This window comes from Pungitius pungitius, chromosome 16 (genome assembly GCF_949316345.1).
Source record: "Pungitius pungitius chromosome 16, fPunPun2.1, whole genome shotgun sequence".
NCBI classification, from domain to species: Eukaryota; Metazoa; Chordata; class Actinopteri; order Perciformes; family Gasterosteidae; genus Pungitius; species Pungitius pungitius.
In genome coordinates, this window is record NC_084915.1 from 5204578 (window position 1) to 5448370 (window position 243793).

General features: G+C 43.8%; 9 protein-coding genes and 1 long non-coding RNA gene across 14 annotated transcripts; 7 read left to right on the plus strand and 3 right to left on the minus strand.

The window, feature by feature from the left end:
• Nucleotides 1-25443: 25443 nt before the first annotated feature.
• Nucleotides 25444-58077, plus strand: atp2a3 (ATPase sarcoplasmic/endoplasmic reticulum Ca2+ transporting 3). Its single transcript, XM_037466980.2, has 21 exons — nucleotides 25444-25861; nucleotides 33791-33808; nucleotides 34117-34199; nucleotides 37722-37826; nucleotides 38266-38404; nucleotides 42262-42342; nucleotides 42608-42693; nucleotides 42951-43415; nucleotides 47497-47585; nucleotides 48355-48457; nucleotides 49312-49443; nucleotides 50312-50428; nucleotides 50558-50776; nucleotides 51126-51461; nucleotides 52322-52542; nucleotides 52640-52842; nucleotides 53158-53243; nucleotides 53586-53719; nucleotides 54346-54463; nucleotides 54987-55104; nucleotides 55196-58077. The coding sequence occupies exons 1-21, from the start codon at nucleotides 25744-25746 to the stop codon at nucleotides 55240-55242; spliced, it is 3018 nt and encodes a 1005-aa protein (XP_037322877.1). The 5' UTR covers nucleotides 25444-25743; the 3' UTR covers nucleotides 55243-58077.
• A 4725-nt stretch (nucleotides 58078-62802) lies between these two features.
• On the plus strand, nucleotides 62803-101066 carry camkk1a (calcium/calmodulin-dependent protein kinase kinase 1, alpha a). 2 transcript variants are annotated; one of them, XM_037467142.2, is made up of 18 exons: nucleotides 62803-62980; nucleotides 63137-63258; nucleotides 78578-79029; nucleotides 81790-81837; nucleotides 84231-84284; nucleotides 86669-86720; nucleotides 86937-87070; nucleotides 89028-89064; nucleotides 89421-89442; nucleotides 91618-91706; nucleotides 93010-93209; nucleotides 94044-94097; nucleotides 94231-94304; nucleotides 95507-95594; nucleotides 96907-97035; nucleotides 97680-97783; nucleotides 98867-98914; nucleotides 99229-101066. In XM_037467142.2, exons 3-18 carry the CDS (start codon nucleotides 78697-78699, stop codon nucleotides 99299-99301), a joined length of 1539 nt encoding a protein of 512 aa, XP_037323039.2. In that variant the 5' UTR covers nucleotides 62803-62980; nucleotides 63137-63258; nucleotides 78578-78696; the 3' UTR covers nucleotides 99302-101066. The 2 variants fall into 2 exon arrangements, with proteins under 2 accessions (XP_037323039.2, XP_037323040.2); XM_037467143.2 differs by lacking the exon at nucleotides 98867-98914 and having other exon boundaries at nucleotides 62804-63258.
• Nucleotides 101067-101088: 22 nt separating this feature from the next.
• On the minus strand, nucleotides 101089-110272 carry p2rx1 (purinergic receptor P2X, ligand-gated ion channel, 1). 3 transcript variants are annotated; one of them, XM_037467145.2, is made up of 13 exons: nucleotides 109947-110272; nucleotides 106684-106828; nucleotides 105637-105708; nucleotides 105331-105388; nucleotides 104278-104365; nucleotides 104014-104094; nucleotides 103759-103900; nucleotides 103471-103616; nucleotides 102650-102740; nucleotides 102486-102551; nucleotides 102303-102398; nucleotides 101870-101905; nucleotides 101089-101778 (listed from the first exon to the last, which is right to left on the minus strand). In XM_037467145.2, exons 1-13 carry the CDS (start codon nucleotides 110081-110083, stop codon nucleotides 101773-101775), a joined length of 1164 nt encoding a protein of 387 aa, XP_037323042.2. In that variant the 5' UTR covers nucleotides 110084-110272; the 3' UTR covers nucleotides 101089-101772. The 3 variants fall into 3 exon arrangements, with proteins under 3 accessions (XP_037323042.2, XP_037323041.2, XP_037323043.2); XM_037467144.2 differs by having other exon boundaries at nucleotides 105319-105388; XM_037467146.2 differs by lacking the exon at nucleotides 109947-110272 and adding an exon at nucleotides 109688-109898 and having other exon boundaries at nucleotides 101261-101778; nucleotides 105319-105388.
• Nucleotides 110273-112743: 2471 nt separating this feature from the next.
• dhx33 (DEAH (Asp-Glu-Ala-His) box polypeptide 33) lies at nucleotides 112744-119924 on the plus strand. The gene is made up of 12 exons (XM_037467012.2): nucleotides 112744-113137; nucleotides 113477-113637; nucleotides 113764-113991; nucleotides 114113-114283; nucleotides 115817-116002; nucleotides 116202-116313; nucleotides 116613-116772; nucleotides 116890-116978; nucleotides 117059-117186; nucleotides 117292-117495; nucleotides 117585-117671; nucleotides 117961-119924. Exons 1-12 carry the CDS (start codon nucleotides 112927-112929, stop codon nucleotides 118267-118269), a joined length of 2046 nt encoding a protein of 681 aa, XP_037322909.2. The 5' UTR covers nucleotides 112744-112926; the 3' UTR covers nucleotides 118270-119924.
• Nucleotides 119925-120033: 109 nt separating this feature from the next.
• c1qbp (complement component 1, q subcomponent binding protein) lies at nucleotides 120034-122321 on the plus strand. The gene is made up of 6 exons (XM_037467013.2): nucleotides 120034-120403; nucleotides 121043-121193; nucleotides 121275-121365; nucleotides 121500-121595; nucleotides 121704-121829; nucleotides 121942-122321. Exons 1-6 carry the CDS (start codon nucleotides 120151-120153, stop codon nucleotides 122089-122091), a joined length of 867 nt encoding a protein of 288 aa, XP_037322910.2. The 5' UTR covers nucleotides 120034-120150; the 3' UTR covers nucleotides 122092-122321.
• On the minus strand, nucleotides 122202-123700 carry LOC119215136 (uncharacterized). Its single transcript, XR_009942505.1, has 2 exons — nucleotides 123132-123700; nucleotides 122202-123018 (listed from the first exon to the last, which is right to left on the minus strand). It is a non-coding gene; the product is annotated as an uncharacterized LOC119215136 (long non-coding RNA).
• Nucleotides 123701-123795: 95 nt separating this feature from the next.
• On the plus strand, nucleotides 123796-138402 carry LOC119215133 (carbohydrate-responsive element-binding protein). Its single transcript, XM_062558014.1, is given in 17 exon segments — nucleotides 123796-124273; nucleotides 126165-126271; nucleotides 126402-126484; nucleotides 126588-126677; nucleotides 127222-127263; nucleotides 129899-130073; nucleotides 130817-130897; nucleotides 132812-132963; nucleotides 133082-133679; nucleotides 133758-133831; nucleotides 134291-134588; nucleotides 134910-135004; nucleotides 135177-135299; nucleotides 135417-135544; nucleotides 135906-136029; nucleotides 137294-137423; nucleotides 137540-138402. Coding segments are annotated over 17 exon segments (2811 nt in total). The 5' UTR covers nucleotides 123796-123926; the 3' UTR covers nucleotides 137704-138402.
• A 248-nt stretch (nucleotides 138403-138650) lies between these two features.
• Nucleotides 138651-199614, plus strand: srrm3 (serine/arginine repetitive matrix 3). Of its 2 annotated transcripts, none has more exons than XM_037467155.2 (14): nucleotides 138651-138851; nucleotides 166651-166961; nucleotides 173525-173626; nucleotides 181078-181179; nucleotides 181567-181647; nucleotides 181946-182014; nucleotides 185061-185096; nucleotides 185337-185387; nucleotides 185853-185960; nucleotides 187607-187769; nucleotides 195112-195392; nucleotides 195484-195732; nucleotides 195833-195958; nucleotides 197555-199614. In XM_037467155.2, the coding sequence occupies exons 2-14, from the start codon at nucleotides 166663-166665 to the stop codon at nucleotides 197808-197810; spliced, it is 1923 nt and encodes a 640-aa protein (XP_037323052.2). In that variant the 5' UTR covers nucleotides 138651-138851; nucleotides 166651-166662; the 3' UTR covers nucleotides 197811-199614. The 2 variants fall into 2 exon arrangements, with proteins under 2 accessions (XP_037323052.2, XP_062414011.1); XM_062558027.1 differs by lacking the exon at nucleotides 197555-199614 and adding an exon at nucleotides 196724-197548 and having other exon boundaries at nucleotides 138652-138851.
• A 22460-nt stretch (nucleotides 199615-222074) lies between these two features.
• hspb1 (heat shock protein, alpha-crystallin-related, 1) lies at nucleotides 222075-226259 on the plus strand. Its single transcript, XM_037468098.2, has 3 exons — nucleotides 222075-222640; nucleotides 224839-224902; nucleotides 225578-226259. Exons 1-3 carry the CDS (start codon nucleotides 222250-222252, stop codon nucleotides 225732-225734), a joined length of 612 nt encoding a protein of 203 aa, XP_037323995.1. The 5' UTR covers nucleotides 222075-222249; the 3' UTR covers nucleotides 225735-226259.
• A 6222-nt stretch (nucleotides 226260-232481) lies between these two features.
• ywhag1 (3-monooxygenase/tryptophan 5-monooxygenase activation protein, gamma polypeptide 1) lies at nucleotides 232482-242496 on the minus strand. Its single transcript, XM_037467737.2, has 2 exons — nucleotides 242198-242496; nucleotides 232482-234602 (listed from the first exon to the last, which is right to left on the minus strand). The coding sequence occupies exons 1-2, from the start codon at nucleotides 242282-242284 to the stop codon at nucleotides 233946-233948; spliced, it is 744 nt and encodes a 247-aa protein (XP_037323634.1). The 5' UTR covers nucleotides 242285-242496; the 3' UTR covers nucleotides 232482-233945.
• Nucleotides 242497-243793: the final 1297 nt, after the last annotated feature.

Genomic DNA, 243793 nt, shown 5'->3' on the forward strand with positions numbered 1-243793 from the left:
ATATTGCTCCTGATTACTGTGCCATCCGTATGTGGATGTGAACATTAGTTCAGATACTGATGGGCAGGTGGAACCTTTACCGAGGCCGAATATTCACATGCAGTGTAAAGGACTTTAAAGTAGTATTGTGACTTACTGGGCCCCATACAAATGCAAGTCCATCTGTTTTTAACCACAAAGTACCAGGTATCTCGGCTGAGCTCCCACTGGGACCTTTTGTCACAAGGGAGGGCCAGTTTGTTTGAAGATTCATTGTGAAAGAGTGCTGTATGCTTCATATGTCCTCTAAACCCAGCAAATAGTGACTGCTAACATGGAAAGACTATTTACAGTTTTTCAAACATACTTTACTGTTGATCAGCACATTGCGCTTTTCAGCGCTGTGCACTGAGGCAACGCACAGGCGCAGCCCCCTGGACAGAGCCCCAGGAGGCTGCCCAGGAGCAGAGATCAGCACCAAGGTCAGGGCCACCGACTAACAAGAGGTCAGGTGATCCAAAAGGGGAAATGCCCCGCCCCCCCCTGGAGACAACGAGCGGCCCAGGTGCGGCTCATGAGGCTGATGAGGGTTGGCCACACGCTAAAGGATGAACCATTCCAACAGCACGGGGAACCAGGCGTGAGCAGCAGCTGGCGTCATGCACGGGCATTTTGGGGCACGTGTGTTAATACCTGTGGTTTTTCTGTGTTTTCCGCAGTAAGGAGAGCGAAGGCCGGAAAGCCTGGTTGGAACTATTAAACCGATCCCTCAAAAGAACCGGTTTTGTCCTTGCACCTTTTTTTGTGCGTAGAAATAAACCGTACCCTTTTTTGTGCAGCCAGTTGTGCATCCGAGTGCGATCATTTCACCGAGTGCGATCATTTCACCCAAACCCCGTAGGTTGTCACAGCACCTTGCATTTTTGCAAACAGTTCAGCTCAGAGTGGCAAGGCATTCATTGTCATGCCTGCAAATTTGTGATTCATGACATTGTGTGAAACAATGAATAATTAAGTGAAAAATAAAAAGTTTAGGTTCAGGTATGTTGTTTTCAATAATTGAAACTGTAGTATTATGTTGTGGACATTTCATGGTCCGTGTTAAGATATTGTTGGCACTCATTTGGTAGTTGCATAGCAACCCAAAGTTAGCCGGATTGTGTAACAAAAAGGCAGTGCAGTTTGACTTGTTCTCCACCTGTGAAGCGGGCTCTGGCCAATCAGGGTCAAACGATGAAGCAGTGACATGTGGACCAGGAGGCCTGCTCTATTTAATGGGATGTCCCAGGTGAACATGACAAGACCTTTAAAGAGTTACATAAATGTCCTTGAGTCCTGCTGGCATTTGGTCTCTGGAGGAGGGATTTGGGTGCTTCAGGAGAGCAGCTAGTGTGACTGTACAAATTGAAAGCAACCACCCACTAGAACAGTTATCTCTTCTATGTTTAATCAAAAATCTCATTTGTAAAAATGTGAAATTACTTTTATGGCTGTTCCGACGCTAAGCCAGAAGCTGGTCTGCGCACTACCTACACATAGAAGCTCCCATCGTAGTTGATCCTCCAAAACTTTATTTGGATGAAACAAAGAGGAAATAACGTGTGGATTAGTGAGCTGCTGGTAGATGGATTTTGTAACCTTCGCTCAGAGCTATGCTAGCTGTTCCCCGGTTTCCAGTCTTAACGCCGTAACTAGCTAATAAAACATGATTCTCAATTACTATTCCTTTTGAGCTTGTGAGAATTCAGAAGGTTATATTTGGTTGTAATATTCAAATTGAACAGGGGAAAGGTTTTAACGGCTGTCGAATAGAGAATATGTCTCCTTAAATAAAGCGACTTTCCAAGTCTTTTTAATACTTTGTTTCTCTCGTTGTTAGATTCAGATGGTTTCCGTCCGAGTGTACAGAAACCTACTCATTGTAACAATCACAATTTTGAATCGACTTGGTTCTGGTGTACGGTATTGGGATAGGACATTAAACAGTCTTTCCCAGAACCCTCTCTTGTCGGACCATTGAGTTCCTATTACTGGAAGCTGCTCTTCTTGGCGAGGGTTTCCATAGTAGGTGCTTATCTTATACGTTTAAAGCGGTGATTCCTTCTGCTTTCAGTTCAGTATTGTGTCTCCAGATAGTCGAGGACTCCTGTGAAAACTTCAGATCAATCCTCTTGTCAATGCTGCTACAGGCCCCTTTGTGCAATTGCTCCTCTGGAAAGAAGAATGGTCACTAGAAGGAAGTTTGCTCCTTGGTATAACCCTCAAACCTGCAACTTGGAGTCAACTGTGCAGAAGCTTGAACGGTTATGGCGTTCTACCAAATTAGAGGAATCTAGGCTAGTTTGGGGAGAGGCAGCCTTAAAGTATGCAACAATGCTCTCAATGATGCAAGAGCAGCTTATTACTCATCATTAGTAGAGAAAACAAAAAACCCGGTTTCTCTGTAGCACTGTAGCCAGACTGACCAAGAGTCACAGCTGTGTCGAGCCATACATTCCTTTCCTCAGTTTGGACCGCAGTAGTAAAGTCTTCATGAACTTCTTTAATGTTAAGATTTTGACTTTTAAAGATAAAATTGATGGACTCCTGGCTTCGACTTGGACCCTGTGGGGCCTGATACATACTTGGCTTGATACATCCAAGTATGTATAAAGCCATATAACGAAAATCAAGAACTGTCTTAAAGTGATGCAGAATTTTTTTTTTATTCTATACTATATTACTGCAGACCTTTGTTATCCGGCTGCTCTTATACAGCGGGCGAAATAAGCATTGAACACGTCACCATTTTTCTCAGTAAACATATTTCCAAAGGTGCTAGTGACATGAAATTTTCACCAGATGTTGGGAACAACCCAAGTAAAACATACAAACAAACCAAAACAGTCAATGAATGTCAAGTCAATGAAGTCTTGTGTGGTGAGCGTGCATACAGGTCATGGTGGTGGAGTCATTACTGATTTCTTTGAGACAACAGTACCTGCTAATTGCAGGTCTTTTTGAAGCTCTCCACGAGTGGTCCTTGGCTCTTGGACAACTCTTCTGATTATTCTTTTCACTCCTTTGTCAGAAATCTTGCGAGGAGCACCTGGTTGAAACAAATTGATGGTGAAATGATTGTCTTTCCACCTTCGTATTATGGCCCCAACAGTGCTGGAACATTCAGAAGCTTAGAAATGCGCCTCTAACTGTCACGGTTTGGGTCTGCTTCTTGTCTTATTTTGTAGTTTTCATGTCTCTTGTGTCCCTGGGTAACTTGACTTCCTGCCCTGTCCTGTGATTGCCTGATTGTTTCCACCTGTGTCCAATCACCTGCACCTCCCTAGTGTATTTAAGCCCTGTGTGCCCGTTGTCCCCTGTCGCGTCATTGTCTATGTCTACCCACGGTGGTGCACGTCGTCCTGTTTGGGTGAAGAATAAAGAGCACTTGGTTGGAAGACCCTGCGTTTGAGTCCTGCCTCCTTCCGCCTGCACCAGCACCGATCCCTGACACTAACCAAGGCCATCATTGATGTTTCGCAACAATTAGGTTGCGAAGGTCTTGAGACAGCTCTTTGCTTTTATCCATCATGGGATGTATGTTGTGTGACACCTTTGCAATGAGACCTTTTTGTAGGCCATCAGTTAGGACTGAACAAGCTGAAATGAATTTGCACTGACAAGGGTCTGGATTGCTTTTTAATTACTGATAGTTTTCAGTGGTGTCTTGGCTTTCCAGACCTTTTTGCACCTTCTTCGTGTGTTCAATACTTTTTCCCTGTATCATTTCACATTATTACACATAACTTTATTTCTTTCTTTCTTTTTTTTTGTATGTATGTATGTATTACTTTGTAATTAATTTGTTGTTACCAACATCTGGTGAAAATGTCATTTAAATGTCAAACATATTTAGTGAGAAAAATGGTGATGTGTTCCATACTTATTTCACCCGCTGTGAAAGTATTCAGCCTCTCCAATTGATTCAGAATGCTGCAGGTGCAGCTGCACGTGTATTAACAATAACTATAAGTGTTATCAAAGTTTTATCTTAAATTAGTTGACCATGTCTGCTCCCCCCAGACTGAAGGTGGAATACGTTTTAAGACTCTAGGTACAAGTAACCCAGCATTAATGGGCTAATACAGGAGTAATAGGATCCCTTTTCTTAGTTAGGGCTGGCTCAGATAGGCTGGACCAGCCCTTAGATCAGCTGCTAAAGGCCTAGACTGCACACTGAGCTCCTCTCTCTCTCTCTCTCTCTCTCTCTCTTTGTCTCTCTCTCTAATAATTCACCTGTCATTAATGCACATCAATAATTCAACTTCTTCCTCAGTTTTTGTGCTCTCTCTCCCCTCAGGTTTCCATGGATCATGGTTCTGCCTCCTGGCCCTGCTGACACCTAACGCTTCTAACATCATTATTATTCCCATTACTATTACTGTCAACTTTAATGCACATCTAACTTTGTTTCTTCAACCGAGTATTTGTGCTTTCTCGCTTCACAGGTTTCCATACATCGTGGTTCTGTCTGGACGCTGTTCCTGCTTCCTGCCATGGCCCTGCTGACTGCTGCTGCTTTCATCATTATTATAAATATCAATCACATTTACTATTACTGTCATCATAAACCAACATTACCCGCTTTGCTTCTTTCCTGAAGTTTCTGTGGATGGTGGTTATGTCCCAGTGGTCTTGCTGCACACCCGGCTTACTCCGCTCAATATTTGAATCAATTCTGGCATAGAAATCTAATGTATTTTTTTACGATGTTCATTCTGTACACATGACATCCATTGCAGTCTGTCCATGGAGGGATCCCTCTTCTGCCGTTCTCTCTAAGGTTTCTTCCCTTTTTTTACCCATCAAAGGATTTTTTTCAATTTTGGAGGGAGTTTTTCCCTGTGCCGATGGGAAAGTTTTAGAACAGAGGATGTTACATGTGTACAGACTGTAAAGGCCTCTGAAAAAACCCTACATCCCAACACTCTGCATCTGCCAAGCTGCTTGTTCCTCCCTCTCTGAGAGAAAAGCACTCGGCGAGATCGCGACTCTTTGCTGTCCTGGCTCCTAAATGGTGGAACGAGCTCTCTGATGACATCAGGACCGCAGAGATCCTTTACATCCTCCACCATAAACTAAAGACACGCCTCTTCAGACTCTACCTTGACTAAAAACACAACAAGTTTGTATCCTTTTGGTTGAAATGCCCTTACTGTAAGTCCCTTTGGATAAAAGCATCAGCTAAATGTGATGTAATGTGATGTAATCTAGTCGACCGCACTCCTTCGGTGTGTTGATGCTTTCTCCAGCTACAGCATAAACACGGCCCCCAGAGGAACTCTGAAACTTCAAGCGGGGCCGTCACCGGGTTTGCGTTTTTGTATTCCAAACAAACGTCAGTCAGACTCGAGTTTGTGTATTATGCTTCCTCCTCGGCGATGGAAAACACCTCAAGGCTTGTGACATGCATAGCGAGCGATGAAGTGAGGAGTATCCTCGGGACACACGTGCCATCGGCTGTGCTGTCCCTCCCTGAGAGACAACCATAGACCTTCCTTTGGTCCGTGTTGTGTGTCTCCCACCTGCAGAGCGGGCTGCCCACGCCCGGCCGACCTGTACGCCTTGAGGACATCAAGCCGCCCTCTCTCTCCTGTCCTTTTTCCAGGCGTTATCTGTGCCTGCATTGATCCTGCACTGCTTGGTTTCTTTCAAGCCTCCACTTGGGTCTTATTAGGATTTTATTAGGTGAAATATATAATTGACTATTAAAAGAAGGGGGGAAACCCCTTGTAGGGATGCAAAGTAACCAACCACATACACTATTCAGGAACTCGTATTTTACTGAGATATTTATTTTTAATGCTATTGTAGATCAACAATGGAAATATTTGAGTTTTTCCTGCACTGCATTCATCTTAAAATTGATTTGGGAGATGAATTATGAGCTGTTTGACTTTCTGACCCCAGCTCTAAACAGATAACAATACATCGTTCAAATGCGATGGGCCTGTGCTGATTTGATCCGCGAGTTAAGCCAAGTGTATCACACTTAGCAAATCATTTTTCATTCCAAACACATTTATTGTTCTTTCTTTTTTTTTTTTTATTGATCCTCACATTTTGTGCCACAAATTAGATGTTTCAGGATCATTTCAATCTGTTTTGGTGCAAATCAACTGGTTTCAAGATAAATCCACTGTACTTTTTCATTATAGTTGCAGGTTTTTAGGACTCCACTACAGAGAAAAATGTCTTCATGATAAAAGTTTAACCTCACAACTACTTATTATATATACTACATATTAATGCATCAGAGTACTGATTTGGAATACAGAACTTTTAGTAAAGGACTTTTTCTGCATTATATCTGAATACTTTGCCTGCCACTCCACAAAAAGCAACTTTTGCAGCATATTTACAATGACGCTGCAATGAAGCTTCCAAGTAAAAAGATCCGCCTCCTGCAGGGATATAGCTTGTTCCTCTCTTGGCAGCATACTCCTTACCTCCCCCAAACCTACACACTGCGGACTATTAACATGATAGATAGAACTGAGGGACGGGGAGAGGTGGGTCTATTAAGGAACAGAGAGGAGTTTAATGCAGCAGAGAAGCCAGGCCTCTGCTCTGCAAGGTCATAGCTGCTATACTGCAGGGATACCACACATCCATGTTGACATGGAACTGTAGTAATAGTGCAAGCCGTGGATCGGCCAATATTACTCAAGTTAATAACCTGAGCACCATATTGTTGACCTATCCAAAGAAAATATCCACTGTGTGCTCAAGATCGGAGCCCATGCCAGTAAGTGTGTCACTCGCTGCCTGCGTTGACTCTTTTTTTTAATCTCAGGTGCTTTCGGTTTAAATGTGTACAGGTGTATGCACGTGAGATATGGGAATATGTACATGCACATATATCTATACAGTTTGATATGGAATTCAAATCTGTGAACTCTTTCATTAACTGCGTAGGCCTGCTGCCCGACGTGATCTTTTTAAGTGTTCGCTCTACCAGAACTCCTTTGGGCTGAATGTGGACGGTTCAGTGGACTCACGTCCGGGAAAGACGATATTTTAAATCCCTCTTTGTTATAGTGTCCGCCTTGGCTTGGTGGTCCTCCAAACGACCTTGACAGACAAAGAGGCCTCATCATGAAATGAATAGTGGCTGGTTAATAGTTAATTATTATTACCTGATCTCGGAGCAGCAGAGCCTGTGTGCATGCGTGTCTTTGTGCCAGGCTGTGTGTGGGTGTGTGAGTTTGTGTGTTCGGCCAAAAATAACACAATTTAGGTTTCGCTGGAAAGTAGTCCTCTTTGTTGACAGATGACCTAAGGAAAAGTTCTTAAATTATAGTTCCTTTAATAGTGGAAAATTGCTGGAAATTTCAATGTCAGCTGGAATGACTCTGGAAAACAAATCATTAAAAAATGGGGGAAGAAAGCTATTACTTGGATGATGGTTTCTTCGGGATTTCCTTTTTCTTAATTCTCACCTTTTTCTTTGCGGCTGAGTGTGCAGTCGAGAGACAGAGAGAGAGAGAGAGAGAGAGAGACTGCAGCAAACAGCTTTGTGGCTCTCTGTCAGGAGCAGCTGGTTCGTCGCTGCATTTAAGAGGCGGTTGTCTCAGCCACCTGCGTGAGAGGCCGCACATAAACCGGAAAAATGTTTCCATTACACATTGATAATGGAGTCCAGGGATAAGTCATGCAGATGGTAACTTCCTTTCAACGCATCCTTTTTTTAAGGGCTTCCTTTTGACATGATGTCTTGATCTATTCTCGCTTGACTTTATCATTCAGCACTACCACATCAAATGGGCTCCACGCCTGTTTTCAGCAAGAGCTAATATTTATTAATTTATGCCTGATTGCATAGGTGGCCAAGGATAAGATCGTTGTACCATATCTGAGGACAAATCCTGTAATTAAGCTCTTCACTTTGTCATTCCAATTAGTTTTATTAAGATATTTATTTATTCTCAATGAAAATTGCTACCATTTTTAGAAGCTTGTTAGGTAACAGCCAGAATGCCCCCCATGCTAAAACAGTGTGTGACACAGAAAACCTCTCAGTCTATTATGTATATCAAGCTTAATTTGGATGCAGTGTCCATTCTGGCTTGCCATCATTTGTTAGGCAAATATAGTTTCATGCTTCGGGTTGAGCAACCTTCAACTTCGATGTGAAAGCAAAGTGTTGGTGTCATAGTTTCAGAAATACCAAACTTCTGGCCTTCTCTTAGATTGTAATGGTTGTTCCCCCCCCCCAAACACCAAACTGAACATTCACATTATGCAACTGAATCGTTTTTGGATAATAACCACCCTCCCTGCTAATGCAGAGAACGCCAGCTATTGACTTTTAGCCATAGGAGCTTGAACTTTGCAAGTTCAACTGTGGAAACCAAAGTCCAGAGGACAGAGCACGCTCAGTTTGCCACTGGGAGCACAGCTTTAAACCCTCAGCCGCATTTATTGGGAGATGCAGTTATAATCCTTCTAATGAATATTGATATTTATTATTTTATACAAACCAATAGCATTTGATCATCTATGTATAATATACTGTATATATGCATGTATTCCAAGGTAATCCATACAAAATAGCTTTATTTTGAACCAAAGACCAGCCGATTTGGCAGATACCGATGTTAGATTTTAAGTCAAAAACCTGAATAATTCTTGACCAAGTAGTTAAGTCATATGTTAAAATCAAATTAGAAATGACACTTTTCTCTGCGGGCTGACAATGGATGTTGGAGGGTCAAGGTGAACGCAGGTCTATTGCTCTTTTAGAACTGCATTAAATTTGATCTGATTAATGCTCAATGCGCACATGCATGACTTAAGTGGAGTGCACTTTGATGGATTGAATCGGAATAGTACTTGGCCCTTATATCAATGCAGTTTTGCCTTTTTACCTGAAACAATAATGTGGTTTATAGCCTTCTTTCAATGTTTTTTGATCCAAATGGTAGTGACATTTGAAATGGGTGCAATCATTTCACTGCATTTTTATATGTTTGCAGCGTAGGTGGTGTCTTTGACTGAAGTTTTGGACGTGCCCATACCGCCTTGTGTCGCACTGTGCTGTGCTTTTACTGCACTGATCTGGGCTTTGCATCTAGGCCATGCAGGCAAGCTGCCTTCTGCCGCATGGGTCTGAAACCGAGCTCTGGGCCTGGAAGAGAGCTGTATAATCAGGGCAGCGTTTTATTTAAAGACTGTAACGTGGGCAGCAGTGATTCTCTCGGGCCTCACAGCACAGCTCTCATAGAGGTGATCAGACCTCTTGCTAACTTTTACCACCTCAGCCTTTTTAACCCCAAACTTTGGATCTGGTGCAATCTGGAGCCGGACAGAACTCGCTGCCCATAAAGCATTGTGCGCAATAAAGTGAAACTGACGATAATAAACTTGTGAGTGTATTTCACGGAGAGTTTCTGCGTGTGTGTTTGATGATTCAATGTGCCTATGAAAACGCACAAGGACGGTTCATTAATCGTACTGTGGAGTAGCTAGCTTTTTATGGAGCAAGGGGCTTGGTCAGCCTCTACTGACAGAGCAACAACAGCTATGACATTGGGGCTAGCCACACAGAGGGCACCCCACCATTGTTAATAAACTACACTGTCTGCTTGGTCCTGCAAATGAAAATAATTTAGTTAATTTACTGAGAGTAAGAAGTGAATTGAAAGGCAGGATTTATGTGTCGAGCCCCTTTTATTACAGATAAACTTTGCATTTAAAAGGAAAAAAAAGTGTGTAGTGTGAAGCTCCAAGACACTTGGATGACATGAAACAAGTTATTAAATATTAAATAGCTCCCTTTGCTTTGGGTGAGATTTGTACAGGCGTTGGAAGTGCTGAGCTTCTAGTTCGCTCAGGTATAAAACAGACGGGCAGGAAGAGGGAAATATGAGGATGTGCCAGCGAGTAAGGGAAAGTCTGCTTTCACGGATGTGCTTTCAGGGTTGAACTTGAGAGGTTAGAATCTGAAGACAAAACAAAGGAAATATGGCAACACAACATTTTACTGGGAGGGTTTTAATGTCTCATTGTCCTGGTGTTACATAAGTTGTCTAATAGGCCCTAGGCCAGTGGAAGCACTGTAAAGAAGCAACAGCACTGCAAAGCTTAACTATAGCAAACACATTAACTCAGTGGATCTGAAAATGTGAGGTTGAAGGGCTTTTTCATGCCCCAGAGGTTCATCCCTTCAACAATTTCCGAGGCAAGGGGAGGATGAACCTGCCGCAGACACCAGATGACTGTCAGGTCAGCTGAGGAGTAATTGATCCCCTAATGAGCCACACTGCTGCCAATCGAGCTTCTTCCCATCTGGAGCTATAAACCCGCTGCCGTTTTTCTTGTTAAGATAGTCATCAGCTAGGCGCTGGACCCTCGTTTGCCAGGAAGCTCTGCACGGATTTATAGAGAGCTGATTTAATTGAAGTGCTATGTTCCCGTGATCAAGGATTATTCTGGGCATCACAACGTTGTGTTCTGATCTACGTTGATCTTATGTCACTTGAGGAATTGGTGCTAGCAAACTCTGCCGACTGTGACCCAAAAGCTGAAGGTGACATTGCAAATTTCCTTTTGGAGGTGTAGTTTTGTCCTTTTCAACCACCACATACTAAATATTACCTGATTCACAGTTTTTCTGTACCTGTCGATGATGATAATAATCAAAATAACCATCACTACAATTGACACACAGCTTTCTTTTATTCATGATGTTCATCCTCTCTTCTAAATGGCTGATGATGATAGTAAAAGCCTTGAGTTCACTGGTGGTCTGTCAATGCATCAGTACGATACAAACAAAAGAAGAAAAATGGACACTTCTCATTTGAATTGCCTTGTGCCTCGGACACGGTTGTTTTTTTAAAGATAATCATCAGTCATTTAAAAAAATAATAAAGAGCTTAAGGAGTTTGGGTGTTTGGGCATCCACATTTCACTGATCCTTCCTTTCTACTGCAGTGAAAAACAGTTCATCTTACTCCGCTTGAAACTTTAATTTACACCCAAATGTTGAATGTGGTAAATTAGATATTAAAAATATATATGTAAGCATTCATTTTTTAATGTAAATATATAGTCGAGTCTACTTACCTTCCTCTGCGTGTGACTTCATCCAAACTCCTCTTTGCTTTGCTGACATACCTTCACGTGCATGTCAGTGCATGTGAGTGTACTTCCTGTGTAGCTCACAGCAGACACTTTGTGCTGCTATGATAGCAGGTGTCATACAGAGTTTACAGCCAACAAGATAAATACTGTTAGCACTGTGTTGTCTGATTTGAACTTTTAAGTAGTTTCCTTATTGTCTTCACTGTCCCTCCAGTCCAGGGGTACCTAGATCTCACAGGAGCCTTTTTCTTTGAGTCATTTAAACAATGTCTTAAGTGGATCTTTGCAGATGTTTGGAAAATAGCTTGCAAACAGAGAATCAGACAGATAAGTCCATCTGAATGAAACGTATAGAGGCTTTTTGGTTTAACCTTCGTCTTCTAGACACAGAACAGAATCCTAACAACAACGGTACTCCTTTCTCAAAGAAACTCATGTCCCAATTAGTCACTTGACATGACCGAATTCTCTAACTCAGTAAATTAGCAGTAACTGTCACACATCCCCCTTGGCAACAAAACGCGGGACTCCCAATCCTGGAAAGTGTAGCTAGCTAAAATTTTAGTGGAGGATGTAGTGGGATTTGATGGGAACGAGACAGATGGGAGGCATGCGGTAGGCTTTAAAACCAAAATGTGGCCCCCCTTCCCAGAGCCCAAAAGCTCAGCTCACAGCTTCTGGAGCTGGACTGTTGGCTCATCGTGTCCCACCCACAGACGAGATACAGCCTCTCACTGTTCTCCTAGCTTGTGTGGTGCTACGCCTCCATACGTGTGTGTGTGTGTGTGTGTGTGCTCCTTCTTCTCACATACCATTTGTGAATTTCTTCATATAACTAGTGGCTGAATAAATCTCAAGCAATGCGTCACGATAGTCATTTATGTCTGGTAACAGTAAAATAAACATAGAGTCTCCAGAGCGGCCTCCTGCAGACAGCCAAACAGCAAGCTAGGGCCTGTACGTCTGCGGTGTTTATTTGAGCAATCTTCCTGGCCATCCCGATAGGTGGGGACCTCGGTGCTTTAAATATAAATACAAGCATGATTTTGGCTTTCTATTTAGGGGGGGATGGATAGATAGATAAAGGAAATGAAGCAAAATAATGAGGTGTCAGGTGGGCCAACCACTGGGACTATAAAAAGAATGAGACTTCCCAGAGGACCAGCGCTCCCCAAAGAATCAACATCCGCTGGCCTAATCACTGACCTCCATCAGGATCACTCCTCCTCCCTCCCTCGTCTCCTCCATCTTCTTGTACCTTAAGCCAGAAAATGCACAGATATGTCAGCCAGAGGGTCTTCAGTGAAGCACGCAGGAGAACCCCCAGATAATATTATGGCACGACAGATAATCGAGGTAAATGATCTGCCGTGGTTCGGTGTGACAGCTCATTCTAGAGCTTCATAATTCAGCTCCGTTCTCCCCCTTATCTGTTGAAAAGGCCCTCTGTGTTGCAAGGCCTTCTGACGAGGGGAAACATCCCAGAGATAAGCTGAGCGTGACAGGACAGGCACAATCCAGAGCCGAAGCGGGTACAAGCCCACATTCATGACTGAGCATGCACCGGTGTTTCTACAGAAAAGACAGGGCAGGAGAAACTGGAGGAGGTTGTTTGGGGGGTTTCACCTTTGAGCAGCTCCATAAAAACACAAAATGGCCATTACAGCACGTGGAATGATTACACGTGTAAAAAAGATGCACTTTGTGGTCTGGAATGGACAGCAGCACCATAAGATCACCTTTTGCTGACATGTTTATGAAGATTATGTACTTTTTTTCCCCATTAGTGTGCTCTGAGAAAAATGTGTGATATACGGCATGAGCAGAGAAAGAAAGGGGTGAGAACTCTCTTACTACAGAACTTTGATTGAAGCCAAGTGGTAGACGAGATGATGAACTATAGTTTAACAGGATAAATGGGGAAAGAAGTACACAGGGAAGAAAGTAACCTGTGTTTGCAGTTTTCATTTACATTGACAAAAGTACAAATACTGAATGAAGGGAAAACGCTGCTGTTGAAACAAGACAAACATTAATTTTCTTGGACAATGCTAAAGTTTATATTTACATGAATCCGCAGAATCTCAGCTAAATCAGCTAAAATATGAAACATAAAGAACGCGTGCATCAGTACATGTTCATCGTGAAACTCCTGCCAATATCCTCCAAAGCAAAAGGGAGCAACATGTCACATCTACCGCTTAAAACAAACAAAAGTTCTACATTCACAATCATCAGCTATATCCAAAAGAAGCCAACTACTAACCAAAACCAGAATATGCAAAAATCAACCCAATTCTGATATGTTATATATGTATATTTAGAAATTTAAAAATGTTATAATCTTCTTGTGTGGCGTCAACTTAAATTAGTCATCATCTTATTTACTGTCAAACTTACCTGGAGTTGAACAGTAGGTGTACGTGAATCGTCTGATATTTTTCATTTGTTCTCCCTGCCCAGTATTTCTGAAGACAGACCAACAACTCCTGGCTCTAATCTCTAATAACTGGAACGGCAGCAGGAGGAAGTTTGCTGGTCCGGTGGGGAGTAGAGGCTGTCCGGGATCTGATTTCCCCCCCCCCCCCCTCCAAATGTTTGTGCTAACTGAATTTACAGTTGCACAGGGGAAAGATGCACAGTTAGTGAGGGAGGCTAGGACAAAGGGTGATGAGGCGGAGCAGGACAGGCAGAGGGGGGAGAACCGATGATCCAGAGCTGTGGGTACAGGGAAAAAAGACTGGTAAATAGTTGGGACAAAGTCAAAATATACTAAGAATAGAATTCTAGAATAAGTTTGTGGATGAGGAGTGGATGAAAGCCCCGGGTAGCTATGCTGATCTGATGGAAAGCAGCTGGGTAGACTGGGCAGATGTTGCTGATGAAGTGGAGTTTGAAGTCCCGCCCATGCTGTGAACACACACACAGAAAACACAGGAGGCACGGCCAGGCTGTGACACTTCGGGTGTGATTGTTTATTGTGATCCAATAAACAAACGACCAAACTTTACATAACCTTGTACCTTCCAGTGCCATGGAGCACTTCTATATATACATAGATATATTTCTATCAGCCTCAAGGTTGCATCGTCTTGGTTCCGTCACATTACATTTCATTTAAATGGTTCCCTGGTAAACACATTTTGATTAAACTTTTATTTCCATCACAGAATCACAGAGTTTGTTAGAAATCAATTTTAATTTCTGTATTAATGTTTTGTGTGAAAACTGAGCACTTCATATCATTTGTTTTTCTGCCTGTCGCCTCATTGATTTGCATGTGTGTCTTGGATCAATGGCGAAAGGTGATGCTGTTATTTATTTGGTTGTTCTGCATGCATTAAAGGCTTACTACATTTCCATCTGGAACCATCTTGCCACCTGCTATCACAGCTTTAGAGCTAGATGAGTCGCATTACCATCAACCCCCCAAATATTGATTTGTTTGCAGATGACTGTACAATTTTCCTTTTGAAGTTAATGTTGCATTTAAAACGGGGAGTTTTCCACAGTCAAGAGCATTTTGTATTGTGCGAGTTACAATCCTTGGCCATCTTTTCTATGTGACAGTGTCCATCTTAGTCTCTACAAGTCGGGCCATTCACTTTCCCGCCAGTCTTTCTCTGCTTTGCGCTAATGCGCTGCATGATGATGATGATGAAGGCATGATGAGCGAAAGAGCCGCTGACGGAGAGGAGCCATCTGTCCCTCATTAAAAAGTTATCAGAGGCAGGGAGAAGCCAGTCCACTACTCCCCTGGGAATTCCCGATCAAGAATGATTCCCTATCTGCAACGGGAACTGTGAGTGCAGAAAGACTAAGTTGCTTCCTTGTTAGGAACAAAGCTAGTGGATGAATGCTGGGACACGGTCTTGAGCCACGAAGTAATAATGTTTTCAATTAGAAACCATTGTTTGTGGTGTTTTATTAGAAATAATGATATCTTCAATATCTTCAGGATCGTAATTATCATGCATAAAGGTTCATGGGTTTTTATGACGCCCTCCCTGTGGAGGCCTCGTGAAACCAAGCAATCATTCTTGTGATCTGGAAAATTTGCAAGGAGAACATAAATGTGCACAAATGAGAGCAGCCGTCCATCCTCTACCACCCCAGGTAATGTTAATGATGCCATATGGAGTTTGATGATAACAATAGTCTATTAAAAGAAAGCTTAGCATCACTTAACTCGGCATATGCTACACAGGAATCAATTACATTACATGTTATTCATCTTACGCTTTAATCCAAAGTGACTTACAATAAGTGCATTTCAACCGTAGAGATACAAACTCAGAAGAAAAAGTAACAAGAAACAAATCAAATAAGCAGTTTCAAAACATGTTATAGATAAGTGCCATTATAAGTACAATTTAAGTGCTACAGTTTGTTAGTGCTACAGTTCGTTAGTGTTTTAGTCAAGGTAGAGTCTAAAGAGGTGTGTCTTGAGTTTGCGGTGGAAGATGTAGAGGCTCTCTGTGGTCCTGATATCATCAGAGAGTTCATTCCTCCATTTATGAGCTAGGACAGCAAAGAGTCGCGATCTTTCAGAGTGCTTTTCTCTCAGAGATGGAGGAACAAGCAGCGTGGCAGATGCAGAGCGGAGTGTGCGGGTTAGGATGGAGGGTTTGACCATGTCCTGGATGTAGAGTGGACCCGATCCATTCACACCATGGAATGTGAGAACCAATGTTTAGAACTGGATGCGGGCAGCCACTGGTAACCAATGAAGAGAACGGAGAAGTGTGTGGTGTGGGAGAATGTCGGAAGGTTGAAGACCAGTCAAGCTGCTGCATTCTGGATGAGCTGCAGTGGTCGAATGGCGGCAGCAGGGAGACCTGCCAGCAGAGAGTTACAGTAGTCAAGGCTCGAGATGACAAGAGCTTGAATCAGTACCTGCGCTGCCTTCCGAGGGAGAAGAGGTTCTGATGTTGTAGAGTGTGTACCTACAGGATCGTGTTGTCACACCAAGGTTTCTAGCAGTTAGAGTGGGTGTTAACACGGAGTTGGCAAAATCAACTGTCAGGTCCTGGGTAGAGATCTGTGCTGCCACCTGAGTGTCCGAGTGAGGGAAGGAGAGAATTAGTTGGGTGTCATCGGCATAGCTGGTAGGATAAACCATGTGAGCGAATGAGGGAGCCGAGAGAGTTGGTGTAGATAGAGAAGAGGAGGGGACCCAGGACGGAGCCCTGAGGAACTCTAGTAGCAAGAGGACAAGTTCCGACACAGATCCTCTAAAGGTTACCCGGTAGGTGCGGCCGTCAAGGTAGGATGAGAGAAGGGATAGAGCAGAGCCTGTTCCAATTCCTGAAGGGAGGAGATAAGGATCTGGTGGTTTACTGTGTAAAATGCTGCAGAAAGGTCCAGAAGGATGAGGACGGAGGAGAGAGAGGCGGCTCTAGCAGCGTGGAGTTGCTCTGAGACAGCGAGGAGAGCAGTCTTTGTGGAATGGCCCGCCTTGAAGCCTGACTGGTGGGGGTCAAGGAGGTTGTTACGGTGGAGATAGGAGAAGAGTTGGTTAAAGATGGCTCGTTCAATAGCTTTGGACAGAAAGGGAAGAAGAGATACCGATCAATTATTTTGATGCAGGGAAGTGAAGGGAATGTCTGTCTACCATTAGCACATAACATTAGGTAATTCGGTACACCCCTTAATCTCAGGTGTGGTTACCTTCTCAGGGGGGGGGGATTTTGCACTCTCCTGCTGGCCGAACCTCAGGGTAGAAATCCTAATCCAGGGGTATCAAACTCATTTCAGGTTTGGGCCAGATACTGCCGACTTCGACTGAACGCGGGCCACTGATTATCAGTGCGAGTGGCTGACGGGGGGCCCTGGCGGTCTGACTGACGGTTCGCTGACGGCGGGACGTACGCGGACGTACGGGCCGGGAGTTTGACATATGTAACCTAGACAAATAACATGGACAGTTCAATATAATTAAATCTGGTTTGAATACACGTATTCTGCCACATACTGTTGGAGATGCAAACACGTTTACTCTGCGATCTCCTTAAACTGTCTCTGCTCTGCTCACTGAAGCAAAACAATACGTGGACAATAAATATCACAGCCAAGAGCAGCGAGTGTAGTCAACTACTGCTGCTAACACATCCCGTCAGACCAGGATTATTTTTTAATATCCGTTAATGAACTTTTCTCCTCATGTTACCCTGGTAACCGCTGTCATTGCAGACGGTTGCGTCGATTCTTACTGTGAAAATCAACGTACTTCCGGATTAGCGGCTAGGCTTCGTATTTTCATTTCATGGGAAAAACCACAAAAATAATTAATGTAGTAAAAAGTTGTTTGCTTTCGCGGACCCGCGAATGCACGACGACACACGAAGAGTGCATTGTGGGATTTGTGGTATTATGGTGATGCGTGCAATATACCGGCGGGCCAGCTCCAATAGTAAGTAGATTTCATCATGCGGGCCAAAGATAATTCCGGCCGGATGTGGCCCGCGGGCCTTGAGTTTTACACCAGTCCGAACCGAACCAATAACATTATCAGACTACAAGTACAGATTAAATCCTAACGATGCTCACACGCTGCACCACAACAGGCAGGAAAATGGAAATGTCAATTTTCAAAAGACTAATTGCCTTTAACGATAGGTAATTGTGGAAAAAAGCACAACATTTTTTGTAAGATATCATATAAACCATTGTATGAGGAGACGTTGACCCCATTGATATAAGTGCGCAGCTGTTCTGAAGAAAGCTTAAAAAAACGAATAGTTGTTTGGTGAGTGAAGTATTCCATTATCCAGGCCTACGGATCTGACGTAAAAGTATTGTCAGCAGCTCCCAGCGCTCTTATTTTATTGGATTTGACACCCTCCAGACCTCCTAGTGAACAAATCATCACAGCTACGTATGTCTGGATATCCACACCAGCAGCTGTAGTGTCGAGTCAAAGCCCAAAGTTGTGATCCCTCTGCACTCTGTTGTCAGTGTTTCTCGCTACAGGTAATTGGTGTAGATGACCTGTCAAACCTGTCGCCCGCAAACGCCAAGCAGGTAAACGGAGCCTTCAGAGGTTGATCATCACTTCTATTAATAGCTGAGATGAGCAAGGAAGGAAACCCTTGATGCAAAATTCAACCTATCCCCTTGACAGAGGAATAGCCCCGACATTTATTATTCAGCATGCCTCTCCCAAGGACATTTATATCTTTTTGATCCTGCTTCTCAGTCTATTCTTATGCACAATGATTTTATATTCAAGCAGATTGAAAAGGGAAATAGCAAAAGCAAAAGCTGCTCAGCCAACGTCATGTACTCAGTGAAGGTTTCGACGAGGATGACTAAGATTTTAATCAGCAACATCTGGACACAGCAATCGTTCTTACATCAGGTTTGATCTAAGCAATGCTTTCTTAGCCCTTTAAAACAAAATATAACAAAGAAATACATTAATGTAAATGTGTATTGGCGTTGTTATATATAGGGAAGATGTTGCTTTGTTGTTATATATATAACAACAGTAACAGTTGTACCCAAGCAAAGTGGTAAAAACTGCAGACTGATTCATGTCAAACTTAAAGCGTTTCTTTATTAGGCATGTCTTTGTAAAGAGCGACAGATTATTCATTTGATTGTGTGTGACGATGTGGGGGTGCCGCCTATCAAACACACATCATCAGCTTCAATCATTTTCAAACGTTTTCGTTTCAATCAATCCGTTCGTTTCATTACAGACGGACTGATTGAGAGGGTGACCCCCGTCATCAAACTGACTGGTCCTTCCCGGAAATGATTGAGTAGCAAACTGTGGGACTGTATGTGCTATGATGGCACTGATGGCAATGTGTGTGTGTGTGTGTGTGTGTGTTGCAGTCTGGCTAACCCTCAGAATCGAAGGTGAATTGAAAATGAATAGTGGCAGGCGTAGAGAGTGGGCTGTCAAAGGCTGTGTTGCTAAATCACATCACGCATTAATATCATTAATCAAAAGAATTTCTCAGATTAACTCAAACGATTTACTTGAGCAGTCGTGCCAACTGGAAGCACACAACGACACAAACACAGAGGCAAACTTCACAAAACAGCTGTTACAAAGATAGTATCCTTGCAGTTGCAGTTCATGTGGACTTTTGAATGAAGAAGGAACACATAGTCTTAAACATAAAGGGTTTATAGGCATATAAAACCCACCCTTGTTCTATTCAGGATACTCCAGACTGCTGCAGCCTTACTTGGTCTGGTATGACCATCGGCTCGTGACGGATAACTTCAGCTAATGTACAAATATTGAGAGAGACTGTGTAATTCAAATGACGAAGTCAGTTAATGAGTCGCCTTGGCTTGTAACCGTTTATTTTATCGTTTACAATGTTATTGTTATTGCCACATTTATAATATTTATAATGTTAGTGATCCAGCTACATTTAGGGGGCGACCGTGGCGCACGGGTTGGAGAGGGTGCTCCGGGAACCGCAGGTTTGATGGTTTGAACTCCGGCTGCTCCATGTCCCGTGTCCCTGAGGAAGAACTTCTAACTGCTCCCCGGGTGCCTTTACTGATGGATGGGTTCTATGCAGGGAATCATTTCCCCATGGGAATCAATAAAGGGTACTTTCTTCTTATTCTCCTTGTAGCCACAGTGTTTAGAAATCAAATTAGTACTATTTAAAGTATAATAATAATGACACGTTTAAATATATTGCATTTCTTTTGAAATCAAATGTTAAGTGCTTCACAAGGCAATAAAAGCAAGATAAATGAAGCAAAAGTACCATAAGATATCTATTTAAACAGAGCAGTGGATAAGAGATCAAAGATGCAACTCGGAACAACTTGTAAGAACCAGCACCCTATATTTGGATTTATTAGCATCCTTTTATGAGGTTTGATTTGCCTGTTTGAATAAGCACATCACATGCTGTACCATCAGACCTTCTCCGACACATCTTCACAATGAAAAGTGTCGTGAGCCCATTGTCTGTCACGTTATGATCAGCAGTTGGATATTGGACAGAGCAACATTCTTAAAGTTCATTTTCCAGTGTTGGGCAAAAGTGTTGAAGTGTTGAAATCACACTGCAAACTCTTACAGAGTCAATTGTACCAAAGAGCTGGAGTCATCATCCAGTGTCAAGATCAGATTCATTTGCAACACTGTAGAGTTAAACTAACTCTATGATAGGTTTGAAATGTACCTGTACAGTGTCATGCTTCCTGGTGTAGGGCTTAACTCCATGTACTGGGATGCACGGATTGGTGAGGGTGCACCAGGAACCACGAGGTTGGTGGTTTGAACCCTGGCTTACCCATGTTCCATGTCCAAGTGCCCCTGAGCAATACAACTAACCCTGAATTGCTCCCTGGGCTAAAATCTAATGCAATGTAAGTTACTTTAGCCAAATGACGTTGTATTTAACAATGAGCAGATTCATTTTTGACACTTATTCCGAGTTAAATTGTTCACACTTGGTTGAGCGTTGATTTAACACTGACAAGATTGGGACAATATAAACACCAGCTTAGAGTTCAAATTGAATCTTGAAGAGTCAAATTTGCTGTGTACGTTAGCTGGGACAAACTTTTGATTTGAGTTTTGTTTTAAAAAACGTTTTTAACTGAACTTAACTAAAATAGATGTCTCTATAAAGAAAATGTTACAGTAATAAAACATTTTAATTTAAATAGCATTCTTCCACATGAACGTGTCACAGTGCTGCTAAAAATATTTAGGGGATTAAGCCTCTCACTCAAAGGATCAAACCCCACGTGGCAGATATCACAGATTTCCCATTTGCACTCCATATATTCTTCCTTCTCTCAACTAGGCAGCAACCTCCAATTTAAAAAAGTGTAGTAAGTAAGAGTCTTGAACTTACAATCTTTCTAAAGGTCAGAAGGCAACTCCCATGGTTACGAAAAGAAGTCACTTGAAAATGTCACTTGATTTATTCTCTCAGTAAAAATGTTAAACATTTTCTGGTCTCCATCTCCAGTTTCAGGTCTTCTTTAATACAGATGTTGTTCATCAATAATGAGACAGAGTATCCTTAGCTACTTCCCAGTAATATTTAACATCATATATAAGTCAAAGAGGGCTTGATAAGCACTTCAACAGCGACTCGCAGGCAAACAACGCTTCACTGTTTAGTTGCTCTTGTCACTTGAAGTGTAAACTCCACACTGCTGGATTTTCCTAGTCGTTGCATCTTTGAAGGCACTTTATCACATTCCCTGCTGCTCCCACCTCATGTAAACTCGTCAAAGTTCCCCTTGAAACAAAGTTCCGGGCAGAAACAAAAATAATTGCCTAACCACTAACCAATGAGCTGTGTGCAAATGAGGAGAACCCCCCAGATAAAAGACCCTGAAATGACGCTTTAAGCTTTCTGACTGGCCCCTGAAACGATGGAAGGCCGACACCCACAAAAAGAAAACGGAAAGGTTAGAAGGCCTGTTTGTCTGTATTTTCAGCGGCAGATAGAACTGTGGATGAAGGTTCACCTTCTTTCTATCAATGCATCTCTCAAAAGAGGGAAATTACATAGATGTACAGTACAAATTCTCTCTGATGTACGGTGGCCGAGAAGGTTCAGACAAATACAAAAGCAACAACACAAACGCAAACGCCACAACACAACACGAACGCCAAAACACAAAATACAAAAGCCACATCACAACCGCAAATGCCGCAACGCAACACGAAAGCGAAAACGGAAGTAGCTGCCCACGGGAGCGAGCGTATTTTGGAGGAACGGAGCTGGAGGATGCCAGATCGTTTAAGAAGTAAGTGAAACATGATTCCTTGCGGCTACAGTTAAAGTAAGGAATCATGTTTCACTTACTTCTTAAACGATCTGGCATCCTCCAGCTCCGTTGTTACGTGCCGACTGGTTTTTGAACCTACTGGTTTGGTTACGCGTTTAGATGTTATTAAGAGAGTAATCCTACTTGGGCAATGTGCTAGAAAACCTGACAGAACTATGTATTTCACGCTACGCCACCAAAAACCAGTTGTCTTGGCTCACCCTGAACCAAAAGATGTTCTTGCCACTGACGATTTTCAATTTCATGATAAGTAGTGAAATCAGTAGCGGCATTTTACAGCTCGGTTGGCCGACGGCGTAGCGCCGCCGTCTTATAAAGTTTTGCTATTTTGCTCGACTGCGGGTTCGAATCCAGGTTGTGGCGATCTTTTAATAAACGTATGTTCTTTTATTTATTTCTTTATACGTGGCAGTGATGTAGTGCTCACTTATACAATCATAATCGCTGCATTGGATATGGGATGCATTTTGAACATTTTCAGCAATATGTTTGCGAATGTGTGACGGATCAGGTGACCGAGGCAGACAACATCTGCCGCTGTCGGGGCAAAACAAACACGCACGCGTAGCCAAACCAGTAGGTTCAAAAACCAGTCGGCACGTAACAACGGAGCTGGAGGATGCCAGATCGTTTAAGAAGTAAGTGAAACATGATTCCTTACTTTAACTGTAGCCGCAAGGAATCATGTTTCACTTACTTCTTAAACGATCTGGCATCCTCCAGCTCCGTTCCTCCAAAATACGCTCGCTCCCGTGGGCAGCTACTTCCGTTTTCGCTTTCGTGTTGTGTTGCGCCGTTCGTGTTGCGTTGCGGCATTTGCGGTTGTGATGTGGCTTTTGTATTTTGTGTTTTGGCGTTCGTGTTGTGTTGTGGCGTTTGCGTTTGTGTTGTTGCTTTTGTATTTGTCTGAACCTTCTCGGCCACCGTACTGATGCCTCTTTAATAGGCTACATAATAGCAAACATGTTTTCCTGCTATTTCTGTTTTCTATTTTCTTTTTGCTGTGAGAACTGCATTATAATATTGAGGTGCTATTAAGACAACAGACAGTTGTCCCCTTCCCCGGGGCAGGAGGGCTGCGTTGCATCCTGCCGCGCCAGACAGTGAAATAATGTGCACAGTCCCCCAAATGAGGGACGAGGGGAAGGAGAAAGGGGGGGAAAGAGGTTTATCTCTGGCCAGACGGCTGGGAGGAGTCAACTTGCCACTTGGGCTGCTTGTCATGTACAGCCGCTTCAGACTGTTGATGTTGTTGTTGTTTTTTTGACTCACGTCTCCTTGATTCAAAGTCAATGGCAGCAGCTGTTTGACCCAAACACTCCAGCCTCCTACAGGCAGCTCAGAGATGTGAAATGCTCCGGGCTGTGAGGGAAGATCGTCTTTTCATAACAAATGTATAATAAAACAAAATACGTTGTGCAAATGACGATGTTACGTCTCGCCTTAGATGGAGGCGCAGCACGTTTCTGTGACGCATCACGTGCGAGCGGGAGGGAAATGTCTCTTTTTTTCTTTTTCATGCTTGGAAGCCCGTGGCTCATTTCCCTGATGCAAATGAGAGCTGCGAGCGAAAACCAGAGGAAGCAAATGCTATTGGAAGGCTGACAGCTCCGTGTGGAAAATGTTGTGCGACTGGCGCTGAGCGAGCACAGGCTCCCAGTGTCTCCCAGTGTGCGCCGCCGGGTGGAAAGAGGGGGATGAGCTGGGGAGCGGGAGGCGGTTGGGGTGGGGTGGGGTGGGGATTTCCCTTTTTTTTTTTCATGCGAGCTTGGGCATTGAAGGGGTTCTCTCTAAAACGCATGTCACCGCGAGCCTGGGTCTTGCACGAGGGCTTTCCGAACTGGTGATGACAATGTCACTTACTTGCGCTCGCAGGGGGACAATTGGTGCGACCGCAGGTTGTAGCCAGTGAGTGTGAGAGTCTGACCTGAAGGTGCTATTCTAAGACATACAGAGATCTTTTGGATCTGAATGTTGACTCAAGACGGAACCTCCGAAGCGAGGGACTTGTGGGCACTTAGCATCCAAGAACTGCGTGTAGCCGACTCCCATCCTCCAGCAGTTCTTGTAGTTACGTAAGCTCCAGATATATAAATATACTTTCTTTTTTTTTCACTGTGAGAGAAGAGGCAAGCTGTGAGCGAGGACAGAATGGGAGCACCTTGTTCCTTTTATATTTTGTGCACCGACGAGGTCCCCCGTCCTGTGATCTCCAACAGTAGACCCACTTCAACACGTGCGCACTGTGGGAAGATTGTGCCGCAGTAACCTCACACTCAGGATAAGATTAGGGAGGGGAAATGTGGAACACCGGTTTCTCTACTTGCTTTCAGTTCGTCCCTGGAACTGCTGGTTTGGCCCCTGAGGGCCGAGTGCACATGGGGCTCCGCACTCACAGAGCATTTTAAAGAGTGGGGTTTATTGAACAATGGACAATACAGGTTAGACAAGCAGTCACACAAGCAGCCAAGGCACAACGTAAAGTAGCATTCAAAGGTTTAACCAAATACAGGGCGGGTTCACACATGTGTGACAGCTTTATGGTGGGAAGTGTAGGCGCACCTATCGTTCATGCCGCATGAGGTCACCTTTAGTGACAGTTCTGCAGGACCTTGAAGGAATAAAAATGTTGAATAAGCATGTGATGCGACGGAGCACTCTGAAGGATACAACGTTTTTATACTCAAGTACTACACTGAAGTACAATTTTGAGTTATTGAGTATTTCCTTTTCATGCCTCTGTATTCTTCCGCTTCTCTGCCTTTCACAGCAAAATATAGAGTGATATATTTTTTTGAAATTCATTTTAAAAAGGTTCTCTCTGCTGGATGAAAGTGGATGACTGGCTCATTATCATCATATACTCCACTGCATGTATATCTGCTGTAGTTTTTAGGGATATCCAAATTAAGAAGTTACAGTAAAAATGTTATGTATATGAAATACCATTTTCAAATCCCCTTAAAAATACAGGTTCTACTGTCAGAACAATGATAATGTTCTCATCTTTTCTCAATTTGTTACACACATGACCGTGGCCATGTGCACTTACCCGTTAATCCTATAGTCTCATTCAACTCATCGGTCTTGATCTAATCTAATTGCCATCTAAACTTTGAATGAGTCAGTCTTATTCCGGCCGACCATCCTGAGAGGACAACTGAAAATAGCCTAATTGATTTAAGCTAATCCGCGTGCAGCTGGCCCACGGTCTGCCGCCCAAACTCCTGCACGAACTAGTCCCCCTCACATTAACAGCAGTAGCCTGACAACCATCGTGCCATCGCTGTCCTTGAGCAAGGCACCTTGAGCATGCCCGCCCTCCGACCACAATCACTTCCGATGAGTTCACACCCCACAGGAGCGGCACATGGGCGTCACGTGACAGCATCACCTACAACAGGTTAAAAAACACGACCGAGCCGCGTGCGTCCTCGGTCTAAAAAGCCAGATGTTTGGAGCCGTCGCACGAGGCACAGGTAACGTCGCAGCCAATGGGCGCGCGGGAGGGGTGTGGGGGAGGGCTCAACTGCGAAGAGGCGGTCCGACCCGGCGCAGGCACACCGCACACCTTCAGATGGAGATGAAGTAGCAGCAGCACGCCGACAGAGCGACAACAGCGTGTCCGCGGCGCACATCCGGAGGGGGTTTCGTGTCTTCAGGTGGGGGAACAGGTGACGGAGCGCACCGACCGACCTTCTCTGCCGCCTCGACGTGCATCGGTGGGAATCACTGCTGTTCCACCTACACCACCCCCTCTACTACCTCTCCACCACCCTCCCCTGTAGATATACCTCAACTGCATGCATTTGGAGCCGATCATTTCAAGCCCAGTCCGCCAACATGGAAAATGCGCACACTAAATCGGCGGCCGAAGTTTTAGACAACTTCGGCGTGAACGAAAACACCGGGCTGACTCTGGAGCAAGTCAAAGCCAACGTGGAGAGATACGGACCGAATGGTGAGTAGAAGTCCTCGTTTGTCTCTTTCATCCTGATTTCAGGTCAAAGCTGACCCGCGCGTGTCACACGGCGCGTATCGATTACTGTTGTCAGGAAATCCCGCTGCTGCGTTGCAGCCTTCTGCGAACCATGCGGGTACAAAAATGAAATAAACGCAGCCCGTTCCCTCTTACGCAGTCGGAAATGTTAGTGGTAACTTCATTGATGCATCATTTTTTAATATATCAGTTAAAGTTAGAGGCACAGGTAGGCTCATCAGGATCAATTGATTTTAATCCCATTATAATAGTAGTTCAACTTATTTTTGTTGCTCGGCTCATGTCTCGGCTCATGTCCCCTCCGTGTTAAACTATGCAATTGGCATCGTGAAGTACCCCCCCCCCCCCTCTCCTCCTCCTCCACACCCCCAGATCTAAGGTGTTGACACCGTAATGAGGCATCCCTGCCTGTCATGCATGGGATCAGGAAGTGGAAGAGGATGTGCCTGTGAGAATGAAACGGGCCTGAACAACCTGTTTTCACTTTCAACAGTTCCATACACATGGTGTATAGTTCCAGGTTCAAATTACAGGACGGTGAGGAGAATAGGATGTGAACGTTGAGTCATTTAAACATTTTTCGAGTGCTAAAGATCACAAAAAGGTCAGTGCAAGTAAAGTTGCAGTAAAGCAGGTGGCTTTCAGGTGAGAATGAAGCCTCTTTTGAGCATTCTGGGGCAGCAGCTCTCACACACAGCCCTCCCTCTCCTTTTATATCATAGCGGGTGATCAATAAGTGTTCTTGTGTTTGTGGGGGGGGGGGGCACCTGACATCACCACACCTATCCCTCCCGGGCCTGTCATTTGCATGTGTGGCCAAGCTGCGGTCAAACAGTAGCCCTATTGTTGCTGCCAGCCACCCTCTCCGGGGCCTGTGATGACTTCATGGAAACAGAGAAGCGTCTTGCCTCAGATAACATCTCTTTCGCTTATAGCTGTGAACTTCCTGTCTGCCTTGTGCACATTGCAGATGCATGCTGGAGGGAGGGAATGCCCCCCACCCCCACCCCTCTTTATTTTCATTTATCTTTGCCTTCTGAGGGTTACTCACTATCGCTGCATGAAATTGGGTTTGTGGATCATTTTAGTGCACGTTGTCGTTGTCTTTCCCCTCTGCTCGCCAACCGCAGACCTTGAGTCTTCTCCTACGGAGCGTCCGCTTCAGAGCTGTTTGCGGGTGGTATGCTTACCTCTCCCCCAATGGCGCACAGTGCTTCACTCGCGTAAGGCGTAGCTCGGTTTCATTTACTAGCAGGGTCATTAGCTGTCCGCAACGGCCGAGCGGTTCCTACAAACGTCACAGACCTTTCTGATGGCTGTTGTCAGCTCATTCAACCCCCACCATCAACATACTCATCTCCCCTAATTGCTTCTGTAGACAACTTGGGAGTAGAAAAGCGGTCTGGTGTATCGGCTTTGGTTCACGGCGTTTGTGTACATGGGAAACTCTGTTTGAACTCAAACCTAGCTGCTCTTTTTAAAGTCAGAATGGCTGGAGTTTTTCCATTTACTTGCCTCATTGGAGGGTATTCATTTCACACTCTTAAAGCTATAGACCCTTGGGTTTTATAGTTCTTCTAGTTTACTAGGAAGAGCATCAAATGTTGCCTGTTGCTATGAATAAAGTCCGGTTCTGGCTTGTCAGTACTTTAACGTGCATCTGACAGTAAATGTCTGCTGAGCGGCGTCAGGGTTTCTGATCCCTCTCTGAGATGTAAATTAGCTTAGCCTTGCCACATATGCACCACCGTTAACTACAAAGCCCTCTGTGCTGACAGGACATAGCTAACTCTTTTTATTCACACCTTTTATTTGTTATTGTGTCAATGGGAATGGCAGATTTACTTTTCGGAACTACAAGCAACACCATTTTTTTACAAGGCCGTTTATCAACCTGAATTTGAAAAAGATGGTTCTGTTGTAGTGGAAGAAGTGTGTGTCTGTGTGTGTGTGTGTGTGTGTGTGTGCGGGTGCATTAAGAATCTCCGGGGTGATGCGGCTTGTGGTGTTTGACTATTGTGTCCTGTGCTCTTGCAACCCAAATTCATAAAGCCACTCAGGGAGGACATTTTGTCCTCACAAGCAATCCACCTGTTTGACCTCACCAGCGATTTTCATAGTTGCTGGCGTTGTTGATCCCTCCTTTTTAAAAAAAAAAGATTTTACTTTCCTGCTCCGTCAGACCAATAAATATTATTGATGGATGATTGATAAATGGAGAGCAATCGAGGTTGAGGAATGGTCTCTTTGAAAATGAGTTTAATTGCTGTTGATTGATGGCTTTCAGCAGCATCAAAGACAATCTGCACCCCAATCCACAGCTTCATCCGCACTGTGCACATGAGCTCCACCAAAGTCCTGTCCGTCCCATAGTCGTTAGGCAATTTGTTTCATTCTGTTGTTAGATGGCGTGTGGGCTTGTTTTCCAGAATAAATGTGTTTTTGCCTCTCCGTCGCGGAGGGTGTGTGACGTTAATAACTGCCCTTTCCTCACACTGGTTTCTGCCACGAATAATGATTACTACAACCTCCTCTTGCGGGACCTCAGGCAGTCGTTTCTCTTCCTGCTCGGCAACTCGGCGCTCGCTGCCGCGTTTGAAATGCGAGTCATTCTGCTGCCCCCCCCCCTCCCTTCCTCCTCCTCCTCCTCCTCCACACGACACACTGGTTGCACATTACATCTCAAGCCGTGGTTTGTTGGCCTCCGCTGTCACTCGTTCTGTTCTGGTTCCCTTGAGAGTCAAACTGTGGCAGCCGCAGCGTCGGCGTTTTTGTGCGGGGGGCGAAAAATATAAATAAAAAGGAGAGTTAAGTTGTAGAAAAGTAATTCGAAGTCCTCTGGGTGTTGAGTCATTTCGCTGTTCTAGTGGAGCTGTGTGTGTGTGTGTGTGTGTGTGCGCCTGCCCAGCCGCCTTCAAAGGAGCTGTGATCCTGTTCCAGCTTGTCACTTGTCTTGCCTGCTTCCCTCCCACCGCTGCATCTGTCAGTCACCATCATCCGTGCCCTTATGGCACGATGACGTGGTCACCGGGCTCTAACGCTCTGCCCCCTGCTGAGCGCTCCATCAGAGCCCGGCCCGGGTGCAGCCCAAAGAGGGGCTCTGGGTTTCAGGAGGGGGAAAATGCCGCCGACGACGACGACAACACACAATCATTTTTAAATGTGTTTATTTCAGTGTGACTAGAGTTTTCTTCCCCCTTTTTTAAGTCAACCAAACAGTTTCCAACTTCCACACATTGTCTGTGATCCTTGGTGCCCCTGCTTATCTGCACCTACTGAAGACGTAATGCTCTCAAAGCGGGTCAAAACAGCCGGACACATTGGAGCGAACGTTACTCAAACAGCGTGAAGCTCACTGATGTGTTTTTATCTATGGCACAGAGAGACAGGATGCATCAGACTTTAGGTACACTACACACGTTTGTAGGACCAATACCTTGTAGTTCTTTTCATTGGATGCTCAAAGAGTAGGTCATGAAGGTCACACCATCCTTTATAGTGTTTATTGTCTATTGTTAGTGGGTGGGTGTTTTTTTTTGGTGTGTCATTTGAAGAATAGTTCTGCATTTTTCAGATCAACCATAGTTTGAATGTCCTCCATTGCTGCAAGGCTCAGATTGGCAGCGTCGTACTATACCGGGGATTTGATTGGACACCAGTGTCGCTCTGGTTTTAAAACCTAGAATAAAACCCTAAAAATAGCATAATGTTAAGACCGATATTTCAGCCTGCCGTTTGGAGGGGGGGGGGGGGGGTGTGGGGTGGTGTCACAGACTATACCGCTTCTCTTATTGGCTAGAAGGCCGCCGCGATGCAATCCTCCCTGCTAGCAAGTTGGGATGTTAAAGAAAATGGTTCTTTGCACAGCTGTGACCTTAAAGAGTAAGCTCTAACAAGATATGAGCTCTGTGCTAACTCGCCAGCACAACTCCTCATACTGTTGCCTGCTAAATTGTAGATCAATGCTCATCTTTTTGTGTGCTTCAGAGTATTTATTTAAACCTGGTTATGATGTACTTCAAGCAGTATACTGTGGGTGTGCAGTCAGAACCCAGTTGTGTGCAGTGAAAATGCGGCAAATTAAATTTCTTATCAGTAATCTATTGATTTTGAGATAAATGAGTAGTTTCAGTGAGATCCGGATTGTGAAAATATGCAACGTATACAGCACCAGACAAAAGCTTAGGCACTCAAACTCCACGTTCAATTCAGTGGAAAATGATGTCCAAACATTTGTCTGGTACTGCGCATAGCCTCCAATACTCAATCATGACGAATATGAGAGTGACGCTGCCCTTAAACATAAAGCTTTTTAGAGATAAGCCTCTCAAAAGAACTTCCTTCCATGCTGCTCTGACAGTTGATGTAATTTCCTCTCTCTATCCTCCCAGCATGGAGAGAAGTGCAGGGTGATCACCTGTAGCTGCTGAAATAATCTCATTGAGCATTACCATTCTCTCCTCTTGTGACCTTCATGCCATGCATGCTTGCATAATGATTTGACTCTGTGAAATGAAGCTATCATTTCCTTTTGTTTGTCAAGAGAATGCAACACAATGTCCCCATGGGAGTCCGGTCGGCAGGTTTGAAATATTTGCCCACGGTTAGTTGAGAAAACCTAGCTGCAGCTCGAGGCTCGTCCTGTTGCAGCTAACTGAGCAAAATACATTGTGATTTCAAATGCTTTTTAACTCGTGCATAATGAAAAATAACCTTAACCTTGGTCTATAGGGCTCCATTCATCCCAAAAGTATTTTTATCCTCTCTAAAGTCTGTGTAAGTAAATCAAATTGTATGCTTTTCATTACGTTATAATCATCAATAGTGTTTCAATTAAATGACTTGGGAAATAAACAAAAGTTGTCACTAGTGGTTTTAGGAGCCTAGTACAAGCTTAAGTTGCTGTCCTCTTCAAACAACTTGATTCAAGTTTCTCACAAACACAACATTTTATGAGATTCTAATAACCTCCAAGTATGTCGTGGCGACAATTGCGGTTCAGTGTGTATGAAAAGCTACAGGGATGTTTCTTCACACTGAAGTGTGAGTGTTGAGTACGCACATGTGCATTGTGTGCCTTTTCTTGTATTTTTAGTGCAGCAACTTAAATCCAGTATGAGGGGTTTCCGGGCCTCTAATGACTGGACTGTAGCCGCGTGCCGTTATGCTGCAGAAGAATGATTAGCAACCAGTTGGTACCACTTCCCCCTTTGCTCCGGATCCTCTGGGTCAGTATTCAGAAGTCAGCGGGGATCCAGAAGATAGTCGCTGACACTCACCCACTTAACATGCCTGAATAGGGCTTCCTCAGTGCAGGGAAGCCTTCCGGGCATCAAACACCGACTCTGCCAGCAGACTGCAGACGTCTCCTCTCTGCAACTTAGCAGCGATGCAAGATAATAAGGTTGGGGAGGTACCCATTTGATATGCTTAATGCATTCAGACCTTCCTCTGAGAGACCACATTAGGGCTGAGTGGACATAGGGAGCTATAGTAGACGTCATTAGGGATTTCCATCATGCTATTTATAGGCCTGTTTCACTGTTTACTAAAGTCTTTACATCGATTCACCTATGACTCCCTGCTCAAACTTAGCCAGTCGGCTCCTTGCCTCCTTGCTACCAGTCATCTGTATTGGCAGCCTGCATGGACTCAGGAAATCTATTGACATTTTTTTGTTGTTAATTCTGCATTAATTCCTTGTTGATTGACAACACAATTGACAGATAATTCCTTGCAAAGAGCTGGCTTTCGAGGGGTCTTTGTGAGCCAAACTGCCTTGGTAACTGCTGAAAACAGTCTCATATTTGTCGTTCGTGAGTAGAGGGGTAAGCGTGAGATTAAGGCTAAAGCTCCTTTTTTATTTATTTACTTAAGTTTTTATCAGCTGATAGTTTGCAGAGAGCTAAATGGACCTGTTTGCCATTTTTCGTCATAACCCCCTGGACACAGAAACCGGGGCCATGTTCCTCATACCCGGTTCAACTAAGACACTCAAACGTCCTATTAGCCAGCTTAAATGAACCCAATGACTTCAGTCAAGCTCTCCTGGTTTCTCAGAGGCTGACCTGCACTCAAACAATCTCGTTAACTTGAAACCAGCCTTCAGGAATGAGGATTATTGCGCTTACCTGTCTAAACTCTCTGCTGACGAGCAAGAGATGATCGTGAATGCATATGAAGAATTAAAGACCATAATCATGGCAAAATCTAACGCCACCTCCACTGCAAGGGCTCGACAAGAAGCAGGACAAAAAAAGTTAAAAGTGTAAGTTTTGGTAAAACGTACAGGCTGATTTGAAGTCCCCAATCGGATTATAGTTCTTTAAATGTTATCCGGCTAACTCGGTTATCCGGCTACAAGGAATCGGGCCCTGGAAGTGTCTCCCCTCAGCGAATAAACAAGTGCTTTCATTGTGTGGGCCGGAGGGACGGAGGTGAAGTCAGCATTCAGGCATGTGCCTGGGCAAGCCGCTGGTTGGCACAGCCCAGATGAGTGTGAGGGAATCCTTGGCAGAGGGAAGCCGGGGAAACCCACTCAACACCTTCCCCACCCCTCCTCTTTCCCCTCCTGTCCGTCTTGTCCTCTCAGTCAGTCAGTCCGTCCGTCCGTCTGTGTGTCCAGCATTCCAGTCACAGCCTGCCTGTTTGCCATATAAAGCATTATTCAACGAGGGTGGCTCGTAATGGAGGGTGGGGGGGAGGGTGGGGGGGGGGCTCATGGTCAGTCTGGTGGAGCATGGAAAACGGCAGAACTCACTTCTCCACATTTGTGCTGCTGCCGCCGCTGGCAGAGTTCAGCCAGGATTTCCCTGCCAGTTCAACCGTGTCCAACTCTGACAAGTCTCCAGACAGCAAGTTTGAAAAGCTCTCCACAATTACCCCTCGGCTAAGATTCCGCAGGCGTGGAACGGTTGTTCATGGACTCTCTTCTTCACAACGCTCCGTCTCCCCAGGAAAGGAAAGGAAGAGAAGGACTTACGAACCAAATTAGGAGAAGTTATTTCACCTGAAACACTTTTCCATCTCCTTCAGGCGTAACCCCCCCCCCCCCCCCCCCAGATGGCCCTCGCCGTCTTTTTGAACACTTAGAAGCCGTGGAAGGACTCCAGAAGTCATTAGGCGATCCGGGCAGCCGTTCTGTCCGCAGTGTCACGATTGATGCTGGCGTAGTCTGGACGGAGGCGACTCTTCCACAAAGACATCATTGGTACTTTGGCTGTACCAACGCGTGGCGCCTTTTTATTATTATTTGAGGCTTGCTGGTGAACTATATGAGGACCTGACAAACGGCGTGACTAAGCACGCCGTGTCCCACTCAATCAGCAGCACCTTTTTAATTTCTTTTTTAGAACATGACTGATGTGTTTTCTACTCACACTAGTGACTCATATGAGTGGAGGGTGTTGGGTTCTTGTAATCTAACTAAAAAGGATGCTCAGCTTGCCTGGTTATGCAAACATGGCCCTGCGTAGTACAGAATTGAAATTGTTCTAATGACCAGATAATTCATTGTAAATAACTTGTGTTACAAAGAAATATGTTCAGACTTAATAAGACTGAACTACAGTCTTCTGTGGGCCCGAAGCCACACTAAAACTACTACAAGCAGAATTTGAAGCATCCTGAGAATCCATGAAGCAGAATTAGTCTCAAAAGCATATTCTGGTAGTTATTAATGTTGGTAAAAAAGCAACAACAAAGCGTCATCCGATAGTGTTGCTGCTCTGAGCATTTTCTCATCATAACCGAGCAGAACCTTTTCAAAATGTTCCTTTTGTGTTCATGCATCTTGAAGTTGGATCGAGCTCATCAAATGTATTAACTGCTCTTTCTCCTCCACCCTCTCCATTTGAATCCTTCACAACCGACATGGTGCGACACCCTCAGAGCTCCCAGCTGAAGAAGGTAAATATTGATTTTTCCAGTGCACTTAAGATCCGCCTCCATTTTATAAGACCTGCTCAAGTGTCTTGAGCCCGGATCCTTTCTTCTCTGTAGACCAAGCGCTAGACTTCAGCAGTCTACACCAGGCCAGATTTCCAACAGTGGACACTCGCCACTATAAATACAGGGTTGTCTTTACAACTCAATATACTGTTAATACATCTCGTAGACCCACGTTGTGTCCTGACAAATAAAAGCCTTTAAACCTTTAATTGTGTCCGTGAGATGCATGAAGTTATTTTTGTTGTTTTTGTCCATGCGTATTTCAGGCAAGTCCCTATGGGAGCTGGTGGCGGAGCAGTTTGAAGACCTCATGGTCAGGATCCTGCTGCTGGCTGCCTGTGTCTCCTTTGTAAGTATGACCACACTAATTAAAAATGCCTTTGGCGTTTCTCTTTATTTGTTTGTGATCTTGATTCTCTAATGATCAACCCTGTGGAGTGTGAGAGCCAAAATTGGAAACAGTCCAGGAAATTGCCACCTAAAAGGCTCGCTCCGCTACCTCCGTTTTTTGGTCCCTTTTCATGTGTAAAGCTGCACATTGCATGCTCCACTACCCGATGTGTTGGTACCACTTCAGTGGGGAGAAACGGGGCGGCGCACTTAAACCGAGCTGGAAACAAAACTATTAATCAAGGCGCCGCACTGCAGCGGACCCCGGGTTGCGGCCCGAGGGTGCTGGAGGTCTTGAGTTGTGGAGGCTCCATCCATTACAGCATGTCCAGGGATGGAATTGCCGTTTCCGTTTCTGAAAGTAGGAAAAGTAGAAACTGTACATGACACGACGGCTCTCCTCCCAACTGCTGTCGTGCTAGCAGGTACGGGCGGTGAGTGCACGCCTTTTGGAGCGCCGCCTTGACTTTTCTTCGTGCAAGTCAGCCTTAAAAAGGTTGTTTATAGTGGAACAAGGTCCTGTTCCACTGGCGCTCTGACCCCCCTCATGGTGTAACCACGACATCGCTGCCTGGAGTGGTTTCAGCTCGGTGACTACACTACACCAAGCTTCCTTGTTACCTGACCCCAAATCACAACTCTTTTTCTTTTCATGACCCGCATGCTCGGGCTTTTACTGGTGATACTAGGACAGTATTCCTTTAACACTTTAACTTTGCTATTTGATCCCGTTTTGTTCGTCGTCGGGGAGTGGCACAAGTAGAGAAAACTGGAGTGAACCTGGACCAGGGACTCATTTGGCTGTTGTTTTGAATATATTCAAAGTTTGCTGCTCCGACTCATTGGCCTCCTTTGCATGACACAATGGTGGAGTTTATCAGACAAGGTTAGGCTACTTTATGACGTATAACATCATTAAAGGTAATTGGGGATTCACTCAAATTGGTGAGCTGCACATCATCAATGGTGCATCAATTTATCAAACTAAATAATAAATGTATCTATGGTCATGTTGCTGAAGCCCGAAGCAGCCCTCTCTTGGAGGTGTGCTTGGAGGTTAGAGCCACACCACCGGAAACAATCGGTGTACTTCCTCCTTTTGAGTTGAATGGACAAGGAGGGCCTATCTTGTATTTGGTTTTCCACGTCCCTACGTGTAGTCTAGTTCAAGAGAACAGGAAGGGACTGGAAAAGACTCTTTAGCCTCCTTTGTGTACGATTACATTTTTCAATAGGTGACTAAGAGTGATTGGTTTTTTTTGCCCTGTCCCTATACATTTGACCATTTTGTTGAGTGCAATGTGCAGACATTCACTAACAATTTGCCATCTGTCTGTTTGTTTCTCCGCATTGTGTGTGTGAAGAGTGCAATCTTTCAAAGCTGCAGGGATAGATTTGTTTTTGCGATGAAGCTTTTGATTTGGAATAACGATAAATCAGCTTGAATGTGCCTCTGATGGCCAAACAAAAAGGGAGTTAAATTTCCACCAGATTCCTTTTTAGATGAGTCCTGAAGTCCAAACGATTTCCTGCGAGTCTCTCCATTTGAATTGCTATTCAGCGTGAAAGTAGCAGTTAGGTATTCAGACCCCTCTCTTGACTGGGCACTGATTGTGTGAAGTGTCTTTTTGAGCGGTCCTCACTGAGAGGACTGCCATTGTTGCCCTCCAATCTCAGCTCAGTAACTCGGGAGATTTACCGTCTCAAATGATGGGCAATGATGAGCTATCGACCAGGCTGTGGCCGAGCTTAGACGCACACCCCGCTGCTCAATGCACCTGGAAGACCATTTTCTTTGTATCAATTGATGAGCCCCATAGGATTGTATATCCACCTACTGATCTCCCCATATTTCTCTCTGCAGCTTTAGATAGTTTTTTTAGGTTGAGCTACCAAATAACATGCGAGCTTCAAAGTCATTTTGGTGAAGCAGTTCATTGCTAACAAAGTGGCTGACACCTTTGACACCCCCAAACATTAGTATTGAGCTGCTGTAATATTTAATCGGTGAAGAAATAGCTAAAGTATAGAATAATTGTATGGTATATTTGTTTTTGAGCCAGGTAACTAATCTATAGGAGATTGAGAGCAATGGTTTTTCCTCTCAGCACGGCAAAAGCAGAAGCAGTGACTTAGCGGCTGGCTAACAGTGTTTAGCTGAAGGGGAACCAAAGGGCGGGGGCCCTGTCTCCATGACGATGCCCCGTAAAATAGTTGTTTGTCTCTATTTTAATGCTCTTGATATTGCTAATTTTATATAGAGTTGACACTGCCTTTTTAAGGCCATATCGTTAGTTAAAGCCGCTTTAAACAACAAATTAATATATCACTTTTTATAACTGAAAGGGCTCACTGGGTAGCACCTCACTCAGCAGTTCTCTTGTTTTTGGAACGCCAGCTCTAATGATCCACAAATCAAGACAACAACGGAGCTCCCTTTGGGGGCCACAAACAGACCTATAAAAAACTGTATGTTAATGTTTGTCTCTGTCTGCTTAATGTGTAAATATCTTAGTATTGTTTTTGCAGGTTATTTCTATATTATATCTATATATGAATATAGATGGATAGATACAGATGATCTATCTATAGATCTCTTTATCCCTATAGATGTCCATTAACGGTTTAAGTCAATTTTGATGACATTAGTCATAATGGTATGACATCCTCAGTTCTTGACATCACTACTGGGTTGAAATTCTTCACAACAAAATTCCAAAAGGGGGAGTTAATTTGTTTTGTGTCTTCAAACTGCTGAATAAGCATTAATAACCAAACCGTGTAATTTGTAAGTATTTTGTAGGATGAAAGAATAATATGTAACCAAGTCAGGTCCAGGTCCAAAATGAGCTGATTCTAGATCTCGTGGTACAAACCCCATGTATATCATTCTCAGATCACAGGAATGTAAAACCTTTTTCCAAGTTTAGAGCAGGCATATTTGACTAGAAAATGATTCAATATTTGTTAATCTGTTCAAAAAGTCACTATTTCATCTGTTGACTGTTTTTAATTAAACTATTCATGCTTTACATCCTGGAACACATTCATCTGAATAGACGCTGCACCACAGAGAGAGGAGTAGATCCCAAACGATCCTTAGGAAAATCGCACACAAATTCAGATTTACATAACGTCCATGAGTTTTGGTGGGTGGTTGCACAATAGGCTCATTAAGAGTAATCCCCCTGATTTGTATGTCCCCCACTAATTTTGTTTCGGCAGGACTTCATTTCTTCTTGCCCCGGTTAGTTAAGGCAACCTTTTTTTCTATTGTATTATCTCTCTGTCTCATCATAATTTTATACTATAATGACTTTTCCAGCATCAGTAAAAAACTGAGCAAAATAGATAAAATGCATATCAGAATATAGAATTTGGAACGGCAAGTTTTTCAGATCCAGCCGTTTAATTATAAAATATAGATAATTGTCATTGAGTATGAACGTTAATGCTAATGTTCTACTGTGTGTTCTTCTAGGTGTTGGCTCTGTTTGAGGAGGGCGAGGAGACAGCCACCGCCTTTGTTGAGCCATTTGTCATTCTTCTTATCCTCCTCGCCAACGCGGTTATCGGGGTCTGGCAGGTGAGATGCACTCTTCGTCCCACGTCTCTGTGCAAAGTGCTGACGCACACGAGGGACGCTTATTTCTTTCCACAAGGCGTACACACGGTCCAAACTTTTTCTCCTGGCCACCAGCGGTTGTGGGATTCACCTTTTGGGGTCTCGCTCCCCGTGTGCGCTGTGTAAAACTGCCCCCACGCGCTGACATTCATACATCCAAACGACAGGCTGTCGTGTCCTTGAGTCAAAACGTAAACGAACCATGGCGCTCAGGGGGGAAAACCTCTCCCACGTCATCCGTGGATAACTAAGTGTCTATTGTTGAAGTGTTTGCCTTGCTTGACTTTTCATAATTGCTCCGAATCTGCTTAGACAATCGCACATTGCAATTGTCAATTTACCAAGAGAGTTCCGAATTGTCCTCGGCCTGACTCTCACTTGGTCACATCTCCCCGCGCAGGAGCGTAATGCCGAGAATGCCATTGAGGCTCTGAAAGAATACGAACCCGAGATGGGGAAGGTGTTCCGCATAAACCGCAAGGCTGTCCAGAGGATCAAAGCCAAAGACATCGTCCCAGGAGACATCGTAGAAGTGGCAGGTAAGCTCATTTACGCTTTGTTTACCGCTGTTGCAATCTCAATGTGGTCACAGAGCGCACACACACACGCACGGGGCCTTTGCACGCGCTCATTCGTCTGGAGATTTGGAATAACTGGAACTGCATTGCATGGGGTCTTTCTCTGGATGTCCAGGTGCCAGCACTGGAATCCAGTTGTGTTTGTTTGTGTGTCTGTGAGGTTCTATGTAAGTGGCTGTGGTCACCACTTGTATTAATGGCCCAGTTGAATTTTCCACTGCCTCCCCCGTTCACACACACCATGTGTGGGCAGCCTTGTCTAAAAATAATCTTGTTTTCACTCTGGTGTGTGTGTGTGTGCGTGCGTGCGCGCCGCATTTGACATGCCAGCTTGTGCTCACGCAGCACCGAAGGAGAACACTTGGGCATCAACATGGCCACTTTTATTTTTATTTTCTGAGGAGCGAGAGAGAGAGAGCGAGAGCCTAATCCTCGGCCTTGAATGGTTGCAGACGGCTCGGGGGACATTTGAGAGAGATGCCAGTGCTCATTCATAATCACGCCACAGAGAGGCAAGGGAACAGATTATAGATGCTGCTGTGTTGCAGCCACTGAGGGCTCCTCACACAGGCCCTCTTTACGTTTTCCAAATGTTTTCCCTGACTTTTCGGGGTCAAGCTGACAACAATTTAGAGAAAACTACACTTTGTGCATGCATGTAACAGGTTGCACTTCCCTGTAATTTTCCTCCATCAATCAGCCCGACGCTAGACAAGCCCGCACAAGACCCAGGACATTCCCCATCCAGACCCGCATAACCACTACCACGTCACCTACAACGCCAACAGTGTCACCATGGCAACGTGGGGCTCATCTGTGCTGCGCTCAAGTTCACCACGGGTCGAGGTCTGCGCCTGTGATGGCGGCGTGAAGCAGAGAACAGACGGGACTCCAAATGTACCATCTGCCCTGATGGTTTTGTTCCACTTGTTCAGTTGTCCCATTGGCAGCTGGTGAATTGGTCAAATCAATATAGAAATGCTATTGTTAACTCTTTATTCAATGTACACATCTGTGTGACTCCGTAAGGGGGGGCGGGGGGGATATTTCCTGTTCTGTAGTCGAGACTCATTTCAGCTCATTCCATGCGCAGAAAGCCTTTTATAGTCAAAGTTTACTTTAAGAGGAGATATGATATAAAGGTGCAACCCGCAGCATTTTTGTAAATGACTCATGGGTAAAATATTAAGCTTTTTGTCCGTTCTGTCTGACGGAATGTTGTTGCTTGGCAGTTTTAAACATCAGTAGAAGGCTTCTAAAAACCTTGTCAGACCGTCAAGCACACCCTCCTGGCCTGAAACATTCACGCATACGCGGCTCATAGAACAGATTCACATTTTCCTCACAAGCCAGGTGTTCCAGTGCCTCAGATTATCCAGAGGTTTTTCTATGGGAACTAGGGGGGTAACGTAAACCTTGCATACAGCTGTTGGAAAAGGATTCTGTTAAACATAAGGGCCTTTTGAGGGGAGAAAACAGCACACACATATATAAATATGTATATTTATATATATATCCTGCCTTTTTGGACTATACCCGCCACGCTTACAACACAGTTGTGATTCGCACCTCTCCTAAGACTTTCCTGGGTCGGGTTAGGGAGTGACTACAGCGGTCAGGAACTCTTGCACGGTTTGCACAGGACCTAAAGACATGGAAACGTGCACCGAGCCGTTCCCACTAACGACTCACTGTTGGCCCGCATGTGAACAAAGACCTCTGCCTGCCAGGGCGTTATGCAAGAGATTTAGTTTGCTGTCCCCGTTTTACCAAATGAAAGGAGAACTCCTTCAAGGCAAACCGGCTGAACTCTTTGTTTTGTTTTGATTACATTTGCATGTGCTAGGTTCCTAGTTTACTCGTACTGAGGCAGATTCTATTTACTAAAATGTTTGCTTTCTGATACTGAAAAATATAAAAGTCTGACAAATTACAGATTTTTCTGCTATTAAAACGCCTTATTAACCGAAGACCACATGGAGAGTGGGAGGCCCGTGGCAGGAAGTGGGTCGGATTGCAGGGGGGCTGTGGGGAGGCGCCTCACCTCACCTTGCCATTGGGCCAGTACTGCCACAGTCGCCAAAGAAGAGCCCGTAGCCGCTGGCCATCCCTCACACAAAGCCACCCACACCCCGGGTCTCGGAACATGGAACATCTGTCAAGAGGACATGCCGGAAGTCTGAGAGAAGTGGACAGAGATCAGGGAACAAACAACAATAACAACAACAGAAACTCACCCGTGTGAGATCACTTTGCAAGTTGTCCCTGTGAAGTGGGCTGCTACGGGATAATTATGTGAGAGCGAGGAGGGAATTCTACACAATGTGATGCCACATTCATGCTGTAAAGCCACAGTAGATTTGTCTGTGGTGCTGGAAAGAAACAAGTGAAGAAAATCACACCTGCTTAGCGTGTTCGGAGCAATTTCCCACTCGTCTGCTCTGAAGTCATTGTCCATGACTACATCAAACCATCATCTCTTCACAAGCTCGCTCTTTCCTGCCTAATGATATCGTTTCCATGAAATGTTCATTGTCGGGCTGCCACAAATGGGAAGCCGCATTTTTGTATTGGGGCAATGGAAACCTCTAATGACCTGGCTGTGAAATACCAGTGGAATGTGCAGGTTCAATGAGTGAACAAGATGAAATGTGTTTTTGTTGATTTAATGCAGGCTTCAAAAGTAGATTTATGTCTGATAAATGGAACACGGTGGATTATCACAACAAAGAGAGGACCGAGTGGAGGGGAAAGGGTTCACACTGCTAAGTAACTCCATCAAGGATGTGCTGAGCCGTTGTTTACCTGCAGCTTGAGCTCAAAGCAGCTACTGTTTCTTTGCTCAAGGATTTCTTGTTTGAACACAGACATTCACGATGGTGTAAACAGGGCCTCGCCTGCTGCTACACTGACAAACACAGGTGGACCTTTTTGGCAAACCTTAGCAGAAGTACATCTTCTCCTTCTACTACAGGGGCTAGGATAGTCTTCTGATCAGTGTAGCTCAAGGCTCCATGGATGAGGTTGGCACGTCCACCACTTTTGGTCCCAACATGACATTTTTAATTTACGTTGATGATCCCCTGACCTTTCCTGTAATCCCACAAACAGATTGACATTTGATGTTCACAGTGAAATATCTTGACAACTATTGGTTGGTTGCTGCAGGATTTGTTACAGATATTCAGTCACTATTTGAATTAATAGATCATTTTATTTTAGTCTCACTTATAGTGACTCAGTTATTACTCAGTGCAAATATCTTGGCTGCTGGAATCGATGGATTCGTAAAACCTTTTAGCATTTAGCTCAATGCAGGGCTGCCTCCAGAAGCTTAATGCTTGTTCATTTTTTAACTTAAAGGGTCAGTGTGTAGTATTTAGGAACGTCTAGCAGTGAGGTTGCAGATTGCAACCAACTCGAGCGCCTCTGTGCTAGGCGTATACAACAAAATGTTCTGAATCTGTGTAGAGAAAAAATAAGTCATTCTCCTTCTCATTTGCAGGTAATTATAGAAGAAAACCCATCTTTCAATTTGATAATCCATCTCTTAAAAGATCCGTCATTGTCTCATTGACTTGAAACGCATAACACCAGCCAAGCTCACTGTGATCTATAAAGAAATATCTTTTTGAAAAATAATGACTGAGTAACTTAATACGTTCTGTGATGAACTTACCTTGCCTTTGTCCGAAACCCACCCCCTGCTGCTCAAAGCTAAGATTTTGGCAATTGAGGGACTTGAACACAGACTGGCCGCTTGTGGCTCTATCCAATGTGATGTGTGTTGTGATCACTGGCTCTTTTTCTCTTACCAGTTGGGGACAAGGTGCCTGCCGACATCAGAGTGACCTCCATCAAGTCCACCACCCTGCGAGTGGACCAGTCAATCCTGACAGGTATTTTCCATCCCTCTCGTCAGACGTTAAACAAACCAGCATCCAAACGTTTACATAATGCAGAAAGACTGATCTTCCGTCGCACCTTTTTTTTATTGCGTGACCTTGGAAGATTAAAGGTTATAAACATTGTTTAACTTGGCCCTTTAGGCCGTGAGCGTAACGGTGTCATTTTTTGAAACCAGCTGATTGTCATCCTCTCCCTGGTTGTATGTGTGGACCTCTGGCACTTACAGGTCTAATCCTGTGCAATCTTTCCTTTTAGGGGAGTCTGTGTCCGTGATCAAACACACCGACCCGGTTCCTGACCCCAGGGCTGTAAACCAAGACAAAAAGAACATGCTGTTTTCTGTAAGCACATACCTCTGCAGCTTGGCGAGTCATGTTTATCTTCATCCTTTTAAATCAGAGTTTGATTGTTGTTATTATTGAAACCACTAAATAACCTTAACATTTGGTCACATGGCGTTTTACTAATATTTCTCAGAAGGGTCACATCCCTTCTCTCTTGATCTAAAAGCAACTTAATGTACGTGTGTTGTTTCATTATCATATAAATTGAATTTCTGCTCGCATTTTGCAGTACTCGTTTCGCCCTTTTTCTTCAGGGCACAAACATTGCAGCGGGCCGCGCCATTGGTGTGGTCGTCGCTACCGGCGTTTCCACAGAGATCGGTAAGATCCGTAATCAGATGGCAGCCACGGAGCAAGAGAAGACGCCTCTGCAGCAGAAGCTGGACGAGTTTGGGCAGCAGCTGTCAAAGGTCATCTCCCTGATCTGCGTGGCCGTGTGGGTCATCAACATCGGCCACTTTGGGGACCCCGTGCACGGCGGCTCCTGGGTCCGAGGCGCCATCTATTACTTCAAGATTGCCGTGGCCCTGGCTGTGGCCGCCATCCCAGAGGGCCTGCCCGCGGTCATCACCACCTGCCTGGCGCTCGGCACGCGCCGCATGGCCAAGAAGAACGCCATCATCCGCAGCCTGCCCTCGGTGGAGACGCTGGGCTGCACCTCGGTCATCTGCTCCGACAAGACGGGCACCCTCACCACCAACCAGATGTCCGTCTGCAGAGTAAGCGGCAACGTTTTTTTTTTAGTGTTAAACTCACACAGGGATTCATATCCTGAACTGTCCTGCAGGCTTTCGGTGTAGCAATAGTGAAAACGTAATTATATCAGACTTACAAGCGCTGAAAGATCGTGTCCACAACTTCTCATGGGTCCGTAGCACGTAGCCGCACCCTTTCCTTTGTCTGTTGTGTGTTTACCTGCAAGCCGTCTCTGCTCCAAGCGTGGACCAAATGCCAGCGCTGCTGTTTGCTTTGGCTCCTGTTCAGGGCTTTAGCCACACACACACACACACACACACACACACACACACACCCGTAATCCCTGTTAACACCTCTTGTTCTTACATTCTCAATTTCACCTCAAGTAATGACCTCAGAGGTTCTGATTTCCAAAATGCGTAGTGGCCCATAAAACCAGTGTCGCCGGACTGTGTGGTCCTTTAATGATTTCCACTAGAAATCCATGTTGTTTAATTTATTTATTAAATGCAGTCTCAAATATTTTGATGCAGCAGAGCTTTTAAAAAACACAAAAATTATTTTGCTGTAATACACACTAACCTGAGGCCCTAACGACTCAAGTTTAATTCGAATTCTGTCCAGCAGTGTGATGTCAGATCCGGTCTGTAGGTCCAATGAAGGCACATGTGAAAAATACTACTAGAAAATGGTTATTGCTCAAGCGTGTTCTTTAAAGCCATTTAGTGCTAATTCAAAGTCTCTAGTGTATGCAGTGGCAGACTGTATTCAGCGCTTTTGCTGTTATCTGGACTTGACTTCCTCTCAAAACAAGGAGGAACAATATTTGACTTTATTTGACTGTCTGTCTGTGCGTATCCATTTTATTTTCTGACTGTCTCAAAATGGAGTTGCCATCAGAGGACCGTGCACTTCCTGTACGGCTGACACTCTTGCGACATAAACGCCCCTCCCCTCCCTTCGCTCCCCGAGATGACGTGGACTGCCTGCACAATTAATGCGTAGCGGCAGGGAGTTCCCTCCAGCGGCAGGGACGCGGAGCAGTGATCTCATCACAAACCCAAACTCTCCCAGACAGAAAAAGAGCGAGGCAGGCTGGGGCTGGTTAATATTGACACACTGCTTCCACCTGTACTTCCTGCTCTCTGGTAGAAGATAAGGGGCATACACACATATTCTACTCCCATTAAGACAGATCAAATATTCACTTTGCAGTTGTTTTTGGTTCCTCAGTCATAATTGTAGTTGCATAACTCCCCCCCCCCCCCACCCTGTGTGTGCCTTCATTTTTTATGGGGTTTCTGTCGAGGTTGAAAATGCCCACATGCATGTTTACCCAGGCTCATCCATCTGTGCTTATTGGTGGCCTGGTCTGCAGCCAAAGGCCCTGATGGCAGCATGTGTCTCCCGTGCCTCATGGGTATCCCCATATCTGCAGGATTCCCAGGGATTCCCCCTTTGTATTCTGGCTGCCCTCTCACACACACAAACACACATACACTCGACACAAGCTCAAAGGAAGTGGCTAGTAGAAGAATGAAACTTGACTGAGTCACATGACTCACACTGTGCCGTGTTTCCTTGGGGACCACCGTGGAGGAGGAGGAGGAGGAGGAGGAGGAGGAGGAGGAGGAGGAGGAGGAGGAGGAGGAGGAGGAGGAGGAGGAGGAGGAGGAGGAGGAGGAGGAGGAGGAGGAGGAGGAGGAGGAGGAGGAGGAGGAGGAGGAGGAGGAGGAGGAGGAGGAGGAGGAGGAGGAGGAGGAGGAGGAGGAGGAGGAGGAGGAGGAGGAGGAGGAGGAGGAGGAGGAGGAGGAGGAGGAGGAGGAGGAGGAGGAGGAGGAGGAGGAGGAGGAGGAGGAGGAGGAGGAGGAGGAGGAGGAGGAGGAGGAGGAGGAGGAGGAGGAGGAGGAGGAGGAGGAGGAGGAGGAGGAGGAGGAGGAGGAGGAGGAGGAGGAGGAGGAGGAGGAGGAGGAGGAGGAGGAGGAGGAGGAGGAGGAGGAGGAGGAGGAGGAGGAGGAGGAGGAGGAGGAGGAGGAGGAGGAGGAGGAGGAGGAGGAGGAGGAGGAGGAGGAGGGTGTGTTATTGTTCTGGCACTAAAATAAGTAAAGAATGGCATCCGGTCTGTACGATATGTCACTCACTGCAGTCCTGGGTTTGTTTGTAACCAGGGAGAACTTAAGGAACAGCTCTGTTCCACCTGGCCACAGATACCCCAGCAATAAAATATACCCAATACAAATGACTGTGTATTCTCCCTGGCTCCTTTTGTTCCACCATATCCGAAACCTCTGTCCTCACCCTGGTTTCAAAGGCTGCATTATAGTAAAGTGATGTCATTTTTCTAAACTTAACAGACTCCTGCAGCTATTTGTGTTTACCCACAGAAATTCCAGTGTTTCCCCCACCATTAAATAGTCTCCTCGGTCCACCTTACCTTGTGCATACTTGGACAATTGGAATCATGTGGCTGAATGGCAGACGTCACCTCTTACAATGACTACTGCAGTGTATATACAACAGACTTTACTGGCAATCCTTTTGTTTTTAATAAGCTTCAACTTCAAATGTCCCTCTCAAGAGGGACATTGTTTACTGCAGTAAAAGATGAAAAGGGTTCACACTGATGTCAAAATTTAAAAATGTCAAATTGCATGTTTTCACAAGTTCTAATGTCACAGAGGCTTTAATAAGGATTCAGTATGACAGCTATGTATAATTGACTTTCATCTGATTTAGACTAGACTAAATCAGTGGACCAAATGCAGTAATCTTGTTGCTACAGAGTGTTATGGAATAATTGCGCCAAAAATGGCTTTAACTTTTAGAACTTTTAACCCTTTTAGGCTGACGTGTTAGAGGGACGACAGCTAGCTCTCATCTAAAGTCTGCCATCGATTTTGTGTTCCTTTTTAAATTGGTGGAGGCCGGAAAGTCAGCCACGCCATGTGCTCATGCTTGGATGGGTTTTTTTTGTGGTTTTTTTGTCTCTCATTCTTACAAACCCCAACCTCAAAATTCCCTCCTTTTTATGGATATATGTACATATCTCCAGTGCATCATCCTTACACAGGGAAGTTACGGGAAAAATAGCCAACAAAGCAAAACCTAAAATGAAAAGTTTTTAATAAAGGAAAGGGTGTTGTGCTAAAGAGGATCCACTGGTTTGTGCAATCCACAGGCCACAGGGTAGTTGGACTACCACATAGTGACTGTCTCTTGCTTCCCCAAACGAATCTAGAACAATGGCTGTGAAAGGCCTATGTCCACGCCCCTCGACATGTGACTCCTCCTGGTGCGTTCAAGTTGACTAGTTCTTTAATATATGGTATGGTGCAAGGAGATGTCACACTGGATAGTGCGTTCTTTGTAACTTTGATTTAGCTCTTCATTGGTATTGTTCTATTGATTACTATTTCCAAATGACAGCGGTATTACACTATTCTCATTTCTTTGATTACATAGTTTCAGAATCATAGTATACTGGTGTACACTGCATGCATTTTATTAATAGGGCTTATTTATGAACCAGGTCGTCAATTTGTCGATCATTTTCCACAAAGGTAATCAATTTGATTGCTCAAGCTTTACCAAACTGTGCACTGCAATTCCTCGGTGACGTACTGTAAGAGCTAATGTGTTATATTAACTTTTTGAGCAAGCAACGACATTCCCACACCTCAGACCCGCAGGTGCAAATCATTTGATGATTCAACCCTCGACCTTTAACTTTTAAAAGAACAAATATCACCTATTTATTCCACGAATTAAAATTCATAAGCAATAATGCGCCTACTTGTTTTTTCTCAGTGTCACTGGTCCTGTGCAGCTTATTTTCCCTAGCATTAGGTAGCATCTTAATTCTGCATAGTGGAAGAGATTTTAGTGAAGAGTCCGTTGTTTTTCTCAGCTAGTGAGCGACGAGCTTTAATAGTTATTCCACTGGCAAGTTTTAATCAGATTGTAGACCATAAAGGAATAGTTTCCGTTGCAATAACATTTTACTGTCATCATTTTGAATAGGTCTCTGACTATAAGAGTCCCTGCACGGCACGTTGGACTAATACACTAACTATACTGACTCTATTTGCATTTCCTCCTCTTCAGATGTTTGTTGCTGACAAGGTGGAAGATTCAAGTTGCAGTCTCCACGAGTTCTCCATAACTGGTTCAACATATGCCCCCGAGGGACAAATGTAGGTGTCAACGTTTAGTGCTTGCATTATTTTCTGTCCATCGCACGCCTTCGTCTTGTGAAAAATGTCCCTCTCAAACTTCACCAGAACCGTTTACCGATAAACTGTAAGAGCCCCCCACACCCCCTTTCCTCCAATCCTGCCTCTGATAAAAGGAGACTGTATATGAATGTGGCCTAAATGGATCCCTGTTTCAGGATTCTTCACGCAAAATATTTCTACCCGTGCTTTGTGTTGCTATGGCGACATCTGCAAATACCCAGGGATTATTGTTGTTTTGTGGAATATGTATGTGTTATTTACACGTTGTGGTGATTTGAATCTCTGCCATATCAGCATGCATTGTTCTACTTTCCTAAATGTGTGTCAAAGGAAGGATCATAGGTAGGTAGGCAGTCATTAGGCATGACTGATTCTGCTCTTCACTTTGTTTGCATGTTGTTTATTTAGCTGTTCGGTGGGTACAGTGTTCTGACTCCGCATGAACCTGTTGATTTCATAACAGCAGAGTGTGGGTAATTGTGTGGGAGCTTCGCTAGCAACGGTTGCAGTCTCTGCCGAACAGAGATCCACGGTCGTCATGTAACATGCACTGCTTGTCAGAAACACACAAGCTACAAAAACTGTTTAAGTCAACTATCGAATGCAAAAAAAGGTTTCCCTCCCTTATAAATATTGATTAGGTTATTGTGGCCGAGGTTTAGCAAGATGTGAATTTCTTTTTGCCTTTGGGTTTTACTCTGACTGACGTGTTTGCGTGTCCTTCTAGACTGAAAGGAGACAAGCCCGTCCAGTGCGGAGACTTTGATGGACTCTTGGAGTTGGCGACTGTGTGTGCGATGTGCAATGACTCTTCACTGGACTACAATGAGGTCATTAAGACACACACACACACACACACACACACACACACACACACACACACACACACACACACACACACACACACACACACACTAAAGACTAACTCTGAAAACCAAGTTTTACCACTAAACAGGCCTTTGTAGGAGTGAGGAGTTACAAAAATGTTCCCTCTTTCAAAAAATGTCCTGACTATGTAGCAAAAGAATGGACATACATGATTGTTTAGGCACAATGAGTTTCTTCCACTGTTCAAACCCTTCTATGATACAACGTTGTGTTTCATTCCAAATACCATCATCCGTTTACAGTATCAGTGAACACACATTTCCAAGACCAATGGAATATATTCGCATTACAAAAGGCATTCTTCTCTTCATTCCTTCAGCTGAGCTAATTTTACTCAGAAGTAGGGTCTGTTTCTGTGGTTCGGATTGCTTTTCTCAGCTATTTGTCGTCGCCATGGTACCATGGTGCTGAGAAGCAGGGCCAGCGGTGAGGCACTTTTCGACTCTCATTTTTACGTTTTTGAAATGAAGAACCCGCAGAGTAGCACTTCAAAGTGTGTTGAACCAAGAGAGAGAACGGGGAGCTAGGTGTTTTATTTCCAAGTCACACCGACAAAGGATGTGCTGTATGCCATTACTGGTCCACTTTGCATATTGGAAGTTTGAAGAGGAGAAGCTGCGGTGACCTGAATATTTGCTCTCAGCACATTTGTGGTTGTGTTTCTTCAGGAAGGTTCTTCATATTCAACAATGGAGGCTGTTTGTCCTCGAGATCTAACATTTGTCCTCATAAAGGCGTCTGACACCTCTGAAAATACTTCAATAGCATGTGTTGATGCATTTCTGTTCTCTCGTAGACCAAAGGCGTTTATGAAAAGGTGGGTGAAGCCACAGAGACGGCTCTCACCACCTTGGTGGAGAAGATGAACGTCTTCAAGACCGACCTGTCCAGGATCAGCAAGGTGGAACGTGCCGGTGCCTGTAACTCGGTAAGTTTTGTGTGGAGACATTTGTGTGACGTGATGTTGGTCAGTGGTTAAAAAGGACCTCCAGGGGAAACCCCACTGGGAGACCACGCACCCTGTACTGAGGCCAAGTCCTCAGCACAGGCCCGGGTTAGAAACCGACCCACTGCTATCCAATAAACTCCATACAGCAAGCTGCCTGGTTGTGGGAATGAAGACATGAAGAATGGCTATATAAATTGGTTCCAGATTAGTTAAGATTAGTTTTGTCAAGTGACTTTCAATGAGTTGACTATCTTAGGATTTTAGGGTCTTGACTCAAGGGGTGATTCATCAAGCCCGAGGTTGTTGATGGACAGAGGGTGAAACCTGTGTGTTAACTTAAGAGTCAAAAGACAGCATGCCTTCCTGTGCATTACTTTGAGTGTAGGCACATTTTGAGTTGTGATGTCAACCTTTTCAGCCCAGACTGTGAACTAGAGGGACACCTACTGGTGGACCACTACACTGAATGTAGATGATGCTGAATGGGATGATAGGGATGTTTATAGGCTGAGTTCCCTCTGGCTAGCATTTTGCCATTGTTTTCTACACGCTTGCTGTTGCTAGCCACCCTGAACATTATCAGCATGTTCTGTCGTGGGACAGAGACCTCTGAGGCAGGCGGCCAGACACCCAGACAAGGTGGTTGAGTGCTCGGTCTAAAGTGTGATCCTTCAGCTGTCAGTAGCTGAGCCCAAACCTCTCCATCAGCCACTGGCTGCCCGCCTGACAGCTGCCCGCGAATACAGCCGCTTGGCTCAAGCATCGCCTCTTACATTTTCTTCTTCCCCTCCTCGGTACTACTCCATTTTCAAAATCATGTTTTTTTTTTTTTCTTTTCATCTTTCAGGTGATCAAGCAGTTGATGAAGAAGGAGTTCACCCTGGAGTTCTCTCGGGACCGCAAATCCATGTCCGTCTACTGCACCCCCGTCACGCCGGGCTCCCAGAGCAAGATGTTCATCAAGGCAAGAATGAGTGACGCAATCGAGCGCGCAGACACACACCTACGGGGACGTCCTTGTAACCGCTCCCATTGGCCCGGCGTCGCCGCTTGACTCGTTCTTCTCCTTTGTCAATGTGGTTCCTCGTCACAGGGCGCTCCGGAGAGTGTGATTGAGCGCTGTCAGTACCTGCGGGTGGGAACGGAGAAGGTGACGCTGACCCCGGCCCTGCGCGACCAGCTGCTGTCCAAAATCCGGGACTGGGGCACGGGCAGAGACACCCTGCGTTGCCTGGCGCTGGCCACTCACGACGTCCCGCCTCGCAGGGAGCAAATGGACTTGGAGAATTCCAACAAGTTTGTTGAGTATGAGGTAAAGCAGATGTTTTGTCTCGGGCATCATATTTGTTTCAATAAATAATGATTCGCATTGTTGGCAGAGATTTTGTATGAGGTTTCCTTGTGCAACAGAACTGATAGGTTTCAGTGTTAATTGGCAAGCTTTGGATTTTCTTTAAACCCTTAGACATTGTCTATGGTAAATGTCATGCTGCTCCTTTAAAGTCCTCTCTGCTCACGTCTTTACACACGGTTCTTTTTCTCTGAAATTTTCTGCAGAAACACAATTTGAATAAATTAATTCCATTCCCTTTAGAGAATTCTGTTTTCCCAAATGTGCAACCTAATTCCCTTCTCTCATTATTCTTTCGATTTTCCATCAGTTGGGTCTCACGTTTGTTGGCTGCGTGGGAATGCTGGACCCGCCCAGGAAGGAAGTGATCGGCTCGATAAAACTATGCAAAGAGGCGGGCATACGTGTCATCATGATCACGGGGGACAACAAGGGCACGGCCGTGGCCATCTGCAGACGAATTGGCATCTTCGGCGAGGACGAGGAGGTGACGGGGAAGGCCTACACGGGCCGCGAGTTCGACGACCTCCCGCTGGAGGCCCAAAGAGAAGCCGTCAAGAGGGCGCGATGCTTCGCCCGCGTCGAACCGGCCCACAAGTCCAAGATCGTCGGATTCCTGCAGGCGTTCGATGAGATTACGGCAATGGTGAGGAGCGGGGACGTTGCACAACTCTCTACACTGGCGCACACCCCCTTCGACCTTTTCTCTGCTTCCTGCAAATCCAAACATTGTACATTTTCCTTGTCAAGTGTTTCTGAATGCCTGCGCCAAAGGGAAGCGGGGGGGGGGATGTAATTGTAATTTCTTTAACTGTGTGTTATGTGAGTGACTTGTAAAAGTGCATGAGAGGAAGCCGTCGCTGCGTGACATATTTTTAGATCTCTGCTAAGCTGCTCTCGCAGACACTGCCATCAAAGCTGCCATCGCTCCGCTGCTTCCTGTCTGACGCCTGTCTCTGACGAGGTGTTGAGGGAGGGAGGGAGACTGCGATATCACCGTTTGCCCATCAGAGTATCCGGAGCGGCTTCAGGCCCCCACATCAGAGATTAATCCACTCCGATGTTGCTTTCCATCTGTCTGGATCTGAAACTATAATAGCACTTTGCATAGTGAGAGCGTGGTTTGTTTTCAATAATTGTCGGTATGTTCCTACAATCTCTGTTTAAAGAATGAATTCCCCATAATCTGTGATGTGGGCTCAATATCAAGCTAAAGCAATTGAATTGTCTTGAACCTTAAAGCTTTTTGCTCGCTGAAAATATTCTCTATTTGACATTAGTTCTTTATGCTGCAGTAGTATTCATAAAATTGGCCTCTGTTTACTCTGAGGTGGTCGTGGAGTGAGAAAAAATGCTCTTCAAATGATTGGGCCTAATGTTTGAGTCTTGTATGCGTATAGATTTCACGTTCGGCAGCTGTTGAAGTAACCAGGAATTTCGATACAATCCACTGAATCGAGTGTCCCGATGCGTCGACTACAGAGGAAGTCTTTTTTGAACTTGCAGACGGGAGACGGTGTGAATGACGCTCCAGCCCTGAAGAAAGCGGAGATCGGCATCGCCATGGGCTCCGGCACAGCAGTGGCCAAGTCGGCGTCCGAGATGGTGCTGTCAGACGATAACTTCTCCACCATAGTGGCAGCTGTGGAGGAGGGCAGAGCCATCTACAACAACATGAAGCAGTTCATCAGATACCTCATCTCCTCTAACGTGGGCGAAGTAGTCTGGTGAGGAACATACAACACACACACACACACACTCTGGGACGATAGTAGTCGCCTTCAGTGAGCTGATGGTTGTGTTTCTTCCGCTGTGTGTCTCCAGCATCTTTCTGACCGCCATCCTCGGTCTGCCCGAGGCTTTGATTCCAGTCCAGCTGCTGTGGGTGAACCTGGTGACCGATGGCCTGCCTGCCACCGCCCTGGGCTTTAATCCCCCGGATCTGGACATCATGGACAAACCCCCCCGCAACCCCAAGGAGCCTCTCATCTCTGGCTGGCTCTTCTTCAGATATCTGGCCATTGGAGGTAGGGTTGGCCCAGTGTTTGATCAAGTCACAGTAAAGAACGGATTTGCAGTTTACAATTATTGACGGGTTAACAAAATGCTGGAAATGTGTGATGCACGGAAATGTTCATATTTAGAATAAAATAGGTGACTTATTTTAAATCTGCACCTGGCACTCTTTCTCATATCTCATATCGCTGATGCACTGTCCGTGTGTCCGGAGAAACACTTGGAAATGCTTCAGTGTAATAATGTTTAGTAAAGAGTTCTGTTTCCCATTTCTAAGCTAAAGACAAGTTTCCAGGTGCTAATTCTAGTTTTTGTTTGTCTTGTAGGATATGTGGGTCTTGGAACTGTGGGTGCTGCCACCTGGTGGTATCTGTGTGATGAAGAAGGTCCTCAAGTGTCTTTCTATCAGCTGGTGAGTTACAAACCATTTCTCTCTCTCTGTGTGTGTCTTTCTTAGTTTGCTGCAGCACACACCCCAAAATGTTGTTTTGCTTTTGTGTTATATTTTGGTATGCACCCCCCCCCCACCCTCCTTTAAGCTTTGTGAGATGTCTGGATATGTCTGTGGTGTACTGAAATGGAAAGGGAAGTAAGACCCATGTGGCCTGATTGCCCTCTGTGGGGGGGCCGAGGCTGTGCAGCTGTTCCCACATCAGATCTGAGCTCCCTCAAACCAGGTCGCGTGGGACCCCGTTGACTTCCTGCTGGGATTTCCTGTGCACGGACCTTCAATCTTCTTCATCTCTCTCCACAGAGACACTTCATGCAGTGTACCGAGGACAACCCCATGTTCCAGGGTGTTGACTGCGAGGTGTTTGAGTCCCGCTACCCCACAACCATGGCCTTGTCTGTGCTGGTCACGATTGAGATGTTCAACTCTCTCAACAGGTCAGTCGTCCTCTGCCGCGAGCCCCTCAATGTCAGATATTTATTAAAAATAACAGTTCAACAGACGGCACTCTCTATTGGATGGGACCAGCTGGCCGGTGGAGGGATAACAGCATGGTTTCCATCCTTCACAAACTCTTTTAACTGCTGAATCACTTAGTGTCGCCGTTTTTTTAATGCATGTGTATCGGCCATACGTTGTGAGAAGTGGAACAACGCCTATTTAGGGAGGCAGAAAATAGAATAGAAGTGGTATGAAGGGAAACCTCTGAGTGTTTCTGCCAGGAGTGTGTCACTGGCTCCCTATAGAAACAAACGTCTCATTTAGGAAAGAATCTGAGAGGGGGAAAGGTCAGAATGAAGAGCTGTTCGACTGGTAAAAATGTAACCAACGCAGTCCGTGTACACATGCTAACCTGGTTACCGTCCACATTTTAGAAGGCAAACGTGTTATTACGATGCATTTAGTGACAAAAGGAAGGTCACTAATCATAGTGTGATTGAAACCTTGTGAACTCGCCAGAGTCCTTCTTAATAGATCTTTGCAACATGATGAGACAACTTTCAGGATACGAAAAGCCAATTACTCAACTTTTTTTTAAAATGTACATCTTCTTCTCCGCCAGTTTGTCTGAGAACCAGTCTCTGGTCAGGATGCCTCCTTGGGTCAACATTTGGTTGCTGGGAGCCATCATTCTCTCCCTCTCCCTCCACTTCTTAATCCTCTACGTCGAGCCTCTGCCGGTAAGTGTTCATCCACGTGACCCCCGGTAGACTCTTCTTCTTGACAATTTTGTGTTTCTTTATGGTAAATATAAAATGAGCAGAGAGTAGTGTTTCCCTGACGACTAAACGCACTGCAACTCGAGAGCGAGAGAGAGACATACATTCAGATAAACTGAAAACACTACTAAATGCAGAATCACTGCAGGTTGGGCAACAGAATTTTCCAAGGGACAGCAATTGGGGCTGACTGGGCCGCCCCCTTTTTTAGTGTCCCGTGGAAACTTCTTTCGGTTTTACAGCAATTTTCCTTCTAAATGCAGCACTTGTATGTTTTTGTAACGAAACACTCGACTAAATGAATGACCCTGTGTATATCAATTATTCCCCGCCTGTTGCCTTGAACAATACTGTTTTCTAGAATCCAAAACACTCTCCCCCATGAAATGAAATGATACAACAGGGCCACTAGACAAAAGGCTTTATAGCATTTCATTGTTCTGCATCAGATGAGAGAGTTTCTGACTTTTCCTCCGTGCTTCAGTTGATCTTCCAGGTGACCCCGCTGTGCTGGTCCCAGTGGATTGTGGTCCTCAAAATTTCCATCCCAGTCATCCTCCTGGATGAGGCACTGAAATATATCTCCAGGAACCATCTAGAAGGTATGGGAAGCTTTGTTGGTCCACCCACAGTGTGTGTGGAGTCTGAGATGTAAAGTCAGTGAATGTGATTTTGTTTTTCAATTCCCGACAGGTGATGAGGAGAAGAAATATCGGAGGAGGTGGCAGCAGCAGGACTAAGACCTCTCCCTCAAACACACTTGCATACTTAGACCCACGCCTCCCCTCTTCCCTGTAGGAGTTAGAAACTTTCCTCTCCCTCTCCTCTCCCTTCTCAATCGCAACTCATGCATGACCAAAAAAAAAACACCACTAGCAATGAGCAGGGTTTTCCAGCGAGCATGGCTTTGTACGAGTGTGTGAGTAAATGAGCTGTGTGTGTGTGTGTGTGTGTGTGTGAACAGGTAGATGCAGGCTTTTGGTTGTACTTGCGAGAAACAACGGCAGAAAAGAAGGAAGAAAAAAATAAGAAAAAAAATGCAGAATGCAGAATGCTCTTGCTTTTATCTTTTATTTTTTGGGGGGCTGTACAGGGAGGACGGCGGAACAGGGGTTGACAATACTGGGCGTTAGGGGAGAGGAGGGAAGCTACAAATTGGCAACGAGACCAAAAGATCGATTTTAGAGGGCGCGACTTGGAGAAGAGGCCGGCGTCCACACCTACAGAGGAAGAGCCCGTGGCGGGAATGTGGACGTCCACACACACCGGTTTACGTGAAGGCTTCAGCCTCGCTCCACCTTGTCGGCACACCGAAACGGTAACAAGGGCCAGTGGGTCCCTCGGCTTCACTCTCCCCCCCCCGTTTCTTTTCCAGCTGTATCTGAAAGAGGCATCTGTAGGTGAAAATAAAAAAATAGAACTAATAAATAAATCAAGATCTCAAACCGCAACCAAACCAGCATTTCAGTAGAGAAGACGTCTGCCAGTCCACCCAGCTGGTCCTGCTAAGCCTCACTCTTTCTGCTGTGTAGAGTCCTAGCTGTCGAACATCTAAAATAAAGGCACACCGGAGCTTCACATTTTGTACATAACCGTATCGAAGCGTAGTGTTGTCGAGCAGCCCTTTCAAGTGAATCAGTTATTCCGTGGCGTGCACCAGCGCTGCCCTGTGTGTTAGGGTGTGTGTGCGCGTGCATATATATATATATATATATATATATATATATAGCCTTAGTTTAAATTAATCTGACAGTTGACCAATGGCACAGATGATGTTGCTAAAGTTGTGGCGTGTCAACTGCTCGACTGTGTGATTCCAACTTCATCACTGACACGTTGAGCACATTGAACATCCATGCCTGACGAGATGACGCCCTCTGCACCTCCACGTTAAACGTGCGGTCGACATGAATGTGTCCAACTCTCACGCCTATGTGAGACCCTGAGTTCTCTGAATGTGCCCCGTGCTCTGATGCCCGGTTAATAGGAATCTCCTCCTTTTTTTTCTCGTTGTGTTTGGTGCGCCGCTTCCACTGCTGCTCCTGCTCTCTCATTGCTTCAGCAACTCACTTTGATATTGTTTCATAACGACTAAGTAGTAATGTATTTGACTGAATGAATGCTCGCGGTTTGGATTGTGTCTAGAAGTCTTAAATATGGGTTCATGTGTTGGGCCCTGGGGCTCTGCGGACTGGATTTAGTGGCGTCTTTGTCGGACAGACAAACGCTGTATACACATTTGGGTATAGGGATAGGGACACTATCTAGATCAGAAGACGTGTGTTTCAACGAGCGATTGAAAATTGATCTCCTCTTACCATGTTGCATGCAGGCTAGTTCCAATGAGTGTGCAGCTATGTTCAGTCGGACGGTGTGTGGGATAAAAAGCGTTTTAAAATGAAAGTAAGAAACAAGTTCTAGTAGAAGATTAAGATACAAATATAAACTTGGAATTAAACATGATCTTACTCCTTTTAATTAGAAGTTAAACAAGCCAGCTGTTAGAAGTGTCCTTTAGTGAAGATTAAAAGGTGGAATGTTCCTTGTTTTATTCCACAGGTCGGATTTTGTTGTGTAATTAACAGCTTAATTCGGACTCCAATTGGCATAAAACAGCCGTTGCATTACATTTTTGTTCCACCGCCATGTGAATGTGGCCCGTCTGTCCAGACCAGCAGACCACTTGTTCTTTTCCCGGGTCTCCATGGCTCCCTAACATGTTGACACTCTGGCCACCAGGCACTATAGGTCTGTATAGCCTTGTTATTTACTACTGAATCCTCAACTCTGTACAGAAGATGAGAATATGATCGCATGGCACCTTGTTACTGTAATAATAACCTATACAGTATATAATATTTAACTTTTTGATAACTTTCATCAATGACACCTACTTAGCAACAAAACACAGACCTGCGAGAATTTTTTTTGTTTTTCTTTGAGCACATGGCATCTTAGGATTTTCTTTTTTTTGTGAATGTTTTATAGACTAGAGAGTGTTTTCTTAAATTGTTTTCCCCCCATTTGGTTTTGACAGCTGCTTGGGTTATGTGTCTTTAATTGTAGGGGTGAGGGGGGGGGGGGGAAGAATATGACGTTATCGCGTTTAAGGTAGACAAGAGTCACGCTTGTTTTATTATTGACGATGACGCTGATCTTTTCAGTGATGGTTATCGGGTGCGACGAGATCCGAGAATTTGTGAATAAACTGTCTGGTTTACACTGAGCGATTAAGCCGTGATTATGAAGTTTTATGACTGTACATTGAAGAGCCCGGTGTGTGTGTGCATGCTCTGGAGACCCCTACAATCTGTTTGTGTCAGAGAGCTCCTCTAGAATGGCATTCAAAGTCCTCTTCCATCTGTTGCAGAATAACCACCTGTACTCACAGTGAAGGAGTGATCAGTCTCGTAAGAATTACATCTTTTTCCGTCTGTGGACAAGTAAACGATCTCGAAAGCCTGATTTCACCTCTGAGAAATATTAAATGATTCTGTTTTTCCTTGTTAATATTGATGGACACATAATTTTATAAATGACAAAGACGTGGAAATAAAGATTTATCTTGTTATTTATTCAGAGGTTGATTTTTTTTTTTTTTTCATTTACTGTGTTAAATCTGAGAATATGAAACCGTTGTCTTTGCAACATCTTGGTACCAAAGAAACAATCCCCAAAATAGTTTTTTGAACTTGAGCCCAAGGGTTTTGAGAAAATCTAGTATGGAAATCCAAGCAGGTTGCTTTTGCAGAAGGGAAGCACATGCTTGCAATTTCAAAATATGTTGCGTTCTCTTCACAACTATCCATCACCAGAGTGTAGATCCAAACGATCTGTTCGGCTGCTGGATCAGAAAGCCGACTGATGACTTAAGGTCAATCCCAGACAGTTTACCGGGATCGTCTTCAGGCGTTCTTCAGTCCTCACAAAGAAGATCAAGTCAAAAATAATGTATTACTTGGATAGTAGTTTGAATGACTAAAGAGCAAACTAGCATTGAAATTGTAAACTGGTCATGCAATATTCCAAAAAAAGGTTTGTACTGTCCCAATTAAGATACCACACAGCTCGATCAAATCGTGACCTCAGACCTGCAAACATGAAGTAGTGATTAACAACCGGAGATTAAAAAAATATTTTAGGATTTCTGCTCCATATGACATTGACATCAAACCACAACAGCGATAATATTCAGACTCTAATACGTGCAGATGTTTTACTTGTCTTCATTTATTATTACAGTTAGGAATCCCACGTGGTGAATTTGTAGTGACAACGTGTGAAAGTCCCATCGTACAACAGAAATGACACATGACAATGCACAAAGCTCCATGGGTAGGAGGGAAGAGCTCACAATCCATATATACCTTCAAATCGAAGGATTGTTTATTTTCACCATGTGCAGGATTTTTTAAATATTTTTTAACTTGTGCCAGTGCTCTAACAAGCAAACGGGGCAAAAGCCTTAAGGATTGTATTTGTTTTTAACAGATGTAAAGCAGAGCACCGCTCATTGGATCGCCTTACTTACTCATCAGAAAAATAACAAACATGGGTGCTTTTGAACCAGTAGGGGGTAATGTACCGCCACTTGTCCGTGTGTGTGTGTGTGTGAATACATCTATTCGGTTATATGGAAGCCATCATATCAAGTACACACACACACACACTTCACAGGTTGCTGAAGAGAGGTGGGAATCCCAAGAGTTTCAGGGGAAGAGGATCTCATTAGTTTGAGGCTGTTCATTTCCTCCCTGAGCCTCAAGGGAGCAGGATGGAGGGATGTCACCAGGGGCAGAGTCCTAGTGAAACGCACGCACACACACACACCCAGAACCCACGCGTGCGGCTGCTGAGAAAACACAATGATGAAGTAGGTGTTTGTTTGTTTTTTGCCTGCAATAAAGTGCGGAGAATGATTGCCGTGAGAGCTGTTCTAAAGTGAACACAATAACTCATAGTGGTTCTCCCAAAGGCACAAATTATGGAAAGTGTGTCTAATGAGGGTTATTAGTGAGTGAGTTTTTATTTCTATTTTCATACTTGCGTGGAAGACAAATTAATCGACGAAGATATGAAAACACCCCAATGGTCTTGGGTGCGTTTCAAGTAGGAGGTTCAACAAACTGAGTCAAACCCTAAACTTGATTTACTGAGTTTGGGGTTTCAGAACAGCTGTTTAGAGTTGGTTCAATCGGCTCTGGGTAGGTTGACTCAGAGTTGAGCTCGTGCACGGAAGGCAGCATGAATGGAGCCATGATACAACGATTTACCATGGCAACGACCGTAAACGGGCATAAGCAGGTCGGCATACGTCACCCCTATTGAGCTGAAAATATGAATGCAAGCGTACGGCCAGTCTGAACCGCATTAGAAACAAGCAACACGCTACTGCAGCAAAAGACCGAGACACGTGGGCGAAAACTGCTGCTCGGATCAACGCGAACGTTCCAATATAGTGTTGTCAGTTAATATTTAATGTACACGCTGATCATAGTCCATCCGTTTGACTAATTCCCAGTGGGAAAATTACATTTTTTACACTATTAGAATGCACTACACACAGGCTTGAAATACACACCATGCTCATTAATCACAAGAATAATATCACTGGTTAAAACTGGTACAATGGTATTGAACCTATAATGTATTTTATTCAGGTGCATCCTGTGGAACTCCTCTTTAATGGCTCGTACTGGTTTGTATCCAGGGAACAAACGTGATTAAAAGAAGTTTCACACTTTTCTCATGGCTCTGCATACGGTTGCTTTACTAATATTCTCCACACCACGATGTTGTAAAGGAAACGCAATACTAAGTTTCTATCACAGGTTAGGTTCACAAGCTCAGTTACCATAGTGACTGAGGTTTAGTCACCTCCCTTTCTGAAACAGACAACCCAGAGTTTCTCTCATCTCAGGGTTAACAAACTCTTCTTGAAACGGACCCCTGGTGTTTGTTTGTAACGCCTTAGTTTGTTTAAAACAAGCTACAATTTCTATTGATGAGGTGCACGGACAATTATGAATTGTTTGCCTTTTGTACGAGACACAAAATAAAACCCAAATAAAGCTGTAACACAAAGCAGGAGAACCACATCTTTGCAGCAGGCCTGCAGCAGATGGGCCGTGTCAGCTGGACTACACCACACCTCGCTGCAGTGGCTCTGTGAGGATACACTCAAGTGCCTTAAGACGGAAAAGTTTGTAAGAATACTTTATGTTTTGGGGGTGGCTGTGCTGCGGGGGGAGGACACCCTGTACCTGTATCCCGCGGTGCCGGCCATCTTTGTGCCGAGAGGCTGAAGCTGTTCCCAAGACACCAAATAAAGGTGAAAATGATTTCCTGTATACGGCGGCTTCAGGGAAGAGGAAGTTGGCTCCTCTCAAAGACTGCAGCCCCATCAGTCTGATGTACTAACAAGTGTTAGTTAGATTATTCAAAATGGTACCGTTATAGTGAGAAGTATTAATGGTTTTGTTGCAAACTCACTGAACACACACAGAGTATTCACAAGGGGGGCGGTGAGTAAATCTACCATTGACAATCAGTGCATGCATCAATCCTGTTTTCATTTTCATGTCTCAATCATTAGTTGCTGAAGAGAATGTTTAATTAGACTTCATGTGGCGACACAAGCCATGCGTAATTTTGGCAAAAAAACGTAAAAGATTTTTGAACGAGTTTTATCTTGAGAAATAATTGTTCAACCATGGACTGCACTCCATATTAGCTGGTCTATAACAGTTGCTTGTGCAGACCATGGTTGAATGTAAATAGTGGGGAAACACTATGCAACTGGAGACTGTAAATATTTACATTTGAATCCCCACAAGGCCAACAGGTTTCAACAGTGTGAACGGCTATATCACGGATAAGGGATTAGCGGGTTATTGTAAAAAATAGCACAATGGTATGATGTATGTTTTGAAAATATAAAACTGCACAGTAAGATTTTTTTATAGTCAGCTACAGTTACTAGTTATGGCAGCACACATGATCAAATAGAGATTTTACTTTACATGTATGTACAATATAAGATATTCATTTATTGCATATTTTGGAAGATACATTTTGCAAATAGACAACATTTGAAACGTGAATTTTATAACCGGTAATATTTGTAAATTAAGATATCTGCGCGAAATATATGCTTTTCTCAGCTGGGCTCGGGCCGGGTCCCAAAGTGGCGGGTCTAAGGAGCAGTTAGCCAATCACTGATGAAGTTAATGAGTGACATTATAATAATAATAATAATAATAATCAGCGTCCTAAAATAAATGGAGTTTTGGGCATAGCCCTTCGCCGCCCTACGCTGCTCTCTCACCAGGGTGAGTCCCCCAACACGCCGGTTAACAACATAACAAGAGCGACCACCGGCAGTGTCCTGACCCGAACTCTGTACGAGAGAAGAACTTAAAACAGCTGGACCCAGATCAGCCTGACCTCACAATCAGACAACGGACCAGCGTGAAAGAGAAGCCGCACATATGGCGCTTACAACTCGGGCGTAGCTAGTTAGCTACGTGCTAACGTCATTCGCTCACCACGTGCATGACGTCGCCGTGTTACAGTTAACGGCGCACACGGGACTGCGGTGAAGACACACAACCAAGACGTTGATGAAAACATTTTATCCCAAATAATTCATGGCGTGTGGGGCTTTTGAGTTGGTCTTTCCTCAACACACTGATCCGGTGTTTCCCCAACAAACTAGGTTCATATGCTGACCCCCATGATCTAATAGATTTTATATGAATATATTTAAATAGTAATATATTTATACTTTAATATATTATATGATATTTATATTTGATATTTATAATATTTACAATATGGTAGTTATATTAATAATATTAATATAATAAAAAGTCATTACTATGTTAAACTGTTGGAATAAATGTTAACTATTTTACTGCAAAGTAATAATGTGTGTTTGATACCCTTTTTTGCATTGAATCATAATGGGATGTTTACTGAAACTGATTGGCTGGCCCTGCCAAAAAAATATCCACCAGCCGCCACTGATCGTCTCAATTGAAAAATGACAGAAACACGGCCAGAAGGGGCGCTGTCTGCGTTTTTTGCTTTCAATAAATCCACTGCATGTCCAATTGTCTAATAAAGTAGCAGTACAGATATTTCCACGTGTGGTGCCCGTAGCAATAAAGCAATAATATTATCTCATTTCCACCACCCGTGGTGCTATGTATCTTCTCCTGTCAATCAGATATGGGGATAGTGCAGTGGGAATAATGGCACGGTGTGCCGCGCGAACAGGGCGGGTCTTAGGACCCACGGATTCATTTCTTGTCGAATAATAAAAGTTGGGCTTAACGATGTGTTCCCGACGTGCTTCCAAGTGAGCGTGAGCGTGTGAGTGTGAGTGTGACCAGCCCCCTTCTTCTCCTGCCGGGTGCACATTGCAGTGGTCCAACTACAGCCAGCTGTTCGGGGCGGTGTGCAAACATTCAGCCGGTGGGTGTCCTCGCGCTGCGGCTTCTCCGCACACACCACAGGCGGGTAGTGTCTGCCGGTCCGTCCGTGTTTTTTTCCCCCCCCGGAAGAGTGGGGTGTGACACATGGGACACATCTCGGGCCAGCAGCTGATACCTTTTCGCACCTCTCGCGCAGAGGCTTTCCCGTTCAGATAATCGTGGGTGGAGGATCGAAGGGGCGCCGCGCGTCCGAACCGGGACGTCCCCTGTGGACCCCCACCCGACTAGAACCGCCGCTTTTGAGGGACTCCAACACGGGTGAGTGAAACTTTAAGGATGCATCGCTGTTCGTGGGTCGCCGCCGTGTAAATGTATAAAGGGGAAGTACAGCTCCGCTCGTGCAATGCGTGTTTCAAGGCCGTGTGTTCATTGTTCTTCAGTGAACTGTTCATCGGAGCACGTGAGGATATATTGACTCCTCTGCAGTTGCACTGGATTTAAATAAAACACATGTTTTTATCACTTCACACACACACACGATAATGTGCCACCCGTGTGTGTCGTGCACCTGCTGCATCCTCACACCCCGCCGTGCTTCACAAACTGGGGACCTCTCACTTCGCCTCAAGAGGTCCCCCCTTTATAATGTCTTCTAGTGTCCACGAGTCCAGTGGCGGTCAGGGATGTGGGCTTTGAACGATATAAGCTATACAAATCATTAAAATGATTGACAATTACCATCATTGTTCTACATGGAGTGATGCCAACATTAATAAACCTTAAAGAAATATTCATGCATGCATACAGATATGCCTACTTCAAAATTTTAGAATTTACTAGTTATCCAACTTAACTTTCACAATCGAGTACACGTACTGTTTTGGAGCTCTGGTTTAAAGCAATGAGCATTATTCAATATCTTTAACATTTTGGTGAAACAACACAAACTAATTAAAGATAACAGTATAAGTCTTTAATACAAATAGGGGTTTATTGCAGCATGTTTGGGAGCCCTGGTGCTAAAGGTTTCCTGTCCGTATGATTGTGCTAATAACAGTTTTTTTTTTTTTATTATTCTATTTTGTAACATTCTGTGGTAGCAAAAACGGGAAGATGCTTTCAAGCGCTCTGAAACGACTGTCTAATTCAAACAAGCCATGGATTCACCATGTCGGACTCAAGTGGTGCTCATTTTAACCTGCTCACAAATTGTTTAATCCCTCATTCATGAGGCGCAGGGCTGAATGGGTCTTCCCTGAATTTAATTGTAGGACGACTTCAAAAGAAAGCCGCTCCCCAGTGCTGCGTCTTTGTTGATTTTTAAGGAAAAAAGGCGAAGTACATGAACAAAATCCAACTATCAACTCCCCTCTTTGTTCCCAATCTCAAGCATGGAGTCTGCGTGGTGGCTGCTCAGCAAGGACAATAAATCCATTCAACGAGATAATTTAAGATGGATTCAATTCTTCTGCAATCCTTGCGACCCAGGACCAGGTTGCTGCTTGGCATTCGGTTCCTGTTGTAACTGTGCAGTTCCTGAAATCTGCAAAATTGTGGGTCACCCGGTTATGTGTGTAAGGATCAGACAACAAAGTGTTACGTAAAATGTGCCAAGCTATTTTTTTTTTGTTTTTTTTCGTCTCCAGGAAGAAGGTGCAATCCGACTGAACAGAAGGGTCCCGTCTCCAGTCATTTTGACTCATGTTTGCTTCTTAACTGGTTTGCGTGGCGTAAATGAGCCGCTCTGGCATCACTTCTGCTTCTATGCCCACTTCTTGTTGCCGAGTGTGCTGACAGCTGTAACTCTTCCTCACGTGGCCTTCCGTAAACGCACCGGGGGCCGCGATCCAGCTCCCGGAAGGAGAACGTGGGCTCGCAGCTCCCTCAGCCCCTCTGGGAATGAATGTGTATAGGTTTATGTATACTGTATATTGTTCTTGACCACCGTCTTTTAATAAATGTCAAACCATTTAACACTAAGGCCTGGATGCCATGCACCCATATTATGTCAGGCAGCTAGAAAACAAACAGACGGCGTCTCTGCTCGCCGACTGGTCTCAGCTGGTTGGGTCTCCAAACCGTCTCTGTTTCCGCTCCTCATAGCAATTGTTTGTGATTACTACTTCGCTGTAGAGCCAAATTCAATTAGAAGGAAGTGCTTTTTCTTTAACCTAGCCAATTGACGACGTCCTTATATTTGTTGAGTGTGGAACTTCTGGATGTATCCCCCCGAATGATTGTCATCCGTTGTGAGGGTGTGTGAAACTGCACAATTGCACTCGTGACGGATAGAGATTGAAATGGGAGCATGGCCTTACACAATGGGGTGAGGCAATAGAAGGGTTTGATGCTGCGACGTTCATCATGTAATATTCAGAGCATTACATTCAGCTGCAAATACCTTTTTTTTTTTCTGTGATTTTATAGTTTAGTAATATCTACCCGTGCAGAAAATGAGCCACTCCCCCTCTGAGTTTGTTTTTTGTTGACATGGGGGGGTCGGCCGTGCGTGGTTTTCAGTGCATGCGGGCAGTATGCGGAAGCAAATCAGTTCCAATGTCTGGAAAACGGCTTTCTCTATAAGGACAAAGACATGATGTCATGATGAAGGAAACCCTTTAACCGAGGAGTTCCCCTCAGTTGTCGGTCCACACGCAATATGGGACTGAATAGTCTTTATTTTTATTATTACTGGTGTTAAGACGCTCAGTCTCATGGAATCCACAGCGATGAGCTCTTCATTTGATGTTTTTTAGATCATGTTGCTTCCTGATGCTTTAACACAAAGTTACAGTAATCCAGCCAAGCTTTTCGTCTGTGGTGCCGGTTCAGAATAATTTGTAATAATGGTCATTATTTGTGGAGTAATGTTTATCCTCCAAATATTTCTGTGTATTAGATCAATGCACCAACTGAGTGAGCTTAAGCACCTCATGCTCCAGTGTTTCCCCTACCATTATAACACTGCCCCCCCCCACCCCCACACCAAAGAATGGGAATGTTAGCCCAGTGTTTTGGGGCCTTCACCTGCACTATAGATTCAAACAAGTCCATAGATTTTGGATTCTTCTGTCACTCTGCAAGTCCACCACTGGTTGAGACTAAAATAATTATTGGACTTGTTGACATGAAATGTTGTTCAGACATGGTTTTGTCAGTCATGCCCGCCCAGGTTTCATTTTTGCAACTGTTCTTTACTTGTGGGAAACCGTCTAACAGGAAATGACTTATTTTAGTCCGAGCAGAGCGTGTTCTCTGATGACATCAGGACCGCACAGAGCCTTTACAGCTTCAGAGTTTGTATTCTTATGGTTGCAATGCACTTATTGTATGTCGCTTTGGATAAAAGCATCAGCTAAATGACCTGAAATGTAATGTTAATGAATTCAGCAAACACAAAGAGTTTCTACTGGGAACAGAAACCGCTCACTACCTTTTTTATTATTATGATTTACGCCAGCAGTAGTCTCATTCATTTCCTGACTTGGCAAACACATTTTTATATCTACAACCTGAAAGAATATTCAATAAGTTGATAGTACATGCTCTGCCTTTCAAAATATAAATTGGGTACAGTCAGACTTTAAAAATATGAACCGCTTTGAGTTTGAGTGGCATGTATTTTTTCTTTTTTTTAATAGCCAGCATGTGACTTTAGCAAAGTGTTAGTGTTTGGTGGTTTACATAACACTGATGTCAACTATTAAAACCAACCCGTGGGTATACTGCACACAGCCCAAACACAAACCCACGATGAAAACATTACACTCAATATTTAGAGGCCTATTGCGCCATTGTTGATCAATAATGATGATTGCAGCACACGAGCTTTTCTGGAGTGGAAAACCAATTCTGAATCCCGTCATCATCACTGGGGAGACATCGACTAAATTGCTGTCTAAATCACCTACTTCCTCATTTCGGGCCCAAACTATTTCAAATGTTAATAATACATTTTGTTGCCTAAATTGCACAGATTTATTTTACTGTTAAAAGTGCCATTATTGAAGGAAAGAAAAAACAAATAACTGATTCCGGACATTTTAACGGCATTGTTGCTCACGTAATATCAGAATATATTGTCAAACCAGCTTGCTAAGCACCAGCCTGTCAGCATTGCTATGGGTCTGGGCTGTGATGAATTAAGCGTTCAGCAAAGCGCCTCTCTGTTGCTTCAGGCTCCTTGTTGTGTTAAGATACTTGTTACGAACAGAAGGTCACTGTCGGACGGGAACCCCGATGTAATGGAATGGTACCTCTCATGCCACCGTTCTCATTCAAATGTCAGCCGCGCTAATAGGAACATGATTAGGAGTCCAATATTTCCTGGTCTTTGTATAGGCCTGATACATGAAAACATTCACAGGTACCTTTTATTTCTTTGGACCTGTACCAGGCCCAACAACCCCATCTTCGTAGTAGCCCTCGTTATTCACAGCACGGCCAGCAAGGAATGTGTGGGGAGCTCAGATCTGGGACTTTGCCTCCTCCAAGCACTTGCTCCCTGTTCTCGATAGCCGGTTTGTGTGTTGGTGACATCAGCGTGAATGAAACGCCCGCTGGGAACCTACACCAGTTGATGTCTTCAGATCACCCCAAGAGGTGGAATGTCAAACCAGGCTCTTCAGTAGTAAAGGAGACCAATAAATCTATTCCGCAACAGTCATCTTTAACATCTTCAACAGTCAACAGTAAACCTTTTTATAAAGTCATTATCTCACTAGAAACAAAAAAAGTCAACAAAATAAAAAAAAATTAAAAAGTTGCTAAGGAATGGAGGAGACAGAAGTCTCTGTATCTGTCGTTCATGTCTGAGGTTTTTCTGAATGCTTTGTCTCAGCCAGCAGACAATTGTTTCAACGTAACGGAAAAAGACTGCAGACAGCTTCTTTCTGCCTGTTTGTAAGGGAAAAAAGAAGCTTCATGCGATGGAGATTACAGATACAGAGGCTGATTTGAATTGGGTTTTGTTTAAAGTTGTTGAACAAATGTGTTGGATAGTAACGAGCGTAGTTGCTGTTACCTCAAGTGTCACTTGACCTGATTAGCTGAACGTTCTGGTGTGTGTGTGTGTGTGTGTGTGTGTGTGGAGCAGTAGCTTATCTCCAAAAAAGCAAGTCTGGACTTATGAATACTCTTTAGCAATAGGGCCCATTTGATGTTGACTTTGGGTATGCATCCCTATACATTCAGGACGCGTGCAAGGCTCTCCCTAGAGCCGTGTGTTGACTTGACCCTCTCTGGGCTGCTGTAGAAACATAACGCACTCCGTGTAAGAGGATCCGCTTCCCATGTAGATACAAATGGCTTTTTTAAAGCCAATGCTATGATCCTTTCGGGTCAGTTGATCGTACACTGCCTTACACAGTTAGGAATACTACTCTGGACCTCCGCCAATAAATCCCCCTGAATGTCACGTGCCATGTGAAATGTCTGATGGAGGAGTCTGTGTCGGTCCTCCAGAGAGGCTTTTGCTGTCCTCAATGTGTCCACTCACTTCTTCTTCCTGCTTTCCAGGTGACCATCTGCATTCAATCATTCAATTCCCCAAAGGGTTAGGATGACAATGTAATGTAAAGAGTTTATCTTGAATAATACATGGTTTTATGTACTGGCAAATACTTTGAGAGAAAGCCCACACTCATGGAGGCTTGTGGTAGTTGTCAACACACATGTGGCAGCTGAGATAATGCACGAACGAATGATATTTGCTGTGTTTCAAATTCACGCATGGACTTAATTGTGCAAAAAAAATGTGTGTTGCAAACACTGGGTGCAAATCGAGCTTCTCTCTCCTGCTTGGTATCAGCAAGGAAAAATCTGCACATCTGCCCCTGGACTGTAAAATCCTAAATAGTGCAAAATCCTGGATTAAATCTTGAGATGCTTTGGCAGATGTAGTGAATAGCTCTTTAGTTGAACTGCAGCACTCATCCCTGGAGAATGTGGCGTTTAGTTCTTGTCCGTGTTTATACAGTGAGCTGGGAACGATCAGTTTAGGCTCGGTGACGTGTGAAAGGACGCTTGTCCCTGCTACCTCCTCCAAGACCCCCAGCTCCTTCTGTGTTGTCAGCCATCAATGGAAGTGTTTAACGTTTTGGCCTGCAAGTAGCAGGCAACGATTTAAACGTTCATCTATTATCTATTATCTATTTTGGTGGTACTCTCTGAGCACACTATGTGCTATATTTAAATAAAAAAAAAGATTTTTCTTCCTCTACCACTATAAAGCAAGTATGCAGTGTTGGTGGAGGAAAGGACTCTTGATGTTCCAAATGCAGGTCTGTGATTACAGTTAGTTCTGCCAGCTAAAGAGAGAGCTTAAACCTCCGCTAACATCCCTGCTGTCAGTGCCCCCCCCCCTTCCTCCTCTTCAGCGCCCCTGCTCTGCAAATTTTACTCTATCCGCTGAGGTCTTCTTGGAATAGGCCGGTAGAAACAGCCCTCTCGGTGTCAATGGTGGAATTGCACAAAGGCGCAGAGGCTGGTGTTCTTTGTGCTAAAACCCTGGAGGCGTGATCAGCAGAATATGACCCCGGGCCAGCTGACACCAGCACTCTCTTTTGAAAGAGCTACCTATTTTAGTGAGCAAACCATTCCTCATATCCCTTTCAGTGGAGAATCGACCCAGCTTTCCCCTCTGCTGGCTCGGGCATCTATATTTCACTTTGGAGCTTACACCAGAGTGGAGGGCGAGAGGCTCTTCAATGCTGCTGCTGCTGCTGCTGCTGCTGCTGCCAGCCTGGATGTCTGAAATGGTTGTATTTCTCAGGAAGAAACTAACTCCGAAAAACCTCAACACAAATAAAATCAGGTTATCTCTTTGGTCCGGTGTTAAATCTTAATCTCGGGGTCTTTGAGTCAATGTCTTTAAATGACTTGACAAAAATCTTAAAAGGAAATCTAATTAAAAGGAAAATGCAGAATGTATTTCTTTTTGGTGTCAAATCTCGTCATAAGAAGTGCTGATGAGGATGTTTAACCAAATGATCGTTATGTAACAGCAATAACTAAATCGGTTTTGAGGGTGAGTCACCAACAGGCTGCTGGGACAAACATCTGGTCCACGTGTTCCCTCCGCACCCTGTTTACGCTGATGCCTCTGACCTTTACCCAAATAGAGAACACAACCTCTGGCCTGGTTTTTGTTTCTTTCGCCCTGGAGCGCATTGAAGAACCTGCTCCATAGAGATAAGCGCTACAAAGTTTGTGTTTGCTTTAAATAACACCGCAAGTGAAATGATGTCGGCAACTGTTCAGTGGATCATTGTCCACAGTCGATGGACCATGAACAGCAGGCATGCCGCTGTTTTAGATACCTGCACGACTTGACACAGTCGGGGATCACCGCTTAGACACACAGACACGCTGAGGGTCAAACACCTGCAGCCGTGTTAGGGTGGGTGTGTGAAACGGTGTGAAACAACTTGATGCATTTTAACTGGATAAAATTGCGTTACGTTAACATTAACAAAGCACAAGAGCAGCCTGCACCCCAGCTGGAGGTTGTGTCTTTTTTTAGCTCAGGATTGCCTCGGTGGATCCAGGCATGGCAAAGCCCGTGGGCCACTCCACAACTTTGGTCCTTGATGGCTGCATTTCAAATTCTGTGTAGACACTGACAAGTTTCCCAAGGGGTGCACCTCTATGACTTTGGTAATCACTTTTAAATTTCCTCTAGCACCACCAGCAGGATCATAAATGGTTTTCAGTGTAATATCTCAACGACTAATGTTCACCACGACATTTCCACAGCCATTTATGTTCCCCATTGCATGATCCCCTCACTCTTCCTTTAGTGGCGCCACAAGGTTATTTTTTGATCTCAAACAAATTTTGCACAGGTGTGTGTATATGTGTAAAATACCTCCAAAACTAATGGCAGTTTTCTTGGTAGAAGCTGGATTGAGATGCTCATTACATACAGCTCCAGTATTTTCTGTTTTTGTGAGCGTGATTACATTATCTGCCATTTTTGGGGATGTGGAGAATATGCATGCATTGGATAGGCTACCAGTGATGTCACCACTCTAAAGGAGATGATACATAGCAACAGTAGAGGGCAACAATTATTAGTACTGTCAATTCTAGAAAACCCATCACTATGTTGTGGCATGTAAGAAGAAAACAGTTCAAATTCAGTTGTCTTATGCTGAGAATTTCAGCATTGTGACTATGCCAGTGACATTGCCATCAGCCCTTAATAATAAATCCTAGTTAAAAATGTCAGATGGCGAGTATGGTAAACATTATACTTGCTCCACTTGAGCAAAACCCACCAGCCAGACGCGTCTGACCTGGACAAATTTGGCTCGTTTTTTAAACTGGTAATAATAACAGTGTCGAAAAATGTAGATTCAGTACTATTTCATAAAAAAATATATTGAGTCTGTAATGAAGAGTAAAAGTTGCACCTGTTATCGGACTACAGCTCACCAAAGTGAATTAGATTAAGCCGCAGGTTTTTTTAACAGCAGAGAAAAGAAGGGATCGAGATCACCTCAGGGATATTCTGCCTCTGAGGGATTTAGAGGGCACGGAGTATCACTCCCAATGGAAAAGAGAGGAGTTCTCATTTTCCACAGCAACAGATTAATCCTCTGCAGGTTCACATCATCACACAGGTATCTAGAATCCAGGGATCGAAAGCTCTGAATAGGGATTTAAAGGGTTGTGTTCTTCTAATATTAACCCTTTAGTTCTCTCTTGCTATCCCTTCTGGACTCTAAGGCACTAACTCCTTCTAAAAATAGAAGATCAGCCAGTAGCAGGTAGAGCTAGTGGCTCACTAGAGGGGCGGAGCCAGCACCAAAGGCCCGCCCAGCCTGAAAAAGTATGGAGAAGTGCACACTTCTGCAGACTGGAACTTGTGTGACTTTTGGAGCAAGTGCCAGTCTCTCCTTGGTTAGAGGGACTCTTGTCAGGCCACATTTCTAGGAATCTTGGAAGGTCAGCCATGCTGGAAGCTGCAGACTCCTTGTCGGTGTGTGAGTGGAGGAGGAATAATTGGCTCATCCAATTTGCCAGTTAGCACTCTTATATCCTGCGTAATCCTAGGCTTATTATTGCCTGAGGCAGCCAACCCCAGAGAGGGTGGCCTTGGATTTGGTTGGGATTGTCCCGGAGGGTATTTCAGTCCAGCCGGATTGATCGCCGCTGTTTGAGCCTGTGCCCAGAGTCTAGTCTGGGGGAGCCTGTTTACCCCATCACACACACACACACACACACACACATTGATTAGCTACACAAGAACATCTTTAACAGGTTTAAGGATACAGAGCGTTGCAGCTCAAACAATTGATTGTTAATCCAGTGAATTGAATTAAAGAGTGCCAGCGATTAATCCGTTACAGGTAAACACACAGGAAAGGGTTTTGTCCTTGGAAAGGCCTGCAACTATTGTTTTTCCCTTTTTAGATTTCTTGGAGGTGGTTGTGTAGATAGACATGAATTTCCTGTTCTGTCGGTTTTCACATTGTTTAACAATGCACCATTAACGATGGAGTGAGCCTGGACATGGGCTGTTTTTGCTTTGGGTATATAGCACCTAACAGCGCGTGGTTGTCTATGTACACAATAGCACATGTGAAAATCCTGACTTCTTTCAACGTTATGCACACAAAAGCATGACCAAGCTTTCGAGTCCCATGGACAAATTGTTATATTTATTTGCATAAAAACAGACTTGAATGCATGTGATTGTTGCATCACAAGGTCTCAACGCTAAATGGAGTACAGAGTGGTGAGATTTGGTGGAAGTGGGATTCCAGCGTGTTTTTAGCCTAAATAGGCCATCAATTCCTCCAAATGAAACCACAAAATACATTTGACGGTGTTGCTGTTTCCCTCGGCACAGGATGCAGCGTCAATCTACAAACTGAGTCACAATGGTGTTAAAAGAAAACTGTCTGTAGGACATAGGAAGTCGTCTCATGTGTCAAAGTCCCACGCCCCATAATAACATGATACTACAAGTTAACAAGTAACCAAATGTCTTTATCAGTAAGGAGATCCCCACTGTGCTCTCGTCTGTGGTCTCCTCACAGGTTTTTTTGTGGAGATTAAACATTTATTGATTGAACAACTGATAGACAGACGTGACTGACGAGATTGATTTGTAACCGACATGAAATATATTTCCCAGCATTTGTAGTGGTGAGCGTTTCCCTTGATCACAGTTGATATCTGATTACCAAGTTCTCTCCCCATCTCCAGAGGCCTCTAGATGCTGCACACACTTCTCCATATGAATGAAGCTAACTCAGAGATGATGAGGCATAAATACTGCGTGCTGGCTCACCAGGAGGAACTCGGGGAAATGCTAATTCTGGTGTGTGTGTTTGTGTGTGCGCATGCAGATGTATAGTGTGTGTGGCGGTCGAGCAGACAGTTGTGCATAAAAGGCATTCACATCGGAGCAGCTGTGCTGCTTGCGTTGATCATCAGCCAGTCCCCTCTTTTCATGTCTTTCCATTTTCCTCTGCTGCTAGTGTGCCCCATCCTTTGTTTAGGTCAGATTGAATGTGAATGGTGGAGGAGAGGGCCTGATCAACCTGCAGAGCAGCAGGACAGAATAACCTTTTCAGGGCTATTAAAACTATTGACATTAAAAAGGCATAGCTGATTTTGTCCTGTAATTAAAAAAGGATAAGCGCCAGTGAGAATGCTGCCTGTAGTGCATAAAGCCTGCAGTTAAAAGCCTGTTATCATTATTGGAAACAAACTGAATGCGCACTGCCTAAAATGATTATTGTGGTTGCTTGATTTCCTTTTACAGACTTTGAAATACAGCACAGGGAGCACTGAATTCAGCCTTTAATAATCCTGCATTAACAAAAAGATATTGGGATTTTTGAGACATTTTTATTATAACATCCCCCCCCCCCCTTTTTTTTAATTCATACTGGTCAGACTACGATTTATATTTAGCAGATCTTGTGAAAACTATTAATTTTGAAATGTACTCTTTAATTAAATCTGTGTTTTTTTTAAAGCGCTGGAAAAGATAACGCTTTGGGTTGCCAGTATGTGATTGGTTGATAAGTTGACATTTAAGAGTGTGGTAACTGTATACTACCTTGCAGGGTGTTTCCGAGGTCCGTTTTTAATAACCATAAACTAGCTGACGAGAGACAAAAGACCAGACAGAGAAATGTATCCACTGGAGTTGTATGGAAATAAACCATGCAGCAACATTATTTTCATGCCTTTCAACATGTGTGATCACAGTGAGAATACGCTGACATGTAACGTTAACAGAGGTTGCCGTGAGTTCTATTGTAATGCATTCGAGCTCCAATCTAAATCTAAAGTCTCCTTGAGGACGGCAGTCTGCGAGTCTTAACAAAGCATTTTGAGCCCAATCGAGATGAGACCTGAGGGTAACTGCACTTAAAAGGTCTCTAGCGACATAAAACATACAAATAATCATAATTAAGAGGCTTGACTCAACAAAATGGACCTAAATGGTTAATTGATGATCAAAATAGTTTAACTAATCTCTTAAGTGAGCGATTGTAAACAAATGTGTCCTTTTGTATTTTCTGCTAGACGTGCACCACATCTTAGGATCTCACTGGTTTAAAACCCTCATACAAATTTCAAAAAATATAATTGCAGTGCTGATTGCAACAATGTGATTGAGAGACAATCAGCGGCCAATCAGAGTTGATTGCTTTCCATCCCGCTGAGCGAGGAGGAGCGCCAGAGTTCAAATATTCAGCTTTACACCTTATGATGAAAGAGAATAATGCAAGGAAGACGAAGAGCACTGAGAAGCATTCCCTCTGCCCCCAACACCTCTCCCTCCTGCAGCAACACCGTTTTCCTGAACACACATCACTGCCGGTCCGGAAGGTCAGACGCTTGTGTTGGCTAAACCAGGAGGCTTCCTGTTCTCCCCTGAGTAAACATTGGCACTTTACTTTCGTCAAGGAGGCCAAAAGAGAAAAGGAAAGACATTAGTATCAAAATAAATTGACGAAAAGTTGGTGAAACTTTTTTTTTCTTTTCATTTTCGCCCCAGCTACCAAGGATTTCATTTTGGTTCTGAGCCAAGGACGTCTGTTTGCTGTGTGCGCACAACAGCACGATGACGGGGACAAATAAAAGCCCGGTTAAGAGTAAAAGTGATTCACTAATGGAGCCAAATGGAATCATTTGTTCGCCCTCTACAGCCCACTCGCTCCTCTCACTGTAATTGTCTCTGCTGCAGCTTCTGCCTCCAAACTAGTTGAGAGCCGGCAGCTGTTGAAACTAATTCATATTCAGATGAGGCTTTCATGCTTTTCTCTATTGATTCCTTTCCCTCTGTGTATATTGTTAATATTTGTGCAATATCCTTAATTAGGTAAATAATTGCACATGTGTGTACTATAAAGATAGAAGTAGTTGGCTTTGGAAAAGCTGGTATGTCTGTGCTCCTTTTTTAAAGGGAGTTTGATCGTGCAGGTAAAACTATCAATCTGTTAGATTTTATTCAATAACCCTGAACTAAGTTATTAAAACGGCTCTGCCGATGGCAAAGTTTAAGATGCAAATATGCCTTGTGATCCTGAATGGATGAGTATTGGAACCTCGGTGGTAGATAAAACGGATAACAATATAATTCATCTGTTGTGCAATTTTTCTTTGGTTGTGGATATCAAGGTTTCAATGAAATCCCCATCACTCCCCTTCCTCAGCTCCAGAAATATGTACAGTTATGGAAAAAAGCATCACTTGCTGATCGACCATCTCTGCCAAGTTCAGTTCCTTGTGTCTTTTATCTATTGACCTTTTGTGTGTTTGCCCATTACAAACACTGACAACTTGGAAGTGATCACCAGCTTCAAATCAGTGGACCCGCCCCTTTTGGGGGATGACGAGCTCACCTGGCCCGGTGTGAAAACGGGAAGCACTTCCTGGTTTTCGGGGGTCAGTGGAGTGTGATTGAGGAGAGGAGGGGTGCAGAGTCGGCGGAGCTACATTCAGTTGCGTGTTAGTTGCAAGTTAAGGGGTCACCAAGGAATTGGGACATTTCGCTGAAGGATAGATTCAAGTCAGTGAATCGGTGATATTGTTAGCATTCATCCTTTGGGAGAGCTAAGTGTCTATCTTGGAAAGGGGAGGAGCTGTAAGCACAGCATAGGTTCCACCAAATCCTTCTCACTGCCCCATAAGATATTTCCGTCTGGATTGTCCTTGAGACATTAGGCTCATACTAGATAAGCCGGGCCTGAATTGATCCCCGGGCGTTTGCCCCACACAATGCATGCTGGGTAGACGAGTGATCGTCCTGATCCCCACCTGGAGGCGGCCACATTTTGTGAGCCAGGAGCCATGGTTGTTCTCCACCAACAGCAAGACCCAGTGCATGATGGGAAACTCATGGCTACTGCCTGATACGAGCACCATGGTTTGCACCCATATTCTGTGTAATTGTAGTACAATTCTAGATCTCCATCATGGTGGATTGCTCTAATGACCCTAATGTTCCCCCTAGAGCGATGCAACCAGGGCACAGCATGTGATGCACCCCACATACACTCACCGGCCACTTTATTAGGTACACCTGTCCAACTGCTCGTTAACACTTAATTTCTAAGCAGCCAATCACATGGCGGCAACTCAGTGCATTTATGCATGTAGACATTGTCAAGACAATCTCCTGCAGTTCAAACCGAGCATCAGTATGGGGAAGAAAGGTGATTTGAGTGACTTTGAACGTGGCATGATTGTTGGTGCCAGAAGGGCTGGTCTGAGTATTTCAGAAACTGCTAATCTTACTGGGATTTTCACGCACAACCATCTCTAGGGTTTACAGAGAATGGTCCGAAAAAGAAAAAACATCCAGTGAGCGGCAGTTCTGTGGGCGGAAATGCCTTGTTGATGCCAGAGGTCAGAGGAGAATGGCCAGACTGGTTCGAGCTGATAGAAGGGCAACAGTGACTCAAATAACCACCAGTTACAACCAAGGTGGGCATAAGAGCATCTCTGAACGCACAGTACGTCCAACTTTGAGGCAGATGGGCTACAGCAGCAGAAGACCACACCGGGTGCCACTCCTTTCAGCTAAGAACAGGAAACTGAGGCTACAATTTGCACAAGCTCATCGAAATTGGACAATAGAAGATTGGAAAAACGTTGCCTGGTCTGATGAGTCTCGATTTCTGCTGCGACATTCGGATGGTAGGGTCAGAATTTGGCGTCTACAACATGAAAGCATGGATCCATCCTGCCTTGTATCAACGGTTCAGGCTGGTGGTGGTGGTGTCATGGTGTGGGGAATATTTTCTTGGCACTCTTTGGGCCCCTTGGTACCAATTGAGCATCGTTGCAACGCCACAGCCTACCTGAGTATTGTTGCTGACCATGTCCATCCCTTTATGACCACAATGTACCCAACTTCTGATGGCTACTTTCAGCAGGATAATGCGCCATGTCATAAAGCTGGAATCATCTCAGACTGGTTTCTTGAACATGACAATGAGTTCGCTGTACTCAAATGGCCTCCACAATCACCAGATCTCAATCCAATAGAGCATCTTTGGGATGTGGTGGAACGGGAGATTCGCATCATGGATGTGCAGCCGACAAATCTGCGGCAACTGTGTGATGCCATCATGTCAATATGGACCAAACTCCCTGAGGAATGCTTCCAGCACCTTGTTGAATCTATGCCACGAAGAATTGAGGCAGTTCTGAAGGCAAAAGGGGGTCCAACCCGTTACTAGCATGGGGTACCTAATAAAGTGGCCGGTGAGTGTATGTGGCTGTGTGAATGAATGCATTTTTGAACCTCTACTATCCTAAACATACTTCAGGAACAGCATAAGATGGTTTACTCTTGTCAAATACACTCAGAACAGACTTTGTACTTTTGGGGGGGGGGGTGTTAAGAACTTGCATACTTATTATTCTTGATTCTGACTGACATGAATGGAGGCAGTTTGAGTGTCCATCTCCAGAACAAAACCTGAACCAGATGTGCGAAAGTGCTTTCACAGCCTCGATGAAAGAGAAACTATAAAAATCCATCTTAAATGTCTGGTCATATGTACACGTGTAGACAGTCTACACATAGCATCTCTTGTGCCAAGTGAGCTCTGCAGCGTTTGGGTTGGGGTATTTATTTTAATTTATGTCCACTGTAAGTAACAGAACCCACCAGACCACCCAAAGAGGAAGGGCTGTCATTTCCTCGTCTATCTGACAGTTGATTAAAATGCTCTGCAAATGGCCAGCACAACGTCTGTGATAGAATTCAAAAGATTTATACTTGTCTTGCATTTTGACATTTTATCATACCTGGTAATTGGGATATATCCGGTACCAGATCCAACCAGTTCATGTATTTGTTTGGGTCTATGAAGGAATACTAAACATTCCCATCAGCTTTGTTATCAGTGCTAATTAGTCAATGTTTAGCAGGCTAAAGGTTCTAAAAATGTTAATCATTATACTCTCCTGTGAACACAGTCGATATGATCATTCCAGCCTACTGATGTTCGCATTTAGAGCAAGTATATTGTCACAGTGCCACTATCGTTGCTGTTTTCTGGGGAAAAAAAGATGTGTGAATCCAGTTCGCAGTTTGGCAAGCGATAAAAATCTCCTCCTGCAGCTGACTGAGCTCTCTGCCTTCTTGTCTTTCCAGCCCTGGTGGGACGTTGAGCGTGGCGACCGGCGGCTGACTCGGGTCACGTTGGTGCTGGGGGGGGCCTCCCCGGTACTGCCCCTGGCACCTGGTCCCTTTTCCACCCCCCTACGCCTGCCATGGCGATGAGCAGCGACCCTGGCCGCGGGAGGGCGGACCCCGATTCTGACAAACAAACCGGAAGCCTCACGGACATCATGGCTGCCATGACGACGGATGACGCGGATGTTTCAGCCGCCAACGGCGTGAGGAATGGCGGCGCTCAGCAGGACGCGGCTCAGGCCAAGAGGACCCGTGCAAAGCGGCCTCCCCTGACTGGCAGGAAGCTGTCGTTGCAGGAACGGAGCACTTACCTGTCGTCGGGGCCCGGAGGAGGATACACGCACGTTTCCCCTCGTGTGGCTCGCAGGCCCACCGTGGAGTCCAAACGTGTGTCCATATCAGACGCTCAGGTGAGGAAGTGGCCTTCAGATGTTTAAGAACAGTACTGGTCACACTGGTTCAAGAGGGAAGGAAAGTGTAGCAACATAGCACATACCCTCTACAAATGACGTAATCTGGAATTCACAAAACCGAGAGAAGGCCGACGCTTATAAGAACAGTTGGACAATAATTGAAAGCACCATGTAGCTCAAGATCTGTGCATTGCCTCCAAAGAAAGTGGAGCAACATGAAAAGCAGAGCAAGGTGTCAGTCAGTTTGCACAGCGGCCGCCCATTAGCACCCATCATGGGAACGTGCCTCTGCGCATTAGCTAGCTTCCATTGATGCGTCATTATCCCAGCTCCTGTCAGGAGTGTGCGGCCTCTATATTATTCCACAATCTGCACCGTGAGAGCATTTCGTCCTGACGTTGGCTTAGCCCAAATCACCTATGACCGTTTTATGAAATGCCTTCTGGCCGGCGCCATTAAAGAAGTGAGGTGGGGAAGGGAGCAGCTAGTGATTGGTCAGGCAATTCATTTTGGGGACTTATTTTTAATGTAATTTAGACACTTGATTTAGTTGTTTCAGGCTTTTAAAATGTTCACCTTTCTCTCGCTAGTTATGTTTTTTGAGAAAACAATATATAAAACCTATTTGAGGATTGAATCAACTTTTGTGCTAAGCTAATCTGCTGCTGGAGGTAGATTCAGAGAGGTATTGATCCTCAAAAAAGAAGGTGAAGCCGCACGTTTGTCTATAAATTACTTAAACTGTAAAAAATGTAATTGCATATCAATAACAATTATCATTATTTAGATAGCATGTAAATCATGTAGTCATAAACTTTCATCTCCTTTTATTTCCTCATGAAATCTGAGACGCTCTGTTGCTGTGGGTGACAGCCAAATATCCATTTTCCTCTGACTTTTTTTCAATTCAGTTTGGGCATTTAATCTTCATGACATCCGCATTGCTCGAGTTTCCCCAGCTCTCCTTGGACCTACAGTACGATACTGGAGAGGGAGAGCGATTATTTTTGCCTGTACAAATATCCGTTGTGGCGGACATTTTGAGTGTATCCACTGATGCTTAACGGTGGTTACCTCAAAGGGGAAATTGCACACGTGTGTGTGTGTGTGTGTACACTAAAGCTTGCACCCCTTGTTTTCTCTATTATTTTTATTTCGCTCCTGTTTGTAAGCGGGGTGCATTTTTAGAAAACTTTTGATGCTCTCTGATTCGTGGCTTGAAGTTTAAAAAATAAAAAGCACCCCCAAAAGTCTAGTTTCATTTTGGGCATTCCTATTTGGGAGCATATTGAAATGGAGCCATTTATCACTGGGGTCTACAGTGCTCTCCTCTGCTTGTATTTGTGTTCCTGGCCACTATCTCACCAAAACTGGAGAGAAATGACCATAATGACATCGGTATGATGTCATCATGGTCATCCATGATGACTTTGTATCCGTTATGTCCGACTAATTATTTATTGAAATAAACAGTGGCGGCAGCGATTTGAGGATTGTGAACTTCGGCGGGCAGAGATGAGTGTTGCTCTCTGTTCGTCTTCACTGTATCACAGAAAACGATGTGCTTATAGAACTGAATGTGTGTGCTCATTTAATATTTAATCCTCCCAATGAAAATCGAAATTCATGTCAATACGACTTGAGGATATCCGCTTGACACTTACAAACTTTAAATACTGTCAAAGTCCCGTTTTTATTACGGACTTCCTGAGCATCATTTCTTACCATCAGGACTACATTCATGGCCATTGATTTTGGACACCACCGTTGGCAGTGATTCATTTGTTTTGCACCGATATCGATCGAAGCTGAGTAATGGAAGGAGAGCCGTGGGTGGAAGGTCTGGTGCGGTTCAGACACAATGGAGGACAGAGTGTTCTGCGGAGGGAATGGGGGAGACACTGCACTGGTACCAGTCCATTGCAACAGTGCGATAGAGCCTCTCTAAAGATTTGTAGTGGCCCAGTGAAGAGTCTGAGTTCTAATTGAAGTCTTTTCTGCATGGTCCTCCTTCTTTATTGGTCCTGACCGAGTAATCAACTGCAATGCAGCTCCTGCTGAGCAAGTGCTGGCAGAATGTGCACCCAACGAAAAGCCAGCCAGACAATCCCTCCCACTGCTACTCTCTTGGTATTCTCCCCATTTGCCTTTTCCTTGATCCTATGCTGCCCTATTTTCTTTATTCTCCATCCTTTTCGACCAATCAACAGAATCCCTTTATAAAAGTTCCCCTGCTTTAGCTACCAAATCCCAGTCCCCTGTGCTATCTCTTTTCTTTGTGGTCAATCCCTGCCACCAGTTGACTGGCGTCGCCTGCAGTTTGCACAATTCTTATATCACTATATGAAACTCTCATAACCACGCCAGTTTTCTTTGAAATCTGTGCTCTCAGACTTCCACTCTTGCTTCCAAAAAGTCCCAGTAACAGTAATTTAGATTCCACCTCCCCTCCTCCCCTCTGTCCTGCTGTGGTGTGCTTGCCTCCATCGTGCCCCTGGCTGACTCTGAGCTGTAGCAGTGGTTGCTATGGAACTGCAAATCACCCTTTTAAGCAGTAGCCCTCTAATGGATTTTTCAGACAGTAAACAGGAACTAGAGTGTGTTGTTACCTACATCTCACAAATGAATGTCTCTCTCCACACATGTGTGAAAGGCGACCTTGTCTCTTTGATATGTGATGAAAGCTTTTTGTCATGTTCTTTTTTCCTTTTAATTATGAATGACTTCCTCACGCCTTTTCTTCCACTTCCCTTACAGGACTGCATCCAGTTGAACCAGTATAAGCTGAAGAGTGAGATTGGGAAGGTAAGTTTGTCGGTTTTCTACCATTCTTATGTAGAGCTTTTGAGAATGTCAGCAGCTTTGCTGTAAGGTGATCACGTTTTCAGCTTGTCCACACAAAAAGTTGTCCTCATTATATTGCTTGCATATTCTTAAATTTCAAAGTTCAATACAATTAACATAATGATATAGCTTTTTTTGGAACTATTCAAGTGAAGACCACAAACCCACATGCGAATTGTAAGAATCTGGAGATGCATGATCTCAACAATTCAGTTTGGTTTTATATTATATATATATATGCGTATCCAAGTAGTTCAAAACAGTCCAAAGGTGGTGTTTTACATCTTATCCCCCAATGTCTGCATGGAGTCCACAGCCACAGTGCTTTCAGTTAGATGCAAACATAAGCATGCTAATAAGCTCGCAGCCACAACAACAATGTGTTGACGATAAAAGTTCTATAAACAGGATTCAGAGTATTAAGCAGCAAGTTCTATTAGCTAAGTCAGCATGGTTCATGCCATTGGCTACGGCATCTGATAGCAGCCAGCTCCATGATGAGTGTTTATTATTCAATTATGTATTCATTTGTTTTGCAGGAACACTTCACACCAATCAACAGTTGTAGTGTAATTGAGCCAGAATTAACCAAAGAGGCTCATTTCCATCTGCTGTCCTTGGCCAGATGTTTTTAAGGCAGCATAAAATTTAAGAAATAAACTATGTAATTAAAATGTATAAACAAATGGACAGCAACGTATAGACAAAACCTTTATACAGCAAGTGTACAACAATAGACCAGAGCAGACACAACAGGCTGCAACATGCCGCAGGCCCAACAAACCCAGCTACAGTACAAGCACATATACCGTATACAAAATATACACATAAAATACATTTAAATACTGAACAAGTCAAATGCACATATAGGTGAAACAAGCAAGCAGGAAAGAGCACGTCAATGCTTGCACACCTGATTGCCGATGCTTGAATAAAGTTGAGTGTGCAGAGCATTCCACGAGTGAGCTGCCTTTACACAGAAAGCAGATTTGCCAAACGAGCTCGACCTATGAGACATGACACAATCACCTCCTTAAAGCAGATCTCGTGAGTCTTTTGTTAATGAAATCACTAAGCGAAGGCAGGACCATATCATGTAAAATGGTTTATTCTGTATGCAACAGGTTTAAACCAGTATAATGTCCCCTTAGGTATGTTAGCATTGTAACATTTTCTCCTCAGTGTGCCAAATACAAGCTGAAGTTGAGGGGAATCTTAACCTCATGGTATAGATCTGGACTTGCGCACTATGAATGTCTATACACAATTGCTTTGCATCTAATAGAGATATACCAGTCTATACTGCCATACTGGGAGACATAGTACCAAAGACGAAATGTCTCAGATTGACAAAATAACCTAGATATAGACTAGGATATTGTAAGGTGGAAATAATAAGAAATGCAAAATCAAAGTGTTGACCATGTCAAACTTCACAGGAGACCGGGAGCTGCAGCATTACTGAATCTGTTAGTACCCCAGATCTACTTGAGTTTTGCATTTTTTAAAAGTGGCAACGCATGGAGGATAGACTTCTTTTTTTTTGTGGTTAACAAATGCAGCCAATGAGATAAAAACTTCCAAATTGAAAAGAGCAAAGCTACTTCGGTAGCAGATTGAACTGCATTCAAAGGGCCTAGTCACAGCAGACCTATCAATGTATGAAGCAGCAGATTTTAGAAAGGGGAAGAAGTGAGTGTCAGGTAGAGATGCATACATTAAAATGTTAAATAAAGTTCTCAGAAATGAAGCCGTAATATTAAACATCCCTATTAAAATGTCAGCATTTTACCCATTGGATAACTATTTGCATGTGAAATGGCCGCTTTCAATTTTGGGACATTTTTAAAGCCTTGTCACATGAGATTGCGTGCGCTGAATAAAGCTCACATTATTTTTGTCATTCCACAAGAGCACTTACTTCTAATCCATAGACACTTACCATCAGCCATCTGGAAAATTATGCCCTGCAAGATACCAAAGGTGATATAACTCAGTTAATTTAATTTCTGTGAGGGATGTTTTGGGTTATTTGTTAGCACTAGCCAAGAGAGGAGACCATGGATGAAAAAAATAAGGATTATGATGGCAAGCACAAACCTCCTTGGGCTGTGTGTGTGTGTGGGAGGAGCCATTCCGTGCTGCCAAGGTATAAAAAAATGTTCTATTTGAAATAGAAACCATGCTGCCTTCAAAACATTATGTCAGTGTGATGCTGCCGTCTGTTTCTCAAAGTGATGCCGAAGGTATCGATTCTCTTCAATCCGAAGCTGAACAACAGAACAACAGAACAGGTGTTGCTGTGAGCAAATGTGTCCACATGAAAATGAACCTCTTATGTCGTTGCATTGCAGGGGTCCTACGGTGTGGTCAAACTCGCCTACAATGAGGATGATGACAAACACTACGTAAGTCAATGCAAGCCTTTTAGTTTCCGAGACTTGCCTGCAATCAGGAGCTGAAATCCGCTCTCCTCAGTCTCCAACCAGCCTCGATTGTCTCCACAGAAAAGCCTAACCCCAGTGCTATGGATTTCTTTTTTTATTTGCAAAATGGTTGCATCTTCTGAAATTGCATCAGCTGCACAAAACCTTTGAACCACACTTCTCATCTGATGCTAAATAACGTGCTTCCGGGACTCCACCTTCAAAGCGTTGCTGCTGGTGCTTAGTGTGCCGGGTACAGCTGCTTTGAGGTCAGTTCACACGGGACAGTCTGAATACGAGTCTGCTCACTGACGGGAGGTCATTTTAGGCGTCTCCATGGAGGGGATTTTGCCCTGCACACTCGGGCCTCTGCAAATGTAAGCCCTTTTAGGTTTGAACGCAACTAAGCCGCCATGTAAAATACCAATAAAAGTGTTGAGTCATGTCGACTGAAGCTGCCAACCTTGGTTGGGTTTACGATATACCTTTGAACGCCAGTAAGAGCTCTGAGATAAGTGCAAGGCAGCCTTTAAAAAGGCCTGAACGGCAAACAGGAGTTTATGTAAGGACGCACACTCCAGCATGAGCAGAATGTATTAACGGGGGATTTTTTATAAACACTCTACCCTCTGACATGCAGCTTTTAAATATCGGCAACTTGTTCAAGAAATGGCATTTAAAGAATTGCCTGCAGTGAAAACACTTTGTAGAAACGAGATGACGCCCAGGTTGAAGCCACTGCGTCTGGAAAAACCTCAATCCTGAACCAATCCGCCAAATGCTAACTTGTGACATGTATTTTCCTATCTATGTTCCTATCTATGGTTATCTTTCCCGCTCGGCTCTCCATTAAAGTGAGGGATGTGATAATCAAAAGCCAGTTTAGGGCCAATAAAAATCTTTCCTTTTCTGTCCAACAAGAATTATGACGTCCCCCAGACGTCCCCAAACGGGTTTCCAGTTTTTGAACACGTTCGTTCGATGCATTCGTTCGTTCTTTCTTTCAGACGGTCTTGGTTTGATTTTGGAAAGGTCGACCTAACTTTTTTACTTCAGAATACCTCAGAATCCTTAATATGTCAAATGAATGTTGAGTGCAAAATAAGGTTTTCTCCTCATCCATTTGTCCCTCCGCGGGTCTGTATGTGCAGACGGGTATGAAGCCCTCATGCTGGCTGTGCGCTTTCATTGGCTCGTCATGCGTCAACGGTTCAAAGCATTTGATGCTGGCCGTCTGCCGCGGACCGGCTCAAATGACAAACGCATCTCCGCTAAAGACAGGAATGAGGAGAGGAGCACACAAGTTTTATGTCCTGGTAATCGGAGTCGGTCTTGCACAAAACCGATTGGATAGTTGCATGTGGAGCATCTGCACAACTTCGGCCAACTAGCAGCTCGAAGGAGAACGATCGCTAGTAGTTCAGCTGTATTTAACTAACCCTCGTGTGATTTCTTTCTTTAAAAGATGTATTGAGGATAACTACTTAAGTAGAAAAATCCTATTTTTACATTAAGTTGTAGCACTTAATGTTGACCCTAGGTTCTCGGCTTTGACATGTGTGCGCGTGTGTGCATTTTAAGATGAATAAAAATGGCATTGGCTTTAAATATTTCCAGACATCATCTTACTAATTTTTACTCATTAACTTAGTAAAGTCCGTATTAGAAACCATGTTTTGTTGTCCAATGTTGCTTGTGTATGGTGGCGAGTCCTGTGTTGTGTACTTTTGAGCCATGAGTTTAAAGGGCTAATCATTGCAGGGACGAACTTGTTGTTGGTAAAAGGTCACTGACCTCACATGTTCTGGGTCATAACTCAACGTGTCAACATGTCAACACCAAGAGGTTGTTCGTCAAACACTTTTTACTGAATAATGTGAGTCTGTATAGCGACATGAACTTAATTCTGAATATGGCACTCTAGAATGTCTAACTGTTTGACAGTGGCTGAGTCATTAATCCCACACACGCATACCGTGGAATTGAAGAGGCGAGAATTCTGGCTTAACCTGGTTTCCTTCCTTAAAAGAAACTGCTTCCCCTTTTGCCTAACCAATTCCTTGTAAGAACACACACCGTTGTCTGTATTTGCTTGAGACTGAAATTTTCCTGAACTTTTTAATTAAATAAAAGCTTTACCTTCAAATTAACTTTGAAACATTCATGTTACTGGCTTTGATGAATGCACATGTTAGAACCCTGTAAGTTCTGTTTCATTTACATGTTTTATTCTTTGGTACGCCTGCTTTCAGCTCTAGTTTTTTTTAAATTATTATTAATGGTTGGTTGATACGTGGCTTATCTTCCCTGTGAATACACTCTGCACGTGAACACGCTTTGATCAAACTTGTGTCGGTCTCTCCTAGGCTATGAAGTTGGTGTCCAAGAAGAGGTTGATGAAGCAGTGTGGTTTCCCACGTAAGTCCTACTTTCCCCGTGCTGTACACGGTCTGTATGTGTGTTTACATGGGACATTCACTAGGAAGTAAACTCACACACACACACACACGTGTGTGTGAGAGATGTTGGGCTGAATGTCATTCAATGACTACGTAACAGGATGCAGCATGAGACGACGTACGGGGCTCTTAAGTTGACTTCTCCATCACGCCACGTGTGTGTGGCGTTCTGCAGGTCGACCGCCCCCAAGGGGACCCAAAGCGGCCCAAGGAGAGCAGCCAAAAGTGTTAGGACCCCTGGAGAGAGTCTACCAGGAGATTGCCATTCTTAAAAAACTTGACCACGTCAACATTGTAAAGCTGGTGGAGGTGAGAGCATCTCTATCCTATGGTTTTTGTGTTAATAATTACTGGATACGTGGCACTTCAGAACTTCACTCAGATTGCTGACTATTCCAAATCAACCTTTGCATGTCTTTGAACTTAGTCCACCAGTCAAAATTTGTTGAAAAGATTCCAAAACTTTTTTTTTCACGAAAAGTTCGGCTACGATCTAATTTGTCATATCATTTAAGCCTTTTTAACTGCAGATAACCGTTTGCTTTGTAAATCACCTTTTCAAGTAGCATTGTGCCGCTAGCTACACACACACCTCCTAAATGAACCCTGCTTCTACACTCGGCTTTCCATTTTGTTGAAATTAGGAGGAAATAAAATTGCATCTTGGTTAGGAGACATGCCCTTTCGTAATCCTCTATCTGATTTATATAATGTGGACTTCCACAACCAGCTTATTTCCATTGTGTCCAGGATTATCTGTTAACAGTTTCTTCAGATAACCTTTTTTGTTGTGTCCTCTTCCGCTTTGTGTTCGTCGTGTCCGTTCCTATCAGACCAGAAAAGGTGGATAAACTCTGTGCTGCCAGGAAATGAGATTTTCTTCTCCAGCACATTCATCACACCTCTGGACCTTTTTAAAGGGGGAAAAAAAAGAATCTTTCCTCCCGTAAATGGATTCGTAGATTGACAACAATGTCAAATTTGGGCTGACGTGAGGAGTTTTGAAGATGTAGAGACTTTCTACAGAACCCGCCCTTTCTTAAGGCTGATTTTCAGGATGTGACTCGAGATTCCCAGAGCTTCCCCGCGATTGTTTTTTATCAATCTTGGGAAGATGGTGTGGGGAGGGGGAGGCGGGGGGAGACACCATGGTTGTCGGGAGTATACTTCAGGGAGCCAGTCGGTAGAACTGTCTGCTTGCTCTTGCATGACGAGATGGACAGATTACAAGTAAAAGCCACCGCACCCCCCCCCCCCCCCCCCCCCCCCCCCTCCCGGGTTCTCGCTTCAGCAGTGAGGACACACACACACACACACACACTCTCTTACTCCCTCCTTTGTCCGCCCCCACTGTCATAATGGGTATGCGTAAGTGGGCAATGCGAGAAGCTGCTTCATCTCTCTGTTCTCCATTTAAATGTGCTGGGCTCCCACTCGGTGTGGCTTTCCCTCTGGCTTCTGGGAGGCTGCATTCCAGTCCGTCTAATTGGGAATGAATCCCTAACACCGCTCACGCCAGCACATCGATGCTGGGGACAGTGATTGGGAAAGAGACCGACCCCCACACTCGCCAAGGCATGCAGTTGTCATGGGAGTAGACGCTTTACAGTCAAGAAATGTCATTTTACATGAATCAAGAGGCTCTTTTAATGCAACTGGGGAACTGCATTAGTCAACTGCAATAATAATTATGGGGCTACTAATGGTTTGCACTTTGCACTCAGCCGATGATTCACTGTGGCCTCGCAGAAGCACGGGCTGTGTGCACAACACCCCTTTTCATTAACTTGGTCCAGGCTGGATTATCTATTGATTTATGAACTAGCTAGTGTTATTTCAGTTTGATATTTCTCAAATGTTGTCACCAAAGCACAACATTAACTGACAGGCTGTACTCCACAGATGTAGCATTGCACTGCTGTAACGTAGTCAGACTCATGATGGGCAAAATCGATGCAGCAGAATGAATCAACTTCAGTCCTGAGGTTCAGTGATTGCATTTCGGCAAATGCATTTCCACCGTTCTGCTTACAGACCACTGTTCACCTGCCTGCAGCTCGATGCGAGCCCTTTTGTCTTCAGGAGGGGATTAAGTCTGGATCTAGATTTATAGCCAGTGTCCTTTTTTAATAAATAAATTTAAAAAAACCTTGAATTTCTGAATGTTTCCTGTGTGCTTCTTAACTGACACAGAGGAGAGTTGTGGAGTGTTATCATATATTTCTGTGGAAAGGCTTCTCTCATCATGCTAATGTTTATGTTTCAGGTGCTGGATGACCCAGCGGAGGACAACCTTCACATGGGTACGCAGAACCTATTTTATCTGTCTAGATCTTCAACCCCCCCCTTTGCAGCCTTTGGCATTCGGCACATATGCCACCAGCAAGTGTTCATATGACATACATTCATAATTCAGATCCTCCCTTGCTTCCTTCCCAACTACCTCAGGGTTCAGTGAAAAAAAAAGTATGAATAAATCAAACTTCCATCAGCAGTGCCAGGTCCCAGTGCCAGGTCACAGCCTATGTTATTGGGAAACTTCAAACTCCTCATGTGGCACGTTCCTGATAATAATGTGACCCTGCGGGGCCTCGGGTCATGAAATAACCAACGCATTGTGTGGGCTGACATGTTCCTTCTCATTTCCTTTTTCTCACAGTGTTTGAGCTGATGCCTAAGGGGTGAGTATAGAGTGGGCTCTTTCAACAAACCAATGATGATAATTTAAGGCTCGTCCTCCTACCTCGTGCACTTCTTCTTCACTCCGCCCCTGCTGGCTCAGTGTGGCTGTTGGTTCCTTCCCAGCCATTTCTAATCTTTTACTAGTGCAGGAGCTGGTCCTTCCTACACCAAAATACGTTTTGTTGTTCTAAGCAATTAGAGGTGGCTAGAGGTAGGTGGTAACATACCACACATTATTATTATGTACGTTTTTGTACTATTCAATTAATAATACGTTTTGGACCATTGGTTGTATAAAACCAGCAATTTTAAAGGTGTTTCCTCACCATCTGGGAAAGTCTTATAGGCAAGTGTTTTCATTTCTCAAGCAGTTGAAACTAAACTCATAAATCAACTGAGTGATTCTGAAGTATAATTATATATTATTTTTGAAATTGCAATTATATAAATACACTCCCCTAAAGGATTATTAGGAACACCTGTTCAATTTCTCAGTAATGCAATTATCTAATCAACCAAACACATGGCAGTTGCTTCAATGCATTTAGGGGTGTGGTCCTGGTCAAGACAATCTCCTGAACTCCAAACTGAATGTCACAATGGGAAAGAAAGGTGATTTAAGCCATTTTAAGCGTGGCATGGTTGTTGGTGCCAGACGGGCCGGTCTGAGTATTTCACAATCTGCTCAGTTACTGGGATTTTCACGTACAACCGTTTCTAGGGTTTACAAAGAATGGTGTGAAATGGGAGAAACATCCAGTATGCGGCAGGCCTGTGGGCGAAAATGCCTTGTTGATGCTAGAGGTCCGAGGAGAATGGGCCGACTGATCCTAGCTGATAGAAGAGCAACTTTGACTGAAATAACCACTCGTTACAACCGAGGTGTGCAGCAAAGCATTTGTGAAGCCACAACAAGCAAAACCTTGAGGCGGATGGGCTACAACAGCAGAAGACCCCACCGGGTACCACTCATCTCCACTACAAATAGGAAAAAGAGGCTACAATTTGCAAGAGCTCACCAAAATTGGACAGTTGAAGACTGGAAAAATGTTGCCTGGTCTGATGAGTCTGGATTTCTGTTGACATTCAGATGCTAGAGTCAGAATTTGGTGTAAACAGAATGAGATCATGGATCCATCATGCCTTGATACCACTGTGCAGGCTGCTGGTGTAATGGTGTGGGTGATGTTTTCTTGGCACACTTTAGGCCCCTTTAGTGACAATCGTTTAAATGCCACGGTCTACCTGAGCCGTGATTCTGACCATGTCCATCCCTTTATGGCCACCATGTACCATCCTTTGATGGCTACTTCCAGCAGGATAATGCACCATGTCACAAAGCTCCAATCATTTCAAATTGGTTCCTTGAACATGACGATGAGTTCACTGTACTAAACTGGCCCCACAGTCACCAGATCTCAACCCAATAGAGCATCTTTGGGATGTGGTGGAACGGGAGCTTGGTGCCCTGGAGGTGCGTCCCACAAATCTCCATCAACTGCAAGATGCTGTCCTATCAATATGGGCCAACATTTCTGAAGAATGCTTTCAGCACCTTGTTGAATCAATGCCACGTAGAATTAAGGCAGTTCTGAAGGCGAAAGGGGGTCAAACACAGTATTAGTATGGTGTTCCTAATAATCGTGTGTGTGTGTGTGATGTAGGATTACACAAACTGTTAGAATGCAAAGATCAGCTCCTCTTGGTACCACAATGTATTGCTGGATATTTCACCTCTTTAAAACTGCAAACGGCAGTGGAACAGACCCAGGCCTTTCACTATATGCTGTTTTAACAGCATTAACTCCGCTTGGTTGATCCCTTTGTTGATCACTATATCTAGGGATTGGTCAAACGTAATTCCTTTTTAATAACAATTAAACCAGGGAACTGCTGTGCAACATCACAGAATATTAATTCCGATGGTGGTTAAGGAAGCTTTAACTGTAAAACAGTGTCTTGTCAGTTCAACGTATAATACATTATCTTTGTGTTTGAGGTCCATATATGGAGACAACAGCATCAGTGATGTTTTATCAGCATGTATCAGATGCATATCTGTATTTTAATGTCTTTAAATTTGGAATTTAAATTCCGATGCAAATGAAGGGAGCCATAACTGATTTGTTTGCATGGCTGTCTGTGGTTGTTCTTCCCGCTGTGTGGATGTGTAGCCCAGTGATGGAAGTACCCTCAGACAGTCCTTTCACAGAAGAGCAGGCGAGGTTATACTTCAGAGACATCATCCTTGGCATGGAGTACTGTAAGTATCTCATGCAGTCTTTGGTGCTTTTAACCACATCTGTGAAGCATTTAGCGGACCTCCACATTTAGCAGCACCTTTAGCTATTAAACCCCTCTTGTTCTTGCATTTTTTGGGGGGGGGTCTTCGTAGTGCTCAGTAAATCATTTGAGTATCATAATGAAAATATCGTTAGAAATGGAATAGCCAAAGTATAAAAGCAGCAACATTTAGGACACTGTTTCTCCAAAAGAATGACCCCCTCACTACTTTAAAATAGAGAAATGGCATAGTCACATTCTGATGTGATAGAACAAAAATGCTTTTGACCCTGTTTTCATGGCCCGGGGGACGGCTGCAGATATCTGCCGCCCACCTCATCAGTATTGAGCCTCTGCTCAGTGAGAGCCGTGCCCCCATTTCACCTGACCATGGGCCTGATGACGAAGGATCAATGCGGCAACCCTCAAAGCCGCGAGGTCCTTCTTGAAAACAAGGCCACAGATAATTGGAATCAGGCTATTTTTTAACTTGGAGGCGACTTTTGAAACCAGCTGTTTTTCAGTGCTTATAATTCATGAGTCTTGGCTCTAAATCAAGGCTCAGGCTAAACTATTTAACCTCTTTTTTTGGCCCACCCTCTTGAAAAACACAATTTGAGGTTTGGAGTCTATCGAAGTAACGTTATACAGTACGAATGGACCTGCAACCCATAAATAAATAAAAATAATTCTTTAAAAGAAATCATTTAAACTCAAATTTTATATGAATTGTCTCATGTATGCTATTTTTTTACTCTATTAATTAATATAAAACATTTAAATGCTTTATAATATATCCCTAAAGTAGGCAATGTCTCTAATGAGTGCATCAAGCCTTCTAAAAGTGAAACTAGCTTAAACCCTTTATAATTTGGCAGACTGTATGTCATTGGCGTTGTTTTTAATTGGTGCCGCTAACGCCTCTCCATTATCTGCTTTTAACAAGTCAAGTGGTTTGTTTTAATAAGAACTCCTTAGACAAGTAGGCCGGTACTTATCCAGTCAGTGAAGTGCGCAGGGCTTGGCTCCAGATAGCTGTTAAGTGCATCTCGAAGCCTTAACATTTTAGATGAGCTCGGTTCACGATATTCACGTCATTCCTTTGTTCAATGCAACAGATTATAATGATTATGGTTCTTGTAGGTCAGAAACGTCATGCTTAAGTGACTGCAATCCAGCTTCCTCATCATTCTCTCGTCACTATGAAATGGGAGTCACTTACATGGCTGTACATTTTTTTCTAAATGCCATTTTCATGACTGTTTACTTCCTCCCACCTCCAGTGCACTACCAGAAGATTGTCCACCGGGACATCAAGCCTTCCAACCTGCTACTGGGGGACGATGGCCATGTGAAGATAGCCGACTTTGGGGTTAGCAACCAGTTTGAGGGCAACGACGCTATGCTGTCGAGCACTGCTGGGACCCCTGCATTTATGGCACCGGAGACCCTGTCAGACGCGCGCAAGAGCTTCAGCGGGAAAGTGAGTGAGACTGGTTCGGTGAGACTGGGTCTGAAAACGTGGGATTGCAGCGGCGGCTGGTGGTGTCGCCCTGATTGGAAAAAGAGAAGCATTAAAACCCAACTGAGCTTTCAGACATTTTGTGTCCGGCTAATCCATGGAGCAAGTTGTCAGTGTGGCAGCGCTTACTAATAACAAGGAAACCAGTGAAACCACTGAGCACCAAGCAATTACTAGAGTCGAGTTTCCACTGTTAAAGTGAAGCGATGATCAGGTCTGTTAAGTAAACCTGCCACTCCTCCACAGCGCTGGCATTGATTTCCAATGTAAGTGCCTTTACAAATCTGTGCAGCGCTCTCTTCTTACGAGTCTCATTTCTCCTGATTTTGAGTTTTACATGTCACGCTCCAGAGAGCTTTTTGTCCATTAGCAAGATTTTTGCTTGAAATCCGCAGTGAAATATTGAATATCTGGACACCAATGTGTCACTTGAACAGAGTTAGTCAGTCCCAGCAGTCCATCAGGTCATGACAACATACCAGTCCCACAGCAGCTGGCCTGATAACAAATGTCTGTGGCTGTGTGATAGATAACAGGCGCTCGGAGAGCTAGCTTTATAGTTTCATATCTTTCAAGGAACAGAAATGGATTCCTAGGAGAGCTATTTGTCTTTCTGTCTCTTGCTCTGTCTCCCGCTCACGAGCTTAATATTTCCTATAAATCACTTTAAGCAATTGGCATTGATTTAGGTTGACTTGTTTGTTTGCAATACGACCTTTTGATTGCTATAGGTGTGTTTTTCGTTCCGTTTGTCATAATGTTGCACTCAATGCCACTGTGGGCCGTTTCTTAAAGGCGCTGGACGTGTGGGCCATGGGGGTCACTCTCTACTGTTTCGTCTTTGGGAAGGCAAGTCTTTTATTCATTAATTAATAAAGTAATTCTGGCTGCTGATTAGTGCTGTTATTTGTCTTGGTTGTCTTTTGGGATCTATATTTTCTCTCCCACTTTTTCACTCATCCTTCCTCTTCTCCCCCTGCAGTGCCCATTTATTGACGAGTACATATTGGCTTTGCACAACAAGATAAGGACCGGGCTTGTGGATTTCCCAGAAATGTAAGTCCATCCCCTGCGTCCTTGTCGCTCCTTCACTTTATTAAAAGAGACAGCGGGGGTAGTCTCAGCCACCTCATGTCCACAGCAGTAATCTTGGCCTTCTCTTGTTTGTTGTCTTCTCAACTGGATCTCCGTTCCAAAACCATTTTTCTGTTTTCCCTCCGTTCCAAATGTGCAAAAACGTGGCGTAGCAGACATTATGGGACACGGTAAACGTCCCCTTTTTAATGATCGAACAAGGCATTGCAAAGGCAAATGTGGGTTCCCACCAGTATCTTCTCTTAGCCTAAAACACATGTGTCAAACGCATGGCCCGCGGGCCACATCCGGCCCGTGAATGAATTATCTTTGGCCCGCACGATCAAATCTATTTACTATTAGAGCCGGCCCGAACCTGAAATGAGTTTGACACCCCTGGCCTAAAAGGTCAACGGGGAGGCAATTTTTTGGGTGCGCTTCTTGGGGGGGGGCGCTTAATGAACAAACCCATCCCAACGAGGATCGCATCACCTCATATTCATAGAGTCCCGACGGAACTTCACACGATCCCACGTCTGACACCAAATTGTTGTGGAAGGTTTTTCACAGACAATCAATAAATAAGAATAAAGGCTCTGAATCAAATATGCCTTTCTCAGTTTATTTTCAAGGGAAAAAAGGTCACAACAGCTTATGTCGTTATGTGTGAATCAACTTGTATCTCTACAGTCAGGACTTATCTCTTATCAGTGTGAGACTCTCCAGCTGAATTATTTTTCATGGCCACACCATCCAGTTGCCAGTACTGAGGGTCTTTATACTGTAGGCGCAGTGCATTGTGGTCAGGCTGAGCTCACATAAACCTATTTTACTGATGACCTTTATTCCTATCATGCATCCTAATGTTATTTTAGCAGAGTCAGTAATGCTGATTAAGTTATAGTTGAGCACTGACTCGTATTACACTTGGTACTTTTAGGTAATTTCAGTTAAATAATCAGTGTTCTTCACTTTTAGCTTATTTCCATTTATTTTTTCCAATTACCTTTTCAACTGTTTTATCTAATTATTTCAAAAGTTTATCCATTGGTTTTAGCGATTACTTCAAATCTAAATCCATTTGTTATTAGTTAACTATTTTAGCTGATTATCCCTTTGTTCTGTTGCTAACTTTTCTCCATCAACAACTACATTCTTAAATCCTTGTTCTGTGCTTCGGGCAGCCCAAAGATCAGTGAAGAGATGCGGGGCCTGATCTTGCGGATGCTGGACAAGAACCCAGACACTAGGATCACCATCCCTGAGATCAAGGTAACTACGCAGAAGATTGTCCAGGTTAACGGGAAGCTACCGTGAGCACAATTATAGCGAGGACGTCATTGTTTATTCCCGGACCCAATTTCCTGTGATGGACCCAAAAGGCCTCTCTGTGGTGCACAAGGGGTTCATTTGGCCTGGTTAAAGCCTTTCCTCTCTGTGGAGGACTGGGTTAACGCCGAGTCACCAATACAGGGGGGAGGTCCACGACCAGTCATGACAGATCCCCACTCGCCACGGTGTTCCCAGGACACGATGCAAACGTGCGTCAGTGAGTCATGTTCTCACCGGGGACTCTTTGTGTTTATGGAACGGCAGATAATTAGGCATCATGCGCAACGTTGTGCACGCGCAGGCACACATTGCTTACTCTGCAAAATGCCCCTTATTACTTATGGCATCAGAATAATAAACCAAATAAATCATGTATATAGAAAAGCTTTCAGGTAACACTTAATTGGTACGATTTTAATTTAATGTAAAGCTAAACATGTCCATTTCCTGCACTAGACGGTGTATATATTTACGTAAAAACTACACAGCGTGTTACATAATTCACTTTTTTGGCCAGTTGCTTTATGAAAGTGACTCATTATTATGAGCATACTGTCTTAATACATTTTTACATTTCCAATTGTTGCTCACTGATTTGAATGATGAAAGATCTACTCTGATGTTTCTTGATTGTGGGAGCTTTCAAATGTGGCATAATGGAAAGTGAACTCTGATACTCGAGGACTACTGATTATTGGATAATTGGGTTTTTAGTTTCAATACTAGCTTTCTTGTTTTAACCCTCTTGGACTTTCTGGATGCCCTAATGATGACTCTAAAGCATCGCTATGAATGTTGCAATTTGAAGGCAAACGTGTTTCATATTGTCAACCCAGCAAAAGGCCAAAAACAATGAAGTATTGATTCTGCCAGTGAAGGCCCACCAGTGAGCTATCGAGTGCTTCCCTCATCTTTAATCGGACTGGTGTTTTCAATGTTGTAATGAATGAATGAATGCTTGCAGAAATAATAATACGTTTGACAAATCTAGACTACGATGGTTTGGTCAGTACGTTTTTGCAGTTTGGTTTAGTAGCGCAACAGTAAACGGTAAATCAAAGCATATTTCTAGTTGGCAGAGAATGTTCATGTATAAACCAATGATAGTGTAAAATATGCATGTTGTCCACGGCTGCAGTCACCCATTAGAATATTTTAAACAATGCTTGAACTTGAGAGGCAGAATTCCCGTAAAGATGTTACAAACTTCTGTGGATTATAGATACAGTACATTGTGTGTGTGTTTTTTTAGCTGGACCCGTGGGTGACCCAGCTAGGCACAGACCCCTTGCCCCTGGAGGAGGAGCACTGCTCCGCGGTGGAGGTGACTGAGGAGGACATCCAGAACTCAGTCAAGTTTGTTCCCAGCCTCTCGGCCGTGGTAAGGAGCCCTGAGCGTCCTCCCTTGGCGGGGTGTGCCTTTGTGTCAAGTTGATGCTCATTCATTTCCAAGAGAGGTGAAGAGAGGCTGCTCCCTACCAGCTGCAGTCCTCCGTTAACCATGATGGTGACAAAGCACAGCGATTTACTTGCTGTACAAGGCAGGCTTGTTCACAAAATAAAAACAGTTGATGCCCCTGTTTGAATGGTGCGTGTTCCTGTAATGGTGCTTATTCCTGTAGTTTTTGTAATATTTGAATGCCTTTTAAATCCATTTTTCAGAAGAGTGAGGTTAAAAACCATTGATTCTAACCTGAATACCAATATTAAATAAACAAATTTACGATCGGCTGGATCCATAAATGTTCTCTTTGGAAACAAGCTCACATTCACGGCCTAGCGGTGACTATTAAGGGGCACATTTGAAATGTATTGACACCATCCTTCCTTGGCTTTATAGCATCCTGTTGCTTGACTTTCCAAGTCGCTGAAGAGGTTGGCACATTCTCAGAACCAGAATAATGCCTCCTATAGGGTATTTTATGAAGTTAACCCCCTGTGTGCGGGTCTCTCAATGAATACTTGTACTTTCCTGTGGGGAGAGCTTTCGTACGTCTTAGGAGCCGTCCTGTGCCTGTGTTTCAGATCTTGGTGAGAGCCATGCTGAGGAAGCGATCCTTCAGCAACCCCTTTGAGTGTCCCAGCAGGAGAGAAGAGAGGTCCATGTCTGCGCCCGGCAGCCTGCTCATGTAAGCACATGCGTGGCCTCTGGTTCTTAATAACTGGACATCTCTTCCGTGAAGACGGATGAAACCTCAACAACACCAGGCTCTTCCTTATTGCAGAGATTACTGGAGACTCTGACACAGACCGGTATTTCACACCTGTCTCCTCTTGTCCGCTGTATCGGGTTAACTCTTTGAGCCCAGCAGCTTTGCGTTGCCATAGCACCATACTTCATTTTTTTTTTTCCCGTTGTACGCGGCGGAGCTTCCAGCTTTTATAAGTGTTTCTTTTGTGTGTTGCTTGCAGCTTTCAAGAGTAGAGGGTTTCAGAGTGAGAACAAGAATTGAGATCATCACTGGGTGGAAAATGGGCAATCGCGTGAACCGCTACTGCAATCCCGACATGAGCGGCGCGGCCATGGGGCCAAGCTGAAGCATCTGTAGCAGAGTGATCTTTATGGGGTCGGCAGATTGTCGTGAGAACGGTCGTGCTGAATCTCCCTTTGTTGGAGGATATATCTCCTGCTTCCAGGCCGAGGTTTACCCCATTAGATCGTGGACAGTCGGGGGAGCTGCCATCTGAGGTGAAGGTGTTTCCAGAGGACGTGAAGGGAGTTTGAGACGACACTGCCCCCTGCTGGGGACTGCGGGAGAAAAACAAGGCTTTAATCTTCTATTTTAACCTCATCTGAAAACATTAGCTCACAGTTAGTGTTTGTTGATCTTTGTCACAGTGAATTATACAGATTTAATAGGAGGACTATCCGGAACTACCATAGGGCTCACATAGCATTATATCATCCCTTTTAACCACCACCATCTTTATGACCTGGAAAAGGGTTGATTGATTATTTTTTTCACCCCGCTTATTTTAGTAAAATATTTGGTTGATATTAGTATAAACTATTGGTTGATTCATTTAATGGTCATTTTTTCCACAAATATCAAAGCCAGATACAAGAAGCATTTACAGGATGAGGAGGTGAAGTATGTGGCATTTAACCCCCCCCTGCCCACACTGAGGTGACCTTTGCCCTCTCACCTGTGACCCTTTTTTTTTTTTTTCTTCTTCTTCTTCCACCCATCTTTTCTCCCACTTTGCTGCAGGGACTCTTGGCCCTTCCGGCCCTCTTTAAAACTGCACCCCTCTCTCAGGTAACACTTTGTGCAGCATGGTCCGATACGCTGTCTGTCCAACATCTACCAGCCAGCAGCAGCATCATCATCAACATGATCATCTTAGACTCCCTTGCTCTCACTCATTCCCGTCATGACAAGTGATGGAGCAGCCTAGCCCTCCCCAGCTGCCTCATCTCCCCGCTGCTGTCATTTTAAGCTGTCTTGAAACACTCATCATGTGACCAAAACGCTTCCCAGGTTTTGTTGCTTTTGGAGAGACGAAGCACAGTCTCTAGTTGTTTGGATCTCTGGGTGGGCTCTTTTTGACTTCTGTCTCGTTCTTGTTGCAGAAAGAGCAGCACGGGAGACTGCCCCAGAGACGGAGAGCTGGAGGATCTGCACGAAGACGAGCCCACCTCATGAGTCATTCCACAAAGCTCTGTTTGCCCCCCCCCATCTACCTTTTTTCTCTCAAATCAATGACACGGAACCGCTTTATGGCTTTTGTTTACGCTCCAGCTCTGGCTCGGCAGCCTCCATCGTCCCTGCCCTCTCCCCATCTTTCTCCCCCCCCGACTTGGCCGCTGACTTGGATCCGCAGTATTAACGGCTCCACCCCTTACTGATGGGACTGGAACTCTGCAGCGATCATTACACTGCAATGTGGGCGGAACGCTTTGGAGCTCAGATACTTAGTTCTTTTGACGTTTCTGCATGAATGAATAGTCGGGCCTCATCTTCTGGCTGCTTAGTGCCAGCTGGCCCAGTCGGAGCCTGAACACGAGAGAGGCCGATCCCAAAGCGCAGCATGTTGATGAAACTATATTGTCTGTTCCGTAAACGACAGGGCTTTTTTTTCTGTTGATATTGCACATAGATGTCTCGAGGTGTCGTTAACGTTATCGTCTCACTGTCTCTTTGCCATCGGTAGCTTTTACATTGGAGCTGTACTCTGTCCCGTGCCCGCCTTCGCAGTCCTCACGGCCGACTGGGTGAACTCCTCTGACCGGAAGGACAAAGGAAGTCAGCTGTTGTGTGGCTCATTTAAAAAGGCTCCGGTCGCTGCGTAATGTGCAACTGTTTCTGTGTGCTAAGTTGTTTTCGCACTCTCGATTCCCTGCTGGTTTGCGCTCCCTAATGTGTCTCTTCCTCTTTCAATCTCACTCTACGGTTCGATTCCATGTGAAGTAATTGCCACCGAGGGCAGTTTAAACTCCAAAAACTATGAAATGGTGCATCCCAGCTTAACCGGTTCGCCCTTCTTGTGAGAGCGTACTAATGTTAATGTTTGTCTGACGTTGGTCCGTGTCAGAGTGCAGGCGTGCTGTCATCTCGGTGTATATCCGGCATTCCTCTGTTTTCAAGTTGACAGTGTTGAAAAACAACGGAAACACTGTTAGATATTTGCACTTTTCCACTTCTAGATAAACATTTAAGTTATTCAATATTTGCACTTTTCCACTTCTACATACAATTTTAAGTTATTCTTGATATATATACATTACAAACTACTATTACTTTCTAACGTTGTAGTTTCCGTGTGGCTCACCTGTAAAGACCATGTTAACTGTATCTGTCTGTTCTCAGTCTCTTGTGCTATTGTTCTGCATTTGGAAGCATTGGTACTTTTTGTTTTTTGGAGATTTCTTTTTTCTAAACTCCATTATATTTTTTATTTTTGCAGTAACTTTCTCCTTTCTGGGACAACACGCTGCTTCCACTGCAGTGACCAGATGTACAGACAGTATCTGTGTGACGACAGAATTGTTAGTTATCCAAAGCTTTTAAACCGAGTTATATTAAATTTGGTAAAGAATTATATTATCAATTGGCCATTTGGAAAGCTGCAAAAGCACCTCTAAAATGGGGCTAAACTAAATTTAAAAAGAATTCAGTCATTTCACAATTTCACAATTGTGAGTGTTTGAATGGCCTTTGCATTACTGCCACCTTTTGGTATCTGTCCAGAAATAAAATACACATTCAATTAAATTGTGGATCCTTGAGAGAGACCTTGCTTAGTGTTGTTGTGTGTGGCAACAAAGAAAGAGAAAAAAAAAAATAATGAGGTAGTTGCACAAGTGACAGGAACAATAGTGTGTGTGTGTGTGTGTGTGTGTGTGTGTGTGTGTGTGTGTGTGTGTGTGTGTGTGTGTGTGTGTGTGTGTGTGTGTGTGTGTGTGTGTGTGTGTGTTGCATTTCTCAATGTCCTTGTGTTGCTTGCGTGGCATGTCTCTATGGAATGCAGATGTTACTGTGTAAATTTATACATTATGAAGTTATTTTTTTGCATGCTTTTTGTACACCTGGAGAAGATCAAATGCAATAAAAAAAAAGAACATCTGAATTAACTTAACATGCTGCATGTATTCATTCCTGTTTCACTACTGCAGGGACCAACAAAAAAACTCATGTCACTGCGCATCTTTTATTGAACTGCAGATCACAATGTGCACACAGGAGATGAGTCACTCTGTCAGTGACGTCATGGTGAATCGTGTTTGGACAGAAGGCGGATACCGAGCTAATTGATGAGTTGTGAATCAATCCTGGATGCACAATCACATCAAAGTTTTCTTTCAACCTGTACAGATAAGGGTGGAGGCGGGGGGGTTACACCCAAAGAAACAAAGTCTCACCAAGCTACACTCAAAACATTTAAAAAGAGGTACACATATACAGACGAGCCATGCTAAAACTCAGTCAGTCACTCAGGCTCACTCTTTGGAGCGGGGGATGTTGGTAGAAGATGCCGAAAAAATGGAGTACACCAAGAAATGTCTTTGACTATGTCTCCAATCCAGAGTCCATTTAGTGTGGATTGGAATCCGGATCTTGTGGCGTCCCTTGCCATTACGCCTTCAAAGGACCAACCTCAAAGGTTTTCTCACAGGTCACTTCTAAAAGACAAACAAATGCAACGTCGGCTATCACTTGAACCGAAAGCAAACTTGCATTATTGTGATATTGTGTACGAGTATTACTTTATACCTCTGTTACTGTGCTACATGCCTCTGAGTCCGGGTCCTGTGGGGTGAAAAAGCCATTAAAGCCCTTGTTTGTAACTAAAAGAAGGATTCTCCTCAACATCCCGCCATGGCATACATGGAATCTACTTGCAAATAAAGCTTATTGCTGTAATGATGTGAAATAATGGAGGGATGAGAGAAGATTTCATGTGCCATCAGAGTACATAGGAGCCTTGCTGCTGACTGTTGTGGGTATAAACCGTGAGAGGGGGCTGCTGGGAGGTTTTCTAGCGCTGACTTGTGTAACATTCCTTCACAACAAAAGAAATGCGTCAAAAGCATGTTGTAATACGAATTGCACCGTGGCTGTTCACTTGAAAGGCCTCTCTGCTGCCTTCTTGTGTTCAGACTGAAGTTAAACGATCATGACATAATGTATTGGTCATGAAGCTTACCTGTTTATGAGAGTCGGTGGATTTGAATTTCATGTTCTTGTAATAAGCTCTTTTTGGAAGTAAATAGAGCAGCACCAGGTCGCATACCACGGTCGCCTGGAACAGCAGATTTGTCCCAGTTTAAAAACAAAGTATGGCACAGATAATAAATCCACTACGGCTGGTAGTCCGGCCCGCACGTACCACTCCAAAGATGCCCACTCCGGAGCCTATCGCGGTCAGCGTTGGGATGATGTCAAACTTTCTGGCCTGTGAAGGACGCGTTTCAGAGGACTCAGCATTGCCTTTTTGAGTATTTCTCAAATCGTAAATTCAAACATGTGAACGTGTTCAAATGTGCAGCTCACCAGTGACTTCACGATGATGTCGAGCCTGATGCCAAACACTTTGAGAAGGGTTCTCTTCTGGACTTTGTCCTCTAAATAATGTTTTGCATACCTACACGGAGCCAAGGAGAGGTTGAGTAAATATTATATTTCCCACACATCTCAGATCTCTCTGTATCCCAACCCCCTTAAGGCAAGTTGGTTATTTTTGGTTTGGTTAAAGAAATACAATTCACTTGAATTTACCTGACTCTCGTTCAGTCCAGTCCAGAATCGAGAAATTATTGGATATATTGAAGGTACATCAACATGATAGACTTTTCATCAGCTGTATTTAGCTGTTTTTTTTTATCAAACAGTTGAACAGACTGCAGCAGGAAATGGCTAAAGGCAACGAGTATATTAACCTGCTATTAAAAAGGTTGGTCAACATTTTGGGAAATGCACTCAGTCAGTTTCCAGCGCACAGAGATGAAGAGACGCTTTCAAGTCTGTTCTGATCGTAATGAAACTACAGGCCGGCAAACATTAGCTTTGCTTTGAGACTGGAAACAAACAAAAGGTAACGGAGTCCACCCACACAAATGAAAACGTTTTATATTATATGTTTAATACACTCAAAAAGTGAAGAGTAACGTTTCATAGTTTTATAGAGTGATGTGTGCACTCCATAAAACCAGACAAGCTGCCCCCCCCCGTTTCCATCTTTATGCAAAGCTAAGCTTACCGATTACTTGGTCCTGCTTTAACACTCAGAGTCGTATGCGTCTTCTTATCCAACAGTAAGAAATATCCATATGACATAAGAAGTATTTCTGCAGTGAAAAAACACGTCTGCACACCTGAAATTGTAGCCAACTGATGCTCTGGCTTTGTCGGTCTCGGCGGCGTTTCCGTACAGGCCGTGAAAGCTGTACGTTGGTCTACAGTGTTTTACATCCACGTCCAGGTTACACGTCCAGTCAATCACAATGCCAATGGCCCCTCCCTGCCGGGACACAAGCACGTCACACACCATACAGGGCTCCATGATAACATGGGGAGGAAAACATCAATGACAACACATGTGCGGCTGTGACTTGAAATCTGAACAATACCAGTCAGTGTTGAGTAAAGATCAGCTGACTCACCACTTTGGCTATTGTTTCGAAGTTGAAGCCAGACAGTTTAACTATGTCTCCCAGTCTGAATATGGGACACAATGGAGCATCCTTTGGATCGTGAAGGCATTTGCTTATGTATTCAGAATCCAAGCCTTCCACCAGGTTACTCCTAAGAGCACAGTTGGTCAGCACATATGACATGGTTATAGCGCTAACTATCTATGGAAACATTTGTACCATCCGTATCATCGAAATGTAATTCAAAATGAATGAAGTAATCACCTCGAGATGTCAAATATGGGGAAAGTTACAGAGTTTTTGATGAACAGTGTGTAGTTCTCTGCAGACATCAACAAAGCAGGACTAGATGAGAATAAAGAGAAGAGGGATCAAATCCAGCATGTGGAATCCAGAAATCTATTACCAATGCTATTTCCCCTGTACAGAGATCCAGAGAGTGGACAGCACCACATCATCACAAATCCAATGACTCATCACATGTTTTGGAGGGCGTTGCATTTTGATTCATTCAGTGTGTCCACGTACTCTGGTATGTTGCGGTCGTCCTCAACGGGGCACCAAGCCAACACCTCGCAGGTCTTGTTGGCTTTCACACAGACTCCTGTCATGTGTCCTTGAAATACAGACACACTAGAGTTCATCGCCAGCACTAGACACAAAACGTCAAGCAGTAGCAAAAAGAAGGACTGCAGGGCTCTAGCGTTTACTTTTATCCCCCTTATCTTAAATTACCATCACCAGAAAGCGAACCTTTATCTTATCCCTCATCCCGATCCTAACGAAAGAATTTCCCTCCACGCAGTTAGCCTTGTGTCTCTCTCATCACGTGCTGGTCCAATCTCTGACCATCCACTGGAGCCCAGCCTTCTGTTTACTTGTCCGCGAGCAAAGAGACAGAGATACTGGCCCGTGGAGGTGAATTTGATTGGTCTGAAACAAACAGATCTAAAGCTCTGGCTAACATTAGTCTCATTGGAGTCCATGTTGGCCCCAAAGGGCTCGAAGGCTCCAAAGTTAACCCAGAGACAGATGGAGGAGAATAAATGAATGAAGCTGCCCTTTGAATTCCCCCCGCTCCGCTTGGATCTATTAAGGAAGCGCTCGTCTGAATGGTTATTTGTATTTAACGTCTCCGTGTGCTTATGGTTTTGCACAAGGGTTATTGTGACATCTGCACATGTATACACAGTGCATGCATCTGTCTACTTGCTTAAGGCGGGTTTTTACTTCAACACTCTACAAACCGTTGGATCTCAAGACAAGACTGGGGTTGTTAATTTTAATCTCTCTTTTTTTTTATCTTGGTGCAAGACAAGAGCAATGCCCGAACTCCATCTAAATGTTTGCCTTAGCTGACACGCTGTGTTTTAGTTTAGTTTAAGGCCACAACCCTTTCTGCAAACACACTGCTCCACCACCTCGCACGATTCTCTTCCCTTCCCCCTCAGTGCATCTTTGGTGCCGTAAACACGCGGCTCTAAAAAAGTGTTACATTTGAGAGCTGAAAGGACAGACGCTTCAGTGAGGACCGCTGATGTCTCACACTGTCAGGCCGTCAGGATTTACCATGTCCCGTACGTTTGAATCTCCCTCCTTCGCAGTCAGCGTCTGAGCTGCAGTCCAGCGTGCCCGGGAGCTGTTTCACACAAGAGATTGTGGTCAGTGGGGAGGACACCGCATGGAAACAACAAGGCTTTGCATTACGTGCTGTTTAGGTCACCTCGAGGCCGTTTAGTTGGAAAAAAGACGCTATCCGACAGCTACACAATCGCTCAAGAAAAAAGTCCTCGGAATGAGGGGCATTTCCTTTTTAGTACGACTATTTTTGGAAGTATTGAAGACAGAGAGGGAAGGAGAGACCATGAGGAAAACATTGGCACCTACCTCTGGACACTTCCCAATCTTCTGGCCTTCAGTTATTATGAAGTTTGTCATCACCACGAAAGACGAGTCTCCCTGAGGTGGAGGATAATAAGTAGAATGGTAACATGTTAAATATTTTAATCTCTTTTCTTTATGCCATAAAAGGACATACATTCCGCAGCTTAGTATGCGAAAGTTGGTTGTAAACAGCTGGTGAGCCTGCTGAGTTCACCTACACTTTCAAGTGTCCCCAAAAGTTAGTTTTTATGGTGTGTTTTTAGCTTCATGCAATTGTTGTCCAATAGAAGTTATATGCTTCCTCTTTCATCTTGAATACAATGTGCTTCTGCTATGTGCTTGCAATTAGCTCACTTTATGTTATCTTTAGTTATCAATCTGTTGCTCCACATCTGTGAATTTTCTTGATGTAAGATGGTAAGATGATCCCTACCACAATACACAATTATGCTGTTGACCATTAAGTTGATACTCATATTCAGAACATAATGTATGATCTATTTAATTAAGTTTCACTCAAACTAAACCACTAATAGAGATCAGTTCAGTCATCAGTGTGAGGCCTAGAGACCTTTTCATCTTTAGCACAGCAAACGTGCAAAATTAACAAGGCCCACGGCAATATATATTATATATTTAGTATGAGACCAGAGTCTCTCTCTAATAGGTTGGTGGATTGGTTCTTCACAGAATGCACACAACAACTTTTGGAAAGTAGTGAAACACTGAAAGTTGATAACCAGAAAACCAGATAGTGAACCATCCCAGATTGAGTCATTTAAAGTAAGAAAAAAACGAGCCAACACAGATGTTTTTTAAAGGGCGACTCCACCTCAAACTCTTTCTTTAAAGCGCTTCGACGTTGCTTGTGTCTGACTCAGCTGAATCTTTATTCACGCTGACGGTCTGATTCACGTAATGTGAATATTGACTTTACAACATCTGACTGTGACCCACATGTACTATCACCTCAACGATGGCTAGCGACTTGTACCAGGCGCAAAACAGCTTCTTGGCCAATCGGGAGCCGTGCCTTCGGGACCAACCCACCTGTGGTGGGAAGACGTAGTCGACCTCATCCCAGACTTTCTCCTCTCCATTGATGGTGGTGTAGCCCACTCCTTTCATTTTGGTGAAGACAGAGCTCACTGCTATGTCTGTGGACTGGTAGCCTTTCTCGTAGATGAACACCCACCTGTGGGAGACACAGAGCGTGGTGGCAGGTCTGTCAGGACCTCGGACTGGGCTGCACCCCCAGGCAGTGATGTGGACACTCTGCACTCCAGTCCCAAATGCAAGCACTTCCCCTCAAGGGGACACATGTGCAATGTGGATTTTGTTGTGCAATGCCACATTGGTTGTACTATTTAGCTCAACCCTTTAACTCCACTGAAAGAATGCTCCATCACGGGGTTGAAGCAAACTATTCAAGTATTACAACCATTAGGTCATTATTAATTATTTATCAGGGTTTGCTTTACATTTAATGCTTTAAACCTTTAAAGTATTATACCACAGCTGTGGCTCATCATTTTATCAGCAACTGTTAAACTTTATTTTGCTTCCATGGTTATCAGTGCAAATGGAGTCAGTCTATATCTTTGAACAAAAAAAAGAATTAGGAAAAAAAAGATTTTCTGTTATTAAAGGTGCAGCCAGCAATTTTAATTTTATATTTCTTGAGCTCAGCAAAGCTCTCGTGCTGTTAATATATGCAGCCCTGCCTTTGAAAATGAGAAACAAACAGACGTTGATGCTCGTGAGAAGAATTTGCATCGTAGATATAATCATAGATGTAATCTTGTATTCCGGTTAGAGAAACTTGCAATGGTTGATGTTGCGAAACAAATTGTTAGGTAGAGGGAACAAAACTACTAGTACCACTGGCTTCAAAAAGACCAGTTTGTATTGCATTATAATGACAACAGCATTGAAAGTAAGAACTTTGACAGTCCAAGTGAAACCAAAAGTAAAGCACATTTTGTGGTTCGTCTCATTAGTCACAAGACTCACGTCTTGAGAAGCGATACTCACATCACCCGAAAACTAAAGCACGCTTTTCTCCGAAATCGAACTAAATGGTTTTGTCCCCTTGACCGTCCTGTGGAGACAGAAGTTTGATTTGCATGTGACGACACTATACATGCAGTGAGTGTATGTGGGCATTTCTGAAGGATAAGACACTCGAGCGGTACCAATAGAATCATAGTTTGAGACTTAGGACCATTGATCAAGCGTCATTGGTGCATGCACACATGACACACATAACAATCCACCGCTGCCCAACTCAATGCCAGGCAGGCTCGGGTGACCCAAAATGTGATAGAGAGGGACACGTTTTGGAACGGTCTTCTTTAAGTCATTCGTATTTCATGGGGGACTTTCCCATGAAAAACGAAAGTTTTTCTTTGAGGTCCAATAAAGTTTATTTATTTATTACAATGATATTGAAGAAGAAAAGGGAATGGTTGTGTCCCCTTTGGTATTAAAGGACTCCCAGTGCATGATGGAGCTCCCTCTTCTGCTGTCATCCCACCTGTCACTTGCCCTGATAGTGATGGGCATGAAATGAGATATGATCCCTTCAGAGCAGGAAGTGGGCCTGTCGCTCTGAACACACCAGCATGAACCAATGAATCACCGGTTGTTTTCAAATTTATATTTTAAACCTGCAACATACACAAACCTATTGAAATTGCTGTTACACTTATTGCATTATTTATGCATATATTTTTTACCAAAAACGTTGTTCTCAAGCTAAACTTCCTGTTAGCGTGAATCTGTAAATCTCATGTTTTTTAAAACTATTCGATAAATCAATTTGAATGAAGTCTTTCTTAATCCTGAAAGCAATGACTAAAATAACAGAGAACAGCAGCCACGGCGAACTGTAATTATTAATTCTTGTCTTTTCACTTTGAAGTTGACAAAAATGGACATCTATTGTTTGCATAAAGGGTGGATTTCTTTTTTGTCCATTCAACACTCACTAAGGTGGGAAGAAAAGGCGCTCGCACATCAAGGAGCCTCTTCGTCCTCCTCTCTGCTCTGCTTCTGTCGCAGCAGATTCACATCTCACTTAGTCTGCTGTTTTTGGGAGATTCCTTCATTATTTCACGCTCACGGGTTTCTTTATTCCATTAATGTGCTCTGTATTTTTCCTCCAATTCCTCTTGAACGCAAGCGGCAACTGATGCAATTGATGTCATTTTATTTGACTCTGCAGTTTCTGGTAATTGCTTTTTACACAATATATGAAACAGGTCTTCACGTGTGGGTGGAGCATGTATATACATACACTATCTTCCCAGTGCACACCAGCTGTTATTCCTCTAAATCCTGGGCAGGAGACATAGATAAAAAACCACACGTAGCAGAAATAAAAAAGTTCTGTGCCCAATAGAACAAACTTGGAATATTCCAATTATAGATTATCACCTCAGGTGCAACTCAGATCCTTTGCTTCAGTAAGAATACCAGTAAAATAATGTAGAAATACGGTCTTACAAGTCTGACATTCTAAATCCTACCAGTAAAGTGTAGGTATGTTAAGCAATAGAGTAAAAGCCACTCTAATGTTACTAAAATGAATTGGGCATGAATGCAAAGGAACATTAAATGGAAATGCTCATGTATGACTCTGCCTGTTCATCACGGGCCACTCCTCCGGTTCTGCTGCAATGAGGCGAAGAAACACTCGCACTCACACAAGTGCAGGCTTGCACAAACGTTTAGAAAGAAATTTCCAACTAACTAAAACAGAAATGCAACATCAACAACTGAATCCGCCTTTGACAGGATGAGGATCCAGGAAACCATTCTAGCGTGTTGGAGCATGATTTTGGATGCATCCAGTATGTAAGATAAAAAGCATTTGGTGTGCACGCTGTTTGTTTTTTTCCTTGAGACAAGCAGACAGCAAGATGTCACGCTACTGTCCCATCTGCCGCCACTCAATCTGTCATTACTCTACGCCTGTTTGCAGTTGCTGTTTGCTGTGTCAACAGTATACCTGGCGAGTTACAGTGTGTGTCGGACCACCGCTGGGACCCACCTGAAGCCAAGTGAAGAGTCTTCATGATTCAATCAAGAATGTTGACAGCATGTGATGCTGTTTGGAAAATTGCTTCAAGTTGTCCCTTTAAAGCTACCGAGTAAGGCAAGTTGTCGGAATTTGCGGGGTCACCATGACAGGTAGTTTTGCCTCACACACACCGCACGACGCACTTAGAACATGCCAACGCAGACTAACGTGTCCCCCGGTGCCCCTCTGAACTCCGCAGGAAAAGAGGGGTGAATGTGTCGGGTCTTACCCGATAATGTAGGCCAGGACCCCCGCCTGGATCAGACGGCACACAATTCCCACCCTCCTGTTCCTCACCAGCACCTGGCGAGGGGTCTCATACTCGAAGAAGAAGTCAGAGAGAGCGTTGGAGATGTGGCTCTTCATCTTCTCTCATCAGCTGGCCTGCGCAGAGAGGAGGGTCTCTCTCTCTCTCTCTCTCCCTCTCGTGGTCTCTCCCTTTGGCCCAAACACTCTTTTTCTCCTCTGCTGGAGTTCCTCACTGGTGGTAAAGGTCCTTTCTGCCTCTTCTCATAAGTAGCGTCTGCCGCGCTTCATGAGAAGTCCTCATGTGTAGGACTTCCTCCCTCCCTCCCTCCCTCTCTCTCTCTCTCTCTCTCTCTCTCTCTCTCTCTCTCTCTCTGCAAAGTGTCACTCTGTTTTCCCTCAGTCACATTATGTACGTAACCCCAGTCACATCACAGTCTATGACTTCTTTTTCCATTGAAGCCTATTTTAGTTTAATGTAGCACCACAACATTTCTCCAAAAAAAAAGCTGTGGAATTCTTGATTCATGACTAAAACAACTCAACGTCTGTCACACAAGAGCTGGACCTCCTTCTCGCTGCCAATGGAGCCTTATCGTTTCACCCAACACTCTGCATGCTGTGGCAGAGACACAAGTCACAAAAGCCCGACACAAACACACAGTGTGTATTCCATGCTTCAGCTTATTTGCTTCAGACATTAAGCCCTCTTATGTTTTATCATCATTTTGTGTGAGAAGCACTTTGAATTTCTCCGCCCTCTCAACACGTTGCACCTTCTCCTCTTTCCTATACTGCATGGTGATTTGCATTTCTAATCTTGGTTAGAGAGGAGGAAATGCATATTCATAATAAAACTCCTTTTCGTGTGGCTTGAATTGGAATAACAGGGACGGTTTCCCTTCAGCAAAATGTGTTTCTCACTTTCTAATCTCCAGAGATTAGCAAATAGAACATCTTCTATTTGAATCAGGTTTAAAATTCAAACCTAAATCTGGTTAATGCCCATTCCAAATCAATATGTATTAGGGATCACCACGGTCTGGCTCGGATTGCAGGGATTTGGCAGGATTGCACAAACAGGGCCGCTGTGTGACAGGCTAAAATGAAGCAAACTGCAGCTATGTGTATTGGCCTAACTACATAACTAAACAACTCAAATTAAAATTAAAAGATGTGAACAGGTAAAATCAAGTAAAGTCAGTGACTCATATCGTTGAGTGATGATGTTTTTTCATTAAGTTTAGATTAAAGCTTTTAGAAAGTGTTTGGAAGGGGAGACTTTTAGCACCTTTATTAGTTTGAAATTAAATTTAAAAGCAATTTTTTATCTAAGATTACTGAATGAATTAAATGTATTTTGCCTTGAAACATTAAACTCATTTTACATTTGGATATTGTACGCTTTTCACCTGACGGCTTTGATGAGCAGATGGGAGGTGAGGCTGTACGTGGGGCGGCTGCTCCTCTGTGGCAGTCAGTATCTTGTTGGATGGCGTAGTTGTTGAAGGACGTTTTACTTATCACCCTCGTGATGACAGTCCAGCAATCATCCTTCATTGTTGAAGCCCAGAGTCCAAGTGGCGTAGAGCAGTTTCCTCTGACCTCTATAGCTTTGGGGGGCATTTTTATGGCAAGAGCAGTACATCTCTCATATTATTCACTGTCCTCATCTGACACAATGAATACAAGTTATGTAGCATGCCCCCTATTATATTATTCTGATTATGACAGCTGGGTTATCTCAGCTGCAGAACAACACCAAACAGTTTGATATAAATCGCTGAATTAAACCTGATCAATTAAATATATCACACAGCATTGATTTGTCTCATCTCACAGACAGACTTATAGTAATATGTCCATAAATGAATGGATGATATTCATCACATTTCAACCTTAACCGGTGTTCTGTGTGACACGATGAAGGGGGGGAATCGTTTCTTCCTCTTGGACAAACAGGATGGCTTGTGAGCCAGGGTCCAGATAAAGGTTGCTTGCAGAACAATCAACATGCACATGATATTGTTGGAAACTAAAGATTTGGAAACAGAATTAGCTATCATGACGTTAACGACACGTAACTTTGGAGAAAACACAGTTATTTTAACTGGTGGAGATTTTGTAAACTTCAACCTTGCACAGTCAAGTTATAAAGACACACTAGTGAGTTAGTAATATAAGGTGAGTTTGATGAACACTTTGTGTTGTGAAAACTCATCCAATGGTTGCTGGGATCATTTTTTTCTGAACCAAAGCAGTGTGCAAACTTAGGGGACTAAAAGAGTTGTTATAGTAATATAGTTATCCAAGTGGGTGCACAACATTTGAACCTACAATACAACTGGCTGGTTGACTGCAACATAAAAAGCACAAACATCAATTGCATCCTGTTGCTCTGATATCAAACTGTTTCCACTGCAGATGGCTACCAAGATACAAAGTTGCTTCATTTCCTGTTGCTTAATAACCTGTCCTTTGACCAGGAACGTGCAACAATTGGTTTTCAGTGTTGTGATTTGATCGTGGCAAAATTTCATTAAAATAACAGCTTTCTATTTATTTGTCTCTCAGTTAATGCGTACAAGAAAAGCAATAGTTTTCTTTTTACTTTATTTTCAAAATATTTTTATTTTTGAATCCTCGATTCAAATTTTCAGATCCAAAGATATTCAAAACATCGCAATTAAAGTGTGTTATGCAGAAATATGCACCGTGACGAACCAATGGATTTGTAAATGTGACTGCAAGTCCGTGCTCAGGTTCAACTTTCCCAGTGAACGTTTGCTGTGACGTCAAAGAACTGCGCCGAAGTGTCACCACGTGGGGACATTTATTGCAGAGGTAGCAAAACATCCGCAGTGACGCGTTGATGGTCTGTCAGCGAGCATGAGAATAACTTCAACGTTTATTTTGAACGTTACAAAAATCTCAAGAAAGAACCGCGAAGGGTTTCCTAGACCATGCCCCACGACTCCGACACTCCTCCGGCTAAGAAATTCAAGCCGGGGTCTGTTTTCTTCCGTCTCGATAGGAATAAACCTGGAATGCTGCTGCCTAGAAAGGGAAATACCACCACTCCGATAGAAGTCCAGAGAAAACAGCTTCCAATTTACCAGGCGAAACCTCAGCTGCTGAATCAGCTGAGACAGCTTCACAATGCTATTCTCATCGGTGAGGAGCTCAATGCTACTGTTAGCTAATGCTGCTAAATTGTTTGCCGCTGTTTGTGCGACTCAATTAAACGACTGATCCACTCTAAAGTTGAACAAGTTTGGTAAATATTGACTTAGAGACGATGCAGCCCAGTTTTAATCACTACGTTTCGACAAATCGTATTTTCACAACAGAAAGCCTTACTTCTTGTAGTAACATGAGTTGTTCTATCAATTAACTTAATGTTAAATAAGTGAGTTGTATCACATCATGCTCGGAAAATTTCTACTCAACACTGAATTATAGTGGATCACCGGATCTCTGTCTAACTTTGACCTCTTTTCTCTCTCACATCAGGGGAGACTGGCTCTGGAAAGACCACTCAGATCCCCCAGTATCTGTATGAGGCCGGCATCGGGCGGCAGGGCATCGTTGCCATCACTCAGCCTCGCAGGGTTGCTGCGATCTCTCTTGCAGGAAGGGTGGCCCAGGAGAAGAGGACTCAGCTCGGCAAACTGGTATGCGCAGTGCTTTGTTTACATCCAGAATCCCCTAAAGCTCTACATGTGAGGTCAAATACAGGCTTTCCCAGGCGTTTCTGCGATCCCATCGGTTTACAACGAACCAACCGAACTTCTCTCCAGGTTGGGTACACGGTGCGGTTCGAGGACGTCACCTCGGCCGAGACAAAGCTGAAGTTTATGACGGATGGGATGCTCCTGCGCGAGGCCATCGGTGACCCCTTGCTGCTGCGCTACACCGTGGTGGTCCTGGACGAGGCCCACGAGCGCACCGTGCACACAGACGTCCTGTTCGGCGTGGTTAAGACTGCTCAGCGCAGGCGTAAAGAGCTGAACAAGATTCCCCTGAAGGTGGGCGTTAAGGTTTTTTTCTGGCTTTGATGAGATATTTTCCACTGCATGTTCTGATGAGATGATAAAACCTCTGGGTGTTGATCTGTTGAAGCATCTCAACTGCATTTTACCCGCACAGGTCATAGTGATGTCAGCCACGATGGATGTGGATCTGTTCTCAGAGTACTTCAACAAGTCACCTGTGCTTTACCTGGAGGGCAGGCAGCATCCCATCCAGATCTACTACACCAAGCACCCCCAGTCCGACTACCTGCAGGCTGCGCTCGTCTCCATCTTCCAAATCCATCAGGTGCGGCGAGCATGACCGGCTAGACAATTCAATCTAATGTCCAATTCCCAGGCTAATCTATCAATTTTATTTTTTAATTTAAATACCAGAATATTTTTTTTAGTTTTTACCACACACAACTTGCTTCAGAAAACATCGGGGAAAGTTGATAACATTTCGAATGTTTGTTTTGCACTTTGTCAGTGCTCTGACTGGCTCTACTTAAGCATAACGATCTTTATTCACAATATGAGCTCCAGGCATACGTAGCTTATGCTTTCCTATAGAATCTGATTACATTTTTACAGGCTTGTTTATTTTGTTTATCACTAAACCAAATCAAGAAAGGTAATGTGATATTTAAGCCTGCTGCTCATTGTGCCCCTTGTTCGTGAGGAAGGACTCTGTCATCCTGTAACAATAAGCAAAGTTTGCTGCGCTTTTTCCCCCTTCTTTTTTGATGTGCACCCCCGTCAGCACCACCATATCTCATTCTCTTTTTCACCTGCACACCCCACACACTGAATGAACACTGTCGAAATGCATGTACATGCATGCGACCATCACATGTGACGTCAGGCAGCAATCCTACCGTCAAGTTTAAAACCTGTTGCACCCTTAGGGTCCCCCTAAAAGACGCATGGCCGAGCCAGAACCAACTTCCCACAGGCATATTGTGTACTCATCACAAACAAATACAGGTGAAGCTTGAAAAATTAGAATATCGTGCAAACGCTCATTACTTTTAGTAATTCAACTTAAAAGGTGAAACTAATATATAGACTCATTACATGCAAAGTGACATATTTCAAGCCTTTATTTGATATGATTTTGATGATTATGGCTATATAATATATTGTGTGTGTGTGTGTGTATATACACTAATAGTTTCACCTTTTAAGTTGAATTACTGAAAGTAATGAGCACGATATTATAATTTTACCAAATAATTTTTCGAGTTTCACCTGTATATATGAATGTTTCACACCCTTCAAAGCGTCAGAAGTCTTTGCTACAATTCCCATTGATCTGGTTGAAAATGCTCAAAACACAACTTTGACAAGTATTACAAGAGCCAAAATATCCTATGCAAATTAGTCCAGAAATGAGTGCACTCAGCGGTGCAAAGGTTGAACAATCCATCGAAGCTAGTTGCTATTACGAAAAACAGCCATAATTGCGCTGAATCCAGTGGTATTTTAAAACATTTCTTTTTCTCACAAACAATGCCCAATTGAGAGTACAAAAAACCATGGATTTATACATCGAAGTGTATGATTCCATGATCTCCTACCTTCCCTGATGAAATCCCCAAATTATTCCGCAGTTTTTGCAGTGCAATACGACCACCTGCCATCTTGACACACAGCGTTTTGTTGCTTTTTTCATATTTAATAACTCGTATGTAATCGCTAGTGTTTCCAATTTTAAACCAAACCTCACATATAGGATTCTTTTGTTCACTCCCCAAAAAAGCACACACCTGCAAGAAAAAACGTCTGTGCCTGTATTCTGTGCTGATTGACAGAAGATCTCCTTTTTGTTTGCGCTCAGGAGGCCCCTCCGTCCCATGATATCTTGGTCTTCATGACGGGTCAGGAGGAGATCGAGGCTCTGGCGAGGACATGTCGGGACATCGCCAAGCATCTACCGGACGGCTGCGGTCCCATGCTAGTTATCCCGTTGTACGCATCGCTGCCGCCGGCACAGCAGCTCAGGGTCTTCCAGTCGGCTCCTACGGTAAATTGAGCCTGCAGAAGTAACAGTACGGTGGACAACGGGGACATTTTGTGGGAAGATAGAGCCCACATTGTGCTCAATGCATAAATGTTTCCAAAGCATGTTTTGTCACTTTTTTTTAAAGTGTCTTCCTACATGTACCTACATTTACATTCAATGTATACATCATGGATAATTTTGTCCTTTCTACCATTTCCAGGGATGTAGGAAGGTCATCCTCTCCACTAATATTGCCGAGACGTCAGTCACAATCTCTGGGATCAAATTCGTCATAGACACGGGGATGGTGAAGGCCAAACGCTTCAACCCTGGTCAGATTATCCAGTCTTCACACACTCTCAGTATTCAGCACATTATTGAATACATTTATACATGAATCATATACAGTATGTTGCCTTTAATAAATCACAGAAGAAGCCAAAGCAATCACTGGAGTAACTATGTATGTGTAAAGAGAGGGCTCTGGAATACTTTTAATTTTGTATTTGATTTAAATATTAACCAATTAACTAAAATGTACATTGAACATCTCTCTAATGATGTCCTTCACAAAGGCCTGTACTTTACGTACTGTTGAGGGCTAACTGTTGATGTGCTGTGTGGCCCTCAGACAGCGGCCTTGAGGTGCTGGCCGTGCAGCGGGTCTCTAAAGCCCAGGCGTGGCAGCGAGCGGGCCGGGCCGGCAGGGAGGATTCCGGCGCCTGCTATCGCCTCTACACCGAGCAGGAATTCGACAACCTCATCCCCATGACGGTGCCTGAGATCCAGAGGTGCAGTAGGACATCTTTATTTTTTTACACAGTTAACAGCTTCCACCATGTGTAGATGCAGTCAGGTCAGAATGATTGAACTGACGCACTTCTGCGCATGCGCGTATGTACTTGCAGGTGTAACCTTGCTGGCGTGATGCTGCAGCTCATGGCTCTGGGAATTCCAGACGTGATGAATTTTGACTTCATGTCCAAGCCCTCGCCAGGTAAAGTGCTATCCATCACTGGCATGCCGAATGTTGCCGAGTAGGCGCGGCATTGTGACCTCCCTATGGTTTCATCCCAGAGGCCGTTCGTTCAGCTTTGGAGCATTTAGAGCTGTTGGGAGCTTTGGAGAAGAAGGAGGGGCAGGTTTTCCTCACCACTTTGGGAAAAAAGATGGCGAGCTTCCCTCTGGAGCCCAAATATGCAAAGGTAAAAAGACAACAAAACACACCACACACATGCGTGTGTCACACGCTCGGCTCAATCCGATGACGGTGTGACGTGTCCCTGGCCTCGTTTGTTCCCGGCTCGCAGACAATCCTGGTGTCGCCAGACTTCTGCTGTGCTGAGGAGATTCTGAGCATCGTATCTCTGCTGTCGGTGGACACCGTGTTGTTCAACCCTCCCGCCCGGAGGGAGGAGGTGCTCGCCGCACGCAAGAAGTTCTCCTCCAGCGAAGGAGACCATGTGACGCTGCTCAATATTTACAGGGCTTTCAAGAAAGTCAGCGGTAACAAGGTGAGCGAAGCTGGACGAGGAAATGTTTGTGTGACAAAGCAAACTTCCATAAACAACTTTGTGTTGATGAGCTGCATCTGCTGTTACAGGAGTGGTGTCGGGAAAACTTTGTCAACAGTAGGAACATGGGTCTGGTGAAAGAGGTCCAGGCTCAACTCAAAGACATCTGCCTTAAGGTACAAGTCTGAACACCAAGGATGTTCTCTCTGGGGCTGGGAACTATCAACTGAAAATTCGAATCAGAATCTAATGACCTCTGTAAAGATGAGCGAAAAAAGATTCTTATTTGTTGACTACAACAAAATTGTTCCTGTCTCTGCAGCCATAAAATAAGTCATTTTAGGCCTTAGGGATTACACTTTTATGGCGGCTATTTTGACCCATTAGCTGGTGAGATTTTATATATATATGTACCCATAATCCAAAAAGATCTAATGTTTGAGGTAACCCCTGTTGATTCGCCAGCTCAACGTGAAGTTGGAGTCGTGTGGGGCGGACACAGGGAGCCTTCGCCGCTGCCTTGCCCACGGGATGTTCGTCAACGCCGCTGAGCTGCAGCCCGACGGCAGCTACTTGGCCCTGGACACCCGCCAGCCCGTGGCTATCCACCCATCCTCCGTCCTGTTCCAGGCCAAGCCTGCGTACGTGATCTTCAACGAGCTGCTGCACACGTCCCGCTGCTACATGAGGGATCTGTGCCTGGTGGACCCCGACTGGCTGCTGGATGCAGCGCCTGAGTACTTTGGCCGCAAACTCCACCCCAGCAAGAGCTAACCAATGGAGAGGGGTGTCAGTGGGGATGAAGCTGGAAAATGTCTTCTCGTCACGTAGCTGGAATTGAATGAGGACGCTTATCTATTTAATGTGCATATCGCAACACTTTTCTGAATAGTTTACCTCTGGATCTCACTACCTGCCTGCTGATTACCATTGACACGCATCACTGCAGCAGAGATCTGGGTATCAACGCCTCACAACTTTGACTTCTTACAAGACTGTAATTCTGATTACCTGAAAGAACTAAAAGATGTCATGCATTAACTCTTACAACATTTGCATGAATCTTAACTGCACGGATAACCTCACTTGAGCTTTGCCTGATATGATCTATCTTAGATAAACTTATCTTAGGGAATAACTGTCTGTGAAATGTTAGCTCATGTTATACAAAGTGGTCTTAAAGGGTTTTATATATGAAAAGATAAATTTGTCTTAATCTGAGTTTATATAAATACAAGAAAATATGGAAATTGCCAAAGTTAAAGTTGGAATATGAGTCTGTTTGCTTTTTTTAAGTGCAATTTTATAATTACTCTACATGCAGCACTCGTCTAGTCAACCTGTGCATGCCTTTTTTCCAATGATAGCACCACGAGGTCCCCAAACACAGCTCTCCAGGTTCCACTCTTTGCTGTTGAACGTCCGCCCCTACACAGGTGTATACTGATAACATGTATGCAATGCATGGAGACTATTGTCAACGATCTGATCCCTCAGGTCTTTCATACTTTGTAGAATGATAATCTTGCTATGTTTAGCAATAAACTCAGGATAATATTTAACTCGAACCTGAATAAATGGCTATTTGTAATTGTAAAAATTGCCAAATGCATCCGGGGTTGTGTACAAAGAGGTTGGGTGTTAAGTTCTATGTTGCCCATTTTCGTAAGATTTGTTTTTTCACAAAGGAAAAGTAAGCTCTGAATCTAATAAAGTTTGTAAGATTAAATGCTAGCATTTGTTTATAGCAAACGATAACAATTGTGTATTGCATTGCAGCCACTGTCCAACAGAACATCACTGCATGAGGGAGTAAATGTTTAATGCCATTCTCCACTATTTTGCTTTGAAACACTATTATCTGTTAGTGTCTGTTAAAGGCCCTCTGTATTAACATCAGATCTGGAAACATTCAAATAAACTAATTGTTACAGAAAAGCTTTAGTCACCTGGTTGTATATTCATACACTAATAATAATTCATAAGTAGAATGTAATCATTCTTTAATAATTGCAAATTGATACCAGTATATAATGCCAAAGGGAACATTTCATTGATGACTATTGGGACCTACTGACGTTTTGCTCTCCGGGGCTAGTTTTTGGAAAACAGCGCCATCTTGGGAGCCGGGCGTCACGTTTAAACGATGCTTCTGCACCGCATCACCCCTCTTCTTTACATAGAATGAATGATGCAACGCTTTTCTCAGATGTCATGTCCAATGCAGCCACGATAGATTTTCTTTTTTAATTGTTTGTTCTCTCGTCTTCGGTGGAGAACAGTAGAGACGTGTTTATGTCTATCGTAAGGGGACATAACACATATAACCATATTAATCAGTATGCCACTGGGGGCGCTGTAGGGTCATTTGTGACACTATTACATTTTTTTAAATATATAATTTACATTTTATTATATTAAATAATTATTCATATAGCTGTTGTCGTATTATATAGTATCTTTGGACATTGGAAATACTACTGAAAACTACTTGTTTTATTTATTTTGTTTTCTATCCATTATTTCCGGTTCAGACGTCATAGTTAATAAAGGTCAATGTGTCCTTCCACACGTGTGTTCGGTGAGCTAGCCGGCTTTCTTTAACTGCGTCCTTATTACGTCGGTACCTGCGTTAAAGTTTTTAACGTTACAGCCATGCTGAAGTCTGTTGTTCGTGCGGTGGGAGCCGCTGTTCGCGTTTCTTCAGCCACCACGTCCACAGCGCGAGCTCTGCCGCTCGTGTGCCCGACACTGGGCTCTCCAAACTCGGCGACCACTCGGCCCTTCACCCGGTCTCTCTGGATGCTGAGCAGCAAAGGTGCCTCGTCGGGGTACCGGCCCAAACTGTTCAGTTCCAAAGCGTTGAATCCCTCGGTATCGTGTGGATGTGGAGGACTGCACACAGAAGGTAACATTCAATGTAACATCAGTAACGCCAGTTCTTAAGATACGCTAGCTAACGTTAGCTAGCTGCAGGCAATAGATTAACTAATGTAGCGATGGTAAAACGCATATTAACTGTTCAGAGATCACTCTCCAGTGGCTCAATTATCTGGAGTTTCTCATTTATGAAGCCACTTGAACACAACATAAGCCTGCCATCTACTATCCACAGTGGAACCTCTTAACATGTTAAGCTAGCATTCACCTTGAAACAAGAAAAATAATTATACAAGGTTAGAAATATATCATATTAACAAGATATCTTCGTTAAAATAGCTCCCGTCATGTGTTCACGTCTCTTAACGTGTGAATTAGCCTGATAAATATGTATTGAAGTATAGTATTCTTGTATATGCGGTTTCATAACGACCTATGATTAAAACACGGGTAAAACGTTATACACTAAAGCAGTCAGCGGGGAACCAGTGCCCTCCATGTAAAGAGCACCTAACCAGCCTGGTTGGCTTTGTTGTAGTTATGCCAGCTGGAGAGCACCAGGGACATGTTGAGGTTTAAGCTTTCTGGAAGCAAGCGAAACTTGAAATGTTTGGACTTTACTCAAAACCAATTTTGTCCAAATCCTAAAACTTGTTTCTAAAAACAGGCGACAAAGCATTTGGCGCCTTCCTGTCTGATGAAATCAAAGAGGAGATGAAGATCCAGAAAAACAAAACCCTCCCTAAGATGTCTGGAGGATGGGAGCTGCAGATGAATGGCACAGAGGCCAAACTCACGAGGAATGTCGCTGGAGAAAAGTGAGGCTCGATCTGTGATTATCAAATCCTTGATGACAAGTGGACTGGCTAATGAGCTGTTGATTTGTCTTCTTTTTACAGAATCACTGTTACATTCAACGTGAATAACAGTATTCCTCCTAACTTTGAGGAGGAGGTAGATCAGGGACAGCAGAAGTCGTCAGAAGAAGAGGTGAGTTGTAGCAAACCTGTGGGTTTAATGTGCATCCGACATGTAAGCCGTCATGACTGGATACTTGTTTAAAAAAAACGCCAAATGATTCACATTGAAATATGAACATTATAATGACATAACTTTCTATGCAGCCAGACATTGTGTCAACACCCAACTTTGTTGTCGAAGTAACGAAACAAGGAGCCAAACATTCCCTTGTGTTTGACTGCCATTACCCTGAGGACCAGGTAAGCGCACTGAATGCGTTCGTTCACACAGGCATCCCCATGTCAGGATGTCTCCCACTGATGACCGCAGCAGCATGTCTATGACCTTTGGTTTTTTCCATTTTGCAGGTGAGTCACGGTGAAGGAGAGGAGGAGAGCGATATCTTTGCCATTCGTGAGGTCAGCTTCCAGCCTGAGGGAGACTCTGATTGGAAGGAGACCAGCTACACACTCAGCACAGACTCTCTGGACTGGGTGAGATTTTAGGGGCTGCAAACGGATTAATAATACGCACAATAGCGCTAACGACGCGGACGGTGGCTGAGTTGTGTTCACTGTTGACATCTTCATCGCTGTGGTTTTTCAGGCCCTGTACGACCACTTGATGGACTTCCTGGCTGACCGGGGGGTCGACAACACCTTTGCTGATGAGCTGATGGAGCTCAGCACTGCAGCCGAGCACCAAGAGTACATTAAGTTCCTGGAAGACCTGCAAGGCTTTGTAAAATGTAACTAATGTGAAATCGATACTAACATTCTCTTGTCCTCAATACACATCCTTGCAAAGTTGCAGATCTGCTAATCCAGTAATATTGCAAAAAGAGCGATCACCTGCTTTACTGTCTGTGGCATGTTGCTAGAAGTTGTCACAATGGGCTGCAAATGTATTCTTTACTAAAATGTGACTTTATTTTTCTGTAAGTTAAATGCATTTTAAATTAAATATACAAGGTCATAAATTGTGCAGTTCTTGACTACTCAAACCATCTTTGGTCCTGTCTTCACTGGAGCTCAATTTTATGTTTGTGAATATCGTCATGCCAAAAAAGGGACAAAGTAAAGTTGGCCATAACCTTAATTCGGGGCTTGTGGTCATGTGTACAGTAATGTCTACAAACTACAATTCCAACACTAGTCATGATCACATATAATTTATTCTGCTAGGTGTGCTGTTCTGCTTAAATTCTTACCATGTATCAACATTGATTTCATAAATTGTGGTTTGAAAGAAGTCGTACACATTTACCAGACACTGGTTGTAGGAAGTACCACACACAAAATGAGGCTTGAAAAGCTCTTTAAAACAGTGTCTGGTGACTCAAAGTATTGTTTGTCGATCCCAATGAACTACTTGTGAACTAGGGTTAGCTAGCAGGTAGGCATGACGACTTTCAATGATGCTGTCCCTGTCTGTGACTAAAAAATAATGAATTAGTCAGCTATGAAATGATTCAGTTGGCAAACAGTCTAAGGAAACGTCTTTGAATACCTGATCCTGTCTTTCAGGATACCATTTTCCACGTCTGTTAAATTGAAAGCAGGTCTTGAAGGTTGGCTGTCTGAGTGAGGCCACATCTTTGTTCCAGGATTTCTGCTTGTAGATAGGTCACCTCTCCATGAGCTTTGCAGCAGCGTTACCGTAATCAGACAATTCCTGGTCAATCTGATAGAATTGATTAAACAGAACATTACACTATTATGGTGTCTCTAGGCCATGAACCATGTTTTGGCAATTAGTAAAAATTGGGTTCATCTCCTTAATAGTTGCTTCATCACCTGTATACTTCAAGCGTAATGGCCTCACATGGCTTTTTGTAGTTGGCCAGTTTTCCTCTCCGAAGGGGTTTCTTTTGGCTTTTGGACCACCTTTAACAGTGGAAATATTAGTGGGTTTAATATGGTATTGTATCCCTAACAACTTCCTAATGCTTGGAAAGCCTGCAAGCATGACCACGCATATCTTTAAGCACGCTGAGGACTGTGCATTTTGTGCCATCACTTACTTTGAAAGCACTTTTGTGAGTGGTGTCCTCGATGAACATAAGCAATAAATACAATACAAATAGAAAAGCCTTGCAGTACTTCTGTGCACATGACCGTTCCTTTATGGTTGACCTCTGTTTGCCTATCCTCCTTTAAGAATAGTCTAAATTACTTTTCATATTTTAAATTCAAATTGTTCAAAAACCCTATGATACTTTATCACCAAGGAATATTTTATATTTTACCAAAACAGGCCAACCCAAATGATAAATGGTCACATAGTAAGTATAAGGCCAGAAGACATCGGAACATAGTAATAGTGCTATTTCCCTATTAATAATTACCATCTTGGCGATAGGAAGGACTTTACCTCCAAAGGAAGTAAAAACAACGATAGCATGCTTGTTCTTGCACAACAGTAGACACACACGCACACGCACACACACGCGCACACGCACCCTAGCCGTGCTGTGGAGGCAGACACTTGTCTCAGCTGACCGATGAGGGGCCTCGGTGCAGTCAACGAGCGCCTCTTCTCGCAGGAGTCAGTGGAGGGGAAGGTTCACCGTGAGCCGACGACAACGCGCCATGGCGGGCAAAGGGAGGCTTTACTCGGGCGGACGGAGCCAGCAGGTCCACAACTCCTCGGACTCGGACTCGGACAGCGCACCCCTGCGAGGCGTCTGCGGTGCGGGCCCGCCCGCCGTCTCCTTCCCGGGCAGCCAGGTGATCCACAGCGGTCACTTCATGGTGTCGTCCCCCCACAGCGACTCCGCGCAGCGCGGGAGGAAGAGCGGCGGCTCCTCCAGATACGACTTCGACACGGTGAACAGGACGTGGTGCCACACGTACCGGTACGGCCCGCTGAGCTCCGGGAGCCTGAGCATCGACCCCACTCTGACCCGGCTGTTCGACTGCATGTCTCTGGCCTACAGGTGGGTCCCTTCCTCCCAGTCGGGGGCGGCAGATCTGTGCTCTCTTATGGCCACTACAGCGACCTGTAAATACGCCATGTGTTCAAAGCTGGGACTCTTTGTAGAATTAACCCAAACCCAAGTTATATATAGCACAAATCAATTATAAATAGCTCACCTTGTAGGCTAAACCGGACATGCCCCCCGCCTCCCCGAGGGATCTTCTTCTGTAGTTCATAAGTGACATGAGTTATTACTCTATATGAGTCATACAATGATCTGTTTAACCAGGTTTGCTTTTGTCAAACATTATAATTGGCGTGCAAATGTGTTGATGGAAGGATTTCTCTGTCTCTTGTGCAACAGTTTGGAAAAATGTTTACTGAAAGCTGGACTTTGATTCTAGTTGGCAGCGCTGAAAACTAGATTACAGTGTCACTGAGGGAAAGGAGAGACCATCCTGAAACCATGCGCACTACTATTAAGTATAACGTGTGAAACACGGATGTAAACAACCAAATGTGCATTCCCATCTTCCCTGCTAAGCTTTAAAGGGCTTTTTAAAGTTGAAGATTCAAAAGGTTCCTTTTAGAGTTTTTTTTTTCCGTCTGCTTGAGAAAATGTAGTCCTTTTTCATTGACAACTCTTTGTAAAGAATAGTGAACAAACTTTGGCCTTTTTAATAGTTAAGCAAGACAAGCCTACCTCAATATTTACATTTGTGTGAAACGCTTTGCACATTAAAGACACAAAGAACTTAAAACATACTGCTCACTGAATTAAAAGAAAAGATGTAGGGGACAGCAGGGTCACATTCATTATATCTCGCCTCATGGCTCGCCAATGTGGACATGAAATTGTCTCAAATTAGAATCAGAGCACGCGTACCATAGTCTTCTTTGGAGTAAGACCGCTAAAGTTGATGTTCCGCTCCTCAGTATTTTTCTTCTAATTTTCTTATAAAACCACATTTTTTCCCTTAAAAATCATCTTAAAGGAAAAGCTATAGTTTTGTTTGCCGAGTTGTTAGATGGTTGTTAGCCTTGATGTTAGATGTGTTTCCTGTCCATGTTTTCTTTGCTCATTTTGTGTTAAGTTGACACATAACTTAATGCATCTTATCAATGCAAATCAACTCTCCTTTTTAGTTCTCCCTTCTTGGCTTTTTAAGATTCTCTGAAGAAGAAGAAGAAGCCATTTTTATTGTCAAGTATTATTTTATACATACAGGAAATTGTTCTCTGCATCTCACCCATCCCACACAGTGGCAGGCGGGGTTCAAACCACCAACCCTTCGGTTCCCAGCGCACCCTCTCTACTCCATGTGCCACTGTCACCCCTGGTTGGAATAATGAATAAAAAGTGTGACAGCCAACCCCTGTTGTTCCCTATCTAAGCGCCGTATATCAAGTATATTGAATATGATGTGAATCAAGGAGATTTTCTTAATTTGACCTTTGTTCGTTTCCAGTAATAACGCTGTCTCTGCTGGTTGGGCAAGTGTGAAATGCAGCGCTTGTCATGTCATTAAATTCATATGGCAAATGATTCCTTAGGCTTCCTAGCAACTCCCAGAGCACCTCACATTAGGAAGCCTCTTCCTCAGCACTCAGCACTCAGCAGTGTGAGGGACGCTGGAAACCAGTGCAAACAGCCTGACAGTGTACCGGTAAATCCACTCATTTGGCACTATTACTCAAAACCAGGACAGGTCTCTGGGGGTGGGGGGGGGGGGGGGCGAGGCGGTGAAGCTACCGAATATTTTCCGCTTTTTTTTAAATGGGAAAACAGGGTCTGTCCCTCTCTACCTGGTTTTACATATGGAGGAAAAAGCAGGGAATTGAACTTTTGCCCAGTTTCCATTTGAACAAATAGCGTATTTTCCAATCGATTTTGTCTGTTTTGTTTGCAGCGGTAAGATAGTCTCCCCCAAGTGGAAGTCTTTCAAAGGTCTGCGGTTGCTGTGGAGGGATAAGATCCGTCTCAACAATGCCATCTGGAGAGCTTGGTTCATTCAGTGTGAGTCCACCGCTCCTCAGGACAGAACCAGTCAGTTGGCGAGACGTAAAGGAGTAGTCAAACATAAAGCCACTGCAGCGTGTTGTTTTTTCTGTTGGAGTGTTGATGTTGCTCTGTGTGCCGTCTTCAGATGTGGAGAAGAGGAAGAGCTCAGTGTGCGGCTTCGTCACACCGCTGGAGGGCTCCGAGTCCGATTCCCACCGCAAACCGGAAGTGAGTGATTTGTGACCAATTCAGTGAATGAAACATTTGTATTTGTGCTCTGCAGTTAGATCATGTAGGTCTCACGCTCGTTATTTGTGCAACATTTCGACAGGCAATCGTATTAGAGGGCAGCTACTGGAAGCGAAGGATCGAGGTGGTGATCAAGGAGTATCACAAGTGGAGGATTTATTATAAGAAGAGGGTAACCACTCCATTTTTGGATAGAACACATATCTCATCTTTTGGATATTTTTTAGTTGTGTTTGACCTTTATTCTCTCAACTTAAAGGGAGAGTTTAGCCCGAAATCCAAAATGCCTATTTGACCTCTTATCTGAAGCCCTATTTATCCATCCAGAATGTTTTGATGAGATGTTTGCCTTCTCGCCAGTATAACAGGCAAAACATTTATCACACTTCGAGAAATCAACCACCCTTTTTATTTTTTACATTTTGTGTGTCCCTCTAAGCTCAGGTGTCATGGCGCAGCTGCCATTGCAGCAACTAGAAAGTGGTACAGCCTCCCTCTCCCCATCAGATTATCTCTTTAGGCGAGCATCAACACACTGAATCCTTCTGGTGTGGCTGATTTTATTTGATATGCATCTTAACAAACTAACTGTTGTTTAATTGGACTTTGTACAGACATTCATTAATGTGCATAACATATAACATTTATTCAATATATCTCAAGACATTCAGATCAACCAAGTCACACTGTTTCTTTTGTTTTCTTTTCTTTTGCAGCTTCAGAAAAAGAAGGACGATATTTTATCAATGCTGCAAGAGGTATGCCAAATCTCTGCCTTTTTGTCTGGTGTAGATTTTAAGACAACAACAGTAAAATATAACGGCGTGTGTGTTCGCGACGTTCTAGCAGTGGTTACTTTTGAATGCAGTTGCAGCTTCATCAAAGACCTCATTGTCATTGATACATATTGATATCAAGCAGCAGCAAGAATACGTCCAACACCCCTTCAGGCTTCCTCTTAATTCAAGTGAAATAACTGCAGAATCGTCATTGTCATTATGTCAAATCTAACCTACTTCCAGGAACCTCCGTGATAACGTTCATGATAGTATTCACATGAGAACGAGACATATGCACTTGTAAGTCACTGCCCATCTCTGACATCATCAATTTACTGTGTCATTGGAAGCCCTGGTACTAACTCAGGTCAAAGATAACATCCGTCTGTCTGAAGCCCAAACTGTTGGTGTATTGTGCTTCACTTCAAAGTTCACGTAGCCGCACAGAGCTGACGGGTCAAAGATCACCAAACCAGGTTTTTTATGCTTTGTGTTTCGAAAGCGTTATCTCTCCTTTCCCCGAACAGATTACATCCAGTGGCCGGGGAACAACACCTCAGTAAAGCCCAGAGTTTGTTTTTGTCATTTGAAAGATTAGTTCATGTTTTTTTTAACAGAAGAAAAAAAGAAGCCCCGATCAAAGTTGTTCCCGACGTGCGCTTGGCAGCATATTCCATAATTATTCGAGTGTCGTTTCTTGTAAACTAAGTCCTGCCAGGTTACCAAATCAGGTCATAAATATAGGCACAGAGATTTGGATAAGGAGCGATAAGTTAACAGTTCTAAAGTTGCAGCACTTTAGCTGCTTTAGACTGCTAATCTTAACACTTTCTGGATTCATCAAAACTATGCCGGTCTTCATTTTGTGAATAAAGCCGGCAAATTACAAAAAAAATGGGAGAAAAAGACGAGTGAGACAAATGAGGAACAAATGGACAGTGAAGGTAGAGCATTTAATCCATAATGGACAGACTCGTTTCAGTTCATACTTCCCTCTGCAGCACTAAACGAGTGTCTCATATGCTCCGAACCGGTTGGAACGTCATCATGAGGCTCAATGAGCTCCTCCACGTGAGGAGGAGAACGGCCCTGATGCATTCAGGCCCAGGTTTAAAATCTTGGTAGGAAAAACTAAGGCTTAATTCTTCCACTGACCAAAAAAGTCATTTTAATTTTTCTGAATTGAAGAACTTTATTTGAACATGTGTAAATTTTCACATAAAAAAAATTTGTAATAAATGCAGCCCTACTTTTATTTAGTTAATTGAAAGAACATTATTTATATTTGCAGTCACAAATATATGTTCAGTTCTTTGTTATGTGAAAATGAATATTGACAAAGAGTTTTTCAATTCAAATGAATTCATTTGATTTGTTAGTCGTGTATTGATTGAATGCAAATGTTGATACGACTCTATTCCTCTATTTAATCACACTAAGTAGTCACATTATAATCTTCCGGACATTTGCTTCTTGAACTTTGAACTTTACATTTTAGTTGAATACCCCTGGTTTAGAGGATACATTCTCTTTGATCTACAGCCTTTTCCTCTACTGCCATTAGCGGCACAACATTTGGTTTGAAAATAGGACATTCTCTTTGAACTCGGCTTTAATTGCGTTTGGTTGTAATCAGCAAATATTAACATGCTGATAATCTGAAATATTGCATGTTATGGTGTGGGTAAATCTTCTCTTACACTCTGTATGTTAGAAGAAGTGGCTTCACTCAATCTCAGCTCCGTCACTATAACCATCTTTTTTTTTTTTACAATTTTTAATTTTTTAAAAAACTTTTCAATCCTCTTCTACTTGTTTGCACGTAACGCCTCATTAAAAATACAATTAATAAACTGTTCTCGGATGTGACTTTCTACTTTAACCGAGTCTGAGGCAGCAGCCGTTTGTGTTGGTTGGGTCTCGCTTTTGGCCCGCGCATAAATGTGTGCCCGCCAGAATTAGGTCAGGGACAAAAGGCTTCCACTCTTATTGAAACGGTGAGACATCAAAATAAAGAAATGAACAAAGCGGACATAATAATAAGCTGTCTAAGAGGCTAGTGTTTTTGAACAATGTGTCAAAAGTGCTTTTTATCATCATGCGCCGCTCCCACACCGCAATCTTACTTCATTTCTACTCGCACACACTCTCGCTCAAAGAAAAGCAAATTGAGAGGCAAATGAATAAATTATAAGAAGTGATGTCGTGTGCTAAGACGTAATCAAAACAGTTTCCTGCTCAATTTGGGCTCGGTAGAGGGTGAAGCAAAGCGGCTCAAACCCAGAGGGAAAAGGACCGGTCTGGAGCTTCATCTTTTAGTTAGATGTTGCATGTCTAGAAATGAGATGTGATAGACGTTTTGTGTGTAAATTGGGCAAAAGAGAGTTGGAAAATTTTTAAGGGATTCACTCTTTTTACACAAGTTTTTGCTTTAAGCTAGTGTGTTTTTTTCACACTTGTTACACACATCTGCAGGTGCTGCGAAGACCAACCTCCATTAGTAAATCACTTTTTACGACCCCCTTTTTCAGAAAGCCTTCTGATGGATCAATCAGGGATTGACTTGTCCTTAGAAGTTGATCTTAACTCCAGACCTATGTATGCTGTGCCCCAGGGTCAGCTGTGCCAGGCTAAGCTGGAGAAATGGTCCAATCAGATGTACCAGGAGCCAGAAGCTCCACCGGTGGAGGTCCACATGTTTGACCTGGACTGCCTCCTGTCCGACATCTCAGACACCCTGTTCACCATGACGCAGAAGCCATGTCCCTGGGCCGGGGACCGACACGACAGTGAGTAGTCATCCAAAAATGATTATGAACAACAGGTGGCCACATGTCTTGATTTTTCCTGGGCATTGATTATTTGGATGTTTTGCTGAAAAAGTAATTACCAGGCTTTATTTAGATTTTATTTTCATTTTCATCAAATAACTTCTAGTTGCCTTGATGCAACTTGATGCTTGATGCATTCTACACCATATCTGTAACGTGGAGGACTTACGGTTAGATTAACCTTGTGTGTATGTATGAATAAATATACATTCATAAATATAGTGAGATGTATTTAATTTTAAATTCTATCTAGACATTTTGCGGTTTCCTTTTTTTTGTGCTTCTCACTATTCTTTCTTGGCATTAATGGAGAGCTATGATGTACGTCCATGCAGCACAACAACATTTAACCAAACAACTGTTGCTAAGTTAGTCACCACCATTTAAAGACAAAGTATGAAACTTTTGGAAAATCAACAATTATTATTCTTGTGTTGGATAGCAAGATCAAAATCACTCTTGTGTCGGTCCGTTAAGAATGAAGCGACATTATAGCACAAATACCGGAAAGAAGAGGCGATACCTTTTTAATTCCTTATTGCTTTTTATTTCATCAACAACATCAAGTTTTAATATTATATAAGGAAATAAGGCCTTATGATGAAAGAAGAAAAGCAAACCCTATAAGGCAGACTATTAACAGTTTCACTCACTCATGTTTCTCTCTCTCATGTCTGATATGATGTTCTCTTTGTCCTCAGCATACACTAACAATGCTGATATAATCCAGCCGGGTCTGACTCCCCTGCAGCCCAACCTGGATGATTTCATGGATATACCAGGTACTGTCTGCTTGTTGTTTTTGTTGTAAATGTTTGAAAAAAAATCAGTGTTCGAATGAAACTCTTTTGTTTATGTGCTGTGTTTGCAGTAATATTCCTCAGAGGTTAAAGGGCGATCAAAGTTTGGGTTGAGTGTGAACAATGGGGACATGGAACCATTGGGTGCGGCACTGGAAATAAGGCCAGGGAATAAAGATATAGAGGGGGAAATGGTGGGCAAGATTATTTTTAATATTTTGATAATAACAATAAAAAGCAGCACACAACCTGTGAACACATTATTAACAAGCTGCTCAGCACCACACATCAGACGGACACGGTGTGCTACCTGGGAAATGCCAGATATAAAAGAGACAGATATTTTTGCTAAATATCTTTGCATGTGTCCCCCATTTGTTGTGGAACAGTGTGACACAGTTGGTTGGATTTGTGCATCCTTGTGAACGACAAATACAAAACGGGGTGCCACCATGCGGTTAACGCCAATGTAACGATGCATAAAGCTGCATTCTATTCATTGGCCATCAGGGGGCGTGGCTATCTTATGAGTGACTGCATTCTTCATTCTGCGAGTTGTTTGTGTTTTTGTCTTTAACCCTTTCACGGTGTGTTTTTAAATGTATGTGATCTGTTGGACTCAGATTCACCTTCTTGTGTCACATTTGGTTGCAAAAAAACGTAACTATATTTAAGTATGCTTGCATGTAATCCAGGACCAAATGTGGCAAAGACAATTTAATCAAACATTAGCTTTAAAGAAAATGTCACAAACCTTGTTTTAGTGTGACATAATTGATTCTCTCATGGCCGAGTCCTGAGTCCTTTTTTTTCTAAATTGAATACCTGATGACACGTGCTTCAGAAGTGTGAGAGGAAGGCAATGCTTTACACCCCCCGGGTGCTTCCATAACTGCTCGCTCGCAGGGAGCCCCGGAGCCGAGGAACAGGCCTGAGTTTAGCTCCTCGCTGCGGTGCACAGCGACCGTGGTCACTTCGCCCCTTTGTGTTGCTTTCGGTGGTGCAATCGAGAGGCCTTGTGGCTACAAGTCAGCCTTTGTAACCCACGGACAAGCAGTGTCACACTGCTGGAACACGTTGTGTGTGTAGCTATTTGTTCTCAAAGCGTCGGAAAAGGTTCCCAAAGGATCGGCTGTACGCCTCTCACGTTGGTCACAAGACCCCGGGAGCTAGGAGCGTCTGTCAGACCTAAGTTTAACCCGCGGAGTGCTTCACTGAGGTGAAAACAGACACGTTGGTATGTATTGTCACATTTGATTTGTGCTTGCAGAGCTTGCGTCATGCTGGATTTGTGTTACTGTTTGTATTGTTGATACCTTCAATAAGCCAAAGACCAAAGCAAGAGAATTCATATTTTGCTCCTCGACCTATCAGAAAAGGGCTGGTTTGAATCCAGTGCCGTGTGATGTGAGGTAGAAGCTTGAATGACAGATGGCAGCTTAAACCTGCACTTCAGACAATGGCCCCCTGTTTTTCTTTTTTATGTTGTTGCTTGAGTTTTGTGAAATTTGTTATCAAACTGCAGAATAACCGTTTTAATTCCTGGCTTGTTTCAGGCACACTTCTTGTACAAGAAGATCATTTTATCAGATGGATTTGAAATAAAAATTGATTTATATCCTATTTGAAAGATGAACAAAAGATGAGGAATTTAAAATGTATTATTCTGTTATAACAAAAACAATAATAATTGACATGCACTGTGTGGGGGGCGGGTCTTGAAATGTTCCTGTTTACTCAAAGGGAGCCTTGACAGAAAAAGCTTGGAAACCACCGACTTGAACCAAAGCATGTGTTGTCAAAGCTTACTTTAACAGAACTTATTCCATCTTTATCAACACTCAACGTTTCTTCATACTTGCACCCTGCTTGTGTGTGTGTGTGTGCTTTTCCCAGATATCTTTATGAACTATCGGGGCCAGCCCACTGAGCAAACTGCTTTTGCTGACTTGGGCTATTTCGAGAGCTCGCCCAGCACAGTGTTTGCTCCGCTTCCCTCCTCTGTGGGGACGACTCCTCATCTGCTCATCGGCACCCAGCTGGCTCAGGTACTGCTGGGGTAAACTTCTCGTACCGCTTGTGACGTGTACTGCTGCAGAGATACTTCACTAGCTAACCAACGGTGTTACTTATTCCTTCAAGTAAATCAAATCTCTCCCCTTGCAGCCCAGTCTGGCGTCTGACAGTTTAGCTCAGCCCTCTTCATCTATTAACCGGCCACACCAGACCAGTTCGGACCAGGACTGCGGTGAATACCCCGCATCGAGTATCATTTTAGGCGCCATGCCTTACGGACAACAATCATACCCCGATCCAGCTGCTTCAATGGGATTTACCAGCAGCATCGAGCAGCCCGGCCCTTCAAGTATCCCCTTTGTGTACCCACTGCCATGCCACAAGTTTGGTTACTACACAACCGCCAGCATGACCCCCACAGTCATCACTCACACCGCTTCTACCACCACGGGGGCCCAGGGCTCTGTGCACCCGGCTCCTGGCTACCCTCACGCTGGGGACACGTACCCCCACAACCCCTGCCACTCTCTAGGTTACCCGGAGGCCGCGTGTGACCCGGCCCACACACTGCTAACCTCCGGCACCGCGGCCCACTGCTTCTCGGCCCCGGAGCAGGTGGTCGTCGCGGGGGTCAGGGGGAAGCACAAACAGAAGACCGGAGGAGTGACAAAAGTTGGTCCCTCGGTGTCCACTGCAGCCCCACCCACCAGCTGCCTGGCTAACCTGCTCTCCTCCAGCACCTGTGAACGTGAGTTTGTTCTGTCCCATCGTCTGTTGTGGTTCTAAAAGAAACAACCTGCTATCTCTGTTTGTTTGTTGCTTTCAGGGAAGCCAACGCTAGGATTTGACACTTCTTTGGGGGCAGCCAAAGGTCAGAGGTCATCATCACCCACCTCCTTGGTGAGCCTCCTTTAGTATCCCAAGAGCGGCGTTCATTATTTTGACATTATGAGATGATGTTTTCACTTAGAAGTGAAAACATTACATTAACTTCCTCCACGTTTTTTCTAACCTTACAAATCATTGCTTGGTCACATGGTGGTGGTTTACATGGTTGTGTTCCTCTGTTAATGGGCAAAGAGGCTCTCTCTTCTATTTTATGGCAATTCCTTTGTTAGATGATAGTGAAGAAAATCTATTCTTAGCAGATGTACCGGGTTCAACAATCCTCTCTAACTCCAGACTAAACAACTAAAGTTGTGTTACTTCTAAATCTCATTTGTGTTGGCAGTTCATTTTTCACAAATCCCAACTATTTGGTTTTAGAACATTTTATGCATAAGAGGTCTAACATGGCTCTATGATATGTTGTAGTAATATATCATGGTGTAATACACGGTTCACTTGTGTGTGGTTTAGCAGTCAAGCAGCAGCCCGCATGTGGGAGGAGCTTCATCACAGCTGCAGCACAGAGCGGGTTGGCCAGCAGGGATCCCAGGTTTGACACCTCTGCACAGTCACAGCTCCCCCTTGGGTCACAGCACACCCCACTTCAGCACCTCCAGAAGCTTGGCCATGTCCTCCCTGCTCTCCCGCGGCTCCTCCGCACACACCAGCTCAAGCCTCCTCATTCCCAAGACCGAGAAACTGTCTCCTGTCCAGCTCTACGGTGCGGACAGGAGCAGCCTAACAGGTACAATGCTCCGAAAGCACTGAAGTTACAGGTTGGTGCAATTTCCTCTTCAAATAATAAGCCTGTCTACATGCACTCTGCAAGCATATTGATGATTTATTTTACTGAATATAATGGACACGAAATAAAAAACATAGATTTTTAAAATATTATTTAGTTTTCCTATCATGCAATGAGAAAATAATACATAATAAAATTGGAAAGTACTGTATATAAATAAAGGAATTCATATTAAGCTAGAAAAAGGCATATATAATGTGTGATTAATAATTTAATTCAGTAATTCATTTCAGCTATTAGTAGAGGTCATCCAATTTTCCAATGTAGTATTTGTCTTTGTTTTAGTTCAAACGTCCCCACCTAACCCATTGGATAAAAACTCCAACCCAGAGTCCCCACACTTGTGCTACTCAGGACACGGAAAGATAGAATCAAGTAAGGTAGGACATTCTGTCTCATTTTATAGTACGGAATGGCACTGAATATATACATATCTATATAGATATATATGCATTATACTGAAAAAAAAATGATATATATATATATACACTGATTGTTGACCCAGCAATTCAATCTGGGTGTGAATTTTCTGCATGCATACTGTATCTGCAGCAAACAGAGACTAGGAGGATAACCCACATCTCAGCTGAACAGAAGAGGCGCTTCAACATCAAACTGGGTTTTGACACCTTACATAACCTTGTGACAACGCTCAGCTCTCAGCCGAGCATAAAGGTACTCTGAAAAGACCTGCAGCTCCATTACAGAGAGAACTAATAAGAGGGTTTTAAGTTTAACTGGAAATATATAGGTGAAAACATTTGTGAACAATTGTGTTGTCTGCTGGCACAGATCAGCAAAGCCACCACACTGCACAAGACTGCCGAGTACATCAGTAAGCTGCAGCAGGAGAGAGCTCAGCTGCACGACAAGGCTCAGAGACTGAGAGAGGATATCCAGCTCCTGAACTCGGCCGTTAAGTAAGACTTTCAGCCATGCTTGACTTTGTTTGACTCACTGTTTGTTTGTGTGTGTGTGTGTGTGTGTTTATGGATAAATGTGGTGGATATTTCTGTTTAAATTCTAATATCCCCCAGATTTAATAATAATCAAAGGACAAGCAGACATTTATTTTGAACTGTGGCATTTGTCTTCTTCTTAAGGGTCATTCTGAACAGTAGGAATGCTCACGGCATGTAACAACTGTTTCCTTGTTAGTACCTGGCCGCTGATTGAAGACGGACCCGGAGCTTATTCTTTGATACACCACATTGGTATTTCTCTGCTGACACAGAGATGCACCTCACTGCTTTGATGACTCTGCTTTTTCTCTCCATCCAGCGTCTGCCAGCAGCAGCTGCCGGCCACCGGTGTTCCCATCACACGGCAGCGCTTTGACCACATGAGGCAGAAGTTCCGGGAGTACGTCCAGGCACAGACGCTGCGAAACTGGAAGTTTTGGATTGTATCCTTTTGCGACTGTAAATGTTTACTCAGCATAGATCGGAAATGTGACCAGAATATTTTACAGTGATGGGTACTGAATTAATTAATCTATTGAAATGCGGGGTTTGTGCGTCACCATCAACCGGCTTCTTTAGACCACGGAAGAAATATAAAATGTTTTGTTCCCATAAAACCTTTTCTTTAAATCCAAAAACCTAATTACACTGTGCATTATGCCAAAGTGAAAGGAAAAAAAGGAGATGTTTTAAAGTGCAGCCGAGATATGGGGATTTTACTTATAAAAATGGTAAGAAACCAAAAGCTGGACTTTATATGGATGCTAATATAGTTTTTATTCAAACAAAGTACATTTTTCATCTCGGTTGTCTCGAATATCATAAGGCAGATAAAATAAATGCATGTGTGTTGTAAATGCTAGTTGCATACCATAACTCTTTCATCAATATTCACCCAATCCATTACTGCTTCCCTTATATTGGAGGCAAGATAAAAGGATTAGATTACCGCTTCATCTTTGTGTGTTGCACAGATACACCTTCAGAGTGTTTTTCTTGGTATTTTCTGTGCTCCCTCAAGAAATATGCATTTATATTACAGCTGGATGCAGAACAGAAAGTGATCCAAGAAGATCTTTTTTTTCTTTACACAGCGACAAGATAGAAACATTTAGCGTATATTCGATTTGTTGGTTGTCTTGCCTTTCCATAGACGATGGTATATTCCAATTAGAACTGACATGCCGTTTTTGTTTCGGATCACTAGTATACCGGTGCTTACAAAACAATAAGCTACTTTCAGTTTAATCATTCAAAATTTACATCGAGGAATAAAAGCTAAAGGCACAAAATGGCTTTGATTTGCTCATGCAAAAAAGGGACTTTAAATAGTATCATATAACATCCAAACAGGACACAGTTACATTACCATTGCATATGTTTGAGGAAGTAGTCTTGATGGGCAGGGGGGACCTTGCATGGTAGCCCCTCCCATCCGAGTATGAATGTGTGACACGGTTATAATAATTGCTTTAATAACACCTGCCGACCGTGACACTGCGCCAAAGGAAGGTCTACTCGTGGACGACAATCTCACGCTAATGTGAAGAATTACAGCGTCCTCCTGTAACGCTGGCTAGCTCAGATGCCAGATGAATCTATGTATTATAGATTATAGTTGATGCTGCTCCTTTTTAAAATCAATTTAGTAACATATACATTAAGTTTGTCACATTTGAATGGCTTTTTACCTCAACTCAGCATCAGTTCAGCATCATCATCGAGCCACTGTTTGAGTCCTACAATGGAATGGTGTCCACTGCCAGTGTGGAGGACTTGTGTCGATCCACTCTGTCCTGGATGGACCAGCACTGTTCCCTGCCTGCCCTAAGACCCAGTGAGTGCAGGACGACTACCTCTCCGGACGTACATTTGAAGCTGTTTTCCCTACTGTGTGTTATCCTTATTGTTCCATGACCCTGTAATGGCTGTAATCTGTTTGTCCTCTGTCAGTGGTTCTGAGTTCACTCCGTATCCTGAGCACCACCACGGCCATCCTGACAGACCCCAGCCTGCTGCCGGAGCAGGCCACCCTGGCCGTTACCCAGGGTGACCCCGCTGCTGCCCCCCACCATTCTTTACGGTCCGCCACTCGGGACAATACACACCCCATGTGACTGAGAAGAACAGACTCAGCGGGAACTTAACTAGAATCCAACACAACGCACAGAAGACCGCCAGGTCCAGGAGAGGCTGTGGAATTGCTGCAAAAGACTCGTCGGCCATCTCTTCGACCTTTAGTAACAGTCAGATTTCATATGAAGCTCAGCAGCTCCATAAAGAATGTATTCCAGTAAACCCACAAAAAACATCAAAAGTATATGTCATACATGCTTAAATACTCATAAAGGTTCAACACACTCTACTCTAAACAGTATTTGACAGCCTCATATTTTTTATTTGCTAAAAGTTTGTGAATAGCTTCCATTTCTGTTTAAATATTTTGGTAACAAGTGATGACTGCATTTATTTTTAATTCCTTTCACAAGTTGTGTTTTTCTATTTGTGTATCCTATTTGGTTATTTTGATGACTGACATTTCGTTGGTACAATATGTCTTTCTGCACCTCATACTTGTTGTATTGGGTATCACTGTGCACTGCTCACATAAAGTAAGAGAAAACAAGCCTCCACGATGGCATGGGCTGTTTTAGAATATTAGGTCAATTGGCTACTGGGTGTGGATAAAGCACATTTAATTCAAATCTGGACTAAAGTTGAAAAAATAAAAATATAAGAAGCAGGATTTCAACTAGACAAAATAACATATCTGTTCTATTAAAGTGGTTCACACAAAACCAGGAACCCGTAACTGCAGTGAAATGTAATTCAGCCATTAGTAGCTTCATTGTTTACACCTTGTCTCCTCCCGCGACATGTCGTAATGTAGTAGTGAACCACCGCACTGATTACGGCAATGCTGTACACAGAATAGCGGTGTAGGCTACTCTCCCCCAGGGGGCGCCATGCCGTTGCATTGCTCCCTTCGGCTGCGGGCTGCAGGTGCTCCTCCGGTCCAACAGGCGGCGCTGAGCTCGCAGGCGGGCCGCGAGAGGCGCTGCGTGGTGGGGTTTTGTTCCCTGAGCTCTTCGGTGCGCTGTCCACTTCAGCACCACAAGCCGCGGGGCTGCTAGCTAACGCCGAAGAGGAGGGACGAGAGACGCGCCTCAACATCAGCACCGACCCGCAGTCCCGAGTCACAGACTACAGCGAAATATCCGCCCGGTGCGCCAAACCAGCGAGGCACGAGACCGCAGGAAAAAAGGTACGGAGTTTTTATACGGGGGAGCTTAAATGGGATCAAGTTAGTAGAGGTAGCGGGGATAAAAACGGGCAGCATCACTGAAGAAGAACGAGTCCACCCCCCCCCCCCCTCCGATGACCATAAATACTGTATGAGCGTATCGTGGCGCTGCGTTTTCTTGTATTTTCTCCCTGATCGAACGAGCGACGCTTCTGTGACAAACGGCTTCATGTGACGCCGTGTTTTCTCGTCCTCGTTTTGCAGATTGTGGTGTTAATTTAATTTAATTTTTTAAAAAGTCGTTGTCCCCTTGTGATCATCTATGTTCTCCGTGTCCTAGCCGCAGGGCATTTAATGTGCCTGGTTCTTATGCCGTTGCCATTTATTTTCTGTGAATCGAGGGGCGTGTTCATGTTGAACCGCCTCCACTCAGATTACACAGTTACGGGATTACTCCGAGCACAGCATCACATCTTATTCATGCAAACAGCATTGTCTAAAAGATGTCCATATGAGTTCTTTGAAGGCTTTATTGTCACGGGTTTAGTTAGTGGTTGCATTGAACACATTATAAGCGATTGTCTCGTAAATAGACAACGACTCGAATTATTAACTCGTAAATTGTTTGGTGAATCTGGTGGATTTTAACGTTTTAAACTCATTGCTCATGGCGTTATGTATGTATAAAGAGCAGTAGATGAGTGTGGCTGGTAACTAGATGGGAGCGCTAGAGATTAATGGGCTTGTTTTTAAACTATAAAAACATAAAGATGTAGATACACACTAAGGATTCAGAACGAGGTCTTAGACTGCTCTTGGATTTTGCAGTTATTATCCTATACGGACAATTGGATTTACAAATTAAACTATCAACACACATTTAGAATAATATATTCTAGTATTGTTGTAATATCCGTGGGAAGAAGAATTCATCGTATACATTAAAAACTCACAGGGGGAGTCGAGTGTTTGTATGTGTTTTTAACACAGGAGCTCAGTCTATGTGAACAGCTCTAATCCGTCTCCAAATACATACAGTAATGTATTATGACACCAAATATGGATGCTAGATCTGTTGCATTTAGTGTTACAGACTCCATTAGTAGATAAACAGAAAATCAGTGGGCAGCTTTTCCATAAATAAATAGTCATTTTTCAAAGCAGGAATGCCAAATGTGTGACGTTACCAGCTTCTCAAATGTGAGGATTAGTAAACTCAATATTCTTTTTTTGAAACAATTCTGTAAGGCATTTTTTTTTTATTTTCCCATAAACTGTTATTCATTGAGATGGAATAAACAACCAACATAAGTCGCAGGTCTGAAAAAACACACACACACACACAATCCAAAACACTGTTTCAAATTCTATGACGGTACGCCGCTGTGTGACAGCCTTCCCAAACAGCCTCCAGCGGCAGACAGTTTGGCTCGGGAACAGCGCGTGAATCAGCACTCAGCAAGCACTCCCCTTGTGACATGTGGCTCTATAGTTAAAAAGGAAAAGTCAGCAGGACCCGTGTGAGCGACGGGACAGCGACAGCGCTGACCAAAACACTGCGTGGGACTCCCGGAGGGATCGGCCCGGGGCGAGGTAAGAGGCTGACCGAGGGATTAGCCGCTCATGTAGGAGGGGTGAGGGAAATGTCAGCCACTCTCGCTCCGTCTTCCTCCGCCGTCTTTCTGTGAGGCATCTGACTCCTGTCTGCTCCACGTCCACGCTGTTCATGGACGAGCGTATCACAGCAGCACCATCCGCACCACTCTGCAGCATCCCAGTGGTTTCCCTCCCCCGTGCGGGCCTCCCTGCTGGCTTATGTCCTATTTCCTTTTCTGCTCTCCTGAAGGGCGAAGCCGCTGTGGGTGAAGCGTCTGGGGGGGCGGGTGGAGGTTGTCTTTGCTCTTTAATGAAAAGCTTATGCCAAAGAGACTGGGATCCAGAAAATTGCACTGAAACATCACTTCCCGATTGCCCTTGAAAGTGCACTTGAGGTGACGGGTGAGGAGTGAAGCGTAACCGGGTGTGTGGAATCACTGCACGTGGTAATTCCTTTATGTTCTATTTATTGGGCGGTGTTCCTCAAATCCAAGTGCACTCTGGGATTATTTCCAGCTATAGAGTAAACTGCTGCGTCATGTGGGTGGAATGTACTGGGCTGGACGATATTTCAAAATTCTAAATAAAATTATTTAGGTTCATATTTTTCATCACACTGCATTTTGCAGTGCTGTATTTTTCTCATTGCTTAAATCAGTATTTTCATAATTGATCATTACGGGGATCATGAGCTCTAGGAGATCTCTTACAGATACATGACTAAAGCTAACAGTTTTGTAATATGAGAGAGAAAAATGGATGAACACTAGAAATCTGAAAATAATTTCTATATTACGTATGTTATTCCTATCCCTTTTCAGGACCAGGCTTCCATATTTAAATAAATTGGTTATGTTTTTAAGCATTGTAGTTTAAAGGGCAGGATAGCTTCTCAAGCCTCTCTATTATATATTGAAAAAGGTTTAGCTCGGTGTGATCATGCCTCTGGTTGACAATGCTTTTTAATACCTCCTCCCTCTTTATGGGGGACCAAATCCACACATCTGTGTTCAAAGAATCCATCTTCAACTGAGTAAAGACACCAAGTGGACGTTTTCCCAACGTTCATTAGTTACCGAGGGAACTGCTTGCTGTAACTTTGGAAGAACAATTCTCATACCGGAGAAATCCCAATGGCCTGATATCCGACCATCTTGTGCTTGAAGAGCTATTAGCATCTGCTATCAGAGCTTGGAGGTTACCTCGGGTTGAATCCTCCACTCCACCAGCTTTGCAACGTGGACCGTGGCACAGCGCTCAGGCTGACAAAATAGCACGCAACTCCTCCCCTCGTTACAGCGCATCCTTTTTTAATCCTCCTCTGAGTTCATGCACAAACAGGTCTCTCTCTCTCTTTCTGGCTGACTCTTTTGCTTTTGAGTTTTGCTTTTAGTGCTTCATCCTGTTTCTCACAGAGGACATTGTGTGTGTGTGTTTTTCTGTACGTATCCTGCTTGGCTAAGCAGTATTTGTTACTTACCGTGTGTCTGTGTGTGTGGGGGGGGGGGTTGTTCCCCTTTTGTTCAGTTCTGTATATCGGTGCCTCTGAAAAAGCTCTCGTTGCATCTGCAGGAAATATAATGCAGCTCCTGTAATGTACCCATGAAAACAGGAAGATTCTCAAAGAGTGGAGTTATGACTATATTTTGATGACTTCTAAGCAGGCATATGGATACTTTTACGCAAAGGACAGCTACATCTGTCCATATTGTCTCTGGGTGACTTAAGTTCTGACTATGTGAAGAAGTGCAATAGGGCCACACAAATATTCATATATTAATCAGAATTGTCATGATTCCAACAGTAAATAAAAATATCGACTTGTATTTTAGTGTTTAAAATAGTACAATTGAACAGTCCCTAAACTGGCAGCTAGATGTTTTGGCTTCATCCTGTCGAATATTGCGGCTGCAGACCTGAGTAAAAGAGAAGTGAGGCAAAACAAAAAGACAAAAAGATGTGTGCATTTACATTCATTATATGGCAGTGAAAGCAGTACCATTTTTACTACAATGTGAAAGTGCAATCAATCCCTTAAATCAATTAATAATTATGATTAATAATCCTTATCAAAATATAAAGAGAGATTATTGCAATCAGGTTACAGATGTGTCGGCGAGTTGAGGTCTGCCTTTTATCTGCTCGGGGGCCCTTCGTCCCCTCCCGACCTCCAAAACACACTTGACATTCAAAAGTGTATAAGTTCTTCTTTTGTCAGTTTTGGATTCTTTCGGTGCCTCTGTAGCTCAACTTAAAGTTTGAGGTCAGCCTCCAACCGTGGAGAGCATTTAAGCAACTTGGAAGATTAAGAGAACGCCTGCTTCATCTGGTGATCAAAGGGACTCACCCAAGACTCATCCTCATCAAGAAGCAGAAAACATTAGACCAAATTTACATCAAGGACTGAAATCTGAATAATTCAACCCAACTTCTTTTTTTGTGGATTTTGGGGCTGTTTCTATCTGAGCCGATAATTGTTAAGTAAGTTGCATGTTTTATTCAGTTGTTTTCTCAGATCTATCATCACTGATTATACATTATAAGCAGTGCATTCTTATCCTCGATCCTTCAGATCCAGAGTCCCCTGCACCGGCTCGTGCACGGCACCGATTTGGGTAAGAGGGGTTGCATAAAACGGGCACATAAAACCGCTGCTGGAATCAATACGACCATGAGAAACGGCCTCGCTCCCCTCGAGTGGAGCTCGCTTGAAGCTGTCACCCAGCTATTGCTCAAAGGGCACTGTTTGAATGCTTGTTAGCCATCTTTGGGCTGTGCGCGTGTGTGTGTGTGTGTGTGTGTGTGGTACTGCCCCCCTGGGATTCCCTCCCTCTATCATACTGACTTCAGAGCTGCTTTGAAGTTCTTCCGCAGAGGTGAAGGGGAGGGGAGATAGAGAGAGAGCCTGAGACAATGAGGGGGAAGGAAGAACAGTGACAATGTCTATTCCGGCACTCACTCTGCTTCCCACCCCCCTAATCATTTGAGAGTGACGTCACAGGCGGCATGGTGTTTTCCGCATGGCAAAGTAGTATCGTGGGAGGGGGGGGGGGGGGGGGGGGCACTGTGTGGACTGTGTAGCCGCTCTCGGTCTCCTCATGAATAATGGACGGGATCAGTGTCGAGTTCCATCAGGTGATCCCGGTGTGCTTTTCAGGAGCGCGTGTGTTTATGTTTATGTGCGTGCGTGTGTGTGTGCATGTGAGGGTGAGAAGAATGGAAGGAGGTGCAATGAGAGCAGCTGCTGCGGCCAAAACATTCTCAACACTGAACCATCTGCTGTGCCGACTCCAGAGAACTAACAACACACACATCCCCCCCCCTATTATCTCCTCAGCAAAACACACCAGATATCCATCTCTCTGCCGTTTTGACACACAGGTTCAGGAGGAGTGCACATGTAGGTTTTGAAATATTGTGGAGGCAAAAAGAACTCCGAGCTTATTAATTCATTTTGCAAAAACCAACAGAAAGAGTATGACCTTTAAATAATGCCCACCCCCCCCCCCCCCCGAGAGGCCCAACATGAGCTCTCCAGCTCTGCCACAAGAGATTCAACGCACACACAAACACACAGCATGTGCAGCATCGGCAGATGTTTGTTGTGCAGGAGTAGAAAGATAGTGCTGATAGATAAAGGGAAGGAGTGAGTGGGAGAAATGATCCTCTCAGCTGCCCATCCAGAGCGGCCATAATCCTGAGTGGGTGAGGTAGTGGGGAGGAATCGGGCTCCGAGGAGATGATGACTCAGTGAACGTCTCCCACATGAGGAAAATGAAACCGAAAATGAAACCTGACTAAAGGCTCCCCCATCAAAACCCATATTTCCAAGGGTAAACTAAAATAATCCCCCAGTAGCATCAGTCCCCCATTGATGTGGTCTTTTTAAACCCGTTTGAATGTTGAATCAAAATAGCATTTATTTGGATCACGTACAGTCTTTCTGAAAAAACAGCATGTTAATTGCTCTGTGTAAACAGTATTGTCGGTGGGAGCGTGTAATGAGTGGCAATGTTTCAGGCTGAGTGACACCAGCAGACAGCAGCAGATGACAAAATGGCATCAGTAATGAGCCACGACTCCATTCATTCAGCCCTGAAAGATTGGGATGAGGGTCGGCAGCAATAAGGCGGCGCTGCAGGGGAAAAAGTGGGCTGAAAAGATGAATGCAGGCCCTGACCTTTTCTATCTTCTCTTTGTCGAGCATGCTGGGAATTCATATCAGCCCAGCCTGCTGGAATCGCCACACTCAAAGCCCCCCCCCCCCCCCCCCCCCTTAGAGCAAGGCCGGAATCAAAAATACCCGTTTATTGCCTCTATGTAGACAATGCATGCATCTCATGGAGTGACCGCAGAGTGATACTGTTGAATCCGTCCGTATGTGTGTGTGTGTGTGTGTCTTTGTCAGACAGGTGTGTGTGTGTGTGTGTGTGTGTTTAACTCAGTCAGGGAAGGCCATGCAGCTGTTCTGGGGGAGGGGGTTGAGCCATCATGCTCTCCTGCAATGATGATGTCAGGCCGTGTAGACGTTGTGGTTGACGGGTGTCTCTCTGTCTCAGTGTCCGTACGCCTGTCTGTCCGATCCTCCGCGGTTAGATAATCAGGAGCGTAACAAACCAACGGCTGCCGCTAAGTGATGAATAGCCCGTTTTACAGAAAGATCAGCCACTTCTCCAGCAGCTTGAATTTTACTTTACACAAAGGTCAAGATTCCCAACATTCCAGAGCTAAACTTCCCATGAAAGGTTTCTGGAAACCAACAAAAAAGTAAAAAAATATTTGTGAAACAACATCCCGCATGTACTTTGAGTCTGTAAAGGCAGACAGTGAGTGAGCCCAATATGGCATGGCCCGTATGTATCTTTAGTAACTACCATCTTCTGAGAGTTTACAGTTATATGGACATGGATAGCAGTAAATAATTGATAAGCTCCATCAGACAGTGTCTGCCAGACGCAGCCCACAGACTGTGGATTCAAACCTGAAATTGGACTGTGAGGAAGAAGAGCTATATGTGGTGGCCCCCAGTAACAGAAAATCCACTATTAACAGGTTGTTATCAAGCACAACTGTCTCCTGCTAAATATTGTTCACATACATTTGGTTTAAAATAACAATGTGATTAAATCAAAAGTCAAAACCACATTTGTGGGGCACAACTTGCATCCAACTTCTTCTGGAAGTTTCCAGAAACCTTGAAATGAAACAATTGCATCAATTTTCTCTTCCATCCCCTTCCATTACTTCCGCTCCGCAGTATTTAGAGTCATCTATCACAGAACTGTTGCAAGTTTTATTGCAGTATTGTTGATTTCATCATTTTATTAGCCGAAGCTGCCATATGTTAGTTCCTGGACTATTTGTGATTCCCCAGCAATCCAATGATTGCAGTTGTGAGTCAAAAAGCCAAATTGTATTAAATTCTTAGATTGCATGTTCAAATGTTTGTAACATTAAGTATGTATGAGATTGCATTGTGGTCATCTGTATTATGGAACGTATCAGTTACCACACACACATAACTTGTTTACAACAGGCTTATGTTCTTCTTTAACATTCGCTATCAACACTAATGATCTCACTGTAGCAGCACTGTTTTTTTTGTAGTATGCCACAATCAAAGTCTCCTATCCCTGATTTAGGGAGCCATTTCAACTTCATGCAATCAGTAGAATTAGCACTAGTCAGATGAGAGAAGAGAACTGATGGCATTTTTAGCTTCTCTTGCTAATTAGGATGATTACAAATGAACTCAGTTCCAGCAAATACAGCAGAAACCTCTTTACTGTATTTTTTAAGTATAACAGAAGCAATAAAGGTTCAGCTTGAAACACACACATTTAAACAGACTCCAGAGAATAAACTGCAAAAAGAAAACTCTACCAATCTACGTTTGGGGAGAATGTTTGGCTTTCGTTGCTCTCTGAGGTCCCGTAATGCAAGTGTGTGTGCGTGAATGTGCACGTGGTGGGAGGCTGTGAGGTGAGCCACTCCGCCCTCATTAAGTTATTTGACGCATAAATAAATCGTGAAACTTTGCTATTGTGTTTGAGTCAGCGCATTTGAGCCCGGCAACGCCGTAGTTACCAGTCTAAATAAAAAAAGACATACTGACAGCCTTTTCGATCTTCCAAGGCTCGCAGTAACCATAAAAGAGCTTTTGTTGAGTTACATTTTGAAGGGGTGTTTTTATGAAGACAGGGTGTTGCTGGATAATTGTTTAGAAGACACAGGGTTCAAGGATTTACAAAGAAGATCAGATGGAAGCATTAAACGTGACTCCAAGAGAGGCGCAAGTCTCCGGCTATTTATAAAGTCTTTGTTCATTAGATGGATCTTTATTGGTTTTGTGTCAATAACAATAACAATCACAACCTGCTGAGAGTGTCTGGTGTAAATGAGAGTCAGCCCAAGTTCTTTTCACCATGAAATTGCCTTGACCAGCTCGAAATGTACGTCAGGGCTTTCGTCGCGTTCAAAGCAATAAACTTCAATCCCAAATACAATCGCGTCTCATGTTGTGCTGTTCAAAGACTCAGTGGTGAATACTGGACCGTGTTCTGTCAAGTGACCCTGGCCTTCTTCAGAGATGTGCTACATGAAAAGTGTTACTTTCACACGCTTCGGTAAAGGCCAGCGGCCTCTGAGGCCCATCCTCAGGCCCCACAAAAGCTGCCACCAAAACGCTCTGCGTTGTTGAACAAAAGATTTTGTCTTTGTCTGGCAACAGCGTCTTTACCCTTCTGCGCATCTGAATCTGACTCTCATTCGGATTCCATCCTCAGTCCCTCATCGATTAACCCCACAGAGTGGAGCACATCTTTGGCCCGCAGGGGAAATTTCATGCTCGATGCCTTTTCCATTAGGGGGAAACGGGAGAATCTACCTCCTCGGGGCATGCAGCTAGAAGCTGAGGACCTACACGTTCCTTTAAAGCTCACATTGTGAGTCAGGAAGAGTACGAGGTTGCACATTTCACTAGGCCTGGACAAGTTCTACGTTCGACCCATTTGCAACTAGTTGACATATGCGCTTCAAGTTGTTTTAACCCGGGGCTTTTAGCTGTGGTAGCCCGGAAGATGCTTAAGTGAAAGGGTTTGTGAGGATGTTAGCCATTTATTCAGCGGCAGCAAATATGATTAGCAACAGAAAGTGGGAATCGCGGGAGACGGACAGGATTAGAGTGAGTGGGTAAAGGCAGAAATGGATCTGTAATCTAGTTACCCTCAGGCTAAGTGTGTTAGCATCTGACGCTACATTTCTATTCATGCTTACAGAGATGGTGGAAGGCTCTGCTCTGATTGGCTGATAAAACATTTGTCCTACCGCTGTAAATAACCAAACGTGTGACACCTTAGGCAGCATGCGAGTTGAGAAGATCACATGAGATGAACCCAAATCGACATAACCTCAAAAGAGTTGACCTCCGGTCTCGGTTCGTAGACTGAGAAGTTTTGACCAATCGCAGTCTGGGCAGTAAAGTAAGTCTTGGTCCAGAGAACTGGGTAAGCCAGAACTCCAGGAAATAGCCCCTTTCCCAAAGAGGCTTACTGATCGATGAATACACACGTGAGCGTAGATGCTGTCATATTTGGATCGGGCAATCACTCCACCTCAAAAATAGAAATAAATGGTGTGCCACCTCTGCAGGTAAGAGTTGCTACTGTGAATGGACATTATTTGTCATTTGTTTCTAAAGTACAAACACTGCTGTTTAGGACAGGGGGTTGTATCATTGAAACACGTACTTGTTTGCAGAGGAGCACCACTGGGGGAATTCTCCGAGTTGAGATGAAAGGATGGGCGACATGCCACCTTCACACAGGCAGGGAGCTGATTGGGTGAGAGCCAACTACCTGTGATGCTGGAATTGGAAACGGGGCCTTGGTAATAAGGGTAGAGAGACAGAGTAAACCAATGGACATGAAACAGCAGGCTTTGTATGCAACGGACGTGTGGGGGGGTGTTCATTTTCTATGTCCAATAGGTATCTGAAATTACTGATGGCTTTCTGTCAAGAGATGTGACTGTCATCATTTTTGTCAATTTGAGTCTGAGTGCAAACAACATGCACAGAAGACAAAGTGCTCTAGTTTTCTTTAAATGAAAACTATATCTTAAACTGCTGTTGTTGTTTCTATTGTTTTTTCTTTACATTTTCCTCTTATGAAAATTCTACTCATACCAAGGAAAATCTAAGCTGGTTAACACTAGTGTAAACGACTGAGAAATGTCATGTGTCTACACTCGGTTGTACGTGTTACTACTTGCAGAAAATCCTTGAGGATATTTGTGTCCATTGTATCTCCTTATATACATTTACATTTACAAGCCTCTGTGTAGATTGTGGCACATTTTCTAAGTGAGAGACCAATGTTCAGCAAGGGACTTAAGCCAGAGCCTTAGGAGAGGAAAACAGATGGCATTGGTGGAGGCAGTGGGGGAAGAGGGTGGGGGGGGGGGAGGGGGAGGGGCAGTGCCTGGCCAGAGGATATTATAGCAAGCCTGGACACACTCATCCTCTGTCCCCTGCCTCCCGGGGGATTAATGAGCCCGTCGTGGCCGCTGCCCATATGGGGAGCCACAGAAGGCATGTGACAATGGGGGGATGATACAGTTAGCCATTTTGTCTGCTAATGTCTGCCTGTGACTAATATTTGGGGATCATGCTAGTGTTGTGACTGTAACACAATCAGTCTGCCTCACTTGTTCGAGCAGCGGACGAAGAGAGTCCAACTAATGTGGGGTGCTGGGTCGCTCCTGGAAGACTGCAGATGCTCATTATTTGAGTTATGTTTACATCAGCAGAGCGGAGCTTACGATTGAGGTAAAAAGCAGGAGGCGCACCTCTGCTTTTTTTTCTCTAGTCAGGGCATTCTGCTCACCACCTTGACTGATAAAGCCTTTTTAACAAAGGCTGACGCCTCCTGTGCAGCTGCTGCGGCATCCGTATTGACTTTGTCTGGAGCCGCATCAGTGTTGGTGAGATTTCTTGTACTATCACTGCACCTCCGGTGCAGCCGAGGGCTGTATCCGACCTTTATGGCGCCTAGTGGTAGCCAGCCCACCTGACCTTTACGAGAGCTTTCAAAGTGTAACTCTCCCTCCTTCCTGCTGGCTTCTCTGGACCCCCGTTTCTAGCGCTGGCAAGCTGGATCCGGCGCCGTCCGCACCCGACTGCAGACTCCTCTCCATATCACTGGGGTCCATATCACTGCTGGTCTGTGTGTGGGTGTACACGTGAGCGAGTGACCAACTAAATCTTCCTTGACACTTTTAACCCAACATGGATTCAATGCGTTGTCACACACAATGTAAAAATAACAACAAGAGGTCACACTTGTTGGTCATTATTAAATGGAAATGTTGCATCCGCACAGTGCAAATGATTTTACATCTCCCAATGTGGTTTCGACCAGGTTGGTACACCTCCATAATGCAGAGGAAGGTTGGTAATTAACTCTGGTTAATAGTATTCATAGTCTACTATATTAGCGTAAGAAAATCCCTGTTAAGAAAGCAGTCCAGTATTATATAGTTTATAAAGAAAAAAAAGTTGACTATCCAATAAAACATTTCCCTTTTTTAAGACGTCTGGTCTCAAATGCTTCTAATAATGGATTGACCGAATTTCTAATAATGCTTTTGATCAGACTGCTGTGGATGACCTTCCTGAGAGGAATGAAAATACACCACAGTGATGATAACATGACTCTGAGATGGAAAATTTAGCAAATTGGCTTCAATAGTTCATCGTCAAGCAACACAACAGACATTTTGTCAATTTCCTGTTAAAGCCCAGTTTTCTAAAATCACTCCACTTTACATAAAAAAAAATGTTATTCAAAAGACTTCCCTCCCTCCCTGAGTTATAGTTACCCGCATATATATTCCTGCTCAGTGCCTTTCCCCCACTGATCAGCTCAGGGCGCGCACAGCAGTGATACACCACTGCTTCGCTTCCCAAGTATGAATATACACACTTGTTTGAGGCCTGGGATTGTAGCGGGTTGCCTCCTGTGAAAGGTGCCTTAATCCTGCCCCCCCACCTGCAGATTAGAACCCCCTGCTTTTTGAAGATTTTACAAAATTTGTCAGCTCCTTCCTGCGGCATGTAAACACATTTCGGCACTGATTAGCCCAGAAACATTGCTTAAGCCCCCCCCCCCCCCATAAAAACATGTACGTGTCGTTTCTTGGGGCAGTGCGGGGGGGGAGTGTTAATCCATGAATATGTGCTGCTAGCACATGGTCATCCTGACAGAGCCCCGAGAGGTTGTGCGATGGGAGCGGGCCTCGAGTTGTGTCCATCGGGGTATTCTGGTTAGTCTCCCTGCGACGGAGAGCAGCAGACTGAGATGTAAAAGCAAGGAGCAACAACACAGCGAGGAGAGGGGCGGGGGGGGGTGGGGGGTGGACCTACCTCACCTTGATAGTTTGAGGGAATGAGTTTTGTGTTGCTGTCAACGTCTCTCTCCAGCTGCTCGGCGTGAGGCACGCGCCTCGTCTCGGGACGGTGAGGCGAGCGACAGATCCGATGACGGATGGACTGCCCCCCCCGTCAGTGTGTGTCTTCGTCTTCACCCTTCGGAGGCTTGTTTTACTCCCTTTGATCTCAATTAGATCCTGTCCCCTCCTGATGATGTGGGGACGGACTGGAGGTCACAGAGGATCAGGGACGAGAGGTGTGACCAGTTCTCCTTCAATCAGTCAGCCAATCGGTCTCCCTTGTCGGCCGTTATCTCCCAGTCTGCCAGGCTCTGCTTTTCACTCGCTCAATACCTGAGCCAGAATGATCTGGCCCTGAGCGGCTGTTCTCTGTTTGGTCTGCGGTTTTTGTCTGCCCGAGCAGGCTACGTTTTTCCATCGGAAGCCAATCTTGACAAATCCTGTTAAAACAGCTATCTGCTGGTTGACCTTGATTCAGTGAATGCTGTATGTCCTCCAGCGTCAGCTACTCACCGCGCGGGCCTCCTTGCCATGAAGAGAATGCTTTCTTATCGTGACAAGAAGGAAGTGGACCTGTCAGGGAAGTGGAAGGTAGGAGGAGGGGCGGCCTCCAACTGAGGCTCCCAAGATATCGGAAAAATGACAAAACCTCCTCAAATCGCTCTCCCCCCGGTGCTGCTGATGCTGCTGGTGCGGCGTTCCGTCAGCAATCTCCGGTGCCCCACCTCACACACACACACACACACACACACACATATCTACATACAGAGTAGGAATTTATACTCACACTGTGAATGCAGAGACAGGAAGGAGGTGCAGTGCTAAAATCCTGTCTCTCTGTGAAAGAACTGCCCATATGAGGGGAGGACAGAGCAGAAGGAGGGGGCCAGTATATGTTTGTGCGTCTTATCTGAGTGAGAATGGCAGTGTCTGAAAAGCCTCCCCAGTGACACACGCTCCCTCTCGAATCTGTGTCCGGTCCATTATCATCGCCGATGCCCGTCTGAATGAGAATTATGCCATACATCTTTAATTGGAGCACACAGGCATATCATGATCTTGTTTATTCGTCTAAGTGATCACATCCGCACGCAGCCAGCCGTGAAATAGAAACCAGCTTCTGAGACCTTCAATGGACGGGTTACATCCGTGTTTATTACAAATGTATGAAAAATGTACAGGCAAGCTAGGCTTGGGACCACAAACAGTACTATTATCATCATTATCAGACAACCACCATCAAATATATTTGAGTGGCTCCTCATGCTTTCAACAGTCTCCAATAGACTGACATTTTGCCCTGTTTTTTTTTTTTTTCGTTCTCCATTTAAGATGGAATGAGGCCTCGATTTCGTAAAAGACCTTCTGTTCAAATTAATTTGAAATGGAATGTCGGGTTGCCTTGGAGACTCTCTGAGATGGAAGCCACCTTTTGTAACTCACCTCAGCTGTCACAGAAATGGCCGCCTCGGCGTTTTAAGAAATGAAATAGTAATTTCATTTTGGTGAAGAGGGTGAATCATAAAGGGAAATGGCTATGATTTGGCATTGCCATTGATTTGTCAAGGCCCATGTAGTTACAGCTCATGCAGTATTTTTCAACAGAACACAGGTTTACAGGTAACCACACTTAACAGAACATGACTAGAATAGAATCATTATATATTATATATATATATGAATAATATATATATATATATTATTATTCAAAGGAACTGGAACGTCAATTGGTCAAAGTTCAATGTTTTAATTTTTTTATTTCTCAATGAAGAGTTCTGTTTTTTTCTCTCCTATTTGTTGTTGTTGTTTTCTTCTTCTTCTTCATCTTCTAGTAGGCTCTAGTGAACAGTGCTAATTTGGAATCCAGATGAGCAAAAAAAACAGTTGGTGGGTAATTTGGTCAGTTAGGGCCACACGGAATGAGTTCACATCGGTAATGATTGAGTTGGTTGGTTGATTAATCCTTCGGCCTGTAAAACATGTAAATAGTGAAACCTAAACGCATTCAAGGCAACGCTATCAAGCGCTTTGTTTAGTCTGAACAACATTCTTTAAACCAGTGGTTCCTAAACTATTTCTGTCAGGGCCTATTTCTATTTATACAACAATTGTATATCACTTTACTTTTCCACTTTCCAACAGGTTTATTACATCTTGCAAACATATTTTCAAGTAAATTTACTTATATATTATATTAATATTGAAGTTTTCAAGTTTTCAAACAATTCTTCTGTGTTGCACCGTGTCTTTTCCACTGTATTTCTGATGTTGGGCGTATTGCTATGTCTCTCTCTCTCTCCCTCCCTCTTTCTCTGCCTCTTTGCTGCGCTTGTCTGCTTGTAACCTGAGCCGGGCGTGTTTAAAACACAACGCATGTCAAGTCCTCATGTCGGTTCCGCTTTCGTTTTGTTTGGACAAATCCATTAATAGATTAATTGTTTGTCCAACTTCAAATCTGATCAAACTACACCCACACAGCCCTTTGGCAGAGTAAACATTGAATGAATGTTTGCTCAGGGTACTTCATCCTACTTTCATCTAATTTATTCCTGAAAACTGAAAGGGGACACATCATGAAAAAACTCTCTCAGTTCTTGTGCAAAAGACTGTCATTTTGGAACATTAATCAGCATTTAGCAAGTTGTTGTATATGAGTTCTTTCAAAAGCAAAACTCTGAAAATGTACAGAATGTGTTTGAAAATGCTCAGCAGAAATTTGTGCTAAAGAGCTGAAAGCAAGATTCTTTAGGAAGGTAAACACATCATTTGGACTACACTAGTCCAATGGCGGCCCAATGCATCAGCCCAGTAGAGTCTAATTAGCTTATTGTTGCTGTGCTTTGGCTCACCTCTCTCAGGCTTTTTTGCTAGAAACACTAAATAAGAGGAAACGCAAGTTCAGCTGGTTGGATAACAACACCATTCTTCTGCTTCTAGCCGATTGATGCTCCAGATGTCAGGATGTTGGTGCGGCCTTGCCTCGCTAAGCATCATCCTGAATGTGGCTTCCCTTATCTCCCTGGCTCACTGTTCTCCTCCAATTAACTAGCTATGGAGGCAGCGCCAGTCGCGCTCCAGATGTTGGCTTTAGCGCGTTATTGGTTCATCTTGACAGGCATTGTGTCAACTGCTCCTGTCGTTACGACTCTAACAATGCAGCCGTGAATCTTTGTCTTTTCAGAGTGTTTTGTTGAATGTCCTCGCCCTTTGATTCCATTTTCGCTCCGACGTTTTCTTTTTTCTTCCTCCCTCCATCAAATTGTTCCATCTCCTACAGCCTCTAATCCCCCTTTTTTCAGTCTTCTCTCTCATGTGTGGCCTTTGTCTCGTTTAGCACTTTGCATTCTCCAATAATTCTCCTTTCTTTATCTGAAGCAGCCCGGTGCCACGCCGTATGATACATTGGGTCGTGCTCATTCCACTCTGTATCCATAGCCAACAGGCTGTATCGCAGCCGGCGAGGCCTTATCCTTCTTCATACCCACTCTATATCTCCCCCTTACTCCCATTTTTTGTGTTCAGCTGTCCTGACATAAAAAGTTGGAGGAAAGAGAACTTTATCTGATTTGTGTGCAGACTTGTGGCTCCAGAGCCCTTGGCTGACAGCTGTGAATGCCACGACTCAGAAGCCGAGCAGACAGCTCAGGCCTCCTGGAAGGCGCTTCACCCGATTCCTCCACTGAGCCTCCAGGGCAGCAGCAGCCATCGGGGCGATCTGTTGTGTGTGTTCCTTAAATTAAACTAATGCCATTTTAATCCTTACTTGATTGTAGGATTACATTACAATAATTAAGCTTGAGATATATATTGTTATGATCAAAAATACCTACATTAATATTATTATTAATGTAGCTTAATACTGAAAAAATGATCTGCAACACAATACAATAGGTGCTAAATGTTTTTTATGTACTTGGTGTTTTTATTCAAAAAAAGGTATATGTTCTGCAAGGATATGTTTGTAAAGTTTCTCCAAAGGCCAACTTCTGTCACAAAAAATGAAAGGACCTTCTGCATTCTGCAGACCTGAAGCCTGCATATTTCTTCATTAGAATCAAGAAGTTGTTTGTTGCCACGTATGTTACAGTTTTACGAGACAAAGAATAAACGATAAAGAGATAAGATAAATAAATATACAATAAAAAATTAACAATATAAACCGATAGCAACACATTTTTCGTTGGACTACTGTCCACTGTCACACAGACTGGGGGGGGAAGGTGGGGCTGCGTTCTTACAGAAATCCACAACCATCCCCACTGTCTTTAAGGCGTTGCACATCCACACCAGGCCACCAGTTGGTCAATCTGCGACCTGTAGGCCGACTCGACCCCACCAGAGATGAGCCCAATGAGGGTGGTGTCATCCGCAAGCTTTAGGCGTTTGATGGACTGGTGAGTGGAGGTGCAGCTGTTTGTGTACAGGGAGAAGGGGCGGGGGAGAAAGAACGCAGCCTTGGAGGGGGGAACCGGTGCTGATGGCCTAGGAAAGCGAGACATGCTTTTCCAGTCTCACGTGCTGCTTTCTGTCGTTGGCGGAAGTCAGTGAGCTGCTTGCAGGTGAAGTTGGGCAACGGCAGCTGGGAGAGCTTATTTTATTACCATAGCAACCAGTGCACTGAATGTCATTTCTAAGCACTGGAAAGACGACACATGGGAAATAAAAGGCAAGCATGTAACAAGCATAATCATGGCTATTATTAGAACTTTGAATGTGAGTTCAGTCACTTCAAATCCCTTTTCTGTTAAATCAAGCATTTTATAGGAATGGAGAAATACAGTATTTTCTTTCCTCTTGTCTGTCCTCTGTGTGATGGTGAGGGAGGCCGTAGCCAGTGAAGCTCTTCCTCATTGCATAGTTCCTCTTCTCCAACCTAAAATCAGCCACCGATTTGTCTTTCTTTTTGTAAGCCCTGTCTGTGAGGCGCTGCTATTATTGGGCATATTAGTGTCCATTATGAGCCCTACTATAATTATGAGGACAGTAATGTCTGTCAAATTAATTTAAGTTTTATACAGGGTTAATAGAATTGTGACTCAGGGGCTAACACATAATTTGATCTGGCCAAACTGACTAAAAAAAAGCGTAAGCTATCCAATAACACAACGGCATGGAGACTCCAGATGTATTTTTCTTTGAGGGGCAAACTTGCCAGTATGCATCTAGAGTATTCCAGATGCTGCAGTTAGGGCTAAAACCTGTATAATGAAGGCTAGTTTTCCATTTTTTTAAATTATTGAGCTTTGATTTACCTTGCAACCCTTGATGAGCTGTCGAAAGAACTAGATACATTACAACTACGGGAAAGTATTGGGCATATGGTCCCAAACAATTGTAAACCATATTGATGGGTGCAGTAGAATGCAAGATAAGCCGGGAACAGACAGAGGCACACACACACACGCTTTAAGACTCATGGATACGAATGTGGCTTCTAAACATGTTAAATGATCAAATTAGTAGAATCTTGTGGTACATATGCACATGGCTCACAAGGCTGCTGCTCTAAATAAGATTATGCCCTCCCTGTCAACATGCCAGACTCCATTGAATGGTCTGAGATGTTTTGTTGGCTCTGTTCCATTTGGAGTCATGTGTTACACCCAAGATAAGCAGATGCAACTATTGCACTATTGGGAAAGTAAGCTGTGGGTTTGTCTGCTGTCAGCTGGTAGAGACCTTGCTTTGAATGTTTCTCTTCTTTTTGTTGTGGATATGAGGAGATTTACAATGGCTTTACTACTGCTATATGATTTTGTCAATCAGATGGTCCGTCCGCCCTGCAGCATGATACTCTCTCCAGGTCAATGAACCGTTGTTGAGAAAAGTCACATGACGTGCTTTTTGTCCGTATAATGTTCCCTCATCCCTCAAAAAACAGGCACTTTGCTCCTATCAGTTTGTCTTGGTCATGCATTGTTGCTTTGTTGCTTTGCACTTTTGTGTCCAACCTTGGGCCTGCCTATGAGCCATTTCATCAATAAATCAGTGAGTCTTCCTGCTGCCTCGGTCGTCTGTGAATGGCTCCTATTCCCGTCGCACTGCATATCCAGCTGTGACAGTTGGATGGATTGCCATGGCCTTTGCTGCAGACATTTTTAAGTTCCTTCGGGATTTTGAATGAATTCATTAGATATTGACCAAATAGCCTCAGATGCTGAATAACCAGTATTAGCGTTCTTCTCGGCTAAAGTACGTTTTTTATATTTACTCCTTTTTATCACTCACAATACAAATGGTTTAATCCATCAAAAATATTAAGGACACAATTGGCAGCGAATTATTGCTGTGCTTGTGCATTTAACGAGCCAGATTCAAATCATTTCAAAAGAAGGAAACAAAAGCCCTCATATATTACAGGAAGTTGAAATGGTCTGCTGCTTCTTGAACATTTTACAATGTCAATAAATCTGCTAAACTTTCAGCTCACCTTTGTTCGTAGAGGATCTAACATAGTCTGCGACTTTGACACGGTGTAAGAAACTGCTTTGGTTTTGTTGCGAGGTACTTTGTCTAGATACACACAATATGACATGAAATGTCCTGAGAGTCAGTTAACCAACTTGGAGAGTTCTCTATTTATTGCTGCTGTTATACTTTTAGATGCAGAAGTGCTCTTTGAAGCAAACCAATAAACACGGCTCGGTCTCTTTTGGACTTGTGCCTTCTCATCTGTCCTTCAGTCTGTGTGTGAGTGTGTGGGAGGCGTTATGAAGCTTATCATTGTTCATTCGCTAGAAGATGCTGCAGTATCTCCAACCATTTATGCTATTTTTTTTCAGATGGTTAAAACTGTTGCCGTAGAATGACATTCATCATTACCAAAACTATACAACTCTATCCATTAACACACAAAACAGCGTGGTGGTGATCAGGTTATCAAGCCTATGCCTCCAAACTGTAAATTTGCACTGATGAATGATAAATGCCATTTATGGTTGCTTTTGAAAATTCGCATCAAACAGTGAGAAACATTTGGGACAGAACATTTGAACAAAAATTGCAAACCAACTGGGTATTAGCTGGTGGGGAACTAATAACACAATAATTTGGTTCACTCGCCTGGAGCTAAGTGACAGAGATCCTGAGTCCCCCGTGTAATTATCTAGAGGTTTGAGCTTGTGCCTCATCGGCCTGATTATTGTTATGCGTAAAGCTGTGAGACATCGGCGGAGGGCCGGGGGCCGAAAGGGATTACGATACAGGAGTGGTGCGGGGGGAAAACAAGTGTTTTTTTTTTATGAAAAGACCTCTGCAAACCCCTGACAGGTTTAATATCTGCGGGAGATGAGAAGGGGCTTTGTCTGAGACATTGCCAGATGTTGTTGTTGTTGTTGATTGGAAGAAGGTGGTTGTCAGAGGGATGCCCCAGTAGTCATGCGGTGTTGTCTGACGAGCATTTCTTTGCATCGGGCAGCCGATCGCTCTCAGATGAAAGAGGAGCGGCGAGAGGAAAAGCCGCCGGGCCTCGTTTGCGTGCTGCGGACGTCTGGAGGTCAACTTTGGATCGCTGCCGGCAAAAAGGAGGTTTCGTCCACATCCGTGCCGTCGGTTGGAAACGTGATTGAACAGGCAAAGTGCCGTGCAACATTGGGAGAATGAGTCGCTGTGGTTTTAAATTAACAGTCTGCAATTGGACTCGGTGGAACACAATGGAAAAGCATTTGTGTTTCCTGGACTTTAACATTCCCGTGGGCTAAAAAACCCCTTTTTAGCAAACCCTGTACCCAGAGCACTTCAAATGAAGTTTCTCTTTGACACTGTGGTTTGTGAGATTTTGATCATTAAAATACAAGTGGTAATTTGATTGTGTATTCACAAATGAATAATTGATTAATGTATCCAGGATGATATTCCAGTGAGGGGGAAATGTGTGATATTAAGAGTTGAATTCCTAAGGTCAGTCTGTATTTTGGACGCACAGAAGCGGAGGCTGGTGAGCTCTATTCGGCCGGACGTTTGGTGAATTCTATTATGGGCGGTCGGTTTGGAAGGAGAGGGCATGAGGGCAGGCTAATCTCCAGATGGCTCTTTGACTTTCCGGTTTGACACACAGACCAGGACTGAAGGAGGGCACAGTTGAGGAAATTGCTCTTATCACTCTTTATTTCTTCTTCCTTTTTTGCTTAAATTCCAGTGTGCACTCAATTTCTGCAGCCCTCTAAGTCTGATGAGTTACTGCAGAAGATTAACTTAAGGTTTTAAGGACATCACTTCTGGCTTCAGCTTGCAATTCAGAAGGAAGGAGGGCAATTTATTGCCTCATCCTCAAAAAGCAAGAAGACACCGAGCTGACTCTGAACAGAGGTTTTCAATGCAGTACAGTATTTTGCTGCAGCCAGATTTCCAGGCCGCTCTGCGGCGGTATCAGATAAACTGCTTTGTTGGCGAAAAGAACATTGACGCTTATAGTAGTGGAACGAAGGCCAAATGATTTGATGAAACCTGAAATGCAACTTCATTCGGCTGAGTAAGCAAGGACTTGTTTTAGAGGCTGAATGCATTAACGCATTCAATGTTGACATCGTTAGTAATTAAATGTGATCTGCACATTTTGATTTGCATTGTACTGCAAGGCCAGCGATTATTATTCTGTAATGAATGTGACAGTGTGACTGAGTTAAAGAACAAACACATGGATGGTTTACCAGTATATACAATAAGTCTGACAATGCATCCTGTCACTGCAGCATTGTAGAAAGTGTTGCATCTCCTCATAGAGCCATTGAAAGTAATTACCCTGTTTTACTGTAACACCATTGCACTGCCCAATCCTACAAGACAAAAAAACTTTAACATAATCCCCCCAAAAAAACATAATGCCAGTGACGCTCTGTTATGCCAACCGTTTTGTATTTTAGGTATTCAACTGTCCTGCTGTAATTGACGTTTGCTTACCTCTAGCAAAAGAGAAGAGCAGGTATGATTATGTTATGATCATTTTTTCATGTGTGTTTGCAACTGGCTAATGGAAACCCCTGATGGTATTCCTGCATTTAGGAAACAACTACTTTGGTTCAGAGTTGCGTTTCGGTCTGAAACTTTTCACTCTGTGTGCAGATCAAAGTGTGCAAAAGGACTTTGTGCATATTGGTTGCACCCCAGTTTAGAAAAGAACATCGTGGATAATTTCAAGATAATTTCATTGCACTTCCAAAATCATGTTTCCAACATACAGAAGAGATTAGAGGGGTAATATAAGAGTATTTGTAATCTATAATCCGGCTGGATTTGCACGGAGGAAGGCGTGTTGTGCTGTGCATGGAGGGACTGACTCGGGCGCACAGACCCCCACCCAGCCCCCCCCCCCCCCTCTGCCAGTGACCCCGCTAATTGCATCACTAGCAGTCCTATGCTAATCATTTGTGCCTCTGAGACGCAGCGCGCCAAAAAAACGCGGCGGGAGTTCATGAGTCTGAGACGCGTGACTGCAGTGGTGCAGTGGCGCCCACGAGCCAGCTGGCGCGCATGCAAACCCGCCCGAGGGGAGATTCTAAATAAATAAATAAATAAACCAAAACTCAGTTTGATCCCAGAGGAGCAAAGCGGGCCCAACATGTCAAAGCTTTTCTCCGAGGTCGATTGTGTCTACCTCCGGATTGTCAACCCTTAGCCGAGCCGTTTGCCGGGATTACCCCAGCTGTCACCTTATAGACAGCGTCTCTGCCTTCCTCTGAGGGGACTCTCAGTATTCTGACTCGGAGGAAAATGGGACAGCGCTGGGTTATTTCCGTCACACTCCGCCTCTGAGGTTGCCGGCGATGATTCCTCCGCCAAAGGCCGCTGTGTTGCAGCCGTCTTCTCGCCCTACTTGTACAACTCATTAAGTATGTTGATCTGTACTTGTCCTCATCCTGTTTGCGTTATCTGCTCTCGATAATGCATGAAACGGCTCTTACCAGTATAGTCTTCTGCAGAGCTCTGTTTTTAGAGGAGGCGTTTGCGTAAGCTGGGGTTCTTTAGCGCTACAGCATCCTCCCTCTGCCTCCGCCCTGTCTTTAACTCTGATGGAGTAGTTTCACTCAATGTTCTAAGTGGGGGATTTTGACAGAAACTCTCTGCACTCATTCCAACCCCATGCCTTTTAATGATGAACGGAGAACCTATACCATATGCAAAAACATCTGTTATGAAGAATATGAAGTGCAATTAAATAATATTGTGCCAACTTACCTTGCACAGCTGTTGGATTCCCGCAATGTCTACAGATCACGTTGGGATGTCATATCTCAAGATTCTCTTACTGGTAACTACAACTATGGGAACTTTACAGGATTTCTTAATTTTAGGCTTTTTTGATTGAAAATCCCCTGTCAAGTCATGGCTGCATTCTAACTCTGTCCATGCAACAGATTAGATTTGATTCCCTCTTATAACTGTACACCGCTGAATTATTCAGTTGTTATTATGTTTTTTTCACAGTAAAACAAGCTCAAGACGATCTGACTTCGCGTTTTACGTTTCTACGTTTAGCCAGCTGTGCCTGGGCGTAAATTGACCAAATCTCAGCAGCTGTTGTGTGACAATGCGAATGCCAGTATCTCAACTGATCCTCCCCTCTTAAAGAAGGCTCATTGTAATATTGTTGAACCGATACTAAACTGCACAAACGTTGCTAAACAGCAGCAAACAACAAAAATGAAATGAGTAAAAACGTCTGATCCCCATTTAAAGATTCAAGCTAGCCCACTGTGTTTGATTGTTCCTTCCTGCTTCTCCATTACCATTCCTTACACCTCCTCTGCTGAGTTTTGTATTCCCCCTTTCTACAACTTGAAAAAAAGGGGTAAATAAGCCGAGACAAAAAGAAAAGTTGCTTGTTTCCCAGCAGCGATCCAACGTGCCTCGAATGAAGACACAGCTGACCTTGAAACACATTGTCTGGGTGCCAAAGTGCTCCAAACAAAACACAAGCTTCCAGCCAAGGGGGGAATTATTGTGGAGGAAAGGTGTTACGAAGAGAGAGAGAGGGAGGAGACAGAGGGAGGCGGGGGGGGGTCTTTTAGTGAAGGTCGTTTGGGAGAAAGACACACAAATATGTTCAGGTCGCCTTTGATTTGGATTTTGCTGTTGTTGTGTTTTGAGAGATAGCCACCCAGGAGGTTTTTCCAGCTTCCTGCTAACAGTCTATAGGTCAAGCCCCCTGTTACCGCTACCCTGCAATCACGGTGGAGGAGCAGCCACCACTGAGTGAGATCCAATCATCGGAGTGACCTGGCATGCATGAGAGAGGGTCGAAGGGTTAGAAAGGGGGAGGGGGGGTAGGCTCTTTGCAGGCAGAGTGGCTACAAAGAGACCCGTCCTCTGCTTGTTTCTCTCCCTGGTGAAGTGGAATCCAGTAAAAAAAAAAAAAAGACTCAGAGCATGCTGTTGTCTGTTTGTTATTGCCCTCTAATTGCAGAGGCAGCACCATTAATCTAGCCATAGATTTCAATCAGCCTTGATTGTGAGAGGCAGAAGATGAGATGAGATGGATCAACAATTAGTCCTTTGATGATGGTGGATTGTTGCAATGGACAGCAGGAGTGCAGCAGTACTTGAAAGACATTTGTATCTTCAGTATTGATGTTGTGTCAGTTTAGGATCTTGCTCAGGTCAAAATAGACTGAAAATAGCGATGAACCCATGTGGCTTTTTTCAGAAAGCAGGGCAGCTCATGCCAATGTATGGTTTCGATTTTTATCATGGTTTTTTGTCGCTTTTTTTGTGCCTGATGAAATACAACAATTTAATAAATGTACCCAATAAATACATATCTCCCAAAAATGTATGCCAATAGTTTTTGACAGCAGCCTCTTCAGTACAAAAAGTACAAAAATATGTAAACCTCCATGAATGAAAAAAATGAATGGACGGTTGGGCCACAATGAGAAGGCTTTCTGCCACCAATCATTCTCATCGGAACATAATCCAATCTTCCTCCTTACATTCAAGTGCCGAACCAGCCATCCACAACCTACAGTCATTCAGAGATTTGCTGCAGAAGAAAACATCAATCTGTTCACTCTCGTCTAGTATCTGTAGTGTTTACGTTTACCGCGCCGTACAGACTAAACGCACAGATGGCCACTCATATGTTCTGTACTGAAACAGTCAGAAAGCTGCACTAGCCTCATACATTCAGATACAGCAAACATGCTGTAAAGAACCAGATGCACATCTTCTACCTGCTCAGATGGGGCTAATGAAGAACTATGTACTAAATTACAGAACTGCCCCTCTAGCGCTGGCCAATCATACTGAGCCTTTTAATCAAAACACCAAATAACATTAGGGATCTATCTGGCTTCAGCGGAAGAGGTTGCTCCTTCAGTTGCATTTTGAAGAGGTGGCTTCTCTCTGAAATTGCTTTCCCAAAAATTAGGTCATATTTATTCACGGAGTGCGTTTAGCTCCATAGTCACCCTGACAGCTTGGTGGAGTATCAGCGGGGGGGGCCTTGGATCAAAATTGAAAATGATTGCAATTACATTTATAGGTTCTGAAGTGTTGATGCTAATATTAATGTTGCATCGAGTAATCGGTTTATAGACAAAAATGCTGCATTTTATATCTGACCGCCACGTTTATATTTCCCCCACAAATACAAACAACACAAATCCACTTCAGTAGAAACTGGCAAAAACCCTTACTGGTATATTATTATCATTATACAGTATACTGTGAATATCAGAAGTTGAGCCATGGTTATCCTCCAATCAGGTGTTACACTTTGTCATTAATATAAACTCAACAAAAGGGTGTTTTATTAACAGTAATTTGTATTTCACTGTCTTAACAAACAGAAAATCCTTGATTATCCTCCTATTTTGGGAGCTCCTGAGGCTAATTCTTTATGTGAATGAACTTCTAATGTAGACGGTAAACAGGTAATACATCCATTAAATATCACGATAGATTCCAGCTCAAGGGAGATGCACAGTGTGGTTCACACAGCGTAATTTACACCTCGCTAATAATGTTTTCAGATTCAATCCTCCAAAGGAGAAAATGATAATCAAAACATCATAATTAATGTGTGGCTCAAGTCCAGACAATCCCCTCTCTGATGTCTGATGTCTCATTAGCTTAATGCAACATTAGATCGCTAATGAGAGAGAGATTTTTTTGTGGCCACGGTGAATGCTGTCCCCTTGAGCTTCAAGTAATGCAATCCCTCCACTGTAAATCAGATGAGTCCAACCGGCGTGGGGTTACCAAGTCACCAGACCATGGTGCTTGCACGGACATTACAGTAACCATTCAACATTTCCCCTGTGGTTATCTGTGAAGTCCACGGGCTTGTTTTGCTATGTGACGTTTGTGATTCAGCAGCCATTCACTCCACGCCCTCAATGCTCCGCGTCAGCAGCATCCGATCCAGAAACCAGAGGCGGGGGTTAAGAACAGGAGCCAGCTTCTTCCACCTGACGAGTGAGAGAAGGCATGAGCTAATCACTCTTTTATTTCAGAGCAATCAGAGGTACGATGGTGGATGTTGAAGTGCACATTATCTCCTCGGGATTGGATATGGTGTCCATTTGCGGCTTAACAACTTCACTTTACATAATGACTAATTACAAGCAGTGTTTGTAAGGAAATGACACTGCTGTACGCCCCGGCAATCACAGCAGAAGAGGGTGGCGCCGCCATTATCGCAGCAGTTCCAGATAACCTTCAGTCCCTGCAGAGGACTTGCGCACAATTAATTGTGTGCTCCGCCACTTCATCTGCTCATTTTTTTTATTACACAGTTAAACAATTCAGATGTCTTAATTTGAAAAGGAATAGATTCTTCCGTGTCGCCCATCGGAGAACACAGAGGAGGGACTGCGGAGTGATGCATTAGTGTAATGAGATGGCTCGATATGTACATCACGGTTTAATACAGAGACGGCTCTTGGTGCGCAGCGTTTGTCTTCCACATCTGGCTCTGCGGCGAATTTCATTCTACGCCCCCCACTAACCCTCCCCTCCCCCTCCCGGGAAGTCCAGCTTAAGCTTCCAAAGCCACTGACCACCTGGTTTTCTTACATTTCCTATTAGCAGAAAACAGGGTTGTTGTAATTGACGTGCATCTGATCTGACGCAGAAGGCCTTCTCTGTCTACCCGAATGTCATTTGGAACTCCGCCCGGGGTTACGGAGGTAGAATATTCCACGGACATGTGCAGATGAGCGATGACTGTCTTGGAATATCAAGTGATGATTTACTGTATAATAGATTCAGCAACGGTGCCTCCTGCTGTTCCCCCCACATGCTGTGTCAGCCAAAGCACCCACAACCACGTGCCCATTAACCAGTCAAACTCTTTCTTCGGGGGCACAGGACTCCACTTGATCAGGGCGAAATGACTCGGGACGAGATGGGACCGTAGATCTGGGGGGGTCCGTCTGTCCGGCCTCGTTGTCGCGCCGTCTGCCACGCCTGCGTTTTGTGTGGCAATGATGAAGTGCCTCGGCCAAGCTTTTTGTTGGCTCCTCCGTGAAAAATGAAGCCATTAGTTGGTGAGGGAGAAGGCCGAGTGTCGGGCTGCCGAGGCCCGTGGGTACGTGAACGCCTTTTACTCCTTCTGCATGTTCTACAGCGGCCCGAACAGGACAATCCATCATGATCATTGTATGCAGCACTTGTACAAGACAGTGTTTTATTTTTCAGTCACCAAAATGACAACCCCATTCTTTTAATAGTAAAAGCGCCCCAAACGGAAAGGTCGACTGAGTCAAAAAACAAAGAACGCTTTCAGTATTGATGCAACGGTAGCATCAATACTGAATGCAAAAGTTGAATCAATACTTTGCACAAAGTCGCTGTCTGCTGTTGTGTTGCTACAAATCTGTCACAGTCGCTGTGTCCTTAAGCTGCATAGTGCCCTCCCCGCTCTGCCTCGAGGCGCCACCAGGCCGCTGTGTCATGCCGATGAAGCCGCTGTCACTGGCGATGCATGTCTACATGCACTGAAAGTGCGTGTGTGGGTGTGTACAGTATGTTGAATGTTTGTGCTGCTCAGTTCAGGCAGGAACCCTGCAGCCCGTCCAGAGGTATTAACATCCTAGCTCACCTCTCAGTCTTACATTTCACTCAGCATTAACTTTTAAGAGTGGTTGCCAGGCTGACAGCTTTTGGGCTGCCAAAACTGAACAAATGGTGGTCGTTTTTAGTCAGCTTAAATTTGGAATGATTAAGAAAATTTGCAGTTTTAGTGCAGCTTGATAATAAAACCGTGAAAATGTTTTGATTTGCAACACAGTTTTTCTGTCCAGCTCACAGATGAACTTCTCTTCACAAGATCTGAAAAGTTTGTTTTTTGTTCAGTTTTTTAAATTCTTTGTCAGCCATTCTCTCTTAGAACAGATGCTGCGTGGTTTTGGTTATAACGGTAACAGCAAAATTAAAAAATAAAAGCTGCAGCAAATATTACAAATGTATTTATTTTGGGTTCATTTCTATATTAAGGCCAATGCCAAAGTATTTTCTGCAAACTTCTCAAAATGGTTTACAGTGGCATGACAACCAAGCTAAATGCTAGTGTGCATTTTTGGGGGGTTTATTGGATCCTGTGGATTGGATTCAGCTGTCTTCAAAGAGAAGAAGGATATCTTAGAAACGTATGCCATGTGAAGTGCAGGTAATGTTAGCAAGGTGTTAATCCAGTAATACATTAAAAAATCCTCTCCGATGAGAGGCGTTGAAACGATTACACTCCGATTCATGAACATAAAACAAAACTACCATAATCCCCCAGACTACCTCGTGCTCATCTGACCGTTCCTCGACACCGCCTTTGTCTCCACAGAGCTCAGTAACCATGTACGATGCAGCGCGAGTGCCGTCTCCCAAGGATGGCGCTAACGGGATGGCCCAGGCCGCGGTCCCCGGCGCAGGAGCAGGAACGGCTGCAGGGTCAGCTGGGCCGACCGCAGTGCTACAAGCTAAAACCGAGGAGGCACAGCCAGGGACTAAGGAGGAAGAGGATAATGAGGATGAGGAGCCCGAGGCAGAGCCCATCCTGGTGAAAAAGCCACACAGGGAGATTCTTGACCATGAGAGGAAAAGGAGGGTGGAACTGAAATGTATGGAGCTCCAGGAGATGATGGAGGAGCAGGGGTAAGTACATTAATACCATAGGCCTCATTCTTATGTTCCTAACAACCTTGTAACAAATGGTTATGTGAGGGGGGGGTCCCTCCTGATAATGAGCCTACACACTGTTGTCACATGAATCAGCAGCTTCTCTCGGCTTTATGGAGCCTCACAAAGACTCTCACTTTGTTTAGCTGTCTGGGATTTACATTTAAACTTCCTCAGGTCTTGTGGTGTCATTTTCAGAGCAGCTCTAAAAGCAGCAGACACACACACACACACAGTCAGCAACCAGCTGGTAAACATAGTGGAGCATTTAGCAGCTAAGTGGTCTGCTCTGTTTTTTGGTACCAGAGAGGATATTGGAAATAGATACATCATGTGTTTTATGTAAGAAGTGCATAAATGATATACCAACACCAACTAAAGGAATCAAATCAGGATTAATTGAATTATTGACCATGATGATTGACCATAAACTGTTGTAAGGAAAATGCTTTCGCTCAGGCAGCAGCCTCAGGGTCTTCATGCAGCTTTCTGTAACCTCAGCTGCATGTATAATATTCTCTCATCTGCATTGGCCACCTAATTATTACTTTCTTATTACTTTTCCTCAAAAAGTGTGGAAGCGTTGGTGTTGCGTAACAAATTGGGGTCCATAGATTATGGTAATGATAAATTCTCACAGATGACTCATTGAGCTGAAACGGGTACGAGATATTTTAATAAATCTGAATTGGAACACTTGCACCGAGCTATTATAAAAATACATTTAAAATGAATTATTATAATAAAGAATATGAACATTTTGCAGGACACACACTATCTTTGGGTATTAAATCCAACCAAGCTATAATGAGCATTGCGGTCACAATGGTGTTTTGATGTCAAGGGACAGTAGCATTTTTATTATAATATAATATTATTCTGTGGAGTTGAGCACTTGACATTGGCAGCTGTGTACCTGTAACGGTGCTGAGCTCACACACTGCCCCAAATCTTTACATTTCAAATGTGGATCCTGCCGAAATTCTTCATTAGGAAGAATAAGAGAAACATAAGAGGGTTTGTTTTTGTTGTGAAATGGTGCACAGCCACTGTTGTTGTTGTTGATTCGGCAATTATTAGCAGCAAAGAATTGAAATGTGACGGGATCAGAATGAATCAATTGTTGATAGCTGTTATATATTCTATTTGCTATGACCAATAATGTCATATTTTATAATCTCCTAATAGGTGTCTTTGTATGATACTTGCATGATGATCATTTTGCAGTCTGCCACACATTAAACCAGACTTCACCTGTCAGGTGAAGGGATGCTTTGGTCCAAGAGGAAACTGTCTCCTGGAGTCAGAAAGTCTTCCATGTTAGCTAAGGGACTCTACAGGGACCATTTTGGCAGAGATCTGGTGCTTTCTCCTTGGTCTGCTGCCCCATTTAACATAATTGGCAATGTTCACAATCCACAAGCCGGTGAGGGACCACGTCCATGACACTGTTCTAGTGCGGAAGAAGACAGAAAAGCTGAAAATATTTGGAACGTGGAACCATACATCACTGTTTTTGATGTAGTCTCGTTCACAACCAGACTGTAGACAAAGCCATTGTGACACATCAGTCACAGCCTTTTCTGCCTCACAATCTTCTTTGTGTCACAAATGCAAACCGTACTCAGCCTTGATGTTGCATATTTGCAGACAACTCGTGAACTTCTATAATAAAGGCCTCGTCCTCCATAATAATAATGATGATAACAATAATACATTTTACATTACATTACATGTAATTTAGCTGACGCTTTGCCAACCTTGCGCCTCCCAGCGCACTACAATACTCCATACAATACTACATTGATTTGAATAAGAAAAGGTTGGTGTAGTCTCGCATGTGTTTTGGGGAGGGCGTTCCAGACATACTGGAGTTTATTCAGGATGGAAAGATACTGTGTCAGTAGTCAGTCCTGGAGGGGATGAAGGCGTGAATCTGAGTTCCAGCGGCAGATAGTGAAAGTGATGAGTGGAGACGGGCTATACTTTTAAAGTGGAAAAAGTCAGTTCTCGTGTATCAGCGTTGTGCTAGAGGTCACATATCCCGTAGTAGTATTGGCTATTAGTGTGCATTCAATAACCAAAGCTCTCAGTCGACATCCAGGCAAGCTGAGTTGTTATTAATGGCAATCTTCGTCCTTTGTCAGTAAGGAGAAAATTCACTTTCACAGTAATACCTCATGACATTTTAATTACATCACCTCATCATTATTTGTCGGCTAATCCTTTATATATATTAATGGAGGGGGATTTAATTGAATGCAAGGCAAGTGGAGGTCAAGATGAATTCCAGTATGTTTCTCAAATATCTTTCATGGTCTCTTTGAGCAGAGAGATGAATTAAACAAGTACACATTGTACACAAGTTTTCCACTAATTCTCTCCTTCCCTGAGCTTGACTGGGCTTGTCAGACAGTGACGTCCTGTTGAGATGCAGAGTAACGGTGGAGCTACGACAGCTTGTTAGCTGGGGCCGAAAGCGCTGGACTTTCCCAGAAGAAAAAGTAGGCGTTGAACTGTCAAAATTCAACTTGAAGTAGGCGTAGTTTGAGAGCCGTGTAACAGACTCATGATGTCTTGTGGAACAGTGTGGTGGCGGGCAGCAGCTTCACTAATGATGAGAGAACACAAGGAGTCCAGACACCCGCGCTGACCCGCCGCACGCACTCGTCAGACGGCGGCCACTCGGCTTGCGAGTGTTGAAGCTCTGGACGCGCTGGGCTCATCTCGTTAAGCTGTAATAAAAGGAGAATCTCATTTGCCGAGGCTTGGCTCGGTGTAGCTACCCGCGCCTCCCCAATTTGTAATGTTCCTCTTTGAATTTCAGCGTTGTGAGTGCATGTGTGCAGGATTAAGGGACAGACCGGGAAGGAAACACTGGGATGGAGAGGCAGAGCGATGCCAGACATTAGACGCAATTAAAATGGTGACTGGGGTCTATTTTCATTTATTGTGGATAGAAGCCAGCAGGCTCAGACTCTACGTCACCCCCATGGCTCCACCGACGCCTGTGTGAAGGATTAGGCCGGGGGGGGGTAGATTGAGAGCCAGTCTCCTTCTCTAACCCTGACAGCATGGCAGGCACGCCCCTCCCCTCTTTACACACATCCCCTCAGCCTCCTCCCCTGACCCCAAACTCTCCGGGCCCTTTGCCAGAGATAAGACCCTGGTAAATAGTCTGTCATGAGTGATGGCCTCACCCCAGGAGCCAATTAGACGGGCTGAGCAATTAAAGCAGTCTATTCATTTAGCTGTCCAAGGCCTGCCAACGTCCCCTGAGCCATCTGAGTGCTCCGCCGCTGCAGGGAACATTGCTTTTTTTCAAGTATATCAGATGCACTGTAGGTCCGATACATTTTATCTGTCAGACCGCCTCTTGGAGGAGATGGTCTCATCAAAAGTAACTACAGGAAGGTTGGCTACGACACAAGAACACTGTTCGCACAGCTCAAGGGCCGCTTTGCATGCAAGTGTCCACATCTCAGTGGTGTTTTTCCACAGTAATTGAGGCATAAGGATGGTGCACAATTTCAATTCCTGTGGCGTCCTCGACTTTTGCTGACTCTCTAATGAGCTCTCTTAACTCACTCAAATCGGCAGGCTGCTTGGGACGCCCTTTAAACACATGGACCCCATACATGCATCAGTGCAACGCAGACGTCACCCATTGGCTTGCAAACTTTGCATTTTAGATCTTACCTTTTGGGATTTTGCGGAGTTGCTTATTTTTATTTTTTTTTACAACCAAGAAGAGATGTGCCTAGCTTGGATCTTATGAGTTGCTGTCAGAGCCTTTAAGGCCAAAGTAAATAACTCTGTCTGTTGAGGCTTTCCTGCAAGCCTGTGTCACAAGGCGATTAGTGTCCTATAAACTGAAAATTGGAGGGCTAGAAGAGGAGAATGACCCATTTCATACATGGTCACTGTGAGGTCCCAAGCCAATATAGTGGGTCTATGCTCGACAAAAGGGCTATGAATTCTTTTTCGAGAAGATGAGCATTTAGAAAGCGAGTCGGTGATCTTCTTCCTCTGTGGGGGAGGGAAAAAGAGCAGCTTCGTGTAGTGAGAGAAATCTGTGCTCTATTGTTTGCTCCTCTTGTCTCGTGTCTGGTCTATCCAGTACCTTTTGTAGTTTTCTAACCACAAAATACATGGCTGTAGAGAGCATCAATTTAAAATCCTCTCCACTTCTCTTTACTGTAGATCACTGTGTCGTTTTGGTTCTTCCCCGGAAATGGCAACGTGTGGGTGTTTGGGCTTGCCTCCCCATGTTCCCAGCGCCATTCAATCTCGCTAACTACATTGGTCTCACTTGGCCTGTGCGCTCTTTGCAGCAGGATTGGTGGCTGCAGAGTTTCATGGGCGCACAGCAGCCCCTGGGAACGACTCGTGTGGAAAAAAAGGGCTAACAAATGGAAACAAATGGGAGCCGGAAGGAGTACGCACTCACCAGGGCCCCCGGCGCCCCGCACATAGACGCGTCCCTCCTCAAATCGATGACCATCAGCGTAAGGATGGTCTCCGGGCCAAGGAGGAGGAGTGGGGGGGTGGGAGTTCTGTGGGTGCTCGGAGCTGTCTAATTACTCCAATTTAGTTCTTTAATTGTGGGGATTTGTCATGGCAAGGATGGCGAGGAGCCCCCCCCCCCCCCCCCCCCCCCCACACTCTGATCGATGTCCTCTGACTCTCTCTTCACTTAAATCATTGGGACTTTGCATGCTGTAGGTGCTGGGTCTGGGCTAAATGGCTTTCATTTGGGCTTCGCTGGACTAACTCCGAACATCTCCTCTCACAAATGAAAACAGTGACACTAGAGTGACCGCTCCAATCAGACCCTTTTGTGAACAGATGGCAGCTACCTTTAAAGCTGCAAGAAGTGATAATTAAGTGTGCAGAGGAGTTGTTGCTCATGTCAATAGCCACTGCCAAACAGTGGTCATGTGCTCAGATTGATTCAGAGCTTAACTTCACTAAAACGCAACTCAAAAAGTTTGGCAATCACTCAAGACAAACTTTTCTCAGGTCTCTTTTATCCATACATTTTAAATCTCTGCAGGTAACTCCCCTTTCACCAGGTTCCTGCCATTTGGGATTCTCCTGGCTCTTACCTCTAAGCCCCTCTTTCTTTGTTGAGGCAGCAGCCCTGCTGGGCGTACACCCTCTGGCTTCGTTCAGTGAGGTAGACCACTCAAAAAGAAACCAGACTTGGCTGCGCTCGATTCTGCGAAGCTGTGCGGAAGCTCAGAACGGAGCAATCCAATTGAGGACAGGGAGAGTGGAGGGGGAGGAATAGGAGGAGGAAATTCGGGTATCGCATGTGTTAACAGAAGCATCGGCTCCGAACCCTCTTTTTCTTGCTTCAGCTGGAGTGTCAATGAAGATAACCGCATCCTCCAGGCTCCGGAGCCCTCGCCACCGTCAGCACAAAGTGAAGGACAAAGCCCTACGGCCGGATCCTGCGTTTGGGGAGAGCGCGTTCTCTCTCCTCCTACCTATCGCACACCCTCCCGCGATACACTACAGCCAGCTGAGAGCATCGCTCGGACTGCCGCGTTGTCAGGAAGCAGCCAACGTGCTGCGATGGCGGATGCGATGTGCACGGACAGCCACGAATCTAAAGTGTGTGTTCATGGCCTCCATTGTGCTTGGACCTGAACAGTGTTTTCACGCCAGCATGCCTCTTGTCCGTTGGGCCGTCTTGCGGCTATATTCGTCTCTCCTTTGCACTTCTCCTAATCCGATTCTCCACACCCCTGATGCGCCGATCACACCATTCTTTCATGGTATCGGGTGCTATATTTGATCTAAGACCAGCAAACACTCTTACTAATGACATTTCCACGCTGAAATAAGCCCCCGGTAGATTTACAATGAAGTCTATAGAATAGGTCCAGCCATGATCTCCAGCTAAGAGAAGGTGAGAGAATCTGTGTTCCAGCACTGAGTGATGGACAGCTGCCCTACACTTTTATTTATTGTTGAATCTAACCCAGCTACATCTAAAAAGGTTTTTATTGTGGCACCTAATACGAACAATGCAATCTGGCTTTTCAACACTTTATTCACAGCTTTATTCATTCTCCCCCCTCTTGATGTCCTTCTGTGTGACGCAATGCATCCAAAATAAATGAAAACACCTCAAAGAGATAGACAGTGATGGCTTTTCATATCCCGTCTTCTGTCTGTCGGCTTGCTGAAAGCCCCTCACGTCTGTAGCATAGTCGCTCTCTGCTTACAGAATAAATCATCACATGGAGGCCATGCCGGACCTAAGCAACATTTCTCCGGGTGGCGTGAGGTCGGTAGTGAGTCATCAGAATATACATCACACGGCTCACTTTATTCATGTTGGTTTGGACGGCACTGTTTGCCGCACTCGGGGTCGATGCATTCGTTGCTGTTGTTAAAAGCTGTTACTTCTGTTTGCACTTTGTTCATCATTCTTCACAGCTATCTGGCCAAGTGCTCAAGACTACAGATAAGGGATGAATCTATGTGTGAGCCTAAACTAACAGCTGTGTCTTCATGTCCACCCACAGGTACACCGAAGAAGAGATTCGACAGAAAGTCAGCACATTCAGACAAATGCTGATGGACAAGGAGGGCGTCATCACCAGAGAGGGCTCACACACACAACCAGCGTAAGCTAATGTTCATCAGCTGGTAAAATATGATGTGTATTGGAGACCCACCTACCAAAAAAAAGAGAAAGAAAGACAAAGGAAATCAATAGTAAAAAACAAACAAACAGGAGGTGACAATACAATGTGACCCGAGTCAGGAATACACCAGACTCAATTCCATTTCATTTTTTTCAGAAGTCGAAGGTTGTGTGTGCAATAAGAGGCCCAGAGGCCCAGAGGAAAATGCAGTTTGTTTGAAGTTTTGTGAGGATCATAAAATAAAAATAACCTGCAACATCAGTCATACTCAGCAATCCTGCACACATAATAAAGCAATCTACACCCCCTCTTAGCTTTAGCTTCTAGCCTCCTACATCTGCATTGTGGAAAGTCCTGCAGTGCATTACAGGAAAGAGGCAAGAAAAAGACTGATTGTGAGGGAAAGAGGGAATTATGCTGATTGTAGCATTGTGTGTATGACGTATGATGTGTTTTGTTTGACTCTGTCTTCAAGCTGTCGGTTCCAAAGAATACGCGCCGTAATTATTACGTTTGCATTTTAATTTGAATGACTGGCTTTTGACTGATAATGCCAGCCTGAATACACAGGGATTGGTTAAACCCCGGTGCTTTGAAAATAATCACCAGCGTTTTAAAGTCAATTATAAACTCTGCTGGAAGCCATGGAGGCCCGAGATTGGCCCGATAATTGTAAATTTGTTTTGCACTAGCTGTGTGTTTGCAGGGAGAGTGTCTCATGCATGCAGGGAAGTAAATGAAACAAAAATGATTGCGAGTGCGCCCTCCGTCCTCATCGTGGACAGGCACACAGGCTCATTGAGGATGTAGGCAGGAGGGGGTGGGGGGGGGGGGGCTCCTGAGTCAGTCCATCAGGCTGTATGTGCGAGTGAGCGAAGGTGAGAGGCAGTGTCGCGGTGGCAACGTGACCCTCTATCTGTGAACTAATGACGCCAATGCTCCCCGTCGGGACCAGACTAATGACTCTCCCTCCTCCGCACCTCAGCCGGTGTCTGACATTTAACCAGACGGCGCTGAAAGGAGGAGGCCGATGCGCCGCAGGGCCAACGCAACCATACCTTAATTTAATGGTTTGTGGTCCGTGGGAAAGTCGCCGATGAAGATACGGAAAGCTTGTGTTTGGGTTTGATTTTTACACGTTCGTTCACCTTCAAGGGCTCTCTTCATTCCATTCAATTTTGGATTTCAAATGCTAACCCTAACCCATCCCCTGAAAGGCTTTGATGTGGAAAATTGAAGTTTGTAATTTGCAGGGTTGTTATCCCCCCACCCCCAAACAACCCCTCATACTCAACACTCCCCCAGGCCCTTACAGACACACAAAGATACACACGCATACAAACGCCTTACCACACACAATTTTTCTGAACTAAACTACTTCCCTCTGCCCACCATTGAAACTTTACTTTGGAAGGGTGTTTATCCCTGAAGCATTCTGTGACACATGCCTTGATCAACCACTGGCCTCGGGGTAAAACTGTGCTATAGGCTCCCGATACTCTCTGTCAACAGCCATAAGGATTATAATAAGGAGCATTGTATGGTAATATGTCAAGGGATCCTCACATTAGTTGGGTCACAACAATATGCTCAGATATGATGCTGGGGATCACATCTTTTTTCACTGCCTTCTTTGTCTCTAAAGCTCCACTTTTCAATAGCAACGCTAATGGATGCCTGTCCACCAGTCGGGAATGTGCTCAACTACAGAACATATGTAGGCACCCTCAGTATGTGATGCACCCTCCTTTCAACTAACTCCAATGTAAACAGAGGTTTAACGAACTCTTGCCCGCGGGGGTTTGATGGAAGATGGGTCAAACAATTGCGTAAGATGTTTTTGCTCTGCAACTATTGGATGGATTGCCGTTAAAAACATGTTCAGTCCTTTGAGGATGACATCAACTGCACCACCATGAGGTATTTAGTGAATATATAACAACTTTTAGATCCCCCTTTGGGATGAATCCTAATAACTTTTGTGATCCTCTGATCCATTTTATCTCACCAGAGCTCAGAATCCAATTTACTTTGTAGTTTGATTTATGATACTAACACGCAGGTAATGGCATTCCCAATATCTACATATAAATATATGTAGATATTACTTTAGATAATATATAGACTGTTAGAGATGCTAAATGAAATGACCTCAAATAGACAGCTGGCTCAGTCGCTTTGAATGCGCTCAGCTCTGAGGTTTGATTCGGAGGCCATCTTTTCCACAGAGGCCATTACAATTGACAGACTAGGCCCCCTCAGCAATAGCTTAGTACTCTTACACACTTGCAGTAAACATCCAGCAGGACGAGCTATCTCATAACTCTGTTTCCAGATGCCCCACATTGATCTCTCGCAGAATGGATGTGAGGAGAAGGGCGAGAAAAGGAAAGCAGCGCGCAGAGCTCCTTGCAGCCATTCAGTAGCTGAGCAGAATCAATGGGAGAATCGGTTTCTGAGAACGGCTCAAGAAGAAGAAAACGCCTCTAGCGTTCGACTGTAGCAGCCGAAATCAACACAGAATTGATCAGAACAGCTTAAACCTCCAGCCGAGTCATTCCATCCCAATAGGAGCAGCCACCAGATTTGCCCCCACCCTCCCGCTGTGGAGCCACCAATCCGACCTCTACCCGCCTCCTCCCAGAATAAAAAACAATAATTCTCTGCAGCGTACAAATATCCAGGAGGCAGATTGGCGGCCTAAGTGGGGATATGAATGGGCTGCAGTCCTGGAGGCCGAGGGGGGTGGGGGGGGGGGTCGGTTTATGTTTTTGTGAGCCAGTCTCTTCTTCAGGGATCCATTAGGGACAGAGACACTCACTCATCTGCCTAACAGGGACCCACGTTGCTCACGGCCAGGCGGGACAGATGCCATCCCTGAGCATGGCATCACTTAAGGGATGGGCGGGTAGTTCATTTATCTCTTAACTACTAAGCATAGTCGAAACTTTCAGTTGTTGTTAATTGCTCTTCTTGAGCACTGTGCTTCATCCTTACAGGCCCATTAGTCTCGGGAAAAAAAACAAATATGAATCCGTGTTTATATAATGATGTTTTAGAGTCCCCATTCTGTCAGCTTTACTAGCAAAGAACGCTGCCCTTTATTGCCATATGAGCCGTCAGTGGACAGGTGTACAAACACTATACACAGTGTATCTAGTGCTTGTGCATTATTTTGTGCTTGTGCATTATCTTGTGCATATTAACAATGTCACAACTCTAATGTTGTTGTGATGTCCATATCAAAAACAGTTTAAATAAAACATTAATATAATATTTAATATTTGTTTATGTCTAATTCTAGCACATTTTCATAGACTGTAGTAAAATGAATGAATAAGAGATTAAATTTGGAGTATATAATGCCCAGAGTACTGTCTGCATTTGCTCCTTTCAGGCTTCAAGTACAGCCTCCACCTACCAGAGAGTCCAGCATCATAGCAATGTAAAACCATTCTCTGCTGCTCCTTTAACAGCTTGAATATACTTAAAGGAGGGTTCAACCGCTCAATATTTAATAGTCTGATGTTTTCTGTTGCTGAAGTTCAAATCAACCCAATTTTTGCAATGGAAGTTTATACATCAGAATGTTGCAGTAAGTATGAGGGGCCGTTTAGGACTTAACTACTGAGACACTCTCACACACACTACTGAGACACTCTCACACACACTACTGAGACACTCTCACACACACTACTGAGACACTCTCACACACACTATTGAGACACTCTCACATACACTACTGAGACACTCTCATACACACTATTGAGACACTCTCATACACACTATTGAGACACTCAGACAGCATCTCACTATACAACATGAGAGCATCTCACTATACAATGTGAGAGAATCTCAGTATACAGTGTGAGAGAATCTCAGTATACAGTGTGAGATAATCTCAGTATACAGTGTGAGATAATCTCAGTATACAGTGTGAGAGCATCTCAGTATACAGTGTGAGAGAATCTCAGTTACACCGGAAGGCATCTCAGTTACACCGGAAGGCGGAAGCAAAGAGCGCTGATTTTGAACAGCGCAATGCGCCAATCATACGCGCCCTTCCTTCATATGCCTTGAAGTCTGCGGTCGCCCGTCCAAGTTTATAAATACTACCATATTTAAGGGACGGAATGTCATTTTAGGACGTTTTCAGGCGAGAAATTAGGTGTTTAAGCAAGATTTCTGCGGTCGGTTTGTTAACATTCAGCCATCGTAAAAATATCCATGGAGGACGTCGGAGACGTCAGGCGTAGTTAACGGGACCATCTGATGCCCTCAGCACGGGGCGATCAGCCTCATCTCACGCCGCAGACAGCAGCCTGTTCTCGGCCAGACATCCGTGAAATGCTCCGCTTCGATCCACTTTTCCGTAGCGGTTATATATACGATAGTAATACTAGGATGAGTGTTCATAACGTTTAATCTGAGACTGGTGTTTGTTTAATGGCTATTTTGCGAGCAGAGTTTAAATTCATAACCTTAATAAACTATACGTAAACTAGACTGTATCCATAGTGTGCGCGCTTATTGTACTGTCTATCATTGTGGAATAAAACTAATCGTGTCTTTTATTAAAGGTCTTGTGGGGAGACCGTCATGGAAACCGGCAGCAGGGCATCAGCTTCAAAGCGAAGGATAATAATCGATTAAATAATACATTAAAATCCAAATATTAATTAATGAATATTTCTATTGTAAGATCCACTCGTGTCTCCGCTACGGAAAAGTAGATACAATGTAGGGTGACCGTATCCATAACACCATAAAAAAGGACAATATTTCGTGAGGCTCTAAATCAGGGGTGTCAAAGTCGTTTCAGGTTAGCGGGGGTGGCGCGGACGTTACGGCCATAGAGGGGGGGGGCGACAGTTTTCACAGCGCAACTCCAAAAAAAGGAGGACAAATACGCGTCAGGGCATTGCAAATCAGGACGGTCCAACATCCCCCTAGTAGTAGGTGTCAATTTAAGTCAATTTCACAGAAGTCTGGCCGAGAACAGGCTGCTGTCTGCGGCGTGAGATGAGGCTGATCGCCCGGTGCTGAGGGCATCAGGTGGTCCTGTTAACTACGCCTCACGTCTCCGACATCCTCCATGGATTTTTTTACGATGGCTGAATGTTAACAAACCGACCGCCGAAATGTTGCTTAAACACCTAATTTCTCGCCTGAAAACGTCCTAAAATGACATTCCGTCCCTTGATTATGGTAGTATTTATAAATTTGGACGGGCAAGCTCGGACTTCAAGGCATTTGAAGGAAGGGCGCGTATGATTGGCGCATTGCGCTGTTCAAAATCAGCGCTCTTTGCTTCCGCCTTCCGGTGTAACTGAGATGCCTTCCGGTGTAACTGAGATTCTCTCACACTGTATACTGAGATTCTCTCACACTGTATACTGAGATTCTCTCACACTGTATACTGAGATTCTCTCACATTGTATAGTGAGATGCTCTCATGTTGTATAGTGAGATGCTGTCTGAGTGTCTCAATAGTGTGTATGAGAGTGTCTCAATAGTGTATATGAGAGTGTCTCAATAGTGTATATGAGAGTGTCTCAATAGTGTATATGAGAGTGTCTCAATAGTGTGTGTGAGAGTGTCTCAGTAGTGTGTGTGAGAGTGTCTCAGTAGTGTGTGTGAGAGTGTCTCAGTAGTGTGTGTGAGAGTGTCTCAGTAGTGTGTGTGAGAGTGTCTCAGTAGTGTGTGTGAGAGTGTCTCAGTAGTGTGTGTGAGTGTGTCTCAGTAGTGTGTGTGAGTGTTGAGTGTCTCAGTAGAGTGTGTGAGAGTGTCTCAGTAGTGTATATGAGAGTGTCTCAATAGTGTGTGTGAGAGTGTCTCAGTAGTGTGTGTGAGAGTGTCTCAGTAGTGTGTGTGAGAGTGTCTCAGTAGTGTGTGTGAGAGTGTCTCAGTAGTGTGTGTGAGAGTGTCTCAGTAGTGTGTGTGAGAGTGTCTCAGTAGTGTGTGTGAGTGTGTCTCAGTAGTGTGTGTGAGTGTTGAGTGTCTCAGTAGTGTGTGTGAGAGTGTCTCAGTAGTGTGTGTGAGTGTGTCTCAGTAGTGTGTGTGAGTGTTGAGTGTCTCAGTAGAGTGTGTGAGAGTGTCTCAGTAGTGTGTGTGAGAGTGTCTCAGTAGTGTGTGTGAGAGTGTTGAGTGTCTCAGTAGTGTGTGTGAGAGTGTCTCAACAGTTAAGTCCTAAACGGCCCCTCATAAGTAAGTGCTTGTGTGTGTAAGTGCAGCACCTTGATAATAGAGCGAGCTTTTGCCTGCGCTTGGCATCCCTGCTGTGCTCAGCCAGTTAAGGGCTTTGTTTCCTCATCTCCTTCTAACTAACATTCAGGCTTGTGCCTCGTTCAAATCCTCCACACACTCTCCTTCTGGAGACTTTACACCACCAACTGTGGCGCCCCTCCCCTCTTGATCGCATGCGTGTGTGTTTGATCCGTACTAGATGCACTGTCCTTTGCTTCGACAAATGTGTTCCATGTGTCACTTCCTTTTCTTCATCTCATTATCCTGCCTGTTATCATCTCTCTCTTACTCCCTGAGGCTGGATGGTTAGTCTACCAGGTTATATCTTTGTCTCTGCCACTTTCATACTGGTTATCAACAAAGAGGATGATCCAGAGCTGTAGGTACAGGAAGTCAAGACACAGTAAATAGCTGAGACAAAGTCAAAATATAGTCACAAACGGATTCTGCTGTCTACAATATATACATCTAATAACTATAAGCATGCACTGGAGTTCTTTCTAGCCTTTCCTTTCTTTCTACCTTTCGCAATTCTGTATAAAAAGTAGCAGAAAGCCCAGAGCATGACTCACTGGGACGTGAGATAGGTCTGCATGGGGGAAAATATAATCAGTGGGGTGTGTGTTCTTTATCTATTTCTTTTCACATGAAGCTTGCAAGGTCAAAGCTGGTGGATCACAGGAGGCCACAAAAGAGAGAGAGGAAGGGTGTTATTTTTTTTGGGGGGGGGGGGGGGGTAGGGTTAATGGAGGATTAGTGAGGAAGCTGCCACCATCTGTCCGTATTTATGATATTAGTGTGAGCGTGGAACAAGGTGAAATATATAAATCGCTCAAGCTGAGCTGCAAGAGTGAGAGAGATGATGATTTTATTACACAATACACGCTAGGCATTAGCGTTCTGTGCTATTCTATGTGGTATGGTCATTACACCACTTTGGTCACTAAGATACCACAACTATTTGATGGAGCTCCATGACATGCATTGTCCCCACGGGATGAATTAATTTAATCTAAGCTAATTTAATTTAATCTTTACAGAGCTGCTTAATGATTGTAGAATATTTCCGTACCTTACCTCCAATTACATTTTTATCGAAATAGAATTTGCCAGTTTGCCTTTGTCCACACACACACAACACACATGCTCTCCACATTAATTATTCTTGACTCTTGCATTTTCAGGGTCGACCACCTGCACTATCAGCCTGGCGAGTATGAAGGGAACCCTGAATTGGTTGGCTACGAAGAGGGGGGCTATGACCATGATTACAACAGTGACAACCGGTAAAGCACATGCTTAAACACTAGCTTGTTGAATTAAATCAGTCACCTATTAGCTCCTGCACATGGTATCTGGGGCTCTCACTCCAATATCAACATGTATTGAGTCATTAACACACCTTGCCACACAAAATAATTCAAAGATAATATCCCTGAAGCGATTCCGTTTCAATATGTCACCCTGTTGCAAGTTATTGCATGATGAATATATATAGGAATATAATATAGGAAATAGACACTTATTGACTTTCACGGCAGCAAATAACTATAATTAGAAATGTATTCCTTCTGAAAATTATTATAATAATAGTCCCTTGCAAATGATCCCTGCCCTTCTACCTCTGGATGTCGCTTTGATCTCACTTCCCCCTCTTGTTCTTTCCAATTCAGAGCAAAGAGGAAATCGAGCAGTTCTCCATCCCCTCGTCCCAAGAAAAGGAAGAAGAAGAAATCCTGCCACCGAAGGAGTCGGTGAGTAGGAACAGCTTCCACTGATGCAGTGGTTTGATTTTCTCAGCTTGTTCTTTTTCCCCTGTCTCCTTGACAGAGTAATTACTGTGGTTACAATAAGTGGAATTCCAATTATTTTGGTTATTTTTCTAAGGAGCCAACACATGCTGCAATAGCGGATGTCACCTTTAATAACCATCACCGCCTTTGATGTGTGATGTGTCGTAACAATGATGACTGAAATCAGCAGCAGCGATCTGAGCCTCGTTTTGCATTTTTTTCACTGTGTGCAAATTCTTCCCTTCTCTCATTCTAAAAGGTTCGGCAGCTCCTCACCTGCTCACAGAGAGAAGAAGAAAAAGAGTGGGAAGAAACACAAGCGAGACAGGTGAGTGTGTTTAGACTGAGTGTGAGTGTCAACAGTGACATGTCACCAAAACAAGGAAACTTTTTATCAACTGTTGCTGTCCCAGTGATGGCTGTGAGGAAGGGACAGAGTGAAGGAAGAAAGACAGGAAAGAAAGGGAGAAAAAAATAGAAAAGAAATATGAAGGAGACAAAAGAAGAACAACAAATTGGAAAAGAAAGAAAGACAAGAAGAAAAGAAAGAAGGAAAAGAGGAAAAAGAGAATAAAGAAGGGAAAACTATAAGCTTGGGAAAAAAATAGGGTGAATACTGAAAATATAGAGTCGGAAAAAGAAATATTTGAAATAAAAAGGAAGAACGGCTGAATGGAGCAGAAGGTTAATGACAAATAAAAGAAGAAGAGAATAAAAAGCCAGAGCTCATTAACAGACACTGGTGTGACGACAATGAGCAAATGCACAATCGCTCCCCTCCAATTTTTCTCCCTCTTAGCCTGACTCGAAGGGTAACGCGGCTAAATGCGCTGCTCTACTAACCCAGCCTGAACCAAATGGGAGGGACGGGCGGTGGTGGGGGGGGGGGGGGGGGGGGGGTTCCAAAACACAAGAAAAATGAGCCTCTCAACAATTTGCTGAGCAGCGCTGCACTACCCCACTCTTGTTTCCCACCTCTGATCCGGCTTCTCTCTTACCACCCCCCTCTCCCTCTCAGCTCTGCATTGGAGGTACCGTTGGTATATGAACGATGTATAGATGTTGGGTGATGTGGGGGGGTAGAGTAGCTTCCCCCCACTCCTGTGACGTTAGTCTCGTTTGGGACGAGCTAAAAACTCGTTTAAATATAGGACATGTATTAAACTACTATATCCTGGTAGAAGAGGGAGAGGGAGGGGGGTGTGTGTATGTGAGAGTAGAAGAAGAGCAATGAGCCCTCCAGAATAACACACGGCTCTGAGTCACATGTACATGTACTGTGACGGCTTGATCGCTCCCTTTCATTGAATCAACACACACTGCCTCCCACTCCACTGCATACTTGTAGGTGCGCATCGTAGCGATGGGGGAGGAACGGGAGGTTGGTAGCAACTCACCCAGGCCGGTCTGACTAATCACCATGGAAACTGCAACGAGGGTGAAAGTGATATGGAGGTGATGTGTCAGTTGAGAGCTGAGGACCGAGGGCCGGCCGGCCTCCCGGTGACCACCGGCAGTGTTGTGCCTGAACGCGTTCATTGAACGATAGTTCATGAACTCGATCATATTTTGGGCGAACGTGAACTGAACGTACTGTATTAATGCCCGATCAACGTCACTGTGAACTCGTTCATTTATGAACGGCACGTTCTTTCAGGTTAACGTCGTTCAAATAGGATGCACGATTTCTATAGAAAACACACCGTAAACGCGCCTTAATAAGTAGCGGATAAAACACCCAATCTGGCAACACCAGCCACCAGTGTCGCACCGCGCATGCGTCATCAAAAAAAAGAGAAATGCATGGAGGCGACAGCTGCGTGTAGCAAAGAGGCGGCGTATAATAATTTAAATGAATTTTATGAGTTTTAAGTTACTGACAAGGTCGGTGAGGATGGGAGGAATCTGACCTTTCTTTGCAAACATTTGCACCTTAATGATAACTGTGGTGTTTTTATTCCTAATTTAAAAAAGACCATTTAAGCAGCATGTGTTTGAGAATGTACTGTAGGGGTGAACGCTGCAGCTGCTGCTAGTGTGGAGTGAATGGACAGCAACATTAAAGCAACAATGTCACATTAGGTGCTGGTGCAGGCGGAAGCAGGACTCAAATGCAGGTTCTTCTGACGTGCTCTTTATTTCGAAAACCAAAACCTGGACGTGCTCCAACAACGAGTGACGTTAGACAATGACGCGACAAAGGACAACTGGCACACAGGGCTTAAATACACAAGGGAGGTGCAGGTGATTGGACACAGGTGGAAGCAATCAGGCAATCACAGGACAGGAAGTGAAGTTACCCAGAGACACGAGACACAAGAAAGCTACAAAATAAGACAAGCAGACCCAAACCGTGACAAACAATGTCCCCTCAATGCTAATGTAAAGCCTGGTTGGATAAGGATTCAAAATTGGATATGAAGATTAAATCTGTTAAAACTGATCAAATAATTGCAGTCTGTGGTTCTGGGCTGTGGCAATAATTTTGAAAAATAATAGCTTGCAGCAACATATGGAAAAAAAGAACTGAACTAGTTGGAACTGTGAACTTAGTTCAAATATTTTGAAGTTTTAAAATTTGTGAACTGAACTTTGAACTAGTTCATGTAGAAAGTGAACTTTCCCAACACGGCTGCTCTGATGCAGGTCAAAGAGAAAATGAGCCTCCGGGTGGTTTTGCTGTCGCAGCGCAGCAGCATCCACAACCCGTAGAATAGCAGCTGGGATCGCTGTGTAGACCCCTGCATACACGGACGTATGCGTGGGATTCACAGAACGGGAGCTGCTCTGCTCTGTGTGTGCGTGTGTCTGATATATGTAGAATGCCGTTTGCTTTAATATGCAAGAGCACATTTACAATTGCAGGAGTAATGATCGGGATGCTCTAAATGAGTCGCTACTGGTTGGGAAGCTTTCACACCTTCATCGACTTAGACACAGTTTCAATATTCGTTGGAGGTAGAATGTTTAATATAAATATATATATATACAGTATATTAAACATTTCTTTAAAAGGAAATAAAAATGCGACTCACAGCCCAGAATATATTTTGGCTTCAACCTCAAACAGTTGTCCAAAATACCTACGATGTCCTAGAATGTATTCTAACAAGGGACTTTAGTAATTCCCAGAACCACGTTGAATCTGGAACATGGACGCGTGGAGGTAAAAATACCCTTTTCTTTATTTTTTTTCGGTCCGGGAGGGTTAAGCTGATTACTCAGTAGACGTGCGACTTGGAACGCGCTCCCTGCTGCACAGTTTCATCCGGTTGATACAACTGTGCAGCAGGGGAGGTGAAAAATAAATGAAAATACTACTTGTTCAGTCAATCATCATGATCATTGCGGGATTTCTTCTCTTTTTTTAATAGATCTGCATCTGGCTCCAGGAAAAAGAGGAGACACAGGTGTGTACGCATCAAGACAAAAGAACACCATACATTATAATGATCATAATATGTGTAAGGTGTGTGTTGTCATTTCTGCCTACTGATTGTTCAAAAGACAATGCAATCGTTATGGGTGAGTGGTACACTGAGTTTCATCTATTTTTTTTTTAAAATTACTTTCACAAAGGGTGTGAATGCGTGTCTCCCATGCTTGAAAGTGCACAGCCTTGTTATCTTACATATCACATTTGTTTTTAGATCGGGCAGCTCAAAGAACAAACACAAAGACAAGAACAAACAAAAAAAGAGGTGAGACGCACATAGAAATGATTCTTGCATTTACATTTACAGTGAAGCACAGACTCTGTCCCCAACATCGGGCTCAGTGGGGACCACGTTCAGCCTCTCATACATTTATATTGGGATTTTAGGCTCTGACTCACAGAGAATGCAAATAGCCGCGCTGTAACGCTCAAAGAGCATCTCCCAGTGGCACGAGTTCTAACCATGCAGTACCATGCAGTACCATGCAGTACCATGCAGTACCATGCAGCGCGTTATGTGACGTGCCTTCATTAGAATAAATATTGAAATATGAACTGTATATATCAGGCGATTGACAGCTGAGCTCCTACAGTGGTGTTTACATACATGCACATGGCTTTATGTGAACACGTATGTGTGTGTGTGTGTGTGTGTGTGTGTGTGTGTGTGTGCGTGTGCATGTCTGTGTGTGGGTGTATGGATGTGCGTCCATTGGTTGTCGTCTGCCAGGTCCCCCGGGGAGACCCCGAGTAGGAGTTCACAGCGTCAAGGCAGCTGCTGTAGCTCCCGTAGCGCCTCCCTGTCCTCCACGCGGAGCATCTCCAAATCTCCCGGCAGGTAGACTCCCCGCCCCACGCACACACACACACCCGTACAAACACCTCGGCGATGTGTCGTCACACACTGGTGTGGCGCCTGTGCCTGTCGAGCTGGAGACTCACTGGGATGCCAGTGGGCTTCTGATAATAAACCCCCACATATAGCTTGTGGTATTGCTCTGCAACGGTAACACAGATTGCTGCTATATGGCACGTCTTATTTATAAAGTTTAGTTGGCTGAAATGTTTGGGTTTCTGTTTCTGGACACAATGTTATTTTTAGGATTCTAGCTGACATCCTAGCTCATTGTGTTAACATGTTAAATACCAATGGGGCAGTTAAAAAGACTTCCACTCTGCCGTACAAGTTATTATTTCTTTAGACAAGCCAAGAACAGAGTGGATTATTGATATGTTATTTCAATGTGAAGTATTATTTTACAATTAAAAAAAACAATTAATCCCACTTAAAGAGTAACACTGGTATTTTTCCTATGGTTTTGAGTCCAAGTGACTAATGGGACCAAGACTTTTTAAAATTGGTCCAGAATTGAGGCAGAGCGCTGCAGGATAGCAAACTGTAATGAAGTCGCTGGGGGAAACTCCTCCCTGTTGTTTTTGCTACTGACGGATTCTGATGGTTGTAAAAAGCATTTATAGAAAGTAAAAAAAAGAAGCTATTTTTTCTCTTCTGTTTCTCTATTTGGTATTGTGTATCTCGCAAAAAGAGAAGTCTTGTTGTGAAATCTAGCATCACATCCACTTACATTGAAAATCTTAATTCATCTGCAGCCTTCTCCCTCAAAACTAAATGCACCACTTATTAAGCATCTTACTTAAAGCAAAGAGAACGATCAGAAATACATAATTTATTGATTGATTTGTCGTATATATATATATACATATACGTGTCATTATGCAATCAAATTGGCTTGATTATCCTTAATCAGTGTATTACTTTAAAACTGTCAGTTTAAAAAACAGACAGAAGAAGCAGCACGGTAGCAAAGCAGCGTACTGCTGGGAACTGGGACAGCAACAAAACGTATTTAAGACAGCTGAAAAATTCCGTAACAGCAATATTTGGAATATTTTCTCCTCCTCACCTTCACCTCAGAAGGCCCTCTGTGACGGAAGGAACTGAAGCCGTTCTAACCCCGCTATGCTCTCTTCAAAGCCACTAGACCTTAAAAGAAACAATTATTTTACCTTGCTGAGCACACAAGTTGCGGTTCTCCCGTGGCCTCCACCTGTCATGGTATTTCATAGCATAGATAATGGCTTCAGTTAGCCGTCTCCTTGTCAGCTAAACACACTCCTATATTTATATATTACCCATCCCCTCCTAAGTAAATGAAGATCCCCGTTCTACGTTGTGTACGTTCTGTCAAATATGAAAAGTAAACCGCCTTATTCAGGAGGACTATATATATTGACTCAGCTACATCTTCATCACAGCCAGTAATGTTGGGTACAGTCCGGCGTGTTCTCTGCAAAGGCAACTGGATAAATTTCATTTCTCTTGAAGTTTGCTTCTGGCGGGAGTAAAAAAAAAAGTGAAGGATTTCCCCCGTTCATCACTATGTAATAGAAGTCAACAGGGTGTGAGCGTTCCTTTTGGCTGTGCTTTACCCAGCGTGTCGCTGTGTGGCTCTGCTTCCCCAGACCGAACTCCAAGCACAAGACGGATGGACAAAAGGCCTCCGGCGCCTCGCTGTCGCCCGGCAACAACGCTCCCGCCTCCTGGCACAACGGGGACCACACCCAGCGGAGCCGCAACGGCAAGGCCGGCAGACTCAACCATGGCGAGGGCGAGAAAGGTCACGATGTATGTAATCTCCTCTATTTTGCTTCCACAACCCCCCCCCCCCCCCTCCTCCTCCCTCCTCCCTGCACACCCTCCCAATCCGACGGTTTCTGCCACAGTCTCTACAGATGAGTTTTACCTCGCTCCCTTTAAGTTGGTTGACATGAATTCTCTCCATGCTTGATACCGGAAGATTTTCTTTCATTCTGTTATCAGCTGTTCCTAGGTTGTAGGCAAGTTCATATTCTCACTATGATTCTTTTGGACGTGTAAAAGAGTGAAAACTTGCCGCTCCTGCTGCTTTATTTCTGGTTGTCTTTGACTTCTCTGCCACCTTGTTTTTCCTTTTGTTTTTGTCTTGTTGTTTGCCGGTAACAGAGGGAGGGAGCAAAGAAAAGAGAGGTTCTAAGGTTTCTGTGCAACGCAACAATTGCATATCACACCTTGGATGGAAATATGAGCCAAACATGTTTCCCAGTGAAAGAGCAAAACGATGTGTTGTTTCTTCGAAGCAGGGGCCTGCTAAGGCATGATACAAAAAATGTGAGCTAGGGACAAGTATGGTTACTTCAGACATTGTGTCTACTGGGAATGATAACCTCTAAGTTTGACTGCAGATAAGGTCATAATCAGACATTGTTACAAGAGTCCCAATTACACGTCTGAGGGCCCTTCACTGTGATAACAATCTGCGATTTCTCCTGGAAAGGACAAATCCAATTACCAATGAAAACACATGATTAGAGCATGCAAACAGAGATTATTGCAAGCTAGATTTCTCCATTTTCAGCTGCGTGGTGGGCCATATTTAAGATTTCAAATTAAAATAAAACCAGGAAAATATACTACGTTTAGTCTGATAACGCTTTTAATGGATATTAGACAGTGAAAAGAAAAAAATCTATACTGTATAGTTTCTGTATTTTGACAGATTTCAACAGGAAATGAGTATTACACTAGTTCAAATTAAATTCAACAGGGCAAAGGATATGGTTAAATTCCGAAAACAATTATTAAAAACATTTTTTTTTCCTGCTGAAATCCAAACACACCTCCCTTTAAGATATTGCATCTACAGGTTAACAGTCAAGTGTCTGTTTTTTCCAAAATCACATTTGATCGGCTATATTTATGTCACCGCCAAGTTCTTGATGAATATTTTACCCGATTTTAAAATGAATGTTGTGTTTCCCATTTTGCTGTGTTGTTAAAATCACAGCACAAAAAACCAAATGCAGTGGTGTATTGCTTTTCGGTGTAGTCCAGCAGAGAGCAGCATAGACCTGCCAGCACTGATCAGAGCACAGTGCTTCTTATTTGAAATTAAATGTTTATTGTCTTTAACTGTGTTTGATCAGATTTGTTTATTTAGGCATTTTAAATCTCTAATCTCTTAAATCACTATGTTGTTTCATTTATTTAAAACCCCAACACAAGAGGGACCTTCTAAAACAAACGTCCAGATATAATAGGCTCCAGAAATGTTATAAACCATTTTTATTCCCCTCTGCTCCTAGATTTAAATTTCTTCAGCTCTGATAATAAGCCTCTCTATTCGTCTCTCTTTACCTAGAAGACACTGATTTATAAATCTCTTCCTGCTACTATGGAAATAACCTCACTACTCTATTCTGTAAACGGATCATCAGAGCTGCAGCAGGATGATCGTCGATTATGTTGGAGTAAAACCACAGAAACTTACACTCGAGATTGATTGTAAAATATTTCTCTGTTGAACAAGCATCTACACGGGCTGCAACTCAGAAAAAAGGATGTCTTCTACTTTCTACTCCAGCTTGCATGTATCTATGAGGTCTTATCTGGTATCTTTCTTTCTCTCTTTCTCTCTCTCTCTTTTCATCTTTTTTCATTCATTACTGTTTCTTTTTTTTCCTTATCAAAAGTATTAAGTGGTATTTACCCATGAATAAATGCCCAAATCTTTCTGTCTCGTTTATATAAAAAGCACTCAAATGCTTTGGAACCGGATCAAGTAGGTTAACTGGGTATGTGTCATAGTTTCTTCTTGTCAATACAGTTGTCTTTCTTCTCAAGCACATGCTCTGCTCAGTGATAGATCCTCTTCTCCTGCAGGCGTCCAACAGCTCCCGCCAAGCCGCCAGGAGTTAAACACATGCTCCTCTCTACTGTTTTACTCCACCACGTCGACGTGCATGTTGCCCCTGTAGGTGGCAGTGTCTCTTATGTCGTTGGCGTTTGTTTCTACTCCATCGGCTCGGGCCAGTGGAGAATGGCAAGGGAGGTCTGTTTGATCATGTACGCTGGAGCCTTTCAGTTGGGATGTGGTGAGAGGGGAGCATTTAATTGGCTCGCCCGTTTCATTAACAACATCACTGTAGCACAAGGCTCACCTTTTTGTTAATTTCCACCAAAAGCTAAAAAACTTCTTTTATAGTAATCCCCCAAACTGAAACCTCTGCACGGGGATGGTTACGTGTGACAGATCCTGGATCCCACTGGAGTTTGACTTTACTGCAGCAGTTGTGTGGTTTAGCAAATGTAATGTCCAGCAGCTCTGGTTGTGTATATATTTCATCTCAGTTTGTGTTCGTGAAGTTGTCCTCTAGCCTCGTTTTGGAACCGTCTCATTCGCGACGCGGGGACACTCCCGGACGCTTCCCACAGAGAGGATTCGGTACACCTGTGCACTGCTTTTTATCGGAGGCGGAGAAGTAAAACGTGAAAATGTGTTTGCTAAAACGAACGAGTTACTCCTCAAAGCCTTCGTTGTTATAATACTGAAAATATTTTCATGAAAGCAGAAATCTGTGCAGCTTGTACGAATTTGCTTTAAAGGTTGAAAGGGCTCCTTTCTGCTTCATTTCACCAACAGGGGCAAATAAAACACCTCAAGTTCCGGTCAATTTTAGATAAAGTTGACATTGGAGCCTTGACAGACTTCTGCGACCTGCGAGGATCATGTGACTAAAAGAGACAACAGACTAGCTTTCAGACCTAGTTGCTAACTAGTCCGTAAAAAAGTAGCAAAACTCCCTAATACTATTAAATCTTTCATGACTATTCATGGAAACATAACCTCTAGAGACTGCTAGATAGGTTCCTCATTCCCTGATTTGTCCTAGTTTTGGAACAAGCCGATTCATCACACTGTATCTGCGTTCAGTGCAGTGACGGCCATTTTGTTAGCTTCCTCTTAGACCCTTGGTCATCACAAGGCACCCGGGTGTTCCAAACACAGCAAAAGAAGTGTGCCCTTATTATGTCGGTCTGACTTCAAGCAACACTGCTCACTACGTCTGCCTTCTATTGTAACATATTTTCTTTTTAAATGCAAACGCACAAAACATTGTTGTCGACCCCCACGCAGTACTAGTACAGAGCAGTAAACAAGCTACCAAATCAACCCGCTAGGGTAGAGCTAACCCCCCCTGTCACGTGACTCTCTGCTTGCAGGTCGGGGTGGTCTGTTGGGAGTCTCCGGTCCTTAGTGCCACTGAAATAATCAAAGAGAAGAGAAGCTGCACAAAGAGGAGATTGGTCCTTAATCTGAAGTGCTTTCTGATGTTGTTTGAATGTTTTGAGGACTATTTGGCCGGTTTGGTAAATGCATGCGCTTAACTTCCCCAAAGTCTGATACAGAGCAGCGCACAGCTGGGAAGCATCCTGGACTGTCTCCTACTTGGTGAACGAGCCTGTCCTAGACCGGGCCAGTCGTCCTCTTGCTTGTCATTGATGGATCTCTTCAAACACTTGAAACACACCTCTATGGACCACTTGAAAAATGACTAGGACAAGGCACACATGTGCTAACGCCCCCCCACAATCTTAAGAGTAGAGGAAGACCCGGGCCAAAATGTGACTGGGGTCCTTTTCAAATGTGCTGGCTCTCTAGTTGTCCATTTTAGCGGTGACCGCCCCTCTGACACTCTTTTACCCTTCCTCCTCCTCCTCCTCTTCTTCCTCCCCAACATGTTCATCTGCCATGTGTCTCAGGTCTCCGGCCTTTTTCTTCCCACGTATCTCACATCTGCCAGCTCTGCATGTCTCCCCCCTCCTCCCTCTCCCTTCCGCACATAGCTCTACTGTACTCGACCTGGATGTCCACTAATATGACAATTAAGTCGATCCGCTAACCTCTATCCCAACTCTCCTACCCCTCCCACCCCTGATTTGATACAAATATGGCTGCATTTGTACAAGCGAAAAAGACAAAGCACATCATGTAGTTTATAGATTTCATCCTTTGTTTTGAATTTTAGTTTGATTTAAATTCCATCTGGATTTTTTTGGGTTTTGTCCTCCCCCTCCCCTCCTTCTATTTTCTTTGTACTTTTTGGTTTGTTTATTTCTCCTTCTCTGTGGACAAAATATGTAGCTTTGATACTAAAAGAGGTCATTGTCTTTTTCCCATTTCGCTGCGGAGAACATTCCTTTCTCCCTTTTTTCTTTTTTTCTTTCTTTCCTATTTTTTGTTGATATTGCATACGTGTCACTGATTGAAATGGAAGGTAGGTAACGCTTTGCCTACGCACGTGATCTTTATGCAGATGAGAATGTGACAAGCACCCTAGCCTGAGTGACGTCAATGTTTCTCTCTCTCTCTCTCTCTCTCTCTCTCTCTCTCTCTCTCTCTCTCTTTCTGTTATTTACCAAATCTCTATCCAAATTGATTTCACTTCATCAATTATGATTGGATTACGTAAAGCTCTGGTTTTTCTCTTTCCTCCTTAACTTCATTCTGAAGTCCAGTATCCCGCTCTATCTTCCAGGTCCATTTCTATCTCCAGTTTTGTTTTCTTTCTGTTTTGGTAGAATGCATTCCTGTTTGTCCAGCATCTCTCTGTTGTTGGTGAATTAGTACATGCGTCTTATGATTTCCACCATATTGATTTTCACGACTGTTTCTAACAACTGTCATGAGCACTAGTGGTTGTGTGTCTTCTTATTATACCGCTTAGTCGTCCTCTCTGTAGTGGGAATGGCTCTTCTTTCTGCTGCGACCAGTCGGTGCTTCTGTTGTACCGTAGCTTACGAAGCAGCTCAGACTGCACATTGTAATGCATGCGAAAGAGACGGCTGTGTTTGGTTTCCAACAAGATGCCTGTTGGAGATTTACTCTCTTTGTATGAGCTTCTTACCATGAGCAGTGTATAACTGTGCATCACAAGTCTAAGCCCCCGATTCCCACTCGTCCAATTTCTATTTTTGATACAGGTTGAGGATATGTTTTAACTCACCCTCTAATACAATACAGATTTTTCCTTTTTATGAACCAATCCGCCAAAAAGACATAAATTGGCATTGGTTTGACGTGTCTGTAAACTCTCAGACTTCACTATTGGTACTATTAGCAAAATTAGTTAACACTGAAGGTGTATCATTTGAAAAAGTGTGCACAAATAGGCAGCATTGTTATTAGCTGAGAGTCTACACTTAATCAAGGGGCTGAGTGGGTCTAAACAAAGCGGTCCTTTGAGCTAAATGCTGACCTCAGCATGCTAACATGCCGATAATAAGCAAGTATATTTCTGACTACGTCAGCTTTGTAAGCATCCTAAATTTAGCTAATTCGCTATAAACACAAAATACAGGTGAGGCTGAAGAGAAATTCTTTAGGTTTGTAGGTATTTGGTCAGCAATTTCAGAGGGTTTCATCCTCTGGGGAACATGAATGTTGGTATTAAATTACATTGCAAATCATCCAATAGCTTTGAGACATTTCAGTCTGGACCAAGAGTGACCAGGCGACCGACGGACACTTCTATAAAGTCAAACTAGCTATTCTGTCTAAGGCACTATAGTAAAACATCTGGCCAGTCGTTTTTTAGTCACTCTAAACCAAGTCAATAGTGCATCTGTCAGAAACGTATACACATTACTCTAATGAGTTTTTGCAGGACAAGGGAAGTCTTTTAGCAGTAAAATAAACCACAGAGCCGATGCCCATGCTAATCAATAAGTAAACTCAGAATATTGCTTGCCTCATCCTGTTAGATTGGTGTTTGAGCCATTTTGTGACTCTAAAAGTAGCTTTTCACTTAAAGGATTCAATCACATTGTTTATGTTTTAACAGTTAGATGCAATTTTACGGAGATTTTACTTTCTGGGGTTTATACATTATTATCTCACCCAAAATGAGATAAAATGTGGTTGAACCCAAGCCAACATCAGCACAAGGCTCACTGTTGTTATATGTAGCAACAACTCGCTTGAACCATAACAGTTATAAAAGTTGTCTCTTGTGGAAACTGTAGGTGCCTTGTCTTAGTGAGGCTGTGAGCACAAACACTGATTGTACCCAGTAGAAGCGGAGGCAGTTAATGTAGCAGGTAAACGTGTCGCGAGTTAAAATAACACCCGTGGTAGATACTACACGGAGAGAAAAATGGTGAAGATATGAATATATATAAATAAATATCTCAAACTCTCGCCACCCAGTTGCTCTCTGATGTTTAGGAAGGTGGCTGGGCCCAGAGGATCTACTATGTGTGAGGGATTTCCTGCACATTGTGGATTTCCTCTTTGCTTTTGAGTTCTTTTCCATTGATGTCCATGCATTGTCTCATCAGTCACTGGCAGGGAAGGGTTTTGTGTCTTTTTCTCTTGCATTTTGTGAATCTAATGATGCACTTATGTTGCCCCACTTTTCCCTTTTCTTCATACCTTACCTACTAAAGGAGGGAATACCACTTTATTGGTAAGTGGATGTTAACCAGAAGGGAGTTAAACAAGAGTAACCATTGAAAAAAACTAAGAAAATGGGTCGCTGTTCACGTCTCAGAAATTGTCTACAGGAAAAAAAAATCCAGAAAGAGAAAATTTGAGTAGCAGACGATTGTTTTTCTGATCCGATTGATTCAATAATTGTGATCTTTATTTTGTTCCTTCCATTTCTGTGATGTTCAGTCAAGTTGTCTTCTTTTTCTGTTTCGTTTTATTTTTTTTTACCATAACTACATTTTTTTTTAATACAAAAAAACTGAAGAAGTCCTCTTTTTCTACACTACAAAATCTATAACTTTGTACCTTCTGCCTTTGCTCTTTAACTTATTTGGTTCACAGTTCTTTGTTTTTTCCCCTCTCTTCCTCCTCCTCTTAGTTTCTTTGTTTGTTTTTGCGATTATGATTTCTTTAACTCATTATGGTTTTGCATGCCAAGTATTGCATGCGCTGCACCATAGAGGACTATCTATAACCATATGGAGAAAACCTAGATCTTTTTTCTTTTAGATGTTTATCTTCTTTTGGCAAGTACACCATAGCGCTCAATCACCAAACTGGGAACACTCTAATGCTCTTTTTGTCCTTTTTCTTTTTTGTTTTCTGTCTTCTTCTTTTCTTTTTTTTTGTTTCTTTGTTGGTCATAATTATTTTCTACAGAAGCTCCGTCTGCTGACCTCTAGCTCTGCAAGCATCCAGTCCACTCTGCTGGGAGAGCACAAGCTCCACAGCGCCCCCAGCAGGAGCCAAACGGCAGGAGAGGCTGGGAGTGTGGCTGGCAGGAACACCGCCGGTGAGAACCCCGTAACCAAGGCGACAGGGAGGAGAGGGAGCCAGAGAGGCCACAATAAGACCTCCCGCTCCCCAGCTCACAGCAGCGACTCGGCCCACTTCCAGCACAACCACGGCCACAGAGGGAGGACCTCTCGTCGTCAGAGAAAGTAAGTCTGTCTCTCGCTGCACTACTGCCCATCCTTCCACGTTATCTGTGCCGCTGAGAGACAAGTCTTTGACGTCTGCCCACTACCCCAGGACAAAAGGGGGTCACTCTTCCAAACGGCACCATCGCTCCAGTCGGGGTCAGGCCCACCACCGGAGCCCGTCTGCGTCTCCGGGACGCCACCCGCACGCGTCGGGCAGGAAGAAAGAGGAGTCCCGGGGGAAACCCAACCTCCGGCAGCGCAGCAGCTCCTGGAGCAGCGGCCACTCGTCGTCCCGCTCCGCCTCCAGAGACAGAGGGCCCAGCAAGGCAGATCTTCACAACAGACAGAACAACTCCAGGTGAAGCTTCCTTTCTCCCTCTCACTGTTTGTAATGTGCTTTGTTGCCGCTGTTCTGAAGGCATTGTGTGTGTGTGTGTGTGTGTGTGTGTGCGGCGCAGAGAGAGGGAAAGCCCGAACCACTCCGACACCGACAGCCGAGCTCGCCGCCGCTCACGCAGCTACTCACCGATCCGCAAAAGGAGAAGGGATTCGCCCAGCTTCATGGAGGCTCGCAGGATCACCAGGTAACTGAGCCAGGCTAGCGTCATAAACTTCCTCCCGGTGTGTTGTCAAGATTTCTCTATCCGCTCATACATTTGATTCCCTCCCCACAACGCGTCTGCACTTTTTCACTTTTAGACCATTATAAGTCTGGAAATGAGAGCATTTTAACGCAGACGTTTTTGCCAGAGGTAAGTTGCTCTCTTGTAGTGCTTTGAGTGCAGCCATGCTGGAGTAAACTGTCCACTTCTACAGCTGCAAATTACTACAGGGACAAGCCCAAAGAAATGAAATGAGGGGACATTTGCATTTCCACACATGGAACATTTAAAAACCAAATCCAGGTCCATTTGATCGTTTATAGAAAGAAAATACTGCAAGGACAAGCAAATTACATTTATATAGGCTTCCTTTTTAGCAGGGCACTATGAAGACAAATAAAATAGCAATAATGTCGCTGTCATATCATTTCAATAACCCTATAAAACCTTAATGGAGGCCTGTCTTTTATCGCCTTGACTCAGATTGACAGTCAAAATGAACTGATGAAAGGGTTTATTGTTGTCGTTTCTTCACTCTGAAGGCATACAGAGGTAGCTACTATTCTTTCATTTGATATTGTCCCAGATATCCGAGATTTATATTGCCTTGTTGCTCTTGAAATGCATGGTTGGTTGTTATTTATTAGATGAGTTTGTGTCTCATTTCCCCTCCCTGTCCTTCATATAATAGTTTAAGAGACATGGGTGAAATGTGTGTACTTTGTCATCTTTCACTCCGGTCCTTAGGGTCATGCCTGCCAAGACGGACGGGATGCTGTTGAACTGAGCCGCCTCAGGCTAGTTACTCCTGTAACGGTTGCCGTGCAGCGGGATCCTTGTAGTGCGACTCCTGAAGCTGGGCTGAACAGCAAACCATCAGAGCTCCCCATAGTAAACGCGGTCTCCTCATGGCCGTTTTTTTTTGTTGTTCTTATTTTCTCTTTTCTGCTGCTTCTTTCTAATTAACACCAAGAAAGTCCCAGCGGCTCTAAAGCTACAGCCCTCTGCGGTTCTGCACTAATGTTGTAACACGGGGTGATTAAAATGTTATCAAGGTTTATTTTAGAGGATATCTGGACCACGCAGACTGTGGATTCCCAAGGCAGATAGAGAAAACAAAAGCCTAGGCTGGGTTATCTACATGCCGTTGAAATGACAAGGTGAAACACACCTTGTAGCAGCGGGGATACCTTGATAGCATTTATCTCTCCCCGCACTGTTGACACCGCGATTTCACTGGGTGCCAGCCTCCACTGTGAAGATGAGGTGCTTTTGGGAACTAACAGTTAATTACCTTACAGGAAACACTTCCAGGGTGACTATTAACAAGACCATTTGCGCTTCCGCTTAAACTAATGACATGCAAGTGTGCGGGTGTGTGATTAAACAGCTTGGACTTCTAACCCAGCTCTCTTTCAGATCCTGCTCTAATCGTTAATCCCCCCGTTCTTCTGTAACCTAACACAGATTTTCACTCAACCTACCAAATCTTAATTCATCACGTGCTTAACACCAGTGTCAGGCAAAGGCCATGGCCATGCCAAACTGGTGACGCTTCATCCTCTCCCCTCTCTCCAGTGCTCGGAAGCGGCCGATACCGTACTACCGGCCCAGTCCCTCGTCGTCCAGCTACGACAGCAGCCCGTCGCAGTCCAGCCGCAGCCGCAGCTACAGCAGCTACAGCCGCAGCCGGAGCCACAGCAGAAGCCGGAGCCGGAGCTGGAGCCGCAGCCGCAGCCGCAGCCGGAGCCGAAGCTGGAGCCGGAGCAAGAGTCGCTCCCGCAGCCACCACAGCTACTATAGCCGCAGCAGCTACGACAGCCCCGGGTTCTGAGCGCGACACGCGGAGGAGTCCTGATATGTTTCACTATGCTCTGGTTTGGTCGGGATCTTTACCGGGCTCTCCACGAAGCAGCTGCTGTACAGTCCTTGGCCCCACACTCCTTGGTCGGAGACACGTATCCCTCTCCAACACAGGGCCCGGATAGAAGAGGAGAAATAGCACATTACTATGATATTGGCCGTCGCTGTTCACTATCTTCACGTTAACAAGGTATTCAATGAAAATGGCTCACAACGCATTGGAATAATCATTTTCGGTTGAGCCCAATGAACAAATCTCGCTGTATGTTGGCACTTTCTCTTCTTCCATAACGCAACCAAAAATGAATTCATTAAAAAACTATATACTGTCGAAATACATTTATATATATATATCCTAACAAAAGGAGCTGAGTAGAAGATAAAAAGAAGACACAACAACGGCTTGCTGTACATTTCAGTGTACTCATCTCCCCAATGACTTCCATACCATTGAAGCGCAGCGATCAACAGAAGTTAGAACAAAAGAGAAGTTGGGTGATGAAATAGTGAGCAAAAAAAGAACATGTTTTTTTAAGGATTCAAATTGTATAGGTTTGTCTGTATAGACGTACGGTCTCTTAAGTTCCGGCTTTGTAAACTATGCACTGTATATTCCATCTGGTTGGACGAGATTTGTTTAGCATGACGCATCAGGAGACTTGCTGCTTGAAGGAGAGTACCTGGCCCCGTGAAAGGTGCCAGGGTGCATCTGTGCTCCCTGCTGGCCTATACAGTAAGTCTGCCACCTGCATACACAGGTAAACGGGATGGGGGGGATGGGTGTGAGGGAGGGGTCTATTTATTATGTAACTTTATTACTCCTCCCTGTTTAAATTATCATGTTGATTCTGTGTAAGAGTGCGTGTCTGCCTTCTCTGCAATGACCAGTAAGGTAACTATTGACATGTACGGCTGCTCTGTGGTACATAATTTAAGAAAACCGTCTGCAAAAAGTCTAAATGCACACTATTGTGTTGACCACAGTGATTTATGTTTCTACTGTATTCATTTGTTTATTTATTTATATTTAGGTTATTTATGATCTAATTTATTACTATTTATTATTATTATTCATTGTTTTTGCCATGAACAGTAAAGCAATTGGATCATGCCTTGAGGATGAGATTGTGATGCAAATGTACTGTATGCTAGCTATTTTACCCAATAGTCTGTCATTGTTGCGAGACCTCGCTGTCGCCCTCAGATTAGTGAGCAGGGTGAAGATGCACCACTGTGTGATTGAAAATTCTCTGATTGTAGCCAGTGGGAGGGACTCTATGCTCAAAATTACTCCCGCGACCCGCAACTTTTTGCCACGTCATAGTGGCTCTTCCTGTATTGAGGAAGGAAAGATCAGCCAGGAATCAGGGTCCACTATCCTACTCTACTTCATGTCCCCCACGTATTCTGATCCTTTGCATAATGGGCGGTAACATATTTCTGTGCCGTGGTTCAGGAGGAAAATATATTGATGTAACTTAGCAGAGACAACAGCAGGCTCTGTAATGACTCCTCTATCTACAGCTTCGGTGTTGAGGCAAACTAACTGGCGATACAATCAGGGATCACCCTAAGTCTTCCTTTTCCATTTGTCTGGCCTGATTTCATTCACAGTGTTGCATTCCCAGTGTAACCAGACCTAACCCTACTATGATACTCTGCAAACCTATTCATTTATTCCAAGTATAGCATTGCCCCTTTGGCTCTACAAGTAATTTCTTTGTAATGTACAAGTTATTATCCCTGACAATAAACAGAAACAAATGGGGAATTAATTATGCGCTCATGTTGTTCTTTTCTCTTCTCACTTAAAGTGCAGTGATATCATGTGAAGCGTATATTTCCCTCCAGATTGCGCTGTTGAGAACTTTCTCGTACCTCATACTCTTGAATGACAGCATCAGATTTCATGGGCCTAAATGTTCTCCTGCCCTCCCGAAGTGCTGCAACTTGCCCTCAAACTAGTACTGGAGGAGGCTGTATTTTGAGGACTGTGCCCATTAACAATACCGTGATGACATCTGCACGGTGTATCACACGGGTATGTGGTGTTGACAAGTCGATAATACATCTGTTGTGGTATACACTATTGTAACCATATAGGATTGGACACTACTGTAGAAGCTCACTGGCTTACATGGCAGCAGTAGAAAGTGCCACATCAATGTACCACTATTATACTGCCTCAGTGCTGCCTGATTGGTATTTACCCTATTTCAAACCCTTGCAGCCTCACACACTCTCAAATCTCAATCTCCACACTCAAAGACTTTGAGGCACATTTCATAGGGGTTTAGTTCTCTCCCATTGTCTAATTGTTTAGTGCTAGAGGGCTGACTCGCAGGCAGTGGTGAAAGTGAGCCGGTACTGGCCAGTACGGCGCACCGGCAAGAAATTACGACACACGCACAGGACCGTTGCGACAAGGCAAGCAAAACAAGCAATTGCTTGGGGCGCCGAGCTGGCTTGGGACAACGACTAGTTAAGAATAAAAAGCAACGGCAAACTGTGTGAGCGCCCCTTTGATAGTCAAGTGCAATGACGCGGTTATTGGGATCCCCCTCAAAGGGCCCCTCTCATGAGCAAAAAACAAAACCTCGTCGGTCGGCAGTCATCATGAAGCGGAATTATGCTTCACTACTAAATTGACTAAACTAAGCTTAAACCCTTTTTGACCGCCAAGGCTGCATCACTAAAGTAGGACGTGATCGTAAATAATTTAACAGGTTCCGCCGTTATTAGATCTGGACGAGCAAAGCGTTTAGACCCAGAAGAGGCTAAATGTCACGTGTGACGTCACCGACCATTAATTACAGCGCACCCTATTCTTCAAAAATTATGAAAATATTAGTGTGTGTTTAGGGCTTCAATGTTCACACATGCTATAGTTTTGGTGTCATTTGGAAGTTAAAAATCTGCCAGATTAAGCCACACCCCTTGCGAAGTTAATTAGCCCATATCTCATCGAAACAATGAGTTATCAGCACCATTCTAAAATATCAAGGGCACATTGACCCAATAATGATCCACCGACGGTTTCGTGAAAATCAAATTCAGCGTTTAGGAGAAATTGCCAAAAATGTGTTTTTCACTAAATTAAAAATGGCGGAAAATCTAGTTAGGCGCATTTGTATACCATGATGGACTTTTTTGTAGAGCATGTCCAAGAGCACATGTGTGCCAACTTTCAAGTTGATCAGACATCGGGGGCGGAAACTGGCCTAGTGTGGTCTTTTTTTAATTGCTAGAGGGCGCTATAGAGACATTTCTTTATACCCAAACGTGAGACCCAAAAATTATCTAATTTTTTAACAGTCCGGATATCCATGCCAAATTGAACAACATTTTGAATATGATAAAGGCCTCAAAAAGGCCCACGGTTTTTGAGAATAATAATAATAATTCCTTGAAATGCAATAGGTTCCTCTATGACTAGTCGTAGCGAGGACCCTAATGATGGAAAAAATAAATAAAGGAAGGGACATTTAGAAAGAATAAAAAAAACTTAAAAATTGTGATTAATTTTGAGTTAACATGAGCTATAACATAACTGCAATTGATTGTGATTAAATAATTTAATCCTTAGGGATAGTGACAGCAATAATATATATGTAGATACATGCGTTTTTGAATCGCTGGTCTGCACTCTCCCCTGAGACATGTTGTCGTTGGGCCGCCCGACAAGGGGCTCGAGCCACAGAGACAACACAGATCACAAGGTCACTGATTTACAGAGGTGTGGACTCGAGTCATGTGACTTGGACTCGAGTCAGACTCGAGTCATGAATTTGATGACTTGAGACTCGACTCGACAAAACGTACAAAGACTTGCAACTCGACTTGGACTTGAACACCGATGACTCGTGACTTGACTTGGACTCGAGCCTTTTGACTCGAGAAGACTTGCTACTTCCCATGAAAACTGGGGGAAAACATTTTCACACCACCGCGCCGCTCTGTTTATCTGCATCTGTCAAAAAAATGTGCGCCACCTGTAAGCAGAGAGCGCTGCCTGCACGACATCCAATCACTGCAGTCCATTTGACCGTATCAACGAGACAGCTCGTTCATGGTTACAAAAATCGGGATTTTTGAACCCGGATTCAGACTCCGATGGAAATCCTCGCCAACATTATGTCAACGTCCGTTTTAAAGTAGTGTAAGGAGCTGAGTTAAAGTTATTAGGTCTAGGTCTGTGAGGCAGCGCACCATCACCCAGGGTTCCCCGTCCCCGCTATAATAAGATGACTTGAATTGACTCGAAGATAAAATGGTACGACTTGTGACTCGACTTGAGACTTGTTGGCTTTGACTTGTGACTCGACTTGGGACTTGCTTCGTCTTTGACTCGACTTGACTCGGGACTCAAGGGCAATGACTTGAGACTTGCTTGTGACTTGCCTAACAGTGACTTGTTCCCACCTCTGCTGATTTATATACTGTATGTTAACTTTTTGTTGCTCTGAGAGTGCCTGTTATATTGTTCTGATGACATTGCTTCTAAATAAATACTAGAAATAAACTAGTTTTTCATGTATTATTGAATTTTGCTCATAAGAAGATTAAACGCTGTTAATCACAAAAAATCATGTGATAAACCAAGTTAAATTTTTTAATCTTTGCCCAGCCCTAATAACTACACAAAGTGGCTTCTGTTGTATTTTATTGGCTGCCATGATGCTACCCCCTGTCTCCGTGACGACGATGATGCCATAGAACTCTATGACATCAATAGCTTTGTTGTGTTCCAAACACATCAGTAGAATTCGCTCAGTGAGTCTTTACTTGAGTTAGTAGACAGTTTGTCCATCTATCTCAAGAGTATTTTTCAACCAAATGAGTCCTTAACTGACATCAGCCAGCCTTTTTGAAGACACCATCACTCTTTTCAAAGACTACATCAGTTAAGTGACCACCCTTTTTAAAGGCTTCTCGCTTTTTTGAGGGCTTCCAGACTTCCAGACTTGTGCATTCATATATAAATATATATATATATATATATATATATATATTAATCGCCACCTTAATGTGGCATATATATACACTCACCGGCCACTTTATTAGGTACCCCATGCTAGTAACGGGTTGGACCCCCTTTTGCCTTCAGAACTGCCTCAATTCTTCGTGGCATAGATTCAACAAGGTGCTGGAAGCATTCCTCAGGGAGTTTGGTCCATATTGACATGATGGCATCACACAGTTGCCGCAGATTTGTCGGCTGCACATCCATGATGCAAATCTCCCGTTCCACCACATCCCAAAGATGCTCTATTGGATTGAGATCTGGTGATTGTGGAGGCCATTTGAGTACAGCGAACTCATTGTCATGTTCAAGAAACCAGTCTCAGATGATTCCAGCTTTATGACATGGCGCATTATCCTGCTGAAAGTAGCCATCAGAAGTTGGGTACATTGTGGTCATAAAGGGATGGACATGGTCAGCAACAATACTCAGGTAGGCTGTGGCGTTGCAACGATGCTCAATTGGTACCAAGGGGCCCAAAGAGTGCCAAGAAAATATCCCCCATACCATGACACCACCACCACCAGCCTGAACCGTTGATACAAGGCAGGATGGATCCATGCTTTCATGTTGTAGACGCCAAATTCTGACCCTACCATCCGAATGTCGCAGCAGAAATCGAGACTCATCAGACCAGGCAACGTTTTTCCAATCTTCTATTGTCCAATTTCGATGAGCTTGTGCAAATTGTAGCCTCAGTTTCCTGTTCTTAGCTGAAAGGAGTGGCACCCTGTGTGGTCTTCTGCTGCTGTAGCCCATCTGCCTCAAAGTTCCACGTACTGTGCGTTCAGAGATGCTCTTATGCCCACCTTGGTTGTAACGGGTGGTTATTTGAGTCACTGTTGCCCTTCTATCAGCTCGAACCAGTCTGGCCATTCTCCTCTGACCTCTGGCATCAACAAGGCATTTCCGCCCACAGAACTGCCGCTCACTGGATGTTTTTTCTTTTTCGGACCATTCTCTGTAAACCCTAGAGATGGTTGTGCGTGAAAATCCCAGTAAGATTAGCAGTTTCTGAAATACTAAGACCAGCCCTTCTGGCACCAACAATCATGCCACGTTCAAAGTCACTCAAATCACCTTTCTTCCCCATACTGATGCTCGGTTTGAACTGCAGGAGATTGTCTTGACAATGTCTACATGCATAAATGCACTGAGTTGCCGCCATGTGATTGGCTGCTTAGAAATTAAGTGTTAACGAGCAGTTGGACAGGTGTACCTAATAAAGTGGCCGGTGAGTGTATATACGTATGTATGTGTAGGGTTAAGACACCCCCCCCCTGTGGGTTTTCCACTTCTTGGGTTTACCACATAAAAAAAAACTCCTCCGTGAATCGCCACCTTAACGTGGTGGAGGAGTTTGCGTGGCTCAGTGATCCTGTGATCTGTGTTGTTTCTGTCGGGCAGCCAAAGGAGAACAGGTCTCAGGGGAGAGTCCAGACTAAGAGCGATTCAAAAACACATGTATATACATATATATGTATATATGGGGTAAAGACACCCCCCCTGTGGGTTTTCCCCTTATTGGGTTTCCCACATTAAAAAAAAAACTCCTCCTTGAATCGCCACCTTAACGTGGTGGAGGAGTTTGCGTGGCTCAGTGATCCTGTGATCTGTGTTGTTTCTGTCGGGCAGCCAAAGGACAACAGGTCTCAGGGGAGAGTCCAGACTAAGAGCGATTCAAAAACACATAAATAATTACGATTAATTAATTACAATGTGAATTGAGATTAATTAATTACATAAAAAATAACACATTAAACATTTTTTACGCATTTTTACACTTATTTTTTGCACCGCGGAACGTTTCTCACTGGATGAGTTTCGGGAGGACCGATTATACTGGAGCACCAACTAGTGTTCATGACTTCAGACAACAACAAACCACAGTGAACATGAACGAAGAAGCTGACGAGACCGTGTCGGTTGGCCCCGTGAATGGGAAATCTTATTATAATAAACACATGGATGGAAGCGTCGATAAGAGCATGGTTGTGTGCAAGCTGTGCAACAAGGAATTCACATCGAGCCTCAAGTATCACCTCAACGCAAAACAATTAGCAGCTAGCGTGGACGTTAGCCCGACTCCGAGTACAAGGACCCACACCCAACCCACACTGCACCAGATGACTGGTTTAAGGACCAGGGTAATTAAGTCCACGTCTGAAAAAATAACCAATGTTCTGAATGTACTTGAAAGTATTGTGGTCTACTTAAAAAAAACTAGTTTACAGAAGGTCTACTTCTGGGCTACCTGAATTTCTGAAAGTACCTACTATAAAATACTATACAACATGTTAGTGTGTCTTTGTGTGCATCTAAATGTTAGTGTGTCTTGTGTACAACTAAATGTTAGTGTGTCTTTGTGTTCAACTAATTGTTAGTGTGTCATTGTGCGCATCTAAATGTTAGTGTGTCTTTGTGTGCATCTAAATAATAGCGTGTCTTTGTGTACGTTTAAATGTTATTGTGTGTACAACTAAATGTTAGTGTGTCATTGTGCGCATCTAAATGTTAGTGTGTCTTTGTGTGCAACAAAATCTTAATGTGTCTTTGTGTGCAACAAAATGTTAGTGTGTCTGTGTGTACAACTAAATGTTAGTGTGTCTTTGTGTTCAACTAATTGTTAGTGTGTCATTGTGCGCATCTAAATGTTAGTGTGTCTTTGTGTGCATCTAAATAATAGCGTGTCTTTGTGTACGTTTAAATGTTTTTGTGTGTACAACTAAATGTTAGTGTGTCATTGTGCGCATCTAAATGTTAGTGTGTCTTTGTGTGCAACAAAATGTTAGTGTGTCATTGTGTACAACTAAATGTTAGTGTGTCTTTGTGTACAACTAAATCTTAATGTGTCATTGTGTGCATCTAAATAAAAGTGTGTCTTTGTGTACGTTTAAATGTTATTGTGTGTACAACTAAATGTTAGTGTGTCTATGTCTACATCTAAATGTTATTGTGTGTACAACTAAATGTTAGTGTGTCTTTGTCTACATTTAATGTTTGTGTCTTTGTACATCTAAATGTTATTGTGTCCTTGTGTGCATCTAAATGTTAGTGTGTCTTTGAGTACAACTAAATGTTAGTGTGTCTGCGTGTACAACAAAATCTTATTGTGTCTGTGTGCAACAAAATGTTAGTGTGTCTTTGTGTGCATCTAAATATTAGTGTGTCTTTGTGTACAACAAAATCTTTATGTGTCTTTGTGTGCAACAAAATGTTAGTGTGTCTGCGTGTACAACAAAATGTTAGTGTCTTTGTGTACAACTAAATATTAGTGTGTCTTTCTGCTTCTAAATAATAGTGTGTCTTTATGTACGTTTAAATGTTATTGCGTGTACAACTAAATGTTAGTGTGTCTATGTCTACATCTAAATGTTATTGTGTGTACAACTAAATGTAAGTGTGTCTTTGTCTACATTTAATGTTTGTGTCTTTGTACATCTAAATGTTATTGTGTCCTTGTGTGCATCTAAATGTTAGTGTGTCCTTGTGTGCATCTAAATGTTAGTGTGTCTTTGAGTACAACTAAATGTTAGTGTGTCTGCGTGTCTGCGTGTACAACAAAATCTTATTGTGTCTTTGTGTGCAACAAAATGTTAGTGTGTCTTTGTGTGCATCTAAATATTAGTGTGTCTTTGTGTACAACAAAATCTTTATGTGTCTTTGTGTGCAACAAAATGTTAGTGTGTCTGCGTGTACAACAAAATGTTAGTGTCTTTGTGTACAACTAAATATTAGTGTGTCTTTCTGCTTCTAAATAATAGTGTGTCTTTATGTACGTTTAAATGTTATTGCGTGTACAACTAAATGTTAGTGTGTCTATGTCTACATCTAAATGTTATTGTGTGTACAACTAAATGTAAGTGTGTCTTTGTCTACATTTAATGTTTGTGTCTATGTACATCTAAATGTTATTGTGTCATTGTGTACAACTAAATGTTAGTGTGTCATTGTGTAGAACTAAATATTAGTGTGTCGTTGTGTACAACAAAATCTTTATGTGTCTTTGTGTGAAACAACTTTAGTGTGTCTTTGTGTGCATCTAAATGTTAGTGTGTCTTTGTGTGCATCTAAATGTTAGTGTGTCTTTGTGTGCATCTAAATGTTAGTGTGTCTTTGTGTGCATCTAAATGTTAGTGTGTCTTTGTGTACAACTAAATGTTAGTGTGTCATTGTGTACAACTAAATGTTAGTGTGTCTTTGTGTACAACAAAATCTTAATGTGTCTTTGTGTGCAACAAAATGTTAGTGTATCTGCGTGTACAACAAAATGTTAGTGTCTTTGTGTACAACTAATTATTAGTGTGTCTTTCTGCATCTAAATAATAGTGTGTCTTTATGTACGTTTAAATATTATTGCATGTACAACTAAATGTTAGTGTGTCTATGTCTACATCTAAATGTTATTGTGTGTACAACTAAATGTTAGTGTGTCTTTTTCTACATTTAATGTTTGTGTCTATGTACATCTAAATGTTATTGTGTCCTTGTGTGCATCTAAATGTTAGTGTGTCATTGTGTACAACTAAATGTTAGTGTGTCATTGTGTGCATCTAAATGTTAGTGTGTCTTTGTGTGCATCTAAATGTTAGTGTGTCTTTGTGTACAACTAAATGTTAGTGTGTCATTGTGTACAACTAAATGTTAGTGTGTCGTTGTGTACAACTAAATGTTAGTGTGTCTTTGTGTACAACAAAATCTTAATGTGTCTTTGTGTGCAACAAAATGTTAGTGTGTCTTTGTGTACAACAAAATCTTAATGTGTCTTTGTGTGCAAATAAATGTTAGTGTGTCTGCGTGTACAACAAAATGTTAGTGTCTTTGTGTACAACTAATTATTAGTGTGTCTTTCTGCATCTAAATAATAGTGTGTCTTTATGTACGTTTAAATGTTATTGCATGTACAACTAAATGTTAGTGTGTCTATGTCTACATCTAAATGTTATTGTGTGTACAACTAAATGTTAGTGTGTCTTTTTCTACATTTAATGTTTGTGTCTATGTACATCTAAATGTTATTGTGTCCTTGTGTGCATCTAAATATTAGTGTGTCATTGTGTACAACTAAATGTTAGTGTGTCATTGTGTACAACTAAATATTAGTGTGTCTTTGTGTACAACAAAATCTTTTTGTGTCTTTGTGTGCAACAAAACTTTAGTGTGTCTTAGTGTGCATCTAAATGTTAGTGTGTCTTTGTGTGCATCTAAATGTTAGTGTGTCTTTGTGTGCATCTAAATGTTAGTGTGTCTTTGTGTGCATCTAAATGTTAGTGTGTCTTTGTGTACAACTAAATGTTAGTGTGTCATTGTGTACAACTAAATGTTAGTGTGTCTTTGTGTACAACAAAATCTTAATGTGTCTTTGTGTGCAACAAAATGTTAGTGTATCTGCGTGTACAACAAAATGTTAGTGTCTTTGTGTACAACTAATTACTAGTGTGTCTTTCTGCATCTAAATAATAGTGTGTCTTTATGTACGTTTAAATATTATTGCATGTACAACTAAATGTTAGTGTGTCTATGTCTACATCTAAATGTTATTGTGTGTACAACTAAATGTTAGTGTGTCTTTTTCTACATTTAATGTTTGTGTCTATGTACATCTAAATGTTATTGTGTCCTTGTGTGCATCTAAATGTTAGTGTGTCATTGTGTACAACTAAATGTTAGTGTGTCATTGTGTGCATCTAAATGTTAGTGTGTCTTTGTGTGCATCTAAATGTTAGTGTGTCTTTGTGTACAACTAAATGTTAGTGTGTCATTGTGTACAACTAAATGTTAGTGTGTCTTTGTGTACAACAAAATCTTAATGTGTCTTTGTGTGCAACAAAATGTTAGTGTATCTGCGTGTACAACAAAATGTTAGTGTCTTTGTGTACAACTAATTATTAGTGTGTCTTTCTGCATCTAAATAATAGTGTGTCTTTATGTACGTTTAAATATTATTGCATGTACAACTAAATGTTAGTGTGTCTATGTCTACATCTAAATGTTATTGTGTGTACAACTAAATGTTAGTGTGTCTTTTTCTACATTTAATGTTTGTGTCTATGTACATCTAAATGTTATTGTGTCCTTGTGTGCATCTAAAGGTTAGTGTGTCATTGTGTACAACTAAATGTTAGTGTGTCATTGTGTGCATCTAAATGTTAGTGTGTCTTTGTGTGCATCTAAATGTTAGTGTGTCTTTGTGTACAACTAAATGTTAGTGTGTCATTGTGTACAACTAAATGTTAGTGTGTCGTTGTGTACAACTAAATGTTAGTGTGTCTTTGTGTGCATCTAAATATTAGTGTGTCTTTGTGTACAACAAAATCTTTATTTGTCTTTGTGTGCAACAAAACTTTAGTGTGTCTTAGTGTGCATCTAAATGTTAGTGTGTCCTTGTGTGCATTTAAATGTTAGTGTGTCTTTGAGTACAACTAAATGTTAGTGTGTCTTTGTGTACAACTAAATGTTAGTGTGTCATTGTGTACAACTAAATATTAGTGTGTCTTTGTGTACAACAAAATCTTTTTGTGTCTTTGTGTGCAACAAAACTTTAGTGTGTCTTTGTGTGCATCTAAATGTTAGTGTGTCTTTGTGTGCATCTAAACGTTAGTGTGTCTTTGTGTGCATCTAAATGTTAGTGTGTCTTTGTGTACAACTAAATGTTAGTGTGTCATTTTGTACAACTAAATGTTAGTTTGTCGTTGTGTACAACTAAATGTTAGTGTGTCTTTGTGTACAACAAAATCTTAATGTGTCTTTGTGTGCAACAAAATGTTAGTTTGTCTGCGTGTACAACAAAATGTTAGTGTCTTTGTGTACAACTAAATATTAGTGTGTCTTTCTGCATCTAAAAAATAGTGTGTCTTTATGTACGTTTAAATGTTATTGCGTGTACAACTAAATATTAGTGTGTCTTTGTCTACATTTAATGTTTGTGTCTTTGTACATCTAAATGTTATTGTGTCCTTGTGTGCATCTAAATGTTAGTGTGTCCTTGTGTGCATCTAAATGTTAGTGTGTCTTTGAGTACAACTAAATGTTAGTGTGTCTTTGTGTACAACTAAATGTTAGTGTTTCATTGTGTACAACTAAATGTTAGTGTGTCTTTGTGTACAACTAAATGTTAGTCTGTAATTGTGTACAACTAAATGTTAGTGTGTTATTGTGTACAACTAAATGTTAGTGTGTCTGCGTGTACAACTAAATGTTAGTGTGTCTTTGTGCATCTAAATGTTAGTATAACTTTGTGTACTTCGAAATCCTAATGTGTCTGTGTGCAACAAAATGTTAATGTGTCTGTGTGTAACAAAATGTTAGTGTGTCTTTGTGCATCTAAATGTTAGTGTGTCTTTGAGTACAACTAAATGTTAGTGTGTCTTTGAGTACAACTAAATGTTAGTGTGTCTTTGTGTGCATCTAAATGTTAGTGTGTCTTTGTGTACAACTAAATGTTAGTGTGTTTTTGTGTGCAACTAATTGTTAGTGTGTCATTGTGTACAACTAAATATTAGTGTGTCGTTGTGTACAACAAAATCTTTATGTGTCTTTGTGTGAAACAAAACCTTAGTGTGTCTTTGTGTGCATCTTAATGTTAGTGTGTCTTTGTGTGCATCTAAATGTTAGTGTGTCATTGTGTACAACTAAATGTTAGTGTGTCATTGTGTACAACTAAATATTAGTGTGTCTTTGTGTACAACAAAATCTTTATGTGTCTTTGTGTGCAACAAAACTTTAGTGTGTCTTAGTGTGCATCTAAATGTTAGTGTGTCTTTGTGTGCATCTAAATGTTAGTGTGTCTTTGTGTGCATCTAAATGTTAGTGTGTCTTTGTGTACAACTAAATGTTAGTGTGTCATTGTATACAACTAAATGTTAGTGTGTCGTTGTGTACAACTAAATGTTAGTGTTTCTTTGTGTACAACTAAATCTTAATGTGTCTTTGTGTGCAACAAAATCTTAATGTGTCTTTGTATGCAACAAAATGTTAGTGTGTCTGCGTGTACAACAAAATGTTAGTGTCTTTGTGTACAACTAAATATTAGTGTGTCTTTCTGCATCTAAATAATAGTGTGTCTTTATGTACGTTTAAATGTTATTGCGTGTACAACTAAATGTTAGTGTGTCTATGTCTACATCTAAATGTTATTGTGTGTACAACTAAATGTTAGTGTGTCTTTGTCTACATTTAATGTATGTGTCTTTGTACATCTAAATGTTATTGTGTCCTTGTGTGCATCTAAATGTTAGTGTGTCCTTGTGTGCATCTAAATGTTAGTGTGTCTTTGTGTACAACTAAATGTTAGTGTGTCATTGTGTACAACTAAATGTTAGTGTGTCGTTTTGTACAACTAAATGTTATTGTGTCTTTGTGTGCAACAAAATGTTACTGTGTCTTTGTGTGCATCTAAATATTAGTGTGTCTTTGTGTACAACAAAATCTTTATGTCTCTGTGTGCAACAAAACTTTAGTGTGTCTTTGTGTGCATCTAAATGTTAGTGTGTCTTGTGTACAACTAAATATTAGTGTGTCTTTCTGCATCTAAATAATAGTGTGTCTTTATGTACGTTTAAATGTTATTGCGGGTACAACTAAATGTTAGTGTGTCTATGTCTACATCTAAATGTTATTGTGTGTACAACTAAATGTTAGTGTGTCTTTGTCTACATTTAATGTATGTGTCTTTGTACATCTAAATGTTATTGTGTCCTTGTGTGCATCTAAATGTTAGTGTGTCCTTGTGTGCATCTAAATGTTAGTGTGTCTTTGTGTACAACTAAATGTTAGTGTGTCATTGTGTACAACTAAATGTTAGTGTGTCGTTGTGTACAACTAAATGTTAGTGTGTCTTTGTGTACAACAAAATCTTAATGTGTCTTTGTGTGCAACAAAACTTTAGTGTGTCTTTGTGTGCATCTAAATGTTAGTGTGTCTTTGTGTGCATCTAAATGTTAGTGTGTCTGCGTGTACAACTAAATGTTAGTATAACTTTGTGTACTTCGAAATCCTAATGTGTCTGTGCGCAACAAAATGTTAGTGTGTCTTTGTGTGCATCTAAATGTTAGTATGTCTTTGTGTACAACAACATCTTAATGTGTCTGTGTGTAACAAAATGGTAATGTGTCTGTGTGTAACAAAATGTTAGTGTCTTTGTGTACAACAAAATCTTATTGTGTCTTTGTGTGCAACAAAATGTTAGTGTGTCTTTGTGTGCATCTAAATATTAGTGTGTCTTTGTGTACAACAAAATCTTTGTGTCTTTGTGTCCAACAAAACTTTAGTGTGTCTTTGTGTGCATCTAAATGTTAGTGTGTCTTTGTGTGCATCTAAACGTTGGTGTGTCTTTGTGTGCATCTAAACGTTAGTGTGTCTTTGTGTGCATCTAAATGTTAGTGTTTCTTTGTGTACAACTAAATGTTAGTGTGTCATTGTGTACAACTAAATGTTAGTGTGTCGTTGTGTACAACTAAATGTTAGTGTGTCTTTGTGTACAACAAAATCTTAATGTGCCTTTGTGTGCAACAAAATGTTAGTTTGTCTGCGTGTACAACAAAATGTTAGTGTCTTTGTGTACAACTAAATATTAGTGTGTCTTTCTACATCTAAAAAATAGTGTGTCTTTATGTACGTTTAAATGTTATTGCGTGTACAACTAAATGTTAGTGTGTCTATGTCTACATCTAAATGTTAGTGTGTCTTTGTCTACATTTAATGTTTGTGTCTTTGTACATCTAAATGTTATTGTGTCCTTGTGTGCATCTAAATGTTAGTGTGTCCTTGTGTGCATCTAAATGTTAGTGTGTCTTTGAGTACAACTAAATGTTAGTGTGTCTTTGTGTACAACTAAATGTTAGTGTGTCGTTGTGTACAACTAAATGTTAGTATGTCTTTGTGTACAACAACATCTTAATGTGTCTGTGTGTAACAAAATGTTAGTGTGTCTTTGTGTACAACAAAATCTTATTGTGTCTTTGTGTGCAACAAAATTTTAGTGTGTCTTTGTGTGCATCTAAATATTAGTGTGTCTTTGTGTACAACAAAATCTTTATGTGTCTTTGTGTGCAACAAAACTTTAGTGTGTCTTTGTGTGCATCTAAATGTTAGTGTGTCTTGTGTACAACTAAATGTTAGTGTGTCTGTCACACTCGGGCTGGGGCAGGATGCAGTGAGGACTCAGGCGCAGAGTTTCTGATGACAAAGTGCTCTTTATTCTCAAACTTAAGACGTGCTCCAACGACGAGGGACATATAGACAATGACGCGACAAAGGACAACAGGCACACAGGGCTTAAATACACAAGGGAGGTGCAGGTGATTGGACACAGGTGGAGACAATCACAAGACAAGGCAGGAAGTGAAGTTAACCCAGGACCACAAGAGACATGAAACTTCAAACTAAAACAGGAAGCGAGGCCAAACCGTGACAGTGTCATTGTGTACAACTAAATATTAGTGTGTCTTTGTGTACAACAAAATCTTTATGTGTCTTTGTGTGCATCTAAATGTTAGTGTGTCTTTGTGTGCATCTAAATGTTAGTGTGTCTGTGTGCATCTAAATGTTAGTGTGTCTTTGAGTACAACTAAATGTTAGTGTGTCTTTGAGTACAACTAAATGTTAGTGTGTCTTTATGTGCATCTAAATGTTAGTGTGTCTTTGTGTACAACTAAATGTTAGTGTGTTTTTGTGTACAACAAAATCTTAATGTGACTTTGTGTGCAACAAAATGTTAGTGTGTCTTTGTGTGCATCTAAATGTTAGTGTGTCTTTGAGTACAACTAAATGTTATTGTGTCTTTGTGTGCATCTAAATGTTAGTGTGTCTTTGTGGGCAACTAATTGTTAGTGTGTCTTTGTGTACAACAAAATCTTAATGTGTCTTTGTGTGCAACAAAATGTTAGTGTGTCTTTGTGTACATCTAAATGTTAGTATGTCTTTGTGTACAACCTAATGTTAGTGTGTTTGTGTATAACTAAATGTTAGTGTGTCTTTGTGTACAACAAAATCTTATTGTGTCTTTGTGTGCATCCAAATGTTAGTGTGTCTTTGAGTGCATCTAAATGTTAATGTGTCTTTGAGTACAACTAAATGTTAGTGTGACTTCTCACTGTTCTCAGGTCAAATATTTGTATGTATAATATATGCGATTAATTTCAATTAATTAATTACAAAGCCTGATTAATTAGATTAATATTTTTAATCGAGTCCCGGCCCTAATATATACACTCACCGGCCACTTTATTAGGTACACCAGTCCAACTGCTCGTTAACACTTAATTTCTAAGCAGCCAATCACATGGCGCAACTCAGTGCATTTAGGCATGTAGACATTGTCAAGACAATCTCCTGCAGTTCAAACCGAGCATCAGTATGGGGAAGAAAGGTGATTTAAGTGACTTTGAACGTGGCATGATTGTTGGTGCCAGAAGGGCTGGTCTGAGTATTTAAGAAACTGCTAATCTACTGGGATTTTCACGCACAACCATCTCTAGGGTTTACAGAGAATGGTCCGAAAAAGAAAAAACATCCAGTGAGCGGCAGTTCTGTGGGCGGAAATGCCTTGTTGATGCCAGAGGTCAGAGGACAATGGCCAGACTGGTTCGAGCTGATAGAAGGGCAACAGTGACTCAAATAACCACCCGTTACAACCAAGGTGGGTGTTATGTGTGAAAAACAACACAGGAATCGGGAGACCGTAACGTTTCAGTTGTTTACTTCAACTCATCTTGACTTCGCGCCAACCGGAAACACGTCATCGTCATAACAAACGTAAAGGCATGATATCCACGTACGGCATGCTGTAAAACGCTGTCGTGGAGACATAACATTTTCCCCCCTCTCCAGGAGAGATCTAACTTGCATCCCTGAGCGAAATGTAAAACAAATAACACATTACATGAATGAGGAATCCATATTAGGTATCGTTCAGAATACCTTGTTAATGACTTCAGTCCAGCCCGAACCTATCATTACGGGACTATTTTCGACTTAAAGTGCCTCAGAACCTTGGACTGAAATAACTGGAACGTGTTTGAAACTTGCAAAATATAATGCCATGGTCAGCGTATGGCTGACCTCTAATCTGTAACATAGTCCCTGAGGTAGCTCGGTTTGGTGCGGGCGCGGACTGGTCGTGCTGCAGGATTTACTGAGCCTCCAGAGTCCGGATCAGGGTCTCGGCTGGCCTCCAGGTCCTCCGCGGTAGGTGGGCCCACTTTGCGCAGGCGGCGTGCATGCCACCGCGTTCCATCGGACAGGCGAAAGGTGGCAGGTCCCAGTTGCTCAGTCACCTGAAGAGGCGCTGACCAGAACGATAAGAGCTTATGGCCCCGTGTGGGCCTCCGGACCCTGACCCAGTCTAGAACGGTGCAAGCTGGGTGTTTGGCCCTGTGGGACCGGTCAAAGCGCTGTTTAGTTGCCTGCTGTCGTGCTGCGACTCGGTCGCGTAGCTGATCTGTTGTTTCTCGCTGGGCCCCCTGTGACGTCAGGTGAGCGGGAACACGCAGGCGGTCCAGGGGTAGTGACAGCTCGCGCCCCAACATCAGAAGGGCTGGTGAGCGGTCTGTTGTGGTGTGTTGAGCAGCTCGGTAGTGCAGCAGGGTCCGCCTGAGTGCTGCTGAGAATTGAAACCCCTCTGCCAAGTGGGCTCTGAGACCATTTTTCAGCGTCTGGTTCATGCGTTCCACACCCCCATTCGCTTGAGGGTTATAGAAGGCTGTGCGTATGTGTCTGATTCCCCGCTCACTCAGAAAAGTTGTGAACTCCCCAGAGATGAATTGCGGCCCATTATCTGTGGTGATCGTCGTGGGCATGCCCCAACGAGCAAAAAGCGCCTCCAGAAAGTCGATGACCGCCTGTGTGGTGACCGACCCTGTAGAGACTGCCTCGGGCCACTTAGAGTGCAGGTCGTAGGCCACGATGAGGAATCGTTGGTGATGCGGGACGCCACGGAGCTCACCACAAATGTCCATTTGGATGTGCTCCCAAGCCCCAGCTGGCCACTGCAGTGGCTGAAGGGGAGGAGCTGGAGAGGGGCCAGTCTTTCCACTCACCAGGCAGGCTGTGCAGTCTCTCACCATAGCCTCCACATCTCCATCTATTCCTGGCCACCAGACCGCTTCCCGGCAGCGCTGCTTGACCTTGACAATGCCCAGGTGACCTTCATGAGCCATGGACAGGACACGTGCCTGTAAGGCGGGGGGTATGACTGTGCGATGGCCCCTTGCAACGCAATGGCCGTTCCAGCAAAAAAGTTCATCTTTAAACCGGTGGAAAGGCACCAGACTGTCTGGTAGGCCAGAGGCTGGAGGCCACCCAGAGTGGATGAATGTGCGGAGCTGTGAGAGCACTGGGTCCTGTTCGGAGGCCTGTTGCAGTTCCTGAAGGGACACTATTGCCTCAAGGGGGGAGTGGAGGAGCTGAATGAGGTCCAGGTCGGTGTAGTCTGGAGTTGGGTCCCCAGCTAACGGTGGCGTGGAGCGTGACAGTAAGTCCGCCACCACATTCTCTCGTCCCGGTGTGAACTGCAGAGTGAAGTTGTACTGGTGAAGTCTCTCATACCACCGGTGGATGCGCAGAGGCCTGTGCCCGGAACCAGATGTGGCGAGCAGCGCTGTAAGCGCTTGGTGGTCTGTGCGTAATGTGAATGAACGGCCGTACACATACATATGCCACCGCTCACACGCCCAGACACAGGCCAGGGCCTCCCTCTCCCCTACGGAGTACTTCTGTTCAGCTGTATTAAGGGCTCGGGAGGCAAAAGCAATAGGTCGCTCTGTGCCGTTGTGGAGCTGAGACAGCACAGCCCCCACTGCGTAGTTGGAGGCATCACAGGTGAGAAGCGTTGGGCTGAGTGGGTCGAAGTGGGCGAGTACTGGTGGCGCGATGAGCTGGGCCTTCAGCTGCACGACCGCATCTTCGCAGGCAGGGGTCCATGCCCATTGGGCGTCTTTTTTGAGGAGCAGCCTGAGAGGGGCAGTGGTGGAGGAATACTGGGGAAGAAAACGCAAGTAATAGGCGGTCATACCCAGAAAGGAGGCAATTTGGGCTGGGCTGGAGGGCATGGGGAGCCGTTGAATAGCCTCCACGTTAGAATGAAGTGGACTGAGGCCTTCCGGGGTCAGACGAAACCCCACAAACTCCACCTCGGACGCAGAGAAAATACATTTCTCCCCATTCAGTGTGAGGGCATGGGAGGCCAGTGTGTCAAGCACCCGTGTGAGCCGTTGGTCGTGGATGGCCGGCGTTGATCCGTGCACCACTATGTCGTCCAGGAATATCACCACCCCTGGTATGCCCGCGAAGATGGTGGACATTATTTTCTGGAAGCAGCTAGGGGCGGAGCATAGACCAAACGGTACCCTGGTGTAGCGGAAGACGCCTGCGTGTGTGACAAAAGCAGTGAGGTTACGGCTTTCTGGGTGCAGAGGTACCTGCAGGTAACCTTGGCGGAGGTCGAGCTTGGAAAAGACCTTGGAGCCGTAAAACTGAGAAGTCAGTTCCTCTGCCGTGGGCAGCGGGTATTTGTCGGGCACCACAGCCTTGTTCACCGCCCTCAGGTCCACACACACCCGCAAACCACCTGACTTCTTCTTCGCGATGACCAAATTAGAGATCCAGGGCGAGGCGTTGACTGGTTCAATGATGCCGATTTCCAACAGCTTTGTCAGCTCTGCTGTAACGTCATCACGTAGTGCCAGGGGAATGCGGCGGAGAGGTTGTATGACCGGGTGGACGTCCTTGTGAAGGAGAGGTTGATGTGTGAAAGTTGAGATGCAGCCTAGGCCCGAAAAGAGTGCTGGCCATTGCTGTTCCCATGATGAGCTGACGTGGAGAATCGTTGCTCCACAGCTGTCCATGAACGTGAAACCCAAGCTGGTGATGAGGTCCAGCCCCATGAGGTTAGCTCCATGCCGCGCCACTTGAAAGGTGAAGGTAGCCATGGATTTGTTGCCATGGCGCACCGAACAGCTGAGGGAGGCCACTAAGTCGATCTTTGAATGACCATATCCATGGAGAACAGCCGAAGGCGCCTGCAGCGCGATGTGGGGCAGGAAGCGCTTGACTGTGGACCAGTTGAGAAGAGATAACGCCGCTCCAGTATCCAGCAGTAATGGTACACAGACCCCATCTAGATCCACTGTGCACGTCTTGAAGGACACACGTGCAGAGCTGACCGAGTGTATGGGGGTTGGAGCTGACGAGCTTGCACCAGCCTGTCGTGGGCCTGTCCGTGGGCCGACCGCAGCCGGTGCAGAGCGACAGACTTTAGCGAAGTGGTTGTCTTTCCCGCAGCACTGGCATACTTGTCCCCTGGCCGGGCATGTTGGGGCTCTGCTCATATGTGTAGAGGAGCCACAGTTGCCACACCTTTGACGTGGCTGGCCACGTGTGCGTGCTGTGTAGTTAATTCCTGGTTCCGTGTCGCATGATGCAGGGCTAGGTGCGCGCTCGGAATCTTCCACATGCTGTCTTAAGGCGGGCTGAGAGAAACCGCGGGGAGCTAGTTGTGACGTCAGTTCGGTAGCTTTTTCGATCTGTAAGGCTATTTCCAGCGCCGTTTTAAGAGTCAAATCATCCGGTGACATAATCAACTTCTCGCGAATTTTGGGGTGGGTTGCATGTTCTGCAAGCTGGTCGCGTATCATTTCCTGCTCCATATCACCGAACTTACAGAAGACAGCTAAGCTGCGGAGGTCGGCTATATAGTGCTGGACTGACTCACCCGCTTTTTGCTTGCGCTGCCGGAAGACTATCCGACGGAGAATCACAGTCTGTGGAGCTGCAAAGTGTGCTTCGAGTAGTTTCGTAGCTTCCTTATACTTTTTCGCTTGTCCCAGGGTTCTGAATATGCGCTGTCCTTCGGTACCGAGGCAATGAACGAGGAGTGCTCTCCGTCGCGGGTCGCTAGCTTCCTCCAGTCCGAGGGCTGCGAGATATGTTTCGAACGACTCCAGCCAACGGATCCAAGGTACCGGAGGCTCGCCTGGTAGTGAAAGGAAAGGTGTAGGTGGTGGGAGTGAAAACTCCATCCTCGTCGCCAATGTTATGTGTGAAAAACAACACAGGAATCGGGAGACCGTAACGTTTCAGTTGTTTACTTCAACTCATCTTGACTTCGCGCCAACCGGAAACACGTCATCGTCATAACAAACGTAAAGGCATGATATCCACGTACGGCATGCTGTAAAACGCTGTCGTGGAGACATAACAGTGGGCATAAGAGCATCTCTGAACGCACAGTACGTCCAACTTTGAGGCAGATGGGCTACAGCAGCAGAAGACCACACCGGGTGCCACTCCTTTCAGCTAAGAACAGGAAACTGAGGCTACAATTTGCACAAGCTCATCGAAATTGGACAATAGAAGATTGGAAAAACGTTGCCTGGTCTGATGAGTCTCGATTTCTGCTGCAACATTCGGATGGTAGGGTCAGAATTTGGCGTCTACAACATGAAAGCATGGATCCATCCTGCCTTGTATCAATGGTTCAGGCTGGTGGTGGTGGTGTCATGGTGTGGGGAATATTTTCTTGGCACTCTTTGGGCCCCTTGGTACCAATTGAGCATCGTTGCAACGCCACAGCCAACCTGAGTATTGTTGCTGACCATGTCCATCCCTTTATGACCACAATGTACCCAACTTCTGATGGCTACTTTCAGCAGGATAAAGCGCCATGTCATAAAGCTGGAATCATCTCAGACTGGTTTCTTGAACATGACAATGAGTTCGCTGTACTCAAATGGCCTCCACAATCACCAGATCTCAATCCAATAGAGCATCTTTGGGATGTGGTGGAACGGGAGATTCGCATCATGGATGTGCAGCCGACAAATCTGCGTCAACTGTGTGATGCCATCATGTCAATATGGACCAAACTCCCTGAGGAATGCTTCCAGCACCTTGTTGAATCTATGCCACGAAGAATTGAGGCAGTTCTGAAGGCAAAAGGGGGTCCAACCCGTTACTAGCATGGGGTACCTAATAAAGTGGCCGGTGAGTGTATACGTATATAACAGAATGGACGAAGTTTCTATTTTTAACTATAGTTTGTTTATATTTATTGTTTATTGCACTTCTGCACTATTCATTTTATAGTGTTTCAAATTCTAGTTTGATTAAGGTCTGGAGGCAGAGAAAAATAAATACAATCAAGCAGCGTTGGACGGGTCCTCGCTACTCCTTGCACGTCGGGGCACTGGCCAGACGGTTACACATGTGGCCGAGGAACCCTGCGGTCGTCGGCCGAAGCGTTCGCAAGTCAGTGGTCGTTAACCGTGTGGAGCAACGCCAGGAATGCAGCTTTGCAAACTTTATCTTTTACATTATCATGGTCTTAGATTTGAAAGGAAACAATCAATACTTTTATGAGCTTTCCACTTCAGGCAGAGAGTACACATCACCATGGTGTGACCTGCTTATAGCCAGGACCTTCAGATGTACCAGTCCAAATTAAAAGCCTCTCAAAATACCATATAATGCCAATTTCCTTCAAAATCTATCACCAGACTACATTTGGTCATATTCAGATTAGGTTTAAAAGGAAACAATACTGTCATGACCATTCCACTTCTGTTTGATAGTACACATCCCCAATGTGTCACTTATGGATAACCAGGACATTCTGATGTTCCATCGCAAAATAAAAGCCTCTCAAAATACATAGAAAATAGAATAGAAAATACCATAGATGACCCAACTTCCTTCGAAGGCACTCTCAGAACAACAAAAAGTTACAACAAAAACATACAGTATATAAATCAGTGACCCTGTGATCTGTGTTGTCTCTGTGACTCGAGCCCTTTGTCGGGTGGCCCAAGGACAAAGTGGAAGATAAAGTTTGCAAAGCTGCATTCCTGGCGTTGCTCCACACGGTTAACGACCACTGACTTGCGAACGCTTCGTCCGACGGCCGCAGGGTTCCTCGGCCACATTTGTAACCGTCTGGCCAGTACCCCGATGTGCAATTAGTAGTCCAACGCTGCTCGTTATAACATTGTAGCGCAAACTGCTGGATGACTGTGTTGACATTTGAGTAACAATATAACCTACCAGTTGGTGGAGTGCAAGGCAGCTGGTGTAGCGGTGTATGTGACGATCCTTTGGCCTTGTTCCGGGCCTTGACTTTTGTGTGATACTGACGGTCCAGAGGGGTCTGGCAGGTAAGTAATAACAATAACAAGCCTCTAAATGGTTTATAATCATTACAATACGCAAAGGATACTAAATGCTTAAGTGCTACCTGACTGAAGCGTTTAACATTTACATTTAGATTAAATATTTATATAATTTAACAACTTTGTGTTACTGCCAAACATTATCCTTGGAAAAGTTATTGCATGTATTTACATGAATTTCTCTCTAAATATTTGAAAAAGTGACATGAATATTGTCGTGCTTTTTTTTCATCTGATAATGCTAAATGTACCAAAACTACGCAGGATTTTAGAATGTGCGACATTTTACAAACGGCGACCCATACTGACTCGCTTCTTAGCTGAATCCTATAAGTGCAGGGTGACAGTGTGAGAACAAGAGGCCCGTCCTCCAAAGAAGACCATCTCTTGAGAGTGCCAGTGCGACACAGCAGCTTATTATATTTAGGATATTACTAATACACGGTGTTGCCAAAAAAGTCACAGACGGTTATCTGACAACAGCCAATTGAGGAGCCTGAAGGTGAGCTGAAAACTTTGGATTACCATTAAAACCATAAAGTTTGTCTTTTCGGCTCCTACACTGCACCTTCCGTCCTTTCATTATGTCATTATTTAACCTTGTGACCTACGGGTGAAACTTGAAACTTGGTGTAAGTAATATCATACTAAAGCGATGCCTTTAAAAATTAGTTTATGTGGGTGCGCACTTCTCACTTTGCTCCCGTGTGGCGCACTGATTTTCCAGTGAGCATTTAATGAAAGCATGACGAAGCCTGTCTATCACAGCCTTGACTATCACATCATGGCCTATAAGGAGACATTTTTGAAATAACATGTTAACTAATCCAAGGGATTGTACTCGTGCAGCACGCCCGGCTGTCTCCCAAAAAGAGCGGGGGTGCGGGGGGGGTATTCATGAGAGTTTCAACAGTGCATTGGGCAGCTGTTACTGGGGAGGGCCTTCCTGTTGGATTCCATTGCAGTGCAACGTCTGCCACAAATAGATATTCCAGTACTTTCCGAACATGTTTTCGGGGTGAGGGGGTTGGAGCTGGAAGGGGATCGAGTCAGATGGGAGGGCTCTCTTGACTGGGGTGGTGTCAGTGTATGTATAAAAGCTCTCAGCTGAGGGGCAGAGTGCACATTGGGAAAACATTTTAAAGCGGCCAAAGGTGTTCGTTTTCTGCAGCCAGCAGCTCTCCGTTACAGCTACGCTCCTTTCCCGCCACCACACGACAGCAGCCATGGCCGAGAGACATATTCCGTTTGCCCTGCTCCGCACCCCGAGCTGGGACCCATTCCGCGACTGGCAGCAGAGCCGCATCTTCGATCAGACCTTCGGCATGCCAGCACTGCACGAGGATTTCCCCACATTCCCAAGCACCCACTGGCCAGGGTACCTGAGGCACTCCATGATGACCCCGGACATGGGCACCATGATGCCACACGCCCCCATGATGTACCCAGCCCCCCTGATGGGGGCCCATCAGGCTCGTGCCCTGACCCGCCAGATGAGCACCGGCATGTCGGAGATCAAGCAGACCCAGGACAGCTGGAAGGTGTCCCTGGATGTCAACCACTTCTCCCCCGAGGAGCTGGTGGTGAAGACCAAAAACGGCGTGGTGGAAATCACTGGTGAGGACTCATCCACCCTCTATTGAAACATCTGTTTGTACTGAAGTGTCACCTTGTTCATGCTGATTCAAGTAGCCCGGTATTTTTATTACCTCATACCTCCATTACCATGGGTGTAATTTCATTAGACAACTCAATTAAATAAGAAAGTAATCGAATTTAATGATCTGGTTGCATAAGACACAGAGGAGTAGATAACAGGATGGTGGACTCTTTTTTTTATCGGAAAAAGTACAACTGTGTGGAATACGACTCAAGATAAAAAGGCAGGATATGTTTTTTTTCTTTTTTGCGAGGTCAAGTACAAGGCAGATGCATTGTTTCAGAGTTACATAATATGTTGGAACAATACACTGATTTCTAGTACACAGGAGGCCGGGTGGGGCTTTTGACGCACGCCTGCTGGACACAAACATTCCAAAGGTCAACTCTTTCAGCAGCACACAGATGAACACGATACACAACAGGTTTATTAAATAGCTGGTTTTACGTCTGTCAACGCTTTGTGAATGACCAAAGCTAAAAGTGCCAACCTGAGGAAACGTGTGTGCAATGGGTCACTGTAATAGCTCAAAGCTGAACTCCTCTTTTCTATGAGTCCATCTCAGCCAGCGTGTGTCGGGCCATTTCACTAAGAGCTACGTTCTTACAGAGGCGGATTTAGCCGAGACTAATCCAGTGTGTTCGCCACTTTAAAGGGACAGCTGGATTGTGTCCGTGTCCACGGTCCTGTGCCTCACTGCTGAGAGAAGGGGGATAGTCAGGAACCGAAAAACAAAGCAGAGGGGCAGGTCCAAGTGGAATTAACCACCTCATGTTTCTCATATGTTATCTCAGAAGAAGGATGGCTTAGATGTTTAAAATATCCCTTAGTGAAGAGTTTTATGTATAAGCCACATGCAATGTGTTATGAAATTGTCTTTTCATTCATACTAATAACTAATGGTGTCATCCTGTTGAAAACGGGACAGCTCCCTGAGGATAACAACCTTTATCAGCCCGTTGTCATAACAAACACAATACTATATTTAGAGCCAGAAGGAAGGGCAATGTTTCAAAACTGCCCTGTGAGGATGAGAACATCTAAGATCAAAAATACCACCACAAATCCTTCACAAACCCAAAATATCAGTCATTCATTGTACTGTTTGCAAGTCAGAGATATACAGTTAAACTAGTTATAAGATTTTAAGAAATACGCCTATTAACTCTCTTGGTGGAAATACTGATACCACTCAGTAGACAGGAGACAACTTGGCACAAAGACAAGAATGGCCCGACTGTTTCTTGGCAAGGCACCATGACTTTCTGGAGTTGTGAGGTTGCCTGACATATCTTGACCCATGAAATTGTCCATTACATAACACACTTAAGCTACAAAATAATAATAGAGTTGTAAGCTTAAAGGTTTAAAGACTGGATACCAGGATAACAGCCAGCCTGACTCTGTCCAATGCTACCAACACTTCTATGTCTCGTGTTTTGCACTTTGCCTTTTGTACATTTTAAACTTAACATAACGTGTCAGCTAGAGAGCTTTGGAGCTGCAGCTTGTTCACCCATTTTGTTTCCTTTGATATGTATGTGTATGTGCTAAGTTAACCGGCTGCTAATTTAATATTAAGCATACAAACAACAGAGGGATATCATTTCATCTCATATAACTCAACGTAATTTCCCAAATTGTTGAAGTATTCTTCTGTGTCTTACATTTAAGATCGATTTGTTTCGTATCCAAATCAAAATAATGGAGAGTGGTAAATACAGTTAAAGACAAATTTAAGGCAAAAACACAGCTGTAAAGAATTATTTAATAAATGAATCATGACAGTATTTGGCTGTACCAGGGCAGTGCAGTCCAGGTACATACTAACTCATTGTAGTGGCTTTTTTGGTATTCTTCAATTGAATTAAATTCTTGGCACCTAATTGATTATATAATATACATCTGTAATTTTTCTTTTGCAACATGAATAAGACCAGTTAAACATTGTCTGAATGACAATTCAATTAAAAATTGTATTAAAAACTTTCAAACATATTTTTCTAAGGGGTTGTAGTTAGTATTCATTGTACAAATCTGTACAATATTTCTTTACGAAATTGCTCCGACATAATATATTATTCCAGCTACAACTCATGAACATATTTTAGATTGGTGCCATTTTTAGCTAAACGTATGTTTTCTGTGTCTTTAGGCAAGCATGAAGAGAGGAAGGACGAGCACGGCTTTGTGTCCAGAACCTTTACCAGGAAATACACGTAAGTTTTTACAATCATGGCCGAGAATTGGCCTGTAGAATAATTAAAATGTCATCCAAAATTAGTTGAATGTTTGATCACTTTTTACACATCATTATTATTATTATTATTAAAATTGGTTTGGTTTTGGCTTTGGGATGAATTTTCTCTGGCTGGATTTAGATCCCTGTGATTCTCTCATAGTGATTTTGCCTGCGTGAGTCTTTAGTTTTGGTTCGGTCCAGTCGTTAGCGAGCTGGCTGCTGCTGAATTTCATGCTCTGAAAAGCAGCAGCCTCCAGCTCCCCTAGTGTTCATCCCTCCTCCAGCTGACTTATTTATGTTAGCTTTATAGGGCTCTGCTGCCATCCAGGGGCCACAACACACACTGACAGGGGCGTGGTAGTGGGGGGAAAAGTGGACCTGACTACCCATGGCCCCGTCTAGGGAGAGGGCCTTTCGCTAACCCGCATCATACAATGGCATGTGTAGGGGGCCCACTGACATTGAGAGTATACAGGGCCCAGAATTTGGTGCTATGCTGCTACACACTGAGATACTCTTAATAACTGGCATTGATGTTTTAGTCATTGTGTATTTTAAGTAGGGGCAGTGATGCCTCAGAGACTGGGCTACCAATCAGATGGAATAACTCCTTGGACTTAAAACCTAACTGTGTTCTATTGGACCCCTCCAGCCTCCCCTCTTCAGCTGACGTTGAGAAGGTGGCCTCCTCCCTGTCCCCCGAGGGCGTGCTGACCGTGGAGGCTCCTTTGATCCGACCAGCCATCGAGTGCTCAGAGACCACAATACCTGTTAACGTGGAAAGCAAGAGTGGCGTGGTGAAGAAGTAGGAAGAGCAGCAGGATGGCATCTCCCCCCCCCCCCCCCCCCCCCCCCCTCACAGATACAAACTGCTTCTAGAAAGGTGAAGAAACGGCTTAGCGCTCCTCCTAAAGCAGCCTTGTTCTCATGCAAGAGGGGTAAGCAAGGGATTGCCTTTGCTCTTCACGCTCCCCTCTGCCTCTGGTAATGAGCCAACCCCAGCCGGGTGCACTGTGTAAACACATCTGCTCCTCCTGCCGTAATTACACTCTTCATCTGAATGTAGGGGATCTGGGCTTGGCACCGCTCAAAGCTTTGTCTCTGCCTCATTTACGCACCTTTCTCATTTCTATGGAGTCCCGCTGCTTCATGCGGCCTACACAGACACATGTAAAGACACTCGAGCCGATTGTAAAAGCAGTGAGCGTGTGAATTAAAGTACCTAGTTCCCAGGAGAAAGAATGAGCACTACCGTTTTCGAGGGCATAATAGGACTGTGGAAATACATTGCTTGTGTTGATATACTTAGCAGCGAATAAAGTAGAAAAAACTTTTTTAAGCCTCTCCTTTTTTTTAAGGTTTAGTTACAAACTGTTTACAAAAAGAAAGATGGGGACATGACATCATGGAAGCTGTGTGTGTTCTCTAGAAACAATAAGATTACATGCTAAACCGAAATGCTTGTCTGGGTATCTTATGCTAAATTATTCATCTGATGATTGTCCATGCAAAATGGAGCAAGTAAAACATGTCAGCCTCAGTCAGTGATGCAGGAAGCCCAAAGGAAAAAAACACATTCACAATCACTGCTACGTTGCAAGTTGACTTGCGCCCCATTAGTTTATAAATGTACTGTTATAATGCCCCAGCACTCATTTAAAGTACCTGCACTGTCAGAGATACAGCATTGTGTCCTTTGTTGTAATTACACAGCCCGGGACAGACTAATCGGTATGAAATGAATGCTTATACATTACAACATACATAGTTTGATATTCAGCAGAGCTGTGGACTAGTGGGCCATATTGTTCTTTCTGGAGCCTTTGGAATATTTGACTGGTTTCATTGGTACCATTGCTGCTCGGCATCTGCAATGAAATGTGCCAATAACTCCTAAAGATTGCATAATTCCATCATACAGGATGTCTCTGGATGACTTATTCATGCCCATTTTGATGCAGAATTGATGAGATTTTCTCCCTACTCTTGTATGAGGAAGGTCATTTAAAACAATTGCAGCAGGCATGAATGTTGGAGGAGTGTTTTGTCATTGATTAATCTGTTTCTACCTATAGCCATAACAGCTACTTGATTAGTCCACCACTTTGGTCCAGATTTAAATATATAAATATTATATTCAATATATTACTTATATTTTTTTGTCTCCATAAAATAATTTAATTTCTTTTCATGATTAATCCAGTGTGTTTGCCAGCAGATATTTTCATCTAAAATTCACATTTTGGATCAACTTACCTAATATTAACGTATTAAAGTATAACTGAATGTATGACTTCTTTATGAGTAAACCTAATATGCAGCACTACTGCCTTTATAGTTCACTATAAATGTTCTAGTTCATTATGAAGTGGGGTTGATCCTGATCGCTGCTTTCATCAGATGTCTTTAACAAGAGTTAAATAACTCAAAATGGCACGTGCTCAAATTCCTTTATATTGTCCCCCATTCATAATACTCAAGGTTTTAATGTGTGTGCTACTCTGAACCGTTGAGGTATTGAATGGTTATATCATGTTATCAAAGTTTACAGAGTTAGGGCCAATAGGACACATGTGTAAAAACAAACAATCACGTTTAAGTTGAGGACCTTTACGTCACCAAACCATGTGAGCTTAGGGCTCTGTTTCAATCACCACAGTGTAGAGTGGCACGTATAGTTCATTATGGATTTATTTTATTCATTTAGACTACTCTTGTCACGGTTTGGGTCTGCTTCTTGTCTTATTTTGTAGTTTTCATGTCTCTTGTGTCCCTGGGTAACTTCACTTCCTGTCTTCCCCTGTGATTGTCTGCCGTGCCTGATCTTTTCCACCTGTGTTCAATCACCTGCACCTCCCTTGTGTATTTAAGTCCTGTGAGTCTCTTGTCTTGTGTGGCGTCATTACATGTCGACCGTGTCATGTGTTCTTGTCAAGTAAGTTTGTTTCGTGTTCTCAAGTCCAGGTCCCTGTTTTTGTCTGTTTTGTTTTCTCCTCCTTCCTGTTTTTTCGGTTGGAGTGATTTTGAGTTCGAGTTCTTTGACTATTAAATTCCTTTTATTTTTCATCATCTCCGCGACTGAGTCCTCCCTCCTTGCCCTCGCACCCCGCGCTGTGACAACTCTCCATCAAGGCAATGCAGGACAACTGATGACGTTTTAAATGGTCAATAGTTTTCATCATCTCATTCCTGTCCTACCTGTCAACTTGTAGTCATCCATGTTGTGTGCCGGCCCACTAATGCAAACTCTAGTCCTGACTTCCACGCTGTAGGGGAAATCTATTTATAGAGCGCTCTGCTATGTACTGAACCTCCAGGGTGTTGTGTAGCTACACAGGGTAGATAGCAGTCATGAACTGTTGCTTTTTTCCCCTCCCAATGTTCCAGACCAATTCTGACTAATAAATGAGCTAAAAAATAAAATTTGTAAAAGTGTGAGAGTTTAACAGAATTGCCACAATATAGTAGGTCCATTAGTTGAACACTATACACAAAATTCAAATGTGTTTTGTACTGTGTGCAATGTTTTAAATCAATACACCATGAGCTCAGTGGCAGACACTGCCTTAAAAAGAGGCGGCACTCTCAAAAAACACTTAGCATTTTGACTTTTCCTCTTCCATGAGTCACCATTTCCTTCCAGTTTAATGCATATCTAAATTATTCAAGCCAGTCCCCATCAATCTAGAAGCCAGCCAGTCTTTTAAAGTAGGGGGAGGGCAGGGTTTGGAGAGCTGTTTGTTCCTTCGCTGGTGACAGGACATCTCCCAGATGGGGAGGGGGGCTTTCTACGAAGCGCACTCCTGGGATCTGTTTTTTTTCTTGTTTTTTTTGTGCTTTCTCGCCTCACAGGTTTCCATAGATCATGGTTCTGTCTGGGCCCTGTTCCTGCCTCCGGCCATGGCCCTGCTGACAACTGCTGCTGCTGTATTTATTATTATAAATATGAATGACATTTACATTTATCACTCACATTGTACCATTACTGACTTTGCTTCTTTCCTGAAGTCTTGCTTTCCCTCCCCACAAGCTTGTGTGTATGACGGTTATGTCCTACGGTGGTCGTCCCTGCAGTCCCTCCATTGTAGTCTTTCCATCCCGGGAGAGGGATCCCTCCTCTGTCTCTCTCTAACGGTTTCTTCCAATTTCTCCCCATCAAAGGGTTTTTATTTTTTGGGGGATTTCACATGTGTACACATTGTAAAGCCCTCTGAAAAAAAGGATTTTTTATTTAATTTTGGGCTATATAAAATAAACTGAATTTAAGGATAATAGAATTGAAGTGTAATGGGTCATTTTAGATAAGAATAAATTATGAGAAAATGAATAATTAATTAATAATCAATGAATTTTATTGAATCTAGTGGATATTTTCTGTCTCATAAGGTGCAGCGTAAATTTGCAGTAACTTCAGGAACGTTAATCGGAGGATATTTCTGGTTAGCTTCTTTCTAACATTTTTTTTTTGTCACAGTGGGATCAGCATAGGTGTTACTTCTAATGTTGATGAGGTTTCACAGTGAGTAGAGATGCACAGTAACTGGACCCTGGAACCAGAGCAGTCACCATTAAAGGTATGTTGATCATTGCTGTGGCAATGGAGCCCTTTAGCCCTTTTCTAAGAAAAAAGTTATTTCTTTGCATTTCTACTTTCCTGGCAATAATAATAATAATAATAATAATTTACAGCAACATAGCTCAATAAAAGTAACACAGATGCCTTGATCAGGTTACGGTGAATACATTTTAAAATATATACAGTAAAAATATATAATGACTCAAAATGTGCTCTTCCAAACGGCAGAGAAGAAAGTTAAAGATTAGGTTAAAAATTGATAGGGATATTTTTTGTTTTTAGGCTACGTTATTGGTGATCAGCGGTACATCCCTGATCTGGCTCAATATACCTTTCCCCCAATCACACTTGCACCGTAATGTCTACATAGATTTGCACCTTTTATCTTGATGTTTACGTATTTACTGTTTATAAATACATCATTTAATCATTTATTTATATATACATACATATATGAACATATACACACACATACAGTATTTCATAGCTGCATTGCATTTTCTTTTTTTATATACTGCTTAAGTAGCCGTATAAAAAAAAATTCTAAACCACCATTTGTAGTTTCAGTAACTGTTTGTGCAATAACATTAAAGTTGAATTTTTGAATCTGAAGGCCTGATGCTATGATATCCCTGCAGTACAAATGCAGACCAAAGTCCAACACTGATAAGTGAAACGACAGTAACGGGCGTGGATCAGAGCGGGCTACGCTGGTGTGGCGGCGATAAATCATCCTCACAATGAGCACATCACATATCAGTCCAACGAATTATTAATGTGCATTAGCAAGGCTTTTAAATAAGACCTTCATCTAAATAGGTAGATATATACATATACACATTATATCTGTGTATGTATGTACACTCATGGTTGTGTGAGAAGACTTTGGATCACTGAAAAAAAAAAAAAAAAACTTTAATGTCCACTATCTCTAAATACATACGATTACATTTTTAATCAACACATGCACAAATGGACGGATATCTGCAGTGTGGACTGGAGGCCTCTGAGCAGAGCAGGTGGTGTGCTTTTTTCTGCTTAGATACAGCTCAGGATTGGCTCGTGGCAACAGCTTGAACAGGGGGCGTTATCCAATAACATGCCAGTGTTGATTGCCTTGCAGCCAATTAGCACTCACCAGCTGTTCACTAATTAGCTCTCCCTCACTGATCTAAGAGGTTCATTAGTACAATTGTAGTATTGATTGGCATCAATTTCCAGCCCAGTCATTCTTTAATGAAAATCATGGTTTAATGAAATGTATTCCTTGTGCTTAAAGACAGCGTTTTTTTAGTTATTCCACTTAAATTACCTTCATAGAAATGGAAATAGTTAGAATTAAGACGGCTGACAATGCTGAGACCAATTCTGCGTCCAGTTTGTTGAGCTTGTCTTTCCAGTATTTTATGAATAATGCAAAACTCTCATGGACTGAGTCACGGTTTTTAAAGCTTCAACAAGCCATTTCTTCCAGCTTGACATTAAGGATTTGATAGTGAGATAATGAGATGACCAGCCTATTCCTTTTCAAAGATGATATGCTTTTGGTCTGCTGCGTATTCTTTTACATGTTGCGTATTCCATCACAGCGTGAGTTGTTGCCACGCTAGCAGCATGTCTCCAGGCAATCACTGGTCCATGATCTAATATCTGAATATAAATAGTATAAAATAACGCGATCGCAATTCAACTTTGTTTAGTAATTCATGGTGCTTCTCACTTGATCCCCTTAATTTTCACGTAGAGCCACCATGAGTTGGACATTTAGGATTTTGATTAAAATGTCCAATTGGATTGGATGGCTTATCTCTGTGGCTTGTCACTAAAACAGTAATTATTTCTGCTATCCACCATGAAAATAACAATGGTTTCTGTACTGGTATGGAAATGTATTGTAAAGCTTGCCGGCAAATTTACCGATTTGCTTCATTTGCGTCATTTGCCGTTCGCACCACCCGTCAAAATGTGTGGTTTACAACCATCTGTGCATTGACTTTGAATGGAATCTACTCGCACAGAAAATATGCTTTGCTTTGAACGTAGTAGCTTATTGGTTTCTGTTGGAAAAATAACGTCATGTCAAGATAAGAAGGGGGGTTTAGAGAAAACACAAGACTGTGTCGGTACCGTTTGTGCAATAAGTTGCATATATGATGTGGGCTGAGATAAGATGACCGCTCAGATTTCTAATCTGTGTGATGTGTCCGGTGTCCAGAAGGCCACTCGGTGTCTTGTGGTGATCAGGTGTAAGAACACGACGGTCCTTGATATGATTTTACTAGTGTCAAAAGATCATTTTTTTCACAGTGTCTACCTCGTGCTGATGGTTATCAGTAGTGTGTCTTTGCATGGTTAAACAAAAGGTGACCGTCCCAGCAATAATCACTAATTGAACCAACATGGCGAATTCACTCAGTGACCGTTGTTGAACCCTGCTGGGTCGTTTGATGCATGCTGGGTCTGTCGAAATGCTAGCATGCTAAAATAAGCATGTTGAGTTTCACTTTCACTCTGGTTTTACGGTCCTAATTAGTCGGCATGTTGCCGTTTTAGTGTCTGGTTATTTTACCAATTTGGTTTAAGGCTTGTTGCATATATTTTTTTTCATTTTTCTATGAATTTTCTTGGACGGTTGTAAGGGCTGCAAAGTGCAGGGATGGATATAATTGTTGGTTGGGACATAAAGGGTTCATGTTGCTGATGTAGTTTCCCATGTTAATCAGATGTTCTTTAATTTCACAATCCAGAGTAATTCTAGATCTAGAGTACCTCTTTGTCTTGCAAACAAACTTCAGCCATGTCTAGTCATTGTGCACCAAAAGTAAGATGTAGCCGTGTTCTACCACTAGATTGTATCTACAGTATTTAAATGACCAGTCCTCAATGGACTAAAGGCTGGGTTTCACTGTCAACACACTCAATGCCCCTGTAAAATATTACAAGCCAATATGATAGCAAGAATTGCATGGGACCATAGCGATGTCCATAACAGATCAATTTATTGTCAACAATCACTGTTTTGGTATAGCGTACTTCAGCAAATGGAGTAAAGAAAACACAGATTAAAGTAAGGTCTAGCTAACGATCGCAATAAAAAGAAATAAATAGAAAATAATCCAATTCATGTCTAGTAATTTCATGTCCATATGAATACATAACATCTACAGTATAAGTTAATAAATTGAAGCTACTGTATAAATACATCACCAGCATGCACAATATTGTATTATGGAGAATATTGGAGCAGTTATCATGTTACACTGAAGAAACAGTATAATAGGGAAGTGCATCTCTTTGACCAAGAAGAAACCGACGACAAAGTAAATCAACAAACTCCAGATCTGCTTTTAGAGCTTCCACTTAACGTCGCATGTGCTCCGCCAACAATCTGCAGAGATCACCAGTAAAGTCTGTGGTTTAAAGGGCCGTTCCAGAGCCCCTTGTGGTTGCTATGGAGACCATATAACTGGAGAGTAAGGGTCGACTCGTGATAGTGTGCTTTTCTTTTCTTTTTAAAATTTCCATTCATTTAATTTTGCAATCTGGATTTCTATGAATCAAATAGTTTTTTTTTCTTAGAAGTAGCCAATGGTAGTTGTTATAGTAACAACAATACTGACAATAAGAATTAGGTGTCCAACAAACTGTTCATTTATTTAACACAGCACATCAGTACATGAGAGGGACAAGCTGCAATAAGTTTACTTTATGAATTTGTATTTTTTAGTTACAGTATGACTGTGACCGAGCTGGACACGTACCCGACACAAAGCAAAAACAATTGATTTGATTATTTTCTTTTTGAATGTCATCCTCAATAACCGAGACGACGTGCTTGTCACCCGACGATAGTGTGGTGCAACTAAAGGTGTCCCGATGACGCCCCTCCATCTCCGCAACGCGTCCTATCGCTATCTCTCTCTCTCTCTCTCACCCACATCTATTCTCTCGCTAAGCAAGGGCGCGACATTCAAGGCTACTGCGATATTCTGGTTGCTCAAGCATTGAAAACTCAATATCCGAATGCTCCTCCCCTCACCAAATACAATAAGACAGCTCAGCTTCATTTGCGCGATGAGACCAGTCTCTGCCAGTGTGAAGGCGTGTTTACTCAATCGTCACACTGTGATGAATGACATACCTCTTGCTTCTAAAGTGGTATTTTGGCAAACGCTGCAGAGGCTACCAAGGAGGGGGGTTCATTCTTTTTTTTTTTTTTAATCCTCTCAAACTAAAAATGTCTTCCCTCCAACATATTATATATTTTTTTCACTTTCAATTTGTTGAAAAATAAAGAACAGCAGCCGCGTTGGTACCATCGCCCCCCCTCCTCCTCCTCCAGCCCATCCTCTTTTTTTTTTATTTCTAAGAACTTTTTAACTAGTATTATTATTTTGTCATTAGTGAGCGCGCGTGTTTTTGGCAGAACGAGGCTTTGGACTCTTTAATTGTTGGCCTCTCCTCCCTCGTCGTCCTGCTGGTCGCTCGTCCACAGCGTCAAGTTATCTCGTAGCAGCTGCATGATCAGAGTGGAGTCTTTGTAGGAGTCCTCGTTCAGGGTATCCAGCTCGGCAATAGCGTCGTCGAAGGCGGTCTTGGCCAGGTGGCACGCCTGCTCCGGGGCGTTCTGGATCTCGTAGTAGAAGACGGAGTAGTTGAGAGCCAGGCCCAGGCGGATGGGGTGGGTGGGCTGCATGTGCTCCTTGCTGATCTCGTGGGCCTCGCTGTATGACTTCTCGGAGGACTCCACCACCGCGGCGCGCTTCTCCCCCGTGGCCACCTCGGCCAGGTAGCGGTAGTAGTCGCCCTTCATCTTCAGGTAGAACACTTTGCTCTCGTGCTGCGTCTCGTTGCAGTTCTTGATCAGGAAGTTGTCGAGGAGGTTGAGCACGTCCTGGCAGACGGCCTCCAGCTCCTTCTCGATCTTTTCCCGGTAGGCGCGCACCATCTCGATCTTCTTCTCGTTGCCGTCTGCGGACGTCTTCTGCTCAATGCTGGAGATGACGCGCCAGGACGAACGCCTTGCCCCGACCACGTTCTTATAGGCCACGGAGAGCAGGTTCCTCTCCTCGTTGGACAGTGCTTCGTTCAGCTCCGTCACCTGAAGGGAGAAAAAGGCATATGCAGAGGTTGGCACGTCTGTTTGCACAGTTATCTTATCAACGTGAAGAGTGGTGTAACCGTTGGCAATGACACAGTTATGACCTGTAAGACGAATAACCCTCTGTGCACAGGTCAAACTAAAGCCTTTCCAAGTTGTTGGACACCATAAGCAAAGAAAAGCTAGCGTTCTGCAACTGTCCCCGACACCTCGAAACAAACTACAACTCCCAAGACTGTCTCTGCAGGGTAAACCACGCCTCCATCCTCTGAGGGGACTCCCGATTGGCTTTCAGCAGCTCTGAAAGTTTTGTTTGGACACGACTGTGTCTGGCTGGGCGATTTAATCCTTTATACCCCACTGGCACAGTCTAGCAGAGGCATCTTTACAGACCTTCTTTGAGTGTAAAGCCCGCTGTTATTTTCCTTTTCAGTTCCATGAGAATAGCAGAGCAGGGGCCCCGGCCGTGGAACTTCACAAAGGCCAACCCAAACGCTGACCTCGGTCACCATGAAACTGTAGGGATTTTACTGATATTCTATCGGTATTTAAATACATTTAAGTGCAATGCTTTAACAATAGCAAAATAAATGCTTCTGTTTAAAAAATCTATAATTCTAAATTGTGCTTTTGAGAATTGTATTATTAGCGTGTAAAAACTTGCACATGTTTGGCAATTGTATTGCTTACCGTATGCACCATCTTTATGTTGCTTGCCACTTATTGCTAATTAGTAGGTAACACAAAGTATTAGGTGTTTGGTCATAAATCAAATATTGGACAAACTTAAGAGTTGAATCGGAGGCGTCTCCACAATTCCAACTCCTGCTGAGGGGAACTCGACTGTCAGTAGCCAATGGCAAGGCAGTCCAACCAATGTTGTAGCAACATTTCATTGAAAACCACAAATGTCCTCCTCGTGGTTAACCGAGATCACAGAGAATATCACAACTGTATTACTTTTCGGGTCAATTTGTGCCACTCTGCTCCCCGCAGTTTAAGAGACACAAAAAAATGACTTAAACTCCTTAATTACATTGTACGACATTTATTCCCAAGAGGTTATACTGCATGATAGTGTGTGTGTGTGTGCGGCCTCGCACCATGTCTTGCTCAAGGACCGGATAGCTTAAACCCGTGACCTTTTGAAGTGTATCCTAGCCCCAATGAGCTACCAACTGTGACACTCTCCCTTTGGTTTGACTCCTATAACACACACTAGCTGATAACCCCTGTTCCAGTACATTGTTAATCTATTGATAGAAAACACATTAACATGAACATTAATGTCTTTATCTGACAAACTCAGTCTCAGCATGCATTGGTGCATTCAAAGCCACAATTCTATTCAACAAAACTGACAATCTTTGATGAGATACTGTAAAAGGGAGAGAGGGCGGTTGGAATGAGAGGGGAGGCCGAGGACCAATCACTGCTGCAATCTCCTGTTTCCATGGTGACTGAAAAATCTGCTTTGTTTGTCAGAGGCATTTCTTTCTCTACTGGAGACGCTGGTTATAAGCTGCTAATGGCTGGGATGCTGACATGGCTGATGGTATGGAGAACGCTGCAGCACTGTGGATGGATGGAAGTGCGCACAAGCCACTTCCTAACTCACACCTCTTCAGCCAACACTCCTAGTCAGCCAAAGCAATGTCATTTGAATGGCTCCATACAAAAAATATTCTAAAGCTTACAGCCTGTGCAAAAAAAACAGGAGAGGATGCCAAAAACCAAAAGGAACCTCAATCACGCTTCGACCTTGCAGGTGGCATTCAGGGCCTGAGGATGGGGGTCTCAGCCAACAAAATTAGCAGATTGGTCCAAAAGGTCACCAGTGGACGGACAACAGGAGATTGATTGACTCCATGAAGTGTTTTCCCAACGGCCAATCATGCTGGTTGGACCTTACTTTGCATTGTAATGAGCAGTAAACTCAATAAGGAGTGTTTCTCCTACAAGACATTGTAAAAAGTGTAAAAACCGTCATAAAGAAAATGACCTCTGTACTCAATGAGTAGAAGACTGTCAAATAATGAATGACATACGTTGCGTAATAATCTCCAGGCACAGTAAAGATCCGCCCTCATTGATGAAGCAACACCTCTGCCCTGTGCCTTAGTCCATTCAATTACAACTTGCGTAAATACGTATCTCACCCACAGCAAATGCAACCAGCAGGCTAGGTCAGCGCCAGAAAAACAAGGCCCAAACAACATGTCCTAGAAAACATGGATGCCTTTGTCTCAGAAGGCTGCGGGACGAGCAGAAAGCCCGGACGGAAGCTGCGGGTGCGAGTGGTGACAATGGAGCTCTGTCCGCCCATAGAGCTCATCAGTCGCGTCGGCTCTCTCGTGACTCATCCTTCAAACCTCCAAACAGCTGAGTGTTAACACAAAGTCCGAGCCAGGACAATCAATAACCTTCTCTTTGGCAGATCTCTGCATAGCCATTAATGTCCACAGGAGAGAAACTGGAAGAGCTGCGGGGCTGTGGGAGTAATGGGATACATCGGGCCTAAGTAAAGCCTGGGTTAGACCTCACCAACTGCCACCTCCCATTTCCATTTATTGGATTACAATTCCCATAATGCAGGATTTCCGCAGTCCCACGGCTCCCTGTTCCACGCTTTCCTTCTGCGCTTTCTCTGCTCATCTGCCCTCGCGCTCGTCGCACTCCTAACCCAATGTGACAACCCCCCCCCCCCCCCCCCCCCTCCCACCGACCCCCCTGCCGACCTTCTCTGCGGCATAAAGGCGCCGGGGACCACCTGACGTCAGTGGCGGTGTGAATGGGGCTTGAGGCTAAGGGTTGAGAAAAGGGGGATGCAAGGACGTGTGCGTCCCATTCATGGTGGTGAAGAGGGAGAGTAAAGTAGCGCCTTGTTGCTAGGCTACTGAATATATGACCGTAGCGTTGTGAGAGGGAAAAATGGTTGATTCAAAAAATGAATGATTACAACGTGCAGACCTCAATAGGTTCTGTTTGTACTCTGCTTTCATTTAAACAGACGGGGAAACAGTCAATACACCATGTGACCAAAAGTCAAACGTGTGAGAGTCAGTAACTGCTGATCAAAAGAAATGAAACGCAAGTTTGTATGTTTCCCTGTTCTAAGGCCGGATTCGGCTTCAAATGGCATATCCCATTTCACTTCTGTGACAGCACAAACATTATTTACGTTTGTTTACTGTTTCACAATAACCACTAAGTCACATTAAAGAATACAAGCTCCCAGATCACAGGACTGCAGACTTACCACCTATTGGCTGGTAGTGTTACGCACCATGACAGCCCTGAGATTATTGTGTAATTGCATTACTAATACTTGGTCATGGACTGGCTCGGGGGCAGCGGATGATGTTTCACACTGGTGTTTTTAGGGCTGGTCCATCTCCTACTCAGTACGATCCTTTCAAAATCCCTATTTACGCAGTTTCCAGGTCTGTAATAACTCTGTAAACTTTCGCCAAAGCGAAAAAAAAGGCAACAAACTTTCAAGCATTCTACAAAAAAATTTCACTCCATGCAAACGATAAACGCAATAACGTATTAAACATGGCGAGAGGTTTAAAAACATATACATACTTTTGTTTTCTTTTGGAGGTTAGAAAAGTCTGCAGATCAGGTGTTTGTTTAAGTCTTTAAACCCACAGTTATCGCGGTAGAACAAAGTCCTTCCCGGATTGGCACACTTCAAAGCCCTCGTGGCTCAATAAAAGACAATTACATTTTTACAATCATTCCCCATCGGTGGGTACTGGATTACGGAAGAAGCGGCTGCGTTTCATCTGATCTGCACCCCTACTGATTTCCTTCTTGTTGTACGAACTCTATCACAACACCAAGTCGGGGTAGATGCGTTGATGTGATTCCTTCCAATGGTGCCTTTAACTGCGTCCACACCTGCTTTCAATGACAAAGCAAAAGGAAAAAGGTAGACATCGTGGCAACTGAATGAGGCTGCGAGGTAATCAAGTGCTGCTGTGGCGAATAACGCTCATTTCAATTCTGTAATGGTAAGAAAGAAGACATAGTGAAGTGGAACTGAATGTAGTGCGCGTCTAAAATGATTAGAAACTGAAATGCTATTAAAATGATTTAATTATCTGGTAGTGCACAACTACTGCACTTGCAGTATGTGGACAGTCCAGTCCAACAACAGTGAAGTTTTCAGTTACTAGATGTTTGCACTCCCGCTTAGTCCCCACCTGCCGGTATATCATGCAGCCGTGTTGGGCCACTCCCTACCAGCACACACGTGGATGAGCATATGGCCTACACCGCATCTTATTTCAACAAAGACGTGTCTCAGATCAACACAAATCTGTTATCTCAAAACACCCATCGTGGAGGCAGTTGGATAATCGGCTGACACACACATTCAGTGTGCGTCCACCAGCTGCAGCACAATGCACGCGATAACGCATTGCACGGACTTCCATGAGAGAATAATGCATCCAGTTCATTAAGCAGGACGGAAGCCGGGGCTCTCTGTGCCTTGCACTTCCCAAGACGCTCTCCAAAGGGGTGGTGGGAGCGAATGTGTGCATGCGTACGTGTATAGAGTTACTTTGAATATTTATGCGTGACCTGGCTAGTTTATTGCAGCTGAATGTTAATAAAAATGAAAGGCTGAGAGCAAAGAAGCCCCTGCGGTGTAGTTACTTGGCCAAATCAAAGCCAAATAAAATACTGTAAAAATACTGTATGTTTAGGGAGCCACTGTGTAAAGAAATATTAGTGTCTCCATGGGAGCGTACCCCACAACCCCCCCCTCACTGGCTAGCTAGCAGTCGCCGCTCTGCACCGATCTCATGCAGCGGATACTGCTGATAAGCATCTCCGCCGCCGGCATTGCTGCATCTGTGCAGCCCCCCCTCCTGCAACGTCAGCAACGTCACTGCTGTTTGCGCTCTCAGGCGTCGCCATGTTGGGAGCAGCTGAGAGGCAATCGACGCGTTGGTCTTTGTCATCACTCTGATGAAGATGCACCGCTAACACTTCTAAATTGGATCATTTGACTTGATCAAATGGAGTTCTTTGCATGGAGAAGTTATATTTCAACACTTATTTTGTTAGAAGTGCATGTGTAAAGGGAAGCAATGAGGGGGGGAGGCCACAAGGTAGAAAAAAGCTCCTTCAAAAATCTCAATGCATCTCATTGTGCATTTATTACATTAAAACTGTTGAATCTGTTTTGATGTATTCCTGTGGGCCAGCCTTGGGGAATGAAATTCTACTAAAGGGTTGAGACATCGTGCACATGCAGCTTCTGTGATGTAACAGTTTCATTAGCTGTGCATACTGTAATGCTGGCATCATAGACCATGAATAATAATATTCTCAGGGTACCACAAAAAATATAAATTCCTTATCGGGGGTGAATTGTACGTATGTAAGTAGCGCACAGCGAGTGTGCTCGGCTAACTGGACACACACATAAAGCTCACCAGTTCAGTGCTCCTTTTGTTCAAGGATGAGCCACAAAAGGACAACACAAGGTCCGCCCTCCTGATGAATCACTGACCGCTCGTTGGCCCTCCGCGCCCCACGGGTGCAGGATTTTCGGCTGCTGTCACATAGCTTTTGTCAAATAAAAAAAGAATACAGCAGTTGATCAACAACCATCATTCATTTCATTTGGGCCCAGAGCGCGGGTACAGCGCCGTGTTCTGTATTTGGCACCGTTGCCTCCCCGGGGGGGGGAGGGTTGCCATGTCTGCAGTGGCAAGGGATTCCCCATCAAATGATGGGCGAGGCAGCAGACACACCCGGCTGCCCCGGTGCTGCGGAGAGGCTGCTCGGGTGAGAGGTTTGCTCGCTCTCTGACTCGACATAAATCGGGACAGACAGCTTGGTCCTAGCGACTGGCGCTGGCCGCTTACTTGTTGACTATTTGGTGTTGAAGCAGATGTGGTAAAAATATAAAAATAAAGTTCCACTGATCTTCCCTCCCCGTGTACAGCTCGGGCTCACATGCTCAGGCTACTGCTGGCAGGACCGGCCTTGGGAATAAAGGCCAACTGATGCAACTCTAAGAAATAAGATCTTCTGTGACCACATAGAAATATGACACACAAAGTACTAGGCTAGCTTGAGTGGCTCGTCATAGCCGTGAAAGTATTACATTATGTCTAATAATTCATTATTATGAATCACAGATACCATGTGAAGTCCTTCAGATGTATTATGCTCCTTGTTGAAAAACCCAGAGCTTTCCCTGCCAGTGCGTCCCTTCCTCCATGATCTCATTGTCAGTTACTCACACACACACACACACACACACACAGAGATGCAGCCTTTGTGAAGCTGGGATTCATATCATTAAAAAAAGAGAATGCCTATGTGAAATGGTGCACTACGGGTGGGCCTTATGCTGCATCCCGGCCAGATGCTGCGGCACGCCTCGTGTGTGGCGGGCGGGGGGGGGGGGGGGAGACCTGCCGTGAAAAGGGTCGCGGACGCAGGGGATGCGACTCGGCACCGATCGGTCATGCTACGGTGAGGAAGACAGAACCCCCCCCCCCCCCCCCCCCAAACGACGGTTTGCTGCAATATGACATTCAACGAGGGTTTCTGGAGACGCCGCCCGTCCACCGACACCACCCACGTCCGCAAAAAGGTGGACGTTTTGCGTTTCTTTCTCTCTTTTTTTCCGTGTGCGCTCGCTTCTGCGCAAACCGATTGCGATCAACCTTCAGCCAACATTGCTCTCCTCAATGCGCCAAAAACAAGTGCCAATATGAGGAGTGGGGGGCGGGGGGGGCATGGCTTCTCGTTGCTTCATCCACAATCAGCTAATGCAAAGTGGTGTATTACTCTCCAGTCGTTATTTCTCAGAATCACGCAAAACCGGAACCGGAGGACCCATGTCTCGCTCTCATCCCCCGTGGCCCCGCGCCCTGCGCTCCGCCGCTGTGCGCATCTTGGACGGGCTCATTTGGACACCCCACATTTGGACTAATTCTACATTATAACCCAGGCGGAACGTTAAATCACATCTCATCGTCCAGGTTTTTATTTTATTTTTATTTTAACAACCGAGCAACCTGCCAGTTTCTTCCCTTTTTTTAAAAGAGCTTGGTGAGGCACCGCCCCAAGATCAAACAGTCCGCATTTTAACCACAATCCACCGCTACACAACGCCCTCAACCCCCCCACCCCAATCCTCCCCGACATTGATTCAGGCCAAGTGACAGGTTTTAATTGCACCTCGTCACGTCACCAAAACCTCCCCGTGGGTCCTGCCCATGAAACACGCAGCGAGGCTCCACGGGCCTCTCGGTGCCGTCCCCAACAAATGATGTCGCCCAAATCTGACCGAAGCGGCGGCCGATTGGTCCCGCGAATATCTCCTTCCCCGAAACGTTTCCTTTAATCATAACTTTCATACACCGATTTTGCGTGGCTCACCGGCTTCGGTCACAAAACGTGCCCGGCGAGAGAATGGGGCGGGGGAGGGTTTGGGGGGGGGGCACCGGTCCCCTGGCTGCGCGTCGCGCCCGCTGTCACTAATCCCCAAAGTACCAATGAAGCTATTTATACATGTCATTCTTTTCTTTAACATGCTCCGACGGAGGAAACACACTTACCGATTTCATGGCCGCTGCCATATCATCGTACCGCTCCGCCTGCTCGGCCAGCCGGGCTTTCTGCACTAGTTGCTCGCGGTCTACCATTTTGGGGGGGGGGGTGTGTGCGTGCCGGGGGCGTTTGGTTGCTCGTCTCTCGCGTTTCGGGGCTACAGGAATCGTTCAGTGACTGCAGAGGAAGAGGAGCGGCGCCGGGGTCCTTCTCGCTGCTGCAGCTGCTGCCTGCTGTCTGTGCGCCTGGCGACGGGACACCCCTCCCCCCTCCGAGAGACTCTCCCTCGGCCTGTGTCGCCACCCCCAAAAAGGCGTGGCCTCGCCGTAGTGACGTAACGGCCCGGGCAGCCCAGAGAGAGAGAGAGAGAGCGACGGCACGCCTTGGTGGCCCCCACAGTCAAGCAATGTGCACTTCTGTATATCCGAGGAAAAGGACGTGTAGGCATGTGTCCTCGTGGATTATTCAATCACGCTCATAAGTGAGTGAATCTAGGCAAATGTCAGCTCCCCCCCCCCCCCCTCCTCCTCCAGGAGCACAGCAGCTAATTTGTACTCAAGACCCCCCTAATGACCTCCCAAATGGCCCCCCAATTTTTTTGGCGAATGGGACATTTGAAGCTGAAGTTCATAATCATAATTATTATAGTCAATGAGACGGATTTGCTTTCCTCCTGTTTGGTTGGCTGGTTCGTTGCCTGAATATGTGATGAGGGTCTTTTCTTCATCACATAGCAGCTCATATCTTGTGTTCCCCATGACTGCATTGTTATTTCTATTATACAATATTGTTTTTAGCTTTTGTCCTCCTGAGTTACAAGTTGTTAGTGAAAACATCTTCTATTTCCATGGATATACCATGTCTGGTCATTTCCGCAAGCTCATACCGCTGGCATGCTGAGTAATTTTATCATGAGTCATCAACCACGCCCTCTTGTTGAGGCAGTACTGTCCCAGTCTGCAGAGACACTGGAGCCGGACAGGAAATTGAAAGGCTTCTTAGCTTATTTTTTCTTAACTAAATTCATTGTTGCCCTACACACACCTTTATTAATGAGTCAAAATTCCAGCTCAAAATGTTGTTTCAGTTTTCAAAATAAAAATGTCAACATGCTTGCATTGCTGAATCTCAAAGTATGAATACTACATTATCTTTAGTTCCGTTGAACTATCTTTGATATCCCCATTTAAGTGATGACTTGTCATAACAGAGATGTAACATTCAGTATATTGGCTTAATTATGATTAATTTTAAGATTTAAAAGATTGTTATTATGACCGGTATCTGAAGTGCTCTAAAATCATCCAAACTGTTGAGAGTTCTTAAAGATTCATCTACTAAAATGTATATTTTTTATATTCAATTTAGAGTTACATTGGTAATAAATTACTTTTTTTCTGGGGTACATTGGCTGACTTGGCAAACATGTATGAGATCAACAATTAGCATCTTTCTTTTAGCAAAAAAATGGTCATGGTACCAACATAGAATGTGTAAACATCCAACTCTAAAAATACTCTCCCCATGGAAGTGAATGAGCTGGCCGCTGCTGCATTCCCAAGAATCCTCAAATCAAATGGTGGAATCACCATATTTGGTCAAGA

Excerpts from the sequence above, each read along its gene's own strand:
- atp2a3 (XM_037466980.2), top strand. The coding sequence starts at position 25,744 with ATGGAAAATGCGCACACTAAATCGGCGGCCGAAGTTTTAGACAACTTC. Across the intron at positions 42,343-42,607 it reads GGACCAGTCAATCCTGACAG|GGGAGTCTGTGTCCGTGATC; the intron begins GTATTTTCCATC and ends CTTTCCTTTTAG. Across the intron at positions 52,843-53,157 it reads CAGATATCTGGCCATTGGAG|GATATGTGGGTCTTGGAACT; the intron begins GTAGGGTTGGCC and ends TTTGTCTTGTAG.
- camkk1a (XM_037467142.2), top strand. The coding sequence starts at position 78,697 with ATGGCGATGAGCAGCGACCCTGGCCGCGGGAGGGCGGACCCCGATTCT. Across the intron at positions 93,210-94,043 it reads GCAAGAGCTTCAGCGGGAAA|GCGCTGGACGTGTGGGCCAT; the intron begins GTGAGTGAGACT and ends CGTTTCTTAAAG. Across the intron at positions 94,098-94,230 it reads ACTGTTTCGTCTTTGGGAAG|TGCCCATTTATTGACGAGTA; the intron begins GCAAGTCTTTTA and ends CTCCCCCTGCAG.
- p2rx1 (XM_037467144.2), bottom strand. The coding sequence starts at position 110,083 with ATGAAGAGCCACATCTCCAACGCTCTCTCTGACTTCTTCTTCGAGTAT. Across the intron at positions 105,389-105,636 it reads AGATTGGGAAGTGTCCAGAG|CTCCCGGGCACGCTGGACTG; the intron begins GTAGGTGCCAAT and ends TGTGTGAAACAG. Across the intron at positions 103,901-104,013 it reads CCCATATTTGACATCTCGAG|GAGTAACCTGGTGGAAGGCT; the intron begins GTGATTACTTCA and ends CTGTGCTCTTAG.
- dhx33 (XM_037467012.2), top strand. The coding sequence starts at position 112,927 with ATGCCCCACGACTCCGACACTCCTCCGGCTAAGAAATTCAAGCCGGGG. Across the intron at positions 116,314-116,612 it reads GGCCAAACGCTTCAACCCTG|ACAGCGGCCTTGAGGTGCTG; the intron begins GTCAGATTATCC and ends TGTGGCCCTCAG. Across the intron at positions 117,496-117,584 it reads AGAAAGTCAGCGGTAACAAG|GAGTGGTGTCGGGAAAACTT; the intron begins GTGAGCGAAGCT and ends CTGCTGTTACAG.
- c1qbp (XM_037467013.2), top strand. The coding sequence starts at position 120,151 with ATGCTGAAGTCTGTTGTTCGTGCGGTGGGAGCCGCTGTTCGCGTTTCT. Across the intron at positions 120,404-121,042 it reads TGGAGGACTGCACACAGAAG|GCGACAAAGCATTTGGCGCC; the intron begins GTAACATTCAAT and ends TTCTAAAAACAG. Across the intron at positions 121,194-121,274 it reads AGGAATGTCGCTGGAGAAAA|AATCACTGTTACATTCAACG; the intron begins GTGAGGCTCGAT and ends TTCTTTTTACAG.
- srrm3 (XM_037467155.2), top strand. The coding sequence starts at position 166,663 with ATGTACGATGCAGCGCGAGTGCCGTCTCCCAAGGATGGCGCTAACGGG. Across the intron at positions 195,393-195,483 it reads ACCTCTCGTCGTCAGAGAAA|GACAAAAGGGGGTCACTCTT; the intron begins GTAAGTCTGTCT and ends CCACTACCCCAG. Across the intron at positions 195,959-197,554 it reads GAGGCTCGCAGGATCACCAG|TGCTCGGAAGCGGCCGATAC; the intron begins GTAACTGAGCCA and ends CCCTCTCTCCAG.
- hspb1 (XM_037468098.2), top strand. The coding sequence starts at position 222,250 with ATGGCCGAGAGACATATTCCGTTTGCCCTGCTCCGCACCCCGAGCTGG. Across the intron at positions 222,641-224,838 it reads CGGCGTGGTGGAAATCACTG|GCAAGCATGAAGAGAGGAAG; the intron begins GTGAGGACTCAT and ends CTGTGTCTTTAG. Across the intron at positions 224,903-225,577 it reads ACCTTTACCAGGAAATACAC|CCTCCCCTCTTCAGCTGACG; the intron begins GTAAGTTTTTAC and ends GGACCCCTCCAG.
- ywhag1 (XM_037467737.2), bottom strand. The coding sequence starts at position 242,284 with ATGGTAGACCGCGAGCAACTAGTGCAGAAAGCCCGGCTGGCCGAGCAG. Across the intron at positions 234,603-242,197 it reads TGGCAGCGGCCATGAAATCG|GTGACGGAGCTGAACGAAGC; the intron begins GTAAGTGTGTTT and ends TTCTCCCTTCAG.